Source organism: Nyctereutes procyonoides, unplaced genomic scaffold (genome assembly GCF_905146905.1).
Source record: "Nyctereutes procyonoides isolate TBG_1078 unplaced genomic scaffold, NYPRO_anot_genome, whole genome shotgun sequence".
NCBI classification, from domain to species: domain Eukaryota; kingdom Metazoa; phylum Chordata; class Mammalia; order Carnivora; family Canidae; genus Nyctereutes; species Nyctereutes procyonoides.
The window spans coordinates 22,511,331-22,799,688 of NW_026575117.1; the positions used below are offsets into that span (position 1 = coordinate 22,511,331).

Below are 288,358 nucleotides of genomic sequence, written 5' to 3' on the forward strand. Positions count from 1 at the left end.
CCATAACTCCACTGGTTCATCGGGGTCTGAGAAGGACATAGTTGGTGGGGGCAGCGTTTGATCTTGGCAAGACCAGACTGTGTTTGGCTGAGGGCAGCCACGACATGGGCTGGGCTGCAGGGCAGTGGCCCGTGACTGTGGTTTACTGCGCCAGCCCGGGGCAGCTAATGGGCACCCATGTAACATGGGAGCTGGGGCAGGTGAGGACGCTGGGGTGCCTTGGCTGGACTCTGCAGGCCTCCTAGAGCCTCGGGCCAGACCTACACATCAGATTCCTGATGCCTAACCTCTTGCAAGCAGCTTTAGGTGACCTATGCTGGGGCATAGACCCTCTCTAACCCATGTCAGGAGAGACCCTCTCTAACTGCTCAGCTTACCTGTGCCAACTTTGCTATCTCCATACTCCCCACCATAATCTGGTTGGGCCAGAAACATACCCCAAAGCTGTAGTTACACAAAATATGGTATATCCGAATTCTGAGGCTGTGGTGTCTGGGCTGTGGTGCTCTACCCAGGGGACTGCATTTTCACAAGACCAGTGACATGTGCCCCCTGGTAGGAGACAGTGCACAGCAGAGCAGAAGCAAATGGCTTTTAGGGTCAGACAAACATTGATTTCAGTTCCAGCTGCTCTACTGATTGGCTGTGCTACCTTAGGTTCCCTAAGCCTCAGTGCTCTCACCTGTAAAATGGAGGCGAGACCATCTGCCTTAAAGGGTTGTACAAATCAGATGAAGTGACATGAATGGTGTTGGACAGCAGGAGAGGGGACGGTGGCATTCTCAAGGTTCTAGCACCCTCACAGGGAGTGTCCAGGGTGGGTGATGCCAAAGATGGTGTCCTGATCAGGCCATTCCTGAGACGTGACCTCAATGAGTCTCTGCTGGCTAGCCTCTCTCGGCTTCTGCCCATTCTGCATTGTCTTCTATAGCCATTGATTCCGTGATCTACGTGATAGCTGAAGTTCTTTTCTGCTTGAGATGTCCAAAGTCTGCATCTGCTGCCTGCAACTGGATTGCAGGGATTGATTTGATCAATCCAGAGGGCCTGGATTGATTTGGGATTTAAAGCTCCTAGTACAGTGCCTGGAATAAGAGAAACACCCACAATTGATAGCCAGAAATTGTTAGAAAATTATATCCATCCATCCACCCACCCATCTGTCTGTCCATCCTCATCCATCCATCCATCCATCCAACAAGTAAATTTTGAGCACCTTTGTACTAAGCCCTATATCCAGTGCTGGGGATACTGGGAACAATAAGACATGATACATCCTCTCGAGATGCTCATAGTGTAATGGTGGGATGATACGTGAGTCCAGTAAGAGCTGTCACCTCAGTTTGCATAAAATGTCGTGGAGGGGTACGCCTTGGCCTGGTGAGGCTCAGGAACAGAGAAAATGTTTTAACTGGGTCTGGAAGGACGTCTCTGAACTCACTGGGTGGAGGTGGCACAGGCTGGGAGGAGGTTGGGAGAGTGTGACTCCAGGAAGTAGTAAGAGCTGGGGCAGAGGCAGCGCAGAACGTGCAGAGCTTGGGGAGGGAGGGAAGGAGGCCGGAAGGGTAGGCCAGTCCAGTTCACGAAGAGCCTTATGGGCCCTACAGAGGCTTTATCCAAGAGCAATCAAGCGCAATAGGAGGAGTCTGAGCCAGCGAGAGGCCGGCTGAGACATGTACTTTGGGAAGTCCACTCTGAGGTGGCGGGTGTAGAATGCACAGAACAGATGCAGACCTGGAGGCGGGGAGGCCAGCTAGTCAGGCATGGTCAAAGAAGAGGTGAGGAGGACCTAGAAGGATCCTTGGGAATTTCACCTACACTGGCCAGCAGGAAGCCTTCACTCGAATACCTGTGGGCCTCTCGCATCCCAATCCCCCACCCTATTCCCCTTGACGGTCAGTTTCATGTGTCAGCCTGGCTAGGCTACAGTAGTTTAATCAAACACCCATCTAGGTATTGTTGTGAAAGTATTTTGTAGATGTGGGTCATATCTACACTCAGTTGACTTTAAAGAGATTACCCTCCAGAATTTAGTGAGTGGGCCTCATCCAATCAGTTGAAGGGTCTTAGAAACATATCCGAGATTTTCTTGAGGAAGAAGAAATTCTGTCCTCAACCTGCAGCACCAGCACTTGCCCGACTTTCCAGCCTTCCTGATCATCTACAGAAGACAGAGCCAGCCCCCACGATGGTACAAGTCGATTCCTTGAAACGAATCCTATATACGCACCTGTCTGTGTATGTGTATACACACACATATATGACACCTGTGTCCTGTGCACACACACACATACGGCCTACCTGTCTTGTTTCTCCAGGGAATCTTGACTCATACACCTTGTCCTGTCCACCTGCTGCCTCTTGGGTTCCCTGTCCCCAAGGATGACACCCTCGAGACCTTCACATCCTCCCCTCTGCCACTGCGTCCTGCCAACCGCTCAGCCCCACTGCTGTGCTCCTCAGAGGCCTCTCCTCTGCGTGCCCCACGGTCTTGGTTCTGACCCTCAAAGGCTTCATCTGAATTCTGACCATCTCGTCCTCACCAGCCTTCGTTTCCAGTCTCAGCCCCTCCTATCCACCCTCCAGATTGCAGTCAGAGTGAGCTCCCTAAAATGCAAATCAGAGCCTGTCACTCTCCTGCTAAAAATTCTTCAGCTTCTCTTGTCTCCAGGTTGGTGCCAGGCTCCATCCTGCGACACAGGAGATTTTCAGATCTGCCTCCTCTTTAGCTTTGCCCTTTGCTCTTGCCTTGCCCCAGCTCACTCCTACCACGTTGACCAGCCTGCCCTTTTTGGAAGGGGCTAAACTCTCTCATTTCACCCTCCTAGTGCTCTTTCTGGTTTGGAACTGTTGTCTTTCTTCCTTGGGTAGACGTGTCTGCATCCTCCACGCCCTCAAGAACCGGCCTGGTGGTCACTGGTTCTCTCTTAGGCACTGGGCAGCCTTGTTCCTTCTTGGGCACGCCTCCCACTGATCTGTCTGGGACGGACGGATGTCTCCACCCTGGATCTCCTAGCTTTGTGCTCTCGGCAGAGCACGTTGGTGTGCAATCTATGATCGGGACATTCATTCCTCTGCGGTGCAGGAGAGGGGGGAGGAGACCATGTTGGGGTGCAGTTGACTCCTTCTTGCTCAACCAACCCTTGGTGCACCCAGGAGATGGAACAACTACCAGCCCATTTAGTGTGAGCTCTTGCCCTGGGGCGCCCGGCTTGCAAGGGGGGTGTGGGCTATGTGGAAGCCTCAGTCACTACCTCAGCCAGATGTCACTGTGCAGGGCACAGTCATATGTGCTGATCTAGCCTGAAGGGCTGTGGGAGAAGCTGTCCTCCGGGGTCAGAGAACCAGCTTAATGTGCCAGTTCCTCTGCCTGGCAAAGGCTGTGATGTGAGGTGGTTGCAGACCTTCCGGGAGAAGACAGATCCGGGGTGGCCTTGGTGGGTGTGCAGCCCCTGTGATCACACAGGTTCTGTGCTCAGAATGCCCTGCTAATTTCATGCACTTCTGCTGAGTCTTGGAGTTATTAATGATTTTTGAAGAAGGGCCTAGCATTCTCATTTTGCATCAGGCATTACAAATTATGCAGCCAGTCTTGCTTAGGTGAGTGGGGTGGCCCCACTAGACACAGTACCTGGAGTTATTGGGCCAAAGGAACTGGGGGTGAGGTACCTGGGGGCTCAGTGGTTGAGTGTCTGCCTTTGGCTCAGGTCGTCATCCTGGGGTCCTGGGATCAAGTCCCACATCTGGTTCCCCGCAGGGAGTCTGCTTCTCCCTCTGCCTGTGTCTCTGCCTCTCTTTCTGTGTCTCTCATGAATAATAAATAAAATCTTAACAAAAAAACAAAAGCAAAGGGACTAGGGGTGACAGGCTCCCTCAACCTCCTCAGAGGACCAGGACCCGATTCACAACTTCTGCCCCTGACTTCGTTAATTCTGTAGGGGGAGGTCAGCAGGAACCGTGGTATTTCAATCCCTCTGAGATCCTCGAAGCCAGGAACACGGTCCATGTGCTAAGAATAAGTGCGTTTTACATTTTTAAGTGGCTGAAAACACGAAAAATAAGATGATTTCATGACACGTGAAAATAATAAAAAATTCAAATTTCAGTGTTCATAAAGATTTATTGGAACACAGCCACGCTTATCCATTTGCGTCTCATCTGGCTGCCTTCATGCCACACCGGGGTCGGGCTGTGACAAAAGAGACTGTGATTCCAAAGCTGAAAATATTTACTATCTGGACCTTCACAGGAGAGGCCTGCCAAAGCCTAGCTAAGCCATTCCTCGGTCTTCTGGTCTTCTGGAGCCTGGGGAGGTGCCGGTCACCGACACTCGAGTTTCGGGTCTCTTTTTTGCTTTAGCTCATTGGTTCTCAACCAGGGGACCTCTGGCAGCATCTGGAGACATTTTTGGCTTGTGAGGGGTGCGTGTGGGGCAGAATGTGTGCTGGTAACATCTATGGGGAGGTCAGAGATGCTGCCGAACGTCCTATAATGCTCAGGGCAGCCCCTGCTCCCAGGGATTACATCGCCCAACGTCAGCAGTAAGGGTGTTGGGACCGCCATGTGGCAGCTCAGGACGCAGGCATAGCAGATTCCCGGTAGGCCTTCTAGACTGAGGAGCCCGCCGGCACTCTCACTGCCTTGCAACCGAGCAGCCCAAAGACTATGTGTACGGTGTGTGTGTGTGTGTGTGTGTGTGTGTGTGTGTTGTTGGGGGTCAGGGGTGTGCAACGAGAAGGACCAAGCAAGAGGCTTCCTTTCCTTGGTCCCTTGAAGCTGCCATACCTGTTAGGGCCCCAGACATCCCTCAAACGGAGGACTAGCTCCTTCCCTGAAGTCCCCTGAGGCATAGGACTGGTGCTCCTCTACTCAGGCAGGTGAGCTTAGTCCTGGAAGGGGAGATGGTTACCGAGGCTGCCAGACAAGGCCAGAGGGAGGGGCACCAGGGGCCAGGGACACGAGAGGACCTGGAGGTATTCCCAGGAGACCAGGTGAGCAGGGTGCCCAAGCTGACGGAAGGAGCGTGAGGTGTCGGTAGCCTCAGGGAAGGGGCTGGCACCGCTCCCACCCGACCTTCTGGAGAGTGACAGGAACAGATGCAGTGACTGTCAAATGAGATGCTCCTGGCACTTTGGGAAATTGCAGAATTAACAAAGGAGGGTAGCTTTCAGGGAACACAAGCAGGAACGCGGTGTGTACAGCTGGGCTGGCCTCTGGGGACTCCCCTTTTTTGAAGGGCAGGGAGCAGGGGTCCTCCTGCCTGGCCTCTGGGCTGCTCATGGGTTGGGGAAGGTGGGCAGAGGCAGAGCTGTCAGGCCTGGGGGCAGACCAGGGTCAGGTGAGAGCCAGGGCCAGGGCCAGGGCCAGACTGCACATAGCCTGGAGTCTGGGAAGTGGCAGGGCTGTCTGGGGGTCATCTCATCTATCCTCCTGCCTCTAGGTCCAGCCCCAGCAGATGGCATCCTGCCAGCTGAGGATCCAAGCAGAGGGGCCCTCAGCAGGAATGAGAATTCACCAGCTGTTACTAGCAAAGCCCCCAGAAGAAGCAGCCAGCTCTCTCTGAAACTCCATGGACAAAGAGGCATGTGTCCCAGGGTCTGCAGGGAGTCGGTGCCTTCTCCTGGGGGAGCGTAGGCAGTGGGAGCGGCTGGTCCCTGGAGCTGGTGTGGCCTTAGCTCTGCTGCTCCCCTGGCCTGCCGGAGGGGGGGGGGGTGGGGGTGGGTGGGGGGGGTGGGAGGGTGGGGGGGGTGGGCGGGCAGCAGGGGGATGGGGGCAGGAGGCTGTGATCAGGGCTGTGTGGCTCACAGTGACTAAGGAAGGCTCATGGGATGGGTCAGAGGCAGGAGGCTTGGATTCCACGCTCCTAAAACCTATTAAAAGAACAGTAAAAGAGAAGAACAATAAGCAATTTCCCAAGCGGGGATGGTTTTTATCGTAACGTGGAGCTAATTTAGGCCCAAAGGAAACTCTTTCTAAGGCTGAGAAATGGGGTGCCAGTTAAGTGACAGGGAAGCTGTGGAGTCTTTCCGAGGTGTCAGGGACCTGCCTGCCTGGTCTGGTGGCCTGGGCTGGCTAACGCTCCCCCAGCCAGATGGTCCTGGGGCACAGCTCTGTGCTTGCTTGGCAGACCCTCTTCTTCCTTGTCTGGGGCTGCAGCAGCTGAAGTGCAGTTGGGGGGCTGAGGGCAGGGAAGCTGGGGACTCCCAACATTCTAGAGGCCCCCCGGGGCACTGGTTCAGAGAGCTCCCCCACATCCCCCGCCCCGGGGAAAGCCTGCCCCGTCCATCTGGAAGTGAGCTGGCCATCAACTGATGGCCAGCCGTGACTGGAAGCGTGAGTGGGGCCCCCAGACAGATGCCAGGGGTCACGCCCCTCATTTGCTGGAGTGCCATCCTTCTCCCTGTCAAAGATCGGGCGGGGGGAGGGTGGGGGGCAGCCAGCTGACAGATGCGCCTCGGAGGAGGTGGGGTGCTGGCCTCCTCCCCGTTGGCCAGCCAATCCTGGCTTCTTCCCCCTTCCTTGCTGCTGTCCCCGGAGCCTGCTACATTGTTAGCTGGCGCCCCAGGGGACAGACTTCAGATGGAGGGAAGCGGGTGTGTGTTTTGTTTTGTGGGGTGGGGGAGATCTCTGAACCAAGAATCTATTTGGCTAATGAAGTCATAATTACTCCCAGCTCACTAATAGGATGAAAGCGGGGGCGGGGGCTCCGTTAAAATCCACTGATGGACCCACCAGAGGGTGCCTGCAGCCCTGAGAGCGGGGCGGGAGGATTGGAAATGGATGTCAGGGCTGGAGGGAGGGAGGAGAGGTGGTGGAGAGGCTCCCCACCACCCCAGTCTACCGTCTGCCTGTGTCTGGGAACTAAGGTTGCTCTTCATGTTCCTCCGTTTAGGATACGGTGAGATTCGAGAGAATGACCATACTGCGGTTCTGACCCGCTCCTAGCTCTCTGCTTTGGGGAGGAGGTGCTAGAGGGCCAGGGAGAGTCCAGAGCGGCTGAAGATCTCAGACTCTTTCCGTTGGCTTTGGTGGAATGAGTGTATTTGGAAGTTTATGTATTTCCCCCCAACCCCCAGGAAAAACTCTCAGTGCTCTCAGATGCAGTCTAACCAGATCTGGCCACGATCTGAAATGGGCACCTGCTTTCCCCAGGGAGCTTGGTGGGAGGGATGGGCGGTTCGCTGGGTGGCTAGGTCTGCTGGGGGTGGGGGTGGGGAGGGGGAGCCAGTCTGGGATTTAGCCTTTGATTTGGGGAATCTGTGGAGTGAGGATGGACCAGGGCTCACAGCAGCTCTGTGCACGGAACAGGAGGGACTGGGCTTTCTCCAGGGAGCCTGCTGACCAACAACTGTCCCTATGGCCCCTGTACTCCAGGGGTCCAGAGCATGTTCTCTGCCCAGGGATTAGCTTGCAGCCTTGACTATCCCGGCTACGCAGGGCTTCATGCTGCGGAAAACGTGGGAAGGAGGCCCGGGTGGCTGTAAGGAAGGACTTTCTGTTTTGTTTTTTGTTTTTCATGGACACTGCTGTGGGCCTGGGGGTGGAAAAGGATGGCAGATTTTTAGCCCTTCTGAGCCTCTGAGAGGATTGCAAGGATGAAGGTCTTTGCCAAACCCCCCTTCCCTGGAGAGAATTGCTGTTGGGTGTTGAGGAGGAAGGAGCCTTGTGGCCTGGAGGAGGTGCTTTCCTCTGTCAGAGGCTTGGGAGTTTGGCTCCTGAATCCCTGGGGAAAATGCACCGTGGGAGGTGGAGGTGACTTCCTCCCTGACCTGCTCCCATGGGGATCAGGGCTGTGCCTACTCAGGGTGGGGGCACTGGCTGAGGCCTGTCATTCTCTTTCAACAAACCTGGGCCTCATCCTCTTCCACCTCACGGAGGGCCTGTGGCCCAAGGGCCGGGCTGTGGCTCAACAGCCAGGCGGGAGCAAGGAGGAGCGAGAAGGAGCGGGAGGGAGGGAAGTGGAATATGGACATTTCTTTCCGATAAACGAGAGTGGGTTCCTAGGCTTTAAAGACAGACAAGAGCACTTAGGGGACTTTGGGGAAGTTAATTAATGGGGCTGTAGAGTGAACCTCTAGCTTTCAATACTCATCACGGGGCCCTCACATCCAGGCACTTGGAACCTGGTAAACTTGCTCTTAGGAAGACAAATATGCTGCCTGCCCCCCCCCCGCCCCCACCGTGCCCCCTGGTCAATAGCGCACAGACTAAACCACTGGCTGGGCAGTAAATACAGTAATGCAGCGGGCTGGAATACAAATGAGGCCTGCTTACTGGGTGGAGGCCACCAGGTCCTAAAGATCAGGGGACTATTCACCACGAGGGAAGGGCAGGGCTGGGTGCCACAAAGGTACAAGCAGACATGAGTACTGGTTCTGTCCTTGAGAGTTCATAGACTGGCCAGGCATAGAAGAGACAAAAGTCCCTGCAGTAGTAGCAAGAACTGAGAACTTATACTGAAGGCCAAGGTGGGAGGGTTGGGGGAGGGGGGAGCTCAAGAGCAGCCCCTTGGAGAGAAACAGCCCTGGCAGCTAAACTGGTCATGAAAGGTGGGATTTGAGCCTGCCTAGAAGGATGGGGAGGGCTTTTGAAGGAAGAAGTAGAGGCCGGGGAGACCATTCTAGTATGCAGAAGAAAGGCAAAGCCTAAGGGGATTCATTTAACAAATCATTATATAATACGTACCATGCACCAGGCACTCTTCTTAGAACTTTCCACGTTTTAACTGATTTCATCCTCACACCAACATATGAGAGAGCTAGTTACAGTCCTTGTTTTATGGGTGAAGAAGCTAAGGCAAGGAGAGGGTATGGCACTTGCCGGAGGTCACACAGCTAGTGCCCGACTTATCTTCCAAGCCCTGGCTCTTCTTTTCCTGGTACTCAAGGCAGACCTGGAGCAGGATGAGCGCCTATGGCTTCACCAGCCCCGTCATCACGTGACCACTGAGTGGCACTGCACCCATTACCCTCCCTCCTGGGCTCTCCTGGGGTGGGGTCGGGAGCCTGCATGTGCCCCCCCAGCAGAGCAGAGTAGTAGGGGGCAAACTGTGGCCGGGCCGGGCCGTCGGAAGAGCCGACAGGGGCTGCTCTGACTCGATGCCTTTGAAGCACAGAGCGCCAGGCCCGGTGCTTTACAGAGATGCACACCCGTACGCACCCGAGTGCTCTGGAAAGCACGGGGTTCTAGCGTCAGACAGACAGGATATAACCTACCTGCCTTGCAGGCCTGGCTGGCCCGAGGGTCACAGGAGAGGATTTGCATAAAGCGCACATCTCTCTCCCCACGCAGACGGCTGGCGGCTGGCGTCAACGTCATTAGTGACTCTTCTCTGAAGTCACTTAATGTAAATGTTTTGTGACCCAAATACCATCTGGTGCCCTCTTGCCTCTTTGACATGGATGAAAATGGATCAGTTCCCCGCCAATTCCATGCTCTGTGAAAGTCGAAGACTCCCCCAGAACGTTTGCTAATTCCTGGGGGTTTGTGTTCCGAGCCCTGCATTCTCCTGGGGTCTGTGCTTCACCCTGCATCCATTTGTGTGTAGACTTCACCAGCTTTGCCACTTTCTATGAAAGATCCGCTCACATGATGCGAATTCTTTGGGTGCACTGGCACTTCAGGGCGCACGGGGAGGGGACTCATGCCGGAGTACCCTGTCTTCTCCCAGTCCCTCTGATCTAGTGGTCCTCAAACATTAGCCTGCATCACAATCACCTGCAGGGGTTGCTAAAACACATTCCAGAGCTTCTGATGCAGTTGATCAGGGTAGGGCCTAAGAATGTGCATTTCTATACATTCCCTGGAGATCTTGATGCTGCTGGTGGAGGGGCTCTACTTACAGAAGTGTGAATCTTCCTTCTGCCTGTCTCTGCTCCTCGTCTGCCCCCCAGTTCTTGCCCTGGAGTTCCAGAAGCTCCCCTCTCTAATACCGCAGGACTCTCCTGCTGCCTATCTGCAAACTTCCTACCCAGGTCAGTCCCAGACCCTCCACTGAATAGGATTCAGCTTTGTTAGAGGGCAATTGTGATTTTAAATATACGCTAAGTGCTAAGTAACTTCGCTTGTTTGCTTCAGAGTGACTGTCCCTCTGTCTACACAATGCCCGGCTTCCCTGCCCTGGGGTCTGGGGCTAATCAGCAGCAAGTTCAGGGGCGGGGGTGGGGGGTGGGGAGGTGTGAAAGTGGAGCTTGGGAGCCAGGCTGTTGGGCCTCAGCTGTGGCTCCAAATTGCTCTGAGGCCCACAGCCTGGTCCGCGCTCCAGCAGGAACTGACATCAAACAAATGGGCTCTGATGCATTAAGTGGGGAGGGGAGGCTACAATGGGCCTCCCCTACCTTCCTCCACCTAATATGGTTTTGAGCAGTAGTGGCTGCCTTGATGAGAGGCGCTATAATGAATTCCCAGATCCCATCCCGTTGGGGGCAGCTGGGCAAGATGGGGTAGAGCCTTCACTCTTAATGAAGATTGGAAGATGACTCGTCCCCTCCCACTGGGTCCGTTAATCCAGCTCCATGCTGGAGATTAGCATTTCTAATGGGCTGGGAGGCGCAGCCTTCAGGAGACGGGGATGAGGGATGACATATTCTGGGAATCCCTTGGGCCCTGAAGAGACGGCTTTGTTTGGCCTCCGTTGAATTGAGGATGGCTTTCTTCAAATAAGCCATTTCTGTCTCCTTGAGTGGGGGGGGGGGCTCCTGCTCTAAAAGTGGGCCCGTGGACTGCCCGTGGCCCCCAGAAAAGTCAAATCCAAGTCCAACATGCAAGGAAGATGACACAGAAGTCTTGAATTCACCTAGTCACTTCCTTCAAAGGAACGACGGTGCCATCATTCATCTGTTCACCCATTCATATTCATTCATTTTGTCCTTGCTGTGCACTGGCTGCTGGCCTGTGGCACACAGATAAAAAATCTCTCATACTCAGGATGTTCACAATTTAGGGAAGGAAATAGGCAATTCATGTAGGCAGACCCTCTGGGGCAGACATAACATGGATGTGCTGGGGGTGGAGCGAGGGGTCTGAACCAGAGAATTCAGCCCAGTTTGTGATGTGTGTGTGTGTGTGTGTGTGTGTGTGTGTGTGTGTTATATCAGGTAGGGGGATGACTTCCTAGGCTCAGTATCACCTGAGCTAATTGTTAAAGATCAGGATTTTGTGACCCAGCACAGATGCCACTGGAGAGATGATCTATAAAAGAAAGGAGATTGGAGGGGTTTGGAGTAGGAGCGAGGAAAGGGGGTGGAATCAGGAATCAGGTGGTGAAGGGGCTGATTGTGAGCAGCAACTACAGTGATTATGGCTTATCTAGAGGGGGCGTGTGGAAGGCCAGGAGGAGGGTGTACCAAGCAGACCTACCTTTGGGCCATCATTCATTCATTCATTGAACCCACATTTATTGAACCCTTTGCCCTGAATACAATAACATTTAATTTTTTGAAAGAAAAGCCTAGTCCTAACATGGCATGTGGCCCTGAGATCAAGACTTGCATGCTTCATAGACTGAGCCCGGCAGGGACCCTACACCAGTGCTTTTGATTACTTGACTGTTTCTCATGACAGTCTGAGGACTAGAGCTTCCTGAGGACTAGAGCTCCATCCTGCTTACCTTACAGCATTAATTAGCACGGAGTAGGTTATTAATAAGTTCTTTTAGGTGGAATTGAATTGCCAAAGCTGAGAAATGGGAGAAATCACTGCATGTCAAGGGGAGCAGGAAACAGATTGGAATGGCTACAATTTAGGGTATATGTGGAGGAGGGTAAAAAACAGGGCTGTGGAAGGAGGGGTCAGGTCACAAAAGGCCTAACATGCCAAGCCAAGGCATTAAGATTTTATTCTACTGTAGTCGGCTGAAGGTATTGTAGCAAACTTGAAAGTTTAAGAAGTGACACGATCACATTTTATAAGATCCTTTGGCTGCAGTTTTGAGTGGGAAGTAGGTAACAGGAGAGGTAAGGACACTATGAATTTGGGATGGGGGCTTGGACTACAGGTGGGGTGGAGGGCAAATTTCAAAGACAGATTGTGCACTTGAGAGTGATGAGAAAAAGATCTTTCTTGTATTCCAAGGAGTGAACAGGGAGGTTCAGGGGTGTTGTGTGGCACACCCAATGAGGTACCCAAAAATTCAGGAGGAGCCAGATCCGGAAATAAGGCCTCAGGTCCCAAACTGTTCTGAGGACCTTTTTTTTTTTTTTTTAAGATAGATTTATTTATTTATTTATTTATTTATTTATTTATTTATTTATTTATTTATTTATTTATTTATGATAGACTCACACACACACAGAGAGAGAGAGAGAGTTCTGAGGACTTTTGAAGGGAGAGTAAACACAGGTGGGCTGGAAAGGACCTGGTGGTCCTTTATCCTGGAGAGTTGGGCCTGCATTTTCAGGGGAATCCTTTGTCCTTATCACCTATTTCTGCCTGTAAACCATCAGTTAGATAACTGTGTTACTTCCAAGTGAGCAGAGCAACCTCCTACTCTTTAGCCCCCACAGCACCCTGAGCAGAGGGAGGGGAGTGACAATGGGGTCCCTCGCCATTCATCCTGCCTGGGTGACGGCCCCATAAGAATTAGCCCAACTCCAGGCTGATGAATCAAGAAAGGAGGTGTCACTGTGGATCTGTGCCCCCCAGCCCCCACCCAACACAGCCCTCTCTGCCTCTTTCCCTCCCCTTTTTTTCTTGTTGGTTGAGACTCCTTTGAGTCTCCTGCGAGGGGGGTTTGGTCTGTTGCAGGCCGGATTACTCATTCTTTCAACAACATGAAACGTGCTGGTGTTCTCTCATCTAAGGCAGGGGAGCAGAAAGAGGGAATAGGACGCAGGGGTTCATTGCACACTCCCCCTCCCAGTGTCCACGGCACTTCCTACATGGTGCACAAGCACACATGCAGTCGTGCTGAATCGGGGTATCTCCGTGGCTGTCCACATCTCCCTGTGGGTCACCGCACAGCCAAAATGTAAATTATGCCAATGAGGCTTCCAGGGTTAAGACTAACTTCGAGATGGGGGCTGGTATTGCAGAATTCCCTAAGTGGGTGCCAGCTGGTGTCCGTGAGAAACCCTTTTTTAAAAAACATTTATTTATTCATGAGAGACACACAGAGAGAGGCAGAGACCCAGGCAGAGGGAGAAGCAGGCTCCATGCACCGGGAGCCCGACGTGGGACTCATCCCGGGTCTCCAGGATCGCGCCCTGGGCTGAAGGCGGGTGCTAAGCTGTTAGCCGCCCAGGGATCCCTGAGAAACCTTCTTTTTGGTTCCCTGTGTTCTTAGTCGTGACACCGCTCTCCCTCTTTCCATGAACTAAGGAAATGAACAGGTCCCTTGGCCAGAGTCCATTTTGAACAACTTTTATTATACGTTTAGTGTTCTCTATACAAAAGAAATCAGTTTGTGGTGTTTGTGTTGTTGTTGTTGTTGTTTTTTTTTTACAGTGACTCCAAAAAAAAAAATTCTGAATAATTTGGCCTTTTCATTGCTCATGCAGTCAGTTTATAAGTCCACGTATTAGATGATCCTCCGCGGCCCGAAAGTCTTCCCTGCTGAAGGTCCTGCGTGACCCCCCAGATACGCGTCTGTCGCTGACGGTGTCGGTTAATGCAAAATAACTCGCCAAGAGGAAAGAACACGATGTGAGAGGGGTTAAAGGAGGCCTGCCATGGAGAGTTAAGTCTTTAGCCGATGGAAAAAAGATCAGACTGCTTTGTGGGTGTGCGCGTGTGCGCGTGTGCGGGTGGGCAGAGACGTTGGGAAAAAGAAAATCTCCCCTGGAAGGAACATTCGCACGCTGGCGGCGGGGCTGGGCGGGCGGGTGCCGGGCAGGCGGGACAAGAGGTCCTGGGGTGCCCCCGGGCGAAGGCGGCCACGGTTCTGGCCTCTGATGCTCAGCCCAGGAGCAGAGTGAGGTTGGCAAAGAGCTGGGGGCTGGGCAGGGGCAACACTGACCAAGGACAACCAACCGGGGGATGGGGAGCAGAGAAAAAGAACAGGGGCGGGTCATCGATCGGCATCGTTTTTGAAAAACAAAACAAAAAACAGTGTAGGGCACAAAATTCTGGATTTCTTCTCCCAGATTTTTGTGTTTATTGCTTCACTGAACTCTTTAGGTGTGCTGAACTCCAGCCCAGCGAACTCCTGGGGCTGACAGAGCGTCGGCGGCCCTGCTGCCCTGCTTGGCACCCCACGACCCCACGACCGAGGGCCCCAAGTGTCATGAAACAAGAGACGCCACTCTAGAGTACAGTCGAGACTTCACAGTGACAAACACCGGTCCGCTGCTCACTCTCCTGGCCCGGGGTCTGCCTGGCACCACTGGCCTCGCCACGGGCTGCAGCAGACTGGTCTCGGCCTCAGAAAAATCCTGTGTCTTTCATTTTGGGGAGGCAGGTGGGGGTGGGGGTGGGGAGGAGTGAGAGGAGGTACAGAGGGCGAACCAGCAGGACACATGTGAAGCCACACCCCTATTTCCAAGGAGGCACCTGCAGGGGGTGGAGAGCCGGGGCCCAGGAGTCCGAAGGCCCAGGTTCAGCCCTCCCCTCACCCTGATTTACCAGCCGAGTGACCCCTCCCTGGATGTCAGTGTCCTCGTGTGTGTAAAGAGTCAGGTCCGTGAGATGAGCTCTGTGATCCCTCCGCGGGCTGCAATCTGAAGCTGCCCAGAGCGACACCCTGGTGCTGAGCTCATTTCCCCCAGTAGCATCCCAGGACTGCCGTTTAATACTACTGAGTCGATGGAGGTGCCCTGCCCTGGGGTGTGGCTCGAGACACTGCTTGGGGGGGTCTCGTGGCTTCCCTGGGTGGTTGTCCTTCTCTCTGATCCTTCTCTGAACCTATCTCGGGAGGGCTGTTCCCAACAGGGGAGAGAAGGAAGGATGCTGCCTGGCCTGGGCGGGGTGGGCTGGCGACAACGGCAAGGTTGGTTTGAACTCCTGTGGACTGGCCCCTGCCTGGTTTAGGGGATGGGGCTGCCAGGAGTTGGGCTCTGCCTAGGACACTGTCACCTTCTGACATGTCAAGCTTTTTGTTTCATTCATGTGACTCCTCTGATTTTTTTTTTTTTAAATCAGGGACCTCCTACATGCTACTTCTAAGCCACTGTGCGAAGTTCAACCAGGATCCCCCAGGGGGTTCTTCCTAGCAGACCAGTGTGTGTGTTTGGCAGGGGCTGCAGGAGTGGTGACCAAGGTGTCATGGATGGGGAGCATGCTCTGTGCCAGCATCCAAGGAACGTGCTGCCCTCCCATGACAGCCTGAGGAGCCCCCCCACTTCAGTGTTAGGTGATGCAGCCTAATAAGACTGAGGCAAAGTGTGTTAAATGCTTACTCCTTCCGTCCTACGGCTGTTCCTGGGGAAGGTTCCCTCTCTTTCATGATCAGACCCTCTCTCAGACCTGCCTGCACGAATCACCCAAATGGGGTCCAACCTGGGCAGCCTGTTTGCCCTCCAACCCCAAATGCCACACTGCACCCCATGCAGCCCTTCACATCTCATCTCAAGCGGGTCAGGGCATGAATTCACCCTAAGGCAATGTCATAATCTGTATTGTGCCCCCCTGAAAGCACCCTCCGTGCTGTGTGTGCGCTCGTGTGGATATGGCCATGCGTGGGTGCTGGGTGTGGGCAGGGGAGACAGCCCCTTCACTGGAAAGCCCACACATATCCTCAACCCTTTTCTACGGCTGCGTTCGGGGAAACTATGAAAGCAGTATCTGGCCCAGGTTGCAGATACCCCTAGCAGGGTGAGCAGCGTTGGCACTGGCTGCCTCTCGGACAGGCGGGCACTTCTCCAGACCTTGGGACTTGCCAGGAAGGAGGTGGACCAGATGCCTCCCACCTCCCAGGGCAGAGGCAATGGACAAAGGAAAGACCTGGTTTGCCCTTAAACTGAACCTCAGGGAATGATGGGTTCCGTTCACTAAAAGCCAGGCAAGGTGGGAGGCAGCTGCCCCTGGGCCCTGCGGTGCTGTCCTCAGAGATTGGCCTCCCTGCTCCTTTGGGTGGGCTCTTGCCCCTCTGTGGGGAGAGGTAGTCAAAGGAGAGACTACGTCAGGGAGGCAGAGGTACCAACATACAGACAGGTTAAGCAACTTGCCCCAAGGGGCAGAGCAAAGAGGCTCAGGAAGCAGGACTGGTCCTCAGCCCCAGCTGCAGGCTCTGACCACCCCGTCTCGCTCAGCTTTGTGGACCACACATGCTCCCTGAAGCTTCTCCCTTTGCGCCTGGAGCCACTGAGGGCTTAAGCACGCAGGGTGCTCCTAATCGATGTCCACTGTATCCCGGCTCTCAGCTCCAGGACTGCCAGCCCTGGGAGGGCAGGGCTGCACCTGACTATGGCTCAGACTCGGTGTTCAAGAGTATCTCCTGGCCCATGAGTGGACAAACGGGAGCACAGGAAGCCACAGCCCTTGGGGCTGAGCATGGCAAGTGGGATGTCTAGGGTCACTCCAAGATGACCCACACCCCCCCCAAGAGCCAGGCAGGCAGAAGCACCAACAGTGTCACCGTCTCCTGGCACCAGGGTTGGTGTGTTTTCCGGTGGCTGCTGAAGAGCCCCAGCTGGCAGGGAGTGCGGGACAATACTGCTTTCCTGCTAAGCTGTGTTGTGTGGGCTCTGGCCGGGGCTCATGGGAAACGGGCTTCCTCTTCCTGGAAGGGCTGCTCCCTAACCCTGCAATCCACACAGCTCTCTAAGCCTCTCTGCTTGGGGGAAAACTGGTTCTCTAGGCTCCGTTGGCTCTTGCTTGCCGGGAGGGCTGTGATGCGGGGGCCGGGGGTTGGGGGGTGGTGCTCAGTGTCCTCACACCACAGCCTCTCCACGTGGCTGCTGGCACTGCCTTTTTACGCGGAGCGGGGGGTGGCTCAGAGCTGGCAGGACACAAACGAGGAGCACACGGGCTGAGGAATCGCTTCCCCCAAGACCCCACAGTAGCAGAAGCCCCTTCTGCGGTCCTTGGTTGGGTGGCAGGGGCACGGGTACCATGACGGCGCATAGTCCTCTCACCCTCTGAGCCCGTATGTGGTGCAAGGAGCTCACTAGTGTGTATGGTGTAGCATGGGGTGAGGGCCTGGGACACTGGCTGCTGCTCTGCTTAGATGTGTTTCCTGGAAAGTCCGGTCCTTTAATTCAGTTTACAGGCACACTTCCCTGACATTTCCTTGAGGGATGCTGGGCATAGGCTGCAGGAATTCCCAGCTGTATCCAAGCAGGTGTCAGAGGAGAGCCAGGGTGGGGGACCCCGAGCTCTCTCCTGGCCCCCCGTCATTCACCCTGTCCCCTTTCACCATGAGAGAGCTGCCCCTCGGGCCCCTGGCCTGGGCCAAAGGACAGTTACCTGCTCTCAGGTTCAAACAACATAATCGGCTCAGCTCTGGCCTATGGTTTCTTACCTGCAGACCGAGCACACGTGTCTATGGGCTTGCCTTCAACTGACTGATTATTGAGTGATGCAAGCACTGCTAATACCTTTGTGGCTTAAACGTGTGGCAAATGATGCTTTAATCGAGTCTCTGAAGGACACAGCCCCGTTCCTGCCCAGGCTCCCCGGCAAGTAGCTCGAGGCTCCAATCAGAGGCTGGGCCTGTGGCAGGCAGTCCGGTACCAGGGGTCAGCTTCACCCTCCCGAAACCGACTCTAGCCGCAGCAACAGCTATCGGGTTGCTCTTCGGCTCAAGATCTCTCTGAGGCTAGGTACCTTTGGTTTCAAAACTGGATTAGGTGGGGAGGATGAAGCCCGCGCCTTGGGTCTCTGAGAGCTGCAGTCTGTGAAGGTCTCCGTCTGGGACAATGGGTTGCAGGGCACGTGTCCAGTGGCTGCTCTGGTCCTGCAGGGACACTTGAGCGGGCCGCCTCCCTCTCCTGGAGACAGACGTCGCTGGAGGCTTCGAGGCTTGCAGGCAGGGGCTGGGAACCTGGGAAGCTGCAGGGCCACATCAGAGCTGCATAAGGCATACGGAGGGCACGGGGTCCCCAGGCCAGGCTCCACAGCGCGGTCGGGGTGGTGTTCCCACGGGCTCTCCTGATATGTGAATACCCAGAGGAGGGGACACACTGGTTTAGTCCTGGGGGGGAGGGGTGGCAGAGCCCCGATCCACACACTGTGTGAAACACAAGTATCAGCGCCTTACAGAACTGCCCAAGGAGATGCTCTCTGCTAGAGATGAAAGGGGGAGCAGCACCTTACACCCCCAAACACACCAGCAGAGCTTCTGCATTGCATGGTTCCGTCTCCACGAGGGTAGCTGTGCAGATCCCTGACCAGGTCGGGGACACCCTCTACCCTGGAGGCAGCAGGCATGGTCCTTGCTCCCACATCCTGGGTTCACCGACGGGGAGGAAGGAAGTCCAAACCCAACTCTTTCCTTCTCTTCTGAGGTGAGCACAGCTCCCCAGGGACCAGACGGCTGGTCCCCTTCTGCTGGAGGTACACAGCCACTGCGGGTGGGACACGGCCCTTCCCCATCAGCGCCCACACCTCTTCCTCAGACCCCTTCTGCAGAGCCGGCGCAGCTCTCGTCTTGGGCACTCTGGAGGAAGTGGCCGGGTGAGAGCAAGGAGCAAGAGGTAGGCCCACCTCCCGACTGAACCAGGCGAGGCAAGGGGGCCTGCCTGCTGTCTCCCTGCCAAAAATACTGTCATTTTTCCAGAAAGGAGCCAAGCCCAGCTCAGCAACGGACAAGGCCAAGGCGAATGGGTTGGGGGCACGGGAGGCATCTGGCGAGAAAGGCATCCTTCGGAAATACACTGGCCCACTGGCGGTTTGAATACTAACAGCTTTTCTAGGTAGTTCTTTTACAGGTCAATCCTTCTGCCTCTCTGGGGGAGAATCCACCTATTTTTTTTTCTTTGTCCAGGGACATTTCTTCAAAAGGAAAAGAAAATGGAGATGCTGGGTCTGGATGGGGGGGACCCACAAAGCAAATATGAAGATAACGTGAAGGGCCATGACCAACAGAAACGGGGGAGTGTGTGTGCCGAGGTCAAGGGTGGGCAGTGGGGGTGGAAGGCTCAAGGTGGCTGTGAGGCTGAGCAAAGGGCTGGACTCTCTCTGGCTGACCTTAGCCAGGACTCTAGCTCTCCCACATGGTGGCACCTCGGAGGGTGCAGGGGGTCATCGGGAGGGGGCTTGCGGTTGGCTGGGTGGTCACTGGTCCTCACAGCTCGGCAGACCCCCGTGTTGTACCCTGGTCCCTGAAGGCGGTGGAGGCTGTGTGGTAGGTCTGCGGTGGCTTCGTCTCCCCCTCTCCCTTCCTCCCACTTGCAAAGTAGAGGCTGCGCCCTGGGCGGCAGGAGGGCTCCGTTAGGCCAGAGAATAGATGGCGTTGACAGGCGATGTGGCCTCTGAGCTTTCATTGCCCTCTGTCTCCTCTTTGTCCTTTTTGACCGTGTACTGGCCGATGAAGGACCCATCCTCATTGAACTGCCCCTCGCCACCCTCGCCATAGTCCACCAGGCTGTCGTCGCTCTCTTGCTGCTTGATGGTGCCATCGAGGGACGTCTGGCTGCCCTGCAGGGGCTTGTTGTCCTCGTCACTGGCCAGAGAGAGACAGAGAATCAAGGGCCTGGCCCAGTCCAGTGTTGCTGAAACCCAGGTGGGACAGAACGGGGCCACTAGTCTCTTGCCAAGCATGGGTGCTACACTGCTCAGAGACGGAAGCTCTGAGGTCACTGGTCAGCTGCCCCACCCTGCCCTACTCCCCTGACCTCCCCCGTCCGGCTGGATGACAGAAGGAGACCCAAGGCCTGGAGAGGATCAGCATCTTCTCCCAGGTGAGGTGGCAAGGCGGCGCAGAGCTGGGCCTACGCTTCTGGGCTCCTGCTCTGGGGTCCCCTTCATGAGGCTGGGCTGTTCTCTGGGGTGCGAGTGGACAGAGGACAGCCACCCCACAGCAAGAAGAGTCAGCAGCCTGTGAGGCCGGGCAGGCGGGATGGGTCAAGGAGCTGGGATGCTAGTCTCCCGTGTGTCACTGTGTGGTTCTGTGGTCTTGGGAAAGCCTTTCCAGGGTTTCACTGGGCCTTCATCTCTCTGTCAGGAGGGGCTGAACCAGCTTTGACTCTCTGTGTGGCCCTGTCTCAAAAGGCTCTGTCCTTGATGAAAAGCAAGAGGTCCAGGTCATGGGGAAACAAACCTCACTCCTGCCTCTCCCCTTCTCACCTTGCTGTGGTTTCTGTTGCTCTCTGATTTATCAACCAGCAGATGTTTGGGGCCTCAAGTGAGCGAGGGTGGGGCAAGGGGAGGGGCATACATAGGACCGTGCACGCCAGCAGCTTGAGACAAAGCCCAGCAAGGCTCCAAGGATTCTCCTCGGAGGCCCTCAGGCCCAGCCCTTCCACCCTTCCTGTGCAAGGAGAGCTGGCAGGCTGGTGGTCAACGCGGCATCTACCTGCTGGGATGCCTGCAGCGCCCCCGAGACGTGAGACCCCCCTACCCCCAGCAGCTGGTGTCTGCTCAGGCACAACATCCCTTCCCCTGGCTGCAAGACTCTTGGTCCTTTGACTCAGAAGGGGGTCCAGGTGCTGCTGGCTGCACTTCAGAGGGGAGGGAGCCCGTAGGCAGGAGGCAGCCGGGCCAGCAGTGTGAGTCTGGGTCCCAGCAGGTGAGGCCACTGCAGTGCGACACAATGTCCCCTCCCTGGCCCCCAGGCCACACTGAGTCCTTCCTGGGTGTGTGTTTGTAAGGGGGAGAGGACAAGTGGCTGAGTTGCCATTACAGTGGGCAGTGCATGTTGGCTTCTGACAGTAGTGCTGGGCAGAGACAGCTGTCAGGGGAGGACCTGGAGCCAGAGGCCGAGCTGGGCGTTAGTACAAGGACAGCTATTAGCTACTCCCTCTATGCCCCAGGAACGGGCCTGTGTTCTCTGCTGGCAGTGCTACGTGAGAAGCAGCAGGCCTATAGGGCTCCTCTGAGTCCATATGGGGAGTGGGGACTCACGTTTTGAAAACTAGCAGTTTCTTCCTGGTCCATGCCCCACTCATGGGTCTCTTCTTACATGCGCTCCCTCCCAGGAGCATGAGGTTTGTGTCTGTGTGATCCTAGGGGATTCCAGGTACCTAAGCCGCCTGCAGCCACTGGACAGTAATGGCCCAGCCTGGGTGGGCGGCAGAGGGAAGGGCTTTAGTGTGTCAGGTTCTTATAGGGAAAGAGAATCTAGACCTGGAAAGAACAGACCTCTTCTAAGGGAAGCTTGAAAGGAACCAGAATGACTAGGGGGACCTTGCTCTTACTCCCTGTCAGCCCATCTTCCCAAGAGACCTTGGAGAAACAGGTGGAGAGACAAGGGAGAGAGAAGCAGAGAGACGCCCCAGCAAGGTGCTTGGCTGCGGAGCTCACACTGAGGCGGGTGTGTGTGTGTGCGTGTGTGTGTGCATGTGCCTGTGCATCCGCGGCGTGTGGGCTCATGGGTGCATGGGTGCACCTGTGTATGTATATCCAGCCTCAGTGTGGGTGGCACAGGGGAGTGGGTGGGAAGAAGGCAGATATTTTTGCCCAACAGCTTCGGTGTCTGGGGGAGGAGAGGTGCCTGAGGAAGCAGCTTCTCTTAGCACAGGAGGGCCTCACCCCTTCTCTGTTGCACGGAGGGCTTATGGGAGGGAAACCCCGTGTTCTTTGGAACTGGTGGCTAGGGAGTAGGTCTCAGGCCAAGGGGAAGATGGGCCCTGCCAGGGATGCTGGGGACAGTCAGGGGAGGGGCCTCTCTCCTCGTTGCCCTTTTAGGAGATATTGGGACTGTAAGATATATGTGGTACATAAGCCTCCAGATGGGCTCCTGGGTGGGCAGGGGCTCTGGGCAGCATCTGCCCACCAGGCTGCTGATGAGCAGAGTGGTGGAGGCTGAGGATAGGATAAGGAGAAGTCAGGGGAAGACAGGGTGGTCTTGCCCTAGAGAGTAACAGGGTAGAGGTGGGGAAGTAGGGCTCTAATCAGAGCCTTTCCTCCCATCCGCCTTGGTCTGGGAACGAGGCTTCCGTGACCCACTGCGCATCATTCCTTAACTCAGAATACACTTGCCATCAAAATGGGAGATGACAACTGTGTGACGCCAGCCGCAAAGGCCCACCCAGATAGATCTAAGAGGGATCATGATGTTGCAGGACCACAGAGCTGGAAGTCGGGCCTTGGCTTCTCCAGCTCTGCCATAAGCTCACTGGGCAGCAGGTGTGCAGGGGAACTGTAACCAGGTCACTTCCTTGTCTGGGCCTCAGTCCTCTGATTTGTGATAGGCCCCAACCAGTTGCCTCTCTAAGAACTGTTCAAGTTCATGAGGAAAAGGTCTAGAACACCTCACCCTCATGGCCACCACCATCACTCATCCCTCACTGAGTTGAGGTTTCAAGACAATACAGCTTCTCCGGTCACTGTCTTTAGGGTGAGGGGGCGGTGTGGGCACAGAGAGGAAGCCAACAGCTCATTTCACAGCAACAGCATTGCCAGTGTCTGCTTTCAGAGGAAAGACGCGAAACACACATCTAAGGAACTCAATAAATTTGAGCTGTGCTGTTGAATGAGAGGAACCTGTCCCTCAAATCCATGTAAGTGTGCCAGGAACGTCCTTCCTGTGGGGATGCAGCCCTGCCTAGTACACTCAGGACAAGGAGGAGCTGTCAGAGAGGCAGAGGTGACAACCGGATGCATGGTGGGACGGGGGCCATGGGCCAAACGGATCACCCACCTGTAGTCAAAGGAGCCATCCTCTTCCTTGGGGTCTTCGGGGCCAAGAGGAACATCCTTCTTTTCTCGCACTTGGCCAAGGAGAGAAGCAAAGACACAGATCTGGTGATTATGCTCCTGCTCCACAGGGCCCCGACCGTGGAGTCAGTGTCACTCTCCCTTTCAACGAGGTACCATCGATGCCTCCCTCCTTCTTGCTTCCCACATTTAACCAGCTGTCAAGTTGACACCTCATCCCCAGTGCTTCTGCACATCTCTGTTGACAACTGAAATCTCCTCCCCGCACCTCTCCATGGGGTCACCCCTAAACACTGAATGGATGTGACCCTCTCTGGCACCTGTCTTATTCTGCTCTGTAGGATAATTGTTTATGCACAGTTTGTACAAGGCCCCCAGCAGAGTGCCCTGGGCAGAGAGGACACTCCATCTCTGGAGTGGAAAAGGCTCTCACGTCTGTGATCTCACTAGCACGTGTGACTCTTTTCCCACACCTCCTCTGTGGTTTGCACACACCCACCCAAGGCCTGTCTGGTTGGGTTGTGATCTTCCTGCTATGCCGGCTGCAGTGTCTTGATGGAGAGATCACCTTTCCTTCTAGTGCCCTTAGCACCCAGCACAGAGCCTGACACACAGGAATACGTACGCACATGACTACGCATCCTTTCTGAGGTACAGGGCAGGATCATCTCCCCCATTTTAGGAGAGGGAGACTGAGCCCTTCAGAGGTGAAGAACATGTCACATAACTCATTGGTAACTGAATAAAGTCTAGCGTGAAGGCAAGAGCCTGGGCCTCATGGTTTGCTCATCTTTCTAGCACACTAGCACGATAAGCTGTGAGGAGAACTTTCCGGAGAGGAACACTTTCTAAATGGGCAAAGGGAGGCTCAAAGGTTATCTGATGAGTTAGGGTGGGGATGAGCTCAGTAAGGATGCTCTTCTCCCTGACTGCTTTCTCTTTTATATGAGAAAAACAATCCCAGCACAGCACAACAAAGTGAAAAAAAAAAAAAAAAGCCCTTTGCCAATGAAGAATGATACTTTCCTGCCCTCCCTCACAGACATCTCCCTCACCTAACGCAGAGGCAGAACTCTTTAGAATCCTAGGGTCTGAGGGTATGCAGGCAGGGGAAGGGAATAAAACAGAATCTTCTCTCTGGGTTGAGTTTTTTAGGGGGACCCTGGAGGAGGACTTGTTTAGAGGTGGGGAGAGGCAGGCATCTGGGGAGCACAGGCTGTGCTTGTCGATGGAGCTTTGGGGAGCAGGGAGCAGTTTCATTCTGCAGCCCAGCAGGATTTTCACTCCCTGGGTCATCCATTAGCCTGTCTTCTGTCATTCTAGCCACCCCATCACAGACAGATGGCTTTGTTGCCCCTCTTTGAAAAACAATCAATATTTCCAGAAGCAAGAATGCCAGACCTTGATTTGTCTGGGCTCGTGGATCTTGGGGCCCCCAGAAGAGAAATGGCTCTTTGGGACTCTAGGGAAGCCCAGAGCTCTTTACCGACGGGGTCTGTATCAACGCCAGCCTCCCCTCAGCCTCTGCATGCAAGGAGCTCCTGGCCCTCTGTTGGGATATCTATCATTACAGTCCGGTCACGGTCACCGAGAGCCTCTCTCACGGGTGCACTTCCTCCATCCAGACCCTCCCCTCTCTGTTCTCTCTCTCATGGTGAGAGAAAATGCCTTTCTTCCTTCCTCCTTCCTTGGGACACAGGATCCTAATGAGATTCAGGCTGAAAAAAGCCCATTTACTGAGCAGATGGATGGTGAGTCAAGGGGATGGAAGGTCATTCTTAATAGGAGTCAGGGCTCCTTCCACCCCCTCTTTGGAGCTGCCTGGACCTCGCCATCCACCCACCTCAGGGGGACTTAACCAACTCAGATGCTTTCTGGCAGCTCTAGGACGCATGGACACTCAGCAAGAGGACTATATGTCCAAGTTGGGCCAGGACTGGGCTCACTGGGAGAACAGAGCCTCTGGATCTGGCTTGAGACCTGCTGGCTCCCAGAAAGCTTGCCGGCCCATTCCCCCAAGCCCACTCCTCCGATACATCTTACCTGGGTATTTGCCACCTCGACTCCTCTTGATGAAGCAGACGATGAGCAGGATCAGCACCAGGAGGGCGATGGCACACATGAGCCCAATGAACCAGCCCTGGGTGGCGATGTCTGCCTGGTTATTGGTGTAAGCTGGTGGGGGAGGGCCAGAAGCAAACACACGAGTGATTTCCCATGGGGGAGGTGAAGAGGGAGATGAGGGGGAAGGATGGCTATGTCATGTCGCTGTTCCTCCTGGAGCCTTATGCTACCACCTAGCAGCCCTCTGGCCCAAACCACCCTGCTACAGGTACAAAGAGAAAACAATTAAAGAGCCAAGGTCAAAAGGTCAGAAAAGAGGCACTGGTAAAGGGTACAGGGAGCAGAATAAGCAGCAGAAGTGTGAACAGGTCCTTGTAGGGGAAGTTTCCTAAGGATGGGGCATGGCATTCTTGCAAACTGGATGGCTGGTCACAGCCTGGTGGGGAATTGAGGGAAGGCCAGGGATTGGTTAAGGAGGTAAGATTCCCCCATGAATGCACCTGGGGTGAGGAAATGGGACTCTGCTACCCACTGGGGAACGGAGGCCGTGGTTACCCTGCAAAACCTGCTATAAGAATACCTTTGGAGGGCCTGTGTGGGCAAAGAACAGCAAGTTCCCCGCCAATAAGGCCCCGAAGCCAACCAGGTTTCCTGGCAGTGGGTTCTGGGCAGGGTACAGTTTCAGGATGCCCGAGACTTTTTCACGTCCCCCCAACTGGATTGTGTGCTCCCTGACAGCGGAGACGATTCCTGCACAGGTACTCCCAGGTGGGCTGGTGGTGAGGCTGGGGCTGGGGCCACACCTTCAGCACACCCCATGCCACTTCCAGACGTAGAGGACCCCCCCCCCACACCGCCCTGTGATGAGTCCCTCTCTATCCCTGCCTGGAGTGCATGAAGACATCTCAACCTGGGCAGACCCCTTCACAATTCAAAGGACACATGGGTAGGCGTAGAGGACAGGCGCTCAGGTGTCATGTGATGGTGTCCTGGATGACCCAACGGCTGGAATTAGGGTTTGGGAGGGGATCTAGAGTGGGCAGGACCCACTCGCTCTTCTTTCAATGGGCTAGAGAACAACCCCCTCGTGAAACCCAGCCTGCCAGGGAAACCAAGACTTGGGAGGAGAGGCAGGATCCGAGCGACCAAGCAGACCCAAAGTAATCTGGAGCCAGCCGAGTGAGCCGAGGGGCATCTCAGAGCACAGTCAACAGCAGGGTCCCAGAGAGCCCACAGGCCCCAAGCCAAGCCCTGGGCCTCCTCCTGGGAGGAACATAAGGAACAGAGGGGGCTCCCGTGCCCCGGGGTCTTTACCACATGCTGCTTTGTGGGGCAGGTGCCTGGGTGCAGTCCTACCCTTTGCTCTTCTTGGACAGAGAAACCGTCATTATAGCCTCCTCTGTGCCCAGACAAGGACACTGTACCAGGAAGGGTCTGGACAAATGGGGAAGGACTGATACGCAAGTGCTTTCATGCTCGGGCTGCCCGGGGCTGTGATTACTCGATCTGAAGTCCCATCCCCCCCACTCCTGTTCCCGCAGGCTGTTCCTTGTGCGGGGCCACAGACATCCTCCCAGCACCCCACGTAGGAGCAACTCGCTTCCTTCCTTCAACCCTCTAATGCTTCCCATTGCTACTGGGGAGAAACCTACATTCCTACCCTGTCCTGGCCCCACCCAGGCTGGTCTCAGACACTGAGCGCTCGTCCTATCTCCCACCCTCTCTCCTCCAGCCATACTGGCCACTTGATCTCCAACCTCAGGGCCTTTACATGTGCTGCTCTTTCTTCAGATGGCTGCCTCCAAAAGTGTCATTTCCTCTTAGAAGCCCCTTCCAGACCTTCTCAGCTAATGCCAAAGCCCTCTCTCCCAACCGGCCACTCCCTGAGGGCTCTCATTCCTCTTTTTCCTAGCACTTGTTTCCATCTGATGCGGTACTCATCACAGTGCACACTCGGAAGCACGTCCTGTGGGCTAGTCACTGCTCTGAGTACTTCTCCACTCATCCTCCAATTCAGTCTTCACAACCCCACCAGGTAGGCTTCATTATCCCTATTTTACAGATGAGAAAACTGAGGCACAGAGAGGGTCTTGAGGTTGTGATTTGCTCATAAGCTATGTGCACTTCAGCTGGACGTTTGTTGCTGCCTGGATCCCTCCACTCCCCTCTGCCTGTCCCCCCAAACTGCTTCTCCCTATCCCACTGCTCCACGCTATCCTCTTTCTGTGTTGGCAACATCACCCACTCTGCTCGGTTGACCACTGAAACCTCACAGCCTCCACAGCTGTCCCTGCGTCTGTGGCAATGGTAGCAGCTCTCCCTTCCCAGGGGGCTCAGTCCTAGAAGGCTCTCAAATCTTCCAGCCCTCCACCCTCTTTGCTCTCTCCTTCCTTCTGCTGTTAAACACATTGAAGCTTCCTGTATCTTAAAGCAAAAACCCTAAAAGAACCGGCCAGACTTTTCAGCCCTGGCTCAGATAAACTCCTTCATCTTCCATGGTCTCCAGTTCCCATCAATTCCTTCCTCCAACCCGTCAGGCCAACCTCGAGACCCTCTCTACTCAGTGTTTCTTTCCTTTCCTTTTTCCTTTCCTTTCCTTTCCTCTTTCTTTTCTTTCTTTCTTTCTTTCTTTCTTTCTTTCTTTCTTTCTTTCTTTCTTTCAAGATTTTATTTATTCATAGAGACAAGGCGGGGGGGGGGGGCGGGCGGCGGCGAGGCAGAGACACAGGCAGAGGGAGAAGCAGGCTCCATGCAGGGAGCCCGACATGGGACTCAATCCCAGGTCTCCAGGATCACACCCCGGGCTGCAGGCGGCGCTAAACCACTGCGCCACCCGGGCTGCCCACTACTCAGTGTTTCAACTGGAGCGGGTCTTTACCAAACCTGCCCCTACATCCTTGGCTCCTACCTTCCCTTTACTGACTTTCCAACCGGCAATCCCTTTACTCCTCTTGCATGGTCCATCCAGCCAGATCTGTAGCTGTCAGCCCTGTGTCCCGGGTGACATCCTCTGAACATCTCCTTGGATGGTCTGTCTGCTTGAAATGCAACCCATGTCTTCCTGCCCTCGCTGCTCCCCGCTCCCTCCAGCAGCTTCACCATTCCTGCCATCCCTAAGGGTTATCATTTCTCCTTCCAAGGTCTCTCATGTTTGCTTCACTGCTCCAGTCTAGAGGGGTCCTCTCCCACCCTAGGTCTATCAGATCCCAAGGATACAATGACACATCGTGTTGTTATGCTCCCGGGACACCTCCCATCATTCCTTGCTCTGCACTTCCCCTCCCTGCAACTTTCCCACCATGCTCGAGAGCCTTGCCTGCCACCCTTCTTGTTCTCCACCTTTCTACACTCCACCCCCTTTCCTGAATCTCCCACTCCTCCAGCTCACACTGATCTCAAAAGTCCGATTTCACCCCTGTTGACTCTGCGAAATGTAACATTCAATTGCTCTGTTTTCCTGGATCCAGATTTTTAATTATACTATCAAAGGCTTGAGAACAGGAGAGTCTTTGGGCCACCTAGTGCTTAGCCGAATGCTGGTCACATAGCAGCACAGGCAGTGACCCCTTAGTAAAGATCAGTTTAATCCTAATTTAATATGGTTAATTTGGGACACTTGCTGGGGTCACAGGGACATTGGCCTGGCCATGCACCATGCCTTGAATTTGGATGGTGGTTCCCACCTTCTGCAGAGCAGTTGGCTTGTAGGTCTGCAGTGACTTGTTTGCTCCACTACCATCTTCCTGATGCTTGCTCTGATAGGCCCTGACAAGCCATCTCCCTGGGACTCCCTTTCTCTTGGGAGAGAAAGCACAATTCCAGGGAGAGTGGCCATATGGGCAATCTGGAAAGCAGATGTAGCTTCCCATTCCTGACAGCACCTGATGACACCTCAAGTTCCAATGTTACCTTCAGTCCTTACCACAAAAGTTCAAAGAATGTTCTGAACCCAGAAAGCTGGACCCAAAATCCAAGTGGGTTTTGTACCTATGTGTGGTGCTGGATGTTAACTAAACTTATTGTGGCCGTCACTTGGCAATATATACACATATCAAATCATACATTGTACGCCTGAAACTAATACAATGTTACGTGTCCATGATAGGTCAATAAAAACCAGAACCAAAACCAAATGGGATCTGGGATGAGGTGGGCTCAACCAGACTCCATCAAAATGATTTAATTTCTCATGAACCAAAAGCAATTTAGGACAAGATGATCTCACTCACAACGCGACCCGACACGGTGGACTCTGAGACGGAAGGTATTGTAGTGAGGCTTCAGACCATTACATTTGGCTGCCAACATCACTCTTAATCGATCTGTTCAATGTGTTTCAAGATTCCTAATGGACACAGTAATGACAACATTCAAAGACCAGGATGCATTTACGCTCCCCAACTTCCACTGGAACAGGAACCAGAAAAGCACCTGCTCCTCTGCTCCACAAAGCCTGGCAAACTCAGGTCCAAATGCCTCTTCCTCTAGCCCAGAGGCCATATTTTGTGTGCCTTCCACATACCACTCTCTGTAACACTGCTCAAAAATGGGCCATTCATCTGCAAAGCAGGCAGTCACTCAAAGTCTGCAGAATTTCAGAAATAGAGATAGATGAACAAATATCACAGGGGTAGACTTCCTTCAGATGTATTTGGGCTTAGCTGCTCTTCCTTAAGCACCATCTGCCGCCTCCGCATCACCACCATGTCCCATCCTGGGTTTCTTCCAAATAGCTGAAAGAAGCTGACTACAGTGACGTCCCCCGTGTCCCTCCTCCCACCGTCCCAAGGGCTGGCCCACTGGCCCACCATCAGCACCTGCCTGCTGCCACCAAGCCCCATCCCACCCACCCCAGGACAGAAGAGCTGACGAGTGCTGCCCCCCCACCCCCCTGGAGTCCCGAGTTACATGTTTGCGGCCCCTTGGGTCTCTTTGGCTTCAAAAGCTTCAAAGAGGTGATTAACTTTCCATGTGGGATCTTTCTGGTAAAGGTCAGGGAGGCGGTTAGCATTCCTAGTGGTTTTCTTCCATATCCTCCCTGAACCACTGCCGCATGTTTGAGTCTGTGGACTACAGTGATGGCCTGTGGTCACCTAAATGACCAGTGGTTGGATCCAGAGATGCTCATAAACCCTTGCTTTGAGGAGACCCTGGGACCTACAGGATCATGTGAACTTGGCTCCGGAGTCCACCCACAGGATACACAGTGTGCATTTTCCAAGAATCCAGAAACACACAACTTCAGAAAGCAAAAATATTTCCCTCCCCTATGTGGTTTGCACATAGTAATTTCTAGCCAGCCAGTGACGTAGTTAGTGAGCAATGTGTACTCAGCGCTAGGGTCGCAAACCTGCTCACCCCAACCTGCATGGAGAGGAATCTGGGAAAACTCACTCGCTCTGAAAGCAATTTATCAGGAAGAGTCTCTCCAGACCAACCACAGGAAAAGGGAGAAGAAAATTGAGCCAGTGTTCAGAAGTACACTATCAATCGTCTTTTTTTTTTCCTTCTGTACCACATGTTTGATATGTAGCAGACTGGGACATCCCTGAGGATGGGGACTGGTGCTTCCCTCTCTGGCCCTTTCTCCCCACCCCTCACTCCCAGCCCCAGGACTTAGTGCTGGGAGAAGCCTCTGGAAGCAGGTGGCACCAGCTTTTGTAGCATTCCCTAGGAGGGGGCTCTAGCCTGGAACCTTATCTGTGCTTCTGGCCTCTGTGCTGGACTCAGGTTGATAATGAAGCAAAATCAAATGCACACACGGATGAGCAACAGCTTGGGATCCCGACTGGGTCAGACGGAGTCCATCCACCTGCTCTGCTCAGTCAGCGGTCCAGTTGCCTTGCCTGGCTCCCGAGCTGGTCTGGCCACTTGGTCAGACACCTTGCCGGAGTTGGCTGGCCTGGCCTTAGCAGACAGCTGGACTCACAGACTCCCTGAGTCTTGATGGCCTAGACATGGGCAGGGTAGGCAGAGGCACGGGGCGTAGGACAGGATGTCCAGACCAGGAGGGACAAGGCCAGAGGGGTGGAATGAGACATTTATGCAGATGGGTGGTGACTCTCAAGATGCAGGCTGCCAGGATGAGCCTGGCCAGGCTTAGGAAGAGTAATGAATATTTCAGTCAACAGTCAGAATGTCATATAAATCATTGTGTGTGATTGTTTTGTTTCTATGCTTGTGTCTACTAACCTGCAGCTGATTAGGACACCCTGGGGACAGGGACTGGTCCTCTTCTCTCTGTAGCTCATTCCCCAACCTTCACCCTTCGCCTCAGGGCTTAGCATGGCCACCCACCTAGCCGACTGTGAAGATACACCCAAGCACATGAGCAGGTGCCCTCAAGTCTCCAAACTGCCTGCCCACCCTGACCTTCTACCTTGTACTGAGCCCCTGCCAGCCCAGTCCTTTGGTGCACTGAGGGAGCTTCTGTAGCTATAGCTGAAGTCCCTTTTGAGCCAGAACTATTCTCCTACTAGAGAGCTTCTTCTTCTTCCCCGGCACAGCGGAAGATCAACTACTTTGAAGCCGTGGACAGTTTGGGACAAAAATGAAGCCAAGATCAAGCCCCAAACAATGCGCATCGCACGCTTTGGATTTTTTTTTTTTTTTCACAGATGACAGTAACAAGGCAGTGACATATGTGATGACCCTGGGAAGATTTTTGGGTCAAGACCCTTGGATGGCCCTATCTCTTAATTCTACATGCAGGGAGCAGGGTCCTGTGCATATGGGGCAGGCTGCTCGGCATCTGCCAGCCCCTGGCCCCATGCACAGGGCCCAAGCCCTTTGGTTCCACGCACAGTCAGGGGGGCCAGGCGGCCTCCTCCATCCTCATCCTACGGCCCTAGTTCCTCTGGACACCACACACTTGCCTCAGGGTGGGAAGGGCGCTTCCCCCGCACTGCGCATGCACTCTGGCTCCTCTTGGCTTCCTGGGAGCTGTGGACTGATACATACTAAGAGCCGAGACACGCCATGCAAGGTGGGGAATGGGTGGGATGAGTCTTCTTTCCAAGGAGAAGAGACAAGCAGGAAGCCGAAGATGGAATGAAATGCCCCATGCTTGCAGGGGTGGCTGAGCCGGACCCCCTCTCACCTGTACTGGTCATAAAGGTGATGACGGTACTGCTGATGCCCTCCTTGTCCCGGGAATAAACGCGCAACGTGTATGTCATCCCGGGATAGAGGTCTGTCAGCTGTACGGGCTGGACCTGGCTCTTAACAGGGACAGTTTTTTTCGTATGGTTGCCTGGGGAACAGAAACCTCAGTCAGCCTGGGGCCAGGCGCCAGGAGCTGGAGAGGCAGTGCTTAGGTTCCCGATCACCTGTCAAAGGCAGAAGCATGGGGCAAAGGACTGGGCCATGGCACAGGCCACAAGGTGACCAGGCAGCTCTGCCAGCCCTTCCACGCGATGCTGACTCTCCTACCCAGCAGCCCTTCCGCCAAGGGCCCTCTTCTTCCTCCTCAAGCTTTCCTTCCTTCCTCTCTACAGGCTCAGCACTAAACAGCATGACCTACGTCCTTACACTGGCAGCGTCAGCCAATGTTGTCATCCTGGAGGTGACACACTTCCTGGGGGTGGGGAGCTTCCCGGTGAGGGTCAGAGAGCCAGTTAGCATCCCTCTTGGTAAACAGAGGTGAGGCAGGATTCTACTTCTTGGCTCTCACTCCGGTCTCACCTCTCATTTCTCACCACGTGGAGAAGTCACACATCAGGAGAAGCAAGTGCACTTGCATGTGAAGTGGAGGGCGAATGGTGGGTGTAGGAAGCTGAAATGGCAGGGACCACCCTCAGGATGCCGATTCTATGGATGTGACCCCCTCCAGCCACAGAGAACTAAGAGCTGGCTGTGCTCTTTCCTTAGGGGCCTTCGAGCAGCTAGCCCAGGTGGACCTCCTGGCTGGGTGAGCTGGTTTAATTGCCAAGGATAAAAACATGGTGGGTCTGAGTCTTTGGGGGCAGGGGCCTTCACTCAAAGAAGGCGGATATCCTGACTCACTCTACAGTGTAATAATGATGTACCCTTGATCCCAAGAGCCAATAAAGAGTGAACAGCTAGCTCAAGCCACCTGCTCTCTGAGACAAGTCACCCTGGTCTGTGCCTCAGATGCTAGGCCGCTGGCATTCCTCCGTGAGCACAATGCAGTTGTACCCAAACGTCTGAACTGGCCTATCCCGTCTAGTGGAGACACCAGAAACATGGATTCTGAGTTAAGGAAATCCAAGCAGAAGTGAGCCCGGGCTCACGTGGGGCGCCATCCGGAACCCTCCTCCTGGGCAGGAAATAGGCGAAGGGCCCCCTTACCCAGGTCCTCCCCGGCACATGCGCCCTGAGACCTCTACTGATGGCTGCAGAAGCCTCTTCCTTCCCCTGCGGCTGCTCTTCCCACCCCACTGCCGCCTGGGCACGTATCGATTTCATTAAGTCATCACTCAGCTGGGATACCAGGCCCCTCGGAGCCTGGGGGAGCTCACAGGATCTCTTAATGGCATCCACGCTACCCGCTGCCGCCGCCGCCCCGCTCAGCAATGCTTACTGTCGATGTACTCAACCACAAAGGCAGTTCCGGGCCCGAGATTGTGTCTCCAGGTGATGTTGGCCCATTTACTGTTGGGGAGCACCGTGACGTTCCATATGGACTGCCTGTCGGGGGCTGGTGGGTAGGTTAGAAGAGGGGTTAGTTCTGGGAGGGAGGCAGCTCTGGAGACACACATGCGTGCACACACACACACACACACACACACACACACACGTGCGCGGCTCGGAGGGAAGACTCAGGAGAGGCTGTGCACAGGGCCCGACAGAGCTCCAAGCTGCAGCCTTGGTGGCCAGGCCAGAAGTCGCCATCCAGGTATGAGCGGGTGCGGTCAGGAGGATCTGTGTGTCAGGGAGAGCTAGAAATGGTCTGTGTGTCCACACAGGGAGGGGCAGGAATGAAAGAGTGGGTTTCGATCCATGCCACTGGAGGCTCAAACCTGGGCTGTTTCCCTTTTTAGATCGTCATGGATTGGGATGGGGCGGCGGAAGGAACCTGGAGAAAGCCCCACTGGCCAGCGTATAGCCCGACAGGGGTTGTTCCTTTCAACCACAGATATTCTACAGAAAGGAGAATGGGATCTTTCGAAGCCCCTTGAGAGTCATGATGTGTAGGAAGGACAGGACCAAACGTGGGAAAGCCTTCCAGCCTGAGACTGGAAGAGAACAGTAACCCAGATGGGTGACTCCAGACTCCCTGTGACCACGTTGGTCAGCAAGATGTCGGACTATGTGGAACAGGGCCTCAGATTGTCCAAGGGGACTGGGGGGGGGTGTCTATAACCCCAGAGGTCCCACCTCACCATCTCCTGGGCTAGCTGGGACCCCAAGAAGACAACTCCTTCTTGACACCCAATTCTCAGAGGTTCAGACACCAGAAGAATCCAGTTCTTTTGGTTTCTCAGCACACTAAATTGTCTCTGAGGCTTGATCTCCACACAATACGGAAGACATTAATTATCTAGCGCCTACGAGCGGGGAGCTACTTTATCAAAGCCACTGCACCATCTGAAACCATAGCCTGTGGACAGGCGAGTGGCACTAATCTTCAAACGTAATCATTTTTCACGAGTCCCAGCAGTCTGATTACCCCATTTCCCAGCAAAGATTTAATAGTGGAGTACTAGCGTGAAGCCTTGTATTTCAAAGACTTTACAAGTGCGGCTCCTGTATATTTTATTAGCATGTAAGGGGGCACTGTCACCAACTCACTTGTCAAAAATAAATGAATAGAGTACGTTGGTGATGCATTTATTCATTATCTATTTGACATGTGACTGAGTCTGCAGGGCTGGGGAAGTGATAAAAGATCTCCTGGTCTTCACTTCAAAGAAGCGCCTTCCCTACTACAACCTTGTCGGTTGCCCAGTTGCCCCCAGGTGAATATGATTCATGTGAGGTGAGGGGCCAGGAAAGAGACTCCACTGACGGCACCATGGGGCATTCTCTGTGGGGAGGGCAGAAGACAGGCTGCTTTACTTATCTGCCAGGTGTTTCCATTGTACTGGTGGCTTTAAGCCACCCCAAATCCCAGCTCCTTGGAATCTCATGGCTCTTGCTAGTGGGAATGAACTAGGAGAACTCATGATTTGGGAACTTGAGCTTCTTCCTCCTCAGCTCTGGGGCCTGGAAATAGCCAGAGAATTTGGGTTTAAACAGTTTGGCCGCCAATACAGTATCGACCCAAATCTGACAGTCTCAAAGGTAGTGGAGATTAGGGCACCACTAGAAAAGATGAAGTGATGGGGAAAAGCAAAAACAACTTAGAGGTGGGAGGTGGGGGAAGGCAGGCCGTGCAGAGAGACCTGGATCTGACTGCTAAAGAAGACGTGCAAAGAGTAAGACCAGGAAGGACAGCTATCAGTTACTATAAAACCAGAAAGTGTGAGAGGAAGTATGTATCGGCAGACCGAGTCCTGGAATGGGAGAACTAGAGGGTATCCTTTGAAAACTGAAAGAGACAAGTTAAGGACAAGTAAAAAGTCCCATTTCACCCTGAAAAAAGTAAACTTAGGAAACATTTGGTCCCAAGACATAAGACAGGATAAAGATGAAAGGTCACTAAAAAAAAAAAAAAAAAAAATGTGGATGGCAGAGCCACTCTGCTTCATTAGGGAAAAGAGAATATTTGAAGGGTGTCCCTGTTTTTTTTTTTTTAATTTTTTATTTATTTATGATAGTCACAGAGAGAGAGAGGCAGAGACACAGGAGAAGCAGGCTCCATGCACCGGGAGCCCGATGTGGGATTCGATCCAGGGTCTCCAGGATCGCGCCCCGGGCCAAAGGCAGGCGCCAAACCGCTGTGCCACCCAGGGATCCCCTGTCCCTGGTTTTAAGGATAAGTTCAGGGGCACAGGCAGGTCTTCTGCACAGTCTTGGGCAGTTAGGAGTCACATGTGAGAGTCCACGGGGCTAGTCCTACGGGGCAGCAAGGACAATCTTTCCAGAGGACAAGTAACTCTGCTGGGGAGCAAGATCCAGTCCCTTCATCCTTTGTGTGACCCTCTGTGACCCCACAGCATTCATGGAGACACTGAGCCCTGCTATAAGGCAAAGATGCCTCCCTGTGGCCCCAAAGAACACCCATCACCAGACTATTGGTGGCAGCTTCTAAGAGCCTGCCAGTTTTTTCCCTCCACCAACATCTTCCTAAAGTCCATGTTGTTTAAATTCTAGATATTGTACCTTTAAAACAAATCGCTGTTTCCAAGGCCTGAAGAACATAACGTCAGTTATGTATCACTTGTCCCCTTATGGCTCACATAAGTCCACATAATGGAATTAAAGACAATACTCACACGTGCATTAAGCCACCATCCTCATTCAGGTGCTCAGAAGTGAGGCCCCAGAAGGTAAAGGGACTTGCCTAGGACACAGGGGAGCCTACAATCCCATAGCTGCTGGCGGAAGAAGGTTCTGGGTGCTTCCTGCCTGCCCTGCCAGCTGCATTACGCTGACTTTACAGATGGCCTATGGGATCTGCAAGCTAGAGGCCCTCAAGAGTATTTGATGCTTGGTTCTCAGACATATGGCTGGATTCCTGAGGGGGAGTGGTCTCCTCTTGGTAGAAATACAGAGCTTCTGTGCCTGGCTGCATGATGGAGGAACAGCACATTTTCTGGGTTTAGCAGGCCAGCCCCGGAGTCATTTCTTACCAGGGGCCCCTAGAACCATATTGAGAATCGAGCCATAGCCGCCGAGAGAGTGCATTCCGTTACCGAAGTGAGTGATTTGTGTGCGTTAGAAAGAGGTCAACACAGCACCGGTGGGGGTCCGGTGGGGTGTCGTGCTCGGGCTCCTACAATGCCACGCGGCGGCGACTTCTATTATAAGGGGGGGCCTAAAGTAAGACGGCATTATCTTTATTTCTATTATATCTTAGTATAGTGTGTGTGAGGATTGATTTTGTAAATAATAAATCCTTTAATGAGAAAGATAATGGTACACTCTATTCTTTTCGCGAATAATGACGACATATATATAATATTTTATAGAGTTAGCGATGGTAAGAATGAGTATAAGGTTGTGAGAGTAGAGTTTGTAGACTAGAATGTGTATTGTGGGGCGGGTTGTTGTTTTGTTTGAAGATAGAATGAATGGTGTGGGATCTCCTGGGATGTTTTGAGGTAGATGGAGAATATGGTTAGTAGATTATATAATATTGTATAAAAATTTATAGGTAGAGGAGATGATTGTTATTAAGAAAGTATTTTAATGAGGGGAAGTGTATAAATGTTATTGAGTAATTTTGAAGGTTTGTGTAATAAATTGAAGATAAACGCGAAATTAACTTGCAACATACCTAAGAAAGAAAAAGTAATCAAGTAGAAAACGAAGGGAGGTGTTGGCCAACGGCATCCCAGACCCGCCCTCCTACGCGGGGGGGCCTCTGGCAGAGGGATGGGGCGCAGGGACAGTGGGTAGTACCGGATTCGGGCATCTTAGTCTCGGAGGTGGTGGTGGGAGGCCTCTCCATGGTGGTGGCGGCAGTGGTTGTAGTTGTGGCGACGGTGGTGGTGGCCATGGTGGTAGGTGCGACACTTGGGATGGTGGGGACTGTTGTGGCTTCGGTGGTGGCAGCGGTGGCAGTAGCGTCTGTACTGCTCACAACGCCCGTCACACTCACCGTGGTCGGGGGCAACGTGGGAGGAGCTGAGAGGGAAATGTAAAACAGCCGCGTCTGGTTGGTCTGGGGGTCCCCAGCCTGGACTCGTGGCCCCGCGTGCAAGGCAGGCAGCCCCGGGGAGGAGATGGAGCTCAGGAACCAGAAGCCTCCCCCAGCGTGACGGACCAGGTCGGACGGATCACAGTGAGAGAACACAGCCATGGGCCAGGAAGAGAATGAAGCCCCGCGTGTGTTTCATTTTCTTCTCATGGTCTGTGTGGCTCGAAGCACCCAGCATGCACCCGGCTGAGAGTGAGGATGAGGATAGCAAAGGACCCACACCGAATCGCTCAGGCCCCAGAGATGGCATGGGGTCCCTGGCCAGCGCCACCCAGACTCAGGCCAGTTAGCAGCACTTGGGTCCAGCCCTGGAGCTCCGGCCTTGGAGGGGGGCAGGTGGCTGGCTGTGTCCTGTAGGAGCACTGGGAAGACTCCCATTCCAGCCATTCACTCCAAAGGTGCCCCTTCTCACGGCTGCTTGAGTTCTAACACCCCCAAACCCAACGACAGAGAGAGAACAATCCCCACTCTGTGGGTCAGCCTCCCAGCGTGGTCTCACTGCCCGCCGGTCCCCAGGCTCTGGCTCTTGTCCATAGCCCTGCCTCTCCTCCCTTCTCCTCTGCCCGGTGACGGTCCTTCCTGCAACGACCCTGCTCCACCTTGCAGTCACTTGTAGTGACTCCTCTCTTCCAAGGACATTCGGGCTCCAGGTGCCACGAGTCCTTTCCTTTTACATTAGGATGTGGGATGGGTGCTATTGGGGTCACCGTATAGTCTGTGCTCAGTAGATGGAGAAATCCCAGGATGCAAGTGAGATACACTTGTGGGCTTCTTTTTTACATATATTTTCAGGGGGACTGGTTCAAATCTGTGCCTGCTTTCACAATCTTATCTCCCGTCCAAAGCTATGCTTGACATCAGTCAGCCCTGGGCAGGGGGGTGGGGGTGGGGGGCTGTCTACCAATATGACAATATGACATCATTTCCGTAGGCCCTCTTTCCTTCTACAGAGGGGTCGTGGAAGCTAACTGAGGACTGCCCTACAACTCTGGTTCCAATATTACGAAAGCCGAGAGTATGAGAATGGTGGGGGCAAATCAGAGAGAGGCAGGGCCAACTCTCCCCCTTGCCATCTCTTGTAATCTGATCACAGTCCACTTATGGGGCAGAAGGCAGGGCGTTAAGACATAAGAAGATACTCGTAACCCCTGAGGAACAGCCACATCCCAGCCCTATCTCAAAGCTCCAGAAGTTTAGGAAGATAATATCCCATCCCCACTGCCCAGAAGGGGAGCCAGGACAGGGAGGGAACCAGAGAGACAACTGCCTGAGAGCTTTTCTCAGGGGAGAATGAAGAGACCCCAGACCTTTTCAACAAGAGCCTGACCAACAAAAGCCCTTTCATTCCCCTAGGTCTCTGATATTACAAGTCCCCGCAGAGAAAGAAGGACTGTTCTGGGATCCCAGCCACTCCCCTGTGTGTAAGATCAGAAGTCACACTGGGTGGCCAACCATGTCCCATGCATTCCAAAGATTCCCGGGCAGGGTCAAAGCAGACTGCTAGATTCCCTGGACTCCGGTCAGCTCAGAGGTCAGGAAGGTGTGAGGAGGGGATAGCCCTCCCTGTCAAAGTCACTGTTCAAAGATCTATTAGTTCAAGGTGGCTCCAGGCCTGGAGAGCTCAGTGCTCTATGGCTCAGCATGAGAGAATTCACCTATCCCACTCACCAAGACAGACAGACGGACAGACAGACAAAAGCACGGAGAAGCCCGAGAGACCCACAAGCTAAAGGTCGGCTCTCTCCCAGGCCCGGCTCCTTGCAGCTCCTGCGGCCACGGACACACACGGGCTTTTCCGGCTACTCTGCGCCGCGGGGAGGAATCTGGAGAGACTATCTTGCCCGTCTGGGCAGGATCTGCTCTGACTTGCTTCCTTGTATCGGAATGTGTTTTCTAATAATTTCTGGCAAGTACAAGGTTCACAGAGCCCTCCTTTTCTAGAACTATTTAAAAGGCATCATCAAAAAGCTTTTGAGTTAAGACCATCCCACTCTGTGTAGCGCAGACCTGAGCAGTGTTGTACATTTCCTGGGCCCCCAGAATCAGTGTCATTTCCCCCCAAAAGCTATACATACTCTCACATGCCCCTTGGTTCTCATAAAGCAGAAACACACGCTACACTCCCACAGGCCCACAGTTAGGCTTGCACCTGCTTCCCTGGGCGCTCCACTAATTAGCCCTAGAAACAGATGCTAAGAGAGGCTAGGTTGGGGCGAGATTTTTCCCCTGGTCCTGCTGTTCAGAAATAAGAATGGGAAATGACTCTGAGGATGCTTCAAGGTCTAGTCCCTCCCCTGCAAAGGTCCCTCTGCCAAGTGCGACAAGAAGGAAGCCCTTCTGATGACAGCCACCTAATTGCCTTTCTTTCAGCTCAGTGGTAACAGTCTCAGGGTATCAGTTAGAGGGGAACAAGAGGCAAGGAGTGGCTTCCCAAAGGTCCTCCCCGAGGACTCCTCATTGGAGTCACCATGGAGGAGGCAGCCTCGGCTGGCTGAGGTCCCAGCTGGCAAATCAGTGTTCTCTTTGACCCACTTATTAGCTGCGTCTATTGTCCCATGGTTGGACAGGGCCAGATGGACAGGGAGACCAGGAGAGCAGAGGCAAGAAGGAAAACCTCGGGCTGAGTTGGAGGCTTACAGAGGTGAGCGGGGAAGGCAAGTTTTCACACAGAAACGGTCCAGGGCTCAGGTCAAAGGGGATTCAGAGGACTCCATCCCCCGGGGTGGAGAGAGAGAGAGAGAGAGAGAGAACAGAAGGGGATAAGGGGCTTGGAGATGGAGTGGCCCATAGGCTGGCCAGGCATGTTGTTGAGCCAGGATGTCATCTCCAGTGAAAGCAGGAATTATGGGCTGGAGAACCACCACCCTTGTCAATGATGGGTGGAGACCACCAGCCTGGCAATGGAGAATGAGGTGTGTGTGTGTGTGTGGGTGTCCAGGGTGGGCCTAGAACTGGAAATACCCCTCCCCCAGGGCCACGTCAGCCTAATGGGTGACCTCATGCACATTGGAAGACACTGAATGCCACGGCTGAGGGTTTTCCACCAGAGTCTTGGGGAACACCACATTTTTTGGAGAAAACTGAGAGGGGACTCTTTCTGACCCCTCCACTTTCAGAACCTGCCATGGAGCTGCCCACCAGACATGTGCAGATCTGAGTTACAGTGGAGGACATTCCCCAGACACTCCAAGGTGGAAGGTCCATCCAAAAATGTCCACCTGGCACACGGACTACCCTGGCCAAACCACAGATGTCCAGGACAGATGGGCAGCAATCCTGAGAGGCTACAGACACGGCAGCATGAGAGGGATTATTTTCACTGGGTAAGATAGGAACAGATCAGTGTGGCAGGGGGAGGGGGACATCCAGGTTTAGGGAAGACGAGAGGGAAGGGAGCCCTGGGCTGGACAACAGACCGATATCAAAAATGTCGAACCTGGGTTCCACAGCTTGGCCCCTGCAAATTGCGAAGGAGGTTCTTGCGCATTGACAGCTGAGAACAGCAAATGCCACCAGCACATCTCATTTCCAAAGATGTGCAGTGTCACGGCCTCTACTGCCGTGTCATAGGGAAGCCGAAGCCTAGGAGGCACATTTGATTGAGGCTCAGAGACCTGCACTCATTGTGCATACGTGATGGGCTTGGATGTTCTCTAAATGGGGAGCAGAAAGTGGGGAGTTTGGAATGGTCACTCATGAGAGGGGCAGCCAGGCCTGGCACGGACGCTCCCTGAGCAGGGCAGGCTCCCTGCTGCCAGGTGGAGCTGCCTTGGGCCCCAGAAAGGGGGAGGCGGGCTGGGACCTGCCTGACCAATGAACTTCAAGCTGATTCACTTGAGGTCTTGTGTCTCCCCTTCTACGTTCACTAAGTCTGCTTAGGCTACCCTGAGCACCTGCTAGAATAGTTCCAGAAGAGACCTTTGTGCAAAGTTGAGTCAGAAAGTCAGGGCGGCCCCCAGGGTACAAGGATGGCTTTCTCCATGGTCCCTAGGCCCAGGACACCTGTCTATTCTACCTCATATCCCAGTGGAGGTGTTGAGGCCCTGTGGGGACGCACTGGGACCCACCAGCCTGGGTGATGATGTGGAGGGGGAAGGGGTTGGGGGGAGGGAAGGATGATAGCTGCGCACCACCCACAGATCTGGCAAAACAAACAAACTGAAGGAAGCAGGGTGTGCAACGGAAATAGAATCAACCTAAAAAGGGGGAGGGAGGAACCCAGATCATAAGCTAACCCTCGGCTTCCTCACCTGCTTCTCAGTCCTCTCCACTGCCTAGAGCTTCAGGAGGCTCTAGTGATCCCCTGCCCCCCAGCCTCTGCCAGGGTGAGCCTTGTTGTCAGCTTCAGAGGAAGACAGGGGGAGGAACCCCGGGATCCCCTGCCTAAGCATCTCCAGCTTGAGGATAGGCCTTCTACGGTGACACGCCCTTTGGTGCCCTTGAACCCACAACATGAGGGCTTGAGAGGAGGGCTGTGGTCAGCAGGTCATTGCCTAAGCCGGGCCTGCTTGCCCACTCCTCATGTCTGCTATCCATTTACCGCCCAGACCCTGAGAGTGGAGGCTGTTCTTAATGCTGAAGACTCTGAGAAGCTGGGTTTCTAAGGAGCGAGGGAACAATCAGCCCACGGTGCCCACTAAGAGTCCAAGTCCTGGAGCCCCTGGCCCTATCCAAGGACAAGCTCACTCATTGTCACTGACCAGAACCCACGGTAGATGGCAGAGCTGGCGCCAGGGCCCCATGCAGCATGCATGGTCAGCATGCACAGCGTGCTCACCCGTTGGTCACCCTTCCAGGAGATGGCAGCCTGACCAGAAGCCAGGAGCCAGCTGCCTGCATTCATGGTAGAGCATTCCTTTAAGGGGCACAGCTGGCCACCCAAGGGCTACGGACCCTCTCTCTGTGCTCTGGGACGTCAAAGCCAGGCAAGGGCCCAGGTCAGTCAGGGGAAGTAATCACTCAGCTTCTAAGAAAGCTGCAGGTGCAGAGACTAGGTCTGGAGCCCCTGTGCATGTGGGGTGGCCACTCCTAAGCCATCCTAGGGGGCCAAGAGTAAGGGAAGGGAAGAGGGGAGGGGTTTGACCTCCTCTGATCCCATCCTCCACACACACACATCCTTCTTGACAGTCCGGCTTCCCAACCCCTGAAAGAGTGAGTCTGGAGCATGCTTTTGTCCCGAGCCTCTCCCTCCTTCTCCACCCTGGCTGGGCTGGGCTCCACCTGCATTGTCCCATGCCATGTCCATTACCTCTGCTGCTGGTACGGTACCTGCTGTTGGAGTAGCTTCAGAACACAGCGCCCAAGATGGCCAGAGAGAGGGAGAAAGGATGAGAGAGGGAAGACAAAAGAGAGCACAGGTGAAACCACAAGACGAGCAAGTAGAGGACCGTCTGGCTCAAACCTGACCCAGACAGTGTGGCCAGGTGCTGGCTACTGCCCTGAGGATGCCAACTGGTGTCCATGTTCAACTCCACGGGGGTCTGGTATGTTCCTACAGAAAACTGTCCACCTTTCTGATTCTACTTCCACTCAAGGACTATCATCTAAGGGGTGCTAGTAGGGACAGTCTACCTAGAGTGCTCTGTTTCCAGGTCTTTCCCCAAGGGTGTGTCCTTTCCTTGGCCGGGGCTGATCTTTATGAAGAAGGCTGGGTAACCACCCACGATGCCAAGAATTGAGGGCATAAGGTGTAGGTGGCATAGGAGGACATCCACCCCAGTCAAAAGGATGGTTCCTGTATCTTTGTGGGAAGATGGTAAAGAGTGTTGCGGTGGATGGAGGAGGGGTGAGCATATTTCATGAATCCTCTCCCATACCATCTCAGCCCTGGAAGGCCCAGGAACTGCCACAGACTGCAGCCCTGAGGCCCCTGTCCCGAGGGTCTGCCGCCCCAGTTCTTTCCCACCAGCTGTACTTTATGAAATAAGAAACCCAACTGTGGATTGGGAGCCCTAAAAGAAATTCCTGAATTTACTGCAACCCTAAGTTGAGAAGAAAGTCTCCCTTTGTGTTCTTGTCCCCTGGGGCCCCAGAACGTGTCCCAGGGTGGTCACTAAGGCTGGACAATGGGGCTTTGTTGATCTGATATTCTGTATTGGGCCGGAGATGGGGAGGGACAAGGGGCTCTCTTTATGTCTCTCTGTATAGAATTGAGTCATCAGGATAGTGCACTATCCCCTGTCTGGCCAGGCTTTTGGTAAGAGGCATGTTATTAGCCACAAAGTCCCCCCGCCATAATAAACTGCCCAAGTGCCGGGGGGCGGGGGGGCGGGGGTTGATGAGCAAACTAGGAGGAGAGCTTATTGCGTGGCTCAGGCCTGGCTTACAAGACCAGAGAATGACCCAGTCGGCCTTTCTCCAGCTTCTGCCTATCTCCTCTCCAGCTTGTCCCAGCACTGGTCTGCTGGCCGGGTAAGGGGGGTTGCGGATTGGGGAGGGAGGCAGGGCTGCTATGAAGCTGACCTGGGAGCCCTGGCAGCAGGCCCGGCAGCCCCAGTGAAGGAGCACCGAGGCTCTCCTGGGGTGGGGAGGGGGTGTTCGGGAGGGCCAATCTGGGCCAGGGGCAGGGCGTCGCCCCTCAGCCTCCTTGGCCAGCACTGCACAGAGTGACCTGTCATCTCCTTTAAGAATCCCTGTTCACACTGTCTCTTCTTTGTAGAACCGAGCGCTCCTCTGCGCAGCCTCTGCTAAATGCAACGTTCCTCATGTTGAACAGCAATTAGACGTTCCTGTGGATGTCTCCCCTTCTAGACTGTGTTCCTTGCTTTTGGCACAGGGTCTGGCACCTCATGTTGCGGGTACTCAGGGAATGGCTGTTGAATACACCACTGTACCTCTGGAGAGGCAGGGAGTCCCCTCCTTCTGGAGGGGGGGCTGCCAATATCCGGGCTTCTATAAACCTGACCTCCCCCCTTCGCTGCAGGTTCTGAGCACCAGCCTGGGTACAAGTGAGCCTGGAGCCCCCTCTAGTGGCCTTCACAGGCAGGTGAGTTCTGGGGGATGCTCCGCGGGCGGAAGATGCCAGGAGCCAAGAGCTGAGTGCATTCGCTCTGGGGAAGCTGGCTTGGCCAGGGGCTGTTTCCCAACACCCCCTCCCCATGGCCTGACACCCCACCCAGCTCAGACTACACCTCCTGTTCAGCTCATTATCCTGGCAAATAGCCTCAATCAAGGCCTCCCTCCCTCCTTGGCCCACGTGCCTTTGGGAGAAGGGGTGTCCCAGAGCCCTGCCCAGGCAACCTTAGTAACAGTGCTGCCCCCCTCGATAGGCGGACACTTCCACAGTTCTCTGAAGTTCATTAGCAGGTTTACTTTCCATGTGCTTTCCCTCATGTCACCTCCACTGTGGACTCAGGCTTGCTTCCTTATACCTACACAGTCACCACCCCCGTCCCCGCCCCAGGAGGACAGATGATAGATGTTAAGTAACAGAGCAAGTCAAGACAAAGTGGGGATCAGGTCTGACTGCAGCCGTCTAAGAAGATCTGAGTTTTCCAGATACATCACCAGCATCTACCTCTCAGCATAGGAGATGGGTTCTCTTGTATTCTGTTGGGGGCTGGAGGACCTGCAGCCTTGTCTTCTCTCCATCCCAGAAGGCCGGCCAGCCAGAAGGCCGGGCCAGGGTGTTTCTCTAGGCATCTGGATTAGCCGGGATCTTTCACCCCCAAAACTGCTGCAATGCACTTACCTTCATTTGGGGGTGCTGGTGACTCCTCTGTGACTGCTTCCCCAGAGCCCACCTGCGTCCTGGCACTGAGGGTAAAGCGGTAGCGCGACACGGGGTCTGCTCTTTGCATCGTGAACTTGGTCTGATTGGGAGAGAAGTTTTCCACTATCTGCTTTCCTAATTTGGTTCCATTAACTGGGGAGAGATGGGTAAGTGAATTCAACTTCAGTAACATTGGCCGGTGGTGGGTTATATAATCTGCAGCTGGAAGGAGAAAGCCTTCCCGACTCTGCGGCAAGGGGAACAAGTGGGGCCTGATCCCCGACCCTGGGGATGGGAGATTTGGGTTCAAGGGCAGACTGCTGGGCAAGAACTTTCTGGCTCTTGAATGACAAACCAGGGGTTAAGACTTTTTCACTGATCTCATTATCTCCAGCACCCTATAAAGTTATGTGGCTGATTCTGAGAGATTTAGTTTATAATCCCCAGGCCTTTTTAACGAGGACAAAACTTTTGAGTTCCTTTCTTCCTTTCAAACAGAACTAGGGCAGAACCACTAGAGCTTTTGATCATTAATGCCTCCTTTGTAAAAGGCCTATTCAGTATAGCTCAAAGGGGAATGGTCAGGTCCAGAGGTGGATTCAGAGCAGCGTACAAGCACACAGTCGGCTATTAAAATCGTCAACAACACAACACCTGGCCCTCTGAGCTTCCCAATGAGGTACGACATTACCTACTTTAGAGGTTTTTCAAATATAATGACACTCCTGTCCTCCAGCGGTGACACTAAGCTCTTTGGGTGAGGTCTTCCCTGCCCACGTTCCTGACTGAGTCACTCAAGATACAGCTGCCTTACCATACGTGACACTTTGTTTACTGTCCCCGAGTATTGTGTGGATTCTCTTGTATGCAATCTACCCATCGGATGAAGTGCACAACTTGTAGGTGTCGGAGACTCTAACTAAGATCCCTGAGGGGCCGAGGTTGAGTTCCTCATTAGATCAGAAGTTCCCTTTTTCTCTCTGGCCAACTAGAAGATTCCTGCAAAAGGAGCTGTGTCAGGCGAGCAGAGGGCTGGCTCTCACCTGCCTCCCCTAACACCCCGGGGAACTTTCTCCTTGGCGCTTCCATCCCTTTGCACTGTTCTCTGCACCCATAGGCTTTCTACTTCGATCCCTTAGTGAAATGGTGAGAATGGGGTTTCTGAATCCCAGATGAAGAGAAAGAAGGATGGAACGTACAAGCCACATATTTGAGAGTGTATCCGATCAGGATCCCATTGGGGTGTTCCGGATGATCCCATTCCAGGTTGATTGTCTCCAGGTTGGGCTGCCGGACTCGGAAACGTCTGGGGGCACTGGGTACTTGGGGAAGGAGGAGAGGGCAGGGGAAGAGAAGGGGTGGGTAGAGGCAGGATGAGGAAACACAAAAAAAAACAAAGCACAAGTATGAAGGCATGGACCTCTGGGCAACCCCCACGCTGGTTGGCTGCCACGTCAGAACCCAGGAGGACCATGGGGGTGAGGGGGCACAGCCCTCAGCCCCAGCCAGGATGCTGTATCCCTCCCGTTTACGACACACACGGCTCAGACTCTGTTGAAAATGGGGAAGAAGTCAGGTTTTCCTTTAGCAACGACGGTGGATTGGGCACACGTTAGGCTGTTCCCTTGCAAAGATGCCTTCGAGCTGTTCAGGGACCCAACCACAGCTGCGTATGCAGAGGCCGCAGTTCCCAGTCCTCAGACGGGGATTCTCAGTCCCCGAGCTGAGAATGTGGGTTCAGGGGCGAGGAGAAAGAGACCCAGGATGGGACTCAGGGACAGGGCACCAGGAGCAGGGGCGATGGGGAGAGCCTGGAGATGGAAAGCAAAATGGGGGGGGGGCAGGAAAGAGAGGAATAAAGAAAGCAAGAGGGAAGGACAGAGAAGGAGGAAGAGAAGAAGAATATGGGGGAAGCCATTAAGGAAGGAGGGAGGAGAAAGAGAAGAGAAATCGGCAAATGTCGAGCTGATAAACTGATAAACGAGAGCTGATAAACGAGGACGTAGTGAGCTTTGCAGGAATCTGCCTCCCAGGACCAGGGGGACCTGGAACCAGCAGCAGGCAGGGTGCCCCCTGCAGGGCCACCTGTCCAGACAGAAGCTTCTGGATCACAGTGCTGAGTGAACTCTGAAGGTCCTGAGTGCTGGGGAATAAGCCGGGTGCTTCTGGTGGTCAGGGAGACTGTGCTTCGACCTCCCTCCGGAGTCAGGGGGTAGCCAGGGCTCCCGCAGCACCCTTGTAGGGGGGAAGGTCAGTCCGCTAGCCCTTCTGGAATTCTGTCAGCAGGCAATATAGGTCTTCTCCTGAGATACACAGTCCTGTCAGGGCAGGCCAGCCGGTCATGCAGCACTCGGGGGATGGCAGGAGCGGCTCAGCTTGCAGGACGTAGGTGCCTTGGGGGTCGCAGCAGAGGTCACCTTGTGCTGTCTGGCCAATGTATGCTGGGGCTGCTCGAGGCCCACCTGGACGTGCTGCCCTTGTCCTGCCCCACCCTGCAGAGTCTCAGGGCAGACCTACCTCCTTCCGGGGTGGTGAACTCCTTGGTTTCACTGCGAGGCCCATCGCCTCTCCCATTGACCACGACCATCTCCAGCTTGTAGTTACTGTAGGGGAAGAGGCGGGACACCACGCCGCGGGGGCGGTCACCAGGGAAGCTGGCTTGCTGTCTCTTCTGAGACACCCACAGGTTCTTCAGCAAGCTGCTCTCCCTCCAGTAGTAGGCCTTCGGGACAGAGGCAGGCCGGTGAGGGGGTGGTCAGGAGGAGCCGGGTTAGTAGTTAGTGCCAGCGGTAGTGACGGTTTGCCCTCTGCTTGCCACAGGCTCCGAATCCCGAATGCCCTGGGTAGCCCCGCCTGGGCTGGGGCAGTGGCCTTAGAGGCCCCATTCATTAGCCCCTAGTGAGTGTGAACTGATGTCAAACAGGACACGGGGGCTTGGGGTTCAATCATTTTCTGAGCCACACTGCCTCTCTCGGAAGTAGGCAAGTTGGCCAAAGTTACTAATGGTGCTGGTGCTTATTTCCATCATGACACTTAATTCCAGGCCCGGGAACAAGATGCTCATGGAGTTCATGCTGGAACCACAAATAATAAGCCCAGGGTGCAGGCACGGAGAGCTCTCTTCTGTGCTCAAAGGCCACATCCCCTTGAGTTGGATTAGTACGGTTTAGGTTGGCAGGAAGCAGGAGTTGAAAAGCAACAGGTTACCCCCACAAGTCTGAATATGAGAGTTGATTTAATCCTTTGAAGTCAAGCGGTTTCTTTTAATATTGTTTGAAGACCTTTAGAATGCGATAGACACAAGTCCAAGTCAGTGGACACCAGGCTGCCTGGTGGCAAGATCCTGGATGGGATGGCCTTGAGAAGGTGGTAGTGTTATGGACAGAGTCAAGAGGTCTGGGACATAAGGTACGGTTAGCACTAGGTACGCAGGCCCAGGTCGGGCTACCGTGTCACCATTACCTGGGCCTCCGATGGCAAAGGAAGAGGAGGAGATCCACACTTGAGAAGGGGACCCAAGGGGAGCTTTAGCTGGAATGATCTCCAGGCAAGTAGGTTAAGGGTGCGAGTCGAGTGCTGGGGAAGAGCTCATTAAGTGTACACATTCTCTTGTCTTCCTTATTAGTGTCCTACCGAATTGATGTCCTAAAAAGAGACCGATCCCTTCCATTCTGTCCCCAGTTGTCCATCAGCCAACTCTCAATGACCTGTAAGTCACAGAACCTGCAGCATCCCATGCCTACAGCCTCCGTCACTTCCCAGGCAACTTGTAAATAAAGCTATGTGTAAGGGAGAGCCTGGCATAGCCTGGTTTTCTCCCTCTTTTCCCCGCCTCAGCCCACCCTTGCAAAGAGGAGAGACACGTGAGCAGAAACTGCCCATAGGCAGGGAGATCAGGAGAAGCCAAGGGCCCTGATAATCCACATGCTGGAGAATCCGGAGTTGGCTGCGACAACAGGGAAAGTGTTTACAGTGTCTTGGTGGCTCTGCCTTGTTAGTGAGGGCTTCATGAAACCAGACTGGGTGAGGCAAGCAGCCCAGCAGGGGCCATTAGGAGAGGGGTGTAGCTCAGTGCTGCCTCAACACTGCTCCTAAGATACACGTGTGTCTGCTCACACATGTATTACGAGCATGATGAGCGATATGCAGCGTCAACCCAAACCCACCACCCTTCATGTGATCTTCTGCTGAGCAGAATCTCAGCATATCTGTTGCAGGACACACCTGGATATATATATATATATATAAAATTTTTTCCAGGTGTATTTTTGAACAGGCAACACCATCTTCTTGAATTAACTCTGGATCCAACAACTACCCCTAGGACCCCTTCCAGGTATCTCATGGCCTGCATCTGCTACGCCCTTGCCCTGGTTAGCAAGCTGGGTGGTTAGGCGGGGCTGAGAGCTGGTGTCCTCACTCGGTACTCTCTGAGCTGGCCCTGGACTGTGTCAGGGTAAACGCGGTTCCACTGGAGACTGATGGCTGTGCTGTTCAGGACTCGGATTTTAACGTCAGTGGGTGCAGCCCTGGGATCTGCAATGTTTTGGGACAGAGAACTGGTTATGCGAGCGGGGCTGGCCCCTGGACTCTAGGGTCCTCTCGGACTTATTCTCTGCTGGGGCCTCCACCTCCTCTGGACACTGGGTACTCCATGCAGGCAAGGGCTATGACTGTTCCACAAGATTGCACTTGGGGGAGTGGGGGAAAGCCAGCGCAAAAGGGCGGCCATCGGGTGGGACGGATCTGCCTACATGTTTGGAGGGCAATTATTTGCTATCCTCCCATGCTGGGTAGCCTCCGTTTGCCCCTGCATCCCATGCACTACCTTTCTCCGCCTGCTCTGTGTCCCAGCAGGCTGCCCTTCTTTGGACTGTGTCAGTGGGTCCTGCTGTTCACAGGCTACCAGATGGGTTTGCTCGATAGGGAAGGTCAACAGGAGACCCCAGGGCAGGAGGAGAGGGAGGGTGGGCACCTGGTCCCCTGGCCCTTTGAGGCTCAGAATGTCATAGCAGGGTCCTGCTGTCGCTACCCCTCTGGGTCGTTTCTGATACCTTGCTAGTTTCCCTCAAACCCTGTCCTCACGTTAGAGATAGCCCCCTTTGAATGACACTCGTTTTCCACCAGCACCCTGCAGGAAACATCAGCCACATACTGAAGATGTCCCAACCTCCTTCAGGAGGGGATTCTGATCCTGACTACGTGGAGAGACAGACCCCTTCCCCCTGCTGGAGCTGATTTGTACCTCCTTTTTCTGCACTCTGCCCAACAGAGCACAGGCTGAGGGGGTGGGCAGGTGCCATGGAAGCTGGGGGCGGGTACACGAAGTCCACTAGACACTGCCCATTCTGTACTCACCAGCCAGTAGTGCCCGCCAGTCCCCTGTCTGGAAGTGCCTGCACCACGAGACAAGGAGCAGGATGGACAGAGTCGGCTGGTACTACCCACTTATTACAGAGTGGGTCCAATCCATAATCACCTCCAGAAACGTGATACCTGGGGCCCACTTCTTCCCACCTGACTGTCATGCTCAACACAGACCCTACTCTTAATCCCTAGCACTGGCCCTTGCAATTCCCCCAATGGGGATGTTCCTCCTCCCTTCCTTCTGGTCACCGTATCCATCTACATGATCTTTCCTTGGATCACCTTGACCAGGAGGGGCTGCTCAGCAGCTTACTCCACTGATGTGCTTGGGAGAGGGAGACCACTGCCATCTTAAAAGCCAGGTGCATACTTCCACATACATGCCCAGAATCATGTACAAAGCCTGGCTTCCCAAAAACTTTACTCTGCATGCCCAATTCCAAAGGTTAAGAGCAACACCGGGATGCCAGCTGGTAGCTGATCTGGATCATTCCAGTCTGGGGCTCTGGAGGCCTTTTCTATTTCTCGAGGTCTCCCCCGGGGAGCCAGGCAAGAATCTGGCCTGTGGCCCTGTTTCCTGTGGAGGAATCTAATTATGGCTCTTTGGGAGGGAGAATCTTGAAGTCTTGGCCCTAGCAAGGCTTGGCAGGAAGGTAGCTTAGAAGGCCCAGCTTCTATTTTCAAGCCTGACAGTTGCCATTGTTTAGTACTGGCAAGAGTTTTCCCTCCTAGGGCCTGAGTTTTCACATCCATAAAATGGGAATATTGGAGCAGGTGACGATGTTCAGTAATTCCAACTAGAGTTCAGGTGATGACATTTCTGCTCCTGACATCAGGGGCCTGTTTGTCCCAGGTCACTCTAGGGAATTTCTCTTTCCTGAAAATCGGCTGTCCTCCCAAGATGTTCTTGGAAGTCCTGTGACCCACCCTGAGGTCCCTGGTCTGTGAGGCTGGCTTTGTGCAGCCCAGCTGTGTGGGTCCTTGCTGGGGCAGGGGAGGGTACTCACAGTCTTCCCCGGAGTAACCGATGACAGTGTCTGGCTCAGGGCCCTTCCCAAAGTCATTTTCGGCCTGGACTCGGATCTCATAGGGCACGTAGACGGGGGTCTGGCCCACCACGTAGCGGGAGCCCCACACTGTGGCGTTGTTCCACGTCTCTCGAGTTTCTCTCCGCCGCCACTTGACGATGTAGCGCAGGTTGGGGCCAAAGGCAGAGGTGGCGTTCATGGGCTGAGCAGGGAGAGATGGAGGGCAGGGGTGGAACCCAGGCCCACCCACAGCCTGCACCCTCCTTCTGTGCCAGCCATTCTGCCCCGATCTGCCCAGCATTGGAAGAGCGTGCCACCCTCACCCTGAGTCCCCCAATGCCCAGAGTCTTATGAATTCAGCAGCATGTAGCTCTTCTGTGACACGAGCTTCACACTCAAGAACCTAGTCACTCTGACTCCCAGAGCCACCCACATTTGCAAGTCCATAGGGAGCCAAAGCTGTATGTCCAACAGGACTCTCCTGTGATGCATCAGTAGGAAGAACAAAACAAGAAAATAACAGAATATTCTCTAAAGTTGGAGAGGGATGAGTTTTGGGTTAGCCAGCCACAGCATGCCCACTACCAGTGAACTCAGAATTCCAGAACTGACTTGGGTTCTACCGAATCCATGTGTGACTGTCCTGTCCCTCCCAGCACCTAAGGGGTGTGTGTGTGACTCTGTTCCTTCTTCCCTAAGGGCCTGGTCCAGGATCTGTCCCATGGGAGCCCACCCTACAGAGCTGTAGACCAAGAGCTGGTCCTTGCAAGGTCCTAAAGATGAGCCCCAGTGTCTTGAACCTGGGCTCAGCCCAGCTGCCCAGGCTGCTGTGAGATCAAGCCCTCAGAAGGATGGGGATAGCCACGATCCCACACGCTGTCTCTCCCTGCTTCTCTTACCCATGGTGACAGCACAGAAATGTTAATATTTCAGTGGCTAAATGTGCATTTCTCAGACTTGGAAGTGGTTTGGAAAAAAGTCATTTTGAGACCACATATATCCCAATTTTGGTTTGGAAAATATAGTCAGTGAGCCAAGATAAAGATGAGTTTTTTTTTTTTTTTTTTTTCAATCTTGGCCTGTAGGGAAGCTTTTGCATCATCTTCATTCCTGGACTAAAAGAAAGCCTGCAGGGAAAGCAGCTCGGGTCTGGTCTCCCCTCTACCCCCAGCCATCTCCAGTGGGAGGACCCCAGAACACACCCAAACTAGGTCTAGATGTTTAGGCCAAATCTTTCCTAGAGGCCCACCTAAACCCCTCCCTCTCCGAGAGACCATTTTAGTTTGCTTGTATTCTCTCTGATTTTGCCAAACTAGCTACGTTCTTTGGTCACCTCTGCTCCCATCTCCTGTCTTAACTCTTGCTCTTAGACATGCTCCAGTTTAGTCTCTGGAGGTCCAGGGGCCTTGGGGTCTCAGGGGCATAAAGAGCAAGGGCTCCCAGGTACTCAAGGCTGAGACAGCGGGCCCATCAAGGGGGACAGAGGGACCCTTACCGTCCAAGTGATCTCCATGTTGTTCTTTCTGGTCCCTTCTCCCTTTACGTCGGCGGGATTGGACTCAGGGGCTAGAACCCAAGTGGATGCAAAGGTCAAGTCCAATTTGTGCCACCAGGGGCAGTGAGCAACCTCTCTCCCTCCCAGCCGACCAGCCCCATCTTTCCCCAGCATCTCTCTGCGCCCTCAGTCCCACAGGCAACCAAACTTGCTCTGCTGTTTTCTCAGGTGTATGATATGCTTCCCTAGCTAAGACTTCACCCCCACTCTCCTCCCCCAAGGAGGGCTAATTTCTTTTGAATTTTAATCCCTCAGCAGACAGCATTTATCATAAGGCTTCCCATACTTTGGATGGTCCCGACAGCCAATTCAATGTGGATTATCCCCTCCATGGATTACCCACTAAATCAATTTAATATCAGACTGGTTTATCCCTGGCATTTAACACTTTGGGGAAGCAGCTCCACTCTCATTGAGCTGGCATATTTTCAGAAATCTAAACATTACCCAAGCATGATAGGAAAAAGAAATCTGACATGACACCAGATTATATTTTTCTCCTGCCGATCTTTGCCATAGCACTTCCCTTTAAAGCAGATCGTCAAGAATTATTAAGGATATTAATAATAATAATCACAGTTAGCATTCACTGTGCACTTAGCTACACACCAGGCATCAGGGTAGGGACCCAACCCGCATTTTCAGACAAAAGCCTCCCCACAGCCCCGTGATGGGAGGTGGTGTTGTCATTATTCCCTGTTTCACAGCTGAGAGAGTCCAACCTTGGAGAAGTTAGGTGACCCGCCCACGTTCCATGGGCCAGGAACTGGGGCCATCGGCCCTCAGGTACTCACGCGCCCCGCTGGTCCGGTAGCGCTCAGAGGGGAGGCTGGGATGGCTGCTGCCCACCTCGTTGATGGCGATGACCCGGAACTGGTAGTTGACATATGGGGACAACTGGAGGATGGCAGAGTTGACACTGCCTGGGAACTTGGAATGGTCATGCCAGACCCCTGGCTGGAACTGGTCCTCTTCAAACTGGACGACGTAGTCTGAGTGGGCAAGGAAGACAGTGCTGGTTGGGAGCTGAGTTGACGGAGTTCTGTGAGGTACTCCCTCGCGGTTGCCGCTAGTCTTAACATTCTGCCTTGGGTAGACAAAGACCCAGGGACAATTCCTCCCAAGACACTGAGGGGACCCAAGGCCTCTGTGTGCTGTGTGAACAGCCCAGGGCACGCGCCAAGGGAGGCAGAAGCGGGACCAGAAACCAGGGCAAGGCCCCTGGCTGCTCCCAGAAACCAGGCCGCCATCCATCCCTCTTTCCTGGATTGGAGCACGGGGCCCCTGGCTGACCTGTGATGGGGCTGTTGTTATCATCCCCTGGGATCCAGGTCAGCCTCACACTCCTCTCAGCCAGGTCAGTGAGCTCCAAGTCCCGGGGTCGGTCTGGCCGTCCTGGCAGCAGAGGAAGAAGACACCACACGGGACTCCCGAATTAGAGCCAGCCTGCCCTGCGCTGGCCCCAGCCCTGGACTCTGGCCTGTGATGGGCCCCTGAGGGGCTGAGGTCACCACCAGTGGAAAACAGCCCTGGCCTGCCTGGAAAGGTCAGCACAGGGACTACCCCCTTCCCTCAGGGGGCTGAGGAAGAACCAAGGGGAGACTTAAAATTTCAGCACCCCAAAAGAGCATCAAAGGATGTAGGGTGTAGGGAGAACTGGGACCGACCCACCCCATTTCTGTGGGTATTCTTAGGGTGTGAGCATTTGGAAGATGATGCCCTTTTCATGAGACCCGTGCTTGCAACCTTTAGGGAAGCTGGCAAGGAAGTGTGGGATTTGGTCTCATTTTCTCGGGATAATTACCTTCTACTCTGTGTACCGAGGCTTTGAGGTTACAGGAGCTCAGGGGTGTCTGGAGAGCTGAACAAGGCAGCTGGGTTAGGAGTGTGGGAGGGACAAAGGCTGAGGACCAGGCCAGGGAGGAAATAGGGACTTAATCCAGAGTTTCAGTGATGGACAGGAGGACAGAAGAGCATCAGCAAGCGTCCAAACAGGACTGGGGGCTCCTGTCTCACTGGATTTCCTTGGTGGGTGTAAGGGCCATCTTGGCCTGGGGCTAAAGCTACCTCACTACTGACTGATGGGGTACGTGTGATGTTTCCCCATCCTGGCTGCTTGAGCCAGTTATTTCTGAACTCTGGCTGGTAACTGGGAGGATTTGGAAGGTGGGTCACATGAGCCCACATTCGTGTATGCGTGCACATGTGTGAATACAGATTGTGAACGGGTGTGCAGCAGCAGAGGTGGGGAGGCTGCAAACGAGATGGGCCTACAGGTAATTTGGAGCACGTGGGCTTTCCTGAGAAGCGTGTAGGGAGAGAGAAAGCTGGCAGGGAGAGAACAGGTTACCACAAGGAAGGGATGGGTGAGCAGCCAAGGACTTCCGAGGAAGCCGGGAGCAGGGCTGTGGCAGGGCTGGGAGGTAAGGGGCAGGACCTTTGAAAGGAATCAGATTTGGCAGCGAGTGGAGAGTGTGACCCACTTGCCTATATGTGGTACCTCCTGTCCGGTAGCACCTTCCTCCTCGGACTCCACCCTCCCAGCTACCTAGAGAGGGCTTAGGAAGGGGTCCTGTGATTAGTACAAATTACCTTTGGGCAGGGCAGCCAAACGGTTAGTTGGAGTGGCCTGATCAGCTGCAAAGGTAAGACGGGTTATTCAGGTTAGCACATTATCCAGGATTACAGGTGTTTTAGTAGGATGGGAATAGGTGGCTGAGGTTTGAATGGCTGCCCTGGGCTGAGGTGTTCTAGGCACACCCTCACCTTTGCTTCCATGGAGACACCCCTGTGCTTCCTCCATGGCTGACAGTGTTGGAGGGGACTGTGTGCTTCCCATCCCAACGCCACTATGTGCCTGGGACCACCATCCTCAGCGACTGCATTGCCGCCACAGAGGGGACAGAGTGTACCAACAGTAATGGCAATAGGACGCCCAGAGGGAGGACAGAGGTGATGAGGGGACCCCAGGGGATGTTCTTCCCTGGATGGGAAAGGCTATCTTCCCCTGGGGTTGGGATGGTTTAGTATTTACAGTCTGACTTGGACACAGGGCAAGAAAAGATGAAATCGGTTTGCAAAGTGCAGAGTGCCCTATAAAATCCCATTAAGGAAACAGGAGCAGGGTGGGAGGGGGAGGGAGGCTAGTAGAGGGTGTTGGCAGGACAGACTCAAAATTCAGTCTTGCTTCAATGATGAACTGTTTTAACTGACGTAGTGGTACAGAGGTAGCTGTAAAGTTGGTATGGATTATCACAAGAAGAATCCCTCATCTACCTTCCCCCTCTCGTTCAGGCACCCATCAGTTGAGGATTTGGGTGAGCTAATGATTCTACTCAGGAGGCAAGGTGTCCAGCACAGCTTGTTCTGAAAGGAGCAGCTTCCTAACTCTTAGATCAAAGGGCAGGAGATCACCACCCCTGACCAGCTGGCTGACCACAGGCAATGTCCTGGGACCTGTGTGGGGCTCACTGCTTCTCTGACCTCGGGAAGGGGTGGGATGGGAGGCGGTCAGAGCATGTATGAGCAGTGGCAGTTACCTAGCACGGTGAGGTAGGCCTTGGCCAGGTCCTGGTCCAGCTCAGTGCTGGCAACACATGTGTAACTGCCCTGGTCCCGCTCAGCCACGCCAAAGATGGTCAGGGAGTCGTCTTCCTTCTTCATCCTGCAGGGGCACCAGGGAGTGGTTGGGAGGAGGGCGAGTGGGTAGACAGTGAGCGGTGCAGGGGAGCTCTGGGCACTGCCTGCTTTCTCCCTGGAGTGGGGATGGTGAGTGAGAAGGAAGCATCACAGGCTGGGCAGGGTAGCCACAGCCCCTCGCAGGGGACAGGAGGCTCCCTCCCAATGATTTGAGAGGGCCATGGTCTTCACCACTACCTGGAGCACTTAGGTGCTTGATGGAAGGGAAAAGGAAAGTGGGTGAAGCAGAAGTGGCCCTGATCACATTCAGACTCACATTCACTGTCCTCAGACTGCCTATTATCTATTCCTTGCTGCCTTTCTTATGCTGTGCTCTTCCCCCCCAAATCAGGGCACGGTCAGGTCCACCCCCCAAAAGGCAGGCTGGTAGCCCTCCTCCTCCCCTACTTCCAGCTCTCCCTTCAGCCCACGCCCGTCTGTGCACCCAGGCTCAGGCCAGCTGTCCTGCGCTCCTCTGAACTGTCTCCTGAGGAGGGAGGTGGACACCACAGAGCAGGGTGGGCCGGGAAAGCTGGGAGTGCACAAAGCCTGTGCCTGCCTGCAGAGCACACCCTGGGAAAAGCCAGATGATGGTGGAAACAGTCGTTCCCTATGCCCAACCTCAGGGCCCTGCACAACCACCCTCCGAGATGTGGGGGGAACAACAAAGAGCCCCGTGGAGGGCTCTCCATCCCCCTCCATCACTGACTGCACATCAGAGATATCTGCCGGGACTTTTGGACACTCTCAATGCCTCCCCTCCCACCACGCCACTTAAATCTGGACATAGGAGGCCAGTGAGGTCTAGTAAAAGCACCCTAAGCGCCTATGGGCTGAGGCGCCCCACTAACACCCTGGTGGCAGGCGGCTCGGGCCAGCCCTGCCCTCTGCTGGACACCAGGGGCACTGGTAGGGCTGAGTAGGGCTGAGGATGGGGGTGCTCCCAGCAGAAGAGGGAGGCAGCGGGGAGGCAAAGGGGTGAGGGGAGAGAAGGGAAGAGAGAAAAGAGTGAGAAAGAGGAGAGGGGGAGAACTGGTGGGAGAGGGGGAGGTACTGATGCTGCCACCCCCTCCGTGGCAGTTCCTGGGGGACACGATGCCACAGGTTCTCTGTCCCTGGGTTCCTCCGTGTGTCACCGAGAGCAAGGAGGAAGAAGATGGCCCGGACTCACACCAGGAGGAGAGAAGGAAGGAGCAGAGAAACCTGTTTCCTATGTAGAGAGGCTCATCATCCTTCAGCCAGGAGACCGTGAGCTTCAGGGAGGGGTCGTGCTTCACCCGACACTCCAGCTGCACCGTCGTGCCCCTTTTGGCCACCTGGTCCTCAGGCATCCGGTAGATCCTGGTGGGGTCTGTGCAGAAGCCAAGGGAGCTTGTCATCGGCAAGGCCTCTGCCCCCCACCCCGCGTGGCCACGCAGTGAAACACATGTGGCCTCAAGATTAGAGGGACCACGGGAGGAGGCAGACAGAACCTTCAGGTGTATGAATGGTGGTGGTGGGGCTAGTAGGGGCAATTCCAAGGAGGAAACAATCCCCATGTCCTTTCTCTCTGGCTGGGGAATCTACGATGCACTTCCTGGGGGGGGTAGCAGGGTGCTGGTAGGGGTCTCCAGCTTCCCTTCCCAGTCCCACGGGGACTGAGCTGAGCAGAACTCTGTGTTCCCGGCCCCCAGGCCAGCCAGAAGCCCTGTGAGGACGCAGAAGCCCAGCGGGAGGGCCCCATGGGGGATCTGACGTGATGTGTGGTGTGTTTTCAAAGGGAATGGCGCACGGGAACCACTTGGAGGAGATGGCTTCCTTGCCTGCCCCACCCCGCCTCTACCTACCAACCTCTCCTTTACCTTTGACCTCCAGGCGGACCTGGTTCTCAGCTTTGCCCAGGATGTTGGTGGCGACACAGGTGTAGATGCCTTGGTCCTCCTTGCGGATCATCTTGATTTCCAGACTGCCATTCTCGTAGACGTGGTAGTTACCACCATCCAGGTTACTTCCCTGCCCGTTCTTAAACCTCACAACAGAACAGCGGGACACACAGCACACTGAGAGAGCAGTGTGCAGCCCCGAGCCCCCGATGCTCTGCCTCCCACTACTGGGCAGCCCTGGCAAGTCTCTGGCCCTTTCTAGGCCTCGGTTTTCTTCTCTGCATAGGAATGGGGCTGACGTCGATGATTGATCAGCTTTCTCCCAGCTTCCACCCTACAAGGTTCACTGGTCTCGCTGAATACCTACTTTGGGCCAGGAGGGTAATGAGTGCTATAAACCAGAGGAATCCCCACCCCCTGGGGGTGAGGCCTGGTCTGGAACTTACCAGCGGAGTGTGGGGATGGGAGACCCAAAGAATGGGCAGTCCAGCCGTGTCCGGTTGTACAGGATCACCCTAATGAGCTGGTTCCGGGGTGACAGCATCCGGGGTGGCACGTCTACAATTTCCAGAGAATGGACCTTGGCTGGGGGGCTGGGGGGGGTTAGCTCCTCCAGTTCCCCTCCCCAGGGTCTTCCATGTGCTTTGGCAGCACAGCAGCTTTCCAAGCACCCCTGTTCCTCACCCCCCACCACAACCTCCCTCCTTTTTTTTTTAAGATTTATTTATTTTTATTTATTTATGATAGACATAGAGAAAGAGAGAGAGAGAGAGAGGGAGAGAGGAGAGAGGCAGAGACACAGGAGGAGGGAGAAGCAGGCTCCATGCAGGGAGCCCGACGTGGGACTCGATCCCAGGACTCCAGGATCACGCCCTGGGCCAAAGGCAGGCACTAAACCGCTGAGCCACCCAGGGATCCCCTGCAACCTCCCTCCTTTAAGAAACCTCCCAGGGTTGGGGAGGGAGGAGGGAGCTCATCTATCTGCCCTCAACCTACCTTCCACCCAATCCAGCTTTTGCAAAGGGTCTCCCAGATTATCCACCAGGTTCCAAACCCTCACAGTTTGGGTTGGGTGGTGCCGCTACAAACAGGAACCTGCCCCTTCACAACCCCAAGGTATCTCTGAGCTGCCCCTGCCCTCTCCTGGATCTAGAAGTGACACTAGTACTCAGAGGCCACCCTGAGGCCACCGAGAACAGAGTTGGCGTGGATACGGGGAGGGGGTGAGACAGGCCCCACCCTCTCATCTGGAGATAGGAGCCTCATATGGAATTAACAGTCTGCACACCCAGATCTCAAGTCCTCCATCCTCCCTGGAAAACCCATCTTCAGTCTCCATGCTTCCTCCACCCCACTGCTCTCCTACCCCACCCAGCCTGGCTGACCTCTGGAGAAGAAAGTGGGCCCCACGACAGGAACAAGCCCCAGGGAGGCTCCACCAGGTGGAGGGGTGCACTCACCCAGCACGCTGACGAAGGCGTTGGCCAGTAGGTAGCCATGCTCGTTGGAGGTGTTGCACTGGTACACAGCTCTGCTGCTGATCTGGGTGTCCCGGAAGATGATGGTGTCCCCGGCCACCTCACGGTTTGGGTTGGGTGGTGCCGCTACAGACAGGAAAGATGCTCCTTGTGAGAAATGGGGCAGGCTGGAGGGCACTTGGGGCTCTGGCCAGGGCTCCCTAAGATGACTGGGTGCCGTGGAAGCAGCAGCCCGGGGTGGCTCCCAGAAGACCCAGCCTCCAGCTCCACTGCTCCTTAGCTTTGTGACTTTGGGTCCATCATCAAACCTCCTGGAGTCTGTTTCTCAGCCTGTTCAGTGGGACTGTGAATCCCTGCTGGACCTATGTAACAGCTGGGCAGATGTGGCTGACAGCATAAGGTGTGGAAACAGAAAGGAGTTTGAATTCCAACCATATGACCTGTCAGCATCATTCAGCTCCTCTAAGTTCCAGCCTCCTGTGTGCAGAATGGAGATGACACATCACCTCAGGTTATGAGGATAACCTGAGATTTTAATGCATGTCTCAAGTCATTGGCAGAGGCCCGGCACGCACGCACTGATTATTGTTGCTGTTAACTATTTTAGTCCATTGTGCATATACATAAATGTTTTGAAAAGGACAAAGAAATGTCAACTCGATGGAGTCTACCAACTTCCCATCCTCTGAACAGAGCATTGTGCAAACATTCAGAGTCCAACCAATAAGCCAATGCCTGTTGAAACCGAATGAGTCCTTAAATTTGCCAAAGCTACCCGATTGTCCCAGGAAATATATCCTAAACGGACAGAGGACCTTTCCCCCCGCAACTCTTCAAGTATGGCTGGCTTGGGGTGCAGAGAGCAGATGCTGGGGAGTGGCTGTGGGGTCTCAGTCCCACTCACATGTCTATCTGGGGCTGGGACAAATCAATAAATTCTAGGCCTCATTTCCCTTCTCTGTCAAGTAGGGGAGATTTACTCCCATCCTTCCTCACTCCGAGGAGCGTTATTAAAAGAATGATAATAAGCTATACAAATAAAGTTTTCTAGAAATGTAAAGAACCCCCACTCCTTTCATTTTTCACTAGAAGGTGACTTTCCTCTCTAAAGTTTCTGGACTAAGCCAGGTGACTTGGCTTGGATCGTCGTGAACTCACCCAAGATCACCCAGACCTATGGCAGCGGTGGGCAAAGAACCAACCTGGGGTCTGGCCCCCGAGGCGCCATGCCACAGATACCACATCTGAGCCCGGGACTGGGGAGTCAGCAAGAAGTAAGTGAAGATGAAGTCAGCATCCTTATCGCCTGTCCCCAAGTCCCCAATCAGCAAAAAAGGCACGAAGGAGTCCACGCCAGCAACTTCAATGCCTCCTCCCTCCGGCAATTCTCAGAGACCAAACTTTCTTCTCAGCCACCCCCCCCTTGACTGACAGGTGACCTTTCCAGGGCCACCACTTAGTTGCGGGTCCCAGGCTCTGCATTTATTCAATGGTGCCGTGAAGTTTGCTGCCTCAGTCTGCCTTGTTCTCAGAGTGCTGTCAGGACGGGGAGAACAGCAGAGGGCAGGCAATGTCCGGGGCTCTGCGTGTGCCCAGGGGAAGGACACTGGCTGGGAGGGAGCTTTGTGCTCAGTAGAGGGTGCAGTGTGCTGCATTCTTACAGAGACCCGCCAGGACATGTTAGAAAGTAAATGCAACTATACACGACACGATGGGAAAACCTGACCAAGAGCCCTGGCTGGAAGGGGCCCTGGAGGCACCTACTCCAGCCATTGGGTAGGACTCAGTTTCCCCAAATCTGGGCATACCCCTTAACTGCATCCATTCGACTTTGTTCTCGTGGGGAAGTTCTTCCTCATATCTGACCTGGCTCTCATTTTGCCCTCCACAGAGAGTGAGGCCTGGGTCACCAACGGTAGTGGGTTACTGGGCTCTGCTCTACCTTCCAAGCCCCATCACCACTCAGAGGCTGGCTCTCCGCAGATGCAGACCCAGTCTCCAGACCTTCAAGTGGGCTGTGCGGTTGTTTAGGGCAGAATGCAAGATTCAAGAAAAACCCAAGGGAGTTTTATGCTCCCTAAATATGGGAACATAACCACAGGTTTCCTGTTCTCTCACACACAGATGAGGCAGTTTTCTTGCCTCTTGATGTCCAAAGATCTGGGATGCTCCAGAAGCAGGAGCCAAGGGGTTATTCTTGAACCTCATTCTGGTACACCTGGGGCTGGCCCACAGGGATGGGGGGGGGATCTGGAGCCTCTGATAGGAGACACAGCAGAGCCAGGTGGGACCATGACTTGTTACTTACATTGCAGCGGTTCCCCATTTACCATCCACTGGACAGTGGGCTTGGGGTTCCCATTGGCTCGACACACCAGTCTCCCGTCCTCCCCGGGAGCCAGGATAAGGTTCTTGGGTTCGTCCAGCCAGTAGGGAGCAGCTGGAAGGCAAGCAGAGCACAGGCAGTGGAGTTAGATGGCACGGGGCAGGCAGGAGACACCAGACCGGCTCCCACTAGGAAGGCAGGAGCCCCTGAGTGCCAGCTCCAAGGCCTCACCACCTGCCCAGGGCTCCTCCTCATGGGATGACTCAGCCCTGCCTGCCTGGGGCTGACGTGGCACCACATGCTGCCCGCTCTATTTTGAGTTCACAGAACAATAGTTTTAAACTAGGGCTGCTCGTTAGAATCCTCTGAAGAGCTTTTAACAAACATGGACACTGGGGCCTATCTTAGACCTACTAAATCAGAATTCTCAGGGGAGGCTTGGACAGAGGACGCCTTTAGAACCCCATGGGTATTCACGATGTACACGCAAGGGCTCCAGCCACGCAGGGGGTAAAGTGCGCCCGGGGTCGGCCTGTGTGGATTCTGTTGCTATTGCTGTGAGATCAGACCGTTTAGAAAAGGCCTCATATTCATTCTTAGGCACTGGGCTTTGGGTAGAGTAGAGCTGGCTATCCCTTCCAATTGTGAATATGTGGATATGCGGATTTTTTCCCTGAGAAGTTCCTTTGGATCAGATTCTCAAACATCTTGACACCCCCCAAAACGGTTAAGAACCCCTGGTTTGGCAGCCTTGGTGGCTCAGCGGTTTAGCGCCGCCTTCAGCCCAGGGCCTGATCCTGGAGACCGGGGATCGGGTCCCACATCGGGCTCCCTGCACGGAGCCTGCTTCCCCCTCTGCCTGTGTCTGTGCCTCTCTCTCTCTCATGAATAAATAAATAAAATCTTAAAAAAAAAAAAAAAGAACCCCTGGTTTGAGTGTAGTACTGAAACCAAAGTCATAAAATTAACTGAGCGTGTGTTTCAAAAGTTCTTGCACCGTTGGCATTAGACCTTATCTGTCCCAATCATCCTGCCAGCCCCAGGCTGAGAAGTGACTGGTGTACCCCACCACCTGTGGTTGGGACACGTAAAGGCACGTGCTCTACTGCCTGCAACAGCTCAGATGGGCCATCTATGCTTTGGAAGGGAGTGAGGTGATTTTTTAAAAAATAATTTGTGCCATGATAACCTCCCATTTTAAAGAAAGAACCATGCACAAGTACACAGCACAGGGCTAAGACGACACACCGTGAACTGGAATGCAAAATGAAAGAAAGGCATGGTGTGAAATACGAATGGCCCATTGGGGTAAATTCACCTGCGGAGGGAGCCCCAGGCACAGCAAAAAATTGGGGGATGGTCAGGATGGATCTCCTGCCCCTCATACCCAGCAAGCCTACACACACACACACACACACACACACACACACACGCGCGCGCGCGCACACACACACAGGGGAGGGGGGTGACGCTATCCCTGGCAGATCACTGTTGCCACTAACCAGTGTGTTATTGGGTCTCCCGTACTCACCCAGGCCCCCCTCCCCACATCCCCCTGCAGAGTGAAAGGTGGTTGTGGTGTGTAGGGTTGGCAAAATCATCATAATGAGAAATACACACAACGTACCCTTTACTCTCACCGAGATCGTGTGCCGGATGCTGCCCATCTTGTTGGAGGCCAGGCAGAAATACTCCCCAGAGTCTTCCTCGGAGACGTTGGTGATACGCAGAGCCTTGTTAAAGTTCTCAAACTTGGCCTTGTCAGATGGGAGGTCCCCACCTTTCTTGTACCATGCGATGTCTGGCGTGGGGCTGGGAGGGGGGCCAAGTGGGAAATGGGGACATATCACCAGCTGCGACCCTGCTGTTCTTCTACAGAGCTGGAGGCACCCAGGTGTCCTTGAAGTGTACTTGGGGCCCAGAAGGATGCATGCCCTCTGACAGCAGATCTTTCCTGTACAGAGGGGATGCTAGGCCACACAGCACTGAGGGACTAATGTAAAGTCACCCGGGGTTCTAGCACATGCCAGACACCTACCCACCTCCTTTCCTTGTTACCCATAAAAGAGACAGCCAGAATGGGAGGGAAATGATGATGTTTTGCAGAGGCCTTGCTAGGGCCTGTTTCTGACTCTGCCCCCCAAACTGTGGCAAGGAGCGAACATGTGCAAATTCCTACTCCCCTCCTCCTGGGGAGTGACTAGAGTGGGGGTGTGGGCTGTACATACACCCCAGAGGCGATGCACTCCAGCAGAAGATCCGTGCCACGCAGCACCATCTGACTGCTCGCTGTGCCCTGGGGATACATGAAGCTGGGTGTCCTTTCTGCAACTCCTCGTGCTGAAATAGGACAGAAGATGCTCTCGTGAGCCTCCCGCCCAGGGCTGACCCAGCTAGGCCAAAGCGGTCAGGCTAGAAAGAAGTGTCATCACGCCCCTTACCCTTAGAGGCGCAAAGCCCCAGACCCTCCCAGCTGAACCTCCCCCCAAAGGGCCGGGGCAACATTAAGAGAGGTGTGTTAGGAAGCGCGGGGCTCCCTGGCCCCACTGGCACATGTGTGTGAGCGGCTCTAAATTTTTTTTTTTTTTTTTTTGAGCAGCTCTAAATTCTGAAAGGATCTGCTAAGAAGAGTCCAGCTTCCTCCCCGGTTCAGTAAACCCTTCCTTCCTGGGAAAGGAGGAGGAGGTTGCCTGAACAGCGAGTGGTTTACCCCCTGAGCATCCTGTGTTGGGACCCTAGAGACCAATGTGGTGGCCCCCCTGGAAGGCCGTCTCAGCAGCAGTGGATGAACGAGAAGGCGCATATTGGGGCCACAGGACAGATAACCTGCTCTTTGGGACCCTGGAGGCAAGGAGCTGGGATGAAGCCACGGAGACCCAGATGAACAGTCAGAGATGCAAGCAGCATTATTAATGGTTTAGCAGAGACATGGAGAGAATGAATGAGCAGAGATGACAGGAAATCACTCTGGGGCCAAGACCATTCTGCTTCCTCACTAATGACTCTAGAATGGGGCTGGGAGGAGAGTGTTAATTGGATGTGAGAGACTGGGGGAGGGGGAAGGGAGGGGGAGCGGGAAGTGGCAGCCAAGATGGAGGAGGTGATCTACAATTCAACTAGGCTGGAGCAGCCACGTCAGCAATCAGTGACATGCATGCAGGGTTTGATGGCCAGGTGGCTCACAGAGATCCACATGGCCAGGATGGCTGTTTGGCCATGGACGGGGTCATGCAAGTCTGGGCACACCCCCAGTACGGTGGACCCCACCTTACCTGCGCCTCACCTCTCCCGGGGAGCTTTGTGCACAGTTCTATGGAAATGGGTACGACGGAAGGGAGAAGAGCGAGGGTTTTCCAACCAGGAACCCCAAAGCAAAGGGAAGCCAGAGGAGGCACCCCTGCCCTAAGGCGTAGGGTCATAAACAAGAAGAGTTAAAGGTAGAAGCTGAGCCTACCCATGGGTGCAGTGGGTCTTAGACTTGGTTGGAGAAGTGAGAGGAGGAAGGCAGGCAGAGCTGCCAGGAGCTGGGAGTGGTCAGAGATGCCTGGAGTGGGAACAAAGGCATCTTCTTGGCTGGGGGCTGTTTAACGGGACCTGGCAGTGAGGACAGAGTGGCAGGGGAAACTCTTGTCTCTGTGACACCATTGACTCCTAAAGGAGCTTGTTGGACAGGCTGGTGCCAGGCTGGATCAGCAAAGCTCCTGTCTTAGAGGCACTCAGCGTCTCTCCATTAGGTATTGGGGAGTTCGTGTCACAGGGTTGGTGTCTACTTTATGCTTTTGTGAGGGGAAGAAATGACGAGACGTATACACAGTGAGGTGGCTGGCACAGTATGTGGCACATAGCAAGCGTTCAGTGTTTGTGGGATGAATGAATTCAAGGGAAGACGGGAACAAAAAAGAAGGCAACAGTTTACCCCATGTGTTATTTCTCTTCCTGTAAGATGTCCTCATGTGTCCCACCAGCACACACATATACAACAGCGGCTACTGAACAGGTTAATCCATTATGTGGTTAATCGGTTACCATCTAGGACTCCTGAAGCAGCCAGCTCTCAGTACCAAGGAAGCTTGACACCAAAGCAGCAGCTTCGTCCCACCCATTATCATGGAATCACCAAAACAGTCAAGATAACACAAGGTCAAGGGAACTATGAGAAGGATATTTCAGGGCAGGAGACTCTGGTGTCAGGTTGGTGACTCTTTCGAGGGCTGGGAGCCCTGGGACCATGTGAAAGAGGACCCAGCCCAGTTGGCATACTCCTTCCACACAGGAACAGAATCTGCAGAAACCAATCTGCCACCCTGTGGACATTTAATTCACACCATAGCATGCAGCACCATAAGCACACTTGACCAGCAAAGCATGAAGTACGGGAAGGAGGAGAAGCGAGCTGAGTCTCGCTGCGAGTGCCTTGACGTGCTGTAGCTGTGACCATAAAAAGGTTACAGCAGTACTTCATTTGTAGGATGTGGGCTAGCAACCATAGAATTATCCCAAAGGAAGAGAAGCTACTGGGAAACAAGCCAAAGTTCAAAAATATAGGGAAGAACATCCTAAAAGTCAGAAATAATAATCAGGGCTACCACTTGGTGAGCATTCATAATGGGCTGGGCCCATGCTAACAGCTCTCTCTAGACATCATAGTCATGCTCAATCTTTACAACAAACCTGGTATGTGGGGGGGGGGTACTACCTCCATTTTCAGCAGAGAGAACTGAGGCTCAAAGAAATCCATAGACTTGGCAAGGTCATCAGCCTGCTATGTCGCTATGTTTTGGATTGTGGAATATTTGGCACCAAAGTGTGTGCTCTGATAGCTATACTATATCGCCTCGTTAAAGATGAATACCCCATCTGTCCCTCCTGACAGCCAGCTCTGGGAGTATCAAACCAAAGAAAACCAAAATCCAAGGGCAAAAGAGGCAAAAGGGAAAGACCTAGCGTCTTAGTGAGCCGCTCTGGTGAGCCTCTTCCACTCAGCTAAGATTCTATCCCTCCTTGATGGCTATCAAATAAACTCAGGCCCATGCTAGAGAAAGAAGCTGGGCTGGGAATTAAGAGATTCCCAAGACATCCAAGAATCCATTTCCATGGATTCTTAAGGCCATGGAAAGCTTGAAGAGGAGTCAGGGTGACATGTGGTACCATTAAGGGATGATGGACCCAAATGGGGAGGTTATGAAGAAATGTGGTCAGCTGCAGCACGAGGTATTTATATAAAAAATGTATGAAGGATAATCCAGCTGGTGGCTTTGGGGGCCACTGCTCCCAAGGGAAGGTGGCTAATTTCTTTCCCAGGAGGTGACCCAGAAAGAATCTCCAAGACAAAGGTGATTACTCTCTAGGGCTCTATATGGTGGAGGATGACAGTCTCCTAGGGTGTGATCTTACATACCCTCCTAAGAGGTGGGGACTCAGCCTGTCCAGCCTGATGATGCTTCTCTCATTCTCCCCGATCTCCAGGGCTAGGGCTAGACCTAATAGCTGATCAAACTCCAAACCCAGATGCCAAAGCATCGGTGTATTCAGGAAGAGCTTCCAACCATGGGCCCCTCTGATCTCAAACCCAAGGACAATCTGTCCTTTCTGGCTCTCCTAAGCTGTGGCTCAAGAGTGGGATCATGGATTTCCAGGGAATCTGATTAGTAGGGAGACATCAAGAGATGACACTGCCTCAACCACCCCAGCTTTAAAGGTGATGAGAAAACGTCTTGCTTGACTCCTGCAAGAGGAAAGGTCAAGATTGCTGAAAACCTGAGTTGCTCCCATCTGTTAAGTAGTCTGGGTTAGCAGAAGAGAGTCCAACGTATCAGGTATATCTGAGAACCTCTGCCAAAAACAGCTTTTAGGGGCAGGTGAATCCCCCATTTGCTGCTTTCAAGTCTCATAATTAAGAACTCATGGGGCTGGCTGGATCTGTGGCATCTCATCCACCTGTCTGGCTCCAGGAATGGCTGCCCAAACAATCCCAGAAGACGAGAAAAACTCTCTGTCTAGCGACATTTGATACCTTCCACTGTCAGGAAGTCTCTTCCGTAAGTCTGACCCAAATCCCTTATCCAATAGTTGGAACTTTTTTTTTCTGATCCAGTTCTCAGCAGAGCTGATGATCTGAATAGCTTTCATTTTTCTAGCCTGCCCTAAAATTTCTCCCTCCACAGTACGTCCTTCCTATAACTGTGCTTGCTAAACAAGCAAGCTTCTCTTCAAGTTCTCTGTGTCCACCTTAATTAACTTCACTCAACACTAAAGTACTCCCTTCAATGCCAATAGTACCAATACTGTGTTAACACGAACGAATCAGATGCACGTTATCCTGGTTAATCTTCATGACAATACTTTGGGGTGGGTCATCTACCTATTTTACAGATGAGGAGATTAAAGTTTTCACACACTAAATGACTTGCCCAAGGCCACTCAGTGGCACCTCCTGTAGCCTGCATTTAATTCCAGGCTGCCTACCTCAGAATGCCCACTCTTCTCTTCCTTGTCTCCTTGCTGGGTGAATTCTACGTGGTAAGCTACAATCTCAGACCAGCTTCCCCCTGCCACTCAGCAGGTCAGGGGACATCTGGCATATGTTTAAAGGATACCAAACCACTGTAGAGATCACTAGAATAAAATGTAGTTATGGGGTGGCCCTACCGCTATAAGAGACACGCCGTATTTCAAGGCCAAGCAGACAGATCACTGGGCGTTTTTCACTGTGTTGTGTCTCTATGTCCAGCCCTGCACTTAGGAAGGACCTTATCTTCCTTCCTTTCCACTTTCTCTGTCTTTCTAGAAGCATTCACCTTGGTGTGCTTTGTTCAGCATATGTCTCACTTTGACTTTACATCCTTTCCAGCTGGCTTCATGCTTAGGTCAGCTTCATTCATCCTACCCTGGATTGAGAACGGGTCGATCTCCACGTGAGTTCTTGCAAAGTTTGCTTGGTTTCACAGCCCTGGATGTTTCTTAGAACTCCCACTCCTTCACTTATAGTCACATCTATAACTGGTCACGAAGTTTAACTGGCTGGAATCACTCAGACTTATCCCATTGATAAAACAATTCTACATGCATGTTCCCCTGAATGGTTTATCTGATACAAAGTGAGGTGCTTGGATCAGATGGTCTCTAAGGGACCTTCTGGCTCTGACATGCTCTAGCTTCAAGAATACTTCCATAATAGATTACCTGAAATCCAATTTAGAGAGAGGCACATTCCACACCAATATTCTGGCCGCTCTTGACACAATGGTGGTTGGGCCCCATTATTTTGAAAACAAACAATGCCCCGAATCCAACAAAGGTCCCCTGCTTCCTTGGGCAGTAAATCTCTCTGGCAGAGTCTCAGTGTGGCTCTAGCCGCCTGATGTCAAGTTAGAGCCGTTGCCTCTTTCCGGGGCTCTCACTCTCACTCTCTTCCCATCCCCCGCTCCAGACTGCGATCGTTGTTTATATTAGCACATCTCAGTGCAGACACTTCCTATCTATTTGAGCCCACAATGACACCCCTGGGGACCTGCAGCCTCAGCTTCTGAGGCATAAGTGATGATGGGGGCCAGCTGCCTCACCAAAGCCAGCAAATGACGTTCCCTCTGGCTGCTCAAGGAAAACAAGACATTCCCGAGCCATGGGGGGTGGGGGTGGCGGGGGGAGTGTGTGGGGGGCGGGGGTGGCTCAGGTGTGGAAATAGCTAATTACTCTACTACTCAGCCTGAGCAACCAGTTGTGTGATGAGTTAGAAATATGCCTCATGGGGGATCCCTGGGTGGCGCAGCGGTTTGGCGCCTGCCTTTGGCCCAGGGCGCGATCCTGGAGACCCGGGATCGAATCCCACGTCGGGCTCCCGGTGCATGGAGCCTGCTTCTCCCTCTGCCTATGTCTCTGCCTCTCTCTCTCTCTCTCTGTGACTATCAGAAAGAAAGAAAGAAAAGAAAGAAATATGCCTCATGGAAACTGTTCCACAACTTGCAAGTGTGTGGACTGGTGGGCACTGGATTTGCACACACTGCCAGAGCAGAGAAGCAACTGAGGCCAGGCATGGCTCATCTTCATTTATACTTACCTCAAAAGAGAACTCAGGGCTGGACTCTTATTCATATTTTCCAAAGGGATTTTAAAGAGACATGGGGCTTGTGAAGGGGTGCCCCCGGTAACTAAGGCAAGATTACAAGGCAGGCAGTTCACATCCAGACACTTAAGACTTAACTAGATATATCACAAAGCTTCCTTCGTGTACTCTAAACCTCCTCCTTCCTTTTCCCCCCTCACTGTGCAGACTCATCTATCCTCAGATACTCTCCATCCATCCACCACTGGGTCCTATGATTCCTGTGTTTCTACTGAACTCGCCAAGAAGCTCTTTTGACGTCTTGCCCTGGTCTGACCAACCTGTCCAGATCTCAGTGACTAGAGGCTTGCACGTGCTGGGAAACCACTACGTGGGCTACCTCAAACTCCCAAACTGGCCACTGTCCTCCGGGAGAGCAGTGTCTGGAAGGGGCCACCTCAGCACCCTGGTCTGGGCAACGGTCAGTCCTGACACCCCGAGTGAGTTAATGACACGGTATCAGTCAGGTTAGGAGAACTGGGGTTAGGACAGGCAAGGTTACTCCCAAGGTTACCACGGCGACTCACCACTGTACATGTCAGGGTGGTTTCTTAAGGACGAGTCATTATAGGGGTTGTCTGCAATAAACAAAAGAGGGTGAGCAAACAGGAGGCCACAGAGCGCTTGTGGAGGCATAAACAGGGGGCAAACAACAGAAATGCAAAGCCACGAAAACAACTGGTGTTTTTGCAAAGGAAAGACACGGCATATTTGGAAAGGAAATGTGCTTGGTGAAGAATAAGCAACATAAAACAACCCAAAAAAGGGAAGAAAAGGTTAAATCCTGCAAAAGAAGGCAATAATAAAAGAAATTTCTTTTTAATGAAAGAAATTAGGCTTGACCTTTAATGGCTTGATCCTACTGTGTTTCAAACAAATGAGATAAGGATTAGTGGCATCCCGTAGTAGTCTTTTGAACAACTTCCCATCAAAATCCTCAGTTCCCAGGACTCTGGATCAGGCCAGCTCCTGGGGTAGCTAAAGAGAAAGGAATGTGAGTGATCCCTGAGGAAAAGAGCAAAGCCCTCCTTGGGCAGAAACTAAGATGCAAAGGTGGGAGGCCAGGGAGAGAAGACAGTCCAAGAAATACAGTTCATAATTTGAGAGAGGACGACAGAGGGACTTTTGGCCGCGCCCAGCGATCATGTGCTAACCAGCAGCAAGCAGCCCTCCCCCACCTGACCAATGGGCACCATCCTGGTCTCTGAGATGCCTCCAGTGGCAGAAAGGCCTTCTTTTGAGGAGGCCAGAATTTCTCGGGAGGCAGAGAGATCCAGGCTGCGGTTCAGATTTTTGGAAGAGAAAGGGAGCCTGGGCAGGAGAGAGCGTATAATGGGCTAGAAGTCCAACACTTGGATGGGCAAGGCCCTCTGAGTGAGCTGGAGATTCAGAGCTCCTAGACTGGCTTGGGTTCTTCAGGAGCAGACTGGTGGCTTTGATTCCAGTGTTAGGTAATTAAGACCCCTGGGCATTTAATCCTTGGTGAAAGACAGTTTGGAATAAGGCACTTAAGCCTGCCAAGGCTAGGCTTTTCATTCTACCGCCATCCCTGTCTGGCTACTGGGTTCAAGTTTTGACAGTCCCCAAGGGGGTGAGGGGCGGGTACAGCCGACTGGAAGCCAAGCAGACAGCCCAGGGAAGCCAGGCTTGGTCCAAACGCTCGAGGGAGGAGACGCGCTGTGCCGGAATATTTGCATATTTGAAGACAGATCAACTGTTACAATTGATTGCAGAGGCTGTGCTCACTCTTTGCTGGGACCCGTAGTGTCTGGGTTCCCAAAAGTGCTTAACGCCCAGCCCAGTAGGGAGATCTGCTTTATCCAGAACTACCCCCTTAAGATGCGGTCTGTGGAAAGACAGAGCCTGTTTGAGAAGTCAGCCTGGGTTCATCTGGAGCAATGGGTGGGAACCAACCTGCAGTGGAATAAAGAGGCAGGGTGGCAGAGGGGAGGAGGGAATGAGGATGCACTCGAGGAGGGGGCATTCCTCTCTCTTGGGGGAGAACAAGGGCACACAGCTAAATGGGCCCTTTGGCTTCATACTCCGGAGCCCGCGTGCCACCAGGTGAAATACAACTGCTCTCTTTGCAGAGGAGCGATCCAAGCTTAGAAGTGATCTCACAGCTTGAGGATCCTCCAGCACATCTGAGAAATTCAGGGAGACTTTCTGACTCCTAAGAGTGTCACTTAGACAGCAGACATTAGGAGGAAGCAGAGTTAGTGCTCCTGTGTCTGGCTCAGGAGAGAATCCTTCTCCCTCACCATGGTCACCTCTTATTGTGGCAGAAGGCACCCAAAGGGGCCTGTTCTGGTCTGGACAAAGTGGGACAAGTACAACTCTGTTGGCCTGACTTCACTGTTGTCTTTGCATCCCAGAACAAATTTTAAAAATGGTTTCAGATCGCCCAGTGTTTTGTATTAGATACCTTCCCCCCGCCCCCCGCCCTTCCTTAAATGTAGGTAATGCAAAATCAGCCATGATGAGATTGGTTTCTTCCCCCAAGGAGCAAACTGTGATGGAAACCCGCGGTGAGGAGAGACTTTGAAGCTGTCCCAGCATGGCTGTTTTGCCTCCCACCCCCAGACCTGGTTCTGAAGGTACAAGAAAGAGCCTGTGTCCTTTCCAGGCAGGAAAGCAAAGAGAGCACAACTGTGCTATTTTAAGCAACTGTGCCCAATTCTGGGCTGGCTCAGATGCCCAGAACTTGCTCCTGGCCAAAGCTGCCCCTGGGAGAACTCCAGGAAGCAGACAGGGCTCTGTTCCCATCACCTGGGAGGGGCTGGGGGGAGGTTCTTGGCATTTGGAGGAGTTTTCAGTGGAGTAAGGGGACCCAGAAATAAAGAAGAAACAAACAGCCCTTACCTCCTCTGGTAGAGAAAAAGGTGTTTCTGGAAAGTCCAACTTCTAAATGTTGTTGATAATCTCTACTGCCTAGTTCCACAGAGGAAGGCTCTTTGCCACCTCCACCTCCCTGCCTCTAGCCTGTGTGACCTGGAGGGCCTTCATCCAGGACTGTGGAAGGTCACCTGACTCAGTCCCCAAACAGGTGCCTGACTTGAAGCATCACACTAGGTAGGCAGAGAGGAATCCAGGTGATGACACTAAGGCTGTCTGGGGGATCAGCTCGGTGAGCATCTTGCTTCATGCTCCAGCCTCCCTCACTGCCCAACACTGCCAGCCCCGTCCTGGCCCCGCAGGCCACTCTGAGGTCCTAGGCAGACCACACTGACCTCCCCAGCTCAGTCAGCTGGCAGGTTGCTGACGTGCACTAGACACTTCGGACAACCGACTTTCTCCTCCAGGGGTTCCTTCTGGGCCTGGGTCTGGAATAAGAAGGCCAGCAAGGGGGCGGCAGAGACCAAAGCTGGGTCCACTGCCAGGAGCACGTGGGGCTTACCCTGGGGTTTACCCTGGGGTTTCTGGCTATCCCGCTGGTTAGCAAACTGCGGGCTGCCTGACCCCAACTCCGGACAGTGTGTGGGGGAGCTGCAGAGCTGCTGAGAGTGCTGGAGGCAAGTAGATAGGGTTCAAGGAGAGAGAAAATGAAAGGTGGAAAGAAGAAAGGAAGCAGGATGGAGGGAAATAGGAAGGAAGTGAGAAAGCAAAGGGAAGACAATGAAAAGAAGAGAAAAAACTCTCACAGGGAGAAGAAATGAGAAGGAAACTGCTTCTTGTGGGTCTGCCTCGATGCTGGGTGGAAACAGAGTGGGGGCTGGGGTTCTCGGCACCACCAGCCTCCATCACTGGCAGGGGCTGCTGAGGAAAGAAGACCAGGCCACCAGCTGTCCTGAGGGAAAAGCCAGCTCCCTGTGCCTCTCCCCCATTCCCCCAGAGAGGCATGTGGGCTTGGGGAAGCCGGGGTTCAGGCTTTCTTCTCTAACTTGGGGCAGCTGCCAGTGTGGCCTTTGCATGGCCTCTCCTTTTGCGTGGCCTCTCCCACCACCACTGTCCCCTGTGTGGAATCCAGCATTCACAGCTGAGTCAGACAGACTGAGGTCTTTGGGGCAGGGGAAGCGCTCTCTAGAAGGCCTCTTACAAATCCACGGTGCAAACTAACACAGCCACTCTGAATTCAGTGTCCTAGGCTGGCTAAGGATTTGCAGCCAGAGCTTCAAGCCAGCAGATCCCCAACTGCGGGTCTGTGAACTGACAACTCAGTTCTCTCTTCTGCAGAGGGCCTGGTACCCACGCTATGCGGGGTCAGGAAATGCTGACTCCCTTTGGGACCAGCCAAACAGAATCAGGAAATAAAAAATGAAAGCACATACAACTAGATCATAAATCTGCAGCTTGAAAATGTTGTTATTCCAAGGGGTCCGGCATGTACATATCACGAATCAAACACAGTTCACGTTGTGGGGGGGGAGGGGTCCCTGCTGATTTGGACATTCTGTACTGTGGCATTTTGCTAGAAGTACAAACAACCAGATGGTGACTAGATAGAAAAGAAATCCTCCAGCTGTGTGCACGGAAGAGATGCCGGATGACCACACTGAACGCTGCGCTTCTCCGTCCCGTCCGTGCTGGTGTGTGTCCGGAGCACCTGGTGAGCTACCGGAGGACACGGAGGCAGGACCGTGGAGGCAGGCTCGACAGGCCTGGGACAGCGGCCAAGTGGGCCGGGTGGTTCAGCCTGACCCTGGAGCCTGAGAAGCACTGAGCAAGAGGAGGACCAATTCGAACTCAAGCCTTCAAGATCAAGAGAGGTTGATTAAGAGCTGCTGAAGTAGCTCGGGGACAATAAGCTGGAAGGATTTCTGGGTCAGCCTTAGTTAGGGACAAGGCTTCTCTCAGCCCCAGGTTCCTGGGGCTCCTTGGGCTCAGCGGGCTTCTGCCCCTGGCTCCCAGGCCCGGGCAGGGACCCGCACTTACTGGTGAGGACCTTGAGGGTGAACGCGTTCTTCTGCTGGATGGTGTGGGTGAAGTGGAAGCGCGCGTTGCAGCTGTAGTCTGTCTGCATATCCTGAAGCATCACGTTGGAGAAATACAGGTCACCGTTGTGGCCCTGAGAGACACGCTTGTCCTGAGTGATGGGCTCCATGGCTGTAAGGAAGCAGAGGTTTGGAGAGGGGTGAGCAGTCATGGTAACAGAAGTGATCATCGTGATAGGGCAGGTGATGGAGCACCTACAGAGCCCCGGGGTGGGGTGGGGGCAGGAGTTCATTATTTGGTCTCCTGCTCTCAACTCTAAGGTAGGGCTTATTTCCATTTGACAAATAAGAAAGCAGTGAATTTAAAGTGTCCTGGGTTGCAAAAACAGTGTGGGAAGAGGAGGATTTAGATTTAGACCTGTCTACCCACCATGCCCATACTTTTCTGGCTCCTGTTCATGTCACGAAAGCTCTGACTGGCCCTGAATGAGAGGGAGGGATCATAGCCCTTCAGATCTTTGACTCCTGATTTGGGATCATAGCTTCCCAAATCAGGAGTCAAATTCACTTGTTTTTCTTTTCTTTCTTTTTTTTTTTTTTTGAAGATTTTATTTTTATTCATGAGAGATACAGAGAGAGGCAGAGACAGGCAGGAGAAGCAGGCTCCCTGTGGGGACCTTGATGTGGGACTCTATCCTGGGACCCCAGGATCACAACCTGAGTCAAAGGCAGATGCTCAACCACTGAGCCACTGAGGCGTCCCATGGATTACACTTGTTTTCCTTTTTAAGCTCTCGCTCCCACCAGGAAAGAGAAAAGCACTACCAATTACAGTTGTAAGATACATACTAATCACTAATGCACACCATCAGTTTTAGGATGCTTTCTAATTTTAGGCATGTTAAAATATGAAAATGATGCTTTTCAGAATTAATGACATCACGGGAGTGGCTGAGGATAAGCACTACATTACCTATGATTTTTGAAGCATCAGATGTCATTTCAAATGACCAGGTGCCCGGGTTATTTGGTCTGTAAAAGCATACTTGTCAGGTTGACTATTTGTAGCTAACTCTTTCCTATTCCCCACAACTGTTTATTAAGTCACCATTTCTTAAAGCACAGGTTAATGATGTCAACTTTCCAATGACGGGAAGTTTCCAACTTTCCAATATCTTTCATCAAAGATATACTGCAGGCCTACTGTGTGCCAGACACTGTGCCTAGTATTGGTGAAAGAGAGATGAGTAAGACAGTTCCTGCCCTCAAGGAGCCTGCGGCTTAGTAGAAGAGGTGGTGGGTAAAGAAATCATCACTATACACTATGGTGAGTGGGAAGCCTGGGTAAGAAGAGGATGAGCGGAGGGGAAGAGCACGGAGTTCCTGCCCTGAGTTCAGACTTGGAGGCTGCATGACATTAGGCAGAAGAGACAGGGGCCCTAAGAGGTTTCTAAGCAGCAGGAACAGTGGGTGCTAAAGGTAAGAGCACACAGCCGGGGTAGGGGGTAGGAGAGGGGCCGGGGAGGCAGAGGGAACCAGATCAGGAAGGGAAAGATATCTGGACTTTGTCCGAGGTGATGGAGGAGCCAGTGAAGGGCCTGGAGCATATGAATGAAACGATCCGATATATGTTTTTAGAAAGATCAGGGAGGTGGTTACTGATGATTACTGCAGCCAGGGAAAAGCTGATAGTGGCCTGCACTGGGGAGATGCCAGTGATGATGGAAAGAGAAGGGTAATGAGATCTACTCAGGAGGCAGCACAGACATAAGCTGGTGACAGGCATGATGCAGGGGACAAGAGAGTCTGAATAGTTAGCGAACCAACCTACTCTCCAGCCTGTGGCCAGGCAGTCTTCCCCATGCATATGCACCAAAATGATGAAGAAGGAGACAATGGGTGAACACAAAGCCATACTCGCACTGCCAAACAGCTCACAACACTGCCTCCTTCAGGGATGGACGGTTGATGGATGCTAAGCAGGCAGGCAGGCAGATCTGTAGACTGACTGATGGGTGGACAGATGGGGAGCAGGTATGGAGAAGGGGGAGGGGAAGCCAGGAAGACACAGCTGGCAATGCTCCAGGTACCTTTATAACACACCCCCACTAATTCTGATTGAACATGGGAAGAAACTGAGGTCCTGAGTAAATGAGTCTCCATCCAAAATGAAACAGGACAAGCTCTCAGTGATGATACTCTGTCCGCTGGCTGCAAACATCCGGTTTCTCCATGTCTTCTTTATCAAAGGTTTCATTCCTATAGCTCCCTCTGTCCTATGAGGGCAGCACTTAGCAAATTCACACTGATCAGAGATTGAAAGGAGGCTTGGTGTCAACCCGCCTTTTTTTTTTTTTAATAATAAATTTATTTTTTATTGGTGTTCAATTTGCCAACATACAGAATAACACCCAGGGCTCATCCCATGAAGTGCCCACCTCGGTGCCTGCCACCCAGTCACTCTCACCCCCCGCCCTCCTCCCCTTCCACCACCCCTAGTTCGTTTCCCAGAGTTAGGAGTCTTCCATGTTCTGTCTCCCTTTCTGATATTTCCCACTTACTGTTTCTCCTTTCCCCTTTATTCCCTTTCACTATTTTTTATATTCCCCAAATGAATGAGACCGTATAATGTTTGTCCTTCTCCGATTGACTCATTTCACTCAGCATAACACCCTCCAGTTCCATCCACGTTGAGGCAAATGGTGGGTATTTGTCGTTTCTAATGGCTGAGTAATATTCCATTGTATACATAGACCACATCTTCTTTATCCATTCATCTTTCGATGGACACCGAGGCTCCTTCCACAGTTTGGCTATTGTGGACATGGCTGCTAGAAACATCGGGGTGCAGGTGTCCTGGTGTTTCATTGTATCTGTATCTTTGGGGCAAATCCCCAGCAGTGCAATTGCTGTCAACCTGCCTTTAATTGGCCTGTTGACCAACAGTTTCTCCTCTTCCTCCTCCTTTCCTTTTCTCTTGCTTTTCCTCTTCATCATCACAAATATTACTGAGCACTTACTGAGCATCTGGTTCTAAGAGCAAACTGAGGCCCCCAGAGATGTTAAGCATCTTGCTTTTGATTACACAGCCAATAGCTGCTGGGTTGGGAAAGGAGCCCGAGCAGCTTCGATGTTTTCTCAGCCACATGGCCCCTTACACCTGCTTCTCATGTGTCAAGGTCTTCCAACCTTGGGCAAACCCCTCCTATTTAACACACCCAACCGACTCCCTAAGATGAAAGTAGAAACCAAACACCAGGCCCCCAAGACTTACAGCTGCTCATCCAGAAGATGACCGGGGATGGAAGTCCGGGTGGAGGGTTGCACTGGAGTGTCAAGGGAGCACCTTCTTGAACCACGACTGGGTCTAGATTCTCCTTGGGCCACAGGGGAGACTCTGGGGAGAATCAGACAGAGGAGCATGAAATGAAGGTGATGGCTGGGGCCAGGGTAAGGAGCATGGTTCAAGGCAGGCATATAAGGAGGAAGGCCAAATGGGAGATCGAGGGAGAAGAGAGGGCCTGTGAGTCTAGGCGAGGTGCAGCAAGAGAGGAGAGGCATTCTGTCTATAGAAGCTCTCTCCAAAAGCTCCTCTCCGTCTTCTCCTCTCGTGTCCAGAGTGCCGGTGAGGTTGAGACTCTGCTTTGGAAGCCTCCTTTCTAAGGAATCTTTCTGAGTAGTGAGAGGTGTGCTCCTGCTCAGAGGTAGAACAGCAAGTAGGACATGCAGGGTGCCAAGGCACCAATTGGCCAAAGGTGGCCCTTCTAGAATGATCCTTTATGCTCCCTACCCACCATTCACTCGGGAGCAAGGCATACCAGTCCCACCCCACGTTACTCACTGGACACCTGCAGGCGGATCCTATTGGACAGGGCCGTGCCAAATTTGTTGCGGGCGAAGCACTGGTATTCCCCTTCATATTCTTCGGGCCGCCCACCACTACGGAAGTCGATCACCAGGGTCCCAGACTTTCTCCTCATTGACACCCGGGGGTCCTTGGCGATGTTGAAGAACCTGCTGTTTCGAGTCCAGTGGAAGCTGTGGACAGAGGGGGTGGAGAGAGCAGCAGGGGCGATGAAGAGGAAACAGGTGGGTGCTGGGCTCCAGGGAGAACCTCAGGGCCCTGGTCCCTGACCTGGTCCCGTAATCACACCTCCACACTAGTGCGTCCCCACCTTGGCTAAGTGGCAGAACGGGCTGGGAAGCCTGATAAAATGCAGAGTCCCAGGTAACAGCCAAGTGACTCTCTGGGGACAGGTTCCTGACATTAGTGCTTCTAACCAGCCAAGGCTGGGTACGGCTGTCGGCGATAGATACCCAGGTCACCACTGGGGGATTATGTTCTTTGCAGGAGTGGGCAGGGACTTTGATTTTTTTTAAAATCCAGAGTCAGCAGATGCTTCCACCCCAGGACATCCCAACCTCCGATTACGAATGCAAACCTGAATTCATATTTGACCCGAGCCAAGCACATTAGGTAGCTAACTCTGCTTCTCCTGTCTCCTTGTTTGATAACCGACTCTAAAACCAAAGCCCAATAATGGCCCTGGGTATCTGTGCCCTGCTCAGTCGGTGCAGAGTCTAAAGCAGGGCCACACATTATAGCCCAGGAGGGGCAGCTTTGAAGGGACCCGTAGCCTTCATAAAACTGATCCCAGAAGTGAAGACACTAGACTCTCCCTATGCTTCTGGGGGTGGGCATGTGCATCTGCAGCCACCCAGGATATAAGCTTAAAAGGTGACAAGGACAGTAGTGGCTGCTCAGGGTCACAGAATCATTGTCCCTGCAGAGAGAAGATGATGGGAAGACCAAACTTCAGAAGGCCTCACCTCTCCGGGTGGCCCTGCTTCTTCCACTTTGGGTGAGAGAGGCCCTGTTTGTGCTCAGGCTCCTGCAAACCGGCTGAGGGATGTGGCGGAAGAAGGCTGCCATACACTCGAGGTCCTGCCCTCCCTGGTTTCTCCTGACAAACACCCTGCATGGGGTCCTGTCATCTCTGCTCTGAATTTTTCAGCATCTTCAATCATCATCAGGGCCAAGGCAAGAGTGTGGTTTCAATTCCTCTTTGTCTGTGTGTGTGTGTGTGGGGGGGGCTTGGACTGACCTGCCAGCGCACTCACCTGGGGGCAGGGTTCCCCTTTGCTTCACACTCAATCAGGATGTTATCACGGGGATCCACGATGTGATCCTTCACTGACTGCTTGGTGATGGTTGGGGGCTGGGATACTGCAAGAGCACAGACAGTGGGTGGTCAGGGCTTTGGGGACCTGCCCGGGGCCCTGGCTTGGGGAATGGCTGAAAATAAGAGCTTCGAGAGCCACATGACAAGCAGGCAAGCAGGGGGTGGGCAGTGCCCCATTCCAGGGACCCAGCTCTTTAAACACGACCACAGGAAAGGGGGGTCATGGCAAGGACTGAGCATAAGAAAAATCCCTTTAAGACCTCACAGCATTCGCATGAGACACTTCTGTTTTACCCATTCTTATATCTCAACACTCAGTACAATGCTTTCTGCATGAGACTTCTTGACATATATTTGCTGAATGAATAAAGGAACATAAAGCAGCTAGCTTTCCAGAGCGCAGTGGCCATGATGGTTCACGGCCAGACTGTGGTGAGGCTGGAGCTCAGAGGCTTCAGTTCCTGGGGACTTGTCTGCTAGCTCCTCTCACTCCTGGTGTCCACCCCCAGTGCTCCTCATGGCGCTCCTATGCCAGCCAGCAGGGGATAGAGAGCAGCGGCTCTTTGTACCACCTACCCCTCTGCCTTTTCCAGCCATGGGATGCCCTGGGTGAGCCCCTTCCCTTCCTGTGTGGCAGGGGCCGCACCACAGGGACTCTGGTGTCAAAAAGCCCCAGCAGGCAGGGTGGAGTGATGGAGAAACACCCCCCCCCCCAGCCAGCCCGCCCGCCCGCCCGCCGTAACTCCTCACTCGGCCTTCTCCCCTGCTTCTTGCGGGCTTCCTACCTCCCAGAGGCTCAAGAGCAGAGAGGTGCTGGGCAGAGGGGACTTACGCTCATTCTGAATGCTTGCTGTTAGTTCCGACGGGTTAGCATTGGGAGGGGAGAGAAGAAGACATCGGTTATAGGTTATCGCATGTGACCACCTGCCGCAGGTTGCTCACGCCCCAGCCTGCAGGGAGCACCGAGGTCGGCCTGGGCCGGGCGCAGCGCCTGAGCTCTCTGCTCCCGGCTGTAGAGCTCGGTGGGACAGCCACACGGAGGCGTGGACAGGCCCAGGGAGCCCTGTGTGGAGAGCACCTCCACAGGGAGCGCAGACCATACAGCTGAGCAGAAAGACCAGCCTCTGACCAAACGTTGTCACCATGGAAGTCCAAATATTGCAAGTGACAGAGCTGCTTAAAAGAGGCCGGGCTCTGGGATCCCTGGGTGGCGCAGCGGTTTGGCGCCTGCCTTTGGCCCAGGGCGCGATCCTGGAGACCCGGGATCGAATCCCACATCGGGCTCCCGGTGCATGGAGCCTGCTTCTCCCTCTGCCTGTGTCTCTGCCTCTCTCTCTCTCTCTCTGTGACTATCATAATAATAAATAAATAAATAAATAAATAATAATAATAATAAAATAATAAAAAGAAAAGAGGCCGGGCTCTGAAGACATTGCCTATCCTGTCTAGATGCCATTGAGGAAAGCGGCTTCCTGGCCCGCGGCGTGTGGGGCTGAGAAGTCTGGGCAGCAGCTGATCTGAACCAGGGCTCCAGGGCACAGCCTCAAGGGCCCAGCATGGTCCCCAGGCTTCATTCCTCCCTCTGTACCTTCTTCTCTGTCACACATGCAAGCACCTTCCTGCCTATGCATCAGAAAATTCTAGAGATCGATGAATCACTGTCGCCCTGCTCATGGCAGAAGTACATTGCCCTGTGGAAATCCTTCTTCCAAACAACTACAGGGATGAAGCGGAGTCCACCACTCTTTTCTGTGCTTTTTACGGAAGGGATAAAGAGGTGGGCAGCCCAAATCTTCCCTAGCCCTCGTCTGAGACGTGCTCATGCCTGTGTACAGGTATATGTGCATGTTTGGGGTCGGGCTTCTCAAACTCTGACAAGAATATAAATCAGCTGGTGGGGGAGGGGAGGGGAGGGGAGGGGAGCTGGGTCTGGTTAAAATGCACGTTCTGACTGAGCAGATCCTACATTTCGACAAGCAGCCAAGTGGTGTTGATACTGGTGAACTGGGTACCACGCTTCAAACAGCAACACTTTCAACGGTGATATACTTTCTGGGGGAGAAGGTCCTGGTTAAAATTTGCAGAAAAGAGAACATGTGTTTCTGCCACTTTGTAAGAGGCCTTTTCTTTATGAGTCTAGAATGAGGTAATACGCCCATCTTATTTCACACCAAGTGCAGATGTCAGATAAGTGTTGGTGTTGCGGGCTGATTTGTTCCCAGTGGCCGCTTTCTGGGGAAGCCGAGGCTGCTGGTGAGCCAAGGTGACCTCGACACTTTCTGACCCAGCCACAGCAAGAAGAGGGGTTTAGGGGCCCAGAGAGGGGACACCGTGGAGAAGGCAGAGTGAAGGCAGGACCCAAGTGCCACAAGAGTCACGAGAGAGAAGACAGACATTAAAGAGGAAAGCCTGACTGGGGCAGGAATGAGTGCCCTGCTATACACACTGTCAGTAAGCGAAAGTCTTGAGAAAGATGCATGAAAGGGTTCAGAATGATTCTTTCACGTGGGCCAGGGTTGTGTGGCCTGCTGGGGCATTGAAGTGAAATTTTATCTGCTTTACCATTTGCCTGGGTACAGCCATGGCAGGAAATAGAAAGAAATGACAAGTCCTGGGGAAAAGCAGAAACCTGTGGTTTTTTAACACATGCTCCCTGGAGCTCCCCCATGGTGGCATCTTCATCCATATAAGAGTTTCCTACCAGGGGCCCAAGAAAGGCAATTCTGGAAAGCCAGTATGGTGAGGCATGTAGGACAGGTAGGGAGAAGGGGCCATTTTCAGGTAAGTAGGGTGGACACTGGATCTACTCCTTTTGACCATCAGGCCAGCAGTTTCTTCATCTCAAGACACAGTTGATGTCTCTTCGGTCTCCACACACAGTGGAGGGCTCTGTCCTTGCCCTGGCAGAGGCTCTGCTTGGCCCACATGGCCTTCAAGCCTCTCTTTTATAAAATCAAGGGCTGGCTCAATGGAAAAAGCCCTAGGCATTATCCAGGGAATCTCAGATTCTTAGAAGGGAAGCCACTCGGTTAAGGTCACATAGGAAATTTGCTGCAGAACTGGAATGAGAAACCAGCTCTCCTGTGGTCTGATCCAAAGCTCTTTTTGCAAATCCATCCTTGGCCAGAGACGTGGGTTGGTCAGGTGGGGCCCCAGCACTCTCTTCTCCTTGATATTCTGACAAAAGTCAGAGGCTGGATGCTGTCCCCAGGCCCGGGGCCTCTTGAGAGGTAATGACATCTGCAACCACCATATGCCACCAAGGAATTTATTACAGAGACAGAACCAACCCAGAAGACACGCCAGCACAGGGAGAGGACAGGGAGGACCGGCTGCCTGGGGATAAGGACAACGTACATAGTCCTGTGATCCTCACCCCCCAGACCCTGTGTCATGCCACCTGCCCTTCTCTCCATCTACAAAACTTACTGGTAACTGTCAAGTGGAAAGTGAGTTTGCTCTTTTGGCTTACGAGGGGGAGGGGAAATCTCCCAACAAGTTCTGCAGGGGGTAAAGCAGAAGCCTGCTGGCCTGCAAGGTTTCTTTATCCTTGCACTTCTTCTCCTTCCCTGGCTGGTATCTACATGCCCTGGCATCAATTCCTGGAGGATGCAGTTTGTGTCAATGCGTGTGTGTGTGTGTCCACGTGCACGTGTGCACATGTGTGATATGTGCTGAGGTCATCTTGCAGCACTATTTGGGAAGACAGTAAGGAGAAAATGTTTCTCCCACCTCACTGTATCCTCTGTGAGTTCCTAGGAGAAATATGCCAAGTCCCTTGATGTGGGGAGGAGAACGGAGCTGCCAGCAGACTCACTTTTTGGCAAACCCACTCTTGTTGATGAGGCGACCCTTTGCTTTCTTCAAAGGTCACGCTGTTCTCCTTGGGGCTGATGAGGGGGGAGGTGGGTGCGTGTGACTCTGTTGGCAGAGCAGCAGGGGCTGGAGGCCGGTGCTTCAATGAGGGATTGTGTCGCAGCCCCGGGCTGTTCCAGGAAGCCTGCTGGGCCCAAACGCCCCAGAGTAGAAGCAATGTCGGGTCCTCACGGTACAGATACTGCCCCCCAAAGGGGCAGGCGAGCGGAAGGGCATACCTGACAGGGCCACCTCCTGTTTGAGCCTCCTCAGCCACTCCCAAGCAACACACAGAGAAAGTTCGGAGCCCTGATCTTCACTTGCCCCACATCTGGGCTATTGTGAATGATGCCACAGTAATCAGAGGCTGCAGGTATCATCTCCCTTGCCTTTTGTGACAACATGGATAGGCCTTGAGGACCTTAAGTCAGAGAAAGATCTGGCATTTGTTCAGTATATGTAGAATCTAAATAAAGTCAAATTCAAAGAAACAGAGTAGAATGGTAGTTGTCAGGAGCCAAGGGTGGGAGAAGTGGAGAGATGCTGGTCAAGGGGTACAAATCTCCAGCTATAAGATGGATATGTTCCAGGGGCCGAGTGTACATATTATGTACCTGGGAGTTGTTTCGAGAGTAGCTCTTCAAAGTTATCACTACACATGCACACAAAAGGTAATAAGGTGAGGGGATGGATGTATAAACTAACCCACGGGGCAATCATTTCATAATACATACACGTAGCAAATCATCAAGTTGTATACCTTAAACTTACATATGTTGTATATCAATAAATACTCTGGCGGGAGGAGGAAAAAGAATGTGTGATCTTTCCCCAGCCCATCCCACTGGGCCTCAGCCCAGGGTAAGAGGGAAGGATTGGGCTCAGGTATCTTGGGCTGGGGTGTCTGTCATGCTTGGCCCAGCAGGAGAGGAAGACCTGGCTAAACAGGGGCTCTTCCTGGGGCAACTGGGTCCCCTCTGAAGGGCTGGCTGGCCTTTTCTCACCTTGCATTCAGCTTTAGTAGACTCATTCTGGAGATGTCACCATAGCCGCTGTGCCTGCAGCCACTGGGAGGTCCAGTGTGCAGGAGGCACACTTGCTCCAGGAAGGTATTGTGAGTTTCCTGCTGTGACACAGCTGGGGTACCAGGCATGGTGTTACAAAAGGATTCACATCCTCATTCAGAGAGGTGCTGGCCTTGCTATGTATGAGCTGGAGAGAACGGCTCCTTAGTTTTCTAACCTATCCCCAAAGGATGAGCTGTGAGAATCAGAGAAGGCTCTTGGAAAGCACTTAGCTCTGGGCAGGGTGCATGGAAGCTACTACTCTGGTGAGATCCAAGAACTGAAAGAAGGTGGGATTACCAGAGGTAGGGGTGAGTTGTGCTGAATGCCAACCTCATGGGAGGTCAAGAGACCTGGGCTCTATTCATGAATCCAGCACCCATTCGCCGTGTGACTCAAAGCAAGGAAGATCTGTGCTTCCTTGAATACAATCCCAGAAGTGGGGACCCTCCTCATGGACACTGAGGAGACAGAGAGATGGATGTGGGGAGGTCAGGGCACTTGCAGCTCTCTGCCCCACACATGGTACTTTGGAGACATTCACTGCTGGGTCACCTGCCCACGGCTCCAGTAGAGCTTTAGAAATTCAGATTCCCAATATAGATGTCAAAGCCATCTATTTATAAGTTCATCTTGGAGGAACCCCTCACCCACTAGCCCCAGGGATCAAAGTGGCAGGTGAATGAGTGAGGAGAAGCAGCAGAAATGAGCCTTCACCACTTCCTTGATAACTCAATCTCCTCTGCGCCCCTCTCCTCTCCAGGGACATGGCCTTCTCTCCACCTTGACTTAGCAGTACAGATGGTCTCCATGGGAACAGTTCCTTCCATGACACCCCCCACCCCGAATACATACACACATGCGCGTGCACACGCGCGCGCGCGCACACATACACACACACACACACACACACACTTGGGGTTATTAGGAGGGCAGCAGGGGCCTTGCCCATTTTGCTTCTGGGTCCAACTTATAGTTTCTGCTGTTCTTCTCTTACCCAGAAGTGCCCACTCCTCTGGGCAGCTATTATTGGTAGGATTGGGTGGGAGGGTGCAGAAGTATGTGCAACTCTTCTCCAAGCTGTGCTAACTCCAGGCCCCAGGGCCTGGCTTTGGAGAGCTCAGTGGGCACTGCTTGGAGGCTGTATCACTCTCCCAACCCTCCCCAGACATCTGTCACCTGGACAGAGCCCAAGTCAGGGTTGGCATCATGTTGGTCCCATCTATTTCTGGAAGCAGAAAACAGGGGACAAGGTGGTATGCCCACATCAGAGCACTGGAATGCCAAGACATTCTGATGGAAGTGCCATAATTGTGGCACAGGTGGAAAACATCTAAATGCGGGGCCCGGGAGCATAGCTGCCAGTCAATGGGCCACTTATGAATGTAACAATGGATATGGCTGCTAGAGACGTGGCTGTAGGATCAGCACCCTAAGCCCCTTACTTGACGATTCTGACGGCCAAGTAACGCCGCCACCTTGGGAAACAGAATGCCATGGATTTTACTTTCCAACTTTGCCATGGGAGAGGTGAAAAGAGACAGAAGGAAGCAGGGCCTTCTGGTTTTCCCACAGCAGCATTATAACAGAGCTCTATTTTAATGTTTCATTTAGCCCCAGTCTTCTGCGAAATAATTCCTTTCCCAACCCTCCCTAGGCCATCTGCCCTGATTAGTCAGTCAGTCCAGCCAGGATGGCCTAAGGGTCCAGCTCGGATATTAGAAAGGCAAATAACTGTCCACTACAGTTGGTCCTTGGAAGCTCCACTTTGATGGACAGGTCAAGACCACAGAAGGCCATGGGAGTAGAGTGGAGACAAGAACTCCTGAGTGACACACAGACCTGAAAACTCTGCTCAGCAGGCTCCCGGCAGCTCAAGTATAGGCTCGGCCAGAGTCCTCAGAGATCGTGCTACACAATTAGACTCACATTCCCAAACACAAGCCTGCTTGCGTCAATTCTTTGGAGGGAAACCCAGCTCTGCATCCAGAATCCACTGCTTCTCCTCTCTCCGCCTCTTCGAAAGCTGGTCTTAACTTCCCCCTGACCATCCCTTCCCTCCAGCTCCTCTGCCCCAAATCAGGAGAATCAAAGAAGGAGATGGAGCAGGACTCACGATCCATGGGAATCTCGATGGCCCCACTGAGGCTGAGGAGGCAGAGCAGGATGGCTGCATGGACCGAGGGCGGCGGCGGCTGCCTGGCCATCCTCAGCACTGGGCCCCGTTCCCCGCTCCCCGGCTTGCGGGGTCTTGCTGCCTCCAGCCGCTCTAACTGGGCCTCCTGGACAGAGCTCAGCTGTGGAAAGAAATATAATGCCAAGTGAGTTTTTCTTGAACTTGTGGTTTCTTCTAGCAATCCTACAGGGCCTGAAGAACTCAAGGGTTTGGTCAAAGACCGATGTTCTGAAATAGGGTTTCTTAACCTTATACTATTGATGTTTGGGACCCACAATACTTTGTTTGGGGAATGATCTTGGGTATTGCAGGATGCTTACAAGCATCCCTGGCCTCTATCCACTGGATGCCAGTAAAGCCCATTCCTGCCCCCAATCAAAAATATCTATAGACATTGCCAACTGTCCCCTGGAGGACAAAACCATGCCCAGTTGAGAATCACTGTTGTAGAAGGAAGGGCAACTCTACATGTAAGAATCATGAAAACAAACACTGTCTCACGGGTCTAACACCTGCATGCACTGGGCAGTAAGAAATACACCAATCTTAGAGCTTCTCTGACCCCCTCTGTGTTGGGTGGAGTTAGGTGAAATCTGGTTGCTCAGAGGACTTCTTTTTTAATGGATTTCTGCAGATATTTTGTGCAGCAAACATATGGCGGTCCCTGATGTTGTCCCTTTAGAGATAATGGCAATGCTGAGACTACGACCCAGAAGAAGGGGATTCCAGAGGATTGGTAGAATGAGGAATATTATGACAGCCCAATGTTCACATCTTCAAGCATAACAAGTCATTTCAGGCCCTACAAGGGGAAGGATTAAAAATGACTGTCCAAGGGGCCTGGAATGAGTCTTTAAGAGATAAACCCCTTTCTCCTCCTCCTGAGACAGAATGGCCTGAGGAAGGTGGTGTGGGGTGAGTGAAATCAATTAATGAATTAAGAGTACACTTATCCCCATGAGCACTGAGTAATGTACAGAATTGCTGAATCACTATATCGTACACCTGAAATGAATACAACACTGTATGTTCATTCTACTTGAAAAAGGAAGAGTGGCCCAGGGATGGCGTGAGGTATAGTGCTTTAAGAGTGCCATAGGGTCTGTCTTCAAACTGCTGTTCCGCCATGGGGCCATGTCAATGAGGATGGCAGCAGAAGGTTCTTCCAGAATTATTCTCTTACCTGTACCCCACCACCATCTCCCATCTATCCATTTCCTACTGGTGAAAGGAGCACGGCTCCAGTGCTGGCTCCTGGGAGACAAGGTTACTCTGCTTAAGACCTGGAAGATGAAGCACCTCTTCTGGGCCAGGACATGGGTCAAGCTAAAGGATTCGGATTCCGATTTCAGCAGTTTCCTTCCTGGAAGCTGGGCCCAACAGCAGCCTTCCCCACCTCCAGCCTCACGTATATTTCTGGACTCCATCTACTTACCTTCTTTCTCACTGCTTCTACCTTGGTTCTGGTCATCATTGTTTCACGACAGTGACCACAACAGCTTCCTGAGTGCTCTCCTCATTTCTACTCTTTTTTTTTTTTTTTTAAAGGATTTTATTTTTAAGTCATCTCTACACCCAATGTAGGGCTTGACCCCACAACCCCAAGATCAAGAATCGCACGTTCCACTGACCGAGACAGCTGGGCGCCCCTCCCCACTTCTACTCTTACCCCTCAGACTCATTCTCCACCATCACCAGACTTGCTCTTCTCTAAAGCACAGATACAAATAGGCCACTCGCCAGTCAGATTCACTAGCTCACAGCTGCCAGAGAGCCAAATCTTTTGACGTGTTTCAGATGTCCTCCCCAGGGCAGCCCTCTCTGCATCTCCCCTCCCAGCACTGTCCCTCTGTGTTCTGTGTTCCAGCCAATATTAGTCACCTACCCCTTCTTGGGTCCTGCTCTGTGACTGCTGTGCAGATTAGTTTCCGTCTAGAACACGCTTTGAATCTGCCTTCTCGTGAGGATTTGCCAAGTATGATTCATGTGTACCCTGTCTGTACTCCTGAACACCATTTATGCCACCCTCCCATTATATAGCACCTATCACTTTTGGTTTTTTTTTTTTAATTTTTATTTTTTTTAAATTTTTATTTATTTATGATAGGCACACAGTGAGAGAGAGAGAGAGAGAGGCAGAGACACAGGCAGAGGGAGAAGCAGGCTCCATGCACCGGGAGCCCGACGTGGGATTCGATCCCGGGTCTCCAGGATCGCGCCCTGGGCCAAAGGCAGGCGCCAAACCGCTGCGCCACCCAGGGATCCCCTATCACTTTTGTTTTAAAGTTTATTTATTTTGGACACAGAGAGGGAGTACATGAGCAGGGTGAGGGGCAGAGGGAGAGGGAGAGAGAATCTCAAGCAGACTCCCTGCTGAACTTGGAGCCTGACATGAGGCTCAGTCTCACAACCCTGAGATCCTGACCTGAGCCGAAATCAAGAGTCAGATGCTTAACCGACTGAGCCACCCAGGCACCCCAGCACTTGTCACTTTGTATTCATTCCAAAAGCTACATGTTCTATATCTCCTATTAAAAGAGGAAGGCTCTATAGGGCAGGTGCCTCATTTTTATTCCTAGAATTTAATATGCTGCCGAAAACACAGCAAGCATTCAAAAATATGCGATGGGTGAATGAAAATGAGCAAATAGATAGCTGACTGAATGAAATAAACCACTTGGATCACATTTTTTTTTAAACTTTGTGTTTCCCCCAGAAAACCAGCAGGCAACTCAGGAGAACACATGCTTTGGACTTGGATGGCTGTGGAGGCTACCAATTAGTGGAGGAAAACCTCCCTCCCAATCTAGGCACTGCACTCGGGCCAGGAAATCAATCAGCTGAAAGAAGCTTAGAGGAGTAGAAATCCCCCAAGGAGGAAAATCTTCTGGCTGGACATTATCACAGGAGGTCTTTGGTTCTTTCTCCTAACCTTTTAAGATGGTCTTTACATGGGCTCAGGAAGAGTCTGCTCACTCTTCTCCTTGGATTCGACATCTCCAAAAACTAGACTCAGTTTATCCAGCTGATACCTTGGTGCTGAGAGAGGTTTGGGGTGAGGCTCAGCATTTCCCCATGGAGGACAGTGGGGATGGAATGGCTTCTTGGCTTCACGACTGCCATGTTTTGTTCAGGAGCTGCCAAATAGTAGGAAGTGATGGGCAAGAAAAGGATATCTTGCTCTGGGAATCTTGATGGAAATAGGAAGTCAGAAGCTATTTATTAACTAGAAAACACATAGGCAAGGGAAAAAAGCCCAATTATTTGGGGGTGCTTTCAACTCACAATTTAAAAACACAGTAGAGAAGGCACATAGAGATAATTACTTTTAGCTGTTTGACAATTCTCTCTCTTCTCTCTAGAACCCAAATTTTCCAACAAAATCTTAAAAGAGAATTGAAAGATCACTTAGCTTTATGCAATCCCCTTACTTTTCAAATGAGGAAACAAGAGCCCAGAAGGGGGAAATAGTTTGCTCAAGGTCACTCAGATGATTAGTGGTAAAGCCAGGAAAAGAACCTAGATCTCCTACTCCTCACTCACTTTCCTTGTCTCTCCATATGCAGGAAAGTTCCAGAGTAAAGTTGCTACTTAAAAAAAAAATAAATGTATAGCTTCCTTTAAAAATTATATACAATTATCTTATGACCCTGTATTTCCATCTCTAGATATAGGTCCCCCCAAAATTAAAAACCAGTCATCAAACAAGTACACATGCACACATGTTCATTGGAGCATTATTCACAACAATCAGAAGGTGGAAGCAGCATAAGTGTCCATCAAGAAATGAATAAATAAGCAAAATGGTTGTATATACATCCCGTGAAATATTATTCAGCCATAGAAGGTAATGAAGTGCTGACACATGCTATGATGTATATGAAGCCCATAAGGGTTATGCTCAATGACAGAAGCAAGATACAAAAGTCACAAATAGAAGGATCTCACTTACATCAGAGATCCAAAACAGGTAAATCCATACAGACAGAACACAGATTGGTGCTTACCAGAGGCAGAGAGGAAGGGGGAATGGCTTAATGTGTAGGGGGTTTCCTTTTGCGGTGATGATAATATTGGGGTGAGAAAGGGATTTCACTGGAGTGTAATAAGCAATACTTGATCAAGATGATGGTTGCACACACTGAATGCACTGAATTGTCCACTAACATTGTTTAACTTTGTGGTATGTCAATTTTATCTCAGTAACAAAGAAATGTAAGCACTGGTGTCTACGATGAGCTTATAAGGATAAAACAGCCAAGGATGAGGAGGGCAGGTTATTCTACCTGGGGATACAGGCACCCTCAAATCTCTGAGCCCAATCCACTCAGGAAGATAGGCACACGGCTTTCAATCCTTCCAGTACCTTCTGAAGAACTTTCTACCCATCTAAGGAAGGAGAATGTCAACTGGTGTCTTGGCATGGGGATTTTAGTGCTGTTCTCAAAGAACCCAACGTGGAGTGAGGAGGGAGATGCCCTGCCTGAAGGTACCCCCACATCACCGAGGCTTACCGTTTCCCTATCCTGATAACCAGGTAGAAGAGGCCAAGAGCAGGGATGTCTAATTGAAAGCAGTTAAATGCACCCTTCTAACTAAATCTTACTTCTTACACTATCTTGCTGTATGGCCCAGACACATCATATCTCAGGTTCCTCTCCCACTAGAAGTAGAGGAGTACATCATCCAGATGCAGGTGCAGGGGGTGGGTGGAGTAGTCATGACCCTTCAAGGGAAATGCCATCTAACCACAGAGCATCCTGGGGAGGAATGAGTAACATCCCATGTCCTGTAAGAAGGCATATGGGGGCTGCAGAGGAGAGGCAAGGATGACTGTCTTGGAATGTGGAGGAGGGTGTGGAATTATTCTGTTTAGCTCCATGAGGGCAAAAGTAGAACCAAATGGGAGAGAGTTCTAGAGAGGCAACTGCTTCTCTGAGATGCAAGGAGGAGCAACCTAATAAATACAGCCATTCTACAATACCATCCATGATAGTAAATGCTCTACCCGCACACACGACCACTATGATGTGTTTGAAAGATCCTTTTGTATCAAATCAAACACGTAAGAGGTGGATTGTAAGAATGCGAAGGACATTAAAGGGAGGGCTATTGCAAGGGGGGCAAGTGAGGAAATGAACAAATATAAATAAACCCGAAAGAGAAATATTGTGTGGACTGATGGTGTACTGTGAACTGGAGAAGAGGATTAATTCAATTCTTGGATATCTGAAGTCCCCCCTGCACTCCACAATCCCTGTGTGAAAAGAGAAGGTGAGAGAGAGAACAGAGTCGCCCTCACATGAAATGTTCTGCTATGTGAAGTACTGAGTTCACTGTTTCATAAAGAATCATTTATTCTTTATGAAATAAAGACCATTTGGCCAGGTGCTGTGATGATAATGTGCCCACACAGAAAGGAAACTGGATGCTCATCAGGATCTCCTAGGCGCTATTTAAACACACGGGTCCCTGGACCCTCAAACCTCCAGGCAGGGGCCAAGTCAGGCCTGCAGGTTTTTTAAAAAAAAAACCAAACGTGTTTTGAATTCAAATGCCCTATGATCTTACACAGGGATGCTTCATTCACTTATGCAACCTCCCTGAACTGAAGCTTTCAAGGAAGGAGAATGTCAACTCGTGTCTTGGCATGGGGATTTTAGTGCTGTTCTCAAAGAACCCAACTTGGGAACCCAAGTTCAGCTGAACTTTAAATGTGCAAGCCTTGTGGGAGATTCAGACTCAAGATGTCTGAGACCACCCCATGGTGGGTATGTTTGTTGAGTGATGGTCAGCAGTGGGGACCGCTGGGCGTGACGTGACAGCCTCCCTTGGTCAAGTTTGAAAGCATGGACTGTCTGGTCTGAAGCTGCTGCCCACTTATAAGGTGGGGATCATGGCTAAGTACTGAACCTTCAGAGCCTTGTCTTGTCATCTGAAAAATGCACACAATAACATTCCAAAGGGCTTCTGGGATGACTTAATGCACATCTCCTATATAAAGCACTTGGCAAAGTGTGGGGTGCAGCGCAAATCTCAGTAAGTGTTAGTTGCTGCCACCGAGCAGGTTCTGGCCTCAAAGGGATGAAGGAAGAAGCATCCTGGTTACATATAGGAAGTGACTAGGAATAGCGGCAAGTAGTAATAATTATCCACCCAGAATCATTCTGCTTTCCTATTTTTTCTTTCTCTCTGGATCTCGGTTTGCTTTATTTCCCCAGACTGGGGGGCCCCTGGTGGTGGTACCACAAGCTGTCCCTGGCAGATGGAGGAGAGGCCCACGGCTCCAGCAAGCTGTCATCATCGGGAGCCCCCCACATTCCCGCAGCCCCGTTCTGGGCGGGCTGCACCAGTGGTCACAACACATCTGTGATGATGGGAGAAAAGACTGGCAGTGCTGAGACATGGCTCAGCTGGCAGCTCCGAGTCTCGGAGAGCAGAGCCCACCTGGGACTTGTGGGTGGCAGTCAGCAGGCCATTCATTCCTTTCATAGACCTGGCAGCAGGTATTGCTTTAGAGAATATACATAAGCTCTAGAGGCAAGGTTTCTCTGCTCTTGTGGAGACTTCTTTCTAGTGGGGAGGACAGGAAATAAATGCTGAATAAAAATTGGGTGGCAATAACCACAATGAAGAAGACACAATCCAACCGGTACAGGGGTTTAGAGCTGTCTCATCTGTAATCGCCAGAACGCGGAGTGACCAAGACGTCCTCCGTCCTTCAGCGGGTGAAGAGATACATAGACTGTAGTTCATCCACACAATGGATCATTATTCAGCACTAGAAAGAAATGAGCTATCAAGCCATGAAAAGGCATGGAGGAAACTTAAATGCCTATCACTAAGTGAAAGTCAGCCAGCTGAGTGACGTTCTGGAAAAGGTAAGACCATAAAAAGATTAGAGATTGCCAGAGGTTGGTAGTGGGGTGGGATGGGGGGATGCATAGGTGGAACACAGAATTTCTGGGGCAGTGAAACTCTGTATGAGACTATAATGATGGACCCACGTCATTACCGTTTGTCCAAACCCACAGAATGGACACCACTAGGAGTGAGCCCTCATGTCAACCATGGACTGTGGGTGATGTTGGTTCATGGGCACCCCTCTGGTGGGGATGGTGATAATGAGTGAAGCTGCATGTATGTTGTGGGGGGAAGGTAAGGGGTATATGAGAAATCTCTGTACCTCCCACTTAATTTTGCTATGAATCTACAAGTGTTCTAAAAAATAAAGCTTATTAATAAAAAAGAAAGGAAAAGAAACCACAATAGGTTGATGTGGGAAAGAGAAGTGAATGGTCAAGGAAGGCCTCCTCTGTGAGAAGGCGACATTTGATCAAGATCTAAATGGCAAGGAGGAACCAATTTTGTAAAGATGGGTCAGAAAAAATCCCAGGCCAGGGGAACTGCTTGTGCAAAGACCCGGTGGCAAAAAGCAGATGGGTAGGTGCAAGAACTCCAGTGTGGCCAGAGCCTGGAGGGCACATGGGGAAGTCACCCAAAGGCACACTCATGGAGGGCTCTGAAGGCCACCGCGAGGAATTTATATTATATTTGAAGCATGTCAGGAGGTTAGAACAGGGTTTTAAGCGGTAGGGTATCTGATGAAATTTGTTCACAAAGACCACTCTGGCTGCTCTGTGGAGGGCAATAGTTGGAAGCACAGAGACCCTTTAGAAGGCTCTGCAGCCTCTGGGGACCTTTTCTAAGGTGGGAGGGCATTTGGAGGAGAAAAAGGTGCGGCTCAGCCCCCCACCCCCACTTCACTCTCACCAGGGCCGCTTCAGAGTCCCTGTTTTTTACACTGGGTTTTGCATACGGTTTTATTTGAAGAAAGGATTCTATTAGTAAAACAAAGAACTGAAAATCTTTGAACCTTCTAACTTTCCAAGTGCCTTGCACCCAACAACAATAGCGCACCCAACAACAATAGTGTAGGGGCACAAGAGCCAGGCACACATGCCAGGAAGAACATACCAGACTGGGGCTGCACTGCCAGACCTGGTAACTGTCTGGTTTCCCAGGACTAGCATTTTTGCCTTGAGGCCTGGGGTGCTCTCCGGGCCCAGAGGGCTTCTCCGGACAGCTTCACAACCCCCACCCGATACCACAGGTGGCTGGGAGTGGCGGAGTGTCTCCACGTGTAATGTGAGGATAATCAAACGCTGCAGAAGGCAGAAGGAAGATGTAGGAAGAGATGATTCTTCATGCCACTGTTTGTGTTGCTGATGGAGCGTTTCCTGAAGCAAGCCCTAACTGTGGATTTTTAAATTGCAGATATGTTTACATTAAAAATTCCCTCTAATTTTTAAGCTAGTTGCAGGAGCGTTTTCTATCACTAGTAACTGACTGCACTGCCAGAATCAGAAATGCCCCTGGAATGTTGGTTGAATGCATAAGCTTCCCATGGCCTCCACTTTCTGTATAAAAAGTGTCCCTCCCTCCTCCTGCCTCTGCTGGACCCAGGCCCATTCTCCTGCAGAGACCTGCCCTTGACCATCAGCAATCCCCTTAGCATGCTCCTCAATTTCCAAACTCCTCTCAACTGGCTCCAGGCCTCAGCAGAGAAATACCTTCAACTTTCTCTCATAACAAAACCAAAGGAATCCTCTCTGGATCCCACAGCTTCCCTACATATACCTGAATTTTTTTCTCCCCAATAGCTCTTCTCATGTGGCTTCTGCCTTTACTTACTGAATTCTTTTTCACTCCTCCAATCAAACTCTGGAACTCTCTCTTCGGACCTCCTGTTGGCCTCTTGATGGCTGACTCCAGAGTTCTCAGTCTTTATCTTGCTAGACCTCTTGGAGGCATCAGCAATCCTTAACTACTCCATCCATCCCTCCTCACATTCTTCTTCCTCTGAAACACCACTCCAGAGCTTCTCTTCTCTCTGGCCCTTCAAAGCTCCTTGGGGGCACTGATCACACTGCTGGATCCTCTCCTTCTGCCTGTGTCTCCACTGGGGTCCTGTCCCTCTATCTCTATTCCCTGTCTGTGTTGGTGGCATCCACCCAAGTCACCCAAGCCAGACACCTGGGAATCACTCTGAAATCTCAGCTCCTATCACACCTCACACCAAACACCAAGACTATTGGACTGTGCCCTCCTGGTGTCTCTTGCCCCCACTCCCTTCTCCATGTTCCCTCTTCCTTTGACACACATCATGTCTCATGGACAACTGCAATAACCTCCCAGCTGGTCTCTGTCTAATCCATTTTTCATGTTGCTATTACAGTGATTTTTCTAAAGCCCTGTCTGATCCTGTCAGTGCTTCCCTGAAAACCCTTCATATCACTCCAATCAGTATATATGATCAGATCCAAACTCCTGAGTATAGCAAGGCTCTGGGAGATCAGGCTCCTGCAAGGCTCTGGGACCCCACCCAAATGCTAAATGCTCCCTAGACTAAGCGACATGCCATCTTCTAACCATGCCACACCATTTACAACCCCCACACTTTATACCTGCCATCCTCTGTCCCCAGAAAGGCTTCCCTCCTTGTCATGTGATTAATTCCTACTCGGTCTGCAACATCAGACATCTTCTCAGGCATCTTCTGCTTTGTGACTAATTCTTTGTGCCTCCCGCCCCCACCCAACTGCCCGCCCCAGCAGAGCTGGGGGTGTCCATCTCCATTCTACCTTACATCTGCCTCTCTGGGGCACTTAGCACACTGGTAAATCTATATATGTTTAAACTAAAGGATTGGAGACCTTTTCTGTAAAGGTCTAGATCATAAGTATTTTAGGCTTTGTGAGACATTCAGTCTCTATCACAATTACTGAACTTTATTACTGCAGTGAGAGAGCCATCATGGACAATAAGGGAGTGAATGGGCATAGCTATGGCCCAATAAAACTTTACTTACAAAAACAGGCAGTGGGCTGGAATTGACCTGATGGCTGCAGTTTGCTTGTCACTGGCTCAACCTTTCTTCCCTCCCTGTGGAATTTTTTTTTTTTTTTTTTGAGTGAAGGAGATAGAGAGATCATGAGCCCCGATCATTCTGCGTCCCAGTGCCCGGCATGGTGCCTATTGGGGAATAATTATGGAATGGAAGATCCAAGTAAAAGCCTCAATTCTGCCACCTTTTTGTAAATGACTTATGTCCCAAGCCTTTTTAAAATTTTCAAAACTGGAAATAAACATTCCTGCTTCCAATGGTTGTTGTTGGAGAACCAAGTGGATAAAACATAGGAAAGTGAACAACACCAATTAAGCTGCTTTTATTATTCTTATTGTGCTTCTTCCTAATGACCTCAAGTGACTCCACTCCACACAAGACTTGTCTTTTTTTAAAAAAATATTTACTTATCTATTTTAGAGAGAGAGAAAAAAAAAGCACCAGTGGGAGGGGCAGAGGGAGACAGATTCTCAAAGAGACTCTGCGATGAGCATGTAGTCTGATGCAGGCCTCGATCTCACCGCCCTGAGATCACAACCTGAGCTGGAAGCAAGAGTTGGATGCTTAACTTACTGTGCCATCTAGAAACCCCAAGACTTTTCTTTGAATATTGGGTAAACCTAAGTCTAAGAGAGGGCCTGTGACCTGCCCATCACTCTGCCCATCAGGTGGGCTTAGCTGCAGGCCATTGTCTGCCCTACAGCATTCTCCTGCTCTGGGAGAGAATCCCCAGGGTGAGGTTCCTCAGAGATCATCTCCTCTCCTTGTTACTCCACTCACCTTCTCCCGGATTCCAAGTGGCACAGGTGCCTCTGCACACAGTGTGAGAGAGTGTGCGTACAACAGGCGGATGGCTTATAGTATCCAAGGACCCCTGAGATGTGAGGATATTTTCTGAGTTAGAATCACCAGAAATGGATGATTGATTGGTAGTCGACAGTGAGAAAAAGGACTGGCATCAAGGTTTCTAGGTTAGAAAACTGGATTGGGAAGATGCTAATGATTGGTACCAAAAATACAGAAAGGTGAATGAATCTATTAGTGTTGGGATGCAGGGAGAGCATGAGCTTGGAACTGAGTATGTTCGGTTTGATGCCTCAGAGCCATGAACAAAGCAGTTCTGCAGGTACTTGGAGGCTGCCTGTGCTTCTGAATTAATAATGCCTAGGGATATACTAACAGATTAGTGCCATGAGGCCACATGCCAGGAATTAGTTCTCAGAATAAATAATGAAATGACTAGAATAGTACTATAAAAACCAACTAAGGAATACATTCTCACACGTCACTGCCACAGGATATTGTGAGGGAACAGAAAGATAATAAAAGCCCAACGGAGCCTACATAAAACTCCACCACTCTGCATTAAATTAAAAAAAAAAAAAGCAGCAGGGCTTATTTTCTATAACCATCCAGAAGCAACCTGTTTAGAAATCAGAGAGGGGAGCTGAATGACAAGAGGAAACAAAGGGACCTCAAAACAAGAAAAGGGGCAGGGCCAGGTGTGTGGGAGCTGAAAGAGCTCAGAGGTGTCCCACCCTAGGCTGAAGGGTTTATGCCGACAGGCAGGTGCCTCTCTTAGCGGGAACCCAGGACTCGGAGCTAAGGTATTGCTCAGTTGATTCGTGCCCAATACAAACAAGTAACAGTTGAAAATGATTTTTACATAAATATAAATCAGTGGCTGTTGGGGGAGGCACCTGGGCAGCTCAGTCAGTTAAGTATCTGACTCTTGCTTGATATAGGCTCAGGTTATAATCTCAGCATCATCAAATAGAGCCCTGCTTCCAGGCTCTGCACTCAATGGGGAGTCTGCTTGAGATTCTCTATCTTCCTCTGCCCCTCCTTCCCCCCCCTACCCTGAGCTTGCAAGCTCTCCCTCTCTCAAATAAATAAATAAACAAACAAACAAACAAATAAATAAATTCAATGGCTTGGGTTCCCACTATAATAACCACATTCTCACTCCCCGTTTTCTTTCTAGTAGAAGAGACAAAGAGCTAGTGTACGCCCTGCCTGTGGTCATCCTCTATCCTATCTGTCTGGGCAGAGAAAGTGGTCGTGGAGCCGGCCTAAGAGACAAAATCTACACTCTGTGGAAAGTACTCAAGTCCCTGTGATCTGGCTCCTGCCCCATGCAGCCTCTCTTCTGTTAGGAGCCGGTCCAGCTCTGGGGCCCATGCTGCTCCCCCAACAGGCCAAGTGTTTTCTGTACTTTCAGCCACCTTTGCTCCTGCTTTGCCTTGGCCAAAAATGCAATTTGCTTACTTCTCTCCAGTGCAGATTCCCTTCTTCACCAAACCCTGCTCTCCCCCTAAACGTAGACTACATTTCCCTTGTATTCCCCTGCATGTCATTTCTTCCTGCCCTTGGGTTTCCCATGTCTGTCTCCTGCATCAAACTCTGAACTTCTTGAGCTCAGAGTCCATGTCTTGCTTCCCTCTGTAGTGACAATACAAAAAATATGTGTGTGTGGGGGCACCTGGGTGGCTCGGTTGGTTAAGATTCTGCCTTTGGGGCAGCCCGGGTGGCTCAGCAGTTTAGTGCTGCCTTCGGCCCAGGGCGTGACTCTAGAGTCCCAGGATCGAGTCCCACATCGGGCTCCCTGCATGGAGCCTGCTTCTCCCTCTGCCTGTGTCTCTGCCTCTCTTTCTCTCTGTATCTCCCATGAATAAATAAATAAAATCTTAAAAAAAAAAAAAGATTCTGCCTTTGGCTCAGGTCATGATCCCAGTGTCCTCGTACTGAGCCCCATGTTGGGCTCCCTGCTCAGCTGGAGTCTGCTTCTCCCTCCCCCTGCTCTTGTTCTCTCTCTCTTTCTCTCTCTCTCAAATAAATAAATAAAACCCTTAAAAAACATATATATATATATATATATATATATATATATATATATATATATATATATATGGGATGGGTGAACAGCCATCTGATCAGATAATTCCTATTACTGGGAGATATTTATCCCATTAGCGAATCAGTATATTATAAATCCTTGGTTAATATCACATATGACAAAGCCATTGTTACAGTAGAAGCCTGAGTCATGAAAAGAACAACAATAACCTAATAGGAACATCTATCCAGTATCCTCTCAGCAGACCCTCTCATCTCCTTTTTTCTGAAATCTTCTCCCCATCCCCTTTCTCGGAGCTTTCTGTACACTCTCTCAGGGCTACCCTGTTTTTTCTGTCCCCCAGATAGGTCTCAGACCTAGGGGCTCAGCTGTGTCAGGCACTAGTCCTGGAACTGCTATCCTCTCCATTCCCAGCCTGCCTGCTCCCGCATCCCGAGGGCTTCGGTGTAGCTGTCCTGGGTTCTGAAGTCCACCTGCAGCACAGGACTGCCCTGGGTGCTACAGAGGACCCTCCTCCCCATTCCTGCTCCTGCCCTCTGTTCCCCACCGCCACCTCCCTTCTATCTCTCTCATGCCAAGGAATAAACGATGCAACAGATGGTGACCTGAGCCTGCTCTGCTCCCTCTGCTCACAGGCATCTGAAGGGCAGGGGGTGGGTTTCCTAGGAAACTAGAAATGCCCCCTACTGACAATCATCAGCCTGTCCCAGAGAGACAGAGCGTCAAGCAAAGAGGAGAAAGACAGAAGGATCTCTGGAAGAAGACAAGAGTAGAAAGGGAAGCAGCAAGGAGGAGTCCTTGGCTTCCTCTCCTGGGAGCATTTGCCAAAAGATTACAGTATCTCCCTCCCCACATCCCCCTGCTCACCCCCACGGAATGACCGCATGTCTCAGCATCTTTAAGAAAGTGTCTGCCCACACAATCCACACACCTCCCACTCTGAAGTGCTATCTGTAACTACAGCACACCCTCTGGGGGCACCAGGGCTTGAAAGCCTAAGAAATCACTCACCAGTCTGCTTCTAGACGCTGGCCTCTCCCCATGCCCAGGAGGAGAGAGACCCAGCTTCCTTGCCTGCGTGGGGTTGAACCAGTTGTCTCGTAGGATTTTTCCAATAGCCAAGGAAACCCAGTATATGGGATTCGACTCTCCCCTTCCCCCACCTCCCTTCTCAGGGTTGGAGGGGGGTGGTCTCCATCTGCTCAGTGGCTGTTACAGCCTTGGCTCCCTTTCATTGTCACGGGGAGAGATCTGGGAGGAGGAGTAAGGGGCTGTGTTTAACTGTTGATAGTGATCCACTTGGTGGCAGTGGCAGGGGCACCTAGCAGACCCAGCCTTTCCTCTTCCTGCCTCAGCTAAGTTCACAGAGACCACGGGGCTCAGCAGGAGTGGGGGGTGGGGAACAAGTGTCAGGTGGCCCTTGCTGCCCACCTGGGGAGGGAGCTGAGGGGACACCTCGGTTTAAGATCAGGGATTTGGCTGAAAACAGCTGTCTCCTGCTCAACACCCAGAACTAATTATAGGTTGCAACCTGAACCACTTGACTATTAAGTTGGGGGCAAGGGCGGGAGAGAACGGGAGAGAAGAAAGGGGGAAGAGGCTCTTTTCTCAAGGTGACCTCCATGAATATCTAGTGAGTATCCAGTTTTATAGGAGCACAAAGCACTTATAGGGCACCTGGTACTCATAAGCCACCAGGCAGGCTGGGGCCCCACTAGAAGGCTGCATCCACCAAGAGAGTGTAGCCACTTCCAGGATTGGGGGCGGGGTGCTTGCCATGGCATAAGAGGTTGGGTCATCAAGCCATGGGGCTTGGACACGGAGGCCTGCCATGGCGTTCTCCTTCCTCACTGCATCGTGAGGGTCTACCACACAGCTTTTAACCAGCTATTTGTAGAAGACCTTTTAGATTGTTCTTCCTTATTTTTTCTTCATTACAACAATGCCACAATGAACATCGTGTACATATAGCTTGATGCGTGGAGTAAGTGGGGTTGCTGTATCATCTCACCTCTTTGACTCCAGGCCTGGGGGAGCCTGGCACATCTTAGCCTGGCCTGGCATGGAAGCCCAAAGTACACAGGTTGCCTGGTCCATAGCCTGGCCCTGCTGATAGCTCCCATATGGGCCAGTGGTTGCCGGCCACACTGGGAAGGACTTGGCCAGTGCTATAATCCAGCTGACTTTCTGAAGTTCTTTGGGACTATGCCTCTTCTCTCCCTATCATTACTGCTTATTTGTTCATCCTCCAGGAGGCAGGACTAGGAAACACATGGAATGGGCCAGGCTCTCCAATGTCGTTAGTGGAGCTGAGAACTACTGGTCTGACCTGCAGTGCAGGGGCTGGCTTAAAGAACGTTTGTGGCTATCTATGACTTTCCATGTTTCAGGCTCCACGCACTGGCCCTGCTTGTGCTTAAATGAGTTCTGACCAGTCTGCATCTGTATAAAGATTAGCAGGTAAAGTAGATTGTAAAGGAAACAGAAGTTAACATGTAGGGTGTATGGACAGCCCCCACCCCGGAGGTATCAGTATAAACCAAACTGACACCAGGCAAGGTGGTCTGCAAGGGTAGTAGGGCAACCCCTGGGGAGGAATTCTGGCACCTCCAGGAAGGAGAAAGGAGCCCCCCGCCTCTCTACAACTCAGCACTGTCTGGCTCCCATCTTCCACCCTCGGGGAGAAAGTTTCACAGCAATTAGGCGCACATCTTTCTTCACAGCTGGAGAGAGAGGGTTGTGAGGCCCCCACCTCCTCTCCAAGAGGGTGGGGGAGACATCCAGGGTAGCAGCAGCTGTCTTCTCAGGCCTGTCATTAAAGGAAAGTGGTTCAGCAGAAGGCTGGAGAGGTCACGATCATAATCCTATGTAACAGGTCTCCAAGGGTGGGGCCCAAGATTTGGGTAGGGTAAGAAGGAGGGACCTAGGAGGAAGAAAAGATGGACATGGAAGGTCGAAGGCCAGAAAGAGAGGCTTGCACTTAGTATGAAAAGACCTAGGGCCCTTCAGAAGGTAACAAAGAGTGACCATATGACCCAGCAATGCCATTCCTGGGTCTGTACCAAAGAGAAATGAAAATCTGCTCAGGAATGTTCACGGCAACATAACTGACAATTGCCGGAAAGTGGAGTGGCTCAAATGTCCATCACCTGATGGATGGATAAATAAAACGTGGTACATTCATGTAATGCAATATCATTCAGCTATAAAAGGAATGAGGTACGGAGACATGGTACTACATGGACGTACCTTGAGAAGCCAGTTGTCGAAGACTACACGTTGTATAATCCCATTAATATGCAGAGTTGGTATATTGATAGAAGCAGCAAGTAGATCAGTGTTGTCTAGGGCTAGGAATACCAGAGTGGGAGAAAGGGAAGGAATCCTTGGTGGGTATAGGGTTTTGGGGGGTTGGAGGGTAAAGGCAATGAAAATGTTCTAAAATTAATTGTGATGAATGCCCAACTCTGTGAATATGTTAGAAATCATTAAGCTGTATACTTTAAATAGTTGAATTGTATGTTATGGGAATTACATCTCAATAAAGTGATTACTTAAATAATAAGAAAAAAAGAACTACATAAGGAATGGGAAGGCTTTGTTAGAAAACTGATGTTTCAAAAAGAAAAGTGAATGATAAAATTTACAAATATAGTTTCAAATGGTGAAAGGGATTTAATGGACTAGGTTTCTTTTCTAAAGATTTATTTATTTAAGGGGGGGGGCACGCGAACGTACCAGCAGGCGGGAGGAGGGGTAGAAGGAGAGAATCTTCAAGCAGATTCTCCTCTCAGGGAGGAGGACCCTGAGATCATGACCCGAGCTGAAACCAAGAGCTCAACTGACTGGGCCATCTAGGCACCCCACTGAACTAAGTTTCTCTCTCTCTCTCTTTTATTTAGATTCATTTATTTATTTTCAAACTGTTTCTTAACGGAATCAAACAAATGCTTGTCAAAATTTATGAGATTTATGAAGAGAATTGTAAAATTTGTCAGTTGAAAAGTTTAAGGAAGAATTTGGTTTGGGGACTTAGAACTTTAATATGCTGGATATTGATGAAAAACAAAAGATGGAGGGCTAAGTTCTTGTATGCTACCTTTGGCATTCCTTACAGTTTTGTCCCTCACCCCATAGTAAATCGCAAAATGCTGTATAGAGGGCATGCTGCAGAGAGAACAGGTAGGAAACTCAATCCCTCTCAGAAGCTTCCCTAAAGGAAGACCACTGTACATCTAAGCCCTAGCTATCCTTCTTTCATATGCAGCTGCCTACCCTAGGCACTGACCAATGGGCTCCCAGGTTCCCTTAGTGGGGTGCCCCATTTGGAGTCCAGGCTACTGATCACTGAAGGACCTACCATCTGGATCCATCTCCTCACAATGTCACTCATGTTAAGCTGCTTACTCTGTCCTCTGTGGGGTTCTATGCCTGGTTTCAACAGACCAAGGTCCTGAAGCCATTTGAAAACCACAGAATGAGCTTAAGTAGAGAAAAAAGAGGGACAAGATGATAGTTTTGCTTGGAGTGCAGGAAAGAGAGAGGACTGTGAGCTTCCTGAGAGTGAGGGCAGTAGCTTCTACCTCTTTCCTGTGTCCTTCACAGGAACAAGGGTTTATTTGTTCAAAGCAGAACAGGGCTGGGCTTAAAATCAATAAAGGTGAACAGTGAACTAGCTAGGAAACCATACAGACCAGGGGAAACACATCAGACATGGATGCAGAGATGTGGCTTCAAGGGGAAGTGATATAGAATTCCTCTGGCATGTGGAAAAGGCATGGACTTGGAGCCCCACATCTGGGCTTCAATGCCCCCTTGGCCATTTACCTGCTGTGTGGTCTTCAACAATGTATTTATTCTCTCTTAGAGCCTCAGTTTTCTTGTCTCCAAAAGTGGGGTGAAGACACTTATTAAAAGGTTGTTGTGATGATTTTTAAAAAGATTTTATTTATTTGAGAGAGAGAGAGAGAACATGAGTAGGGGCAGGGGCAGAGGCAGAGGGAGAAGCAGGCTCCCTGCCGAGCAGGAAGCCTGATGCAGGGCTTGATTCCAAGACTTCAGGATCAGGATCTGAGCTGAAGGCAGACACTTAACCGACTGAGCCACCCAGGCGCCCCTGTTGCAATGATTATTAATTAAATGATTGGTTTTAAATCAATTAATTTCAAGTTAATTAGTGTGCTAAAGTATATGTACAGCATCTGACCCAAGGCCTGGCGCAAACTTGGCATTCAAAAACCAGTGGTCCTTTCTCCTATTCCCCAAGTTACAGCTGGTATCCTGCAATGTTCCATAGCTTTGGACGAGCTGGGCTTTCGAATCTACAAGTCTACTTTATAGATCTACAAGGTGCACAATGCCTGTGCAAATAACCTAACATGGGCTCTGTGGCCAAGGAGTTGTTATTCCCTCTTAAAACCAACTATGGTTATTTGCACAGGCATTGTCTACTTCAGACCAGAGAGAAAGGGGGGTTCCTGCAAGATCCCAGACCAGCCAAAGCAGCTTTGGGCTCCTCCCTTTCCTGTTCTGCCAGGGTCTCCTTAACTCAAGCACCTCACACTGTTGGAGACCCCAACCCTTTGTTCATGTCAGCTTCCTCCACTGACGCCCCATGACCTATGATGTCAACTGCCTCTAGCTGGAGTCAGCCCTGGAGAGGGAGCTGTGTCAGTTCTTTGGAGGTAACTTCCATCCTGCTCTCCATATTGCTGTGGCCGCTGATATTCTGAGGATAGCATAGACCCAGCAGCATTTTTAAAATTCCTGCCGGACTGATAAAGGGGTACAGGATTAAGGGAAGGAACTAAGACAGCAGGAGGGAGTGGCAGCTGCCCCCCTCCCCCTGGCCCCCTCCATTTACATCCTAGACAGACATCAGTTTGGATCCAACTGGCATCTCCGCAGGCTTCTGCAGGCTGCGGGTGTGAAAACACAGGAGCCTGGAGGAGGGGAGACGGTGCAGACAGGGAGGGCTGCCGCGTGTGTTAAAGGATGAGCCGTGTGTCTGGGAGTCTGATGCAAAGTGCTGGCAGCTATAGCGCTTACACCAAAGACTGGTTCCAGGGGTGCAGAGGAAAGCTGTGTGTCTTATGCCCTGAGAAGTGCATGTATCAGCAAGTAGAACAGCATCTGTCTTTGCTGGAGATGCAGTCCTCTTGTTAGAAATAGCTCAGAGGCGACTAGCCGTCTCAAACTCAACAGCCCATCTTCTGCTTAAAAAGGTGGGTTTAGCAGGGTGGCAGAAAGGGCTGAAGGGTGGAAAAGAGGCTGCATCACTTCAGGAGGAAGGAGGTAGATAGCTGTTAGGGGAACAGCTTTCACTGACTTCACTGCTGCTACCATGTCCCCACACCTAGCCTGCAGATCTCTGTGCCCCCAGGAGAAGGTGGCTAACCAACCACAGGTGCTGCCTAAGGGCCCTGGACATCAGTCAGTCTTGGGGGAAGGGGGAGAGATGCAAAACAGCTCCCAGTGAAGCTTCCCCACCCCTCTCCAACAACCCACAGTCCTGTGTCCTGAGCCCATGTCAACCAAGGTGGCCTGTTGTAATGTTTCTGGAGAGAGGAGGCCCGGCTTCTCCGCAACAGGCAGAAGGGCTTAGGAGCGTGAGTGCAATGAACCAAATGGATCCATCTGGGAAACTGAAGGCCTGGGGAACTGGGAGGTTTCTCTGCCTTGTGTCAGAGGGCAGGTGTCTGCTCCGAGTGCCTGGTGAGGACCAGGAGCTGAAGTGCTGGGCTGGGGGAGTGGAGGCAGGGTGACAGATTAGTGGGGAAGGTGCCTCATGCGGGGAGGGAGGAGTGTGCAGAGAGCAGATGCCTGGGGCAGCTCCAGATGGCAGCTGCCTCAGAACAAAAGGAGAGGAGTCAGAGGGAAGGAGGACCCAGAAACGGATGACTTGCCCCATGAGGCTTCCGAAATCTGATTCCCACCTGGAACCTGGCTGCAGGTGGGCTGGGAGAAGGCTACCCAGAGTTTCCAATAAGACTTGGAACCGGCCACCCCAAACCCAGCCATGCGGGTCCTGGGGCTGGACTGCTGGGATTCAGATTCAAGCACCGGCCCTTTCTGAGATGTGGAGCTTTGGGCACATGCTGGAATCTTTCCGTATCTCGGTCACCAGTAGACTGTGAGCAATAACGGGTCCTGTTTCATAGGTTTGTTGTGAGGATTAAATGGGAAAGTCACGTCAAGTCCAGAGCACAGCTCCTGGTGCATACAGGGAGCATTCAAAATGTTGATTATTACAAGGACGATAGCTCCCTTCTCCCTGAACTTCTTGTTTCATCAATAGCCATAGGTGCCTGCTCACGTGTACTCTCTGCACTCTTTTTTTTTTTAAAGGTTTCTCTGTCTGTCTGAAATTCCTTTGACCCTTTGACCCCTCATGGTGTGTGGGTGCCTGAGACTGGAGGAAGCAGCGCAGTGTCATGGCAAGAAAAACAGGGCATCTCAGCACTAGTACAGGCTCTGTTGCCAATAAATTTTGTGAATGTTGGAGAAATAATTTCTTGAGCCTCGGTTTAGTCCTCAATCAAGTGGAATGAAGCCTTGCTCGCACCACAGAATTATCATGAAAGTCAAATGACACATTGAAATGGACACACTATAAAAATCAAGTTCTGAGCCACTACTAGGGATTGCTGGTTAGATTGGAAGGGTTCGGAAGTGCGACCCAGCACAAGTTTGCTTGGCATCAGCCGGATGTGCCGCTGTGTCAGCCGCTGCGCTGTGGTGCTGCTATCATCTGAGAAGGGAAGGGTCCTCAGGCGGGGGTCTGGGGAGGCAACCCATAGTATTTGTGCCCAGGGAGGGCAGTGAGGGGCTTTGGAGGGTAAGGGATTGACAGGAGGGAGGGTACATGAAAAAGTGCCAAAAGTAGGGGCAAGGTAACACAAAGCTGACCACCCCCTGATTCTGTCACAGACCCGGGGGGTCTGTTTCCATGTGATTTTACTATCTTTGCATGTCCATGAAAATAGCCTGGCATACCACTTTTGTGATGAGAGTCCTCCAAAAACAGCAGAACAAAAGAATGGTGCCTCCCACCCTCAAGGTCAGGCAGTGTGTTCCAGTTCAATATTAGTAACAATGATTCAGAGATTCAGATGGATTTCCCAAGGGGTCCCTGAAACCTGACAGTTTTAAAAGCAAGCTGTAGCCCTAAAAGAGCCCACACAGAAACTACCTTGATGAGACAAGTGTATCTGAGCTCTGTTCATAGGATAAATAATAACAACTTTCATTCACTGAACACCTGCTCCATGTCAGGCACTGTGCAGCACTCTTTATACATTTAATCTTAAATCTTTACCAGATGTCCACTAGTATCCCCATCGTATAAACCAGGATACTCAGGCCAGGAGCAGTCAAAAACACTCCTAAAGTCGCCAAGCAAGTAGAGCTGGATTTTGTCCAGATCCCGAATACATGTCATCAGCATGCTCTGCTCCCACCTTTCAACCCCCTCCCTGTACCACCCCCCACCCCACAGCCCCATCTCCAACTTCTGGGAGAACAGGAAAAAGGGGCTGGAGAGAGAAAGACCGAATGCCACGAGGCAGAGGTGCCCAAAGTCAAGAATAAGGAAACTTCTCTTTGTTCAGGCCTCCAGGCCGTTAGCTAATGATCTGTCACCAGTGACTCCTCGGTTAAAATAGCAGCCTTCATTGCCCACATTTCCTCCCCTGCCACTCCAGCCTGAGACTAAAACAGGAGAGGCAGGCAGCAGGAAATTCTAGCTGAGAATGGAACAATGCAGACCGTACACACAGAGTCTGCTTTAGGGATGCGGGCCTTGGGTTGCTTACTGGTCCATCTGCTGGGCCCCCATGCACCCCTCAGAGGAGGGGTTCTCCAGACTGCCCCCCATATGCTGAGGCTGTCATTCAGGAGGCTCTCAGGTTGTGGAGGCCACGCTATGGCAGGGAGGGGTGGTGGAGGGTGTGGGTCACAAAGCTGTTTCCCCACTTTTCAATTCAGGTGGACAGTTGGGACAATGACGAGACAAATGTTACTGACTGCATCTGCTGGAGGAAAGAAGCAAAAGTCTCCCCAGTGCCAGCCTCCTTGCAAAGGAGAGCCTGGAGGTCTGGTTCTGTGGCCTGCTCTAGGGAGAAGGAGATGTCCTTTTACAAAACTGGGGAAGCCAAAGAACCTTGGCTCATCAAAGAGAAGAGGAGAGGCAAGAATCTCCCCCCACCCCCCTGCTCAGAGTCATGTGCACCAGCCAAGCCCCACTCCCCCACTCGCCCCACTCACCGTCTCTGCCTCATTCAGCCTCCTTCTTGAGATACCAGAGGCTCTCTTCCAGCCTGCAGCAGGGAAGGAAACGCCAGTATCCCAAAGTGCACATAAGTCAATCAACCTGTCACAAAGCAAGCACAAAGAGCCCTGGGGTCACTCTAGGAAAGAAAGAGAAAAGGCTTTGTGGTCTGCAGCCTGTCCATTCACTGGGAAATTACATCTCTGTCCACACCCCTTTGGAAAGTTTTGCTTAGCATAATGATACCTTCTTTAAAGAATTCAAGACACCGTGCAAGAAATGAGAGTGATTCTGCAAGGTGCCTAAACATGTTGGATGCTGGCGGTCTCTCTCCTCCATAAGATCATTATTAGTGCCCTGATGACATAATCTAATTGCTGATTCCCTGTTCACTTAAAGGAGTTAAGCCCTATCTCGGAGAATTTCTCCTATACCCGTGGGGGAATTTACTCATAATTACCTCATTACTTGTCTTAACTTAGGAGAACTATTATGTTTTTCTTCCCCATCTACAGAGTTCCCCACAAAGAAATCTATAGCATATTGAGAGGAGAACTAATTTTAGGGTCAGGGAACATGGATTTGAAGTTATAGTTTGTTATGTCATTTAGGGTGTATCGCTTCCCTGCATGTGTCTGAGTTTCTTCATCTGTAAAATGGTTACTATAGAGTGGGTCAGACCACTTGGCTACTAGTTAGAATTTGCAGGTTCAAGGCCAGTGCCAGTCCTTCTGGGCAACCAATTAACTTTCTTGGTGCAGATAACAAGAGCTCACTTAACCGTTTGCTTTAACATTAAAATGTGTCTGCAGGAAATAGTAAAATCCACCTTTGTAAAGGGGAATGTGGCAACATCTGTCAAAATCTGCATGTACTTGCTCTTTGACCTGCAATCCCAGTTCTAGGAGTATGTTTGAAAGATACACTATGTGTCTATACTGTGATCTCTACTGTTAAGTACAACAAACATGGTAGGAAAAAAGTATGTTTAATATGCTATCATTTATTTAAGAAAGGGAGAGAAATGCAAAGATAAATACATATTTGCTTATTTTTTAAAAAATATAATAAAAGGATAAAGCATAAAATAAAATTTAGGAGCTACTGAGTGGCAGTTATGGTCAGTTATGCATCTGACCCTTGGTTTTGGCTCAGGTTGTGATCTCAGGGTCCTAAGATTGAGCCCTGTATCAGGCTCCATGCCCAGCAAGGAGTCTGCTGGAGATTCTTTCTCCCTTTCCCTCTGTCCCTCCACCCTGCATGCTCTTTCTCTCTCAAATAAATAAATAAATCTTAAAAAAATAAAATTTTAAAGACCTACAGAGAGGGAGAGGAATGAAGTGGATGGGACTGGGATAGAAGCTGGGTTTTAAATAGACCTTATTTTGTGAATTTGCTTTGGAACATGTAAATATCTGACATAATTATAAAAGCACAATTAATATTTTTCAAAGAAATGCCTAAAATTAAAATAAAATACAGCAAATGAGTTTATAGAGAAATTAAAACATAGTAATTTGAATATATATCCTTGGAAGGATATACTTAAGAATAAAAGGAACTGCCCCATTCCTGGTGCCCCTCCAACCCTAAACTGTTTTCAATAATCATATTATCAATGGTACTGTTATATTCTTCTTACTATTATTCTGAGACTTTTGTAGTGTATTGTGGAATAAGTCAAATGAATAATAATACTGATGTTGCTAAAAAAAAAAAAAAAAAAAGATTTTCTTCCTGAAAGGTAATACAGATGTAAAATTGATGAGATCAGGTAAAAAGTCTGTAGTCCTGATTGTTAACTGGAGTATCAGGATGAATTTCATGTTTTATCTTCCACACACACGCATGCATGCACACACATGTATGCACACACACACACACTCTCTCTCTCGAGCCCTGTTCACTAAGACCTAGAAACAAGGATCATCCCAGGAGAATTGAGCACCTCTGGCAATCAGTTTATGAACTCTAAATACCATCCCCCTCAAAGGAATCAGGCTTCCTTGGAGAAATGTCTGAGACAGCAATTGTACAAGATAAAGCTAGAACGTCTCACCAAACGAAAAGATCAAACGCATTGTCAAAAACTAGAAGAGTCATGCCAAAAGAACTCAAAAGCCAACCAGAATAAGGTTTCCTTGGTCAAACTGGACATCAACAAGGATCATAACTGCAGTAGATTGAAACATAACAAGTGTGTTATGAATCCCTAAGAATATCTTTTGCAACTCCAAATAATCCATTTTAAGGATGTTAGGGAAATACTTCATAATTTTGAAAACGAGTCAGTAAAGCAAAAGAAGAAAAGGTGGGAAGGGTATAGTTGAGGCAAGACTGGCTTTGTACTAATGATTGTTGCAGACAATGATTGGCACATCAGGTTTGTTACATAATCTTCTCCTTTGCAAAACATTTTCAAAATACAATTTTAAATGATAGAACAGACTGAGAAACAAGAAATTATTAGAATGCTAATTCTTTTTTTTTTTAGAATGCTAATTCTTGAAACACTTTTGAACCATAGTTATTTGATCCTAACAACAATCCAGTCTGATGACAAAGGATGCAGATATTATTATTCCCATTTCACACTGGAGGAAACAGGTGTAATAAACCCATTGAGTCAGTATTCAAACCCAAAGATTCTTATCCCAAAGGCCCACTATTCCACAGCTACTTCTTTAATCTCCCCATTTGTATATCTGGGTTAATAAAACTTTCCTTGCCTATATGAGGGCATTGGGGGGGTCTACAATGAGATAATGTACAGGAAAACACTTGAAAAACAAATCCTTGTACTGTCATTTGAAAATTGGGGATTAGATCTGCCCTAAGAAGTTGCTGTGAGTATCAAATGAGAGCTGTGATTTGAAGAGAGATGGACAGATAAAAAGCCAGCCAGCCAGAGAACCTTAAAGATGAGGAGGTTATAACTACCCCCAATGTTTTTATCATCATTGCTCATAGGACTTCAGGGTTAAGTGGGAAGGGAGACTTAGAATCCATGGTAGAGACTCTCCACCTGATCCAGGGATAAAAAGATCCAGGAAGGACACCTGATACTCTGGGTAGGAACTGTGATCAAGAAAGATATCCAATATCCCACAGGCTGCAAGAAGAGAGGCTCTCAGTCACAGATGCGTGGGGACCACTCCCAGGGTGCTGGGCACCTGAGGTACCGCCTCCATATACTAGAAGGCCAGACACCCGCCGGGTTCCTATGAACGAGGCCTGGGTTCAGCGGGCACAGTGGGCAGTGGAATGTGCCCCCAGCAATAAGGGGTAGGCAAAGCATGTCCAACTAGTGACTGGAGGGAATATGTGGGGTGGCTCACTGGCTCCCAAAATGCTATCCCTTGGCGTTCCTATCTCAATGTCTGCGTGGGGAGAGTTTACAGATTTCTTCTTAGCAAATGTTTATTCTCAGATTGTCCTGCCCTTGGTCACAGAATAAACATGGGGCTGGGGGAATCTCCAACACCCTCTTGCCTTGGAATTCTAGGATTCTATATGTGTGTATTTCTGAGGACATACAAAATAAAAATTCTCCTGAGTCCTGGTTCATGTCCCTCCTCCCCCTGGATATCTAATCTGTGCACAGGAAACAAAGACTTATTTTTTTTTTCTGTCTCTACTTCTTTCTGGAGGTTTTTACTTAAGCTAAGCATTGAAAAAATTATTTTACTTTTTTTGAATCGGTAATCCCTTCACATGATATGAAATTCAGAAGACGCCAAAGAGTATACAATAAAAGTATATTTAAAAAGTATATACAGGGACACCTGGGTGGCTCACTGGTTGAGCATCTGCCTTTGGCTCAGGTCATGATCCTGGGGTTTTGAGATCAAGTCCCACATTGGGCTTCCTGCAGGGAGCCTGCTACTCTCTCTGCCTGTGTATCTGCCTCTCTCTGTGTGTCTCTCATGAGTAAATAAATAAAATCTTCAAAAAAGGTATACACAAGTATATGAGTATATATAAATATATGTAAGTAAATTCCCCCCCAACTCCATCCCCTAGCTTCCCAGTTCCATTCAGCCCCTGCTCCTGGCCAGCCACTGTTACCAGTCTCTTGTGTATCCTTTCAGAGGGTGACTGTGTATACATAGATACACATTTAAAAAAAAATTATAGTATACATATTTTTCACCTACTTTGCTTTCCTCAGTTAACAAACATCTTAGATATCTATCTTAGCTCAGGTAAAACTGCTTTTAGCAGCTGCATAGTATTCCATTGGATGAACATGTCATATTTATGTGCTCAATCCTCTATTCTTAACATTTAGAATGTTTGTAATCATTGGATGCAGAAAATTGTTGCAAGTACACATCCTTGGATATATGTGATTTCTCACACTTGCAAGACTATTTTTAGGATAAATTCTTGGATGCAGAATTTCTGGGTCAAAGGGAATGTGGCCAAATTGCTCTCTGTGAAGGCTGTGATAATTTATACTCCCACCAGCAATATTTGAGTTTCTGTTTCCCACTTTTCCAATATGCTGTATTACTAGTGGTTTTTTTCCCCCTTTGACAAGCTAATTGTTTTTTTTTTTTTTTTTTGCTAATTGCCTTTTGTGGTTCACTTATAAATTAATTTGAGTATTTTCCTTTTCTTTAACTGTTCTATGCTTTGCGCATTTCTCTACTTGGTAGCTAGTTTAGCCTTATCGGTTTGAAGTAACTCTTTACTTACTAGGAAAATTAACTATAAAGAGTTAATAAGGAGCTTGAAATTTTTTCCACATCATTATTTTCATCCTGAATTTATTTGTGTACTAAATACATATATTAGAAAAGAAGAAACGTCTTAAATCGATAATATGAGGTCCCACTTCAAGAAAGCAGAGAGGAGGGGCACCTGGGTGGCTTGGTTGGTTAACTGTCCGCTTTCAGCTCAGGTCATGATCTCGGTGTCCTGGGATGCAGCTCTGGGTCAGGCTCCCTGCTCACAGGGGATCCTGCTTCTCCCTCTGCCCCCACTCCTGCTCTTGTTCCCTTTCTCTCCCTCTCTCAAATAAATAAATAAAATCTTAAAAGAGAAAGAAAGAAAGAAAGAAAGAAAGAAAGAAAGAAAGAAAGAAAGAAAGAAAGAAAGAAAGAAAGAAAGAAAGAAAGAAAGAAAGAAAGGAAGAAAGGAAGAAAGGAAGAAAGGAAGAAGAAAGAAAGAAAGAAAGAAAAGAAAAGAAAAGAAAAGAAAAGAAAAGAAAAGAAAGCCAGCTAGCAGAGAGGACCAAATAAACCCAAACCAAGCAGAAGGAAGGAAACAAGAAAGCAGAAATCAATGAACTAGAAAGCAAAACCAATATAAAAAGATTAATGAAATGAGCTAGTTCTTTCTTTTTTTTAACATGAGCTAATTCTTTGAAAAGATCAATACAGGGGCACTTGGGTGGCACAGTGGGTTAAGCGTCTGCCTTTGGCGTGGGTCATGATCCCAGGGTCCAGGGATTGAGCCTCATGTCAGGTTCTCTGCTGAGTGAGGAGCCTGCTTCTCCCTCTCCCTCTGCCTGCTGCCCCCCTGCTCGTGCTCTCATTCTCTCTCTCTCTGTCAAATAAGTAAAATCTTAAGAAAAAAAAAAAGAGCAATACAATCGACAAACTAGCAAAACTGAAAAAGAAAAAAAGAGATGACACAACTGCCAATATCAGGAATGAAAAAGCAGATGTCATTAAAGATCCTCCAGACATCAAAAGGATAATAAGAAAACACTACAAACAACTCAACACATAAGTTTAAAAACTTACTCAAAATGGACCAATTCTTGTATCCAAAAATACAAACAACTGCAACTCCTACCTAATATGTAACAGATAATTGGAATGGCTTCATAATTATTAAAGAAATCTAATTCATAATTTAAAAGCTCCCAGAAAAGGCATTTTTAGGCCTAGACTGTTTCACTGAAGAATTTTAACAAACTTTTAAAGAAGAATCAACACCAATTTTAGAAAATCTCTTCCAGGGATGCTTGGGTGGTTCAGTGATTGAGCGTCTGCCTTTGGCTCAAGGCATAATCCCAGGACTCTGGGATCGAGTCCCACATCAGGCTTCCTGCATGAAGCCTGCTTCTCCCTCTGCCTATGTCTCTGTCTCTGTCTCTCTCTCATGAATAAATAAATAAAATCTTTAAAAAAAAAAAAGAAAATCTCTTCCATACTGTAGAAGAGAACACTTCCAAATTCATTTTATGAAGCTGTGACTCTGATACCAAAATCAGACAAATACAGAAAAAAAAGAAAAAGAAAACTAAATATCTGACAAAACATAGATAGAAAACTATATCTCTAAAAAAAAAAGAAAACTATACCTCTGATGAATATAGATATGAAAATCTTTAAAAATATATTAGCAAATAGAATATATAAAAAGAATTGTACACTATGACGAAGTAGGTTCATTCCAAGGATGCAAGTCTGGTTTAATATTCTGAAATCATCAAGGTAATCCACCATATTAACAAGCTAAGGAAGAAAAATCACATGAGCCTATCAATCAAGGTAGAAAAAGCATTTAACAAAATTCAATACCCATTCATGATTAAAATAAAAAACCCTCAGAAAAAAATTGAGAGAAACTTCCTCAACCTGATTTTTAAAAATCTACAAAACATCCACAGCTAACACATTATACTTAATGGCGAAAGACTGAATGCTTTACCCTTAAATTTGGAGACAAGGCAAGGATGTCCACTTTCACCAATCTTACTTGAAGCTTGAAGTCCTAGCCAGTGGAATAAAGCAAGAAAAGGAAGTCCAGGGCATACAGGACAGAAGGGAAGAAATAAAACTGTTTCTATTTGCAGATAACATGGTGGTCTATGTAGAAAATCCCAAGGAATCTACAAAAACAAAAACCTGTCTGCAATTCATAAATGGAATCATCAAGATTTCAAAATACAAGGTAAGCATTTGAAAATCAACTGTATTTCTATATATAAGCAATGAGCACATGGAAAAATTAAAAATACAATACCATTTACAATCCCTTAAAAAATGAAATACTTAGGTGTAAAATGAACAAAACATGTATAGGACCTGTATGCAGAAAACTATGCTATGCCTTAAAGAAATCAAGGATCTAAACGAACAGAGAGACACATTGCATTCATGGATTGGAAGACTCAACACAGTAAAGATGTGAATTCTCCCCAAACTGATATACTGGCTCAATGCAATCTCAGATATCAAAATCCCAGCAGGATCTTCAGATTATTCTAAAATTTATACAAAAGATCTAGAATAGCTAGAAAAAGAAGTAAAACACAGGAGGGAGCAGTCTACCCAAATGAAAAAAACTCCAGTAATAAAAAATGTGTGGTCCTGGTAAAGGAACAGCCACATAGACCAATGGAACAGAATAGAAAATCCAGAGGTAGACTCCCACAAATATGCTCAACTAATTTTTGTCAAATATGCAGAAGCAATGAGGCAATAGAGGAAAAGACAGCCTCTTCAACAAATGGTGCTGGTGCAACTGGAAATCCATGGTGAAAAAAATAAATTAATCTCAACCGAAGTCCTTATACAAAATGGACCCAAAATGGATGGTGGACTTAAATGTAAAATGTAACTTAGAAAACTTGTGGAAGTAAAACAGGAGAAAATCTTTGAGATCTAGGGATAGGCAAACAGTTCTTAGGTTTGATGCCAAAAGCACCATCCATAAAGAAAAAAACTGATAAGTGGATTTCATCAAAATTAAAAACTCTGTTCTGCAAAAGAGGATGAAGAGTGGGAGAAATTACACATTTGACAAAGAACTAGTTTAGAATATATAAAGAATTTCCAAAACTTAGCAGCAAAGATGCAAACAATCCAATTAGAATATGGCCAGAAAACATCTCACTAAAACAGATACTCAGATGGCAAATCAGCACTTGAAAAGAAGGTCAACATCACTAGCCATTAACGGAATGAAAAGGAGAGGAAAAAAAAAAAAAACAACAATGAGTTATCACTACACAGCTATCAGAATGGCTAAAATAAAAAATAACAACATCACCAAACACTGGCAAGATGTAGAAAAACTAAATCACTCATGCATTGCTAGTGGAAACATAAAAGGGTATAGCCAGGTTACAATACAGGAACAATACAATACAGTCAGGTTATGCTCTAGTTTAATTTCTTAATACAACTAAGAAATTAAACATGTAACTATAACATGACCCAGCAAATGCACTTCTGGGCATTTATCCTAGGGAAGTAAGGACTTATGTCTGCACAAAAACCTGTACAGGAATGTTTATAGCAGCTTTGAAATAGCCCCCAAAAGGAAACAACCAAGTATCCTTCAATGGGTGAATGGTTACACTGTGGTATAGTATAGTGGGATATTACAGCGGCAACAAAAAGGGAAAAATTATTGATACACGTGGTAACTTAGACAGATCTCCAGAGATCTATGCTGACTAAAAGAAGCCAATCCCCTAAAATTAATAGATCATGGTTTTATTATATAACATTCTAGAAATGATGAAATTATAGAAAGGAAGAACAGATTAGGGTTGCCACAGATTAAGGAAGATGGGTATGGCTTTAAAATGTCAACAAGAGGGGGATCCCTGGGTGGCTCAGCGGTTTAGCGCCTGCCTTTGCCCAGGGCGTGATCCTGGAGCCCTGGGATCGAGTCCCACATTGGGCTCCGGGCATGGAGCCTGCTTCTCCTTCCTGTGTCTTTGTCTCTCTCTCTCTCTCATAAATAAATAAATAAATAAATAAATAAATAAATAAATAAATAAATATTAAAAAAAATGTCAACAAGAGGAGGGGCAGCCCCGGTGGCTCAGCGGTTTACTGCCACCTTCAGCTTGGGATGTGATCCTGGAGACCCGGGATCAAGTCCCACATCAGGCTCCCTGCATGAAGTCTGCTTCTCCCTCTGCCTGTGTCTCTGCCTCTCTCTCTCTGTGTCTCTCATGAATAAATAAATAAAATCTTTTAAAAAAAATGTCAACAAGAGGAGGAGCTCCTGGGGGGCTCAGTATGTAACGCATCTGACTCTTAGGTATGGTTCAATTCATGGTCTCAAGTCATGGGATCAAGTCCCACATGAGGCTCTCCTGTCAGCCTGGAGTCTGCTTCAAATTCTCTCCCTCTCCCTTCTGCGTTCTCTCTCTTTCTCTTTCTCTCAAATAAGTAAATAAATAAAGTCTTTGAAAAAAAATGTCAATGAGAGGGATCCTTGCTGTGATGGAAATGGTTTTGATCTTGACAGTCTATTACCAATATCCTGGCTATTAGGTTGTGCTCTAGTTTGTTTTTTAATTTAAGGTTTGATATTTACTAATTTATTTAGAGAGAGACAGAAAGAGGGAGGGTCAGAGGGAGAGAGAGAATCTTAAGCAGGCTCCATGCTCAGTGTGCAGCCTGATGGGGGGGGGCTTGATCTCAAGACCTGAGATCATGATCTGAGCTGAAATCAAGAGTCAGTTGTTTAACCAGCTGAGCTATGCTTTTGCAAGCTACTACTGGGGAAGCTGGGAAAAGTATATAAAGGATCTATTTGTATTATTTACTATAACTGCCAATGAACCTATAATTGTTTCAAAATAAAAAGTTTAATTAAAAATAGTTTTCATTTGATTCTCTGTATTCTATGTAAATATAACATCTCTTCCTTTCCAACTTTTATACCTCATTTCTTTCTCTCAGCAGATTAAATTTAAGATACAAAAACAAATGCAAAACAATTTAGGAAGAAAAATCTGCTACTACATAAAGTAATACAAACTGGATGGAAATAATTTTTTTAACATATTCTCATTACGGGCTAGCATGATTACAGAATTTTGACAGTATTTCTAAAAACAAAAACACTTTGCCAGATGTATTTAAAAGCTATTTTTCCTCAAAATAAGTTGCCCAGTGCTGAGCATCATAAGTGTTCAATAATGACATTTCCAAAAGAGATTAACTTTCCTTGATAACTTGCTTCACTGAGTGAATCTCACATTCCAAAGGTGCAAAAAATCCAGCTAAAATTGGACACTGTTATTTCAGTACAGCTGGACCTGTGTTCTGATGCCAAAAGAGATTCTCTAACTGTAAGGAAGATGGGCATTTGGAAAGTTCAAGATCAACGTGAACAGTCTTGCCCATAGATCCAGCAAAAGTAGACCAGTCCAAACAGAACAGTAAACAATTTGAAGAATCAGTATCTTCAAAAGGTATCCCAGGTGATTGCTGGTGATAGGGGGAATCCAGTATCAAGTGTGCCTCTGCAGCTATGCCTGCCCCAGTCAGTGGGAGAATGACCAGGGTGGGTTAGTGGTCCCTGCATGGCCATTTGAAAGACACTGCTAAGAGAATGAAGGACAAGCCACAAACTGGGGAAAAATGTTTGAAAAGCACAAATCTGATAAAGGGCCAGTCAAAGAATATACCAAGAATTCTCAACTGATAATAAGAAAACAAATAACTCAGTCTGTGGCCATACCAGCCTGAATGTGCCTGATCTCATCCAATCTCCAGAAGCTAAGCAGGGTTGGGCCTGGTTAGTACTTGGATGGGAAAAAACAACCCAATAAAAACAAGCAAATGATGATTGATACTCTAAAAACCAAAAAGCTCAAAAAACCAAAAAGCTTACAATACCAAGTCCTGGTGAGCATGTAAAGCAAATGGGACTCAAATACATTGCTGATGGGAATAAAAAATGGTTACATCACTTTGGAAAAAAAGTTTGGCAGTTGTTTAGGAAGTTAAAGGTCCAGTTAATATATGACCTAGTAATCCTACCCTTAGGTATTTATCCAAGAGGAATGAAAATATATGTCCACACAAAAACCTATATGTGGATATTTATGGTAAGTTTATTCATAATTGCCAAAAACTAGACACAAGCCAAATGTCTGTTGACAGGTGAGTGGATAAATAAGCAGGTACATAATACAATGGAACCATACTTATCAATGAAAAGAAATGATCTACTGATACATGTAGCAAGTTAAAGTCATTTCAAAAGAAGCCTTCTAAAAGAAGTCAGTCCCAAAAGGCTACATACCGTATGGTTTTGTTTATATGACATTCTAGAAAATGCAAATTTTAGGGACCCAATAAGGGTGAGGGTCAGTAGGAGAGGACTAACCAAAAAGGGGTACATGAGGACTTCTTGGAATGATGGAGAGGCTCTGTATCTTGATTAGGTGGTGGTTATATAACCATATGTGTTTGTAAAATTCATAGGGCTCTACAACTAACATAGGTGAATTTTATTCTATATAAGTAATACTTTAATAAATTTGACTTGGAAAAAATAAATCTTATGGTACATGAAAAGACCAGTTAAAACCTAGGAGGAGATACTGGGTATGCATGCACTTTACAAAAGATTATCATCAAGAATATATACAAAGAGCTTCTACAAGCAAATAAGAGGATAACCAACAGAAATAAAGGCAGGAGACAAACTGGAATATATGTGGCTAATAAACATACTGGTGATCTGGAAAATGCAAATCAAGATTATAATGAGATGCCAATTTATACTCACTCAATCAGCAAAAATTAATAAGTCTAATCATATCAAGTGTTGAAAGACGTTGAAGATTTCTTATACACTGCTAAGGGTACAACCACTTTTGGAAAAAGTTTTACATTCCCTCCTAAAATTGAACATTCACAAACTATGATTTAGCAATATACTCTTGGATATATACCCATGAAACACTCTTCTTGTACCTGCACAAAAATGTTTCTTGCAGCCCTATTCACCATAACAGAAACCTAGAAGAAGCCCAAAAGCTCATCAACAGAGAAATGGATAGAGTCATTGAACTGTGGCAGAGTCAAACAATGAAATATTACACAGCAGGTGTAATAAGTGAGTTAGAGTACTATGCAATAAAACTATATAATAAGCAAATAGGGAATAAGAGAAACTAGATCCAAGATGATGATTGTTGCTACAGTTCACAACAAAACTAACAATCTGACTCTAAAATGGGCAAAGGGCCTGAGAAGACATTTCTCCAAAGATACGCAAATGGCCAACAAGCACATGAAAAGATGTTTGATGTCACATCGTTAGGGAAATGTAAATCAAAACTACCATGAGATATTACCTCACATCCATTAGGATAGCTATCACTAAGAAAACCAGAAAACAACAAGCATCGGTGAGGATGCGGAAGACGGAGCCCTCCTACATTGCTGGTAGGAATGTAAAATGGGGCAGCTTCTATGGAAAACAGTACAGCAGTTCCTCAAAAAATTAAAAATAGAATTACCATATGATTCAGCAATCCCACTTCTAGGTATATACCCGACAGAATTGGAAGCAGAGTCTCCAAGAGGTATTTGTAAATCCATGTTCATCTCAGCATTATTTACAATAGCCAAAAGGTGGAACTAACCCAATTGTCTGTGGATGGATGAGTGGATAAACAAAATGTGGCATACACATCCAGTGGGATATTATTCAGCCATCAAAGCTCAGAGATGTTCAGTGATCTAAGGTCACACAGATATCTACATTCTAATTCTTTCACAGTTACGTTTGCCAAAAAAAGCAGCAGCAATGAAGGAAGGTTAAGAACATTCACTCCTAGAGCAACCCTCTCTTTTAGTCCTTACAAATTCCTCTAAGGAACGCATTATTACCCTGGATTTACACATTAGAAACCTGAAGCCTGGTGATATAAATACCTCTTCTAGGGGTTCTCAGCTGGTGAGTAGTAGAGTGAAAACTCCAACCCACATTGGTGTCCCCATTGCCCCATGCTCTTTGATGTCAAGCTAAAATCTACCTCCTAGCCATACAACAAAATGTCAACCACTACTTTGCAAATGGCCCTGTAGAAGACACAAAGACAAGCAAACTACACAAAACTAAAGATTTCTTTAAAATGTCTTCTTTGTGATTATCCCAGAAAATTACTGTTACTCCCAAGGGAAAATAAGAGGAGTAGCTAAAATTGATTTAGATATTCAGTATGTCTTGGTTTTAAAGTATACCATGCATGAATCACAGACAAATTTGTACTGATCACATGACCTTGCCAGAGAAATATTTTGCATTATGAAACATCTCTTCTCCAGAAAGGCAGTAAGCCATAGAAACTGGGCCTCCAGTCGTCCTGTGACTAGGACCTACAAAGAAATGCTGCAGTGAAAGAGAACTCTCGCTTCAGATGGAAGTCTTGGGAAACTGTTGGACAGGAGGAGATAAGAGGAACAACCTACAAGAGATGAGCCATAATCAGGAATGTGGGTTGCTTTGCTTCCCAACTGACCCACCATGACACCCTCCATAGAACAAGCTTGGAACCACTTCTTTTTTAAATTTAAATTTAATTAATTACTATATAGTGTATTATTAATTTCAGAGGTAGTTTAGTGATTCATCAGTTGCATATAACATTCAGTGCACATCATGTGCCCTCTTTAATGCCCATCACCCAGTGACCCCATCCCCCCACCCACTTCCCCTCCAGCAACCCTGTTTGTTTCCTATAGTTAAGAGTCTGTTATAGTTTGTCTCCCTCTCTGATTTCATCTTATTTTTCCCTCTCTTCCCCTGTGACCCTCTTGCAAATGGCAAGATTTCATCTTTTTTGATGGCTGAGCAGTAGTCCATTGTATATACAAACCACATCCTATTTATCCATTCATCTGTCAATGGACATTTGGCCTCCTTCCATAGTTTGGCTATTGCGGACATTGCTTCTATAAGTATTGGGGTGCAGGTGCCCCTTTAGATCACTATGTTTATCCTTTGGGGTAAACACCTGATAGTGCAATTGCTGGGTTGTAGGGTAGCTCTATTTTTAACTTTTTGAGGAACCACCATACTGTTTTCCAGAGTGGCTTCACCAGTTTGCATTCAGTTGGAATCACTTCTATTCCCACTTTATTTCTTGTAGATGCAACCAGGTATGATCTTTTTAAAAAAAAAAGACTGGTAAAATATACGTTAAACAAAATTTACCATTCTAACCATTTTACAGTCCTGTGGCATTAAGTATGCTCACATTGTTGTACAACCACCCCTACCAGGTCCAAACTGGAACTCCGTATCCATTCAGTAATAAATCTCCATTTCCCCTCTGTCCTTAAAACTTCCAAATAAATAATTTTTAAGTACTTGTGATAAAGTATTAAATTTAGTCAAAACCTGTGGGTGGACTGGGGAATCAGCTAGTCAAATTAGCTGTGAAGTCATGGAAGAAATGACACCTCCCGGGTCCTCCAAGACTTTATCAACATGATGGGTGAATGATACTCTCAATTCCTTGTACATAGTTGGCTAAACCCACAACCCTGGTAAACTCTAGCTCTCTGCCTACTCTGTGCCTGTACATGCGTAATGAACATGGCTGAGGAAATACGCACCTCAATGCCATCTGGCCTCACTTCAGATTCAAGTTCTCTAATCTCCAAAGGGCCCTTAATGGCATCTGACAATCAAATGCATCTCTCCCCCAAACCCCCGCCACCCTCCCAGATGGTAATTCATACCTTACCCTTTCTTCTTTAACCCCCACCTCTCCTTCCCTGTTCCTTTTTCTTTTAATTTTTATTATGAAGTATAATAAAACTCCATGTGCACACCAGCCAACCTCAACAGTTACTGACCCCAGGACAACCACACCCCATCTATACACCCTACCCCATGTCTGTGCTGGATTATTTTGAAGCAAACCCTGTCATTGCACAATTTCATTTATAATACTTCAGCATCTATCTCTAAAAAATGACCCTTACACAAAACACAATCTAAATAACATCACAACTCCAAAATTAACAATAATTTTTTATTCAAATATCCATTCAGTGCCCAGATTTCCAATGGTCTCACAAACGTCTAGGTTTTTTTTGTTTTTGTTTTTGTTTTTTCTGTTTGAATCAGAATCCAAATAATATCCTAATAACATTAGTTCTTATACATCTTATTACATCTCTTTTAATCTATCTGTTCCATCTCTCTTTTTCCCTTACACTTTATTTTTTAAAGAAAAAATGCTTCCCCATCCTTTTGTTTTTGGCTGATGGCCATGTTTATTCTTTGATAGAAGATAGAAGCAATGAAGGGAATTTCCACAGGTGCTATCCCCCAGGGATCACCTCCCTGCTTCTGTGCTCATAAGTTCCACCCTCTTTCCCACTCCTAGGATGAACTATCTGGGCTCAGGACCCCACTGCCTCTCACCTACTTGGTGACAATGCTCTAGCAATTCTTCTCTTCCTCCTGCCTCATCGAATTTTCCTTGTCCACTGGATCTTCCCCACCAGCTTAGAAACATGCTATGATTTCTCCCAACTGAAAGAGCCTTCCCTTAGCCCCACCCTCCTCTCTGGCAACTGCCCTGGTTCTCTACCATTTATGAGAAAAATCCTTACAAGTCCTGCTCACATTTAGGTCCTCCAATTTCTCTTCTCCAAACTTCTTTTAAACCCATTCCAATCAAGATTTTCCCTCCCTCTCCAACTCAACCCAAGCTGGTCTTATCAAGGTCACCTCCACAATACAAGTCTAATGGCAAATAAATTTCTAGTTCTCATCTTTCTTGATCGAACTCAAGTAACCACTCCATCCTCCTGGAAATACTTCCTTCCCTTGGCACCTGTAATACCACAATCTCTACAGTCCCCTCCTTACTACTGCCTTATCATCAGTCTCCTATGGTGGTTTCTCCTCTTTTTCCCAACTTCTGTCAGTGGGCCATGTCCTAGGATCTCTTCTCCAACACTCTCTGCCTTGGTGACCTCATGTGGTCTCACAGCCTTAAATATCATCTATATGCTGGGAATTCTCAATTTTACATCTCTAGCCCAGAACCCTTCCACTGAACTTTGGACCCTTCTGCCTACCTGGCATCTCTCCCTGTATCTTCTTTCACTTTTCCCACCAACATGCCATTTGAGTTCATGGTAATTCCTTCCAAGTGCTCATGACAAACCCTCAGAGTCCTCTGTGACTCCTCTCCCTCCCTCTCACCTCACACCTGAGCCATCAGCAAATCCTACTGCCTCTTGCCTTGAAAGGAATCTGTTCTGTCCTCACTTCCACTCCAGCTATTCCCCTGGTCCACACCACCATTCTTGCCTGCTATCTTCTTTTTCTACCTCAGGTCTTTGTTCCATTGTCTCTTTCTCAGGTATGAACCATCTAGTCACACTGTCTGAAATTGCAGACCATGTTGCCCCGATACTCTCTATCCCCTCTATACCTGCTTTATTTTATAACTCATTTGCACTTACTACCTCCTAATGTACACTTGTTTTATTTTCCTTGCTTATTACCTATCTTTCCCCATTAAAATGTAAGCCCTTGAAATGCAAGGATTTCATCTATTTCCTGCTACATCTGTGAACAGTGCCCAGCCCACAGAAGTGGCTCAAAAAATATTTGTTTAATAAATGAGTACATTTTACATGCAGCTATAATAAAAAGGGTTTCTTCCATGCAGGCTTCCTGGATGTATTTGACCTTCCCAGCCCTTCAAGTATGAAATACAGCAGTTAATATTATGTATTACTGCCATGTTCTTAGTCTTTTTTCTCCTACTAAGCTCTGAGTTTCTCTGAACCTGAGACCTGGTGTCCCACTTATCCTTTCTCCCCATCAGTTCTGGCACAGTATTGATCGTGAATTAGCTGTTCCTACTACTCAGGCTCTCAGGCTCGAGTGAACTCAGTATTTCGGCTACATTAATCTCTTATATTTTAATGAAATTTCTGTCTTCATATATGATCTAGTTATTAAATGCTTTAAAATGTTCAGAGCACCTCAATATATTCACTGCAACTGATCATCATAACCACTCAGTATGGTAGGTATTATCATTCCCTTCCTATGGGTAAGAAAACTAAACTCAAATGATTTTCAAAAACCCTTTATCTGAGGACAAATAGGATCACCTATCCAAGGTCATGCAACTTGGAGTAGTAAAACTAGGAACTGAACCGGGTCTCATGATTTCAGATCATGTGGTCTTGCGTGTCCACCATGCTTCCTTAGTTTAAAACTAATGGGAAAATAGTGGTCCTAGTAGCAGAATAAAGGAATGGAAGAGAACTTGCTCAAGGTGACATAGAAGTCGGTCGTGGGACAAAAGCAAGAACCTCTTCTCATTCAGTAAACTCAAGCCCTTCTTCTTGATTGCCTGCTGTCAGCAGTCACGGTATCCAGAAGAGGTGTTGGGGAGGAAGGGCAAGGAGACAGAAGGATCCTTTTCTGCCAAGGCCAGAAAAATATACCACATGTTAGACAGTGTTCTAGAGCATCAGCTGGAAGGCACAGGCATTCCTTAGAGGTGGCAACTGGCAAATGTGTCACCCACTGCTGGTGCCATGGGCCTTGGCTGTGCAGGGGAGTGTGAACTGTGAGTAAAGCTGGTATTCAGATGAGGGGGAAGTGGGAGAGATGGCCTGAGTGTTGCCCAGCTACCTGTCTCAGCCTCAAGAGCACCTCCTTTTCTTCTGCTGGGTTATAAGTAACAACCTAAAATAAACCCTGGGCAGAGAGAACCCATTTAATTAAGAGGAGCATGATCTGGGACATTACTATCTTCATTGGCTCCTACTTTTGCCTATGTGATGAGCACTTGTTGATTTTGCAGCTGGCCAGGAAATAGCAAGAAGAAGCAAACTGTCATATTTCAGTCCTGATGTCAATGTGGAGTCAGGAATGCTGGTGCTTTTTTAATTTTTTAATTTTTTAAAATTTTTACAGTTTGGCAACCTTGATAATTGCGCTGCTTGCTATGTCTCCCATCAGCCTGGAGGCTCCCTGGGGCAGGTCTGTTTCCTTCCTTCAGTCTGGACTTCATGAAGACAGGAGCTGTGCCTCCCCCATCACACTTGCGGCTCTCCAAAGTCATGGACTGTGCCTCTCCTATTAGACTGGAAGTTCCTGAAGGTTAAAGGTCATACTTCGCAATAGCTTTGGAAACCTCTGAGTTCCAGGGCTCCTATCTCCTCTTTTAACCTCTCCCACACCAAGGACAGGGGTCTGCTTTCAATCTTTCCCTGCAGTGGCTGAGTTGGCCAATATGACCTCCTAGAAATCAGTGAGCCACTTGAGACCTGCTGGGTCTCCTGAGAAGAGCTTCTATGAGCTGGTGCCAATGCCAAGTCTCACACATCTGGACTGTGGAGCACGCAGGCTGTGCCTGCTCTCTCTGCTCCCTCTCGCCTTCTGGCCACACAAGCACTGCCCCACCGTGAACCGACAGAACAGAGGGAAGCTAGGTCTCACTCAGCCCAGCAGCACAAGGGAAGGAAACAACCCTAGTTTAATCATGTTGTGCTTGACCCTCACAATTCACCACTTTATGCTTCCTCTCACACTTTATGGTAAGAAAAATAAAAAGATTCTTTTTGAGGGAGTCCTCTATTTCTTTAGATACGAGTTATCTATATGATGTATAGTGTCTCCTTTTATACTCTGTCTCCTAAGAAACTTATACTGTACCTTCCCACTCCTAAGGGGGAGAGGGGGAAATCTGCTCAAAAGGAATTTATATCTCTTCTGATATCATTAGTTTTATTATTTTATTCCAAATGTAATCATCTTGCCTTACTGAAGCCACTTTAAGATCATTCAAATCCTAAATACTACAGACATGCACTAAAAATTATCATATTTCGTCTTCTTAATGACCTGAGAAGACAAAATCATGGAGCAGTTCAAAAAATAGGCTTTGAAATTAGAGACCCAGACATACATTCCAGCTCTTATTAGTTTACCACTGAGTTTCTAACTGTGTAGCCTTGGGCCAATTATTCAACCTGTCTGAGCTCTGGTTTGTTTCCTCATCTGTAAATTGAGGACAGTATTTCTTTCTCTTCAATCCATTTATGGTGGATCTAAATTCTTTACCCTAGTTTACAAGGCATTCCCCTGGCTGGCCTGTGTCTACTCCTTAGGCCTGCTATATAGTGCACATCACAGCCCCAGCATGCACATACGGGCTTCTCCCTCTGCCTAAAGCTTGCTCCACCTCACCTTCCATCTGTTACCTTCTTTCTTGATGGGCCCTCATCATTTCTTAGCTTAAACGACACTCTTCCGAGAGTCTTCTTTGATCTGCTATTCTGGAGCAAGCTAAATCCCAGTCTGCTGGCAGTGCTTTCTTTGCACATACAAATGAATCACCCAGTCATGTTGTTAAAATGCAGCATATCTGGGGCTATATTCTACTAACAAGCTCCAGGTGACCCGATGCAGCTGGGAAGAGCACCCTTAAGAGTGGCAAGGCCCCCATACACACCTATAATTACTTGTTTAATGCTAGCCATCTTTTCTGCTAGCCTAAATTCCCTCCCGAGCCCCTAGGATCGTGTCTGGATAAAAACTACTTAAGACATGTTTGACAATTACAATTACACTTAGTGATATCTATAATGTTACTAGCCTAGTTACTGTTCAGAGCAAAAGAAATTCAATATGTAGTGTCAGCCATTTATAATAATATTCTATACTGATTACACTATGTCTTTTGCTTCTTTTCCACCTCCAAATCATTCCTAGAATTGTCCTGGACACAAAACCAAGGCCTGCAAATTGTTGAAGGGATGCCTAAAGGAAAAAAGGAAAGAGACCCTGGTCTATGGCCCTTTACGAGTGTCCAACATACGTAGAATGGCACAATTAATATATTGCCAGCCTTTCATATAAACCCAAAACTTCCTTTCTACCAATTCCTACTTGTGGTTAGGAGTATGGAGTTTAAACACAAACAACAGAGACCAAAGAGTTACTGAGAAATCCTCAGAGCAAACAAACAAGTGACAGCCCAGGAAGGAGGGTATTGTTTTAAAAATTATTTCCTTAGTCCTCAAAGAACTAGAACAAAGCAGGATTGTGCTGGCTGCCTCCTCTGCAAGAATTCACATTCTGGGCCTGACTAAATGCCAGTCTAAATGCTATTCAGAATACAATTATTAAAGTCATGGAGCACCAGCCGGGCGGGAGGGGGGCTGCAATGCTCCCCCTCCTACCAATTTTGCAGCAATCTTAGGCAATGGGCCTCAGTTCTCTGCATTCAGTTTTCTGATTACACCACTGCAGTTCCCCCACCCCCATTTTCTTCCTTTTGTCCCACTCCTTGCTGTCTCCTTCAGGCCAGAGAGTGGGCAGAGCTGTGTGCAGTTCAGAAGCTTCTACACAACAAAATCTCAAGGGAGCTAGTGGGTCAGGCCATTTCCAGGCAACTCATCCTATTTGCAGAAACAATTCCCTTCATTCTCAACCTCCCATGGATCAGGGAGTAAAGTAGAAACCCAGGGTAGGCTCTTCAAGGCTCTGAACCTCCAAGTTGGTGATTATGGGGTTAGAAGGGTCACTTACATAAAGGAGGTTGGAAACATCAACCCTCAAATTCAAATGTGGGGTCTTAAGTATTTAAAAAATGAGTAAGTCTAGGAGTGCTGGTTTGAAAATAGAGCTATGAAGAAAATGTAAGGAAATTGGATTAAACTAAAAATAATAAATATTTACTGAGAAAGAGGCTTGGGGGTCAGTAAAAGAAATAAATAAGAAAAATAAATAAATAAAATAAATAAATAAGATATGAGACTGTCCTTTATGCCACTTACAATCTTGTTATGAGGGGATAAGATATATAGGAAGTCGTGGATAACAATATGCCATTTAAGAAATGCCTCAAGGCTACAATATCAGAAGTATAACCAGGAAGTACACATCTAAAAGCCAAATGAATGCAGCAAGTGTTTCAGTTCATAGTCAGTGCATTTTGGGAGACCACATCTTAAACCCACTACTGTCAGCTGGCATTCTGGCTCAGCCACGCCAGCCATATTCAGTGTCACCAGCAAAAATCACAATGAATAAATAAAGGCAGCAGGAGTGCATGTGATATCAGGCAGCACCCAAAGAGCAGAGCCCAGTGACACAGGAGTTGCCGTATTCTGGTCCCTGATATACAACAGCAAGCTCATGGAGCATGCAGACAAGGAAGAGATTGAGAAAGGCTTATGGGGAGAGAGAGGGGCTGACAGGAGGTAAGATGGGGGCTGCCAGGCAAGGTGTTAATCTTGCTTAGTCTAGGTCTTGGAAGCTTGAGGAAGCTTGAGAAGATTAAGTCAGGAGGGCAGGGCATAGGTCATTTGATAATGGGTTGTATCTTGAGCAACAGTTCAAGGTTGGTCTCTAGGGGAGGAAGGATGCCAGTCTGAATGGAGAGGAAAGTTCACATAGAAGACTAGTGGGAGAGGATCTGGAATATGGAAAAAATATGGAAAGCTCAGAATGCTGGGCTAGAGGTTTTTTGTTTTATTTTTGAATTATGCAAGTCACACAAAATACTTTCCTGCAGTAAGAGTCTCAAGTAATACAGATGATGTTAAGGAACTCCTCACCCAAGTCCCCTCTACAAAGGCAACACTGGCATTGGCTAGGTATCTATCTTTTTATCAGATTTCAGACTTCATGTAACAGTCAGTGGGGACGCATAGGAACTATCTGAGCCAGAAACTGTCCAAATCAGAGTCAGCAGAGCAGAGGTCAGCAGGTGACTTCTGAGGAAGAGTGTGGTACAAGGCAGAGGTGGAGGAGAGTGAACAGGGTAGGAAGAAAAAGGGAGTGAGCACACCAGCTAGAAGGCGACACTGAGGTTGACAGATGGAAACAGATTCTGAGGGAGACTGACCAGAGACGTATAGAAGAATTGGCAGGAGAATATTTTAAAGAGGGAGGAGACCAGGAGTATAGAGGATAAACACAGCACAAATGCAATGAAGGTGATGGGAATCGAGGGTTTTGAAAGTCAGGGGTAGCACCAACCATGATGGTGAGGGAACTAGCTGCAGTATCAGTTTAGAACTGAGCAGAACCTAGATGGTTGGTTCAGGATCCCAAGCAGAAAAGTCCTCCAAAGTAACAGAGCCCAATGAAAAGTGGTAGGCAGAAGAATCTACTCAGATTTTAAAATCTGACCTGTTAGCTGCCTCAGTGGTGAGATAACTATTCATGATACATAGTAGTCCTCAATAAATGTTGAATGTTTGCAAACCTAAGTCACAGGAACCAAGCATATGGGAAAGGAAGACACCACAGATTTCCTTCCCACAGCCATGCCCTCCTTCCCTAGTTTATGGGGCCCCAGTTTTTTTTTTTTTTTTTTTTTTTTTTTTTTTCTGGTGCTACCATGCCCAGGGAGGTGGAACTTCCTCCAGCTCCAAAGGATGAGCCATGATTTGGTTAAAGCTACAGCATGGTGATACCATTCCCCTTTGCTAGTAGTTGGCTTGGGGATGGACATATGGCAAACTTGGCTGATGAGGCATAACAGGAAGTTAGCTGGGGAAATTTCTGATGAAGATTTTTATCTCCATCAAAGATACAGCAGAGGCCTGGCATTTTATTCCGACCAAGAACTTGACTATTTTAGGACCTGATGCTTGGAATATGGAGCTGTCTCAAAACCATGAAGTGACAAATGTAGGAACTGAGAGCTGACAAAGTAAAGATACCAAAGTGGAAAGATTTAAAAAAAAAAAACAAAAAAAAAAAACAGAACAGGTCCTTTACAACCAAAGTCTTGCCCCACCAACATTTCAGACTGTTTATTAGGGGAGGTGGTTCCATGTCCTTTTATTTAAGCCTCTGTTACCTGGGTATTGTGCTCACAATCACCTCAAAGTAGGCAAATGGTAATGGTAAAATAATCTGTAGCTCTTTCCAAGACCCGTAATGTTTAGTTGGGCAACAAATTTCTTGCTGTGTCTTGGATTTAGTGAACGAGAGAAAGGAAAGAGGGAGGATCTGGACAGAGCAGGGGAAAAGCCTAAACTACTAGAGCAACTCAGGAAATCGTAAACTCAATTCAGCTCACATCAGTGCAGTGCACTATGATGCAACCTAATTCAGTTTAGCGAACATTAATTGTGTGTCTTCTAAAAGCCCTTTGGGGAATAAAAAGACAAACAACACATGGCTCACTACATTCCAGGAATCTCTTTCTCCTTTCTGTGAGCAATTATAGATGAAGTCCCAGGCCCCAGTGCTAGATCACTTCTTGGTCTTCTTCAAAGGTCCTATTTTATTTCCCTGCACTGGAAACATGCCTATTTCCCAGGGTCTCACTCTCAGTCATGTTGTCTTCTTAGTCTCCACATCCACCCTGAAGAAGCTTATCTCCACCAATAGTTGCAATCACCTGATGCTACTCAATAACCATTTCTGATGTCTTTCCTTTGCTCCTGCAATTAGATCTGTGTTTCTAGTTATTTACTGATCTTCTCCACTGGGATCTCCCACAGGTACCTTAAAACGACATAATTAAACCAGACCTATGATCTTCTCTATCAAACCTCCTTCTTTTTCTCATAGAGGCATTATCAGTGAAGGACATCATCATCCAGTAGGTTGATGAACCAGCTAGGCTTGAGAACCAGAATTCTCTCTCTCCAACCTCCCATACCCAATTCCTATCCATTTTAGCTCCTACGTATCTAATTACTCTGTCCCTTCCTATTCATGCTTCCTGCTGTGCTTTTAGTTCAAGTCTCAACCAGACCACTAGAACACATAATTATTTTCCTGCTGCCTAACCATATTTGTGTTTGAGTTTCTGCAAAGTGTGTGGCAGAGTTCTGCTTTGCTGTACCCACAGAAGCTATGGACTCCCTTAAGGACCTCAGGGCATTTGGGTCAAAAGGCCAGGTGGATGTGCTGTAGCCCACCCAGCTCAGTAATAGACAGTAACCATAGTCTCTACTTTTCATTCTGGGTTCCAGGTTGACTTGGGGACCCTGCTCTCAGTCTTGTTCCACCTGCGTAGGTCAGGTGAGTGAACAACAGCTGATTACAGCAGAATGTCAAATTGCAGGACTCTGAGCTACTACATCTTCTGGTGCTTGGGATTGAATATAAAATTCCAAGGCTGCCTGTGGCATAAAGGCATGACATGTAATCAGGTTAGGGAAGGGTTCTGGGTTGACTAGAAAGAGGCAAGTACCTAAGCTGGAGAAGCAGATGATCCATGGAGAAGGCTGGGGATTCAACAAGTGTCATTGAAGGGCATAGGCAGCCTAGACAGGCCTGGATGGCAGGAATCCTGGATTCTAGTCCTTACCAAGTCATTTCTCTCTCTGGGATTTTGTTTCCCTTCTTCACAAAGCAGAGGTGTTGCAAAACAAGGCTCTGCATCCTAGCCCAGGCTCCCCAAGTGTAAGTGATTCTGGATCCTTCTTCCACCAAAAGTGAAATATATGGGCAAGTGGTGAAAGGCTGAAACATATATCTGTTTTATCAGTTACATGTGTAACCCGGGAAACGTATATCCTAGATCCACATGTCATGCAACTATACATTTACTTCATATGTAACGCAGTCCAACAGAAATATAACAGCACAAGCCACATACATAATTTTTAATTTTCTAAGTTGTATTAAAAAAACTAAAAACCACTCTAACAGAAACAGGTAACATTAATTTTAATATACTTTATTAACTCAATATCCAAAATATCATTTCAACATGTACTGAATATATAAAAATGTTAAATAAGATGTCTTATAGTAGACAGTTATGAACTCTCCAAAATCCACTGTGTATGTAGTTTACATTTACAGCGCATTCAGATCAGGCCAGCCACATTCCAGGTGCTCAATGGCCTCATGCATCTAATTGCTACCATCTTGAATAGCATAGCCCCAGATCAATCAGCTAACAGAGGCACATGCCAGCCATGTGAGTCTACCTTAGATCATCCTCCCCATTTGGGCCACCAGGTGACTGTAGACACATGAGTGACTCCAGGCATGACCATCAGAAGAACATCTCAACTGAGTCCTGCTGAAATTGCTGACCCACAGAATTGTGAATGAATGGTATGGTTGTTGTTTTAAGTCTGGGGGTCACCTGTTATGCAGCAGTAGGTAACAGACACAATTGTAGGCAGTGCTGCTACTTCTACTGAAGAACTAAGTCTTAAGAGTTCAAGAATAGAAGGGGTTAACTCTTCAAGAGGGTAAAGAAAGATGAAGGCAGCCTAGCAAAAGCAACCTCTCTAGGTGTAGTAGGTGGCAGAGAACTCACTTTTTTTCAAAACATTTCAATTTTTACCAACCCTGAGCTGCCTTCTTATGCTCATATATTGCTTACTATGGGGCTCACTGACAAACTCAAATTAAAAAACCCAGCATGACATGCCTACACCAATACAAGGCACATGCTGGTGCTCAGTATTAACAGAGAGGCACCCAGAATCTTTGTCCCTGGGCTGGGTTAGGCACAAGGAGGCCAGGAATGGAGAAGAAAGTGGTTTCCCTGTGGACTAGGTTAGTCTGACTAGAGATCTGGCTGCAGCAGACTGAGTGGCAGCTGTTACTGCTTACCTGGGCATCTTCCTCTTCATTTCCATCTTCCTTGGGAAAATCAATAATGCTTCTTGGGCTACCCCTGCCCCACTCCCCCAACCTCCACCCCACTCTACACCCCACACTTTTGTTGCCATGCCAATACTGAAAGAAAATCTCTCTTGCCACCTGTCCATTGTGTGCAGGTATGTGGTCAAGTGCCTTTCAGCCACATCTGTCCCCAGGGCCTTTGGCTTTATCTTCTAATCCTGGACCCTACTGTAGTGACCAGCTGTGAGAGCTACCCACTTCATGTGGGCATTACCAGCAGTGGCTAGATGAGTTCCTATTTCCTGTACCTCTTGCTTCCACTCCTTGGGCTTCCTATAGGCACTGGGGCTTGAGAAAATGCAAGGCAACTGAGGGAGCCCAGCCACATGCCACCCAGAGAGGCAGGGGAATGGATGCCCAGTGGGATGAGCTCTTCACCATTGGTAAAGGGTAGCCTTCCCTCTCCTGATTGACTGTCCTAAGGAGCAATCAGTGTTATAATTCTGAAAGTCTGAGCCACTGGTTAGCCTTGATACCAAGAGATGACCAGAGCAATAAGGCATTCTCACATCCTCACCCTCTTTCCCTGTATCCCTCACCTTTTCCTTCGCTTTTGTTCTCTGAGATTGTGCTCCCTAAGCTGTAGCACAAAAGCCCTTACCTTAGGCTCTGTGTCCTAGGGGCTCCAGGCCCAGATGCTAAGTTATTAAGGATCCTGTCTGGGAGGAGATCTTTCTTTACATTCTACCCTCAAATATGACTCAAGGCACCTTATGTCCAACTGCCTCAACGGAGACCTGAATTTCTTTGGCTCTCAGCTGAGGTAATACCTTCTCTGCCCATCCCACTATGGTTGCTCAAGAAAGCCTTGCCCTCTACCATGGTACCAGCCCACTGGGCAACCACCAGGAAATGCATCCACTGTCACTCCCCCTAAAATCACCTCTTGGAAAAGGGTCCCCACTTTTGAAAGATACAGACACCATTTCTCTCAAGTACTTTTTACTTAAGATACTTGAAACACTTCACTTCTCCCCCACTCCTAGTATTACTTCATGCCTTGTTTAGGAGCAAGAGCTTAAGTTTCACGTGCTCTTTATTTGTTATAGACCACGACGGGTTGTTGGCCCAAGGCCTGCCCTGTATTGCTGCCTACATTTTCCTGCCATGAGCAGTTTGGTTTCCTCCAGCATACTAGAGGCTCTGAGATGGCACATGCTGGGTCTGGCTGCTGGGCTGCTCCTAGCACAAGTACCTGAACACTCAGCAAATGCTACCTGAAAGAATGGATATTAGAAGAGATGGATGATACCAAGGAAGCATCGTATGGCCTTCATCTCAGGGGATTTAAGGCCCTGAATAACTCTTCCCAGAGCTCTAATACCTGGCAAGTCAGCCACATCTGCTGGTGTGCTCTGCCTCACCTTAAGCAGATGTAGGGAGACAGCTCTCAGAGACTGGGGAGGCCCATAAAGACTGCTGGTCTCATTTGAAGACTGTTACAGCCTCAAGCAAATAAACAACCTCTCATTTTTACACATAGAGCAGCAGGAAAGGGGAGTCAGCTCCCAGAGGGGAATTGCCCTTTTAAAGTAGCAAGCAGCAAGATGCTGAGATTAGGTGGGGTCTAGTCCATTAGCAGCAAGCATTGATGTTAATGGATTCTACAAATTTGTCCTCTGAAGACCTGATGACGGCTCCCAGCAGCCGGACAGATATCACCAACTACCACTCAGGACATTCACATTTCCTGATTGTTCCTGGGGTCTGGGAACTCTTAGAAGCCTCCATTCCAACTAGAGGGAAGGACACAAGGATAAAACACACTTGGGGGTGAGGGGGTGGGGTCTGGACTACCTCCTTCCAAGAAGATGGCCTGAAGGAAGGGAAACAAGAAGTCCTGAATCTGACAAGCCATTTACCAATGTGTAGAGACATGTCAGTAAAAGTGAACTTTACTGACAGCCAGAGCACCCTCTATATTGCCTCTATTGATACAGGCAATATCATCTGCTGATACAAAATCAATAAAAAGGGTGCTATTCTTAGCCAACAAGGATTCCGTGGATTAACTAGCACATCTGCTTCACTTTTTCCCTCTGTTAATTTGGTTAATGGGCATGAGGACTAGACCAAAAGAGTAATTTATGATGACATCAATAATAGGCATCTTGTTGCTTTTTAAAAAATTTTAGGTGACCTAGCCACTCTGTTAAGTGACCCTGGGAAGGGTGAAAAAGTGATATTGACTCAGTTTAAGGAATTCCACACTTGCTTGCTATTGCTCCATTGGTTGAATAATTTTGCAAATCAGCCAGAAAGAGAATGCTAGGTAGTCTCGATTTTCCTTAAACTTAAAAGTACAGTCATTTTGGTTTTGAAGTTTCACAATATTCTCTTGAATCCGCTGAAAAGATATTTGGGACTTTGCGGTCTTGGGCTGGAATCAAGTTGACAAGTCTAGAGCCTGTTCTTCCTTCTTCTTCACCCCACAGTGCTCTGTTAATTCCAGAAGTCACTGCTCTAGATGCCCCCACATGAGGGTGATCCCAAGGAAGACTCTGCTCCAACCCTCAGGCTGGCACCCATTCAGAAGCAGAAGACACCAGACTTAGCAACTGCCCTCTCTATTCCCAGGGCAGCACAAGGCTTCCTGGAGGTGGTGCGGCCCCAGAGACTGCCGGGTGGTGGCAAAAGCCAAGCCAAGTAGTTGGCTATTTCTTGCAAAATGCTCAGCCCGAGAACCCTGCCTGACAGCATTCTAGGCTGTCTTTTTGTCCCATTCATTCATTAATGCTGTAAGTATTTCTTACTCTTCCCTATATTTGAGGTCCTCCCACCCAGCCCCTGGCATGCTGCCTTCCTGGAAGGACAGTCATATTCCACCCAGAGAATGGAAGGTGCAGTGTGATGGGATTCACCCCATTCATTCCAGACTTCATCCTGCAATGCAGTGGGAGCATTCTGGGACTACTGAGATTTGATGGACAGGAATGGAAACACATAAAAGCCCAAAGACAAAATGAGTGGAGACTGGTGACAGCACAGTCAAAGCAGAGTCAAGGAGAAGAGAGAAAACCTGGAAGACTATCTATATAGCTGCTGGTAGTAAACTGGGAAGAACAGGGTCACTCTATCACAAGGCCTCAGGGCAGCCGACTCACCTCCCAAAATGGGCAACCAGAGGGGTAAGAGCCAGGGACTCTTCAGACTCTGTTATCCACAAATTTGTTTCTGGCAGATTCTTAAGCTTCTGGAATCAAAAGCAAAGCAGTTTCCCCAGAAAATCAAACCCAGGGGCTCCTGGGTGGTTCAGTCAGTTAAGTGTCTCATTCTGAGTTTCAGCTCAGGTCATGATCTCGGGTTGTGAGATCAAGTGCCATGCTCAGTGAGATTCTCTCTCCCTCTTCCTTTGCCCCTCCCTGTGCTCAAGAGCTCTCTCTCTCTAATAAATAAATAAACCTTAAAGAAAAGGGGGGTGGGCACCTAGGTGGCTCAGTTAAGTGTCTGCTTTTGGCTCAGGCCATGATCTCTTGGTCCTGGGATCAAGCCCCGCATTATGCTTTTTTTGCTCAGTGGGGAGTCTGCTTCCCCTTCTCCCTCTGTGCGCTTACTCTTCTCTCTGTCTCTCTGCCTCTGTCTCTGTCTCTGTCTCTGTCTCTCTCTCTCTTGCACTTGCTCTCTCTCAAGTAAATAAATAAAATATTCAAAAAAGAAAAAAAGAAATTAAACACGGAATTGCTATTTGACCCAGCAATTCCACTTCTGGGCATATACCCAAAAGAACTGAAGGTAGGAACTCAAATAGATATTTACACACTCATGTTCACAGCAGTATTATTCACGATAACCAAAATGTGGAGATTGCCCAAGTGCCCATCAACAGATGAATGGATAAGCAAAGTGTAGTATATTCCTACAACAGAATATTATTGTTTAAAAAGGAAAGAGATTCTGATTCGTGGTGCAACGTGGATGAAACTGGAAGGCCTTATTATGCTCAGTGAAATGAGTTAGTTATCAAAGGACCAGTACTGCCTGAGTCCACTTAGATGAGGTGTCTGGAGTGGTTACTTCCAGAGATAGGAAGTAGCATGGGGGTCACGGGGGATTGGGGGCGGTGGCAACCAGCACAGAGCTTCAGCTGGGGAAGATGAGAGAGTTCTGGAGATGGATGGTGTTGATGGCTGCACCACAGTGTCCATGTGCTTCATGCTACAGAATTAACCGCATGCTGAAAAATGGCGAGAAAGGTAAATTTTAGGTCGCAGATATGTTATCATGATAAAAAGAGCAAATTAAAAAGAGCTATTTCTCTAGTGAGATGAAAATCATGGTTTGGTCATACTAAAGGGGATAACAGGCCAGATTATTTGAAATTAAGAAGGTTTTGCAAAAATCCCCCAAACCGGTGGTCCTGTTAAGTAGTCTCTAACCAAGAAGCATGAGCTTGGGGCATATAGGATGCCTGGATTCTACTGCCAGTGTTATCACTAAACTAGTTATAGACCATTTAGCAAGGGAGGCACTTCCCCCTGTACCTCAGTTTACCAGTCTGTACAATAAGGGGGTTGGCTTTAATCACCGAAACCCCTTCCAGTTAGGCCAACGGTTCTCAAAATATGGTCCTGGGGCAGCAGCATAACCTAGGAATATATTAAAAATGCAAATTACAAAGCCTTCCTAGACTTCCTAAATCAGAAAGTATGCATGAGCCCAGAAGTCTGGGTTTCAACGAGCTGAGATAGGGCTGAGAACCACTGAGACAGGACTTTTTATGTTTTTATAACTAATAACAATCAGGGCAAGCCACACTGTCAAGAAAATAAAAAGCACAAACACCCAAACATAAAACAAATGCATTAGGAAATGAACAGGAACGAAGAGGACAGTCACTTTTTTAAAACATGAGGCGGAAACATAAAGCAGCAAATTCATTTTCTTAAAATCAGAACTAATGTATCCAAATGAGTGCTGTCCTTAAAATTGCAAGAGTCTACCACCTGTGTTCTCAGGCTGCATTTCTTGCTCGAAACGTTCTTAAAATTTTACTTGGAACTGACTTCTGAGTCGGTTTAAAGCAGAACAAAAATCAGCCTCATTTGTTTGGAACTAAAAGCATCTTCATTCAGTCTGATCATATCCTTATTCTCATGACACATATATACGACACGACTTACTGCCCCCATTAGGAAATCAACTTCTCTCTAAAAGGAAGAAGACTGTTTGTCACTGAGAATATTGAAAGAATGTGCCCAAGCTCAAAGGCAAATTCCAAAGCAGAACTCAAATGTGTTTCGGATAACGGCAGAACTGTATATTCGACAACGGGGAGTGCCCATCTGGAAAAGGGGCGACACATTATGCAAGCCCAGACCCGAGAGCTGCAGGTGGAGCAAGAGACCACCAGGTCAGAACTGGTCCACCAGAGGGAGAGGAACCAGCATGGCCATTTCACAGGTGAAGCAACTAAGGCCAGAGGGGCCCAAAGATCTGTCTCAGGCTGTCAAACAAACAGGTGGACTCACAAATGAGCTTTCCTAAAGAATCCTGAGTAGGCTAGCTGCCTTTCAACCTGGGGGTGGGGGCTGGACAAGAATGGAAGGCCCCACCCACCAGGCTGTGATGTCAAATCAGAAGAGGAGGCTCCAGGCCAGCCGCTTTCTTCATAGAACAAAAGACTCTTTTTGAATTTACTGAATATTTTGGCACCAGCCCTGGTCAGTTCTTTCTCCTTCGGTGGGTTGAAAAATATTTCTAGCTTCCCACGGAGTCCAGCGAGAGCAAAGAAGGTGGAAGATTCTTCCTTCATTGGGCCATGCAGACACTCTGGTCTTTGAGAAGGAGGCTCCTGGTGGTCTCTGCCCCCAGGAGGACAAGGCAAATGTGGAGATGGAGGGTTTTATTCCCTGCGCTACTGGCCACCGGGCTAAGGACTTCCTCCTTGAACCTCACAGTGTTATTCTCAAGTGTTCACTTAGGGAGAGGAAGGTGGGGAGAGATACTAAAAGTAGAATATTATTTTGAATATATATCAAGCATTTTCTTAGTCCCATGCTCAAGTTGCCTTCTTTCCTTATGGATTCCTTGCCAATACCATTTTAGTTGAAATCCCCCCATTTTATCTTTTTGTGTATGTCTTCTCTTTTATATGTCATTCTCTGTCCTCAGACCAATGCCCAATGGCTGGTACAGAAATTCCCTTTATCTTCTATAACATCCAGCACAGTGTTGAGCAGGCACAGTGTAGGTACTGAGCTGTCACATGGTGATGATGACAACACGAAGTTATGTTATCACGTATGTCTACTAGGGGCTGGGCATTCGGATGAGTGCTCTATTGATATATGTATTATCTCAGAGAGTCCTCATCACAGTGCTGTGTGCAAGGTGCTTTTAACTCTACTTTTTAGGGATTCCTGGGTGGCTCAACGGTTTAACGCCTGCCTTCGGCCCAGAGTGTGATCCTGAAGTTCTGGGATCAAGTCCCACATCAGGCTCCCTGCATGTGTGTCTCATGAATAAATAAATAAAATCTTAAAAAAAAAATAACTCTACTTTTTAGATGAGGAAATCGAGACTCAGAAAGGTTAAGTAGCTGCTCAAGGTCAGGGAGAGGGGTTTGGGTGCAAATCTCAGTCTCCCAGGCTCCAAAACCAGAGCCCTTAATACTCAGACTCACTCCCAAGCTCAAGATCCCAAATGGAGGTGTTAGAACAGGCCTTCAGTTTATCCTCTAGGTCAGGCCCCATTCCCTGCCCCAGCCCCTTCTGCTGGCCTCTGGATGATCCCACCCTCCAGGGCGGGGAGGGGGCAGGAGGAAGGGACCTCAAAACCCCGAGGTGATTTCAGGAACCACCACCATGGAAGCATTAGGGCAGGTGGAAAGGAAGCCAGCCGACAGAGAAGGGTAGGGCCCCGCCAGGCATGGGGCCCTCCCTTCCATTTCAGGGCTGCTCACTACACACACTTCATCCCCAGGCTGAAAGTCCCTCAGGCACAGCGCTTAAGTGTGTGCCTCCTGCCACCCCCAGCAGGGTGAGGAAGCCACATCACAGCCTTGTGTCCAAGGACAACTGCCAAAGTATGCAGAGAGCGGCATACTTTTAATCTCCCAAAGCAGACCTTAATACTGCTGAGAGAAGTGCAGGAACTGAGGTGCACAGCATTGTGGCACCTATCTCACTGCTCACTTGGGCCCCCATTCCAAACAGGAGGTGGCAGAAAGAGCAATGAGTGGGTCTGGGTCCCAGCTCTGCAGTAACTCTGGGCACCTCATCCCTATAATAGAGAGGTCACTGTGTGGTTTGTAAAGGGCCTCCCAGTGGCCCGGGTCTACAGCTCAGTGACCGGAGGCCAACTTGCCAATCGCATGCTGCTGGCACCTGCCAGGTTGCAGACAGTGGAGAGCTGATTCGGGAGATAGAGCTTTGTCCTGGCCCACTTCCTGGAAACTTGACCCTGCTACCCCGTCAACCATAGGCAGGCTCTGATAGTCTTCCAAGGAAAACGCTGACCTCTGGCCTGGTTGATTCCCAGTTAGACAAAAGACTGCAAGCTGGTGAGCTGGGGACCATCCTCTGAGGGCTGGGTCATCTTCCACCTGCCAGCTGACTCCTGCACACATTCCACGCCCCAGCTGCACAGGCTATGGCAGGTGGGCCGGTGCCCCCCCTGAGGGGGCCGTCATGCCAACAAGACCACAGTGAGACATAAGTGATGGGGAGTGAGCCAGAGAGCAGAGTTTATGGGTCACTGCTCCAGAGCAGTCCCAGCCCTGCATAGCTGTCACTCAAATGCAGGTTTCCAGAGCAGGAAATGCTCTCAACTTAACTGCTTCACCTTGCTCTATCTAAGTTCAGACTCCACTTTAGCCAAGTAGGTATGCTGGGACCTGATGGCCCATGGGGGCTTGCTCCATATGGCCCCTTACATTACAAACCAGACCTTGATAGCAAGTCATCCAATGGCTTTCTGTCTTGTCAAAAGACCTTCCCCTTTCTTTCTACTTGCTGCTCAAGATCTGCTCTCCAGAAAGTTCTGAGGCCACCTCCAACGCACCCTACCTCAAAAGTTTTATGTACCAGATTTCCAATAACTACATATGGGTCCTCCAAACTTGACTAATACACAGACCCATCTTCCAAAGGTAACACAAATCCCCAAACTGCCATGATCATATCTAAGAACCTCCCCAAGTCTGTATACCCTTGTGTGACAGATACCGTCTCAGGAAACCAAAACCTAATTTTAAGAAAAATGTCCTTCAGTCACAAATTAGAATTGCAAGTGAGAAGTTTTATCTTTACAACTGGTGGACTAATATTAAAGCATTGTGAACCATGAGCTACACAGTTTGTCACTCACTCATCCAATATTTATTGAGCACCTCCCAGGTGCCAGGTGATCCTCTTAGCAATGGGACTCGGTGGTAAGCAAGGCATTGTCCCAGCACTGGAGGAGCTGACTGTCCAATGGGGAGGCAGATGATCAAACAGTAGACTAGTAAATAGTACAAGTGCCATGGAGAAAAATAAAGCAGGCAAAGTGGCTAAGAGAGAGGTTTGGGAAGCCAGGAAGGGCTGCTTGCCACAGGGTGGTCAGGAAATGATACCAAAACAGAGGTCTGAATAAATATGGTGAAATAGTGAGGGAGCTGGGAGGTGATGGAGAAAACAGCCCCAAGCCAAGGGAACAGCAAGGAAGGGCCCCACTGTACCATCTGAAGAAACCAAATGGAAGAGCCCAGGCCCTGGCATGGCAGGAGTGGAGGGAGCTTAGGGAAAGAGCAGCAATGCTGAGCCTAGAGGTACACCACGGATGTGTCTGACTTCATGGGAAGTGTGAAGTGATGGGCTTTTTCTATCCTGTCTCTGTCCATCACCCCGGGTCCTTGATGTACCTCTGGCTGTCTGTATCAGACTGGGCGCTCATGGATGGCAGGGGCTGTGTCTCTCCCCTCACACCAGGGGTGCCCTGGTGGCACAAACTATGTTCCCCCTACCTTTTAACACCCTTCCTGCAGCTTCCAGGATGGAGCCCCACTCACAGTAAAGCTTCACTGGGTAGCACCTCCAATCCAGAAATGCACTCCTGGGTCTGGGGAGCAATTAGCACTGCCGGCCTCCAAAATTAGGAGAAAAGAGGAGAGAACTGTGCATCCAGCACTGATGGGACAGGTCCTCCATGTGTCACCTAAAGCCTAGTGACTCTGCACTGGTGGTGTGACCCATCTCACATACACAGGCACCCCAGGGTGGGCCACCTGGGGTCCTCCAGGCCCAAGCATCACTTAGGCCAGGCTGGTCTTCTGTCCCTCACAGTGTGGCTCCACAGTGAGGAAAGTACAGACACCAGCCTTCACATCACTGCAACAAACAGCTTCATGCCTTCAACTCCCTGCTGCCTCAGGGGAGCCCCAGTTGCCCGTATCCATAGCAACCGTCATCTCTGAGTTGTAGTCCCAGGAGAGCAGGCAGCCTGCCCGGACTCTGGCTTGTTCTGAAAGGCCACATGCATTTTGTCTAGCCAGTTTGGGACACCCTCCGTTTCTGAAAGAGGTGTCCTCATCCACTTTCATGTTTCCTCTCTCTGTCAGCAAGGTTCAAATGGAGGCAATGCATTGATTTGAAGGCAGGATTTTCTCTAGGTTTCTATATGAAGCTAATCCTGTATGCAATCCTGCTTTTAAATTATCTGGGAGCCCAGAATGGGAAACAACAAGAGAATGACATAGTTGGAAAGAACCTTGAGCTGTTTCTTCTTCCTGCTTCTGATCCAGATGGCACCCCACACCTCATCTCCTGGTAGAAAAACCTCTTTATTTTTTTAATTAAAATTTAAAAATCAGAATGCTAATATAATAAACACTTTCCTTTTCTTTCGGTTTCCTAAAGGAGAGCCATGCCGTTGGGACTCTCATTTCAACGTTTCACATCCTTTTGGGGAAAGGGGGAGTGAGCCTTCTAAATTTACCTTAACCTTGCAAGTTATGACTTACACACAGCAAGGGATGAGGGGATGCCCACCGTGCGTGGAAAGAGGTTCATGGGTTGTCTTTTAAAATAAATGACTTGCTGCCCCCTGCTAGACACATTAGCCGAGACAATTGCAGAAAATATGTTCAAATGCACAAAGCAGGTTTCCATGCAGAAACTGGGCCCACGGAGCCGGCCTCACCCCAGAAGGACAAGGATGGCACCACCAGCTGCTCCTGCAACTGCCACAGAAACCCCAAACCACCTGATCCTGGAAAGAATCGGCCTGGATCAGAAATTGCTCCTTCCTTGTCCTTAAAACTATCTCTTTTCAGTCTCACCAGCTTGAAAGACACCAAATCTTCTTTTATTTTTTTATTTTAAAGATTTTATTTATTTATTTGACAGAGAGAGTAAGAGTGAGAGAGCATACACAAGCAGGGGCAGCGGTAGAGGGAGATGGAGAAGCATGCTCCCCGCTGAGCAGGGAGCCTGGTGCAGGACTCGATCCCAGGACCCTGGGATCATGACCTGAGCCACCCAGCGCCTCCCAAATCTTCTTTTAAATAAAATCCAAACAGTCCATCCCTTCCTGCAGCCTCAGAAAAGTGCTCTTTCTCAAGTTCCAGTCTTTACTCCTCTCCTCCTCCCAAAAGAACTGCCTTATCTTTTAAATAAAAATCAGTCCCATGGTCCTCAATAAAGTCCCAAGGAAAAAATGTGCCATTTGGCTGCCCTCAATTCTATGAGAAAGCACATCTGCCTCGGTTTTACAGAAGTACATTCCTGCAGCCTGAGAGAAGGTCCCAGTCTCCTGGGCCCTCTCCTGACCCTTGGTCCTCCCCATCTGACACTCATTCTGCACAGACAGGGCAGCAGGAAGCCCCACTTTCCTTGTTTATAAAATGGACATAATTCTTGCAGATTGTTTGGGGCGGAGTAGGGGTTATAAAGGAGACAACGTACATAAAGTACTCTGCAGTCTCTGGCACACACAAATGTTAGTTGTTATTTAGCTATTATTTTTGTGGACCACAAACTTTTTGAGAGCAGATACCAATGTGTCATAGTTGAATCTGTCTACTACATTGCTCAGTCCTGGCCCACTGTGGATATTCATAACAAAATAAAAGTGAAAATGTTTGTTAAATAAATCTAGTGGAATAGGCTATAGGCTTTTTTCCCACCAGTCCTTGTTCTACCTCAAGACTGCTTTGGCTTAGCATTGTTCTCCTAAGGGGACAGTTATCCTCACATAACCTTCTCTCTTGCCACTCAGAAGAATTCCAATAAAATCAAACAGTAGGAAGAAAATGCTCTAAGAAAGGGAAGCCTCTCTGCATACCACCCTGCCAGGTCCTGCCAGGCCTCTCAAAAGATTTGCCCTCCTTCCCCTGCCTCCTGGATGGTGTTCAGTAACCAGCTGAATAATGAACCATCAGAGGGAATTCCAACCGGTGGCAATTAACACTCTTCCAGCTGGGAAGAGATTTAGCTCCACGATTTCCAGATCTGCTTATTCCCCTCCTCTCTTCTAGAAAACACCAACTGCTGCCATATCACTTGGGAGGACCCCATGGATCAAAAAGAAGAACCTGACTGATGAAACAAGACAGACCAACAGTTCATAATTATTGAAGCTGGGTGATGAGTACATGGGGATTCATGATACTATTCTCTACTTTTGTATATTCAGAAAAACAAAAGCAAAGCCTTAATTACTAATTCCATATTTTACCAAAACTAGGGCAAGGAAGCCCAAAGGATTATTCTTTTCAAATCATAGGGGGGGAACTCCAGGCTTGGATTTCCATTGTAAAAGAAAAGGTCCAGAAAATTTCTCTGGCTCATTTGCATCTGAAAGACCAGGGAGGTATTTAGGTAGTGTATAGAATGTTGGCCTCCATGAGCTTGGGCAAGTGACTTAACTTCCCTGAACCTCTCCTCAGCCTCATTACGTTTAAAACTCAGGATGGGTCCCTATCTCACAGGACAGCCCTATAAAAGGATGTGAAGTTAGTAGTACGTGAATATACCGAATAGCACAGGTTCCTGATAGCACATAATAGATAATTGATAAAATTTAGCTTTTCTTTCCTTGATGAACCGAAGATGGTCTGTTATATTCTGATATTAAGAAGTTTAATGGAATCAAACTCCAAAAGTCAGCTGGTGGCCAAGAGTAGCTAAAACATACCAAAAAGAAGCTTCTAGAGAAAGGAACTCAAAACTCCTACGTCCCAATACTTATCAAAGACTGAAGTATTGGAAGCATACCATTTGCCACAGGCACCAACTTGGAGAAGACAGGGTGCCAGGCTAGAGGAGCAGGAATGCACATCACTCTGGGCCTTGGACAGCAGTAAATTTAAGCAGGAACTGCTGCTAGGAGGGGCTGCTGAGCATTTAAATACCATAATGGCTCAAACAGATATTTGTATACAAATGTTCATAATAGCAGCATTATTCACAACAGCCAAAAGGCAGAAACAACTCAGATGTCCACTGGCAGATGAATGGATAAACAAAATGTGGTATACCTATACAATCAAATGTTAATTCAGCTTTAAAAAGGAATGGAATTCTGATATTTGCTACAACAGGGATGAATTTGGAAGACATTATGCTAAGTGATATAAGTCACATACAAACACTTCATGATTCTGCTTATATGAAATACCGAGAATAATGGAATTCATAGAGACAGAAAGTAGAATGAAGGTTGCCAGGTGCCGGGGGAAGAGGGAATGGGGAGTTAATGTTTAATGGGTATGGAATTTCAGTTTGGGAAGATAAAAAGTTCTGGAGATGGATGGTGGTAATGGTTGCACCTAATGTAAATGTGTCTGGTACCATGAACAGTATAATTAAAAATGATTAAAATTTTATGTTGTGTATTGCAAGAGCCAAGGGCAGGCTGCCTCAAGGTGTACCATACCGGCATGCAGTTTAAAAAGATTATTAAGCTAAAAAAAAATCAAGACCCAAAAGACTCAGGAAAAAACTTTGACCTCTGCCTTCTACACATACCAGCCGCCTAAAAAATTTTAGATAGAGGACCTGCTCCAAAAAGGGAGCTATCACCACAAATAACTACATTATGCTATAAACTAGGGAGAGTAGGCTGAGAGGTACCTAGTAGAGCCTGACTGATCAAAGTCCTCTAGGTCCCACCGTTTCTGAGTGGTCCGACATTTGTTTACCAAATGCTGACACTCTTTCATTCTTCTGTGAATTGCATTCCTTTCCTTTGAAGTCACAGATGCTACCCCTTCTCCCTAATTCAGGATGACATATATACCTCATTTTGTCTGAATGTCTTTGGATTGTCATGTCTGTGTAGATTCCCGGTATGCATGAAATTAAGCTCGAATTTTCTCTTGTTACTCTATTTCACGTCAACTTAATTGACTTAATTCTCAATGTAGCTAAAGGAATCTTGAAAGATATAGAAAAATTTCTTCCTCCCCAACAGTATATTTTACCACAATGAAATAATGATGATGATGATGATAAAACAAAAGAAAAAAAAATACCATAATGACAGCATCTTGATTTTAGTTTGTATTCCTTTTCCCCAAGAAATGAAAGCACCTTTAAAATATCCTTCAAATTAAAAAAAAAAAAATCCTTCAAATATGCCCACTTGTGGAGATAGGTCAACAGGATCCCAGAAAGGGTATGCAAATTGCAGCAAATCTTTAGCACTGTGTCCTTCTCTGTCCAGATTGACACTCAGGATCATTGCCACCATGTAAGAATCAGTGCTTACATGTGCTGCCTTTCCATCCTGCACAAGAAGACGAGAAGCTGCAGACCTGAGCACAAAGAGAAGACTGTGGCACGGTCAGCTCTGGTCACAAGATGGCCAATATGCCAAGCTCCCTGCTGCTTGTCCTCCAACACATCCCTGCCAGGCAGGATACACACCCCAGAGGCTGGACCTAAAGTCTGTTTCCTCTCCTTCCATGCCCCTCAATTCATTCAAAAGAACTGCTGAATTCTAGGATAGGAGCTTTCATACTCACCTCAATGCAAAGAATGGCAGCAGTAGTGGTAACAAAGCCAGCAGCAGGAGAGAAGCCAGCTCAGTTGCCTGTCCACCTCCACATTGTGCAGGATCCATCACCTGGAACCTCACAGCCATTTCTCATGGTTGAGAGTCATTCCTCACATCTTGCTTTTCCCCAAACCTCCTCTCCCTACCATTTCCCTAGACCTAGTGCCAAAGCAAAGGGAAGGAAGGAATCTTTCTCCTGCCACAGACTCAAGGAATACCATGTCCACACACCAGGTGAGAGTAGGTTGAAGGGCTCGGGAAGAACAGAGAGGGTGCAGAGATGCCGGCAGGGGCCATGCCCGTGCAGGAATCTCAAATAATTTATTCTTCCCTGAAGCTTATCAAACCCTAGCACAGACACAAAGACCATACTGCACACACATAGATATCTAGAATGTGCAAATCAATCTACAGTGACCAAAAGTTGCTCTGTGCTTGCCTGGGGCCAGGGGCTGGGGGGAGAATGCCTGCAGATAGAATGAGAGCATTTTCAGGGGTGATGAAATATTCTATAACTTGATTGGAGTGGTGATTACAGATGTCAAATTTCATCTGACTATACTTTTAAAATGAGTACATTTTATTGAATGTAAATTATACTCCAATACAGTTGATTTTAAAAGTGAAAAGATAAAAACATTATGAGCACTAGAGACTCATGTGCTTTAGTAGTAATTTAGAAGGCAGATCTTAAAGGCTTAAGAAGGAAGACAATACATTCCAAATGACTGTATTTTTACCAGACGATTCTTGGCTGAATCTAAAGGGCCTGCAGAGCCCTCCTCCCTCCACCTCTCCCACAACCTCAGAATTTCAGAGTTAGGCAAACAAAGACTCCATCAGACCTCTCCTCAAGCCGCTGGAAGTTGAGTTCCAAATGCTCTTCAGAACTAGTTAATCACATCCTGTCTTGGTAGGGGATTTGGGGGGGGGGGGCGGGGAGTAGGGTGGCTGGTACCTACCATTGGCTCTTGGTGTGTGCTTAGGCCCATTACCATGTCACTCCCCTACAAAGAGCCCCCAGCAGGGGAGCTGAGGGGCACTGGAGAGAGAGAAAGCCCTGAGAACAGCTCAAGCCTGGTGATTGGGAGCAGTTACTCCTACGGATTGTACAGGTTTCTGGCTCTAAGGCCTCTGGTCCATCTGCAAACATTTTGCAGAATGTTCCTTCACACACTGTTTTTAGGGAGGAGAAGCACTTTACTTATTTATTTTTAAAATATCTATTTATTTGGGGGGGGGGAGAGAGAACACAGAAGCAGGGAGAGTGGCAGAGGGAGAGGGAAAAGCAGGCTACCCGCTGAGCAGGGAGCCCAATGCAGGGCTCAATCCCAGGACCCTGAGATCATGACCTGAGCTGAAATCAAGAGCGGACTGACTGAGCTGCCCAGGCACTCTGGGAGGAGAAGCATTTTCACTTTCTAATACTGTATTATTCAGGCACTTCCAGATTCCTCATTCTTTTTATTTTTATTTTTTTTAATTTTTTTTTTTAATTTTTATTTACTTATGATAGTCACAGAGAGAGAGAGAGGCAGAGACACAGGCAGAGGGAGAAGCAGGCTCCATGCACCGGGAGCCTGACGTGGGATTCGATCCCGGGTCTCCAGGATCGCGCCCTGGGCCAAAGGCAGGCGCCAAACCGCTGCGCCACCCAGGGATCCCCAGATTCCTCATTCTGTTTTTTATTCCCTTTCTTCCAGTTAAATATAGTCTGTTCTCTGACATGTTGAGCAGTAAGGCTGACTGCTGGCCCACCCTGGAGGCTGACAGACAGTGGCCCAAGGTGGAGGTCTCCTCTCTCACCTTCAGAGATTCACCAGCAGGGAATGTAGGGTTAGGAGGAAGGAACATGAATAGGACACTTGGATTTGTTCAGAGTCAGAAATCCAGCTTCCAGAGGTGTCTGCAGACCCAAAACAGGACCACTTTCAAATTCTGATTTTCCCACTTAATCACTGTGTGACCTTAGGCAAGTCACTTAACCTGTTTCCCTTCTACAGATAGAATGGGGACTGTGGTATTTGACTCATCAAGTTATGGAAAGAACTGAATCAAAAGGATAGGGCAGTGACTGGGGACAGCCAGAAAGCATTATGTCACCATTGTCTACTCAACCCCCTCATTCTGACCCTGCTTAGTCTGGAGCCAAGTGGAAAGTTACCTGTCCTTTTAAAAAATGATCATCAATGTGGGGCTATCACAGGGCCCAGCTTTAAGCTTCCTATACCAGAAGGAGAATATGTGACATTCATATAGAAATGAAAATGTGGGTCCTTTGGTACTTCTAAATGTCAACAGATGTTTGCTTTAGGCATGCAAAGTGTCCTTGGATCCCTGAGAAGTATAAACTGGACGATGTTCAGCCCAGGGACAAGGCAGGGCTGGTCAAAGGAGAAGGGTGCTGGTAGAGAAAGGGAGGGACCTGGGGCAGAGGCAGTCAGGACAGAAAGCCAGAAAGGTGGGGAGAAGGAAATGGATGCAGGATGGTGGGTTGGAGGTGCAGCAGCTGGAATGTGGAGAGCCTGTCACAGGGCAGAAAGGGGCAGAAGAGAGTCCTGATTCAACTCTAGGCCCTCAAACAGTGGGTAACACTGAGCTATGAGGAAGACTCGCCAAGTCAGACACATGGGATAAACCAGAAGTGGACTCTTACCTCTATAGACCCAAAATAAATGGGGCTGCAGGCAGCTCATGGAGCAGAAGTCCTGGACCTTGAGCATCTGGCCTCACACTGGCTCCTGCAGCTAAAGGGAGCAGCAGCAGGATGCAGCCAGGAGACTGCTGGACTATTTAACCTGAGCCAAGGTGAGAAGCAGAGGATAGAGCTTCTGGCACTTGGTGAGGCCACCTGCCCAACACAGACCTGGGCCCCAGTGGGAGACAGAGTGGGGTGGTGTGGGAGAGAGACTGAAGTGGCTGCGTGGCGGCCCTGGACAGAGGGGTCTTCCTTCTTTCTCCTGGGCTAAGTGACGTTGTGGATTAGTTCATCTATCTTCATGAAGTCCCAAGAGACAGGTGCTGTTAATGTCATACTTGACAGCTGAGGGAACCAGGAGGTCAGCCAGCTAGGGGTAGAACTTGGCCAGAAACCCAGGCAGCCTACACCCATTCCTCACTGCAGCAAATCAAGGGAGAAGAGACAGCATTCTCCCACCCTGCATATTCTACTCTGAGGCTGCCGCCATGGTATAGATCAGAGGACCGAGGGCATGAAATGGGGAGGGTAGCCCTGGGGCTGCCTGGCTAGAGGAGTCACCATCCTCCCCAAATGGCTCACCAATCCCACCTCAGCATGGACAGCCCCCAGCAGTGGTCCCTAAGCTCACATGAACTACAGATGCTTGCATCATATGGGAGGGGGTGGTTCCAGGAATGGAGCCCCAGCAAAGCCAGGGATCTCTTTCTGGGCACGTCTGACTGGAAGGCTCAAATGAAAAACCTATTAACCCCCAGGCTGCTCCAGAGCTCCCTGGGGCGGCTTCCCTCTCCTGGCTTCCTCTCTCTATTGGGCCCTCAGCAGACACTCCCCTCCCCATGCCAGCCTTTTTTTCTAGACCCCAAATCTCAGTTGGATCCGTGGCATGCTCAGAGGCTGCTGTGCAACTGATGCATGGTCCTGCATCTCTCACGGACAGCTTACTGACATAAGATCTCCAAGTGGCCATTAATCCAGAGTCCGGCCTATGCGAAGGCCTCCTCCTGAAGCACTAGATACTTCCCAAAGATCTCCAAGGAAGATTTCACCTGGCCCTTCTTACTGTCAAGAAGTCCTTCTTTGCATCTGACCTCAGTCCTCCTTATGGCCTACCTCCAAAACAAAGCATGCTGTTGCCTTCTACTGGGAGACAGCCCAGTACAGTCTCAAGAGAGCAGGGTCTTGGGCTGGGGAGGACAACTGGCTTGGTCACAGATGGTGTGACCCTAGGCAACATGCTTATCTTCTCTGTTTCCACCATTCTAAAAGAACAGCACCTGTACAGGAGATAACCAGACACCAAGTGCTTGGAGAAGAGCCCATCCCAGGATAGACTCTCAGTGAGCAGCTGCCTGTTAGAGTTACAGTTGTGATGGCTTTCCCATCCCTGAGAAAGGCCATCTTGCCTGTCCCTCCTGGTACACGCTGGGCTTGTCTTCTTGAGAGGGGAGGGCCCATGGCACGACTCAGCCTGCCTGCCTCTGTGAGGAAGGCCCTTGTCTCTGTTCTTGGACCTTCTAGGAACCTCCCACACCAACTGACAACCATAAAATAGTCAGTAGGAATCCCCGAAAATGTTGGTGGAAGATGCTGGGTCATTCCTCCAGGCTAGGTCCCTAGGCAGGCAGACTGCAGTTGGGTTAATCACACACACCCCTACTCCTGACCTCCCGTTGTTTTGCCAGCTCTGGTGCCCTCTGTTAGTAGAAGAGTACCCAGCCTGACACATAAATCATAGAAACAGTGCTCCGAGGAGCATGCAGATGCTTCTAAAAATAGTCATCACCTCTTCTGACTGTGGGAAGGGAAGGGAAATGAGTGCCCACAGCATCTGTAGGAGTGGAAAGCCTGAGGAAGAGCTACCGTTCTCTGCAGGGCCACCTCCTCATCCCACTGCTCTGAGACTAGGACCAGGGTGGGCCATCCAGGGGTGCAGCGTACTCAAGGAACCTGCATTGTTTGCTTTGTGCATTCAGGTAAGGGGGTAGCCTGCATAGCTCCGAGACATTGACATTGACACTGCCCTGGGGAAAAGTCTGGCTTGCCTTTGGGGAGATTGCCCCTTCTGATTTGAGCCTCCAATAACCTAGAATCAGCCCATTCTGGCTCTAATACAGCCTCAAACCTTCCTGGGTTAAGTAGGGTCACATAATCCTCAATCCGAACAAAAAGTTCAAGTCACTGAGTCCAAGCCCTGCCGCAGGGAGCCATGTGCCCACAAGGAAGGCAGGAGAGACAGTCCCTGCACCGGCCTCCTTCTCACCCCCAACTTATAAGCAAACCAGCACACGGCTTCTTAGAGCTGGCTTGAGATGGAAACGTTTCCCGGAGCAGGGGAGCTCCAGGCCAAAGCCACTCGCCATGGCCAAAGGGAGTACCATTAGCTCCTGACAGAGCCAGTTGACCCAGGCCTGCCTGCGCCCTGGCTTCCCTCCTGTTTTGGTTCAACTCAAAGTGAAAGAGAATCAAGACACCCTGAATCAAAACCTGCTCTGCATCCCTAGAAGCCAGCGGAGAGCAAAATGGTCTATTCTCACTTCTTCCCAACCAGCAGCTTCTGCATTCCTGGCCTGAGATCCAGAGATGCCAGGACTGAGTGGGACAGGATGAGCCGAAGAGGGCTGTTTTGGGATGGTGGGGCCCAGAGCCAAGGGCTGAGGGAGAGACAGGGAGGAGCTCGGGAGGGCTAACCCAGAGGGATAAGTCACAGAGTTAATACGGGCTTTGCAATCAGGTGCACAGCCTGAGATCCTCCTCTGCCAAATGCTCCTCAGCCTCTGTTTCCCAGACACCCTTCAGACCAAAGCTCCCCTACGAGGCTCGCCTTGCCAGGGCTTGGGAGCCTCGTCCCTTGCTGCGCTTCCTCCAAAATTGAAGCTAATCCCTCCTTATCACTTCTCTCCCTTCTGGCCTGCTTCCTTCATGTTTCACACCCTAATACCAAACCGGTCCTCTCACTGGCTAGGAAGCTTCTTGCAGACCTTGCACATACACACAACTCCAGCATCTTCAGTAAATGAGGCACAATCCTAACACAGGCCACTTTGGATCTTAGAAGGCCAAAGCAGAAGGACTCACCCAGAAGGAATGGGGCAGGGACAGGAGGCCAGGAGTTGGGTAGAGTTGACCACTCCACCTCTCCCCTGAACGAGTTGTGCTCCAGTTCATCCAGCGTCTTCTCAGCCTCCCTCCGAGGGGACAGATGGGGATGGAAAGCTAGGCATTTCTCAGGACCCAGGCTATTCCAATGTGCAGAAGCCTCAGCAAAATCCCAGCTAGATCTGCCCCCCTGGATGCTGGCCTCAGAGCAAACACAGCAGCCCTGCTCCGGGTGGAATCAAAATAATTCCTGGTTTCCCTGTTCCTTGCCACCTCCCACTTGCCACCTCCCCAGCCCTTGGTGACATAAACAGGGCTTTATTATCTCAAGCCCACCACGTCCTCTCAAAGTGCTGTGAATGGAATCCCACACAATACACTTGTTTATTAATAACCATTCAGCCCCCCACCCCCCAACCCCAGCCTGCTCATTCGCTCACCACTGGGTCTCCCTCATGCATAATGGAAGAGTTATGTGGCCCATGACACAAGCCAGGCTGTGCTGCTCAGCCTCTGAAGGAATAGACGGAGAGAAGTACCAGGCTGGGCCAGGCTCCCCAAGGCAGGGGTGGAAGGAGGAGCAGACCCCCCACTTAAGACCAGAAGATGTAATGTTCTGTGGGTGGTATCGGCCTCCCCCATACGCATGCCCTCCCCGAACCCAAGCCAGGATGGCAGCGGGTCATGTAACACTTATTCAACACCCTCCCCGCCCAATCCAAAGCCCCACAAAGGACGAGGGCTCACAGTGTCAACTACAGCTCGCTGGCCCACTTCTCCTCTAAAGCCTCAGGACAAACCTCTCTCTCTTCCACTCAATAGCCCATCACACATGTGACTGTGGCCACGAGTGTACCCTCGCCTTCTGTCTAGCATCTAAGTCCTCGCCAGACTATGTATCTCCAGTCCCGTTGCCTTGCATGCAACTACTTCCATATCCTGTACCAACCTGTTCCCCCTGCAATGGCCAAAATTCTGAGGGTCAGGCTTCCTCTTAAAGTGTACAGCCCAGCCCTCCTATATTGCTGGTAAGAGTGGACTCTGCTAACATTCCTCTGGAGGGAAATCTGAAAATGCATCTAAAAGTCTTAAAAATGGGATGCCTGGGTGGCTTGGTAATTGAGCATTTGCCTTCGGCTCTGGGCATGATCCGGGGTCCAAGGATTGAGTCTCGCATTGGGCTCCCTGTGGGGAACCTGTGTCTCCCTCTCTGTCTCTGCTTCTCTCTGTGTGTCTCAAATAAATAAATAAATAAATAAATAAATAAATAAATAAATAAATAAATAAATAAATAAATAAATAAAATCTTTAAAAAAAATAAATGAAAGTCTTAAAAATGTTTATGCCCTGGGGCACCTGAGTGGCTCAGTCTGTTAAGCATCTGACTCTTGGTTTCAGCTCAGGTCATGATCTTGGGATTGTGGGACTGAACTGCTGTCAGGCTCCATGCTCAGCAGGGAGTATGCTTGAGATTCTCTCTCCTTCTGCCTCTGCCCCCCCCCCCGCTCATGCTTTCTCGCTCTCTTTAATATGTAAGCAAAATATTTTAAGTTTGATCTATTTATTAGACACACACACACACACACAGAGGCAGAGACACAGGCAGAGGGAGAAGCAGGCTCCACGCAGGGAGCCCAACATGGGATTCGATCCCCGGGCTCCAGGATCAGGCTCTGGGCTGAAGGCGGCACTAAACTGCTGAGCCACCCAGGCTGCCCTAAACAAAACCTTCTTTAAAAATGTTTATGCTGGGGCACCTGAGTAGCTCAGTGATTGAGCATCCGCCTTTGGCTCAGGTCGTGATCCCTGGGGTCCTGGGATTGAGTCCCTGCAGGGAACCTGCTTCTCCTTCTGCCTGTGTCTCTGTCTCTCTGTGTGTCTCTCATGAATAAATAAAAAATCGTTTTAAAAAATCTTTTTAAAAAGTTTATGCTTTGTTTCATAAATTCTACTTCTGAGGGTAGATCTTAGGTAAATAATCAAGGATAACTAAAATATGTAATTCACACAAATGTTCATCAGAATATTGTTTATAATAGTAAAAAGTTAGAAACAATCTAAAGGGCCATCACTAGGGGAAATGATAAACTACGCCATGTCCATGGTGTGACAGGAAGTAGTGTCTGAAAATAAGGATTCTGGGGCAGCCCCGGTGGCTCAGTGGTTTAGCAATGCCTTCAGCCCAGGGCATGATCCTGGAGACCCGGGATCGAGTCCCATGTCAGGCTCCCTGCATGGAGCCTGCTTCTCTCTCTGCCTGTGTCTCTGCCTCTCTCTCTGTGTGTCTCTCATGAATAAATAAATAAAATCTTTTTTAAAAAAATGAAAATAAGGATTCTGGAGCCAGATGATGTGGGTTCAAAATCTGGCTCTGCCATTTACTGGCTGTGTACCTTGGGCAAGTTATTCAGCCTCTCTGTACCCCATTCTCTTCATTTGTATAATTAAGGTAATAATAGTATTAATCTCAAGTTACAAAATTCAATGAATGATAATGCCCGACACATATGGTAAATAACAAAAAAAGACTGGATTCTTATTACTATCATAAGCCATTAAATGTTATATAATTATTAAAATGATGAAATCATATTTTAATGATACGAAAAATTATTCAGTGAAGATAGCAAATTACAAAAAGAGTAAGAGGGATCCCTGGGTGGCGCAGCAGTTTAGCGCCTGCCTTTGGCCCAGGGCGCGATCCTGGAGACCCAGGATCGAATCCCACGTCGGGCTCCCGGTGCATGGAGCCTGCTTCTCCCTCTGCCTGTGTCTTTGCCTCTCTCTCTCTCTCTCTCTCTCTCTCTCTCTCTCTCTCTGTGTGACTATCATAAATAAATAAAAAGTAAAAAAAAGACTTTCTAAAAAAAAAAAGAGTAAGAATGGCGTCTCTTTGGGTGGTAAAATTATGGATAATCCGCATTTTTTCCTTTGCGCTTATATATATTTTCTAAATGTTCGTCAAAGAACATAAACTCCTTTTATTCATAAGAAAAGGTATCTGTAACAGTGTGGCATGATCCCCAGCACAGAACACACACCAGCCCTGGTTCCAGATGCTGCCCTTCCTCTGGGACAGCTCAGCTTGCACTGCCTCTCTGACCATCACATCACGTTGCTGGCTCTTATTGAGCTTCAAGTCAACATCGCAGCCCCCTGGCCCTGGCTCCCTCCTGCCCTACACCTTGCCCCCAGCCTGGCTTTCTCCCAGGGGCTACTGTCGAGCCATTTCTCTTGTTTATAATGAACATTCATTCGCTAGTAGAGTTTCTAAGAATGTAGGAAGGATACTTGAGTAAGGCACACCAGAGTGGAGGGTGTCGGTCCTGTGGTTCAGAGCCAGAATAGAACGGTACACCCCAGGTGGGGGCAAAGGGAGCCCATTTCCCACATCAGCACGGTAAGAGAGGGGTTAGGAGAGAAACCAGATTTAACCCACATTGGAAGGAATAAAAGGAGGTTATTTTTTTTTAAGATTTTATTTATTAATGAGAGACACAGAGAGAAAGGCAGAGACATGGCAGAGGGAGAAGCAGACTCCCTGTGGAGAGCCTGATGCAGGACTCAATCCCAGGACCCCAGGACCCCAGGATCATGACCTGAGCCAAAGGCAGACGCTCATCCACTGAGCCACCCAGGTGCCCCAGATTCTTTTATTATTATTATTATTTTTTAGATTTTTAAAAAAATTTATTAGAGAGGGCACAAGCAGAGTGAGAGGCATAGGAAGAAGCAGACTCCACCCTGAGTGGGGAGCCCAACGTGGGGGCTCGATCCCCGGACCTGGAGATCATGACCTCAGACAAAGGCACTTAACCATCTGAGCCACCCAGGTGCCCAAGGAGGTTAGATTCTGAGAAAATCAGGCAAGCATTCAGATGGGGGCGGCGGTGTCCCCAGAGAGCAGGGCTGCCCCACTGCTTTGGCGGTCTACTGTCTTCTGGAGGTTTCTTTTGAGGCAGCCATACAGGTCAATCCCCCAGAGCCAGCTGTGTCACAGCTCCCTTCTTGAGTGAGGGAGACTGCCCCAGTGCAGAACAGGGGGTTGGGAAGGATTGGTAGCCAGAGGGGAGGAATGCAATAGGGAGCAGGGAGACCTGCTGGGGCTGGCTGGCCTCAATGTGGGTCACATTCGCAGAGGACAGCCCACAGCAGTACAGGATGGCCGTGGCTGTGAAAACAGCTGGCGTGCCTGTGGGAGAGCTCCAGCTTGACCCAGGTCCTAGGTGGGGCTCCCCACCCCCGCCCCTGCAGGCTCACTCCCCTGCCACCCACTGCCCTCCCCCTAGAGGCCGGTGTGCCAAGCCCCGCCTACCCACTCTCCCATACCAGAAGAGATAAGCAATGCAGTGATCTGGGGGACGGTTGACCTTGCCAGAGTGTGGCCAAGTGATTGCCTACAGGAAAGGAGGGGACAGCGTGGGGTTGGGTGAGCCTGAGGCCCTCAAACTGCAGTTGTTAAATGACCCTGGTTGTCCTGGCTAAAGGTCTTTTTCCTCTCTGGGTGCATAATCCTCATTCCAGGGATGGAAAGTGATTTCTATTGTAACAGGAAACCTGCAGTATTTTGTCTGAAGGATTTAAACAGAACTGTGGGTGGCTCCTGTCAGAGGAGCTGTAGAAAGCCAAGCACGGAGGCGGAAAGCACCTTTGAGGGCTCATCCAGCGCTGAGACCCCAGGATCACACAGGGCTGGTGGCACCATCAAGAAAGAAGCCATTCAAAGGGGACCCAGGAGGAAAATGTGAGGAGTCTCCCTGCTCCCACCAGCAGCATGGCCTGAGTCAGCACCCACTGGAGCATATGTCTGCCTCAGCTGTGGTGCGACTGCCACATGGGTGTGCTTGGGGTTGTGTCTACATGTGAGCATGTATTCATGAGTGTGCATGAAAGCATGTACCTGTGCATCCTTGGGAAGAGTTTCAGTTCCCAAATGTGTGGCTCAGTGAGTGTGAGCACTCTGCTTGGCTCTGTGTGTATGTGCACGTGTGTATATGTGTGTGTGTGTGTGTGTGTGTGAGAGAGAGAGAAAGTGTTTAGGGTATGTATATGTCTTCCTGGCTGGTCTGGTAGGCATATGCGTAGGTGTGTCCCATAATTTCCGTCTTATATGCATGACTTATGTTATTAGTGTGTCTCAGTATGTGTGGGTACCTGCCTTACGGTTATCTATAGGTGTTCTAGTCCATGGATGTGGCGCTGGCTGCATGTCTCCTTCAGCTTACAGGATGGATCACTCTGTATGTACATGTGAATGTGAATCTGTGTGTGTGCATATTCAATAAGTTCTTACATACTGGTGTGTTTTGATGTGTGGGTCTCTTGGTCTCCATGCATGTGTCTGTCCTGGTTCCTATAGGTATGTTTGTAAATATGTACATCTTCCTTGATGTGTGTCCTATGTCTGTGCTTTTCTTATGTGTGGATACTATGTGTGCAGAAGCAGAGGCAGGAGAGGGTGGGGCAATCCCGTGGTCTCCCTGCGTTATCAGAATGCTCTCTAGTCAGGCACAACACTAAAGGACTGATCCTCATGCAAACCCTGCAGGGGCTCCCTCCTCCTGCAGAATAAAATCCATCTCCCCTGCTGACATCTAGGAAACTCCTTGTCAGCATCCAGTAATCTGACTACACTTGCTTTTTTCCAAATGCTTGTAACAGCCCACCTCTACCTCTGCTTTTCATGATTCTTTTTCTGGAGTTCCCTTATTCCATTTTTGCTCAACAAAATCTTGCTCATCCTTTAAGGGCCAGTGCCAATGCCACCTCCTCCAGGAAGCCAATTCCGCCCTTTGGCTGGATAGGAACACTCTGGCTTCTGACTTCCAAAGCACATTATGTATATCCCTCACTAAGCACAGACCTCATCCTCCTTTCATTGCAAAGATGTATGCAAGTATTTCCTCCCCTACAGTAGAATGATGAACAACACATAGTGACTTCATCCTGACTTTTGCAGTTCTTAAGGTCCCTGGTTCCATGTCTGGTACACAGAGGCCTACAGTAAATGTTCACTGAACTATATGACTTGAGTTTGGCTAACCAGCAAGCTGAAAGTAGAAAAGAGCAGTCGCTGTCCTGGACAAGTACAAAAAACAGATCTAAGACTCTCCAGCCCTAGTGTGCTGTAGGGCTAGGAGAAGCCACTTACCCTTCCTGGACTCAGGCTCTGTGTCTGAAGGAGCCTCTTCTAGGAGCAAATGCTCAAAGTCAAATAGGACAGCTCTGCTAGCTTCCTCATTCTTGTGAAGCAGTTACCTAAGAACCGATCTCTCTCAGGGTCTAGGCACAGCTCTAAAAGCCTCATCCACAATGGTGTGCATATGGCTGACTGCTGCAGGCAGGACAGAGTCCAGTTATCGATTTTCCTCTAGCAACTTTACAGGCACACTCCAAATCACAAAAGGCTGAGCTTTTGTGCTTTAAAGATACAGCTCACCAGCCAGATCTCCAGCCTCTGGAGTTGACCAAGACCCTGGCTGCTGGTGATGGGGCATGGAGCAAGCAGCACTTTCCAAGATCTGATGCCAAGAGAAAGATCACCTGAACAAAGACATGGATGATTACACTGCCTTTGAAAAATACAGTAGGTGATCCCTTGGTGGCGCAGCAGTTTGGCGCCTGCCTTTGGCCCAGGGCGCGATCCTGGAGACCCGGGATCGAATCCCACGTCGGGCTCCCGGTGCATGGAGCCTGCTTCTCCCTCTGCCTGTGTCTCTGCCTCTCTGTGTGTGTGTGTGTGACTATCATAAATAAATAAAAAAAAATAAAAAAAAGAAAAATAAAGTAATGTTTGACTCATAATTTGGGGGCAATCTACTTAAAAAGGTAAAAACTTTGCAAAAGAGTTGAGACTACCAAATGTTGGTGAAAGACCTGGTACAACTGGAACTCCCATAATTGTTGGCAGAAGAATAAACTGGCACAACCACTTTGTGAAACAGACAGTGTACTAAAGCTGGACATACTTATATTGTATGGCATAGCAGTATCTCTGGGTATTCACCCAAAAGAAATCAGTACTTATACATTCATGAAAAGATATGGCCAAAACAGATTATACCCAAACACATAAAGAATTGCAAGAGGCCCTAACTAGCCAAAACAATCCTGAGACTCTCAAATCAGAGACTCACATTTTCTGATTTCAAAACTTACTATGAAACTATAGTAGTCAAATCAGTGTGGTACTAGCATATGGATAGACATAAAGACCAGTAAAATAGAACCCATACATCTACGACCAATTGATTTTTGACAAGGGCGCTCAGTGGGGAAAGAATGGTTTTCCCTCAATGGGGAAAGAATGGTTTCTTTAATAAATGGCGCTGGGACAGCTGGATTTATACAAGCAAAAGAATGAATTTGGACCCCTACCTCACACCATTTTAAAAAATTAAGTCAAAATGGATCAATCAACAACCTAACAATAAGAGCTAAACCATAAAACTCTTAGAAGAAAATGAGAGGTAAATTTTTATGACCTTGGATTTGACAATAGATTCTTATATATGTGACACCAAAAGCATAAGCAACAAGAGAAAAAATAGATAAATGGGACTTCATCAAAATTTAAAACTGTACATTAAAGGACATTATCAAGACAATGGACAGACAGCCTGAAGAATGGAAGAAAATATTTGCAAATTGTATGTCTGGTAAGCATTTAATATCCAGGATATATAAAGAATTCCTAAAACTCAATAACAAAAATATAAACAACCCAATTTATAAATGGGCTAAGGACTTGAACAGACTTTTCTCCAAATAAGATACACAAATGGCCAACATGCAAATTTGGCAGTTCCTCAAAAAGTTAAACATAAAACTACCATACGAGCCAGCAATTCTGCTCCTTGGTATACATTCAAAAGAATAGAAAACAGGAATGCAAACACATGCTTATAGACAAACGTTCATCATGGCATTATTCATAATAGCCAAAAGCTGAAAACAATCCACATGTCTATGGATGGATGAGTGGCTAAACAAAAGGTGGTATATCCATTCAATAGAATATTATCCGGCCATAAAAAGCAATGGTGTACTGATACATAATCCAATATTGATGAATCTTGAAAACATTATGCTATGTGAAATAAGCCAGACACAAAGGGATAAGTTCTGTATGATTCCACTTATAGGAGGTACCTGGTATAGTCAAATTCATAGAGATAGAAAGTAAATGAGAGGTTACCCAGGGCTAGGGAACACAGAATATGGAGTTGGGTTTTTTTTTTTTTTTTTTTTTGAGTTGGGTTTAATAGCTACAGAGTTCCTATTTGGGGTGATGGAAAAGTTTGGAAATAGATTGCAGTGATGATTAGATAACATTGTGAATATACTAAATACCACTTAATTGTACATTTAAAATTGTTCAAATGGCAAATTATATATATAAACATAAAAAATATATAAATATATATGATACGTAAAAATATAAAAAGTATATATTTTCTGTAATAAAGTTTTTTTAAAGTCACTGCAGCATCCTTCTCTACTTTGCTGTCAAATTCATCAATATCTGATTCTAAATAAATGATTATGGGGATTAATGAGACAAAGATGTGAAACAGGTTTCAGAAGTACCACTTTCCTAGAGGGGGATATTCTTCAAATCTTGAAGTGAGTTACTGAGGTAATGAGTGAGAGAGGATCTATTCTTGGCTCTGAAATTCCACTGACCTTGTCATCCACTTCCCGGGCTAGGGTATAGCCTATACCTATAGGCTAGGTATATGGATGTCATATCATATACAGCAGGCTCCAACATAACTCTGAAATCTTCTAAGAGCCAGACTAGCTGCTTTGAGTCCCCATCTTCCCTCCAGGCCTCTCTAGAGGTCTTTGGTCCCACTCCTTTCGCTGCTGACTTGAGCTTTCTGAACAGGGAGGAAAAACACCACTACCCAGTAGGTCAAATAGACCCAAGACATTGGCCTAGGGGCTTTGCCCAAAGCTTCTCTGTCAAACTTCCAAAGCTGGATACAGTATTTAAACATCAAAGGGAAGCCCTAGTGGTGCAGGCTAGAGCAAGAGATAGGCTATTTAAAAAAATTTTTAAACTCGGGGTGCCTGGGTGGCTCAGGCGGTGAAGCATCTGCCTTCAGCTCAGGTCATGATCCTGGGGTCCTGGGATCAAGTCCCATGTCGGTTTCCCTGTCCAGCAAGGAGCCTGCTTCTCCCTCTCCCTCTGCCACTCCCCCCACCTTGTGCTCTCTCTGTCAAATAAATAAATAAAATATTTTTTAAAAATTAGAAATAAAAAATTTTAAAACTCAATTCACCAAGGTTAGCAGTTCACCTGTACTTCTCACCAGCCTACCCTCTCATTGTCCCGGAAGATGGAGAATGGCCCCCTCCTAGCCAGACTGATGGCTGTAATAACCTGTTTTCTAACTCTTATGAAGATGGGGATGCCATTCTAAGCCTTTGGGTTCCCCCACTGACCTCTCTCCTCCGCAGCAGCTGGGCAACACTATTTTGTGTTAACCATCCCACTACAGTCTTGGGCTAGGAATTTGAACTTCATCTTCTTAAAATTCCTAAAATGTGTATCTTTCTTTGATTTTCTAGAGGTGTACATAATTCAATAACCATTCACATCCTCTTTTTTATTGTATGCCCATAAAGCCGTCTGACTGATCATTTAAATGAACACACCAGAATTTATACATTTAAATGAGCGTCACCTCTTTCAAAGCTGTCCCCTCGGGAGGCTACATCCATATTCTAACAATGCACCTGCCCATGCTTAGAACATTTCTGAAGCTTCTCTTCTGGAAGTGCTTTCAAAACCTATAGCATATTCTTTTGGTGGGCCCCCATGGTGGCAAATTTCTATCCTATGAGGGTAGATTTGAGTTTTTTTCCTTAAGTTCAAAGATCGGGCCAAGAATGAAAAACATGGTGGGTGATGCAGTTGGGAACATCGTTTCATGTCAAAAGCAAAGAATGATTATCAAAGAAAGATCTCTGAAGACTGTTACTGGGGAGGATGAAACAAGGTTCTGAGTGCTGGCTCCCCTGCAGGAACAATGTGTAGCCCCCAAACGGCTCTGGAGGACAGCACATGTGTGGGTATGCAAAATCTGGCAACATCCTTAAAAGCAGTTAGAAATCACTCCATTGGCAACACTAGATTCCTTTGTTGCATCCACTCATGTCACTGTGTCTTGACCAGGGGCTAGGAACCAGAAACTTTCCAAAAGTGGCTGCCAAATGTCATAGCCTGGAATGGGCATAAGGAACAAGCTGCCCCCTATCTCAAAAGAAGGCAGAGTCTGGGAAAAAAAAAAAAAAAAAGAGGGAAGGGGTGTCTGGGTGGGGTAGTTGGTTAAGTGTCTGACTCTTGGTTTCCAGCTCAGGTTGTGATCTCAGGGTCATGAAATGGAGCCCCATATTGGGCTGCACACTCAGCATGGAGTCTGCTTAACATTCTCTCTCCCTCACCCTCTGCCCCTTCCTACTCAAATAAAAAGAATTTTTTTAAAAAAAGAAGACAAGAGTGTGGCACATGCAAAGAAGTTGGTGATGTCTGGCAGTTTCTCTGTGTGTTAAACATTGAATTACCATGTGACCCAAAAACTCCATTCCTAGGTATCTACCTGAAAGAACTGAAGACAGGTGCTCAAAGTGTTGTTCATAACAATACTATTCACAAGAAACAACCCAAATATCCATTCAGAGATGATGGATAAATGAAAAGCCCACACACTACATAATTCCATTTATAGGAAATATCCAGAACAAGCAAGTTGGTAGAGATACAGCAGAAAAGATTAGTGGTTGTTAGGGGCTGGGAGGGTGGGAGAGGGAGAATGGGGAGTCACTGCTTAATTGGTAGGGAGTTTCTTTTTGGGGTGATGAAAATGCTCTGGAAACAGGCAGTGATGATAGTGTACAACATTGTGAATGTACTGAATGCCACTGAATTACACACTTTAAAATGATTAAAAAGGTGAACTTTATGTGTGTTTCATCACAAAAAAAAGAAGGAGAAAGCAGTGAGCAGAGTTTCCACGCTAATTGGTAGCAGGAAAGTGGTATGTGGAGGGTAAGGGTGCTGGCCCTGGGTGGGAATACTCACAGGCAGCAGTGTTGAGGCCTTCACAGATAGAAGAGCAGGAGGGTAGTGTAGGGACACTGGCCCACAAACCAGTGACAATCAGCCATGTGCCCTAGCCCTTCACCACAGCAGTACTATCAAACCCATGATAAACCCTTCTCAACGAGGACTCAAGAGAGCCATTCGTGGGAAAAGATCCCCTATGGGGAGAGGCAGCAACTGTTCCGTAGATCAAGCCAGGGGAGAACATTTCTAATCCAGCTGGTTTTCCCGTCTATTCTAATCTCTGCCTACAGCATCATGACCATCTGATTAGGACATCACCGCCATCTCTTCTGGGCCATCAGGGCTGTGAGCCTCTGGGATGGGGAGGGGGCAGGAAAGGAGTGTCCTTTCCCTGGAGATAAGGCGCTTCTCTCCACCAGCAGCTGCTTGTCATGAGGGCAACCCAGGCCAAGCTCCCCTGCAGGGCACCGCCCCTCCTTCCCCAATTCCCCAAGAAGGCTCACAGATGCTCCCCAGGCATATCTGCATCTCTGGCTCCAGGCTTTGTCAGGGAAACTCACACCCCAGCCAGGCAGCTGAGGCTGGTCTCCAACCACCCAGCCCCTTTGGCAGCTTCCAGCTTAGGGGTATGTTTTCCTAATCTTTGTGCATGAGGATTTACAAATTCAGAGAACAGAGAAGACTCTTAGCAGCAATTACAAGACTAATAACATTAAGTCTTAGATGGTTATTACAGACCCAGATCCCTTATTAGTCATGACAGCCAGTGAATCAGGGGAGCAGTGAATTGTAATGCATATGAAAAATAACTTTAAAAATTCAAAGGTCTCAATCACTGAAGCTCTGTACAACTAGCTGTTGAACCTAAGAGCCCGTCTTTGGGAAAGGCTGGGAGAGAGACCCCAGAGGAAGCCTGCCCAGTGTAAGACCCTGCTCCAGACTCACAGGCCTCCTTCAGACCTCTCTTTCATTCATTCACAATGAAGCACAAATATTTCCCGAGCTCCTACTATGTGGCACTTTGGAGCTTATGATATGGTGGGGAGGACAGACTTGCAGGTTAGCTGCATGCTCCTGGCATCTTCTGCCCACTGAGGCCAGGAGGAAGTGAAGGGTCAGCTGCTGTAGCCAACGATGGCAGAGCCAAGAATGACCCACGGGGTGGGAGGGCTGGAGTGTAGGGACTAAGGCTGGGAAAGGCCCTGCCCAGCTGCCCTGCTGGGGTGGATCTCTGCGGGGACTGAGACACCCAGTGCAGTGACAGCGCTGAGAAGACAATGCATTCCACCTGCTAGCGGAGGAGTGAGGAGGAGCGACAGGGTGAAACAGGCTGCCAGAAGCAGCAGCGCTCTGAGCGCCTGCGGCAAGAGGCCTTGTGGCAGGGAAGCCAGGGGGATGACCCCTGGAGGGAGTCAGGCTTCTCCCTGTCACCTGCCCAGGGCCACATGGGGCTGGAGGAGGAGCCGCTACAGCTGTTGAGAGTCCAGGGTCCCCACCCCAGAGCAGACACACCAGGGCGCCCCAGGCGCAGGCAAGATGCAGGCCACAAAAAACCTCCTGAGAGGCATACAAGAAAAGATGGGGGAGGGAGAGAGGAGCTGGGGAAAACAGGCAGCTCTGAGAGGCAACTGTCAGGCCCTGACCACCAGCAGCCCACCCGTTGCCATGACGACGCCCTCCTGCGTGCCATCCAGGAATAAATTATTGATCACGGACACTGCTTTCCTGCCTCCCCGAAACCCCCAGTGCCCTCTTCCCCGCCACCGTCTCTCCCCTCCTCCACCTGTTCTGTATTTGCCTGGAAGCTAGTCTCTCTGAAACCCAACAGGGGCCCAGAAGAATCATCAGTTCCTCTCAGCCCCCAATCCCTTTTCTTCACCCCCTCTCTGCCTCCCCGGCCATTATGCACCCCTGCTGCTCTGCTCCTCCTGCTATGGCTGGAATGGGGCTCCCCATCCCAACTCATATGCCAGTCTTAACTCCCAGGACTTCAGAATGTGACTGAGTTTGGAGACAGGGCATTTTAAAGAGATAATTAAGGTAAGGGAGGTCATTAGGTTGGCCCGAATCCAATATCACTGGTGTTCTTCTGAAGAGAGAAGATTTGCAACCATCTACCAGCTAAGGAGAGAAGCTTCAGAAGAAGCCAACCCTGCTGATACTTTGATCTTGGGACTTCCAGGCTCAAGAATCGTGCAGAAATAAATGTGTTTATTTAAGCTCACCCAGTCTGTGGTCCTTTGTTATGGCAGCCCTAGCAGCCTAATTAATACACCACCAGTAGGACCTTCTTAAAGCCAGCTGTTGTTTTGGGGTGCCCAAATGGATTGAACACATTATCTCAGCAGCAGGGTCAGAGAACCTTGAGGTCACTGGTGTTCACACAATGGGCTTCACAGGCCTGGAGCCGGTGGGCAGGGCTGGGGAGAGATAGGACAGCTCAGCCAGAAACCAGCCAGCAGGCCTGGAGCTGGGAAATCAGGGGCAGGCAGTGCAGGAAACTGGTCCTGGGTTCCTCCACTCAGGATGACTAGAGCACACTCGTCCAACTTCTCAGAGTCTGATCACTACCCTAAGAGAACCCACCACTGAACGATGGCTGGATCAGTGTGAGACATGGAATGGAAAGTGCTAGAAGCAGCCAAGGCCCCTGGCCCAAGGTGGGTAGATTTCAGGGCCTATTTTGAGAGAAAGGCTGGAACGGGGCCCCCCATCCCAACTCATATGCCAAAGTCCTAACTCCCAGGACTTCAGAATGTGACTGAGTTTGGAGACGGGGCATTTTAAAGAGATAATTATGGTGAGGTCATTACGTTGGCCCGAATCCAATATCACTGGTGTTCTTATGAAGAAAAAAGATTTGGACACAGACATGGACACAGGGATACTTATATAATATCCAGGGATACTGGATATTATACTGATCCAGTATGTAAAAGTGAGGGGAGATCTTTAAGTCATAAGATAAGCACTGGGGAAGGATGTAGAGAAACTGGGACCTTCGTTCATCACTGGTGGGGATGTAAAATGACGCAGCTGTGAAGGAAAACAGTTTGGCAATTCCTCCACAAGTTAAACACAGAATTACTCTATGGCCTTGCGATTCTACTCCTAGGTATGTACTCAAAAGATTGGAAACAGGACTCAAGCACACACACACAAACGCACACATCTTCATAGCAGCACTATTCACAATAGCCGAAAGATAGCCAAAAGCCCATCAGTGGATGAACAGATAAACAAATTGTAGTCTATCCATACAATGGAATATTATACGGCCATAAAAAGAAACAAAGTCCTGATACATGCTACAACATGGATTAGTGAAAACTAAATGAAAGAAGCCAGACACAAAAGGCTCCATAGTGTATGATTTCTTTACATACAAAATGTCCAGAACAAGCAAATCCATACACACAGCAGATTAGTGTTTGCCAGGGGCCAGGGGAAGGGGAAATGGGGAGTGGTGAGCCAATGCATATGGGTATTCTAGGGGTGATGAACAAGTTTTGAGACTAGAAGGAGGTGATGGTCACACAACATTGTGAATACCAAATGTCACTGAACTATTCACTTTAAAATTGTTAATCTTATGTCATGAAAATTGCTCTTCAATTATTTTTTTAAGTTAAACTGTAGGTATATGGGAGATCAGTCTAGTCTCTCTGCCTTTGTGTATGTTTGACAGACATTTACACACACACACACACACACACACACACACACATCTTTCTGCATCTCTCCTTGGCACTTTTGTGGTCATCCCTGTCAGGACCACCCTCCTTTCTGTCTACACCCTCCCTGACATCCTCAACACCCCGCTCCCCCTGTGAAGCTCTGTCTGCAACAGTTCAGGGTAGCTCTCCCACCTGGACTCCCCACTGCTAACATTTTCTGTCTGCATGTTCACTTTTTTCCCCCTTTGTTGCCGAACACTCTTGGGAGATTTTCTTGGGCATTTTAGCTGATTCTTCCAACTGGACTATAGTCCTTGAAGGTAAAGGCTACAACTTTTCACTTTTACTACGAGGGGTGAGCCAAAGCATTATTATAGCCAAACAGACCAGCGCCACTCACAGGCTATGCGACCAAGGGCAAGGTACTTGAATCTCTCTGAGCATCCTGCACCTCCCAACTCAAACAGAGAACAATGATTATAGTTACTTTGTCATGTCCTTGTGAAGGTTAACAAGACAAACATACACGAAAGGCCCAACAGAAAATGGCCTTTAATAAATATTTTCCTTCTTCTTCTCTCTCCCTAAAATGTGTTCAAGGCCAATCTCAGGTAGTTTCCATTTTAGCCACCTCACCTGATGGTCCCACCATATCTGCTATGTGGCCAGTCACTGCAACAAGCAGAGGTTCCAGGTCTCACTAGGGTGGGGCTGGGGCCCTAGGCAGCATAGGCTGGAGGGTGAGGTCGAGGCTGTGCTCAAGAGTGAGGCTTGGTTGGAACCCTATCTCTCTTCCAAGCACTCTTTGGAGCTGCCCTGGCCTCTTCCCTTCCAGTTCTTGAGTGTAATTGAGATTGATTTTCAGCTTGGAATTCAACTCCCCCACAAATGAGGTTTCACTCTGTCTCCCCCTACACAACAGAGACCCAAGCCTTGCAGTGAGAGGTCTCCTTACCATTCCTCCTCCCTATGCCTCCTTATTCCTAAAGACCTCTCTCCTTTTTCTCCATGTGTCAAAATATTGATTATTTATTTATTTTAAAGATTTTAACCATTTATTTGAGGGAGGGAGAGAGGGAGCGCGTGTATGCACACATACAAGGCAGGGAGGGGCAGAGACAGATAAGCAGACTCCTCTTTGAGCAGGGAGCCCTACACAAGGTTGGATCCCAGGACCCAGGATCACGACCTGAGCCAAAGGCAGATGCTTAACTACTGAGCCACCCAGGTACCCCTCAAAATAGCGATCTTTTAAGGCCCACCTCAAAGCCTGCCTTTCCCACATAGCCTTCCCCAAAGACTCTCGTCAGTAACGGCCTTTCTCCTTCCTCATCCCATTGTCGCCCATCAGCTTCCAGTCATCCTCAGTCATGTTTGAGCATGGAATGGCGTTCTTAAGTCTTTCTCGCATGTGTAAATCTTACTCTCACGTTGAGATTATCAACTTGAGGAAGAGACTCAGTCTCATACACATGCTCTACCTGCCAAGGGCTCACACTGAGCTGGAGCAGTGGGAAAAGCCCACTGCTGGAGTCAGTTGGACTGAGCACATCCTAGCCCCATCCTTCATTCACTGAAGGAGCCTGAGCGGTCTTCATCCAGGCTCCCCGTCAGAGTTCCCACGGTGCTGTACAGAAGCTCAGCCAGGCCCTGCAGGTCAAAGAGCCCCGCACACTACAAAGCATGAGACAATGTAACACATACCGGTAAAGCACACACTCAGTAACTGGTTGATGAGCTGGGTGAATGTGCCTTGCAACCACCCTCCAGGACTCCAGCTTCTCTGAAGGTGGTGGGTCTAAAGAACAGCTGGCAGCCCGGTGAGGTCCAGAGAGGCTTCAGTGGAAAACAGCTTCTCAAAGTCCAATGACTTATCAGGGGACTGAATGGCTCCTGCTCAGACAGGGTTGGGAGGGGACCCTGGAGGAGCAAAGATTAGGGCTTCTGACTAAACACACCATCTCTTGATGATACCTTGGCAAGAGAGAGGAGCAGAAATGCCCCTGAATCAGGCAGATTTGTGCTAAACTGGGATTGTGATCCCTTACGTCACTGAGATAAATGAATCCCTAGGGGAGGGCTGGCTGGCCTGGAAGGACACCGAAAGATGGCAAAGTGAAAGCAGACACAGACAATCGTCCTAAGGAGGAGCGACCAGAGGGTTAATCCCAGAGTGGCACACACCCACCTGTCCAGGGATCCCCTCCCTCCTCAAACAGCAACATCTGCAGGGACTCAGTCCACTGTCCCTCACTGCAGGTAATTAGGTCAGCTTAGAGGATTTCCCAGGTCAAGAGGGTGGGAGGCGGCACCCACACAGGTCCAGTGACTCAGTAAGCTCACCAGCAGAGTTGGCCCCTTTCCCCAAGACAGGCATCCATCTATTGAGAGTCAGTCAAAAACTGAAGGAGCCTGGTGTGGGGAAAATGGAAGAAGGTAAAGCTACCCACACACAAGCTCCCATGCACAGGTTCCCTGGACGGTCCCCTGCCCAAGAACAGAAAGAACAACAGAGAGCTCGTAAGGATTCTGGCTTTTGCTGGGTCTATGAAGACTCAGAAGGGCTATAGGGTGGGAGTAGGAAATGGTCAATCAGTGTGAACAATCTAGTTGCAAGATTATGCTCACGGTCAAGTCCAAGTTTGAGCGATAGCCAGGAAGCTTGCCTGGACCCTCTTAGAAGAAAGAGCAGAAAAGAAGCCAATCAGCTTTCCTGCAGTCTGTCTCTCTCTAGCCCTTCTCCCATTGCTCCGGGGAGATCTCCCTGCCAGCAGAGATCCACGAGTGTGCCTACCAGACCCTAATGGTGGGAGTAGCAGGCAGAGAGGGTATGTCCTGCGAAGCCCAGCTGAGAAACTCATTCACACCCTCACCACAGGGGATTCCCTTCCCCCATTTCACTCTCCAGGCGGGCAAGCCAGGAGCATCAGAGACTTCTCTCTACTTGTCTGTGAAATATGGAGGGGCTGGCATGGGTTTGACACAATACCAGGAGGTATGGGCTGAGTGGACAGCTGGATTCGGGACATGTACATACACAGCACATTACTCCCCTTGACAGGAACATAATACAAAGGAGTGGCCCAGGATTATATACCTATGGTTCAGCTGGCTTCATCCTAAAGCACCCCAAAATGTCAGGGGAGCCAGTTACTGAGCCCTGCTATAGAGAGATGCAGAAAGGTCTCTGCGGGGGCTCTGAGAGGTCAGTCAAGTGTAAATAGAGTAAATGGGACAGAGAGAGAGAGGAAATGACCAAAGTTGAAGAGGATTAACATAAAAATATAAGCTAATGTGATTATGGGGAACTAAAAGCAATCAGTTATCTACAGCAAATGTTCAGCCGAGGACAGCTTACTTCTGAGCCTGAGCCTGAGCGCATTCCAGGCTACCCACTTCCGACATGGACTCCACGTATATAAAAGCATTTGTTTTCAGCCTCAACAAAAGACAAACAAGGAAGGTTAATCTGTGTAAAAGTGAATGGCATCAAATAGATTGCTCCTAAGCCAAATGTAGGTTGGAGATCATCGGGGGCTGGGGCTTTCTGTAGTACTGCTTCCCATCTGTTAAGGGGGTCATAAAAGCAGCAAGCCAGGCTGCAAGGAAAGTGATACAAAGACAGTGTCCATTGACAGAGCAGAGGACGCTTTGGCCTAGGAGAGGCCACAGGTGCATCCCCAACCCAAGTTCAAGGGCATTTCCTCCAAACCAGGCCATGTTGCTGCCCCCTCCTTCACAAACACGTAACAAAAATTATGAAGCCATGTAAGAGCTAGCTCACCAGACAAGGCTGGTGACAGTTCCCAGGGTGCCACAGCCGTGTTCCCTGGAGCCCTAGGACTGGGCCGAAAATGCATCCATTCATGGATGAATGGATCCACCTTGAGCAAAGACAACTTTTAGCTGATGGGAGAGGAAAGGAGAATGTACTGTCCATTTGGCTGCACTGGCTTCTGAGCCCTACTGGCAGGTTCCAGCCAGAAGGCCAACAGAGCAGGCCACTGCCCCAGCCGTCGGGTCAACGTCCTCTGTGTGAACACAACTAAGACACAGGATTCAGTCCTTGGGGGATTCTCACTTCCCTTTCTATTTGGGGGCAGCTCTAATAGATCAGGTGATGTCTAATATCCCTTCCTACTCTATGACCTGGTGATTCTAACAGTTTTTGGGTAAATTGAACAGAGAGCTGCTCTCTGACTATAGTTCTGACATCTGGACTTTCAAAGAATGTGTCTCACCCCATTTCCAAAAACACTCTGTGGGGAATGGGGCACCCCGTGTTCCCTACCCTCAGCCAAACTATTATAGTCTCCTGTTCTTCATCGTGGTTTTCAGACCCCGCACCATTCGAGAATCCCAGTGTGTCACAGCCAGAAGGAATCTTAGAGATCGTTCTTGCTAATCCTTTCCATCCTTTATCTTGTAAGCACTCTAAGGGAATGTAACATGATTTGGTTATTTTTTCATGTTTTTAAGTTTAAAAATATGCCATCTTAGGTCAGCTTGTTATTATAATGTTTATCAAGTGTAGTTTTAATACAATCTTTATCAATGGTTATCACGTGCATAAATTCAACTTTCCCCTCATTTGGCAAATGGCACATATTGTCCCATTTAGTTCAGATTAAGTAGAGAAGAAATAGCATGATTTGTTTACACATTTGTAGATGTCATATTATATCATGTCAGCCCCAGGGACCAAATTCCATTAAAATAATTTAATCAAATGCTAAGGTATAAAAATAGTCAAAAGCTGCTCTCATACTCTGAAGTTGGAAATTCTTATCCTTGGACTTTGTTAGCTTTAAATTTTCTTTCTAAAACAGAGAAGCCTTCAGAGTGATTAATGTGGACTTCTCTGTTACAGGTGTGGATGGTGTTTATTTCCAGTGAATGAAAATCCACTTTAAGTATAAAGATCACTTTTTTGAATACTAGAAACATCTTGATGTGCTATATAAAAATTCTGGTCCAATGAATACAATCTGGTAACCATGATGTTCAGGCAAATTGGCAGAATTATTATTATTATCATTGTGTTCCTCGTTAACTCTATGAAGTTCCATATGTCTCCCTTCTCCATTCATGGCTCATTATGGATAAACTAAACAGTAGATGGCTAGGAAGAAAGAGTAAATTAAAACCAAGAGGCCAAAGCCAGACCTGCAGTCAGTCGACAGTGTTTCGTACGTAACATACCACCGGATCTCCTGGAACTCCTCATACCTCATACCCCAGGACAGCCCCAATCTGCTTCAGGAGGGAAAAATGGAATCAAGATATTAATAAATGGAACTGAAGTCAGATGCCGTTTTAGCCCTTGAAGAACTCCCAGAGCCTTAGAAGCACAGGCTGAGAAAGGAGTCTTGTTTAACCATTACCTCACTCGGGGCCACACTGAATTTTCTAATGAAGAAATTGAGGCCTAGGGAGAAGGTGGAGTTCACCTGATATACCAGAAAGAAGCAAAGGTTGGTGTCCAGGGGCCAGACTAAGTGCTCTCCCCTCACTGTGGACCCAGAAGCCCATTAGAGGGTACGGCAGTGTCAAGGGATCAGAAAGAATGAGGTAAGAAATAGAGCCCCAGCCCTCGGACTATGTCCTATTTGCCTGGTTACCCCATCCAGTGCCAGGCCCAGCTCTTTCCCCACAGGAGACACATGGCAAATGTTTATCAGATAAATAAATGGATGAAATTGCAGCAGGGTCAGGATTTGTGCTCCTGGTGCCCCCCACTCCCAACCCAAGTCATGCAGTGCCAGCTCTTATCCCCCTCCATAAAGTTAGGACCATTTCTAATTTGTCAGGAAAACCATCCCTCACCACCCAGCTGCTGACAGCCCCAAGGGGATAGGTGACCAGGACATCGATAATATGTCTGGAGCACTACACTGAGAATCAGAAGACCTGGGTTTGATCCTAGCTCTGGAACCAAGTAGTATTAAGACCATTACTGTTTTCACTCAGGCCCTGTCTTCATCTTTTCGGACTGTTATACCAAAATGCCAGACTAAGTGGCTGGTAAACAAGAGAAATTTACCTCTCATGGTTCTGGGGGCTGAAAGGCCAAGATCAGGGTGCCAGCATAATCAGGTTTTGCAAGGGCCTTCTTCTGGGCTGCTGACTGCTGACTCCTCACTGTGTCTTCACTTGGTGGAAGGGGTGACCTGGCTCCCTAGAGTGTTCTCTAGAATTGTAATTATCCCATGTATGAGGGCTCCATCCACATGACCTACTCACTTCCCAAAGGCCTCACCTTCTAATATCATCACCTTGGGAATATAAATTTGGGGGGGATATAAACATTCAGGCCATAACAGACATCTGCTTGCGAAAATGGAAGAGTTGATTCAGTGGTTCTCCAAGTGTGGTCCCTGACCCAGCAAGAGGAGCATCACCTGGAACCTTGTCAGAATGCATATTCTTAGGCCCACCCCAGACCTCCTTAGGCCCACCCCAGTCATTCTGTGTGTGTGGGGGGGGATGCCTAGCAACCTGTGTTCTGACAAGCCCTCCAGGAACTGTGATCAGGCTAAAGTCTGAGCATCACAGACTAGCCTGCCTTTCAGGTCCTCTGCAGCTCCACAGTTTCCAGCCCAGCCTGCGTAAGGAGATGATGGTGATCTTCATGATGATGGCAACAACAAACACTTGCTGACTTTTTGCAACACCAAACACTCCTTTGAGCACCTTACAACAAATAATTCCACACCCCACAGATCTCAGTAGGAAGGCTCAGACACAAATGGTTGAGGCCAACCAGCCCAGGAATAAGGCCATATCTTCTCACTCAGTGGCTGTGGCCCTCTGAGCCTTCTTCATAGGCCCAAATGCAAGTCTAAGAAACAGGCATCATAACTGTAACTAATGCAGTTGAATTCCTCTGCCCCCAGAGATCCTATGAGCTTTCACCTTGGAAAAGGACAGACAACAACCTGACAAACTGCCACCACTCCTTGTTCCTCATGTCCACTGCTCATAGGGAAAGAAGCAAAATATAAGGTGGCCTGCCTTCAAGTGGAGATGGAGGTGCATCCAACATGGAGTCAGGAGGAGTCACTCAATCTGGGTTTGCAGAATTTTCTAGAAAGAATGAGTCACAGTGGGTGGGGAGTGGCAGGAGGGAGTCAAGCCCTCTATAACCCCCGGACTTCCCAAGAGCATCAGTGAGTGAAGAGACATAAAGGAAAGGAGGCTGCTGGATGTGGGGGGAAAGGGCCAGCTGGGACACCCTCCCAGCCTATGCAGCCCAAAGCAAGTCAGCAGCCCTGTGGGAAAAAGATAATTTGGCCTGGCCCTCCTGCCTCCCTCCCGTCTCACAATGGCATCTTGGGTAAGTGGGTGGAGGGGTGTGGGGCAGCAAAGGTATTCTACAAATAGCTGGTGAGGAAATTCTGGCTACCAGTTGGGAGGGTGGGTTCTGTTCCTGCCTTTGCCTTGGGGTTGATGCACAGCTTTGAGTGACAGACTTCCTGGACCTTCACTCCCCCCCTGTGCAAAATGGAGGACTTGACACTAGTCCCAAAATCTCCCCAAGCTCAGACACGAGATACTAAGGGCTTCCTCATAACCAAAGAACCTATCAGCTGCTCAGACCTGTGTGTTTCTTACTCCAGCAGGAGGAATAGGGTCTCTGCCTAGAGTTACAGTGAACTTTGTGGCTGGTAAGAGGCTTTCAGCATTCACAGTAGCATGGAGCTCAATCAGATGAAATCAGAATGGAACCAGATGGATCTGATTTGAAGCCCCAACTGCACAGTTTAGTAGCTGAGACCTCAGGAAAATGTCGCTCAAGTATCTGGGTTTTGCTTTCCTGTAAAACAAGGCTACTGAAAATACATCATAAGTGAAGTGTGGAGTGAGATGATATCTATCAAAAGCCCTTAGCACGTTACCTAGCACATAGTAAGCTGTGGATATCTGGTGACTGCCATTATCCTAACCTTGCTCTTCTTATTACTACTACTGCTGCTATGACAATAATCAGGGATGGGAAAGGTTATGGGCCACTCATGCCTAAATACAGCATACCTCCTGTCCTCCCACAGCTAATGAGGCTGATAACCATGGTCAATTTACACACATCTGCAAGAAGAAAAGCACAGGGGCTCCTAGATCTCTCAACCCAGAACCAAGCCTCACTGGATAAAAGAGATCTCTTACTATTCAGGAAGCTTTACATATTCCTCTCCCCCTCTTCTCTTATGCATGCATACACATACATAGAGAGCCAGCAGTCTTCCATGGAGAATTCTAGGATAGACTGGGGCAAAGGTTGAGGAGGTGCCAGCTACCCAGCTGTGCCTGAATATAGAGCTCAGAGCAGCCTACACAAAACAAATAGAAAATGAACAAGCAAGCTAGCCAGCAGCCACACAACCAGTGATGATGCAAGAAGACAATGGATTCTTCCCAGGCCTGGCCACCAAGTCCCGTGGCTGTTGAGACCAGGACTTGAAACCCAGCCAAAGCTGAGAGGGTACAGTGATGGTCACATGGTATTCTGGACCAGAACTGCTTGAACTGGAGAGGTCTTGTGTTGGGTGATTGCTCTCCACCCCCCACCTAGAGATCCAGGGCTGCCTTATGCTAGATACCAGCTGAGACCTGAATCACAGGAGATGCCCAGGAGAGAGCTAGACTAGGAATCCATAGGCCTAGAGTCAGGAGGTGGAGACCCAGCCTTGGTTCTGCCCTGATTCATGCCACTTCCTCATCTGGCCACTCAATTCTCTGTGCTTTGATTTCCTCACCTGGAAATGAAATATTATCTAAAAGTGATATATTAACTCGGTGTGGTCAGGGGTATGATAAGGATACAGTTAGATCAGAGGAACCAAGACAAGGGGACCAAAATGGTTTATTATGAGAAATGGACTCTCATTCCCAGTCCTGAGATGTGCATCTCACATCAATTTCTGTTTTGCTAATTGACCTTATATTGACTTCTTCACCATCTCTGAACCTCGGAAAAGTCACCCTTCCTCCCTGCCATCTTTTTTCCCTGTGGGTGTGGCCAGCGTGAAATTAGGAAATTTGATCTTGAAGATAACCAGACTGCCCATTTCTTCCTAATTTCTGCCCCCTCCCTTTTAGAGACACTCCCTAACGAGCTTGCTGGAGCACAGAAAGAGCAAGAGCTCCATCTTTAAAGGTTCCACTGTAAATCTCCTTGAAGTCTTCCAGGTTACCATAGATTGTATGCACTCTCTCTGCTAAACTGCATGAGCTCTGTGGTCTGAACCAGCCATCTATGCATCTATCCTTTATTACTTTGTGTAGTTAGTGACCTTCACTACGCACAGGTGCCTGGTGTGCTTTGTCAACTAGAGTATCAGGTACAACTACGTTACCAAAAGAGACTGCCCCTACTTCCTGCTGTAATTCTGATAGTACCTACACACAACTGAGCACCTTTTCGAGGTTCAAAAATATTATCTGTTGCTCACCAAAGTCATTAGCAGATAAGGTAGGGCATGAAGCTACTATAAGGAAGGGGGTTAGGAAGTATCAAGAGCTCTCTTCCATGGGCCACTTCTTACCTGGTAGGCGCTATGCAAAGGGGTTCATGTGTATTATCTAATTTCATTCTAACAATTCCATGTGGGGTGAGCACCACTTAACAACCCAGTTTACAGATGAAAAGTAGGGGAGATTTAAGTAATTTGCCAAAGGTCACACAACTGGTGAATGTAGACCCAGACTTGAACCCAGGCTCTTCCTCTAGTGCTAGTTTCCCCTTCCAAGACGAGATGCATGCCCTTGGGCTTTCTACAATGGAAACTGGAAAAAACAAACCTGGGTTAGGAAGAAAGGTTTGAAGGCTGACAACTGATCTGGAGCAAACACACTCCAAGCTAGCAGAATAGCTTTAGCCACCTCTGAGTAGCCCTTGGCCTTTTGGTCTGTTCCTGACATGCCAGCATCTGGGTAGATACCAGATCATGTCACCAGCCTTTTGAGAAACAAAGCATTCTTGCTCTCAGAAGCCCCAGCTGCAACTTTTTGGGGGTGCTATCTAAAAGCTCTCTCTTTATTTCTCAAGGTATAAGAACACAAACAATCTGGGAAATGTGTTCAGAGAGGGTTTCCCAATCTGTCTAAGAATGGGGCCAATGCCTTACTCAGACCCTGATCCTCTCCTCACACCAGCCTTCCAGAACCTTCCAGCTGGACTTAGCTCCACACCATTCTTAGTCTTTTGCAACATTTCCTTTGACCTCGGCACTTCCCTCGCCTGCACATCTGAGGGCAGCCAGATGGAGAAAGAAGAGGGTCAGAGCCTAGGGGCCGGTCCTCCAGCCAAACCTATTCCAGCTCCAGAAGCCTAATAGGTTTCATGGTGATTGCTAAGATACTCAGAACAGGTTGTGCTGGAATAGCCATGTGTCCTTGGGAGTGGAGAGATGATGCACTTAGACTCCAGACCCCTGTAGTTGGATGGGGTATTGCATGGTGTTAGCGCAAGGGGTCATGGGCAGCCAGTCTTCCAAGCAACAGGGGATTCATTTGCAGACTGGGCCTAACTGGGCATCTATTTCTACCAGAGAGGCAACATGCTGACCATGCAGAACCACAGACAGGAAGCAGAGTTCTCAGACACAGAAAACCCTAGGGATACTCAAAGAGAAAAGAGAGAGGAAAAAAGCCAAAATGGCTTAAAAAAATAAATGAAGATTTAGCAGAGGAAATACTGAGGCAACACAATGGATAAACCCTCTGTATTTAAAAGTCAACTCTGGGCAATGCATAAAGCCGAAGAAGGTTCTGGATGTAGCAATCCTGGCCCTGATACAGGAAAATAATATCTCAGCACAGAATTCATGGACTACATAAGAGAAAAATCAGCCAAATTAGAACACAGAAAAGGATGAATGTGGACCACATAGGAATAGACAGTTAGTCACATCTCAGTGAAGAGAGTTAGATATTTATATCCAAAGCCCACCATGGGATATTTGTAGTGCCTGTGAAGTCACTTGAGTTTCCTGTCTAGTTCTCTTTCTCAGTGTGGATTCAGTTAGTCTCAGCCAATACCCAACAAGGCCCTGAGTTAAAGAACTCTCCCAGGTAGACACAGATAAGCACCTGGACCAGGTAGATCCCTCTGGAATTGGTCAAACCATGCAAAAATCAGCCCTCTTTCCTCTTTTTTGAACAACTTAGCCAGACTGACTTCTGCCACGATGTGTCCTTATTATCTTGACAGCATTGCCAAAGCCAGAGAGGTGGGCAGGAGGACAGCAGACACTGCGACCTCCTCTCTGTGCTGAAGCTACTGGAGGAGATAGGAGATGGGCCCCTCCCCTGCATCACCCTAGAAGGGGAGCACGAGCACCAGGTAATGAAAAAATCCTATTGATGTTACACCTGTGGATAGGAGAGGCTCATGGGATTGCCTCCTTTGTGTTTCCTGCATGGAGTCTGCTTCTCCCTCTGCCTGTGTGTGTCTCTGCCTCTCTCTCTCTCTCTCTCTCTCTCTCTCTCTGTCTCTAATGAATAAATAAATAAATAAAATCTTTTAAAAAAATAAAAATAAAAATAAATTCCTACACAATCTCTTGTCTGCATAACACTAACATTTACAGAGCCCCTTTTCCTACATTATTTTCTATTTATATAGCCCTGTTAGCTAGGCATTATTATTCTCATTTCGCAACTGAGAAAATTAAAGCTAAAGAATGTCAAATAATTTTCCCTACTCTTTTAGACCCCCTAATCCCTCTGGTTTTCAGATCCTTAATCTAGTGCCCTTTCTGACACCCCACCCTGCAACCACCATCCATTCAATATAGACTTCCTGAAAGTTTACTAGATTCCAGGCATGGTTCTAGGCACTGGATGCCCACTCTGACTTGTTCCAAGAGTAGAACTGGCCTCCTCTAAGCCAGTCACGTTCTTTGATCCCTCATGGCTGATGGTACGTGCATGCAAGCAGTGGCCAGAGAGATAGATGGTGACACATCATGCTGTAACCAGCTGAGCCTACCACCCACAGGCTGACTGAGGATGACTGCAGGGTATGACTGGTAATCTGACATAAGACATTCAGTGCCCTTGAGGCACCTTACAGGCTCTTAGGGGTAAGGAAGACACAGCCAGATAAAAAGTGTATCAGAGGGAAGAGAAAAACCATCCAGAGAACCAGTGATTTTCAGCCTGGGCTGTACATCAGAATCATTGAGGGGCTTTTAAAACATTCTAGTGCCTTGACTCAACTCTGAGATTATGAGTTATTTGGTTGTAGAGTGGGCCCCAGCATCTGCAGATTTTTAAAATCTCCCCGGGTGAGACTAACATGTTTCCAGGTTAAGAACCCACATATAGGGCCTTACCAATCAGAGTATGGTTTGCTGCCAAGCAGTATTGACATCACGTGGAGGCTGGTAAGGAACGCAGAAACTCGGGCCCAACCCAGACTTCATCATTCTGCCTTTACGCTTTAACAAGATCCTTGGTGACTTGTGTGCACACAGAAGATGGGAAAGGGCAGGCTCCTTCCTGTGAGTCAACCAAAGAAGTACCCCACCTAGCCCCAGCTGGGACATAGATACAGCCCACCTGATCCCCACCAGGCAGTGCATACTCCTTGAGGTGGGGATCACGTGACTGTAGGGAGCCATGCCACCAAGTTCTACTTTTCTTGTCTCCCCCAGAGCTGCATCTGGGCCTGCATCATGGGACTCCATGTACAGGAGCTGCTGGAGTCCCAACAAATCCCTTCTGTGGCTAGAAGGAAGTTTGAGAGCTAGACCCTGTCACCATTTCAGTAACCAGAAGAAAAAGAAGTTTCTTTCCCTTCCACACACTCTTCTCCCCCTTCCCGAGTGCTCTTTGAGAAAGAGGCAAACTCAGGACAGCACCGCCCAGCCCCAGTGAGACATCGAGTTGCCCTACCAACCATAAAGGCAGCACTGTCCTTGCAGGCATGGAGGTGGCTGGTACCAGCTATGCCTCATGAAGAAGGGAATCCTCGAGGGAAGGCCAGACAGAGACACACAGAAAATCTGGCCCCTGCCAGCATCCTGCAACCCACTCCCAGCTCTTTATCCCTGCTACCAGTTCTGTCTTTGTTTCTGTCTCTCAGTTGTATGTGTGTGTTGTTTTCACACATGCCTGCCTTTGCTCTCTCATTAGACTGAGAGCAACCATCCTTGCTCCTCCTTTGTCACTGCCCACAGTACTAAGTACAGAGACTTACGCCCAGCAGGGGCTCAATAAATATTATTTGTATTCATGTGCACACATTTTCTTGAAGTCAAACTCATAGCTCCAGGCTAACAAAGAGCTACTTACTCACTAGCAGGCGTTTATTAAGGATTGCCATCAGCACGTTGAGATTCTATGGGAGGAAATAAGAAACTAGAAGGCATATCTTCAAAAAGCATGGCCTCTGTTTTAGGAAATCAGATTTCAATGTACCAAGCCTAAGGCCAGAGACCCAAGGAAATCAAGTTATGTTTGTGATAAGGTTAGGCACACCTACGTACACTGGCATATACCAACACAATGGAAATTTTCTACTCCAGTCTTCTGACAGGTTATCTCTTACTTATTGATTGGCATTTTTAAGTATTTTTTCCCTCTAGTACCTCTACTACTCACCCAGACTCCCCATCCTGGGCCATGTCCACTATACCAGATAAACAGGACTTAAATATGCCTAGAGCTAGAAGGGGAGATGGATCAAGACCAGAAACTTTTCTCTGCTAGATGCCCACAAACATCCAACACAACAGCACATCATCTATCTGCCACTTCACCCCAATGCCAAGTTTCTTGGGCCATACACAGTGCATTGCTTGCCCATTCAAGGCTCTAAAAAGTCTTGGATCAGGTCCCTAGGACCCCAGCCAGAATTCAAGGAGCATACTCTCTGACCTTAAAAAGGAAAACCACAGTACATCATGTATGGTTGTTCTCACCATGACAATAAAAAAGCCAGGGCAAAACTCATAGCCAGAAGCAGATTTCCAGTCAAATTTAGCATGGGGCTTTCCCAGCATTGTGCCAAGCTCATCCCCATTCAAAAGTCCACTTTGCTCTATGTCAAAGAGGTCTAGGTATGATAGGCCAATATATAAGAGTAAGTGGCAAACATCGAGAGTTCTGACTATAGAGCTATGCCGTCCAATACAGTGGCCACTAGTCACACATGGCTATTTAAATTAAATTAAATTAAAAACTCAATTCTCACATGAGCCCCATTTCAAGTGCTCAGAAGCCACATGTGCCTAGTGCTGCCATGTTGGACAGTACAGACATAGAGCATTTCTATCATCACAGAAAGCTCTATCGAACAGCACTACTACTGAACTTTGAAGTGCTTCATTTGAACTAATGAGTAGGATTACCCTAATACCCTTATAAAATACCCTAATGAGTAGGGTATTCTAGGAAATTCTGTTGCTCTCGCCATGTTTGCTAGAGAAGTTTTATTTTTTTTTTATTTTTTGAAAGTATTTTATTTATTTATTTTAGAGACATAGAAAGAGAGAGCTCGAGCGGGGGGAGAAACAGAAGGGGAGGAGGAGCACAAGCCCAAAACAGAGATCAATCTCAAGGCCTGGGCAAAAACCAAGAGTCAGATACTTAATGGACTGAGCCACCCAGGCACCCCCTAGAGAGGTTTTAGATACTCCAAAATGTTGAGTAGAGGATGTTTTCTTCCTTTTTTTCTTTCTTTTTTCTTTTTTTAAGATTTTACTTACTCATTAAAGACACACACAGAGAGAGAGAGAGAGAGAGAGAGGCAGAGACACAGGCAGAGGGAGAAGCAGGCTCCATGCAGGGAGCCCAATGTGGGACCCGATCCCAGGTCTCCAGGATCACACCCTGGGCCGAAGGCAGTGCCAAACTGCTAAGCCACCGGGGCTGCCCTAGGGAGTGCATTTTCAGAATGAAAGAAAAATGTGCTGAGATTCTCATATAAATACAAAGACTCTACGGCAAAATTTACAAGGCTACAAATTGGGTCATTTTAGCATGCATATGTGCACACACGTGTTTTCTCCTTAAAAGGGCCATTTACTAGTTCCCCCAATCCATACTTTTGCTTTCATTACGAAGACTGCAAAATCAGATGCTGTAAACTAGGCTGATGCCAGAAAGCCCACGCACTACCTAGTCCCAGCCAGAATTGTTTTCTAGATCCCTTTGAATTGCTCTAAACATTCTCTGGCTTTACCTTCTAACCTGGCATCATTGGAACGAAAAAGCTTTCAGAGTCAGGTCAGCACCCTGGACAGCAGCAAGCTCCCTGCCAACACCCAAGAAAAAGTTTCCCCAAATACCTCTTCAGAAGTAACTACCTTTCAAACACCACCCCAGACAGGGAACGGGCTCAGTCAAGATGCTTCAAATGCTCCTGACCAACTACTCAGTCAGGGTCAAGATTCTCTGTAGTCCGACCCCAGCCATTCCCTCCAATTATATCTTCCCCTGCTCCAGCCTGGCCAGTGCAATGCCTGACCACAGCTTCCCTCCTATAAACCTTTGATTACGTTCTCTTACCCCACCAGAAAGGCCCATTTCCTTACCTCTACCTATTCAAATCCTACCTATACCCAGAGCCCCAAACCAGTCCCTGCTTCTTTTCAAAACTTTCCCAAAGGACTTTAGTCTACATGAACTTCCTCTCTTCTCTGATATCCCAAAGTATTATTGGTCTAGATAGTGCTTTAGGGAACTTTAGTATAAGAATATTTACTTATTCTCGGGGATCCCTGGGTGGCTCAGCGGTTTGGCGCCTGCCTTTGGCCCAGGGCGCGATCCTGGAGTCCTGGGATCGAGTCCCACATCAGGCTCTGGGCATGGAGCCTGCTCCCCCTGCCTGTGTCTCTGCCTCTCTCTCTCTCTCTCTCTCTCTGTCTATCATGAATGAATGAATGAATGAATGAATAAATAAATAAATAAATAATAAAACTTTTTTTAAAAAAAAGAATATTTACTTATTCTCTTGCACAATTACTAGCTTTATATGCAGTTTTTAAAGTTCCCGGTAGTTTAGTATGTGGAAGAACTACCTCTGCCAGCAACTAGCCATGCATCCATGTGCAATATATGTAGCCCTTTTGAGTTTGTTTCTTGATCAGTAAAATAATTATCTTGGATTAGACCATCTCCAACATTCTATGAGATTGAGGATTCTTTCAAAACAAGAAGCCACCTAGAAATGTGCCATGCAAATAGTAGAGCCTTTGAAGACTGGCTGCAGGTGCAACACATATTATATATATTATATATATAATATGTGTTGCATATATATGTAGATATATATATATATATACACACACACACACAAGGCCTATATATATATATACCTACAAGGCCTATATACCTATATAGGCAGATATATATATATATATATATATATATATATATATATATATATCCCTTTGGATATATACCTACAAGGCCCCCCTCTCTCTCTCTCTCTCTCTCTATACCTACAAGGCCTAGCGCAGAGCTTAGGTCAGTCAGAGAACCCTGATATAGTTCCCAACATGAGTCCCAAAGCCTTCTATTCCACCCAATGTATGATAATGATCAGAAAGAGATCGAGTTCCTTTCCTCACCTACATCAGCATAGGAAAATTGCCTATGGCCTCAAAGGCATTTTGCTTCATAAAGAACATGTCACCATCAATGTTTGGAAATATACCACACAATGGGTATTTTTTTAAGATTTTATTTATTTATTCATGAGAGACAGAGAGAGAGAGAGAGAGGGAGGGAGGGAGGGAGAGAGAGGCAGAGACACAGGCAGAGAGAGAAGCAGGCTCCATGCAGGGAGCCGGATGCGGGACTTGATCCCGGGACTCCAGGATCATGTCCTGGGCCGAAGGCAGGCACTAAACCGCTAAGCCACCCAGGGATCCCCTGCACAATGGGTATAACAGTGTCCAACACCTGACAGCAGTGTTAACTTCTCATTAATTATGTATAAGTCCAGATAGGCTCTGGAAAATAACAAAATGCATAATCTTTGGTGAAAGATTTGGTGAAGCCCCAAAATAAAACTTTGGCTAGTCTCACAGGTAGAAGTTCCAAGGGGACAGAGAACTGACTTAAAATTTCAGCTCAATATTACACTTCCTGTCAAAATCATAGTTATAATACCTCCTTGTGTTTAAAACCCTACTCTTGGGCAGCCTGGGTGGCTCAGCGGTTTAAGCACCTGCCTTCCACCCAGGGCATGATCCTGGAGTCCCAGGATCGAGTCCCATGTCAGACTCCCTGCATGGAGCCTGCTCCTCCCTCTGCCTGTGTCTCTGCCTCTCTCTCTCTCTCTCTCTCTCTCTCTCTCTCTGTGTGTGTGTCTATCATGAATAAATAAAAATAATAATAAAATATTTTAAAAAATAAAAATAAAAAAATAAAACCCTACTCTCAAAGCATTCAGTTTACAGACCTACACACAAAAAGAAATAAGGATGACTTTTCCTCTTTTGCACATGGAGACATTAAGGCCCAGAAATGTTTAACAACTGTCGTGTTGCAAATAAAGATCAAACTAGAATTAGAATCTAGTTGGAATAATTTCACTAACATAGGCAACCTGCACACACAAGCACAGGCACACCTACACATACACATACTCAGAGAACTCTTATTAATATAAAGAGACAAGTTATGAAACTCACTGACCCTGGAACTGGAAGATTCCACTGAATATCTGCAAAAAATGCTACTGCCAAAGCAAATTGGCCTGCATCAGTAAAGAAGGAAGGAACTCTCACCGGGAAAAGTCCTTGGAATTGCTCTGCCAGCCATTCACTCTCATCCCAGAAAATCACAAGATCAGAGAACAAAACTTAGCATCTGGTCAATCCACCCCCGTTGGCCTAAACTAGATCCAGGACAGTGAGCTCAGCACATAAACCATCCTCTTTTAGGCCCTTCCCCAAGCTGGCCATGCTAAGTTTCCAGAAAAGGAAAGCAGGAAGACTCCAGCACAGCCAGATTAGAAGAGTAAAGACCCCAGCATTCAGGGTCCTCTCCAATTACATCTCCGTATTACATGCACCTACACCCAAGCCAACCATTTATTCATCCTGACTCAAAGATCCGCCCCCCCACCCACCCCGCCGCACATCCCTGCTCTTACTCCAGGAGTTCTGATTATTAAGTCTTCAAGTTTTGCTATCTCAAGATCTCAAGTACTACGTCTCACAAGAGGCTTTTCCAGATCACCCAAGCCCAACATGATCTCTTGCCAACTTTCTAGCACTTACTGTCTGGAATTAGCAATTGTTATATTTGAATGTATCTTTTCTTTCCTATGTAGGGAGGAGACAGGGTCTCATGAGCCTCCAGAAGTTGGTGCAATACTTCTTATGCACACAGGAGGTGATCAACAAATATTTGGTAATGATGATGACAATGATAGGACCTTCTCTGAAAGTCCATCTGCCACTGAAGGACAGAAATAGAGGCCAATGGAAACAGCCCTAAAGGGAGCCCACATGGTGGACAACAGCTCACATAGCCTTCCTCCAACTCTGGGTGCCTGGGCTTTCCTCATTCTATCTAGGATTGAATGGGAAATCCTCCCTTCCTACCCCTGAGCCGCTGATCCCAGGCTGTTTATCTCCTTAACTCTGTTTATTGTGATCCTGGTAAGAGGTTCTGAAGCCCTCCAAACCCCTCTCTAATTAAATTCATTAGAACAGATTGGGGCTTTCTTTCTGCATCTCAGAAAAATTAACAACACGATTAGCATCATAATGACAGGGAGAGGGGCTGCCAGGGAGGCCTTTCAGGAGGGGCTGGACCAGCCTGGGAGGGGATGAGTGAGGAGGAGCAGGTGAAGGAGAAGGCAGATGCTCAGGCAGCTGCTTCCCAGAGAAGGAAGCTGCAGGAGCCAGGAGGGGATGATAACAGCCCGAGGGGATGAGCCCACCGAACCCAAGCACTCTAACTTTCTCAAGGCATGACATTTGGGGGAAGAAGGGCGGGACAAGAAATTAATCAATGATATAAATTCCAGAGACATGAGCTTCTGAGACAAGAGACATTGAGCAATCTTGTAGTTTTACAGGGAGAGAAACACAGTTAAGCTCTGTTAATGAGGGGCCAGAAGTAAAACATAAGCCCCTCATGCTTTTCATGGTGGTGTCCTTCTCCTGTAGGATGTTACTGCAAGGACCTGGAGTGAGCAGGCTCGATGAAGCAGGTCACTTCTTTCTCAGAGAACCTGAACCCATCAGGTTTTTATTTATACACCTCATGGGTTCCCACATCTAGAATACTCTCCTCTTCTACCAATTTTACCAATTCTTCAAGGCGCAACTCCATTCTCATCTCCTCTGTGAAAAGCAGCTAGCATTTGATGAGCATTTATTATCAGCCAGGTATTCTGCTGGGGCCTTCACTGCCTTATCACATTTAATCCTTACAACATCTCTGGGAGGTTCATATTAATATCTCCAAATTACAGATGGAGAAGCTGCAGCTCCTCAGCTAGTAAATGGAAGAACCAAGGTTTGAATGTAAATCTGTCTGACCTCAAAGGCTGAGTAGTTTCTACTATGCATATCACTTCCCTTGACTCCAACAGCCATATTGAGGGATCACTCCTTCCTTTGAAGTTCTACTCTCCAGGGTCTGAAGACTTAATTACATACTGTTTTATATGATTCCTAAGAATTGTCACGTTTCTATTTATTTCCCCCATTTGAAAACAGGAACCGGGGCAGCCCCGGTGGCGCTGCGGTTTAGCGCCGCCTGCAGCCCGGGGCGTGATCCTGGGGACCCAGGATCGAGTCCCACGTCGGGCTCCCTGCATGGAGCCTGCTTCTCCCTCTGCCTGTGTCTCTGCCTGGGTCTCTATGAATAAATAAATAAAATTTAAAAAAAAAGAAAATTAAAGAAAACAGGAACCATACTTCTGTATCCTTCAGGACATAGTAGGTACTCAAATATGCATGCTAACTAAGCCTTTCTAACAGATTTTCCTGGAGAGCCTTGGACCACTGGATAAAACATCTCAGGCTTTTATTTTTCCTCTCTTATAATATAGAGGAGAGGTGCATAGGTTTTTTTTTAAGATTTTTTTAAATTATTTATTTATTCATGAGAGACACAGAGAGAGAGAGAGAGAGAGAGAGAGAGAAGATGCAGAGACACAAGCAGAGGGAGAAGCAGGCTCCATGCAGGGAGCCTGACGCGGGACTCGATCCCGAGTCTCCAGGATCACGCCCTGGGCAGAAGGCAGGCGCCAAACCGCTGAGCCACCCAGGGATCCCCGGTGCATAGGCTTTGATGTCAAACAAATATAGGTTTAAATTCTAGCTCTGCAACTTACCTGTTCTACAATCTTAAATAACAACCTTTCTGAGTCTGCTTCCTTATCTATAAAACCAGAATCCTATCAATACTTCTTTTTGTAGGGTTAACCTTTATGAAGATTAAATGAAATGATGCATATAAAGCACATAGTAGAGTGCCTAGAACATAGCAAACAATCTATAATGATGACTATTATAGCACGACACTTCTATTTTTCTCGGTCTGCCTCAAGATCTAAGGAAAAGAGGGTGGCTCAAGAGTTCTCGAGTTGACTGGCACAATCTGACTGGTGCCGCAGGTCAGCAAAGCTTTAGAAGTGCCTACTCAAGCACCCAGCATAGCAGTTAGCTCTCAGGGCCATTCCCTACAGTCCCAAGGACCAGGCCATATACATCCAACATCTGCCCTTGCAGCTAGGTGTGGGCTCTAGCAGACAGTCTGAGTAAATGCTCAAAAGCTTGACATCAAGCTGCTCTGGCCAAAACAGGGTCTACCTAAACAGTGTGGTACAATCACTCCAGGTCCTACTGCCCACCATGACCCCTCAGTCATGCTCCTACAGTGTCAGGAACTCATCCACCCTCTCTTATAGCATTTCTTGTACTGAATTTTAATTTGTTTTCATTTTTGTCTCTCCAACTCACTCATACACCCAACATCGAGCACATTTCCTGGGATATATTCAAAGACTCGGGACACACTAATGAAATGAACTAAAATAAGTGTGTGGGGAAGAAGGGTGCTCCTCAGATAGATAAGGCTGAGTGTCTCTATCCTTGCATTCTTTCCCAGGTCAAATATGGATGTTCATGGTGACCTGTGCACAGGAGTATAACTTCAAAAACCTCCCCTGCCCACCATCAACCTCCCCTCCTCCATCTGGACTCCTCTGATGGCTCCCACCTGACTCCAACCTCCCCAGAACTCCAAGACTCTTCCCCACATATCAGAGCTTGTAATTTTCCTATTGATCTTATTTTTGAGCATGCATCTATGCATGTACTTGCTACTTTCCTATCAGATAGTTAGCTCCGAGAGGGCAGACCTTGGGCTTCTTTTCCTTTGACTCTAACATTCTAAGTACACCCAGACCACAATTTGCCCCTAAAATACAAGGGCTTAGGAGGCAGGTATGGGAGAGTTGAGTAGCCTTGATCTTGTCCCAGAGTTCCTTAGAGGTGCCCTGCCCCCATCAAGCTAAAGCAGCACCCAGTGAGGTTCAGCTGTGCAAGGAACATTTCCCTTCCCCTTGAAGCCAGGGATTTGGCAAAATCTTGCATCTCTTGGGACACCTGGGTGGCTCAGCAGTTGGGTGCCTGCCTTCAGCTCAGGTCATGATCCTGGGATCCAGGATCGGGTCCCACATCAGGCTCCCTGTGAGGAGCCTGCTTCTCCCTCTGCCTGTGTCTCTGCCTCTCTCTCTCTCAATCTGTATCTCTCAAGAAGGAATAAATAAATCTCTAAAAAAAAAACTTGCATCTCACCTCCTTCTCCTCCACCGTTTTCCTCAATCAACTTCAGGGCCAGCTCTGACCTACCATTCTGGATAGCATCACCCAGCCCTCTTCCTAGTTCTGGAGGAGAGGGGCTGATACCACTGGAAAGAAAGATCCACTGTTCAACATCCTTATCCAGATGTTCTCACTCAAGCTTATCTGTGGTATTTGTCTGTTTACTTGTCTCTCTTTTCCATGACCCTGGAAGCTCTGAGAGACTAGACACTGTCTCGCTTTTCATCTCTACAATCCCCACACAGAGCAGAGCAGCACATTGCAGGGGTTCCTTAGTATTCACTAAATAAAAAAGTACGTAGTTGGCCTTAAATTCTTCCCACTTCCCTCTCCCCATGTCCTCCAGGCCAACCAGACTGAGGACTGAACTTCTCTGCTTCTTCCTTTCTGGTTTCCTAAGGATTTCTTTTTTCTAAAGACTAAGTGATGATCCTCACATCCCAGTTCTTGGATGGTCTTGGAGGACAGTGGTGCAAAGGGAAGGGAACAAGATGCAACAACGGAATGATGGGAGCCTTGGAATTCTGTCTCTCAGTCACTGCAGCAAAAGGACCCTCCTCTGTACCTCCTCCTCGGATATCCAAGCCCGAACTCTCCCCCACCCCCAGACATCAGCCACCTCCTCAGTGCGCCCCTGAAAGAAGCAGCCCTGGAAGCCAATCTGCTTCGGCCCATAGGGAGCTAGCTACATCTTACTCCAGCTCTCCCGGGGGAGGCAGCTCCTCTTTCTATGTGCCTTGGTTTATCCCTGCTTAGCCTTTATGATGCCAAACAAGGGATGTGGGGTGAGATTCACTGCACAAAACTGGCAAATATGTACATTGTTATCAGAATCCCCAACTGAAACCGAGCCCCAATCATGCATTTCAACAGCAGAACCTTAATCCAAGCAGCCCTCCAGGTGTTGCCTCCTCTTGGAACCAGGAAGTGCCTCGGGAAGCTTCCCGCCCCACCCCCTATGATGGGAGGGGGCACAGAAAGATGACAAAGCAGAAGATAGCTATCCCCCTAGATGCAAGTGCACCCCTCCCCGTCCCCCCACCTTGCCCCCAGGCCAGGCAGTATCTAAGTCCCCTTTAGGGTTGTCACACAAGAGCTGGAGTCCAAACACTTGGATTTCTAAAGTGAGGGATCCTTACAGAAATGGGACAGAACCCATCAGCAATGCACGCTAACCTTCAGTTTAAGCCCTGGGGATTTAGCTGAGGTTTCCAAGACAGGAATTGGGCTGCCATTCCCTGTTTGAGGGGAAAACACAATTTGTGGGGTTAAATGTGAACGAGTCTCTTTCCTCATTTGTGTTATTCTCATTCTTTATCTACACACATACACAACACACACACACACACACACACACACACACACTTTCAGGTGAATCCAAAAGGAAAGATATTAATCCCTCAGGAGCGTGACCAAAAAAAAAAAAAAAAGAAAAGAAAAGAAAACCCATCAGTTTCCTCCACACACACACACACAAAGAAATGCCAACTCAGTCAAGACAAAAGATTAGAATGACACCCCCCCCCCAATTTCCTTCAGTTCTTCCTGCAGTACAATTCAACGGGATCCAATCATCCCCAAACCAGAGGGGAGAAGAAGCCTCTGCCTTCCTTCTTCTCCCTGCTGCCCACTCCCACAGCTCATATGGCCCCCATCCCCAGGGGATTCCACTTGCCACACACATTTCCCCTGGGCTTCTCCTACTTATGCCTCAAGTTTGGTGCATTCTGAACCTGCCAGGCTCTGGCCCCATACAAACAATTCAACTCCGGCCCAACCATGTCTCAAAGGCCTGCAGTGTGCCCTTGCTGGAGATTTGATTGGGCCCCAGCAGGGCTCACCACAGTTCCAAGGGTAGATAAGAAACACCAGGCCCTCATCCCAGGCAGGCTGGGAAGGGGCACTGTCATCCATTCCTCCAGACTGAGGGAAGAGGCATCTCTGACCAACACGCGCACACACACACACAACCCGCTGCCAAGTGCCAAGGAAGGAATCAGGAGCAGAACCTGGCTCAGGGTCGGAGAGGGGCTGCCATGGGGACCAGAGTCTAAGTGATTCAGCACTCTGCCCGCTCTCAGCCCAGCCCATGGGCCACACTCATGACAGCTCCTGATGCCGAAGTGCTGACTTGGAGGCTGAGGAAGAATTCTCTCTAAAATCCAAAATGCTCCCCCACTGGAGGGGGCTCCATATTCAGGCCTTTGCATCCCAGGACTCAGAGCAAGACCAGGAAGAGGTCCTCAGCCATTCCCTTGGACCTTGACTCCTGCCCACCCTAGTTTCCCTGTGCTTAGCATCCCCTCCCCCAGTCCATCTAGGAAACAAACCTGAACAGCGAGGGGAAGAGGGTGGCCGAGGAGGCACATAAGAGGCCTGCTAACCCCCAGCACCTTGCATCCTCAAGCTATGAACTGGATCAGACACGCAGAAAGGGGTTATGAGTGGATTCTGCAACCACGAGTACATTGGGCCTTCGGAGCCGTAGGGCGCCACAGGCAGGGAAGGAGGGCCCTGTGGCAGGTGATGGGGCTCTGTACAAGCCCTGCAGCTACTCAGAGCACCAGGAAGGGCAAGTGGGAAAGGTGACGGGTGGCGGGCCAGCTAACAGCCAAGGAGGGGAAGACGGACGGGGTTCTTGAGAGAGACTATGGTTCCGGAGGAAAGCAAGAGGCAGCTGGGAAGGGCCTGGGACAGAATGTGTAAGGGGGACCTGGGGAGGACAGAAACCGAGGGAGCAGAGACGGCCGCAGGGAGTGATGGGGATGTCAGGTGGAGACCAGGACAGGGGAGGCCAAGGAGAGGGGCTGATGTGTGGGGTAGCAGAGATGGAAGGGATGGAGTCGTTCAAAGTGGGGTGGGGAGGTAAACAGGTATAGGGACAGGAGGCAAGGGGAAGAGGTCGAGGATGCAGGAAGGGGGAGGGGATGCGGCCGAAGACACGGAAAAGGTGTTGGGGTGGGCAGGGGAGGGGGGTGGGCGCCGAACGGGGCTGGGCCCGGATGTCCACACGACAGGATGGATTCGGAGCAGGTGACGGTGTGGAGACGAGAAGGGACGGGGATGTGGGCGGAGGGGGATGGGGACAGGTCGGGGATGGAGACGGGCGGAGCGGGGCGGGAACAAGGAGGTGTCGCTAGATGGGTCTCCGCGACCCCCCCGGCCGCGCCGCGTCTCCCCGGTATCCGCGCTCGCCTACCTGCGAGGGTGCGGGCTCCGGCCCTGGGCGCAGTCGGTGCGGTCCGCCGCCGCCGCCGCCGCCGCCCCCGCCGCCCCCGCAGCGCCGCTCGCAGCCGGCAGCCGCATTAGGGCAGAGACCGGCCCGTGCGCGTCCCCGGGCGGCCGGCGCGCCCCCGCCCCCTGCGTGCGCGCCCCCGCGCTCCTCCCTCCGCGCGCCCCCCGCCCCTGCGTGCGCGCCCCCGCGCCCCTCCCTCCGCGCGCCCCCCCGCCCCTGCGTGCGCGCGCCCGCGCCCCTCCCTCCGCGCGCCCCCCCGCCCCTGCGTGCGCGCCCCCGCGCCCCCGCCCCCTGCGTGCGCGCCCCCGCGCCCCTCCCTCCGCGCGCCCAGAGGGACCCGGGCGAGGAGCCGGAGGATGCTCGGGCGCCGCCCGCCCTGCGCGTCGGGGAGCGGCTCGCGGGGCCTGCGCGGGGGAGACGCTCCTGCTCTGTCCTCCCGGCCGCCCCGGGGCGGTGAAAACCATCGGGCAGACAGAAATGTGTCGGGAGCTTGCGTTCCCAGGGACACGTGCTTCCGGTAGGCTCTCCAGGGACGTTTGTTGATTGAAGAAGTGTTGGATCCGGAATTGGGGATGGAAGAAGGTTGCGATTCCTGCTGGCCTAGCGGGGTTGGTTTAAAAAGGGGAGATCTCGGGATCCCCGGGGGGCGCAGCGGTTCGGCGCCTGCCTTTGGCCCAGGGCGCGATCCTGGAGACCCGGGATCGAACCCCGCGTCGGGCTCCCGGTGCATGGAGCCTGCTTCTCCCTCTGCCTGTGTCTCTGCCTCTCTCTCTCTCTCGCTGTGTGACTATCATAAAGAAATAAAAATAAAAAACAAATAAAAAATAAACAAAAAAATAATAAGAAGGGGAGGTCTCGTTCTGCCCTGTGTGGCCTCAGGTCCTGTCCCAGACCTGAGAGAGGGTGAAGACGTCCAAAGACTGGGAGGCCGCAGATCTGCGCTAGACCTGGTGCTAAGTCTCTCACGAGGACACCGCACTCCCTCAGTGTCCTCCACTGAAGACAGACAAGTTGACTGGATGATCCCTTCACGTCCCTTCTAGCTCCGCAGGGAGAAGACATCGGGTCCTGCAAACACACAGAGATCGAACTATAGTTATCAGCCGAATCAGTGGGAAGGTTTGAATCGAGGAATCAAAAAGCCTTACACCTGGGAGCTTCTCGTCTGACCCCTCATCCCGAACCACAGTTCCCTGCACACTTGCTTCTGAAGCCTTATTCAAGGCCACATTCCGCTGTCTTCTCTGTTCCCAGGTTCCTGCCCTGTCACCAACTTCCCTGAACTGTAACCCGCTGCCCGCCTGTCTCCCTTCCAGCCTGTGGGTTGTGCGAGAGCCCGAGCGCATCTTGCCCCCGTGCTCTCCCACCCCAGCACAGAGTAGGAGCTCCACAAATGCTTGCTGGAGGGGGGAGGGACTGCAAACGGCATACAGAATCCTCCGGGTAACCCACAAAATGTTCCGCTCCTCCCTTGGCTGCAGTCGGAGCTATGGGATAAAGACTATGTCCTGGGAAACCGAAAGGTCCATATGGCAGGGCCTGAAAGCCTAGCTGCCTGTGGGCGTCGGGGACCGTGGGCAAAAGTTTCTATAGGATCCCTGTCTATATAAACAATCTGATTTCACCCAAAATCTTTTCTCAGCAGGATTCCAGCAGCCTAACCTCGCACAATCCTGTGAATGAAAGAGTGCATCCTCCTAGAGGCCCTGGGATGTATCAGTCAGTCCTGGCACTTCTGGGGGTGTCTGGTCAACCACTTTGGGGAGAGGCAGGAGGGAATGTACATGGTTGAAAAATTCTCTGAAGGGGAAAACCTGGAAACAGGGGAGCTCCATCCAGATGACACGACTGATCCCAGGGGGTCCCAAGCACTGGGGTGGGGGTCACTTAGAGACCTTAGAGGAAGGTGCATCAAAGCACCAGGGCCCCTCAGGCCTAGACCCAGGGCAGGACCCCCCCCCCTCTTCCTTACCAGAAGTGTTTATGTAGCTGGCTCAATGGGAAAAAGAAAATAATTTTCCTTTTCTAAGCACTTATTATATTGTATGTCAGCCACTGGCTTTCTTGAATGTACCAGTCACTTGCCTTTTACAGAATGTGAGCAGATCACCTAACCCCTCTATGACTTTTTTTTTTTTTTAAGATTTTATTTATATATTCATCAGGGACACACAGAGAGAGGCAGAGACACAGGCAGAGGGAGAAGCAGGTTCCATGCAGGGAGCCTGATATGGGACTCGATCCTGGGACGACGTTATCATGTTTTGTTTACTTGTTTTATGTACAGTAATTATAATTCAACTCTAAATTCTCCATCAATTGTCTCTATCCCTATGTTCAGAACTATCAGAGATTCTACCAATTTTATCTCTGGAAGTCTTCTTTTTGACAGGTTCCAATCTCTGTTGGTTTCCCTGTGCCCAGGACACTGTTATTGACCTTGTCAAGCTCAATTTCTTCATCCATAAAATGGGGATAATTATATTACCTCATAGAGTTGTTGTGAGGATAAGCAAAATAATAGCACAGTGTTTGTCATGTAATAAAGACTCAATAAATATTGCCTTATTTTATTTGAGAGGAGAAAACCAAAGTGCAAGTAACCTGCCCAAGTAATGTTTCAAAGCAGATGTGTCTGAAAACTCCTACATAAAATCCCTTCATTATTTTAAAATGGGCCCTAAAAGTCTTAGATTTATGATGTTAGAGTCTTCCAATACGGTCAAGTTGGAGAAACACAGGATTTTCCAAGAAAGCCCTGGCTGACCAGCAGGATGAATGTGAGCAGATCACCTAACCCCTCTATGACTTTTTTTTTTTTTTAAGATTTTATTCATATATTCATCAGGGACACACAGAGAGAGGCAGAGACACAGGCAGAGGGAGAAGCAGGTTCCATGCAGGGAGCCTGATATGGGACTCGATCCTGGGACTCCAGGATCACGCCCTGGGCCAAAGGCACGTGCTAAACCGCTGAGCCACCCAGGGATCTCCCCTCTATGACTTATTTTTCCCATTTGTAAGGTGGGGATAAAGCGAGGACCAAGGAGATAAGACACTTTGTGCCCTGCACAAATGTTAGTTACTACCCAAACTTCTCTTTCTTTCGTTCATTTTTTTTAAACATCTGAGAAAACCAAGTCCTAGAGAGAAGATCAGACAGATAGAAATCATGCAATGATTTGGTGGTTCAAACTAAACTAGAGCTCATATTTCATGGCCTCAGTGTAAAGAAGTAAAGTACAGGCCTGACGGGAGTGTGAGGCCCCCAGATGCCCAGATGCAGTGGAGGCAGATGTTTCCTAGGCCTCGGTGTCCCCAGCCACTGGCCTGCCCTGAGCAGGGTACATCACCTGCTGGCGATGGATGCCCAGGATGAAGACAGGCCTGGATCTGGTGCAGGCTGTCCTGCTAGCGTGTCAGGAATAGAACCTCTCAGTGCCAACAGCAGACAGTGCTTGCTTTTTTCTTTCCAGACATTCATCTGGCCTTCCTGCTTCCTCTACTTCCCTGAGTTTGTATTTCAAGTTCTGGCTGAAACCCCAGTGGGCACGGACTCTTTTGACCCTGGACCTGAAACTGCACTCACTGTGTCCTGTCTCCTGGTGAATGGCAAGACACCAATGACATTCACATCCCCTAGCATCTCATTGCCCCCAATCGATGGCACAAGCCCTGCCTAATCCTGGGCTCAGGCGAAGACAAAGCCTCCATGCACTGAGTCTCAGATGCAGTAGGACTCTGGGCATGCACAGGGTTGGTGGAAACTGAGGGACAGCGCCGGGCTTCAGTGTGTCTATTATGCCCTCCGAGCCACCCTCTTGCACATGGTCCCCAGAAGGTATGGGGCAATAGGCTGTTCCATGCATTTTGGATAGAGATTTAACTTGATGCAGGCTTTAGGGAGAGTGTTTGGCAGTACCATCAGGACTCTGAATGGTCATATTACCCCATCAGTGCCACCTCTAAGAATCCAGACTGTAGAAACACTGCACAAGTCACAAAGATGTATCTGCATAGGGATGTTCACTGTAGCCCATCCAGAGGGCAATGATCTGACACGTTGTGTTGATTTGTGCAATGAAGAGGTATGGAGCCCACTCAAAAAATAAGTAAATTCAAAAATAAATAAATAAATCACATATATCTTTTCAAAAGAAGAACAGCTTAATAACATGTGGGATAAAAAAAAATAACATGTGGGATATTACCCTTTTCCAGTGGAAAATCAGTTGGTGTAGGGGGTGGGAAGAAGAGGAAAGAGAAAATGATGTCCTGGGCCAGTTTAGGAGACTAGAACCAATCGCCTGGAGGATATCAGGGAGGACCTAATTTTCATGGAAGCCTTTCACATACAAGGTCCTTTACATCTGTCATATCACTTAGTTGTCACAAAAAACCAGTAAGATCGGTGGTCATTGCGTCCAGTGTGCTAATGAGGAAAGAGAGGCCCAGTGAGGCTATAAAATCTCAACATCACACAGATGAGATGTGCTAAAGGATTAACCTTGCCCAAAGAGAAGCCTAGCCTTGTCCGTGGCTTCCGGGAGGTCATCTCTGAACCCTAGGGATATTCCGCCTGACGAGAGTGTCTTTACCTGGGGGCCTGAGGCCACACTAGGTAGTCTATGCTAACAAAGGGATTTACAGTGGGGGCTTCGGGCATGCATCAGCTCAACCTCCGGAGAGGCTGGAAAGGAAGGTTAGCTACCTGGGTGGTCAGCCACGTCTATATGACTGAGCCTCGTAAAGACTCTGGACACTATGGCTTGGGCGAGCTTCCATGGTGGGCAACACTCTGTGCACACCATCAGACATTGCTAGTGGAGTGCAGTCCTGTCTCCATGTCTCCATGGGGAGAGGACAACTGGAAGCTCTGCAGAGGGAGATCTCCTGAACTCTGCTTCATGTGCCTCTTCTCCGGGCTAACCTAAATCTGTATCCTTTTGCTGTAATAAAACATAACTATGGGTATTGTGGCTTCCAGTGAGTTCTGTGTATTCTACTAGCAGATTAGAGGTCAAGAGTCGTCTTGGGAATGCCCAAAATTTCAAGTAATGTCAGAAGTGAGGGTGGTCTTGGAGGCTGCTGCTAACTTTGAAGATAGCAAAGGGTAGAATTGGAATTTGCACAAAGATCTCAGAGACTCCAGAGTGTGCCCTCCTCCCAGTTCACCACACTCTTTTACACTGACCCACGTTGGACAAGTGCTGAAGAGAAGACATTCTAGCACCACGAGGAAGAGCCAGAACAGTGTGATGACCACACCAGTGACAGCAAGGTGGTTGGATGAGAATATAGGAAAGCAAACTGAATAGCATGCTCAAAGGGAAAATAGGAGGGGTGTCTGGGTGGCTCAGTTGATTAAGCGTCTGCCTTCAACTCAGGTCATGATCCTGGGGTCCTGGGTTGAGCCCTGGGTTGGGGAGTCTGCTTTTCTCTCTCCTTCTTCCTCTGCCCCTCCTACCTAGTCGTGCTCTTGCTGGCTCTCTCTGTTTTTCTCAAATGAATAAATAAAAAAAAAATCTTTAAAAAGGAAAATAGAAGGAGCAAATTTCAGAAAGTTCCTGGAATCTGTGTCCCTCACAATGTAGGAAGGCAGGAAAGCAGGTGCAGAAAAAAGCTGATGGGGGAAGCAACCAGGGAGCCCTGGTCCCTTATAGATCTTCCAAGAAGCTAGAAGCCATGATAAAGACAAGACTCTCCTCTTGTCTGCCTCAGCATCTCCTCCCTGCTCCCTATAGGCCAAGAGGGAGGATCACATTTCAATTTGTATATAGAATTGAGGGAAGGAGAGACTGGCCTTGATCCTTCTCCCATTTGGCCACACCACGGTGCTGGTGGTCAGCAGCAGCAGCACACGTATGGAGACCTCATGCTTCCCACAATCCCCCATTGCCCCTACATTCAGCACATTCCTAGGTACTTAGTCTTTTCTGCCCCCATCCAGCTGGAGAGTGTCTTTTCACTTGTTTTCCCACTTTCTGCTTTGGGATTAAAAATAAATAAATAAATAAACTCTGCTTTGGATTAGCCTCCTGTCCAGCACTGCTGAGGGCAGAACTGAGCTTCTGGTCACCAAGCTGTTGGCTCCCAGATGCAGAGCCTTCCCCAAGTATGTGGAATTAGTCTTCTACCCTAGGCAGGCAAAATTCTATTCCCAGTAGACTGGGCAGTAAACAAGGAGGTAGGTGGAGAGGAGGAGAGACCTCGGCATAGCAAGTAGCCAGCCCCGAGACTAGGCACGTGTCTTAGCCCAGTCCCTGCTCCGAGATTGAAGCAATGGAGCCACCCTGGTGCCTACTTTTACACAGGGCACATTTCTCCCTTTAAAACTATCTGCAATGATCATTTGGGGCAAATTTCATCCGCATCAATGCATTAGAGGGAGAAGGATTTTTGGAGCTGTTCTCTACTGCAGTAGAAGGCTCCCCACCTGTTTACCAGTAATAGTAGGGGAATCGGACATTTCTCTCCTACTTCCCATCAGCTAGCTGGCAAGAAGACAAGCTCAGCTTCAGACTCTTTCACTCTATATATGAAACCTTGGTTTTCCGGAGGCCTTTAAGGGCTGATTTTCCAGCAGGTTGCTTTCTGACCCAGTCTCCAAACAACTGGAATGAACGCAATCCCTCCTCAGCTGGAAAATCCTGACATTCAGAAAACCCTTGTCAAAATAGCTTTATCTTAAAATGAAAAAAATTACAATTAAAATTTTTAAAAGGGATACCTGGCTGGCTCAATCCGAAGAGCATGTAACTCTTGATGGTGGGGTCATGAGTTTGAGCCCCACATTGGGTGTACAGATTCGTTAATAAATAAAACTTTTAAAAATTTAAAGAGCTTTTTCTTTTGTAGTTGCCTTGCAAACCTATATGTATGAGCAGTCTTCAGAGTGATTATACACTGCTAACCACAAAGGCATCCATGCCATTAAGATCAAATGGTTAAAATATATTTAACAACTTCTTTTCCTGAATGCTCTCAATCATTTTAACTTTGTGGTATACTACTATTTTAAGACCCAGCTTAAACATAACTCCTGTGGAAAAAATTCTCTCCTGCCAGAACCAGCCTCTCCTCTGGGCAGCAGTGCACACAATAAATGCTCCTTCCCTGCGCTCATCACACCATGTTTCCTTATAGGTGTGTCTCCCCTGCTAGCCTGGAAGTTTCCTGAAAGCAGGGAATCCTATATCCACAGAGCCTAGGGCTGAAGCTCCAAAAATATTTGTTGAATGGGTGAATAAATGTACGGACAAAAGCAAAACTGGGGCAGAACTGTCGTGGGGGCGCCCGGGGGTTCCGTGGTTAGTCATCCGACTCTTGATCTTGGCTTGGGTTTGATCTCGGGATCTGGGTTTGAGCTCTGCGTCAGGCTCTGCATTCAGTGGGGGAGCCTGCTTGAGATTCTTTCACTCTGCCCCCCACCCCATGCGTTCTCTGGAGCACAGACTCTCTCTCAAATTAGTTATCTTTTTTTTTTTTTAACAGAGCAGTGAACATAGATTGTAATGTAGTTGTGAACATAGTGTGTAATGATGGTAGCCAGTAGCCACATGTGGCTATTTAAATTTAAATTAACTAAAATAAAAAATTGTTCAAAATGGGTCATTCAAAGTACCTTCCTACAGGCGGTGCTGTGCTACTTGCTGGTCAAATAATTACACAGACATTTATAGTCCAAGACAGGCATGAGACCATCTAGAAGCACACTATAGGGCAGCCTGGGTAGCTCAGCGGTTTAGTGCCACCCTCAGCCCAGGGCCTGATCCTGGGGTCCCTGGATCCAGTCCCACATCAGGCTCCCTGCATGGAGCCTGCTTCTCCCTCTGCCTGTGTCTCTGCCTTTCTCTCTCTCTCTCTCTCTCTCTCTCTCTCTCTCTGTCTCATGAATAAATAAATAAAATCTTTTTTAAAAAATAGAAGCACACTATAAAGAATGCTTCCTTGAATAAATATGGGCTAAATGAAGTAAACAGATTATGATCAGGTTGTCAAATACATAAAAATTGAACAGACCAAAGGAAAAAATATATATATAAAGAACCTGGCCATCCTTACAGCCTGAAAACTAATGTGTTTCCCTACTTATGTTTGAAACAGACCTTATTTTTCTAGAGTTATTTCTTAGAGAAATACACATAGTAGCCAGAAATAACCATGTTGGCTATGGAAACGTAGCCAAATAAAATATTTGTCTTCATGTAGCAAACATAAAATCTCACTAAGGTGGCAGCCAGTGATTTTCTGGGCAAGGTAAGATTTACAATGGTCTTCCATGTTGTTTCCATAAACCATTGCAATGTCCCATCCACTGCAACATTTCAACCTCCAAACTATCTTTCAGGCTCTACCTCTGTACACCGCAAATGTATAAAAGTCCGGTGACCATGTGTCTCCGTTTTCTAACAGGAAAATGTGGTTTCTGTGTCTCTCCATCCTGTCCATCCTATGGCTATAATTTTACTCTGCCAAGGGAACTATACATCTGAATGGTTAAAAGTATTCCCTTCTGTACCAGACCAGATTCAGCAGGCCGGGGAGAAACAGACGAGGCTTCACCTGTAGTTTACAGCAAGCCAGGGGCCCTGCACTCCAGACCCTGGGTTCCTCTGTCTCTGCCCCATCCCCCACCCCGCTCCTCACCCCCAGCACAATTCCTGCTGGCTGCCAGTGCTGGGAGCCAGGAGGTAGCAGCTGAGAACCTGGCCTGTGAGCCAGGCCACCCTCAATTAATTTATCTTATTAATGCCAATTTATTAGCACAGAACCCCTGGGAGGTGAGCAGGAGGGTGTTTTAAATAAGCATCTGCATTTCCTGTCTGCAAGCTTTACACCTGAGCTCCATGCTCAGCCAGGCCCAGATGGGTGGTCTTCTGCCTCCCACCTCCTCCGGGTGGGTGGTCCCAGGAGAGCAGATCTGACTGGGCAGGTGAGACAGTGTGTGCTTCTCAATACAAGATTTGTCACAACTTCACCAGTGTTTGTGCAGGCTTCTGGGTAGGCGCCCTCTAAGAGTTTACTTATGACAAAGAATTTGTCTAACAAATAACAATGGCTTTGTAAATACAATAGCCTTAGTAATTAAATCTTCCTCTAAAGACTTCAAATGGACTGACTTCTTCAAGTTCTTAAGTGTCAGGAGCTGGAGAAAAGGTCATCTTCCTGCTAGGGAAGTTCCTGGCTCGGAAAGAGTCTTATCATTCACTTTGTCTTTGAGGTTGGGGCCTAAACTAAGCAGTGCCACACGCTTTCAGACACAAGAGTGCATTATGAATGAATGGATAAATGGCCATAATTTAACATTATTCCAAGCACCTGAGAAGTTTTCATGGGCCATGGGCTCTTTTTTGTTTCATAGAGACGAAGTACCATGACCAACCAGGTAGGTCTTACCTGCAAAGATGTGTGTTTGGTAGAAGAGAAGACACCCCCACTCCACTCCCTATCCCTCTGCCCCACAGTGTTTCCGCCCTCACTAACACCCTGCTTTAAAAATTCCAAGAACCAACTGGGTGCCTGGCTGCTCAGTCAGTGGAGCACACAACTCTTGATCTTGGGGTTGTAGGTTTGAGCCTCATGTTGAGCATAAAGATTACTTAAAACTAAAATCTAAAAAAAAAAAAAAAAAAAAAAAATCCAAGGGGCACCTGAGTGGCTGTCAGTTTAGTGTCTGACTGCTGATTTTGGCTCAGGTCATGATCTCAGCCTTCTGGGACTGAACCCTATATCAAGCTCAGCACTAGGTGGGGAGTCTGTTGAAGATTCTCTCTTTCCCTCTCCTTATTTTCTTTAAGATTTTATTTATTTATTCATGATAGACATAGAGAGAGAGAGAGGCAGAGACACAGGCAGAGGGAGAAGCAGGCTCCACACGGGGAGCCTGACGCAGGACTCGATCCCGGGACTCCAGGATCACACCCTGGGCCAAAGGCAGGCACTGAACCCCTGAGCCACCCAGGGATCCCTCTCTCCCTCTCCTTCTGTCGCTCCCTATGTTTGTGCACATATTCTGTCTCTAAATGATTAAATAAAATCTTTAAAACAAATCCAAAACAAACACCACCCCTCTCCTTGTCCAGAAAGAACCTTCTCTTAAACAGGCATGCGTCTGTTGTGTGCATTTTTTGTGTGTTGGGGGAGAATGAGTTGGCATGAAGCAGTGATGTGCTGGTAAATTTTTAATAATGGTTCACTAAGAAAAAAGAGGAGGCCTGATTTGTAACATTTTCCAGTTTCTGTGATGTAAATTCTCCCACTACGGTCAATTTCAAGGTGCCAAAAAATAAAAAATAAAAAATTCCAAGGTGCCAACATGAGGAGGTTATTGAGCAGGGAGTTGGGAAAAGATGTGCCGCAACTCACCATTATATAATATTTCCACCATATCAATACAATAGATGTAAATAACCTCAAGATCATAGAGACCACTTTAAAATGCACCTGAAAAATTAGGAAATGATGAGTTTTGAACTATTTCTTACTATGTGTTTAATAGAATTATTTAATTGTAAGCTTACATAATTTAATTTTTCCTAATGGCTGCGTTTCACAACCAGCTTGCAAAATTCTTAAAAATTTAGCAATGGGGCTTCCGGTCAGCTGGCTGTGTGCACGGTGACCGGCCTCCGAGTGTCCCGCTTTCCAGGTAACATGGCTAAAAGCTTACGGAGTAAGTGGAAAAGGAAGATGCGTGTGGAAAAGAGAAAAAAGAATGCCCCAAAGGAACTCAGCAGACTTAAGAGTATTCTTCAAATGGATAGTGATGTTTTAATGAAAGATGTTCAAGGGATAGCCACCATGGTGGTACCCAAACATTGTCAAGAGCAAACTCAGTGTGTAGTACAAGATGAAAAAGATGACATGAAAATGGAGACTGAAATTAAGAGAAACAGAAAGAGCCTTATAGACCAGCATGGACAGCACCCCATACGGACGAACCAGAGGCAAAGGAAAAGGCTAAAGGCAAAGTGAGAAAAAGGGAAGGGGAAAAGCAAAGCCAAAGCAGCAAAAGCAGCGAAGGGTTTGGCTTGGTAGACTCTTAAACACCTGAAAAATCCTACACGGGACTGGTCTTTGATTAGAATGTATACACGGATTTCAACTTCACCAAATGAAGACTTGGTTTCCGTATTTAACTTGGCCTTGTTCTTCAATTCAAACCCAACTTAACTCCTCAAATTTCTTTTGGGAGCTTGAATAAAATATTTTTTTTGATGAATGAAAGCTACACTGATATTTTAACTGGATGCTGTCCATTGTGCAGGGATTCTCAGACATCACTATTCTACCAAGTGCTATTGTGGTTGTAACTGGTCTTAGTAAAGAGTTTTAAAAGAAGATATACTGACATATTTGAGGTAATTCTGGTTTAGAGAAAGCTTTTACACAACTTAAAGTATAAAGTCAGTGGATCTTTTAAGTACTACTTGTTTGGAGTTTTGATTTTGTTTAATTGAGAATAAAAGAGGGATCCCTGGGTGGCTCAGCGGTTTAATGCCTGCCTTTGGCCCAGGGCGTGATCCTGGAGTCCCAGGATCGAGTCCCACGTCAGGCTCCCTGCATGGAGCCTGCTTCTCCCTCTGCCTGTGTCTCTGCCTCTCTCTCTCTCTCTCTCTGTGTCTCTCATGAATAAATAAATAAAATCTTAAAAAAAAATTGAGAATAAAAGATATTTTTGTCTAAAAAAAAAAAAAAGATTTAGCAATGGGCCCTTATGAACTGCCACAGGCTGGTTCTGGCCTCCACCCCAAGGCCACTCAGCCACACATTTGTGTCCTCACTGTTGCCACTTCCCAGCTTAGAGTTCCTATTTCCTGGCTCCCACAGCAACCTCAGTGAGGTCAGCATGTTAGCCTGTTTTACAGAAGAGGAAGCCAGATGTGGTAGACGGTGGTACTAACTGTGCATTAGTGGCTGATGCTCCCACCCCAGCCTCCGTGAGTGTGGCAAAAATGAGGAAGGCTCATGCCTGTGTCCTCTGGGAGCCAGCTCAGGCTGACGGGAGTGCCTTTCTCTGAGATGCCTGCAGGTCACAATGGCCAACAGCTCACGTAGGGTCCAAGCCTGGCCCTTTGCTCAGGAGGACTCTGCTGTGGTATGAGTTACACCCAGGTCAGCTGTAAATGAGGCCCAGTCTTAAACAAGTTTGTTTAAAAAAAAAAAAAAAGATTTTATTTATTTATTTATTCATGAGAGACAGAGAGAGAGAGAGAGGGGCAGAGACACAGGCAGAGGGAGAAGCAGGCTCCATGCAGGGAGCCTGACATGGGACTTGATCCCAAGTCTCCAGGATCAGGCCCTGGGCTGCAGGCGGCACTAAACCGCTGAGCCACCTGGGCTGCTCAAGGCCCAGTCTTCACCTGAAATACAGCCTGGCTTGGCAGCTTCCTCTCCGGCATGCTCCCCACATTCCCTTTCTCTGAAGGCCCTCCCTCCATGTGCCATATGCATCTGAATTCCTGTCTCAGGCTCTACTTCTAGAGAACTTGACCAAAGACATAAAGCCTCAGAGAGACTTCCCTGACTTTCTGCTTTCCCAGAGCAAAACAAACTCAGGACTTCTGATTCCCAAGAAAGTGTTCTTGCTGTCATCCCATAGCTGCTGCTTCTACTTTAAGACTCCTCAGTGACTCTAGAATGAAGCTGAAGCCCAAACACCTGAATGAGGCATTCAAGGCCCTAGTGCTCTGCCTCCAATCTTCCCTTCTGGCCTTGCTTCCTAGGATTCTCTCTACTTCCACCTGTGACTTCAGCCCAAGCCGACTGACTGCCTTCTGTTCCTCAAACCTGCCCTGGTTTTCTTGTCTCTGTGCTTTCGATTCTATTGTTTCTTCTTCAAGACAAATTTAAATGTAGCAAGTGCCTAGTGCATTTGGGGCACTGTACACTAGATCAGTGGTCTTCAAAATGGGGTATATCTACCCTTTATAGGCAGCAGGAGACTTTTTCAAGAAGTATGTGCACAAGAGTAATTTTAAGGGAACTGGTTTCTGGGTCCTCAAATTCTATATTTGCACTTTCTTAGAATTGTCTGAGAAGGGCTTGTATTCAAAATAGTCCACTTCTCACCTTACAAAAGAAAAGAAAATCCCGGGATCCCTGGGTGGTGCAGCGGTTTGGCGCCTGCCTTTGGCCCAGGGCGTGATCCTGGAGACCCGGGATCGAATCCCACGTCGGGTTCCCGGGGCATGGAGCCTGCTTCTCCCTCTGCCTGTGTCTCTGCCTCTCTCTCCCTTTCTCTGTGACTATCATAAATAAATAAAAAATTAAAAAAAAAAAGAAAAGAAAATCCCCATTTTCCTATGGAGAATTGCCCTAGGATATAGAAGTGATGTTTCAAAATATCAATTTTGGGGAAGTTTCCTTTAATGATTAGTCAAGGTTTAGGGTGTTCAGGAGCAGTGAGAAACCATGATAGAAATCCATGATCAAGCAAGATTGGTCTGGGCTTTGGTGCCAGGCAAAAGGGTTTTAGCTTCGGTATGAAAGGGAATGGGGCCAGTTGGCACCAAATACCCAGCTACTGGGATTTGGGCTGGAGTTGTTCAGGGGTCAACTTTTCTCTACCTCCATGCTTTGTAACATGGGGTCATCAGTACAGTATGAAGGGTTCTAGAACATGGTATATCTCCAGGGATCATAATTCTTTCACTCAGATCTGATGGGGACAGTGATGGGATGGGGAAAGTTAGTAATTTGCTATTAAGTAATTTCATACATTTTCATGTTAAAGTCATAATGGCTAACATAGATAATGCTTATTGGGTACCTGTCCCCAGTCTAAGAACTTATCTATTTTTTTAAGTAGGCTCCATGCCTGGTGTGAAGCCCAAAGTAGGGCTTGAACTCATGACCCTGAGATCAAGACCTAAGCTGAGATCAAGAGTTGGATGCTTAAAGGACTGAGCTACCAGGCGCCCCAGAACTTGATATCTATTCAACACACTGAATCACTACATCAAGGCTATGAGGGAAACAAGGCTGAAAATGGAGGTAAAGTACCTTGTCCAAGGTTTCCCAGCTGTCAAACTGAAAAGCCAGATCCAAACCCATGTGCTATGGCTGGAGAGCCTGTGCCTTTAACCAAAAGTAGATGTCTTCAAGAAAAGGGAGATTTGTTTTAAAGTAGAAAGCAAAAGTTGATAACTATTGCAGCTAAAACTTTAGGTTTTTAGCTATTGTGAACTACTTCTTTTCCTAAGGGTGGGGTGGGGTAGGGATATGGTCACTCTGCTATGACCTTAGGGTAGTAGGTACAAAGGCTTTTTCATCCTTCTGGTCTCTATTCTGCTCAGTGGGAAACAAGATGACCAAGCAAATGGAGGAGGGATTGAGGATGTCTTGGGAAGGAATAAGGACACACTCTGATCCTGGGAATTTCATTTGCATATTCATGAAGGTAATTTCCCTCTGTTTTCCAGCTCATTAGGATGTTGGAGGCGGGGGATCAGGCTGGGGCACCTGCGGGAGTCACCACATGGTCTATCTCACAAGGTGGGCTATGGTCATTCTGGGAAAACCCTCCACCAAAAAGGGTGCTATGTCTGTGCCGTGCAGGGATCAGCTGGGCAACCACAGAACGGGACACGGGGCGGGGCGGGGGGGGGGGGGAGACCCCTAGAACGATGGAGGGAAGGGCAGGGATCACAGTGAAAGTGGAACCTTGGGTCAAGACTGACTTGTTTTGGTGAAAAGGAGAGGAGAGGGCTATGTTTAATGTGGAGGGGAAAAGACATTTATCTATGTTATAGCCAATTAAAAACATGCTTATAAAAAATAGGGGCAGAAAACTCATAAAAGTGTGAATGAATGTGCTCTCCTGCTCTACATTCTATTTTTCCTTTAATTAAGACTATTTTTAGAGTAATTTTAAGTTCAAAATTGAGGGGAAAGTACAGAGATTTCCCATATCCCCCAGGCCTGCACACACACACAGCCCCCCCTACTATCACCATCCCCATCAGCAGGGTGCATTCGTTACAATTGATGAACCTACCCAGTATTATCACACAAAGGCTACAGTTTATATTTCAGCTCTGCTCCAGCTGTTGTACATTGTATGGATTTAAATAAACATATAGTCAGGTGTATCCATCATTACGGCATCCTACAAAGTGTTTTCACCGTCCTAAACATCCTCTGTGGTCCACCAATTTAGCCCACCCCTCCTCACTCCACCCCCCGGCAACCACGGATCTTTTTACCATCTCCATAGTTTTGCCTTTTCCAGAATGTTCTATAGTTGGAACCATATAGTATTTAGGCTTTTCAGATTGGCCTTCTTCACGTAGTAACACGCATTTAATTTTCCTTCATGTCTTTTCATGGCTGGATAGCTCATTTCTTTTTGGTGTGGAATAACATTCCATCGTGTGGATGCACCCCAGTTTGTCCATTCACCTACTGAAGGACAACTTGGTTGCTTCCAAGTTTTGGCAATTATGAATAAGTCTGCTATAAGCATCTGTGTAGAATTTTTCATATGGACAAACTTCAACTCCTTCAGGCAAAATATCAAGAAGAACAATTGTTGGATCATATGATAAGAGTATGTTCAGTTTTTTAAGAAACTGTCAACTGTCTTGCAGAGTGGCTGCACCATTTTTCATTCCCATCAGCTGTGAGTGAGAGTCTCCATTGTTCCACATCCTCCCCAGCATTTGGGGTTTAGTGATTTGGTGTCAGTGCTCTGGATTTTGGTTACTCTTATAGGTTGGTGGTGATATCTCATTGGTGAGTTAATTTGCATTTCCCCAATGACACATGATGTGGAGCATTAAATTCTATTTTTCAAACTTTCCTCAAGTTTTTTTATTTGATAACAATAAAAGCTTTCTTTTCTAAGCAAAGTAGAGACTGGGGAAGCATATACAAAAATTTTTACTTCTGCCCAATGCTAGTGAGGACAGAACGCTGGGAAAATGTCCTTCCTGAAGCTTGCAGCACTTACAGACACTGTAGGTTATTGGTGGTTGCCCCCCAAACCTAGGGAACTGAAGCCTGGAGAAAGGAAGTAAGTTGTTGGAGGTCTCACTGTTACTACACAGCTCCCCCATGGGGTGGAGTTCAGGGTAATTGTTTATATAGGATCTTATGAAGTCATTGCTAATAAACTGTTACCTCCAAAACACATACTTAGCCCCCAGATTGGACTAGTGGTAGGGAAGTGGTCCAGAAGCCAGAAAGGGAGGGCGACAAATGGAAGTGGAATTCTCTGACTGGTGCCAATAGGAAGCTCAGGTTGCTGTACTGGCTTCTATGGGCCCTGACCTTGGGGATGAAATGAAACTAGCAGCCACTGCACGTTGATCTGCAGAGGACATCCAGCTGGTCACTGAAGATTCAGGAGGAGGGACATGTTGAAGAGTGAGAAAGGTACAAAGGGGCTTGGCTTTCAGGGTTGATTTCAAGTCTGATGTAGGGAGGAAGCTGGGACTGCAGTTTTGGAGATCCTCAAGACCGCCTACCTGCAGGGGCACCTGGGTAGCTCAGTGGTTGAGCGTCTGGTCTGTCTACCTTTCACTCAGGTTGTGATCCAGGGGTCCCTGCAGGGAGCCTGCTTCTCCCTCTCCCTATGTCTCAGCCTCTCTCTGTGTGTCTCTCATGAATAGATAATTAAAATCTTAAAAAAAAAAAAAAGACCACCTGCAGACCTGCAGGTTCAGTGATTTAGGAGAAGGACTCACAGAACTCAGAAAAGCTGTTGTACTCATGGTTACAGTTTATCATAGTGGAAGGAAATAGATTAAAATCAGCAGAGGAGGGCAGCCCCAGTGGCTCAGCAGTTTAGTGCCACCTTCGGTCCAGGGTGTGAACCTGGCGACCCGGGATCGAGTCCCACGTTGGGCTCCCTGCATGGAGCCTGCTTCTCCCTCTGCCTCTCTCTTTCTCTCTGTGTCTCTCATGAATAAATAAATAAAATATTTAAAAAATAAAATAAATAAAAAATAAATAAAAATAAATAAAAATAAAAAATAAAATAAATCAGCAGAGAAGATAGCTGCATAGGGCAGGACCCAGGAGAGAGCAGGAGCAAACCTCCAGTGGTCCTCTCCTACTACAGACATGAGGACAGTACTTACTTTTCCCAGTGGCAACATGTAGAGAGTACTGCCAGCCAGGGAAGCTTACCCAGAGCCTTGCTGTCCAAGGTTCTTTATTGGGGTCAGTCATGTAGGACGGCTGACCTTGGTGTACAGCACTTCCAAAAGGCAAGTTGATGCTGTTTGGCCAAGGCCTCCAGCATATATCACATTATGGGCATAGACTATCTGGTGTGACCCACAGCCTCTCGGTAAACAAAGACACCCTTGTCAGGTCGGCTATTCCAAGGTTTTAGAGGTATCTCCCAGGAGCTGGGTAAGGACCAAATACTTTACGGCACAGGGACCAACCCAAGTCACTATGGTATCTAGGACTGGAGGGATCCCTAATCTCTCTTCCCTATGGACTTTTTTTTTTTTTTTAAGATTTTATTTATTTATTCATGAGAGAGGCAGAGACACAGGCAGAGGGAGCAGCAGGCTCCATGCAGGGAGCCTGACGTGGGACTCGATCCCAGGTCTCCAGGATCACACCCTGGGCTGAAGGCGGCGCTAAACTGCTGAGCCACCGGGGCTGCCCCTCTATGGACTTTTAAATCTTGGTGCTGTGCTCTGCCTGCAGAAGGAACATTTCTAGATTCTGGTCTACACCCAGTTTCAGAGGCCAAAGCCGACCGTAGTAGGGAGAGACTTAGGTTACCTTAGATCCTTATCTGCAACTCAGCAATCAGGTAGTCTTGCTGCTGAGACCCAGTCCCTATCTGCATCCCAGGCAGGTACCTGGTGTTCTGTGCTATCTCCATCAACGAGCTCTTGCTCCAAAAGCTACTCAGACTGAGGCTGTGCTTGATTTTTTCCTGTTCCCCTCTGGGACTGGGGCCCTGCTATGAACCCCCTGTCTAGGGTTTGGACTTTGCTGTCCACCTCTTGGCCTGGACTCTACATGTCTTCACCCTGGATTTCCCATCACTGGGTTGTCCCCAGCTGGTTGGAGAATTGCTCGCTCCTGCCAGACCCTCACTTGACTCAAGCACTGACCACTGACCCAGGGTCACTGTCTAGCAATTGCAGCAGGGACTGCCCTACCTCTGTGGGTCCATGCAGTTTGATTGTACCCTTTGGCCACCATTGTCAAAACTGGTCATACCATATCCCGGGTTATGTTGTGATGCTCTGGAAGGTTCGCTAGCCAAGCTGGGTCCAATGCTCTGCAACAGGAGAAGTTCAAAGAGCCATAGCCTGACTGACTCACATAAAAATACTAGCGCTCTTACATTTTATCATAGTGGTCATTCAGAGGCTCTTTATGGGGAAATTCTGGCTTCACCATGGACACGAACTTCAAATCTCCAGAATTTCTCCTGGTCAAAAGGACTTAAAGAAACACAGGTATATCCCCTAGGGAGAGTAAAACTCCTGAGGCCAGATGTATTTTAGAATTCAGAACTGTTTCGATTTTAGAAAGATAATTTGATGTAGATACTGTATATTATGTAATAACCTCAGTGATGTCGGGGCAGCACTCTGTAAATCAGACACATTAATACTTCTGCAGTGAAATGTATGAATAGTCACACTAAGCAAGATGAATAAGGCTGTAATTCATTGCCTTATGATAATTCAGGCCAGGTTTTGCTACCAAATGATTTCAGGTTAAATTAGGGTTACTACCATATAAATTATGAAAAAGGTTCATTTCATAAAACTTTCTGAGCAGATTTAACCTTTTCCATGTATTCTTTACACAGTTCATAAGCAACCTGAGAACAGGAGTGGTGTTTTATCTTAATGCCTACCCCAATTCCTGGCACACACTAGACACTAAATAAATGTTAAATGAATAGGTGAAATGTCCTTTCTTCTCCCAGATTATTTCCTCGTGGGTAACACAAGGGTTAGTAGAGCTCTTCCTGGAATGAGTCACAACCAATTCTTGGTCGGTCATCCTGGACGAATCTGTGCAAGGTTCCCAACTTTTCCATGAAGACCCAGTGATTTACAAAACATTTTATTCCTCTCCTTGTCTGAAAAGCTAGCAGGAGCCAAGAGCAGGAAACTGAGAGAAACTGAGAGGGTCAGCTGGGGAAGCGGCAGCGTGGGTAGGCGAGAGCATTGGGTGGGAGTTGTGAGACCCAGGCTCCGCGCACAAGCTTCTTATTCCTCGTGCGTCTGACTGTTGCTACATCTGTGCACATGTACCTGTTGGCCATCTATATATCTTTTGGAAAACTGTCTGGAAGATCCTATGCTCATTTTTAAATCAAATTGTTTGGTTTTTTGCTATTGAGTTGTACGAGTTCTTTATATATTTTTGGATATTAATCCCTTATCAGATATGTGATTTGCAAATATTTTCTTTAAGTTATCTTTTCATTTTGTTGATGATTTCCTTTGCTGGACAAAATCTTTTTAGTTGATGTAGAAATCTGTACTTTACTTTTATTTATTTTAAATATTTTATTTATTCATGACAGACACAGAGAGAGAGAGGCAGAGACAAAGGCAGAGGGAGAAGCAGGCTCCATGCAGGGAGCCCAATGTAGGACTTGATCCTGGGACTCCAGGATCGCGCCCTGGGCCAAAGGCAGGCGCTTAACCACTGAGTCACCCAGGCATCCCAGAAGTCTGTACTTTAAAAAAAAAGCTCCTTGGGGTACCATGCCCCTCTCTCTCTCTCTCTCTCAAATAAATAAATAAAATTTTTTTTTAAAAAGCTCCTTATGGGATCCCTGGGTGGCGCAGCGGTTTGGCGCCTGCCTTTGACCCAGGGCGTGATCCTGGAGACCCTGGATCGAATCCCACGTCGGGCTCCCGGTGCATGGAGCCTGCTTCTCCCTCTGCCTGTGTCTCTGCCTCTCTCTCTCTCTCTCTGTGTGACTATCATAAATAAATAAATAAAAATTTAAAAAAATAAATAAATAAAAAGCTCCTTATACAATAATAATACCATAATAAGAGGGAAAGAGGGAGAAGGGATGAAATAGAGCTATCTAGGAGCAACATTTCTTTATCTCACTGGAATTAAGCTAGCATAACTCCGAAGCTGATTCTTTTTTTTTTAATTTTTTTATTGGAGTTTGATTTGCCAACATATAGTATAACACCCAGTGCTCATCCCGTCAAGTGCCCTCCTCAGTGCCCATCACCCAGTCACCCCATCCCCCCACCCACTTCCCCTTCCACCACCCCTTGTTCGTTTCCCAGAGTTAGGAGTGTCTCATCTTCTGTCACCCTCTCTGATATTTCCCACTCATTTTCACTTCTTTCCCCTTTATTCCCTTTCACTATTATTTATATTCCCCGAATGAATGAGACCATATAACGTTTGTCCTTCTCCGATTGACTTACTTCACTCAGCATAATACCCTCCAGGTCCATCCACGTCAATGGTGGGTATTTGTCGTTTCTAATGGCTGAGGAATATTCCATTGTATACATAGACCACATCTTCTTTATCCATCATCTGTCGATGGACACTGAGGCTCCTTCCACAGTTTGGCTATTGTGGACATTGCTGCTAGAAACATCGGGGTGCAGGTGTCCTGGTGTTCCACTGCATCTGTATTTTTGGGGTAAATCCACAGCAGTGCAATTGCTGGGTTGTAAGGCAGTTGTATTTTTAACTCTTTGAGGAACCTCCACACAGTTTTCCAGAGTGGCTGTAACAGTTCACATTCGCACCACAGTGCAAGAGGGTTCCCCTTTCCCTGCATCCTCTCCAACATTTGTTGTTTCCTGTCTTTTTAATTTTCCCCATTCTCACTGGTGTGAGGTGGTATCTCATTGTGGTTTTGATCTGTATTTCCCTGATGGCAAGTGATGTGGAGCATTTTCTCATGTGTTTGTTGGTCATGTCTGTGTCCGAAGCTGATTCTGATTAGTTAAGATGTATGTGGTAAGACCTAGAGCAACCATTAAAATAATAGCTTAAAAAAGTGAAAAAAACACTAAAAGATTAAAACATTGCATTCCCTTAGTGCAAAAGAGAACAGTAAAGGAGGAACAGAAATAAAAAAAGACATGATATATATATATATGCCTTATATATATATATAAAGGCAAAACAAGAAAAATAAATCCAAAAATATCAATGAAACATTAAACATGAGTAGATCGGACAATCCAAATAAAGTGGAGATAGTCAGAATGGGTTAAAAACACACAAAATCCAACCCCCCACACACACACAATCCAACTACAGGAGACCCATTTCATATCAAAAGATACAAACACTCTGAAGGTGGCAGGATGGAAACAGATACATCATGCAAACAGCAATCACAAGAAACCTAGAATGGCCAGAGTGATAGCAGACAAAACAGATGTTAAAATAAAATATGTTGGGGGATCCCTGGGTGGCTCAGCGGTTTAGCGCCTGCCTTTGGCCCAGGGCGTGATCCTGGAGTCCCGGATCAAGTCCCACATCGGGCTCCTGGCATGGAGCCTGCTTCTCCCTCTGCCTGTGTCTCTGCCTCTCTCTCTCTATGTCTATCATGAATAAATAAATAAAATCTTTAAAATAAATAAAATAAAATAAAATATGTTACCAGATATAAAGTAGGATATTTCATAATGACAAAAGGGTCAATCCATCAGGAAGATATAGCAATTATAAACATATACACACCTAATGACAGAGCACCAAATACATAAAGCAAAATCTGACAGAAACAGACAATTCAACAATAATAGTTCGAGACCTCCATACCTCACTTTCCAAAATTGACTAGAATACAGAAAACTTTAACAAACTGTAAACCGACTAGATCTAACATACACCTATGGAACACTCTAGCCAACAATGGCATATACTTTCTTCTCAAGTGCACACAGAGCATTCTCCAGGATAGACCATATGCTAGGCCATAAAACAAGTTTCAATTGCACTCTTGGGCATTTATGTTAGAGAAACAATAGCATGCTCTCACAAAAACCTGTATGTGAACATTCACAGAAACTTTATTTGTAATAACAAAAAGAAGAAAGAAAAAGAAAGAAAGAAAGAAAGAAAGAAAGAAAGAAAGAAAGAAAGAAAGAAAGAAGGAAGGAAGGAAGGAAGGAAGGAAGGAAGGAAGGAAGGAAGGAAGGAAGGAAGGAAGGAGGGAGGAAGAAAAAACAGCCCAGATGCTTTCACCAGGTGAATGATTAAACAAACTGTATTTTTATCATAATTATTCAAATTATTGTTTTATTATTGAAAAATCATTTGGAAATCTCACCACCCAGAAACAACCCCTGTTGTATGCTAGTGACACCCCACTAACATCCCAGATGCGCACACATCCCATGTGCAAATAGGTGTATGCCCCCCACCCCTGGCAATGATTCTCAAAAGGAAGCTGTCTCTCCCAGGGGGCCACATCACAGTTTACTGAGGCAAGAGGTTGGGGAAGGCTGTGTGGTTTGAAAGACTCCCCAGGTGACCACCCTCTTTAGGGAGGCACCTCACCTTCACCCCACTACAAAGAGAATCCCTGGACACAACACAAATGGCTCATTGCACATGTACTACTTTGTACACTCCCTTTTTTACATTCTACATCACTATACCTAATAGTTGCAGAGTATACAATTTTTTGTTGTAGCAGAATTTAAAAATGAATTCCACATTGACATTATTTAATACTCTCCATTAAAGATTTCTAATTTGGTAGCAAACATCTTTGTATATATAATTAGCACCTTGCATTAAACTCCTACTGGTGGAGTTTCTGGCTTGAATATTAAAAACTATTGAAACATAATGACAAAGTACTTTTCAGGAAGATTGCACAGATGTCTACTTCCGTCAGAGTTCATTCAACAAACATTGCACCCGGCATTATTTGGTTGTAAGCATATCCTCATGCATTTGGATCTCTTTAGAGTGAGTGAATCCCAAAGGTCTTTGGTACAACACTGCCTTAAAAAAAAAAAAAAAGCCACTGCCTTTAAGCCTCTGACCTCAAGTGACAGTGCTGATGGTATTCATTACCTCCTAGGTGAGAGCACATGTCCGGCGCCTGCCTCGCCCTTTCCCCTTCCCACCAGCAAGGCTGTTTGCTTCTCTTTGCTGCCGCTTTGTGTTGGCACAGGGGAAGTTCATCTGGGAGGCGTGAGCTCTCATGCAACCCCGATTTCAGGGGCCAGAAGCTCAGATCCTGATGATAGTCCATCCTAACTGGATCAGCATCATAGACAGTGAGGCCTCTACGTTTCATTGCAAGGGATGCCCTGGGACAGAGCCCAGGGGAGGCCCTGGCGTGATGGCAGAAGAGCTCAGAGAGCTGAATTCGAGACCTGGACCTGCCCCTGATTTGCTAATATGCAAGCTCATTCTTTCTTTGCCTTGTTTCTTCTCTGAAATGAGGGGTTGACCTAAGCCAGTGTTTTGCAAACTGCAGGTGATGACCCAGTGATGAGCTGCGAATTCTTACTTATTTAGTTGCAGCAAACTTGTTTTGTTTTTGTTTTTAGTGGAAAAGGCAGAATTGGGAATCGTGGAAATTCAGCAGTTGTTACGTCGTAAAACACTTCTTACTGGGGGCCTTTATCAATATGGTGTGAGGACCATTGCCTTCGGGGATCCTAGGGTTCTCCCAAGCTGGAGCTTTAAGTTCTACTTGGGACTATTGGTGGCCAGACTGTTGGTGAGGCTACTGACCCGACCATTGGAGGAAGTGTTGGTGCTGTGCTGGCCTCTGCTCAGCTGCTCTGAGATGACAGGACGCCCCGCTCTGACGCAGGTGACTGGTGAGTTTCTCACGGGGCCCCCAAGCAGAAACAACAACAAACCACATCTCTTAAGTCAGAATTCTCTTAGAGCAGCTCTTCTCAGGGATGCCCTGTATGGGGCTGACAATGCAGGTGCGTATGCCACTGACCTGGCGGGGGCACTGGGTGGAGCTCCAGTGCCAGGTAAAGACCCGGCCGCTCTGCTCATCAATACCCTGAGAGAACTGCAGAGGGCAGTGGGAAACCACGAATCCGGGATGGAGCGGGCGCAGCAGGTGCTGGGCGCAGCAGGTGCTGGAGACCGTGGGTGCTCTGGCCCGGCTCCCCTTTGGGCTCCAGGAGGCTGGAGGGGGAGGGGGAGATTGCTCAACTGGCCGGGTTGCCTCTGATCCTGCCACGTTGCTGGTGGGTCCTGCGGGGAGAAAGCTCCCAGGGGCCGCAGAGGGCAGGAGCTGCCAGGAGGGGACAGCAGAACACTGACGTTGCAGACGTGGGGTCTGCTTTCCAGACTGCGGACCCGAGGTCGCAGGGAAGAGCGCCCTTGCTTGCTCCCTCCCAGAGGCCTCAGACTTGCAAGATAGATGCCCACTGGGGGTGTGTGCCAGGGTGTGCCGGAGCTGGCTCGGACAGGCTCACAAGACCGATGGTTAAATTCTCAAAACGTTTCCAAGCCCGTTGTGTTTTGTTGTTGTTGTTGTTGTTGTTGTTGTTGTTGTTGTTGTTGTTTTGAACTATTAGCTCGTGTAGGATAAGCATGCTAGCATTAATCCTTTCATGATCTAATTTTTTTATGAATTTATTTTTTATTGGTGTTCAATTCGCCAACATATAGAATAACACCCAGTGCTCATCCCCCAAGCCTGTTGTTAAGCACAGCCATCTTTCAAAACTTAGAACGAAATAAGTTACATTCAAAATGAAAGTAAAAAAAAATAAAATAATAAAATAAATAGAAGTCATAAACACTAAAACCGCATCACTTTCTAACTGTGATAATGCCATCTATTACACATACTCTTCAGGCTACTTGCGTGTGTCCTGCAAGGCAACGCTTTACAACACGGTGACATCACATTGCTAGTCTGCAAGGCCACAGCGGGAGCTTTACATCACGAAAATCAGCAAACGCTGTGAATCAAGGGAGAATCTCCTCCTCTCAGAAAAGCCAGTTGTTACACATTTACCAGCACATCGCTGCCCACCCCTCACCCCACCCTATCCAGACCCTCCCACCACAGGCTGTACAAGATGCAGTGCAAGACCTGGCTTTGACCTTTCTGGGCTGGGAAGACTTGATGACCTTCCCGGGACAGGCAGACGTGGAGAGCTTACAACAGAGACTGGAATTTAAAAGGAGGAAGCTGGAGCAGGGCAGCCCGCTTCCTGATCGCCTCCCCACCCCCACTCCGGCCTGCCGGGAGCAGGTGAGGAAGAGGAGCCCATCTAGCCGGAATAAAGGATACATGGGAGAAAACTGTCTAGCAAGAATGTGAAGGGCTGCCATGTGAGTGACAGTTCCAACTTGATCCATCTAGATCCAGGAAATAAAACTAGAGCCAAGAAATACAGATTTGACTTAATATGAAGAAGAGTGTCAACCGGAGCCATTCAAAGATGTAATGAGATGGCTCAATCCTGCTTCTTCCTCCCTAGGGAACAGGATGCATGCAGACAATTTAAGAACTCTACAAGCAGTTGGCTAAGCCTTGCTACTCCATGTGAGGGCCACAGACCAGCATCACAGTATCCCTCCTGTGGCCAAGTTAGAAATTCAGGCTCTCAGGCCCCACCCAGACTTACTAAATCAGAACCTGCATCTTTTTTTTTTAAAGATTTTATTTATTTATTCATGAGAAAGACACACACACACACACACACACACACACACACACACAGAGGGAGAAGCAGGCTCCGTGCAGGGAGCCTGATGTGGGACTCAATCCTGGGTCTCCAGGATCACAGCCTGGGCTGAAGGCAGCACTAAACCGCTGAGCCACCCCGGCTGCCCAGAACCCACATCTTAACAAGATCCCCATGTGATTCATAAGCACATGATAGTTTCAGAAGCATTCAACATTTTAGAATGTCCGGAGATCAAGTCTCGCATCAGACTCCCTGCGTGGAGCCTGCTTCTCCTCCTGCCTCTGTCTCTGCTCCCTCTGTGTCTCTCATGAATAAATAAACAAAATCTTAAAAAAAAAAAAAACAAACAAACATTTTAGAATGTCTTTGAAGGGGTTGCTCATTAATTATCATTTAAATGGCACATTATATAGAAATAATTTGGTAATCTGTAATTTGGGAAAGTAATTACTAAATTATAATAAAACCATATGATAGAATAACTATGCACGTAATAAAAAGAATGAGATGACTTTCATATGCTGGTAAGGATGAGATCCAAGCTATATGAGAAAGGCAAAGCCATTCCTTTTTTTTTTTTTTTCCTCTGGGTCATCAATCAAATATTTAAAAATAAAATGAGGGGACCTGACTGGCTCAGTTGGTAGAGTGTGTGACTCTTGATCTCGGGGTTTTGGGCTTGAGCCCCATGTTGAGTGTAGAGATTACTTAAAAATAAAATCTTTATTTTTATTTTTTTTAATTTTTTAAAAATTTATTTATTTATGATAGTCACAGAGAGAGAGAGAGAGGCAGAGACAGAAGCAGGCTCCATGCACCGGGAGCCCGATTTGGGATTCGATCCCGGGTCTCCAGGATCGAGCCCTGAGCCAAAGGCAGGCGCCAAACCACTGCGCCACCCAGGGATCCCCAAAATAAAATCTTTAAATAAAAAAAATATAACTACATAAATAAATATAAAATGGAAACTCTACAAGTGCCAGAAGAAAATATGGGAGCAAATTTTTCTAAATTTGAAGTGTATAAGATCTAAGCATGCCCCAAACTCTGAAGCCATTAAAGAAAGTACTGATAAGCTCAGACACATAAACACCATGTTTCTATGACCAAAAAAAAAAAAAAACAACAACACTATAAAAAAGGTAAAAAGACAAATGACAGGTGGGGAAATATTTGCAACATCATAAACAAGAGATTACCTTAATAAATAAAGCATTCTTATAAATCAATAAGAAAAAAAACAAGAATTCAATAGGAAAAAATGGAGAAAGGTTTTAAACATTACGTAGCAAAAGAAATGCAAATAAGATGCCTTTTAAACATGTAAAAGTATGTTTAACTTAATTCACACAGAATGCAAATTAGCACTATGATGAGATACCATGATTTAGGTTGGCAAAGATCTAGTAAGTTTAATATTGCTGTGAGAAGGAAACAGATACTCTCATGCAATGGTACCTCTGTGGTGGACTGAGGATTATCTGTCAGATTTAAAATGTACATATTCCTTGACCTAGCTGTTCCTTTAGATAAACATGTATAAAGTTATATATATTCAGGAATATTATTTAAATATTTGTTACAATAGCAAAAAAAAGGAAAATAACTGTGCATTAATATAGATCTGGCTAAGCTACTTTGTCACATGCGTGCAATGGAATGCTATGAAGCCCTCAAAAGTAATAAAGCAAGATCTGTAGGATCTGAAATAGAATTTCCACATAGATCACAGCTGTCTTTACTCCTCCCCCAACTTGTCAGCACCTGGTCCTGAGCGGCTGGAGGAAAGGTCCCTTCCTATGCTGCAAGGACTGTGGACCTTTCCTGCTGTGGAAATAGCAAAGCAGAGGGGCCGCCTGCAGCTGGCCTCAGCCCTGGGGGGTCAGACCCTGCAGCTTCTCTCTTCATCGCCGTCATGGTCCCGGGCTCCATCCTCCCAGCACTCTGGAAAACGTGCAAATGCAGTCAGGTTTTTGTGACTGCACTTCACCTCCACCCCTGCCTTGACCATTGATAGGTGTGTCCTGAAGCTTACATTTTCTTTGGTGAATTTCACAAGCTTGGGAAACCGTCACCAAATCTCTATGAAACGCCTATTATGTGTCGGGCACTGTGGTGGGCATCCCGAATTCAAAGATAGATGAACAATACACAAGTTCTGCTCTCAAGGAGCTTACAGTCTTTGGGGGAAAGTAGTCATATGAGCAAAATGAACATAATGCTGTTAGCACAGTGATAGGGAGATATCTGCCCAGGGTGTTACAAGGACACACAGGAAGGCGGTTACCCTGGTCGCAGGGCGTGAGTGGAATGAGGGACAGTTTCCTGGTGGAAAAGCTTCTATGGCTTAGCCTTACTGATACATAGGAGTCTGGGGTGCCCAGCCCAGCTTTTACAGCTAATCCTGTTCTTATCCTTGATACCCTCTATCACCCTGTCTCCCTTTCTTCCCCAGCAGAGGAGCTGCCCAAAGTAGGGGAAAGGAAACCAGTGTTGTCAATGGGTCACATGGAGGGAGGCGAGATGGTGGTGGTAGGTGAGTGGTGTAGAGTCTAAGACACTGCTTGGAGAAATAGAGCCTTGGAATGCATGCTTGGAAGGGGTTGCAAGTAGCCTCTGGGTGATTAGATCTTGCCTCATCAACAGTCCTTCTGGGATTTATCCTACTGCCTTCCAGGGAACACTCTCCTCTCCTCTCAAGAGCAGGCTCTGCCCCTGTGGATGCTCCCAGGCTGCTCCCAGGGAGCAGGTGCACTCTAGGCCTAAGCTGACTATTCCCCTGCCCCTCTCTCTCACTCCTTTGCCCACCACACCTCACAATGCCCCTCAGAGTCCAGAGCATGATATACCTTCAGTCCCAGGATGCTCAGAAGTACCACCACACTGAAGGCATCAGCTGGCCAGCCATAGGAGGAACCCACATGTATATGAGCTCTTGGCTACCCCATTTGAAGTCTTTGAAGTCTTTGCATCTCCTGACATGTGGGCTATGTGCTGGGGATGTTGAGAGGTGACTTTATCAGGGGTCTTTTGGAGGTTAGAGGCAGTCATCTAGGTAGTCAGCCCTGGACTCAGCTCTGGAGGAAATCTGGAAGCCAGTGGGGGGTGGGAGTAAGAACCCTCTGCTCTGCCCTCTTAAAGGCTCAACCTCAGGGCAACCAGCTGAGGAGTGCTTTAGACTCCTCTGAATAGGGACCATTCATCTTGAGGCCTGGCCTAGCAGAGCTAGGAAGGGGCTTCTTGCATAAACGTCTTCAAAGGCTGATGGATTGTCAATGCTCAAAGCCCAGGGTGGCAGCTGCCATCTGACCTTCCTTCAAATTTAGATCCTAGGGCTGCTGCAGTGAAGGGCAAGCTTCCAGAACACTCAGAGAGGCCAAGAGGCTCCTCGCAACTGCCCGAATCCTCCACTCCCTGTCCAGGACCCCTCCCCAGATAGAAGTCTTCTTGTGCGAAAAGCTTCCATCTGAAGCATTGGAAATCCTACAAGCCAACTGCATCAGCTACGTGTCATAAATATGTATGTTCCCGCTGACGTGCGTCAGAGTGTATGTGTGCATGCAGGGTAGGGTCTGCTGACAGACACAGAGTGGGCAGATTTCAGGTCAGTGAAAGGAACAACGTCCCAACCCTGAGGACTGCCCGGGGCTCCAACATGTGTTGAACTTGGGCATCTAGACGGGACCACGCAGAGACGGGGTGGCCACCACCAGGGATTCTGCAAGGGGAGTTTTCACCAGAGCAGAAGGAGAAACCTACAACTCCCTCGGCCCACCCCAGGCCCAGCTTCCATGATTCCGTAGACTATAAATGGTCACTGTGGTTTAGCGAATTACTCATGAAGGCCCAGGATGCCAGCCCTGAATGCCACCTTTCACAGAGGCCTTCTGGTCCTCCACCACCCCAGAGGGTTGGCCCAACCCTTTCTCACCCCACTGAGGAGGAGAATGAGGCCCAGAATGGTGATGTGGCTCATGCATAAGCCACACGGCTGCGACTCCAGTTCAAGTTCTTGGCTCCAAGACCATGGCTCTTTTCTCTGTGATGCGACTACCTGCCCAATCAACCCCTTAGGGCACAGACTTTGGCCATGCCGCCATCCTGTCTGCAGGGGACATGCTGCTCATCCTGGCCACCTGGGGCATGGGGTGCTTTGAAGATGGGCTGGGGGCACTGAGTCATGTGCACAGTGGTCAGTAGGTAGCCCATAGACAGTGCCCAAACGTGGCCCAGATAGGAGGCCAGGAGCAATCCTCTCCTCTCTCCCCAGAGTAGGATATTCCAGGGGAGAACGAAGGGGTGACTTGGGGTACTTAGAGCCCCATCTACTCCTTCAAAGCCCCTACCCCCCATAAGCAAAATTCAGTGGTGTGCTAGAGCCACTGGCATGAGCTCATGAGAGCCCGCTGTTTGCACCTCTTCCTAGGTCTGCCTTCTATGACATCCTGCTGGCAGCATGGAACTGACCGTGGTGGGCATATTCACTCTGAGGACATCGCATCACAACGAATCAGGGCAGCCCACCCCAGCCTGTTGGTAGCCACTGACCGGCACACCACTGCATCCAAGAATTAAGTCCAACAAAGCTTTAAGAGAAATTCCTGATGATCAACCTTAATTACCTTCTTTGAAGAAATCTGAACCTACTAGCACACTGTTACCTATTCTCATAGCACCTTGCACTTTTTGTCCAAAATTCATATATATGTGTTAAAATGAAGTTTATTATTATTTTTTAAAGATTTTATTTATTTATTCATGAGAGACACAGAGACGAGAGAGAGAGACTGAGAGAGAGAGAGAGAGAGAGGCAGAGACACAGGCAGAGGGAGAAGCAGGCTCCACGCAGGGAGCCTGATGTGGGACTCAATCCCGGGACTCCAGGATCACCCACCTTGGGCCAAAGGCAGGCGCTAAACTGCTGAGCCACCCAGGGATCCCCAAAATGAAGTTTATTTTTAAAGTAAAATACATATTTTTAATTACATGCCTATAAACATTTACACGATTTTTAAAAAAACATTAAAAATCCATCTCCTAAAAAAATAAAAATAAATAAATAAAAAATAAATAAAAAATAAAAATCCATCTCCTGACTAGTCTGCAGGCTCCATGAAGGCAGACACTGTGTCTGCTTTGCTCATTGGCGTAACCCCAACATCCAGCCTTAGGTGTTCAAGAAATACCTGTTGAACTAATGAATGAGCACCCAAGTCCTGCCCTGCCATGGCCACCATCCATTGAGCAGCCCCTACTTTAGAACCAAAAGGCCCTGGTGTAAACGGATCCCACCCCTTTGTCTTTTGACTTGGAACAGTTTGCTGCACCTCTGGGGCTTTCCACATGCCATGCTGTTGACCTGCAAAATGGTGCGAGAAGTTGTCCTGCCTTCCACATAGGGCTGTTGTAAGGAGTAAGGAGGAGCATGCATGTGAGGTGCCTCAGTGTGTGGTACATCGTAGGTGCTCAGCAAACAGGGACTGAACAGGAATGGACCTTACATCCTCTCCCATCCATCCCCATGCTGACCCTCTGATGTGGCCAGGGCTGTCTCCTCCATGTAACCTGTTCTCACTTTGCCCTCCCCTGCCCCCACCTGGCACAGCCTATCTCCACTTCTCCATGGATCCAGTTCTGACATCCTTCAGGGTCTCACCTTTTCCTTGGTGACTTCTCTGATAATTTTAGTCCTTATGTCTGCCTCTGAAGTCTTTTTTGAAATATTTTATTTGAATTCAATTTGCCAACATATAGTATAACACCCAGTGCTCATCTTTGAAAAGTCTTAATAATATTTTTGAGGTTGCTGTCCAGTCCCTGCTTCATGATGCACTGTCTTGTTCTCCTTACATACAGTCCAGGAGCCTTGAAGACAGGGTTGAGGCTCCTGGTTTCTGAACAGCTCACCCAGCCTCAAGCCCAGAGCTGGGCACTCGCAGGCAGTGCAGACACCTGTGGAAGAAAGCAAATGGAGGTGCTGGGTTCGCCCTCTGTAGGGGACCCCTCCCTGGCCAGGCACTGGGACAGGGCAGGGGTACGAGCTCAAAGAGGCCAGGGAGGCAGAAGCAAGTGTGATGCCACATACGAAGGCTGTGCAAAGGTACGCACTAGATTTTAGAAGCACGAGGAGGTTGATAACTGAGTCTGTATTGGGGGAAAGAGGTGGGAAGTGGGTGGAAGGGAAAGGGGAAGGCAGAAGAAAGGAAGGGAGGAATTCTTCATGCCAGTCAAGAAAGAAAGTTTCATGGAGAAAAAAGGGGCATTTTCTCCCCTTTGCTCTCTTCCAGGCTCAAGGGGGAAAAAGATGCTTTGACCCCCAGTGGATGGGTTAGCAAAATTCGCTTCCTATATGGCTGCAGCCCAGGCTGGGGCAGGCTGGTGGGAGACTCCTTAGACCCTGGCTCCTGTAGTCTTCCCCTCTCCCTGCTGGAAAATACCCTGGAAAGATGCCCACAGGACACCCGATCTGCCCAGCATCGGAAGGGGTGAGCCCTGGCCGGAAAGCTGTGTGCCCAGGCTGGCAGCTCAGCGGTCTTGCTCTCCTGGAGTGGCCTCCCTGCATCCTGGCACTCTCCGCCCTCTCCAAGTAACTGGCTGGAGGCCCCAACAGACTGGGTGCTGGCATGTGACAGCTCCCCTGCGGCCCTACCTTTTCCCTTCGAGCCAAGAGGTGACCCTGGAGACCAAATCCTGCAGGGGGTGGTTGGGGGGCAGCTGGGGGGAGGCTGGTCTCTGAAGGCAGGAAGCATGTGTTGTAACGGGAAGCTCTCAGGGTTTAGAGCCCATAGTCCTGGTTTCAAATCCTTGCTCTTCCATTTGCCAGCCATGTGACCTCAGGACGGTCACTCCCCTCTCTAAACCCAGGGTTTTCATCAATAAACGGCTGTATGGTTACACCTCTCCAAGGAGTTGTGAAGTCAGCAGACATGCTCTCGGGGCGCCTGGGGGGCTCAGTGGTTGAGCATCTGCCTTCAGCTCAGGGTGTGATCCCAGCGTCCTGGGATTGAGTCCCGCATCAGGGTGCCCACAGGGAGCCTGCTTCTCCCTCTGCCTGTGTCTCTACCTCTCTCTGTGTCTCTCATGAATAAATAAAATCTTTTAAAAAACAAACAAACAACCCCCCCCCCAGAGATGCTCTGCGTGAAGATGCCTGGCACAGCACTGTGCTCCATATAGACGGCAGCAAATGTTTGTTTATTCAGGTCCAGCATGGGCACTGCTCACTGCCTGTGGCCCCACTGCCCATCCTTCAAGCTCTGCCGACTTTGTGAAGCCAGGTTGCTGGGGTCTAGCCCTGGACGTCTGTCAGAGCAGGAGAGACGCCCGGAAGTCTAGGCTGCCAGATGCAACGTTGCCTTGAGGCACGGGGTACTCCTTGGCCTCTGGCGGGCCCTGCCAACTTGTAGCATCCAGAAAGCTTTGTGAATGTTTGCCTAGGAAGCTGCCAGGCCTGCCAGCTGGAGCCAACAGGGACACCCTGGGTGTGCCGAGGGGCCCAGGGCTTCCTGGCCTGCAGTGTCTGGCCCTGGCACAGTTACAAGCCTGAGAGTAAGCGTGGTTGGTAGGGGAGGTGTGAGGGAGTTAGGGGGCCTCCGAGGACCTGGAGGAGCTCACCCCACCTCCATACTCCCAGAAGGTAAGCAGGACAGCCAACAGGAGGACCTGGAGTCCCAGCCCTCTCTGGCCCTCACCAGGGCTCCTTCTGGAAGGCCTGGCATGTATACAGTTGTCACAGGATGCCTGCTTCTGCTGCCCCCAACCCAGGATGTGGGCATCAATCGGGCCAGGGTATTTTCATTCCAAATATGGAAAACCTACAGATTGGCCATCTGGTCCGGCCCCTTACCAGATGAGGAGTTGCCAATGAGGAAGGGGAACACCAGAGGGGCTGGTGACCCGCGCAGGTGTGTAAGCTGCCTGGTGGCAGAGCTGCGGCCGTCAGGGTGGCAGCCCGCTGCCTCCTACCTGAGGAGTTCAGTCTCAGGACGCTGGCCATCCCCCGGAGCAGCCCCCACTCAGGCCCTACCACATTGCAGGCGTGAAGTGGAGCCGGACAGCTTGACACTGTCCAACCAGGAGTGTGTCTCCCCTAGGTGCTCCTCAGTGCGAGCTGGAAGGTGCAAAGACAGTGGGTGGCGGGGTGTCTACCTGGGTAGCCCAAACACCTAGAACCGTGTCTCAGTACATAGGAGGTGTTCAATGAACATTTAATAAACCAATGGGGCGCTGGGATGGCTAAGCTCCCTGAAGGAAACAGGAGACAAGCTCAACACTCAAACTAGGAGAAATTGAGGAGGGTTGAGTAGAGGGGGGTATCTACAAACACATAGCAGGCTGTGGGGAGACCGCAAGACATGACATGGTCCCCCAGCGGGGCTCGGACACCCCCTAGCCTGGAGGGGGCAAAAGGGGACAACCTGCAGGTTGTTAGCAGAACCTGGAAGGAGGGACTGGTGTGGGGGTGCTGTCTGGAGAGAACTGTGACTTCGGTTGAGGCAGCCCACAGGGAGCAGCTGGGACCAATTTCCCTTCTTTGTGCTCCCCTTGCCTCCTGCCCCTCTGCTGGGGCTCCCATTGGCCAAGCACCACTGGAAGCTTCATGGGGCAGAAATCTCAGTAAAGAAAGGCAGAGGGGCCACTGGAAGGAGGCCTGTGCTGAATGAAGGGGCTCACCCCACCCCAGCTAACCCAGAACTGATCCCTCCTTGGGGACACCGGCCAGGTCTTTTTCTTTCCCAAGGTGGCCTTCCTCCTCCTGTGCCCCCAGTGGGAGACCCAGTTTCTTCTGGTAATTGAGGAGACAGGCCGTCTCAGCTGCTCCTTCTTCCCAGAGGGGTTCAGGAAGGCTGGCCCCCTGTTTTCACTCTGGGTATCTACAAGCCTCTGCTCCGCCTTCTAGAACCAGCCTACCCTTAAGTCAGGATTTCACAAGCTGAGCACTGTTGACATTTGGGACTAGATCGTTCTTGTTGTGGGGCTGCTTTGTAGGGTGTCTAGCAGCTTCTATGGCCTCGACCCACCAGATGCCAGTAGCAGTGCCAGACGCCCACTCCGCCCCTGGCCTCCAGTTGTGACATCCAAAAATGCCACCAGATGTTGCTAGATGCCTCCTCGGAAGGCAAAATCCGCCCCTGTTGAGAACCAGCGCCTTCAACGGACTCTTCCTGGGGGCAGACACCTGGGCCCGACCCTGCCTTTTATACTGAAAACTAAGACACTGTTTCCTTCCTTCCCGAGTACTCATCATAGCTCTCAGTGTTAAATGCAGCCAGTTACACAATTAGCACGCGCAAACACAGCCATTTGCAAGAAGCAGCAGGCAGTAATTTCTGGAAAAGAGATACACAAGAATATATACATACACAATGGGAAGCTGTTTAAATACAGATAGGATGTATTTATTTATCCTTACCTTGTTTCAAAATGGATTTAAGGCAGCTTAAAGCAAATTAAAACAAGTGAAGGGAAATGAGACAAGGGAACATAAGAGTGTGCATTTTAGATGGAGGTTCGTAACCAAATGTGGAAAATGAAGTATTATGTGCTGGCTAAAGATGAGCCATAAATTTAGCTCCATGCTCTTGGTAGCCAACTTAAAAAGGGAAGCAGGACTAGTTGTAGTATTGGGGGGAGCTTTTCATCACCCAGACCCTCAGAGCTTAGCCACCCTGAGGTCCGGTTTCCCACGGTGACCTGTCTCTGGGCCCCAGCACCTGCCCCAGGCAGCATGTGGTTGGGATTAGCAGCCTCACTGGGACAGATGATGCAGCGGGTTGGGGTTCTGGCACAACCTCCCTTGGGGGTGCTGGCTGAGATGCCCCTGCCATGCCCAGAATTGTTCCAGGAGCTGGAGGGATGAGCAGAGAGTGTTGTCTTTCTGATGGCTTCCGGGAATGGAATGGAGCACTGTGCTTGGATTTTTTCTCCTTTCTTCCAGATTTTATGATGTCTCTTAAGCATACAATTGTCTCACTTTGGGACTGGGGACGTGAAACCCATTCTGCAGATAAAAATAATAACTCATGTTTATCGAGCACTTGAAGATGGACCAGGCCCCCCCCCCGTTAAGTGCTTTCCCCACATTATCTCACACTTGATCTCTGCAATAACCCAACAAGGCAGGCACAGATGAGAAAACAGGTTTACGGATAGGAAGTTGAGGCTTATCAAATGTGAAGCAACTAGTCCAACACCCCATAGCTAGTAAATAATAGAGCAGGACCTGAAATCAGTCTTGCCTGCCTCTAGGGGGCCAACTGGCAGTCAGAAACGGAAAGGAGTCATACCCTGAGCTGGGAGACCAAGAAGAACAAAAGTCCTAATGCGGAGTCCCAGTATTTCCTCCACTTTGGGGAGTCTCTGCCTCTCTGCTCAGCAGGAAGAGTGAGCTTGTTTTCCAAGATGAGGATTGATTGACTTTGTCCTTATTTAAAAATGAGATATTTTGGGGTACCTGGGTGGCTCAGTGGTTGAGTGTCTGCCTTTCGCTCAGGTCGTGATCCTGGGGTCCCGGCAGGGAGCTTGCTTCTCTCCCTCTGCCTATGTCTCTGACTTTCCCTCTGTGTCTCTCGTGAATAAATAAATAAAATCTTTTTAAAAATTCAAATGAGGTATTTTGTTCATTGTGGAATTCTGCATTAATTTTGATTTTTTTAAATATTGCATTAAAATATTATTCATCTTGATTACTGAGTTTTTTGGTGCCCCCTGAAATCCTGCAGGCCAGAGGTGAGTGCCTTGTTCACCTCCCCCTAGTCCCAGCTTCCAGAGGGCCTGACACTCACTCCACTCCTGGCTCTCTGCCTGGTCCACTGCTCAGCCCGTTTCCTTATCATGTGAGAGGGAATAGCCTTCTCTCCTTGGCCTGACAATCAGGGCTGATACCAGAACCAAGGGGAGAGGAGGCTGGGAAAGCAAATCCCATGGAGCTATTTTCGCCAATGATTATACCAAGTGCTCCCAGACTTCACAGTCTCCACGTTGCCACACCAGCCGGGATTAATATCCTGTACACAGGATGGGGGACTGAGATTCAAAGTCAGAGTGTCAAAAACAAAAAACAAAACAAAACAAAAAAACCAAAGTCAGAGTGTCTCACCTGGGGTCACACAACTGGCGTAAGCTCTTGGTCCAAGGCTTTCCCTACCACCTCACCCTGCCTCAGGGCCTGGGCTCCTCGGCTCCTGTTGGAGAACATGGGCCAGGGGGCTCCTGTCCCCGACAGTCCCTCTCCAGGAGCCTGAAAGATGTCTCTGTGTTGCCTTAGCAGGCTGTGAAAGCCAAGCCAATCCGGTCTGTAGGAAAAGCAAATGGACTCTACGGAGAAAGCATAAGATGTTGTCTGAGTTAATAAGATAACAATTTAATATGCTTCTCTCTCCTACCCCCAGCCTCTGTCTTAAACAAGCTAGCAAGTATTAACGGTTTGCCTTTAAGTAATTTAGAGAAGGCATTTGAAATTCCCATCTGCCCTGCTCCCCGACCAGCAATGTTTCTTGTCACTGGCTAACAGCATTTAAAATATTTACAGCCCTTTCTTTGCCCTGGGGGTATATCAGAATAAATCATTGTTACCACCAATAAATCAAAAATTAATCTCCAGAAAGCTTGATACCTGTCCTATCCCTCAAATAACAAGTAGCAGAATCTATCCAAGCGACTTGGCATCAACTGAATCCGTGTTTCCCTTGCATCACCTCTGGGGAGGAGGTGAATTATAGGCAAAGGGAGTGAGGGCTCCACCCTGCCCCGGTGGAGATGCTGCAGGACCCAGGCCCGCAGAGCCCTCCTGCCAACGAACCCTGGCTCTGTAGCCCTTGATTTCATTCCCAATCCTCCCAGACACCAAAGTCCTCTTTCATCCTGGGAAGGTTCTTCCTCCTTTGGCATTTTTTCCTTCATTATTTTTGTTTCTCTATTTAGATGTCTCTCCTCTCATCTTCTCAGTCCCTCTCTTCTCTCTCTTTAAAAAAATTTTTTTTTTAAATTTCTTTTAGAGAGAGAGAGAATTCAAGCATGGGCATGAGCATGGGAAGGGGAGGGGAGAGTCTCAAGCAGATCCCCTCTGAGCTGGAGCCTCTCAGGGTTCGACTTTGGGGTGAGGGGGACTTGATCCTATCACCCTGAGATCATGACTTGAGCCAAGATCAAGAATCCAATGCTTAACCGACTGAGCCACCAAGGCACCTCTCGCTTCTTTCTTATCCAATTCTTTGTTTAAACTCGATTGATCCTTTTCTCTTTCCTTTCCTCTCCCTTCCTTTGAGAGAGTTCCCTCCCTCTTCTTGCTTCCACTTTTCTCTCTTGCTTTGAAATTCAGGGCAGAAGAGTTAGACATCTGACGTGTATATCACGTGCCAAGTACCGTGCTAGGAAATCCGCGTATCTCAGGTAAGCCCCAAACAGCCCCACAACACTATCGCCTCATGGAAACTGAGGCTCGGAGAAGTTAAATAACTGATAAGCTACTTGTATAAGCTGGTGAGCGGTAGACTCCACCGTCCTTGCTCTTAACCACTGGACAGTCTCAGAAGACTGATCAAGAATTTCGAAGTTGGGGGTCCCTGGGTGGCGCAGCGGTTTGGCGCCTGCCTTTGGCCCAGGGCGCGATCCTGGAGACCCTGGATCGAATCCCACGTCGGGCTCCCGGTGCATGGAGCCTGCTTCTCCCTCTGCCTCTCTCTCTCTCTCTCTCTCTGTGACTATCATAAATAAATAAAAATTAAAAAAAATTAAAAAAAAGAATTTGGAAGTTATATTGAGTGCTATTTAGATCTACTGAGAATTTTTAATAAGAAGTAACATTGTAAAAAAAAGAAAGTAACGTAAAAATTTTAAATCTCTACAGGTTTTTTTTTTTTTAAGCTTTATTTATTTCAGAGAGAGAATGAGCGAGCAGGAGGTGGAGAGGCAGAGGGAGAGAGAACCTCAAACAGACTCCACGCTGAACTGGGGCTCAATCTTGTGACGCTGAGATCATGACCTGATCTGAGAGCAAGAGTTGGATGCTTAACCAACTGCACTACACAGGCACCCTTAAATCTCCGTTTTAGAAATACTTATCTTTGAGAAAATAGTAAGATAATGTTCTCATCAGTTAATCCTGGATGGGAGGTGGGTAATACAGATATTTATGGTTATTATGAATTCCCAATGTCCTTTTCTGAATGTAAGAAGTATTTTATAAATCAATTTACTTATTTTTGAATAAATAAAATTACTATTACTTAAATAGTAAACTCTGTACCCAATGTGGGGCTTGAGGCCATGACCCCAAGATCAAGAGTCACATGCTCTTCTGACTGAGCCAGCCAGGTGCCCCTCATAGTTTTTTTTTTTTTTTAAGATTTTATTTATTTATTCAGGGGAGACAGAGAGAGAGAGAGAGAGAGAGAGAGAGGAATATACACAGGCAGAGGCAGAGGGAGGAGCAGGCTCCATGCAGGGAGCCCGATGACTCGTCCGGGTCTCCAGGATTACACCCTGGGCTGAAGGCGGCACTAAACCACTGAGCCACCTGAGCTGCCCCACAGTTTTTTTTTTAAGTTGGAAAAAATACATTCTTGGGGCTGTGTGGAAAATGAAGGGTCCTGAGTTTCTGGATGTGAATTAGGGAATGATACAGAAATATGGAAGAGATCAAATAGCTTGAACAGAAGCCATAGCAGCAGTGAGGAAGGGAACTAGATGCATTGAACAGGTATTAAAGAAGTAGGCTGAGCATGAGAAATAAGGCTAACACCCAGGTTGCTCCGGCTGGACAGCAGTGAGTTGAGTCCCTAGAGGGAAGTGGGAAGTGGTGGCGGTCAACAAAGAGACCTCAGAGGCAGTTGTCCATCTGGGTTTGGAGCTACACTAGAGAGTAGCCTTGGGGTGACATTGGAGAGGATGAGCCTACTTCAGAAGGGAGTATAGTATGAACACCAAGAGTGGACCCTTGAGAAACCAAAAAGATGGGCAGAGAAAAGTACCTGCGGTCAGAGGGGCCAGAGACATAGAAAGATCCCCAGAAATTTAGGTTCTCATGGAAGCCAAAGGAGGGATGAGTTTCAGGAAGGGATTTGGAGGAACAGGAAATACGTGTGTAATCTACATGCCACTTGTGCCCCCTTTGTGAACATCCAACTTTCCTTTTCCCATCTTCTGGTGCTGGAACCTCTGTCCAACAGCTTCACGGAGAGCCTCAACCTCCCTCAACTACATGAAGGAAGATATAAAACAAAGTTACGCAGCCCCCTCCCTCAGCAGCACCCGCCATGCAGGGGTTGGACTGAGGTTCTGGGCAGGGGGTAAGAATACAGGAGAGGCATGTACTGGGCTTTCCTCTGTTTTGCCCTACTCTTCCCCTTTACATGACCAGATCCTCAATAAATGTGGAATTAATTTTTTTTTTTGCTTTTCCTCTGCTTTTTTCCCACTCTTGACTTCTACTACTGGAATAGACTTTCTACGTGCCTCCGGCTAATGAGGTTCTTCCTCAACTTGTTATTATCTCTGTAACTACCTGAATTTAGAGAATTTCTATTTGTCATGACTATAAGATAACATGCTCATTGTAGTGAATTTGGAGAAGTCAGAAAATTACAGAGAAAATGAAATTCACCCATAACTCCACCACCCAAAGACAACCACCATTTTTAACACCTTGGTATACTTCATTCCATTTCCCCCCTGCATGTATGTATATTTTAGAAAGCTTTCATAAGTGCACCATTATCAGAATGTATTATGTAGGATTGGTTATACTGCAGCAATAAAATTATTCAAAATTTGCCATGGAGTGACACATTATAAGTTTATTTGTTGCTTATTACACTATCTTGGCTGATTATCCAAGATGGCAGGGCAGCTCTGCCTCCTCAAGTCATTCAAAGACCAAAACTCCTCCCGTTATGTGGGTCCACTATCTCCTCAGGGCCTCATTAGATCTCTATCCAGTTCTCAAAGAGGGAAAAAGCACGTGAAGGAGACACACCCACTCTTCAAAAGCCTCAGCTCAAAGGGGACACACCCTTCTGCTCACAGTCCATTGGTGATAACTTTGTCACGTGTCCCCACCTGACACCAAGGAAGGCTGGGAAAGGTAGTCCAGCCATACCCTAGGCAACCACCCCATTTCTGTTAGAGACAATGGATTTTGGTGAACAGCTAGGGACTTAGGCAATGTATCCTATGATGCTTACATGCTGTGATATTTCCCACAGTTTCCTTAGGCTTCTCCCAACTGACCTGTTTGCTGTAAATGTCTTGCTCCTCCACACCTCACACAGCTTAAACATGCATTCACGCTCCTTTGCAGGTGCAATCACAGAGCTTGGAGCTCCTTTACCTGCCCTAATCTCCCTAAACTGCCTTGCGTGTTACTCCTCTGTACCCACAAGTCAAACTGTGGTGATAGATGACTCTGCTGGTCCCCCCAGCTAGACCATGAGCTAAATCAGTACTTGTGGCTGAGTTCTATCACACATACTCATATAACTCAGTATGTATTTGCTAAGCTAAATAGGCAACAAGTAGGAGAAAAAGAATGTTGGTGCTGATCAGGAAAAATAAGCCCCAGGAGCCCACTTGCTGGAGCCCATCAGGAAAGAGTGGTGTGGTGCAGAAAAACAGGGCTGGGCTGGAGGAAGTGGTGTCGCTCAGAGTGGAAGCCAGTTAAAGGGCAGTCTCTTTTTTTCTTTTTTTTAAGGATTTTTGTTGTTTACAGTACCCAGTCTGTGGATTTTTTTTTTAAGATTTCATTTATTTATTTATGAGACAGAGAGAGAGAGAGAGAGAGGCAGAGACACAGGCAGAGGGAGAAGCAGGCTCCATGCAGGGATCCCAACGTAGGACTCGACCCTGGGTCTCCAGGATCACGCACTGAAGGTGCAGGGCCGAAGGTGGCGTTAAACCGCTGAACCACCTGGGCTGAAAAGTACAATCTCAATAAGAACCCTCTGCAGGTAAACTCCCTGTCAATCATTTTTTTAGGTAATGTGTTGTGATGATTATTTGGATAGTAACCCAAAGACAATAGAGGAAACAAGAAGCAGGCCTCTGAAACACCAGGAGAAAGTAGTCAAAGGGCTTCCCAGTCCCCACCACCATCCAGACATGGCTCTCCAGCTCTGCCCTTGCAAACCAGAGATGGTACATTTGTATGCTCTTGGTTCCCAAGATGTTAGTACCTGGCCGTGCCTCAGGGTTCATGACTCTGCCAGGGATTTCTCAGTGCAGTGATGGGAGTGTGCTAAAGAGGTGACCGGTTTGGGAAGATAGAGTAAAGGAAGACTGTTGTTTGGAAGTGCTTGTCTGTGAAAAGAGGGAAGGATACAGAGTACTACTACATAGTAGTTTGAAGTGGTTATTGCCCTATTTTTGTTTAGCTGGTTTTTGTAGTTACTGGAGAGACTTATGCATGTTTATTTTTTTTTTGATATTTTATTTATTTATTTGAGGGAGGGAGAGCTGGGGGCCGGGCAGAGGGAGAGGGAGAAGCAGGTTCCCAGCTGAGCAGGGACTACTTCCATGCAGGGCTCCATCCCATGACCCTGGGATCATGACCTGAGCAGAAGGCTTAGCTGACTGAGACACTTTAAGCCTGTTTATATGTTAAAAGGAAGGAGCCATCAGAGATTGAAATTATAGGAGAGATAAACTAGACTCCATCAAAGTATAAAATTTGTGCTCTTTGAAAGACACTGTTAAGAAAATGAAAAGACAAATATATATATGGGTATATATAATATTTTCATATAAAGATATACTTATGTATCTAGGAGTTAGAAGAGTGTTACAGTCAATAGTAAGAGAAGAAAAAAAATGGGCAAAAAATTTGAATGGACATTTCACAAAAGAAGATACAGATAGGGGCAGCCCGGGTGGCTCAGCGGTTTGGCGCCGCCTTCAGTCCAAGGCATGATCCTGGAGACCCGGGATCGAGTCCCACATCCGGCTCCCTGCATGGAGACTGCTTCTCCTTCTGCCTGTGTCTCTGTCTCTCTCTCCGTGTGTCTCTCATGAGTAAATAAAAAAATAAAATAAAATAAATTTAAAAATAAAAATGAAGATACAGATAGCCGACAAGCACTACTTGAAAGATGTTCAACATCTTTAGTCATCAGAGGAGTGAAAATTAAAACCACAACAAGGCACCACTACACACCCACTAAAATGACAAAAATTAAAAAGGCTGACAACACCAAGTATTCGTTTTTTTTTAATAGTTTTCTTTTTTTTTAACTTTTTTTTTTTATTTTATGATAGTCACACACACAGAGAGAGAAAGAGGCAGAGACACAGGCAGAGGGAGAAGCAGGCTCCATGCACCGGGAGCCCGACGTGGGACTCGATCCCGGGTCTCCAGAATCGCGCCCCGGGCCAAAGGCAGGCGCCAAACCGCTGCGCCACCCAGGGATCCCAACACCAAGTATTCGCAAGGATAGAAAGCCAGTAGACCTTTCACATATGCCCAGCAGGAATATAGAATTGTATAGCCACTTTGGGAAACAATTTGGCAGTTTCTTACAAGGTAAACATACACTTAACATGCAATTCAAAATTCCACTTCCAGGTGTTTCCCCAAGAGATGTGAAAACATGTCCAAAAAAGCTTGTATACATATGTTTGTAACAATTTTATTTGTAATAGCCCTACACTGAAAACACCCCAAATGTTCATTAGCAGCCACATGGATAAATAATAGCAGTATTTCTATCTACACAGTAAAATACTACTCATCAATACAACAGGTGAACTCCTGATTTGCACCAAACCGTGATGAATCCCAGAAGCATTATCCTGAACAGAAGAAGTCAGAACAAGTGTATACTGTATGATTCCATTTACATGAAATCCTATTACAGCCCAAATTAATCCACAGTGACAGAAAGCAAATCTGCCACAACTCAGCAGTGGTAGCTGGGGAGGGAGGTGGATTTGAGGGTGAATTGACTGCAGGAAGCAGCTTTTGAGGGTGATGGAAATGTTCTATACCTTGATTGTGGTACTAATGCTTACGTAGTGTACTCATTTGTCAAAACTCATCCATTCATTAAAATGGTTGCATTTTTTAAAAAAATGGTTGCATTTTGCTGTATGTAAATTATACTTGAGTAAAGCTGATAAAACAATTTTTTTCACATGGAAGAGAGAGACTAACTGGAGACCAAGTCCTCAGCATAAAATAGGATCAAAACAATAGAGGGAAAAAAATAACAATAGAGGAAAGAGCTAATCCTGAACAAAACAAGACAGACTTTTTCTTCTAAGCTATACCTGAAAGAAAGAAAGTGACGTGCAGAACAGAGAGATTTGAGGCTGGAGGGAGTGAGAAGTCTCTTAGTGCCACAGTGGAACATAACCTTGTAACTTCAACAGCCCCAAAGCTTTCTTTATCTCCCACAAGGAAGACTATGATAGCCGGTGTTATTTATTTAAGAGAGAGAGAGACAGTGAGCAGGAGGAGGAGGACGAGAGAGAGAGAGAGAGAGAGAGAGAGAGAAAGAGAGAATCACAAGCAGATCCAACACAGGGCTTGATCTCATGACTCTGACTTCATGACCTGAGCTGAAATCAAGACAGGGACACATAACCAGCTGAGCCACCCAGGCGCCCCAGGTATATTTTATAGTCGTAAAGGTTGGCCAGGTGGGTTTCACGGATGATCCATAGGAATACATAGTGAACCCAGGAGGTCAGGCTGTGAGTCTGGGTTTACACTTTGGCCCATATTATCTTTGCATAAAGCCATTTCACAGTTGCAGGGGAAACATCAGGTCCTATAAGCCATCCAGGAGTGTTCAAGATCTCAGGAAGCCTCTGACCAAACATTATCATGCAGCTGGAACTGCAGGCTTTTGTTGACATTTTTTTGCCTTGGGTTTTAGGGAAAAAGAGACAGCCCAGTGAAGTCTTACACATGTTATTTGGAAGTATTGTGACAGCCAAGAAATTGGGCTAGTGTCAAAAGAAACCACAGTGGCTGTTTCCTTTTATTATTTTTTAAAAAGCAATTTTGATGTTTCAAGCCCTGTGAGGAAAAAAGTTTACTAAATATACCTCTGTGGGGGTGTGTGTTGACTCAACCATTTATCTTGTCTTTGATCCCAGAGGATATATTCTGCTGCCCCAGGCATTCTCGCCCTCTGCCTTCACACAAGCCTCTTCCATCTTGGGTGCCACTCCCTAGGCTCCTAAAACCTGTGGGATAAGCACCAAAGGTTGAAGCACTTTCTGGAGAAGGTAGGGCCAGCTCCTCACCTTGCCATATTTGTCTTACGATAATTTATGGCTTATGTAACAAAAAGTCCAGGGATGGGCCGGCTGTGGCTATGGTTGGATTCAGAGCTCACACCTGTCACAGGGGCATGCTTTGGATCATCTCTGTTTGCCTTCCTTTATGTTGGCTTTGGTCTTGGCTGCATTTGTAGAAATCTAGCAGTACCTCCTATTCCTCTCAGGCTGTTATTCCTCTAACAAAATTCCAAGAACTGACTTTTGTTGGTTCCTTTTAGTTGGATTTGGGTCATTGGGTCATGGCCACCGAGGAAATGCAACATGCTAGCTTGCTTAGGACCTCAACCCAAAACACATGCACTGGGAGGAGTGGCAGGAAGGTTCCCCCAAAGCAATGTGGCAGGAGAATTAGTCCACGAAAGAAAATGAGTAACAGGAGGCCCAACCAACCCATGTCAGAACCCTTGCAGGTTCTTCAAGGCTGACTATCTGACTCAGGCTACGTAGAAGAGGAAGCAAAGATAAGTGGGTTTCCTAATTCTGACAGGGCTTGAAAATGCATGGCAGGGGCAGATGGAATAGCTGTCGGCACTTACAGATACGGAAACTCCAGTTCAACTTGCCCAGGTTAGAGCTGCAGCCCCACCACTTACCATTTATGTACTCTTGAGCAAGCCTGCTTCATCACCTGTGAAATGGAGATAATAGTACATATCTTACTGATGCTAGGTTAAAAGGATGAAAGGATATTGTTCAGGTAAAGGCAACACTGGGAGGGTTGGTCCTCCTCTCTCAAATCCATTGTCAGCCCTCCTTTAATCAGCTTGAGACCCAGGATATTCATCATCCTGGGCTCCTTTGTCCTCTGGCTTCCAATTGTGTTTGACCGTGCGGTTGGAGTGTTTCTTACCTGCCCCTTCTCTGAGCTTCTATCACATCTCTGGCAGTGGGTGTGACCCTCCATGGACTGCAGTTTCCTCCACATGTCCCCTCTTCCATGACTCCACCTCTCATTTTTTCTTTTGGTGACGTTATGTGTTTCCATTGCCTCTTCAGCCCTGGATAGGGATGGCTTTCCACTATTGCTATGTCTTGAATTCCTTAGCATCCTTCATCTGGTCCCTTAACCCTGCTCATATCTCTTTCATACCTCTCCATACCGCTGAGCATAGATGCTGTTTCCTGCTCAGACCCTGACTAATACAATAGTTGGTAATAGGAATGGTTCCAGGAAACAAGGTTCAAAGTGAAATTCTGGGACTAGGTCTCTCATTTATTTAATGAAGGCATAAATGGCCTTATTGCTGGGGGAAATGAGGCACTGGTAATCTGTGGCATGAAGTATCATTGAGATTATTCAAATTATCACTGATAGTGATGTAGGATGGAGACCCAGTGGAAGACAAGTTTTTAAGTGATCAAGTGACCACAGCACTTGATTGCTATGGCAACTGTAGTAATTACAAGAGCTGCTGACAACATTTAACTGCTAGAGAGTGTGTGAGGGTGAGTGTGTGTGTGTGTGTGTGTGTAAGAGAGAGAGAGAGAGATAGAGAAATAGAGAGGAGCTTTGAGCTTTGAACTTAAAACTCAAGACATGAGTGTAGAACCAGAAATTTTCTATGGAGATCTTAAAAGAATTCCTTATTGCATGCTGCCTCTGGAAAGACATAGCTGTGCATTAAGCCTAAAGTCTAGTCGTGTGGGTTGAAGGTTTGCAAGGCCTATTAGATATACAACCTTACCACGTTTCTATGCTAATATTAGGGTACTGATTGTGAAGGAGTTGGATGCTAAGGTTGGGATAAGGACATTTAGAGTGATGTAAATGAAACTGAGATTGATTAACCCCTAGGCCCCCTGAATCTCCCTTGCTAGAGACAACGGTCCCTTGCATAAAGACTTGCTACAGTGTCACACAGGGCAGTTGCCTCACAAGAGCTGTACCTATTGTCCCTTAGACCTAGCCCCACCTTATCTTATTGGCTGAAGGCTCATAATGGGAGTTACATCTCACCATAGCCCAAAGAAAAATGTCAAAGCTCTTCTCCAGGAGGAGACATTTATACAGCAAAGGAATTGCAATATCTTTTCATTTACAGTGTCGAAAATCTCAGGAACCTGTATATGCAAATAGACTCCAAGAGTATTAGGCCAAGGAAGATGAAATATAACTGGGTTGGATCAAATTGGTCAATATGGATGAATTCACCTGGGATTCAAGATGTGACATGGTAGCTCAAGCATCGGAAGTGGCTCTAATTGTTTGCTTGGACGAGTAATTAAATTCTGGGTTTAATAGTGTCATATCTAATGAGGCTGAGAATGTGAGAACTTTCTAGAATTTTAGAAGAAAACCAAAGTTTAGGGTGATGGGAAATTGAAATATATCTATTATATGTGTAACCTATTTAATCCCTTTTCTAAAGGCTCAGAGGGTACTCCCCTCACAAAAGCATTAAAAATTTCATTAGTAAGAACACCTGCATCCTTGAGAAGCTCTGTGTGGCTTTTCTCTATAGGTCAGAGATGTCGGTGGATGATGCTGCCATTAAATTGAGATCCCTAATACTAACTGTAAAAATTGGAATCTCCAGTGACAGACTGTCAGAGACAAGGTGGGCTCAATTACTCTAATAAGCCATAGGATAGAAGGATAATCAGATTGTTCCATGTGGGTTTATGGTGGTGGCTAATTATTATAGGGTTGAAAGGAAAAAAATAGATGTATAACTTACTATGATATTGCTTACTCCATATTAGCCATGATCCAATATAAATATAATGTAACTTTAAATTTGCTAGTAGCCATGTATTTAAAAAGTAAAAAGAAACCATGATAGGGCACTGGGTGGCTCAGTGGTTGAGCATCTGCCTTTGGCTCAGGTCATGATCCCGGGGTCCTGGGATTGGGTCCTGCATGGGGCTCCTGGCAGGGAACCTGCCTCTTCTTCTGCCTATGTCTCTGTGTCTCTGTGTCTTTCATGAATAAATAAATAAAATCTTAAACAAAAATAAACCATGATAACAATTTTAAATATTTGATTTAACTCATATCCAAAGTGTTATCACTTTAACATGTTATCAATATAAAGCATTACTGATGTTACTTTTACACTTTTTGGTACTGTCTTTGAAATCCAGAGTGTATTTCTCATGTCTGTATAGCTCAATCGGGACTTAGCCACATTTCAAGTGCTTAATAACCACATGTGACTAGCAGCTACCACATTAGATAGCAAAGATCTCTATAATTGAGAAAATTATTTTTTTTAAATGTTTATTTATTTATGATAGTCACAGAGAGAGAGAGGGGCAGAGACACAGGCAGAGGGAGAAGCAGGCTCCATGCACCTGAAGCCCGATGTGGGATTCGATCCCGGGTCTCCAGGATCGCGCCCTGGGCCAAAGGCAGGCGCCAAACCACTGCGCCACCCAGGGATCCCGAGAAAATTATTGATGTGGCAGGTAGATACCTGATTCGAGCAGCCATAGTGATATTTTTTACTTTCTACCAAGTTTGCTGAAATAAGGTAGTGCTCGAACTCAGAACCCTTTAACTGAGGAAGAGGCCAGATCTCTTTACAGAAGAAGTCTGAAATGTGACCATGAGTATATCCTGCGCATTTCTTCAAGGCTTCCTGAGAAATTCCTAAGGGGCCATTTGCTGGGACCACTGAACAAAAGAGAAAAAAAAAACACACAGCCCTTGGATAATAGCTCTGAAATGATGCTAATTTCTGAGGACCCCAAAACCACCGTGGTCCACTAGCCAGAGTGAGGACTTATGGAGGTCTGGTGATGAGCAAAATCTGGGCTTGAGCCATCTTACAATGGCTCCAAGAGACCCATGTAATAGACATAAATGGCAACTGGAAGAATCCCCACATTGGTTTCCTGATCTATGGAATGAGAATCAGTAGGTGAGCAAAGCCAGAAGGAAGCCTCTGAAAAGCCAACAGCACCCATCCTAATGGCTTCCAGAAGACTGAACCAAAAGCAATACCACATTCTCAGGGGTACAGCAGTGATTAGAGTTACTGTCCAAGCTGTGAAAGATGGAGAGATGATGCTTTTAATCAAATCTCTGCTTAATACCTATTTGTTCAGGGAAAATACCATATAGGTTGTAGACAATGACTATGGATTGTTCTATACTCGACTGGGTAGTTGTTACTGATTGCAGCTGTTATTCTGGATGTAGTATCTATAGAGCAATGGCACCCGCTATGTAGCTGGTGACTTGACAGATTACTTTTTTTCTCTATCTTAATTAGTAAGGACAATCAGCAGCAGGCTGCTTTCACCTGGCTGGCACAGTTGGTATACACTCATGGTCTTCAGGATTATGTCAACTCTCCTGCTTCCGTATAAGCCAAAGGAGCTTTGATACCTCACAGTATTTCATACTGGTCCATTATATTGATGACATGTCAGTTGAACCTGGTGAGCAGGCTGCAGCAAGAAGCTTGACGCCTCTATAAGATACAGGCATGACAGAGGATAGGAAGAAAAACCTCAGAGAATTTAGAAACCTGACACACTGATGAAATGCCTAAGGATCCAGTGGTCTAAAATATCTTGGAGTAGCCCTTCCAAAGTTAAAGTCAAATCTCTCCACTTTGTGCTATACACCACAAAGAAAAAGGCCCAGTGTTTGGTGGGTCTTTTTGGAGTTTAAAAAACATCATTTGGATGTTTTAAGCTGACCCATATGCTTAGCAACTCATAAGGCTGCCATTTTCGGATGAGTCTCAGAGCAACAGAGAACTGTGTATAAGCCTAGGCTGAATGACAAATGGCTCTGCCACTTAGGCCTTCTGACCCAGAAATCTCAATGACACTTGAAGTACCTTAACTCTTAACCAAAGGATACCAAGCAATGATGCGACCTGAGCTGTTCATTATGAATTGAGTGTTATCCACCAAATCATAAAGTTAGGCATCTGCAGCATCATTCCATGATTTTATGGAGGTGGTGGAGACTTGTGTAGGCACAGGTAAATGGAGACTCCCATGGCATCTACTCCTCCCGTCTTACCATCTCTTCCTCAACCTGCATAAATGGTCTCATGGGAACATCCCCCTGTTAACAAACGAAGGAAAAACTGTAGGCCTGGTTTATAGATAAGTCTGTTTGTACGCTGGCACCAGCCAGAAGTGGATGTCTGATGCATTACGAGGATGGCTCTGAAAGACTGTGATAAAGAAAATTCTCTCAGGAACTTGGACAAAGTGTCTAATTTCCTTGGAAGGAAAATGGGCTGAAGTACAAATCTATAGTCTCACGGACAGTGGCTGACACTTTGGTTTGATTAGTCAGGGACTTGGAAAGACTAAGAGTGAAAAACTGATATGACAAAGAGAGCTGAGGAAGAAAGAGGTGGATGAAATTCTTGGATTGAATGAAGACTGTGAAGATATTTATGACCCAAGGGAACAATCACCAGAGACCACTTACTGAGGAGAAAGCTTCCAAAAGTAAGGTAGACAAAATGACCCACCTTGTGGCTGTAGTCAACTTCCTTCCCAGGCTCCTTGCTGCTCATTCCATGGGCCCATGTATAGAATGGCCATAGTGGCAAAACTGATCACAACAGGGATTTCCTCTCACTACAATTACCTTGCAGACCAGGACGGTGAGTGCCTATCTTGCCATCAGCACAGGACAACACCAAGTCCTGGAAAGGTTCTAATCCTTTGGGAACCAACCAGTCACTAATTTTATTGAATTCCTTCCACCTTGAAGGGGGCAATGATTTGGGAATAGATACATCCTCTACACAGATTTACCTTCTTTGCCTGAAACTCATCTGCCAATACTATCATTAGGGGACCCACAAAATCTCTTATTTATGGTCTTGGTATTTTATACAACATTGCCTCTGACAAAGGGATTCATATTAATACAAAAATTGTGCAGTGTTGGCTCATGCCTATGGCATGCATTGATCCTACCATGTACCTCATCAACTGGAGGCAACAGGTCTAATAAAAGAGTGGCATGGCCGAGAGAGGCCCATTTATGATTCTAGCTGGGGAACAACATCTTGAGAGATTGAGGTCTTATCTGATAAGATTTCACATGTGCAAGGAGCCTGGGTAGCTCAGTTGATTAAGCATCTGCTTTCAGCTCAGGTCATGATCTTGGAGTCCTGAGATTGAGCACCACATCAGGCTCTCTGCTCAGCAGGGAGCCTGCTTCTCCTTCTCCCTCTGTGCTCTCTTTCTCCCTTTGTGCTCTTTCTCTCTCATCCTTGTACTCTCTCTCAAATAAATAAATAAATAAATAAATAAATAAATAAATTTTACATATAAATATAAAAAAAAGATATCACATATACTTTAAACCTGTGACCAAATGATGGTGCCTTTTCTCTCAAAACCAAAATATGAAAGTTCAAAATTCAAATGAAAGAGGCAGAAAAGATACTTCTCATGATTACATCGAAAAATACATTTATAAAATTTTTTCTGATGTGCACATTCTCTTGGCAGATTCTTAGGCCCTAGTTCCCAAGGGAGGAACATTTCTACAAGGGAAGATACACAGCCATGGTTCCATTACATTGGAAGCTGACACTCACTGCCCCCCCCCCCACAGTGGTCATATGGGGCTTCTCTTGTCACTGACCAACAGGCAGAGGAGTTTCCATAACTAGCTAAGGTGTTTGGTATCAGTTACCAAGAAGAAATTGGGCTGTTGCTATCCCCCAAGATTACTGTTTTTCTCAGAGCTTCATAAGGGATGGCTCTACAGAGCCACCCACCAGGACCTTGCCAGTAGCAGAGAGGAACCTCCAGCTGGCTACAAGGAGCACAGGCTGGAGAACCCTGGTCGGGTTCCATTTTTCATCTTTCTACATCCCTACTGAGTGAGAAGACAGGGTTTGTAGAGTTCAATCCAACTCAACAAACATTTATTGGAGAGCTTTTGGAGGTAACAATGCAGCATAACTGACTGAGCAGAGCCTTCATGAACATTCATGAAACAAATTGTTCTGGTAAATTGAGCTTTCTAAGTAACTAAGTCTTATTCTGAAAACTACTGTTCAATATCTTTCTGAAATGTCTGCTTCTACTTTCTCCCCACCATAAGTGCAGCCTCGTGAGCATGGTTGATGCTTTCTTTGATGAACAGGGATTTTAAGGGCCCTCAAGGTGATTTTTTCCAGAAGACCAAGTCTCAAGGTGATAATGTAGATAAAGAAAGGGAAGGTGATGGGGGCCGAATGAACTGCACAGGACAGAAGCTACTTTATCAAAAGATAACTTCTTGATATCAGCTTGATTTGCCATCATTTGCCTTCTGGAAGAGTCCTGTAGGAATTCTGGTTAGTAGACTTTCTGGGAGGATTACCATTGAGGATTTACCATTGTACAGACCATAGCTGGTAAGCTGTGATGCTCATGCTTGTATGGCATGCCACATTTTCATGCCTCTTTCATATTTATGCTCACATTTGAGTCTTACATTGGCCCTTGGCGATGGCAAGGGCATGTTTTGTTATTTTCACTGAACAGTTGGAATAACTGAAATGCAGAGAGGGTGGTAGCAGACTAGGACACAAACCCCTTCAAGTGTTCTCTGTTTATTTAGTTTCTGTTCCAGGGTATTTTCTTAGGGTAGATAATGGGAAGAAGATGACATTTTCATGGATCTTGAGGGGAAAAAAAAGGATAAGAAAACTCAATGCAGGGGTCATATTGTAATGAAAAAGCTCAGTGCACTGGGAAGAGTAGACAGACTGGTGAGGGTTATCCCTCCAATGTCCTGTGTGTGGGACAAAAAGTGGCAGGTCCCCAGCACGTGGGCAGAGCCCAGGCAGCACTCCTTGGAGGAGGCCAAGAGCCATTCTCCTCCAGTGGTGGCAATCTCGCCATTGCCCTGACACTCTCTGCCAGATCTCTGGCATCTGCCATGGGGACCAAATCAGGAGAGGCCCCCACCTTGGAAGAAAGGTCCTACCAAAGGGGATGCGCCTTTTGCTCCCTGCTTCTTCCCCAAAGGGAAGGGCACTGCCCTTCTGGGCTGACAAAATGGCTTTTCACAGGAGAGCACCCAGGGATACAGAGCAAGGAGCAGGCAGTCAGGAGCCTGGGTTAAAAGTCCTGGCCATACAGCCATGGGCAAATCAAGAGAGTTCTCACCTGCATGCTAATTTCCCCTGCAGACACGCAAGAGGGGAGAATTATCCAGACCCCTCTGAATTCCAAGATAATTCTGAAAGTGAATGAGACAGTATGGAAAGAAAGACACCCTATTACTTTTTTAGAAACAGGAGCACTAATGACAATTAAGTCACTCTTAGTGACCTGGGACACAGGCTGTCTGCAAATTTCTTTTTTCTTTTTTCTTTTTTCTTTTTAGATTTTATTTATTTATTCATAGAGACACACAGAGAGAGAGAGAGAGGCAGAGACCCAGGCAGAGGGAGAAGCAGGCTCCATGCAGAGAACCCGACGTGGGACTCCATCCCAGGTCTCCAGGATCACACCTCGGGCTGCAGGCGGCGCTAAACCGCCGCGCCACCAGGGCTGCCCTGTCTGCAAATTTCTGAGGTTGCATCCTCATGTCCCTAGAGTTCTGCCCCTGTGTGCAATTGGCTGTGTGTTGTTCCCTTGTGCATGTCTGCCTCGGGTCTACCTGGTATCGAGGATGAGGTGCACGTTAATGTCCGTGACCCGAATGAACACAAGGAGTCATTTTTTCTCCTCACATCCCTTTTTACAACTATAAAATGGAGAGAGGGTGGTAGAGGTAGGGTGGTCCCTCTTTTAGATGATTTCTAAAGCCCTTTACAGTTTAACAGTCAATGGATTGAAAACTGTCTTCCAAAAGAGAAACTTACATGTTGTGGGCCATGTCTGTGAAAAGCCAAGGACCAGGTGGGCGTAGGGGAGTGAGGAGGACATTTCAGAGGAGGAAAATGTGAGGAGGAGAGAAAGGATTTGAACTTCCAAGCAAGTTGAACTTCTCCCTTGTGAGAAAGGGTCAGGCCAGAACGAAGAATGCACTGTCTACTGCAGAAAAGTAGCAAGACTGAGGGAAACTCCTGAGAAGGGGCTGGGAACCTGCAAGCCTCAGCACTGGATTTCAGGCTACTGTGCATCGCACTGGTGCTCATCTCCCTGCAAACAGGAGGACACATTATGTGCTTGTGCATATGCTCCAGTGGAGTTTCCTATACTCCACTGAGAGACTGGCTGCTTCCTCTTTCTGAATTCAGTGAGACCAAGATGCAGAATTATTGATCACTTCTGAAGATAGCGAACACAGAGCATCACAGCCTAGGCAGTCCAGGGCCAGATGCTGAGTTAACATGGCTGGAGACAGTAAAGGTGAGTGGGGTAGAAATGCTAATCAGAGTCTATAAGTACAAGTGACTGAAACAGGCTCAAAGACAAGTGCCTGGTCACCCTGCAGGAAGTCTTGGGGTGACTCCTTACAAGCACACCCTTCATGGGCACTTGTCCTAATGACCTGGCCCTTCACCCAGGGTCTGTCAGGCCTAAGGTGTTTTGCTGTTAGGTTGTTTTACTCTGAGGAAGACGGTGGAAGGTAAAGGAGGTGTACATTTCTGAAGATGAAACCACCACACAGCCCTGCATACCAACCCCTCTTGGCTCTGAAGTTTTAATAGAAAGCCCGGACAGGGTAAAGACCTTGGCAGGCACAGAGGCTATCAGTGGTGAGCCCCTCTAATTCCCTGGAAGAACTAGGCTAGCTTTTCTTAAAGAGTGAGCCAATAAACTTTCCTATCAGAATAACTTGGCTTGCTAATTTACAAGGGCATATTCCTGGACTCTAGACACTGAATCTGAATCTTTGGGGGAACTGGCATCACTTTTTCAGCAAGCTACTCAGAATAATTCCTATGCCCTGTAGTGTTAAAAAACCATATGTGCTCTTTGAAGGCAGTGACCCCCCTCTACACCTAGCAAATTGTAGGCACTCAGCAAAAATGTGTTGAAAGACTGAATGCATAACTGAACGTATGTTGGGGGAAAAGGCTCATTTTCCATGAGCCAGAAAGTGGCAGAGGTGACTGAGAGCCAGGGTTTATTGGGCCTGGAAATGAGTTCAAAGGCTTCCAATGGGGTCACGTTCTCCTGTAGTGATATATAGCACTTTGTAGTTTGCAAAGTTTTCATCACTCTTCCCTTTTGAATCCTGATGAAACAACCTTAAGCTAGACATCACACTTGTTAACTAACTTTAAACATGAAAAAAATTGAGATTCATAGATTTATTCATCATTTTCCCAATATCATGCAGCTAATAAGTAACAGAGACATGACGGGTCCTTTGACAAAGAGCTCTAGGCCAGCCTATCATACAGTGTCTTGGCTACTACCATCCTCACCGAGTACAGGATGAGAACATTGGACTTGAACACCACCACCAAGGGCTGCAGGTTAACACACTGGTGAAGGTGAAGGCAGTGCGGGACAAAGGGGAGAGCATGGCTGACAATCAATGAGCACCTACTGTATGCCACAGCCATCCACCTCCTATGTGTTACCTCATGTAATGCCCACAACCACCCTGCAAAGATTTTGTTGCTCCATTTTTTTTAGCTGAGGCCTAAATGAAGCTGAGGAAGGAAGGTAAGTCACTTGCCTGTGACATTGGCCACAAAGCCAGGAATTGGCAAGGCCAAGTTTTGAACTCAAGTGTCTAACCAAATTTAAAAACCCATTTACTATGCCTATTCTTTGACACCTTTTTTTTCTCCTTTCCTGCCTACCATTGGATCGAGGATTTTTAAATTTGTGTTTCTATTTTTCTTTGACTGGTTAGGCAGTTAATGCATTCTAATTTTTTTACTTTTAGAAATCACACTTAATTTTTTATGTACTTTTATATTGAATTTTATATCTTTAACATTTTAATATGTGTACTTAACAAAGTCTAACATGATTTATCTCTGCCTTTCTCCTGAGCTGTACAAGGTCTTTACAATGCTATACATCTGATTTCTCCTCCCATTTTTCAAGCTACTGCTACCTATCAAGTTGAGGTACATGAAACTGTCAATATTTAACTCTTAGCCTATAAAAATGATAATTCATGCAACAATGTTTTCAGTAAAACTGTGTTTTTGTTACATCTTATATTTAAACTCCCCCAAATTATATATTTAAAATATTTGCCACTTTACCAACATATAAACCAATTTCCTTACTCACTATTAGTTTTTTTTAATATAGAATTTATTTATTTAATCACAAAACACTGTACAGAAATAGTGGGAATCAGCCCAATAAATACCATACCAGACAGAACTAAACAAATCTGTGCTAAAGCAGCACATCTTTTCTTCTTACTTTTCTTTATATACTTGCTTTGGTTTGAGGCCTCTTCATCCAAGCTAAAAAAATCTCTGTGACATATGGTCAGAAAATTATATAAGAGCATCTCTGCCTCTTTCCCACAGTTTGAACAGTATTTGATGCACATAGTTTGTCTGGATTTGACCTTGGCTAAGACATTTTTACTTCTCAGAATCTGTTTTCACTTAAGTAAAATTAAGGGTTGGGACTGAATCTAAGGGTCTCAGCCTGAGGTTTCCATTAGAGTCATAAACACAACAGAGTTGTTTCAATATTACTATTGGTTGTTGAGACCCACTTCTTTATGTTCAATTTCATTAAAAGTTTTTTTTTTTTTCCCATGTAGGTCTATGAGTATAAAACTCAGTCTCTAAAGGTCTAAAAGCATTTTTATTTCACATTCCTTCTTGAATGACAATTGAACTGGGTATAGAAGTCTAGGTTGACAAGTTCCTTATCCTAAGCATCTTGTCTTTCCCTCTCTCCCTCTTTTCATGATTCTTGTTAAATGCATGTTCAATCTCCTGTTTACCTCTTAGACTGGTTTTCATATCTTTATCTCTCTGAACTGCATTCTAGGTAATCACCTCAGATCCAGCTTTTTAAAAATTTACTAATTTTCTTTTTGGCCTTAAAAAGGCTACTATTCAAGCTTTAGTTGACTTGTTAAGTTTTGCCTATTATACTTTTATTTCTAGACTTCCGTATGTTCTTTTGACAAATACATTTTTTGTTATATGGTCTTATGCATATCCTCTTGATGTTTATTCCATATTTAATACTTTTTAATGTTAAGGGTACTTATTAAAGTTTCTTTCTAATTGTTTTATTATACCCAGATATTGAGGTTCAAATTCTTTGACTTGAGGTGTCTGCTAACTATCCCTTAGATAGTTTTTCTTTTGTGATTGTGATATTTGACTGTGAGCATCTCTTCAGTAGGGATCACTTCCCATGGGATTCCCAGGGGCCCCTGGTCTGGTGTCCCTTCTCACAAGGCATCACAAGGGCTTCAGTTTCTGGCTGGTTTTCATGTTAATCTCTCACATGAGGGTCCCTATATTGTGTGACTACTGGGAGCTTAGAACACAAACCTGTCAGGCAGGATGGCTCAGTGTTTGAGTGTCTGCCTTCGGCTCAGGTTGTGATCTGGGGTCCCAGGATCAAGTCCTGCATCAGGCTCTCTACTTCTCTCTTTGCCTGTGTCTATGTCTCTCTCTTTGTGTCTTTCATGAATAAATAAATAGAATCTTAAAAAACAAAAAAAAAAAAAAACCTTTCAAATTGGTTTAGGATGCCAATTTCTTAAGAATAACTCTTTGTACACCCCTAGCCAGAGTGGACATCAAGCTTTCCTCATCAATTTCCAAGATGCTTGGAGAAGTTTCCTTATCCCACTTCATGGATTGACCAACTCTTCATAATTCCTACCAATATGACAGCTCAATTCTACTACATGGGACCTGTAGCTTAGTCTCCTCTCTCCAGACAGATATCAGAATACCAGCCCTCAAATGATTTTATAATTCCATGAGCCATTATGATTTGGCAGGTTAACCACCCTGACTTTGGGTTTCCTCTTTGTTAATCCAGTATTAGGGATTTCTCTCCCTTAACTCTGAACTCAGCTATGTTTTAAATTTTTCTTTCAAGTTTTATATTTTAAAGTTTTATATAAAAATTACAATGCACAGCTCTTTCTTCAGTATGGGAAGAGGCTCACTTAATTCATGTTCTGTTTTGTTTGGTGGCTGTTCAGAAGGAATAAAGGCCCAATTCTCTTAGAAGTCAGATGATAAAATGAAGACTTCTCTCATTGGAAGGAAAGAATCTGAGTGAGCAAATTAGAATGAGCCAAGGGAAGACACTGGCAAGAGTATCTCTTTTAAAAAGAAGTTCAGAGCAACTTGGGGGGGGGGGCGGGCAGGAGTTGAAAATGAAGCCAAATTCTGAAGCTTGGAGCTCTGAACAAAGAGGCAGAGGTGCTGAGGAGATAATTACCATTGGTGATCTAAGCAGAAACTGTGTGCAAGCCGTATCAGGTCTGTGAAAAGGCCTGAGGCTGCCTGGAGGTGGGAAAAAAGACAAACAAGCAAATGTTCAGAGAAAGGGAATTCATAACAGTTTTGTTAATGATAAAGCATTCAATTTGTACTGGGGAGGTTTTGTTTCTTTTAACTCTTCTCTAACTGGGGTGCTTCATAGCTTCTAAAACAGTTGCCATGCCACTAGCTAATTAAATACATGTTTTAAAATGGAAAACAAGAGAATGTATCCAGTGTTATGTTCTTTTCTCTCTCAGCCCTGCCCAAAGTGGTCGAACCACTGATCCAGTGCTCAACTTTATCAGGCAACACAGATCACATGGGGGTCAGTCTCTATGACTCTGTGGGAATCAAAGAGCATCTACTTGCCTTTAAAGACACTCCGCCCCCTTGAATGGTAGGAATACCACAGATATCACAATGGAGTCAGTAATAGTGGAGTCCATTTAGCATAAACAAGGGGAAAGGAAGCAGATTTCTGTCTGCTTAATGCTAAGAGGGAAGTGAGCTCTTTCAACAGATGCTGGAAGAGTTCAGGAGAGGGATGAACCCCAATCCTGCCCTCCCACCCTGCCCACCTGCCCAGCCATGATCTGTGGCAGTAAATGAGGTCTCTAAGGGAGCTAATGACCATGAATTCTATTCTTACCCTGTTTGCATGACTCCAATCACCACAGCATAAGCAGCCTGATGATGGGAGCTAAATAAGTACTAGGGACACAAATATCCCCAAGAAGAAGGGGTTTGGAGAAGAGGAGCATAGGGAGAGAAGGGCCTCACTCACTGGTTTAAAGCAGGCTAGAAAGGAGAATATGTTTTGCGGGGATGAAAAGAAGAATGGCAGAAGCTTTTGAAGCCTGCTCTGCAAGGGGTGGGCGTTCAGACTCTGCCAAAGCAGTGGGGAAGGCTCACTTCTCTTTTATGCTGGGGTACCACGGATTGAGCACTAATGTGGTACCTGGACATCAGGGATGCCAAAGTCCAGAGGATTCTAGGACTCTGTCCTGGTCCTCATAATGACGATGCTGCTAGCACAGACTTCTGCAGTGCTCACTATTTGCCTAGCACCCTTCTAAACTCTGTATATAACTCACTTAATCCTCATGACAGCCTTACAAGTTAGGCCAACTGAGGCACTTCCCCAAGGTCCCACAGTAAGTGGAGGAGCTGGATTTAAACCTTGGCAGATGGACTCAGGTGCCCTCATTCTCACACAGGAGCCTCAGCTGCATTTATGTATGGAGATACATATCAGGATGTAATGATAATAATATCAACACTAACAGTAGTAACAGCTCCTGAGCACTTGCTATATGCCAGGAACTGTACCAAGCATTTCAGATACATGATCACATTTTTTTAAAGATTTTATTTATTTATTCATGAGAGACACACACACAGAGAGACAGAGAGAGAGAGAGAGAGAGAGAGAGAGGCAGAGACACAGGCAGAGGGAGAAGCAGGCTCCATGCAGGAAGCCCAATGTGGGACTTCATCCCTGGACCCAGGATCATGTCCTGAGCAAAAGACAGACGTTCAACTGCTGAGCCACCCCGGTGTCCCACATGATCATGTTTAAGCCTCAGGACAATGCCATGGAAGAGTAGCAATATTCCTCCAGTTTTGAAATGAGACAAAAGACGTTCTTAATGGTTCAGTAACCAGGAAGAGGTCACCCAGTTAATGAGCGCCAGTCTGGGCACCAGCTTCTGTCTCGAATACATAAGCCTGTCAGGAAAGAAAGGTGAAGTAAGAGACCTATTTAAGGGCCAGTAAAAAAGCTTAGCTGATCTGGTGAAAAGAGGCTCACCTCCGTATATAAACATATGCACACGACCACAGAAGGCTATACCACCCCTTCCCAGAGTTACTTCTGGAAGAGGGTAGAAGGCACTGAAGATGGCTCTTTTTCCCAGCACTATTTTCTTTGGTAAGAACCAATTTGGGGATATGCTATAGAGCATAGTTCTGCAAACTAAGCCAAATCCTATCCACACCTATTTTTTGCCAATAAAACTTTATTGTAACACAGCCATTCCCATTCATTTACATAGTGTCTATGGCTGCTTTCATACCATGATGGTAGAATGAGTAGTTATCATAGAGGCCATGTGGCCCATCCATGTACACTATTTGCTATCTGAGCCTTTACAGAAAATTTTGCTGTTCTCTGCCATAGAGGTAAAAACTAAAGGAGTCTGCTAGTGGATTGGATGTGAAAAGGGCAGGAAAGGGAGGAATCCTGAGTGACTTTTAGGTCTGGAACACTCAACAATTCATCACTCTTTTATTGAGCCCTACCGATGTGTCAAGCAGTCTGCTACCACACACCAAGAATTTAAACATGCAAAGTATAACCTTCTGGGAGAAGCACACACAAATGCAAATGACAGATGGAAATACAACTGAGGTGAGCCTGGAAAGGTGGTCTTGGTACAGCACCCATAAAAGATGGAGACAGTAAGGATTTCATTTTTACCTATTTTCTCAGATGCCTAAGCCAATTGGATGAGATCTTCCTCCCTCCAGCTCCAGAAGGTTGTAAACAATGAACATGACATCATAAAGAGGGAAAGGGTAGAGGATTCATTCATTCATTCATTGATTCATTGATTCATTCATTCATCAGCAATTTTGAGAGCCTGGTATGTGCCAGGCACCGTACAAGGTGCTGAAGACCAAAGGGCCCCCTGCCCTCATGGAGCTTTCTTGATTTTACCCAGAGGGCAGGAAAAGGGGAGGACTGGGAGAGATGAGGGAGTGCACGTCGGATGATTTCTGTTCTCCCAGTGGAGAGGTGAAGGAGCTGGGATGAGAGGCTTCCGGGGAGAAGAACCTGTGCCAAATGACATCTCCTGCAGTGGGAAAGTTTTCCCCAGAAAAGAAACAAAGTGGAATTGCTGGGCAGAATTGTGCCAATTTGAAGGATGAAGTCAGGAAAGTAAAGTAAAAGCAGGCTCAGTGGTAAGGTTTTCCTCCAACAACATCTCGCTGCTCAGGGGGGAGCACATTTCCATGCACAGAGACGGACGTGTGTGGTGAGGGACCCGACGGGAGACAGCTTCACGGCAGGGAGAGCCGCTGGAAAATGATGCTTCTCAGGAAGTGTAAGCATTTGTTAAGTGGACTGAGGTTATGGGTCATGATATTGGAAGTATTGATTAAGTCTGGGTCTGCTGATTAAAAAACTCTGCTTCCTTGTGGAAATCTGAAGACCTTATCTCTCACTGACAGGTGCTAATGATTCTAATGCAGCTAGGACACTTTAGTTCAAAAAGATGATTAGCATTGTCAATTAGGCCTAGATGCATTGATTTTCTAATTAGCCTTTGGGGTGTGCTGTGGCCTCTTCCCCACTGAGGCTCTGGAAGCACAGGCTGCTGCTCACACTGGGTGAGATACTCCTTCCAGCGGGGATGTAGCCAAATGATTTCTTACCTGAAACACTATTTCTGTAAAAATTATAAATGGACATTTGCTAATTTTTTTGATGTAAAACTGATCTTTTGTGTAAGTATAGATCCACTCTTTTGTTCCTCTTTGTCGTTCTTCCATGAGTCACATTTGTAAGTCATCAGCAAAGATTTCTATCCTACCCAAAGACCTGAAAACAGTGTATAGCAATCTGAATGCAGAGATTTTCTTATAATTCCTTGGGATTTTTATAATTCCTCTTCCCTAGCCCCACCCTTGCTAATTTTTTAGAGAAGTCAACCACATCTAGAAAGCTTTTCCCTCCCTCCCTCCCTTCCTACCTTCCTTCCTTCCTACCTTCCTTCCTTCCCTCCCTTTCCTTCCTCCCTTCCTTTCAAGTTGCCTTTATGGGCTCTTTCCAAAGTATTGAAGTTAATTTTTATAGAAACAACTCTTTGTTGTTGTTGAGAAACAATTTCCATATGGGGACATTGAAGGATCTGGAGCTAGAACCTGATCTCCTGCCCCCTCCCGTCTTTAAGCAAAGAAAGAGGGGCTTGGCCAAGAGGGCCAGCTGAGGCCTGAACAGGTCCAGGGTAGCCCCTTGGTTCGAGGGCCCAATCAGACAAGACAACAAGCAGACATTGGGCAGGGTCACTTTGGTGGCTGATATGCCAGCTTTCGGCTCTTCACTTATGCCACTTATGCCACTTCATGGTGTAGCTCAGGGGAAATAGTAAGCTCATCCTCATCAACATCTTGAGCCCCATGTGTTTGCGATGGTCGTGCTCTGGCTCAGATGCCCAGGGCAGGAAGGCACACATGTCCTTGGCTCCCTGGGACATGGTAGCTGGGGTGCCATCATCAAACTCCAAGACTTCATTGTAGATGGGAGGAGCTATCTACATCATCAGTTTACATAATTTATTTTTTAAGATTTTATTTATTTATTTGAGAGAGAGAGAGAAATCATGAGTGAGGGGATGGGCAGAGGGACATAGAAACGCTTAGCACACTGCTGGCTTGTTGAAGTTTCTCATATATGCCTGCCGCCTAGAACGCCAGGAGGGAGATGCTACAGTGTGGAGAAGTGGCTATACAGGCCAGACCTTTCTAGAATCTTTCCCGCCACTATCTGTGCCTCACTAAGGGACTGGAAGTCAAATTGCTCAACCTCTTCTGGCCTCAGTTTCCCTTTCCATACCAAAGGAAGGTGCTTTCTAGTGAGGAGGCTACAAACCTTGACAGCAAGAGGACTTGTAGTTTGGGACCTCCTGGGCATCAGTACTGCTTTAAGTAGAGACATTTCTGAGACAACATTAGAGCCACCTGGCATTTGGAGATTTCTATATTAGATCATAGGACCCTCCAGTGACAACCTCACCCAATATGGTTTTCCACTGTTACCTTTCAATTCCAGGAGGCTTGAGGATGAGACTCATACTATCCCTCCAATTCCACTTCTGGCTTCCTTCACCCCAGGACCCACAAGACATAAGTTCTATGTTGTGGTTGTGAAATATTTTCACAAATTCTTTGATACTCTACCCCTTGACCGTGTAAGTCAATTCTAAAGAATAGAATATGGTGGGAATTTGCTGATCTGGAGGCTAGGTCGTCCAAAAGTAGCTTCGGCCTGGCTCTTTCCCCTGGCTCTCTCACTCTGGGGCACGCCGGCTGCCCCCATGAGGACAGTCAAGCATCCCTTAGAAGAGGTCTACAAGGAGAGAAATGGAGGCTTCTTGCCAAAGGCTGTTACCATCTTGCTAGTCATATGAGGGTGGGGGTGGGAGGAGCTGCCTTGGAAGTGGCCCCTCCAATTCCAGTCAAATCTTCAGGTGACTGCGGCCCCAACCAGTGACTTGATAGCAACCTCAACTGCCTGGCCTAGTCTCTCCCAGATTCCTGATCCAGAGAAACTGAATTTATTATTTTTGTTTTTATTATGGTGTTAAGACTTAAAAAGGCCATGCTTTAGGGTAAATAGATGTGCAGCAAAGGATGGCACACACACCCCATCTCCCTGAAGTTAAATGTAGTGTGGGCACCCTGCTTTCCAGGATCCTGGCCACTCTGTCAGCTGACCCAGGTGAGGGCAGCAGGGGCTGGCAGGTCAGGAGGAGTACCCTGAGGACAAAGAATTTTGGCTCCTGGAGCAAAGCTGGCCCAACCTTTTGTCCCCCTCTTCTCAAAAGAGGTTCGGGAAGGTCCTGAGACCCGGAACATAAAAGTAGAGCTTCTAGAGCAGGTCTGGTTTCCAGAAGGGTCTCTGATTGATGGTGACTGCTCTGCCACCAACCACAGTTGGGATGAACACTGGGACACCCATATTTGTGTCACTCTCTCTTCATTTGAGAAACAACCCTGGCCCACTCCACCCCAGTCTTGGCCAACTCATTTATGCAGACAGAGTAGAGGTTTGTTTAGTGAAGGTAACCAGTAAGCTGGGTGTTCAGGGTCTTTTTTTTTTTTTAATTTTTATTTATTTTGTTGGACCCTGGCTCACGGGTGCCAACGTGTCCCGGTGGACGCCCCAGAGACTCAGACCCCAGATAGGCAGATGCAATCAGCAAGAGGGTTTATTGAACGTTTGCACAAACGGGCTCTCCGCCTCCGAGGAGGAAAAGAGCCCCGATTGGCAATTACAGGGATCTTTTAAGGCAAAAGGAAAGAAACCGCCTAAAGACAAAAGAACCGCGGGAGTCGCATGGCATCCAGGTTGATTTCGGGGAGGGGTCAACTTGAACCTATTCAGGGACATTCCAATCAGGGTGTGGGGGGAAACGGTTTTCTTATTGTGAACAGAATGCTTTTAGTTGCTAAAATTTCAGGAAGGCGCCTGGATGGGCTGCCTCTGGGTTAGGGCTGGCCCTACTTACCAGGGGGGAGGTTTCTTCAATTTATGATAGTCACAGAGAAGAGAGAGAGAGAGAGAGAGAGGGCAGAGGGAGAAGCAGGCTCCATGCACCGGGAGCCCGACGTGGGATTCGATCCCGGGTCTCCAGGACCGCGCCCTGGGCCAAAGGCAGGCGCCAAACCGCTGCGCCACCCAGGGATCCCTGTTCAGAGTCTTAACCAGGCACATGGCTTCTTCTTCATCCTCTTCCTCTCCCTAGATGGTGGTGTTCTCCAGGCTTCCATCTGCAATGGGTGGTGATGGAGGTGGGTGAGGGCGAGCACATTCCTAAAAAGTGACTCTGTTCATTTTTCAAGGTCATATGCTGTGTCATGATCACAGACTGATGGCAGTTGGGTAGAAGAGAAAGCAGTTGTGAACACCGCACCACGAGACGAGATATGGAGAGACACTGGCCAAATGGCACTACTTTTTACACGCTCGCCCTTCACCATCCTCATCCTGGGGTAAGGGCCCGCTGAGGTGGGAAACTGAATACACCACTTTCCTCATCCCTTATCTTACTTGACTTGTCCCATTGCCCCAGCACTCCACCTGTGTGCTGATGACTCCCAGAAGATACCCTGAGCCCAGGATGCCCTGAGGTGCAGATCCCATGCATCTAACTGATGTAATTTTGGGATATAGGTGAGGTTCTGTGGGATCTGGACCGATGGCCAAGAAATAATTCTAGCAAGGCATTAAGACTGCTGGGAGCCTGCTGGAGGAACATTATACTCTACCTGCCTCAAGTATTTGTCAACGGGCTGCAGGTTGTACAGACATTTAATTTTATCTACATTTCCTTCTCCTCTGTTTCCCACATCACAACCAGCAATTGATGGCAGTCAAGGCTGTCCACTGTTTGGTCTGAGCCTCATCCCTACAACCTAACTCTAAACTCCTGTATTGGTGCTTATCTATTATTCCTTGTGGCAGAGACTGCAAATGATTTGAGAAACAGAGGCAGAAGGAAATGTAGATAAAATTAAGTTCCTTATAACCTGAAGCCCATTGACAAATACTTGAGATAGGCAGATTATAACATTCTTCCGGGTCCTGTGTCTTCTTTAGCATATGAAAGCCCTTTTGGGACTTCCCTTAACTTCACTGCTACCAAACCCAAGGTATGTAATCACTTGCTCCTCTCTATTCTGGGGCAGCAGCCGGCAGCAGCCAGCAGCAATTTCTACCCACGGTTCCTGTCCTCATACTTTAATAAAACCACCATTTTGCAACAAAGAAGTCTCAGGAATTCTTTCTTGACGGGCTGCTCCGGGCCTCAACAATGTCACCAACACCACTTCAAAAAAAACTTCACAAGTTGGCAGTTTAAAGGGTTCTGGACCCATTTCCATTGTGTGAGTGGTGGGGGTGGGGGACCCACATCACCAAGTAATACTTCAACACCAGCAGATTTTTCTACGATTCAAGTCAGGTTTGATACTCTTTGATCCCATAAACTCAGGGTTCAATCCTACAAGACTACCCCCCCAGCGCCCTTCATGTGCCAACTCGTAGTTCAGGTTGTCACCTATAGATTGGAGGTTCCAACAACCCCCAACTTAGGTTAATTTAATTTGCTAGAGTGGCTCACAGAACTCACAAAAATCCCCCCAAAACCACATTTAACTTACTAGGCTGTGGTTTATTATACAAAGTTTTAACTCAGTCACAGCCAGATGGAAGAGATGCATATCTTGAGGGAGCTTCCGCATTCTCCGTGAGCACCCTACACTCCCCACACCTCCATGTGTGCCCCAACACAGCTCTCTGACCCCCCTTTGAGTCTTTATGGAGGCTTTCTTACATAGGCATGATTGAGTGAATTGTTGGCCTTCAGTTAAACTCAGTCTCCAGCCCTTCTTCCCTTCGTGGAGGTCAAAGGGTGGGAATGAAAATTCTCACCTAATCAACTTCTAATCACATAGTTGGTTCCCTCTCCCTGACCCCCATCAACACTCAGCCTTTGTTGCCTGAGGGCATTCTGGAAATCACGTCATTATCATAACGAAGACACCTTTATCATTCTTATCACAGGAAATTCCAAGGGTTTTAGGAGCTCTGTACCCAAAAGGACACCAATATGTATTTCTTTTCACAAATCACAATATCATGCTGTTGTGCCCAAGATCGCGAATCCGAGAAACCACCAAGGAGCTGACACCGATGCGAACACACGAGGGTTTATTTACAAGCTCGAGCTTGGGTCCAAGTACACCCGACACTGCGGAGCAGGGACTTGGACCCCGAAGTGGGTTACTGCTGGGTTTTTTATAGGCTGGTCTAGGGGATTTTCAGAAGGGATGGAAGAATTTCTCAAGTTCTGTTTACATTTTGATATGGGGCTTTCAAGGGCATTGAGCTCTGTTCTCATTCTAAGATGGGACTTTCTACCACGGGCGTGGGCTCTGTTGTCTTTCTGGTATGGGATTCCCTGCCGAGGACATTGAGGACATTCTGCAGTTTTTCCCGTAAAGTTCAGCTCTTATTCCAAGGGGCCTAAGATGGCTGTACTTGTGCTGATGCTAAACTTTAGGTGGGATGGCCTTGATTTTTCTCGGCTTCCACACATGCCAACCAAAATCTGTATCTCCGGGACACCTGGGTGGCTCAGTGGTTAAGTGTGTCTCCCTTCAGCTCAGGGTGTGATCCTGGGGTCCTGGGATCGAGTCCCACATCAGGTTCCCTGCATGAAGCCTGCTTCTCCCTCAGCCTGTGTCTCTGCCTCTCTGTCATGAATAAATGAAATAAAATCTTTTTAAAAAACAATCCAAATTTCCTATCTTTTCTAATAGAACCCAGCTAAAAGACCATGGTTCCAAGCCTCTCTTGCAACTCTATTAGGCCAAGTGACTAGGTTCAGGCCAGTGACGTATAAGCACACATGATGTGTTGGGAATTCTGGAAAGCTATTTAAAGGAAGCTGACCCAGCTGGAGGGAGAGGCCTTTGTCCTCCTCCCCTTTCTTATTTCAGCTGCCTATAACTGGGATGTGATGGCTGGAGCACCAGCAGCTATTATGAACCTTGAGGTGACCTTGAGAATGAAAGCCAAGCACTAAGGATGGTGGCACAGAAAAATAGAATATTAAAACATATGCACCGGTTCTGTTCAAAACACATTTCCAACTGAAGCCATCTAATCCTCATAGCAATTCTATGAGATGGGTCCTTTTATTATCCTTATTTTGCAGCTGAGAAAATAAGAAAAGAGGTAACCTCCTCATGGTCTCTTGGTCTGAAAAGGAATTAAAACCCAGACAGTATGACTCAGGAGTCCATGCTCTAAGCATCTGGCTCACACTGCCCAGATTCCTAATGACCATGGAGCTGCCACACCAGCCCTGGGTTGCCTGGCTCTGCACAGCTTTTACGTGAGAGAGAAATAAACCTCAGGCTTGCTTCAGCTCCTGCTATTCTGAGTTTTCTATTGTCAGCTGCCAAGCCGATGCCTACCTGATACATTCTCCAAATTGATTTTCATGCCTCTGGGCACTTGTTCAAACTGTTCCTTCTGCCTGAAATGCCCTTTTCCCGGTGTTCTCCTCTGTTAGCACACCTCTTAAGCAGAACAACATCAGTTACTTGTTTACCTGTCTCCCGAGCTAGAGGGTTACCTCCCACAGTGTAAGAACACTGTCTTAGAGTAGTCTAAACCCACAAAACTTAACCTTGTCTGGCACATAATAAGTGTTCAATAAATGTTTCCTGAATTTAATCAAATTGGGGGGAAAATGCCAGTCCTGTACAAAAGCAGGGTAAAATAGTGTGACATCAGATATACCAGGTTTCATTACCCTTCCCTCCTCCCCATGACGGTACTGCCCCAAATCTTTTACTTGCTTATTGACCCTTCTACAAAGTTTGTCTTTTATTCCACATTGAAATGAAACCAACTGTAATAAGCACTCTGTGTATGATGCACACTCTGTATGCTATTTGAGTCTGCAACACTGAGAGGTTACAGATGATGCTAGGTCAGGTGATGTTCCCAAGGTCACACACCCAGTAAGAGGCAGATTTAGAAGAACCCAGGACTTTGGCCATATAAAGGTATTCTTATCAACGACAGCCCTTTGTTCAAAACATGTCACATGACAATAAGAGTGCTAACTGGGGATTCCACGGGCCTAGTTTCTGATTGAGCTTCTGAGCTCTGGTCTCAGTTTCCTCAGCTGTAAATTGTGAGTGATCTCTGAGGACCCTGCTGGCTCTTATGGTAGATGATTCTATGACTTAAACTTGTAGTAAGTTTAGGTGATCAAAAGTCCTTTTTATATAGAAAAGTAAAGAGGGCAAACAGGTACACCAAGGGAGCAAGTGAAAGGCTCTGATTTAATGGCAAACTTGGTGTTAATTCTGCTAGACACTGACTCTATCTGGCCTGCCTGGATCCCAGGCGTCATCAAGCCCATCCCCCTCATCATATCCTATCTGACATAGTCACCATTCTGAGCCAGTGAAATCATAGCAGGAAGGACATTTGACGGTTGAAGCTCTAGTCTATAAACAGATCACTTTCATCAGAGGCACTGAGGGCAGAAGAGGTTGTTTAGACTGGAAGCTGTGGGCTCCCATGGACCTGTGTGTATTGACATTCACCAGGAAATCTACTGCATGAGGGATTCTGGGGAGGATGTCACCTTGGGAGTCTGGGAGAAGTGTAGTGAGTGTGAACAAATACAGTGTGTGCTCTTGGAGGAACCAGAGCACCAAAGAATTTCCCTAGGGCTTCCAAGAGCCACAGAATGCTAAAGGCATGCAGGCCAGAAGACTGGCTGGCCACCACTCTCTCAGACCCACAGCACTCTGTCTGCAAGACATCCCTTGGCGTCTTCACCCAACCTGGGGGCCCACCCAAGCCCATGGCCCTTCCACTCAGAGTCCTGAGTTCAAATCCAGCATTGACATCCCCTGTCATGTGAATTTGACATTTTAATGTGTTTCTTCACATTGCTATTTATTATACAAACAATTAAATGAAATGATTCTTCTACTCAAACACACTGAGTCTAACTTGCCACACATACCAGATAATAACCAACAGTGACATTTGTAAGGCACTTTACAGCTTGTAAATCATTCTCGTAGCCATTACCTCATCTGGGCCTCCCTTTAGTCCTAAGGTGTGAGAATTATGTTGAAGCATATGAAATTGCTGATATTCAATTGTTTTTGACCTACAAAATGGCACTTTCCTGTGGTTTGGCTTATAATGTGTGCTGTCATCTTTATTTTGCTGATGAGCAAACTGAGACTTTTACTCACTGTGTGACTTGTCCAAGGTTTCTTAGTAAACAGCAGAATGGGGTCTTCTATCTCTGATTCCTATATCTCTGCTTCTGATTCCAGACATTGTTTATTTATTCAATGAGTGGTGTTTTGTTTTGTTTTTTTAAGACTTTATTTATTTGAGAAACAGAGAGCATGCTCATGCGTGCATCGGGGAGGGGCAAAGGGAGAAGAAGAGAGAAAATCTTAGGTGGGTTCTCCACTGAGCCAGAAGCTGGCTACCAGGCTCCATCTCAACACTCTGAGATCAAACCTGAGACGAAACCAGGAGTCTGATGCTTAACCAACTGCCCTGCCCAGGCGCCTCTCATCCCATGAATATTTATTTATTGTAAGCCTGCTATATCTCAGGCCCTTGCTGCCTGAAAAGAGGGGAGAGTGTCTTTGTCCTGTCTGCCTGGGCATGTGCACACAGTACTAGGGAACAGAGGGCAAAGAGCATCTAATAGCAGTAATTAAGTAGCACATGGTGAGCATTCACTCTGCCGGGCCCAATTCTACTTTTATATTTCTGCTTCTGTATTATTTATTTCTGTTTTATTATTTATAAACATAAACATCTTATTATTACTACTACTTACATATTGATTAATATAGTCTTGCCTACTTTACAGGTGAGGAAATTGAAGCAGAGAAAGGTTAAGTAACATGCTGGAGGTTGAGTGACAGAGCTAGGATCAAAGCCCAAGCAATGTGGCTCCAGAGTCTGTTATAGTAGCCGGCCTGATCTGCTTGGGGACACCTGGGCAGGAGGTGGCCTCTGAGTTGGGACCTGGGGGATGACTAGAGCAGAATCCTTCCCGATAAAGGGAAAAACATGGAGTCTGAGGGACAGAAGCCTAAGAAAGAAAGGGCATGCTTTGGGGGAATCAGGTTAGAGCAGCAAGTGTTAGTGAAGGAATGTAAGAGGTGAGACTGGACAAACAGACAAGAGATAGGCTATGTGAAGAGTTTATAGTTTATCTTGTAAGCAATAGGCAGTAGTTCAAATTCCCATCAAGATAAAGACATGATCAGATTAGCTTGCTGCAAGGTCACTTGGAAGACAAAGGTGGGAGCATTTTGGAGGTGAGAGGGTTTTGTTATGTTGGGTGGTCATCCTTTCACAGATCCCTTCTCAAAACCCCTTTGTCACTAATTCTTCTATCTGGTTCCTTTCAAATCCCCAGTCATCAGGCCAAACCATTCACTGCTGCTTATGAATCACTTCGGATGCTCCCCTTAGGCCCTCTCTTCTCTTGAGAAAAATGTCAAACATACAGCTGAATGTTCTGTCCCTGGGAGGATTTGACTACTCTGCCGTCCTTCAAGGCTGGTTATAAGGGCAGCTCTAACGCCACAGCAGGCCCTTACCGTGTGCTGCCAGCATATTGTACAGAGCCACTTGTAGATCAGGCTCCCATTTCTCCTCCTGTAGACAACAGGTCTTAGGGAACTCTCCATGAGGTCACATGTGTGTGCTGAGAGTGGGGTGGCAGCATAACAGGAGCAAGTGTGTTCGGAGCGTGAGCCACATGCAACTTGCTTGTATCTCCAGACCCTGCTTGACCCAGGCTCAAATATCCTGCTTCCACCTAATGATACAGTGGCGCTGGGCACACCCTTCTTGGCTTATTGATCAGATCATACCAAGTTCATGACGGGCAATGTGGGCTGCATGGTCGCCTGGAATCCCATGCTCTGGGGTTCGGTCTGGGAGGTCTAGTAGAAAGTCGAGAGCTGTTTCTCACATGAACACTTACTGCGCAAAGAGATGAGATCATTTTTCCAAAACCTCTGAGGCCCTCACTGTGACTCTGTCACTGGTGCTCTCCAGCGGCTCCACGTGGAATCCCGAGCTCCATACACAACGCGTATCATTGCCCCTATCTGTCAGGTCATGGCAAGCGTAGGACACAGGCGCTTACATTGCGACCCGGACCCGCATCAGAAACTTCTCTGGCTCTTGGCCCCTCTCAAAGCTGGGCGCTGTTGATGTCTGCATTAATTTCTGCAACTCGCTCGTGGCAGTGGGAGGACTCTGGAGACTTCCGTTTGGTCCTTCCTATGGCAGGCGCCTTCAGGAGCCAGGGCAGGGATTCTGTCCATTGCTAAGGTCATTTATTCTAAGTGTTTAGTCAAGAACTGAGAAAATAACCATGGGACAGTCTAAGAGGCGCACTGGTTCTACCATGAGACTGACTCAGGAAAAAATCCATTTGTCAGCTGGCCCTCAAAAGGCTCACATTGATCAATGGATGAAATAGTGTTCTGGGTCCCCAAGAATTAATATTATACAAGATTCAGTACCCAATAATCCTTAAAAGGTCTGGTAATCCAAGAACCTTAATCAACACCTGGTTACCCTGGTGAGTGGCCACAGATCCTTTAGGGCAAGGCTAACAGAGTCACACTGCATCCTTTTAGTGTTATTGCAGGATCTTCCCTCAAGAGTACTTGACCTTCTCTTCGTTCAAGAGTCTCCATGCCTATGAATGGATTTAGGAAAAGGAATGGGTGGAGGGGTCAACCATCCTCCATTATAGCTCAAATCAGGCCTCTCCTAGAGTTTTTGGCAGTTATACCACTAGGCAAAAAGGAACTTAAAGGAACAGGGTAAACATCTCTCTTCTCCACTGGGAGAGGTTACAGCCTTCATTTCTTCTGTTGCTGTTTCTCCAGTAGGTCACCAAGCTCCTTGTAGGGCAGGCTTTGAATGCTGGGCTCTGTCCCATCTCTGAGCTCTGTGTGGGGGGGAAAGAGAAGAGACTCTGTGGAGACATGAGCTGTACATTTCCCTGACCAGGAGACTGACTCTGGCTTGCCTTATTTCCCCACCACCCTTCAGCTCTAGCCAAATATACTCAACACTCAGCCTCCAGCTGCTGGGATGACCTTGGTGGGCTTGCAGCCCTTGGGTAGAGTCACTGACAACTCAAGACTAGGTCCCTTCTGCTATGCCCAACCAACTATTCAGAAACTCATGGGTCTTCACCATGCAAAATGGTAGAAGTATAGGCTAACTATACTACCCTCTCCCTCAATACACACACCTCATTCCTGCCCCCCATTTTGCCCAGGCCTCCTTCCCCTTGCTCAGATCAGCTGGACATCCAAACCAGGGTGTAAATGAATCTTCTCTTCTCTACTTCTTTCTTTACAAGTGATTCTCTTAGAGCACCCCCTCTTCTTACCTTGCCCATAGGGTGTAAGGGAAGGACTAGCTTCTCATCATGAACATTGCACTGCCACCCTCTGCAGAAAGCTAGCAGATCTCTCTCAGGGATCACTACATACTATGGGGGCAGGCAGGGTGTTGGTGGTGATGCTATGTCTCAGTATGCCCTACACAGAGGTGACAGATGACTCTGGATTTAGAGTGTTATACTTAGCATCTTCTATTTTTTTTTTAAGATTTTATTTATTTATGATAGGCACACAGTGAGAGAGAGAGAGGCAGAGACACAGGCAGAGGGAGAAGCAGGCTCCATGCACCGGGAGCCCGATGTGGGATTCGATCCCGGGTCTCCAGGATCGCGCCCTGGGCCAAAGGCAGGCGCCAAACCGCTGCGCCACCCAGGGATCCCAGCATCTTCTATTTTAACCTTTGGTCTTAACCATAACTCTAGGATGACAGGACATGTCCCATTAAACATCTTGGAAAATATATATTTCTTGAGACAGTGAGAGAAATAAATGTTTTCTGGGTCTTCTCAGAGTAAGTTGATTGGGTCTCACATAAAGCCATTTCCAGAAAAAAAAAAAAAAGCCATTTCCACATTTCTATCCCCTAAATTCTATGCATTCCTTCCTTATGTCCCAACAATTTCAGCCTCTTCAACTCCATTTGATGGAAACCAGTGTGGCTCTTTCTCTCTCTGTGACTATAATAAATAAATAAATAAATAAATAAATAAATAAATAAATAAATAAATAAATAAATAAATAAGGAAAGGAATGGGGCTGCTTATTCACCAGTTCTCATCCCTCTTTGGGATTTGCCTTCAGGAAGGTTAATTTCCCCTACACTGGGGGCTAGCTGCACTGATTATTGGCTGAGTGTTCTTCTGTGGCTTTGCTGAAAGCCTCGAGGAAGAAAACAGGGAGACACTGGCACTCCCTTGAGTGTGGCGATCCCACATCTGCACTGAAATCCGGAGCGCAGGGATGTGCCGCAGGCACCAAGAACAACTGCTAGGGAGCCTCCATATCCTTGCCTGCAGTGGGCGCTTCATGTCAGAGACAATGGGTGATAACTTAAGTAGTTGTTTTGGCACTTGAGCCACATGTCCCTAAACTTCCTGGCTGGATTTCCACTGCCTTCAGCTCCAATCGAGGCAGATAACAAATTCTAACACCCCTTGTTTCTCTGAAGGTCTGTTTCCTGCCACCACTTAAGACACCAATCTCTGTATTTGTTAGGGTTCTTGATTATAAATATCAGGACTCACTTAGACCGAAATAATTTGAAAAGGGGATTTATTGAAGAAACACTAGATAATTCATTTCAAACACTGCTGAGAAAAAAAGGGTGAATCAGGCTCCAAACTAGCAGGAAAGAAGACAACCAGACTTCATTCAGCCAAGCCAGTTCTCCATTTAGAATTTATTAAAGGGGGATCCCTGGGTGGCGCAGCGGTTTGGCGCCTGCCTTTGGCCCAGGGCGCGATCCTGGAGACCCAGGATCGAATCCCAGATCGGGCTCCCGGTGCATGGAGCCTGCTTCTCCCTCTGCCGGGTCTCTGTCTTTCTCTCTCTCTCTGTGTGTGTGAATATCATAAATAAGTAAATAAATTTAAAAAAAAAAAGAATTTATTAAAGGTCTCCCAGGTACTGTCCTGGGGAGGCTGTACTGAGAGCTTTGGTGAACACATTCGGGAAGAGTTGAAGAATCTAACCATTGAGTAAGAGGACAGTTCTATTGGTCTGGGATCCTCAGGGAAGGATGCATGCCAGCTGGATAGGTAAGGCATGAGAAATCACCAAGGTCATGGTCACCAGAAGACATCCTGATTCACCATAGCTGTAGGTATCGAGGAGGGCTCCTCTTACTTCTTGGACCTCAGGACATAAGTCCTTCCTTCCTGTGCTCTCAGATACCTCTATTCTAGAGAAGGTTATTAGAATTAATAAGCTCAGTCATTCAGGCTGTAAATCTACTTTGCTATGGGGAAAGAAAATCTTTAAAACATATACACATTAAATCCAGTGGAGTAATTTATAGGTACCCAGCTTGATCATTGAATCAGCTTAGCAACCATATAAGTTTCATTTGTGCAGGTTTAACTTTTAATGGCTCCTTGCTCCCTACAGGCTTCCCTTCCCCAGTCTCTAGTGGGGACTGCAGGAGACCTAGACCCTAGACTCTAACACTTGAGTTCCATCTACCTGCTCCACCCTACCTCAACCTTGGGGACTTAACTCTGACCTCAGTCATAACAAGTTTAAAGAGCCCTACCTAGTCCAGGAGGTCAAGCATATATCACCCAGTCCTGCTCTAACCTTGCTTTTGGGCCTTCTCTGGGCCCCCAATATCTACCTAGAAAACTTGGCAAGGCCCAGGTCTTCCAAAACCAAGACCCAGACTTATTCCCATCCATCTTCCCAGGATTTTTAATCCCATCATTCTTTCAAAGAATCTTGCCCATTGCCCAGCCTACTATCAGTTCCCCTGACACTGACTTCGGACTCTTTTAGCTCTCTCATGGTTCCTGCTCATAGCAATCCCCCACCCCTTACACTGCTGGAGTTCTCTCTTTTTACCTGTGAGGGCTGCCCCAAGACCACCATCCACGCCATCATTTATGCACATTCCCACGTACTCAGAGTGCAGTGCCTGGCTAGATTTCCCCTACTGCCTACAGTAGGGCCTGTTCACCCTCCTCCAGTGAGTAGAACTGGTTTTTCTTATTTTTTCTTTCCTTTTTTTTTTTTTTAAGATTTATTTATTTATTTGATATATAGAGAGAGCATGAGCAGGAGGAGGGGTAGAGAGAGAGAATCCCAAGCAGACTCCCTGCTGAGTGCAGAGCCTGACCTGGGGCTCCATCCTGCCACCCATGAGATCATGACCTGAGCTGAAATCGAGTCAAACACTCAACTGACTAAGCCACCCAGGCACCCCTGGTTTTTCTATTCTGACCATTCCTGGTCTGCCCCTTTCTACTGTTTCCCGAGTTCTAGGCTACCATTTATAACACATTTTATTTCTTTCCTTGAGCCTGCCTGCTTGTAATTTGTGCCAGCCCTAGACAATGGTTCTTTTGTGCCAGGAATGAACAATCCATTGATTTCAGGTAAAAACTGTTCTTTCTACAAGAGAGTGGCTTCAATCAAGTTGTTTATTTCTACGGGAAAACAACCTTTCTCTTATCTGTATGTTATTACAATTTGTTCATTCACTTAAGTCATTTTTATTGAGCAGTACTATATACCAGGCACTATGTTATGCTAAGAATCTAGAAGCAATTAAAGACATAGTTCTTACCATCAAAGGGCTTACAGTTTAGAGGAATAAAAAGTCCTACATCAAAAAAAAAAAAAAAAAGAGTACAAAGCAACCTAGTAAGTGCTATTTTATTTGAAGCAGAAGCAAGGTCGGAATAATTGTTTAAAATTATTTCTACTAGGGCAGCCCGGGTGGCTCAGCGGTTTAGTGCTGCCTTTAGTCCAGGGCGTGATCCTGGGGACCTGGGATGGAGTCCCACATCAGGCTCCTTGCATGGAGCCTGCTTCTTCCTCTGCCTGTGTCTCTACCTCTCTCTCTGTCTCTCATGAATAAATAAATAAAATCTTGAAAAAAGTTATTTTTACTATTGTAGGAATTTTTTGACTAGGATCATGCATGCAGAAAAGATGGGAACTGGGTCCTAGGAAACCTTGAAAATGCCTACATCTCAAGCTGCTGGACAGAACCCAGAGGACAGGGGTGATCAAGCAGTTAGTGGATGAGGACAGGTATGGTGGGAAGGAGGTTGAGAAGGTTCTGGAAGTGAGAGTATTAACTAAGTAAAAGTAATCAACCCATGGTGTTAATGTCAATCATCATGGTTCAGCAAATGAACTCTCTGAGAGAGAATCACTTTATACCTTAGAAATATATTTTGTATTATTGGAAACTAAACCCAAGGAAGGAGTCCAAGGAGTTAAGGAAAAATAAGCCAGTTAATTTCCCTATATCTTAAAAGGGTAAAAGGGTGTATGGGATTATGAAGGTTCCTGGGTCAAACCAAAATTATATGCAGCATCTTATGTTATATGGACCAGAATTATGTCATACAGACCAGAAGAATTAACAAAGAATAATGGGTAAAAGATGAGTCTCAATAAAAACCAAAATTTTAAAACCTACAATTACTCCATTTTTTTAGAATCAAGACTTTTTTTAATGAGGTAAAATCCACATAACATATAATTAACCATTTTAAAGCCAACAATTCAGTGGCATTTTGTACATTCACAATGTTGTACAAGCATTTAGTACATTTATAATGTTGTACAACCACCACCTACCTCCTCTATTTCCAAACTGTTTTCATCTCCCAGAGGAGACCCTGGGCACATAAGCAGTCACTCTCTTTTCTGTCCCCTGTTCCTTGACAGCCACTAATCTGTTTTTTATCTCTATGGACTTTTCTATGTGGACATTTCACATAGATGAAGCCATGTATTATGTGACCTTTTATGTCTGGTTTCTTTTATTTAGCATAATGGTTTTGAAGGTCACCCACATGGCAACATACAGAAGTACTTCATTCCTTTTATGGCTAATACCCTATTGTATGTATACAGTACAATTTGTTTATCCATTCATTCCATCAATGGATGTTTGGGTTTTTTTCCCCACCTTTTTTTTTTAGCTCCTATGAACAGTACTGCTATGAATATACATGTATAAGTATTTGTTGGAATACTGTTTTATTTATTTATTTATTTATTTATTTATTTATTTATTTATTTATTTATAATTTTTATTTATTTATGATAGTCACAGAGAGAGAAAAAGAGAGAGAGGCAGAGACACAGGCAGAGGGAGAAGCAGGCTCCATGCACCGGGAGCCCGACATGGGATTCGATTCCGGGTCTCCAGGATCGCGCCCTGGGCCAAAGGCAGGTGCTAAACCACTGCACCACCCAGGGATCCCTGGAGTACTGTTTTAAATGCTTTGATCTACACCAAAGAGTGGAACTGCATGGTCATATGCTATACTAATGCTATGTTTCACTTTTTGAAAAATCAGCCATTTATTCTTTTCTTTTTTTTTTTTTTACAGCCATTTATTCTTAACCAGGAAATGCTGCATGCCAGCCAAAAATGGTAGAGAAAAATAACAACAGGACTCTAAAATCCTATACAGGGAGGATTTGGGCAGATACTTTTGGGTGATAATCAAACCTAATTCTTTGTCTTCCTGGACACACAGCTAGACTACAGTTCCCAGTCTCTCTTAGAGCCTGGTAAGGCCCTTTGTCTGTATTCCTACTGGTAGAATATGACCAGAAGTATGTGTGGTGATTCCAGGTCTGGCCCATTGAAACCACCCACATGCAATCCTTCATGGTCTTTGCTCTTCTTCAGACTTGATGAAGACAAGAGGGTGGCCTTAGAAACCCATATCAAAGATGGAAGAACCACCAGATGGAAGGAGCCTGAGCCCAGAATTACCACTTGGGGGGGAATTGCTACCAACCAAGAACACCTGTTTTAGTCTTGAAGTGAGTGAAAAACAAACTTTCATTGTGTTAAGTCATGGGAGTTTATGAATACTCCATTATGGCTGCTAGCATTACCTTATCCTTACCCTGAAAAGCAAACGAGAAGAGCACACCTTGCTCCGACAGACCTAATGCTTGGGCCTAGTGTGAGAAACTAGAGATCAAGAAGAGCCTAGAAGGCCAAGGCAGCTTGAGGCTGGAGTGGATTTGGGCTCACTGTTTGTCTGGGTCATACTCAGAGAGAGGTTGAGGGATCGGCTTCTAGAAAGCTTACACAGCAGAGCAGCCAGACCAGCCTGGAGCCTGAATGGCTATAGTGTCCTTGGAGGAAAGAGAGAAATGAGGCCTCTGTACCTAGAAAATTGTTTCAATCAGTAAAAAGTGTGAATTAAAAAAATAAATAAAGTGCTCCTGTGACGAGGCTGAATAGATTTGATCTTCCTTAGATTCAGAAGTCTGTTGATGCTCATCTGTTTTTATGCTTTGTTGCTTTCCTCGATAATTTTCCATCTGTCTTCTCTTAGTTGCTTAAGAAAGTTCCATTGGAAAATTCCAAATCAGACTTTGTCTGATAGGGAACTGCAGGCAATTAGGGCAAATGTAGGCCAGCCTAGTGGGGAGAAAGAGCACCCCTAGAAGCCAGGTGAGGTAGTTCAGGGGTTAATTAATGTTTCATAATCTGAGTATCTTGGTTATTTAAATAGGTAATTCTTTCATGTGCAAGACTATTCCAAAACTTCAGAATTGTCAGCATTCCTGGCCCTGCTTATTGAATGGCAGTAGAGTTCCAGTTATTGTGACAAACAAAACTCCCCCAGACACTTCCAAACACCCCTGGGCAGGGCAGTACCCTAATCTCCAGGGTGAGAATTATTGAGTGAAAAGTTGAAAAGCCAGGTGAAAGGAGAATTACAGATCTGTGCAGATCTAGAGTTTACCAGGATCCTTGAAAATGACCCTGCCTTCTCGATAGCAAGATTCTTCTCTAGAACCTTTGTAAAGACTCTCCCTCTTAAGTCTTTTTTTTTTTTGAGATTTTATTTATTTATTTGAAAAACAGGAAGAATGAGAGATTACAGAGGAAGAGGGAGAAGCAGACTCCCCTCTGAGCAGGGAGCCCCATGTGTGGCTCAATCCCGGGACCCTGGGACCATGAACCTGAACTGAGCCAAAGGCAGATGCTTAACCGACTGAACCACCCACACATCCACCTCTTAAGTCTTTTTATTGACTGTCTTTCCTTGGACTTCTCTATCCCCCTTGTTTGCTCAGTAACCAGTCCCTCCCACTCTCCAGTGTGGACCAAAATTTTTTTGTTTTCATTGTCTCCAAGGTGTTTCTCCCCCACCACTTTCAACCTGAGACCTCAGACCTTCCTGATATCCTGCTGGCTTGTTGTTTGGGCCACCATACAATCTAGTATGTGTATAAAGCCCAATCTTATTGCCTCGATAAGGAGAACAATGTTCTCCAGGTTAGGAGAACAATGTCAACAAAGGCCTGTGTCAGGAGGAAGCCTGGAGTGATAGGGAGTGACAGACGGTTTGGCAGTAGGCTTTAGAGTGTACTGGGAGAGAAGCTGGGAGAGACAGGCTGAAAGGAAATGGTAATAGTCTCACTCAGCCTCACCTGGACAATGTGCAGGAGGAGAATGCTCAGCCCTTTCTGATACAGCCTTGAGGTGTGGGCCTTTCAGGATGGAGACACCATAGGAGATCTGAATCCCTGGGGGCTGAGGGGAGGAGCTGAGCTCAGAAGACAATGTCAGATGAAAGGGATGAGGGTATCCTCTTGCCTTTAATTCTGGAAATCACCTAGTTAGAATCACATGCCTGTCATGACAGTGAATATGAGGAGATACTCTTTGGGAAAGAGCCCTTGAGAATTGGCAAAGAATGGGGCACAATAATTGAACTCACGGCTGTTGGGTCATAGGCTAGGGTGCCCCTCCTAACACACAAAAACCCCTCACCCAATAAGGTTCTCTCTCACAGTACAGACCAATAAATCATACTGACTTCATTTACTGATGAGTTCAATCAGGCAATTTGACTATCTCCCAATTACCATTTTCTCTTAATTGTAATATGCATCTATTTCCCTGCTTCCCCTATACACATTTGAACATTTCTGAAATAGAGATGTGTCTTAAAAATAGATGCGCATGTTTATTGTGAAGTTTCTTTCTTTTTTGAAGCAGCTATTAAATCAATGGTGCATCTTATAATCAATGGCATATTAGAATCTAGGAAATAGGGTAATTACCAGAATTGATGTAGTATAGGCAAGATTATTCACTGGGTACCTTGAAACACCTGTGCTTACTCTTACATGCAAAACTGTTTGTGGACAGCCTCAGTTGGATCTATACACACACACACATGCACACACACCCCTCCCTATGGCGCTGGCTGGCTATAGGTTTGGATGCCATCATACCCTTAGGGAGCTCAGAGAAATGCATAATATGTGCTGAATCCCACCCTCCCTCGGAAATGTCATGAAGAAATTGCTTTTGGCTTACCCTGCTGCTGACTGTGCTGCTGATTGGTCTCAGTGAGGGGCAAAGACTGTTCCTGGCAGGAGACAAGGCCTGGCCAATGAGATTCAAACAGGCAGAGTTTATGGTTGTTGCCAACACAGAAGTATCCTGAAAGCTGAGGTGCTCCCCATCTGGCACACCAGCCCTGGTCCCCTTGGGGGCTTAGCCATTCCACAGGAGCCCCCACTGCTAAACCGTCTGCCCTCTCTGACGTGGCTTGGTTATCTTCCCTCTTGCTAAAGAAATGACAGATGTGAGTAATCATGAGGAGAACAAGATGATAGATCACCATTAAACCCCATCAGCTGGGCCAAGGCCACAGTGGAGAATGTGAACAAGTGGTCTGACAAGTCAGAAGGCTGATGTTGGAGATTTCAAGAACTTTCTATCAGCCAGAGTCAAGAGCTGTGATGCAGCACATGCTAAAAGAGATGGGAACGAACTTGTATCTCCAAACCTTTAAGTATCTAACCCCCAAATGGACTTCAGAGTAGGTTCCCTGCCCCCAGAGCTGCCCTACTTAGAAGGAGTGGTACCCGGTGGGCAAGGACCACCTCTTCTCAATCTGAAGCCTCGGGGATTCTCAAAGATCCTAGGATCAGACTGTGTTGAGGTAAAGAAAGTCCCTCCTGGCACCGTTCCACAACGGCCTCTCTGCCCAGGACACTACTACAACCTAAATTTTGTGGCCAAGGAAATTTCTTGGACAGAGCATTTTGCCTCTACCTGGCTTCCTTTGAAAGGTGGCTTTGTACTTTGTGGGGGAGTAGGGTGAGATGGGATAAGAAATAAGCTTGGACCATGATCCAGCCCTGCTTGTTTGGCTCTTTCCCTCCCACCAGGAGCAAGGAAAACTGATCAAGTGGACCAAGTTTTGCAGCTGCTAGCAGAGAAACAGTGGCAACCCCACTGAAGGACTGTCCCCACCCTCACTGCACAATGTCTGCAGAGAAACCCCAAGGAGATTGATCAGCCAGTGTCTGCTTTGTAATTTCACTTAATGCTATTAAAGGGGCAGCTTGGGCCGTTTGCTAGAGAGGGCTGGCAAGGTTCCAGAAACCTTGGCTAATGAATCTCAAGTATTAATCCCATTAGTCTTCTACCGTCTGCCACTTCTAGCTAGGTCCCTCCCTCTCCTCTCGTCTTCCTTTCCCTGGAGGAAGCTCCCTGATGCCTGAGGCTTATGGCATGTTCCTGTTGACAAGGATTGGGTTGGTCTTGCTCACCAGGCTAGTGTTACCATAAATTGAAAGAGCAGCATGGGCAGCCACTCATACAGGAAGACTGGGGCAATTTCCTCAGGAGAATCATAGTCTTGGTTTGAAGAGCTACAGGAGGTCACGGAATTCTTACCTTTTTTCTTTCTATCGGTGATTAACAATCTACAGGGTCACGTACACACAAAATCACCTCAGTATCTGCATTTCTAACAGACATGTATGACATTCTTATGCAGGTGGTCCACGGACCATCCCTTCAGAGACCCTATTTAACAGCATCTTCAGTGGATGGCTCTGCTCTCTGCACAGCTCAGCAAGTCTAATCCTTATCTCATGACTACTCTTGTATTTGGACCTATGCATAGGCCTGTGTGGCACAGGAGAGGACCACTTATAGAGTGACAGAGATGTGAGATTACATTCCAGTTCTGCTATTTACCTCCTGTGTGATTTGTGATCCTGCAGATGGTTGGGGCCCCCACTGCTGGCTCTTACAGATTCTGGGTAGAAGGTGAGGCTGCGTGGTAATTTTAGTCTGTATCCTGCTTTGAATTTTATGACTTTGGACACACATAAATAAGTCTGTTTTCTCACTTATGAAATGAAAAATATATATTGGGGACTTCTGCTTCTGGGATGATGGAATAGGCATACTTTCCCCTATTATGCCTGTTAAGCACATCTAAAAATACTAGACATTACATATAATACAAATTTAAGAAAACTCTGAAAGATAGAGACCTAAAGGCTAGGGACAAGCTAAGGACCTCTGGGGACTGTGGAATGACAAGGTAGTGAGGTCCTGGGGTTTTCTTTTTGCCTTATTCATTCATCCCAGACTCAAAAGAAGCCACAGCTCAGAAAATCCATTTAAAAAAACAAACAAACAAAAAAAAACACAAAAAAAAACAAGCCTTAGCAAAAGCCTAATTAAGTCAAAGGATCAAGAAAGGGGAAGTTTAGCAAGACAGAGAATTTTAAGACAATAACTTCCCCTCCAGCTAATCCCCACCTGGCAATAACAGGGTGGTTACCCCATGCCCACCCTATTCCCCTGCCAAAGCTTTGAGAAAGCCAGATAAAATAGAAGATTTATTTTATTTTTTTTAAATAGAAGATTTAAATAAGATGTGGAGTTTCATAACATAATAAAAAAGTATCCAACTTTCAATAACTCATTTGTCATATCAAGAACAAGAAGATCTCAGGGACACCTGAGTGGCTCAGTGGTTGAGCATCTGCCTTCAGCTTGGGACATGATCCCGGGTTTCGGGATCGAGTCCCACATTGGGCTACTTGTGGGAGCCTGCTTCTCCCTCTTCTTGTGTCTCTGTCCCCCTCTCCCTGTGTCTATCACGAATAAATAAATAAATGTCTTTTTAAAAAAAATACAGGAAGATCTCAAAGTAAATGAAAATAAAAAGACAATCAATAGATGCCAAAACCAAGATGGCAAAGATGTTACAATTATCTGACAAAGATTTTAAAGTGCCCAGGATAGGGCAGCCTGGGTGGCTCAGCGGTTTAAGCACCCAGGGCATGATCCTGGAGTCACTGGATCGAGTCCCACATCGGGCTCCCTACATGGAGCCTGCTTCTCCCTCTGTCTGTGTCTCTCCCTCCCTCTTTCTCTCTGTGTCTATCATGAATAAATAAATAAAATATTTTAAAAAATAAAAATAAAGTGCCCAGGATAAAATGCTTCAACAAGCAAACCAAGCAATTATGGACACAGTTGAAACAAGTGAGGAGAGATGTCAGCAAAGAAATAGAAAATATAAATGAGAACCAAATGGAAATTTTATAACTTAACAATACAGTACTTAAAATAAAAAGCTCAGTGGATGGGTTCAACAATAGAATGAAAGGGACAGAAAAAAGAATCCATGTATTTGAAGATACAATAGGCATCAACAAATTTACTTCTGTATTTTTTAAAGATTTTATTTATTTGAGAGAGAGAGTACACAAGGGGAAACAGCAGAGGGAGAGAGAAAAGCAGGCTCCCTGACACAGGACCTCATCCCAGGACCCTGGGATCATGACCTGAGCAGAAGGCAGATGCTTAACCAACTGAACCATCTAGGTACCCCAGAAATTACCAAATTTAAATAACTGAGGCAAAATAGACTGAAAACAAATTAACAGAGACTCCGGAATCTGTGGGACTGTAACAAAAAGCTCTGGTATCCATGTCATCAGAGTCCCAGAAGAAGAAAAAGAATGTGGGGCTGAAAAAGTACTCAAGGAATTAAACTGAAAATTCCCCAAATTTGACAAAGGAAATAAACTTACAGATTCAAGAATCAGAGTGAACCACAAAGTATGCCAAAAATATACATATATATACATAGCAAAATACATCATAATTAAACTTCTGAAAACTAAAGAGAAAAATCTAGATACAGTTCAGAGAAAAATGGCACTACCTATAGGAGAAAAATAACTTCAATGACAGTGGATTCCTCATCAAAAACCATGAAGGCCAGGGACGCCTGGGTGGCTCAGTGGTTGAGTGTCTGCCTTTGGCCCAGGGCATGATTCTGGGGTCCTGAGATTGAGTCCCATGTTGGGTTCCCTGCATGGGGCCTGCTTCTCTCTCTGCCTATGTCTCTGCCCCTCTCTATCTGTGTCTGTCATGCATAAATAAATAAAATCTTTAAAAAAACAAAACAAAACAAAAACCATGGAGGCCAAAGTAAATTGACAATATTTTTCAAGAAGTGAAAGAAAAAGAATTGTATAGCCAGTGAAAATATTCACCAAGAATGAAGATAAGTTGAGATATTCTCAGATGAAGAAAAACTAGAGAATTTGTCCCAGCAGGTCTACCCTAAAAGAATGGCTAAAGGACATTTTTTGAACAGAAAAAAATTTTTTTAAAGGAGTCTTGTTATATCAGGAAGGAAAAAGAACAATTGAAAGATTAAAAATATGGGTAAATATAATAAGATTTCCTTTTTGAGTTTTCTAAATTATATTTGACAGTTGAATGGAAAATTATGACATAGTCTGATATAGTTCTAAATGTAGATGAAATATATAAGAAAATTATATTGCAAATAGGGAGGGTAAAGGGACATAAAATATAGTAAAGTTTCTATTCTATCCTCTAACTGATAAAATGATGACACCAATGGACTGTGATAAGTTATTGTATATAATGTAATGCCTAGAACAATCACTGAAAATGCTCTACAAAGGGATACATTCAAAAACACTATTACTAAATCAAAATGGTGTTCTGAAGTGTTTGAGGAGTACACAGAAAGTCAGGAAAACTAATATAAAGAAATAAAAACAGAGACCAAACAGAAAATGGAAATAAAATGTCAGATTTAAGCCCTACCATATCAATAATTACATTTAATGTAAATGGTCTAAATATACCAATCAAAAGACAGAGATTGTCAAAGTGGGTTGAAAAACATGACCATGGCACCTGGCTGACTCAGTTGGTATGTGACTCTTGCTCTCAGGGTTGTGAGTTCAAGCTCCAGAAGGGGTATAAAGATTACATAAGGAAATTTAAAAAATTACCCAAAAAACCTGCAAACTTAAAAACTTAGGTGGAAGGTAAAAAAGTTGAGAAAACGTGTGTAATGGAAACATTAATCAAAGGAAAGCTGCTGTGGCTATATTAATAGCAGTTAAAATTACCAGAGACAAACAGGGACTTTACATAACAACAAAATATCAGTCCATCAGGAAGACACAGTGATTCTAAATGTGCACTTATCAAACAACAGAGCTGCAAAATATGTAAGGCAAAACCCTGATAGAAGTGTATTTATAGTTGAAGATGTCAACATTTCTCTCTTAACAATTGATAGAATAATTACACAAAAGTCAGCAAGGATATAGGGCCTGGAGATTTCTTTTGGAAGAATGTTTTAATTACTAGTTCAATTTCTTTTCTTTCTTTCTTCTTCTTCTTCTTCTTCTTCTTCTTCTTCTTCTTCTTCTTCTTCATAACGAGTTCACTTTCTTTAACATGGAGCTATTCAAATTATCTTTTTCATATTGGGTGAATTGTGGTAGTTTGTGTATTCCAAGAAGTGATCTGTTTTATCTAAGTTGTCAAATGTATGTGTACAGAGTTGTTTGTAGCATTCCCTTCTTATCCTTTTGATGTCTGCAGGGTTTTCAGGGGTATCTTCTGCTTCATTCCTGATATTGATAATTTGTGCCCTCTTTTCTTGTCAGTCTTGCTAGAGGTTTGTCAATTTTACCGATCTTTTCAAAGAAACTGCTCATTGATTTTCTCTATTGTCACTGTTTTCAATTTAATTAATTTATACTGTTATCTTCATTTTTTCTCTTGCTTGCTTCGGTTTATTTTACTTCTCTTTTCCTCAGTTTTTGGGGTGAGAACTTAGATTACTGGTTTAAGAATTATTTTGTTGAGAGTTCACAGCCTATAAGAACTGGCACTAGGGGCCCCAATTTTCCACAGGATATGGGGTAGGGGGTACTGACTTCACCTTGGTGAGGATACTTTCAAAGGATGTGAATCATCTTCTTTAAAAGGGAAGTAATAATTTCCTTTATTTTTATTAAAGATTTTATTTTATTTATTAATAGAGACAGAGAGAGAGGCAGAGGCAGAGGGAAAAGCAGGCACCACACAGAGAGCCTGACGTGGGACTCGATCCCGGGTCTCCAGGATCATGCCCTGGGCTGCAGGCGGCGCTAAACCGCTGCGCCACCGGGGCTGCCCAATAATTTCCTTTAAAACATGGCAGATTGATTATACACACTTACCTGGTCTTCTTTCCAATACCTGACTGAAGTTAGAGTAAAATAGTTTAAAGTCATAACTCCTCAAATTCAAAGAGGATAAGAGTTAAAGATAAAAGAGACATGTTTAAAAAATTTTTTAGAACTTGAAAAGTTGGTGTGCAAATGATAACTGACTTAGCAGACCAGAAAAAATGAACGTTAGGAAAGCCATCAAGAGGAAGCCAATTAGCACCCCAGAGCCTTGTAAAGGTTTTAGTATTGAAGGCATCTGGAGTCTCTGAAGTGGGGGCTTTGGGGTGGGGCTGACATAGGAGGATTGATTGAAGGTCATTATGAGAAGTATTTAGATTCCACAGATCAAATCCTCTACTGTGTTACTATGTACCTACCTCAGTTCTGCCCTGGCAAATGATGGAGGTTTCTTCTCCAAAGAGACTGAACAGGCTCTGTACTTAGGATTACCAACATAGATGAGCCAAGGGTGAGTAAAGGGGAATTTATATCCCAAAATATGAGTCCCTTGCCTACCTAGTCTCCCTCTTCTCCCATTTGGCTCCCAGAATATTGGCAGATAATTCTACACCTACCTCCCACCCCTAAGCAGGAGATTCAAGAATTGTTTGTGGTGGAAAAGAGAGAGAAAAAAGAAATTTATATTTTATCTTCTCCTCTTTCCCCACAAAAAGGCAGGATCCCTGTCTAATCACCAGTGAAGCACACTAGCTAAGAAGCCTAGCTTAGTTTCTTTTTTTTTTTTTAATAAATTAATTTTTATTGGTGTTCATTTTACCAACATACAGAATAACACCCAGTGCTCATCCCGTCAAGTGTCCCCCTCAGCGCCCGTCACCCATTCACCCCCACCCCTTAGCTTAGTTTCTAATCAGATTTTAATTCTCTCACTCTTAAATTCAAATGACTAGCCAAGAATTCACATACGAGGAAAACATCTAGACGAGTCATGCTTTTCCCAAAGAAAAAACACAGAGAAAAAAAAGATAAGGAAGAATACAATGAAAAAAGCAATATAACATTTACGACATTTTTAAAATAGAGATGTAGGGCAGCCCGGGTGGCTCAGTGGTTTAGTGTCGCCTTCAGCCCAGGGCCTGATCCTGGAGACCCAGGATTGGGTCGGGCTCCCGGCATGGAGCCTGTTTCTCCCTCTGCCTGTGTCTCTGCCTCTCTCTCTCTCTCTGTGTCTCTCATGAATAAATAAATAAAATCTTTAAAAAATAAAATAAAAAATAGAGATGTAGAATATATTACATCTATGGAACAAAAACAGGATTCTAAAAAAAAGAACATTCAGAGAATAAAAGTTCTTGGAATTAAATATATTATATAAAAATATATTTATATATAAATACTTATATATTTATATGTATGTATGTGTATATATATAGAGAGAGAGAAAGAGAGGTGGACACTTCAAAATTCCAAAAAAGTTTGAAAAATTAAGTTGAGGAACTCTTCTGTGAGTCAGAATAAAAAGATGAATTAAGGATGGAGGGAGGGGGGATCCCTGGGTGGCGCAGCGGTTTGGCGCCTGCCTTTGGCCCAGGGCGCGATCCTGGAGACCCGGGATCGAATCCCACGTCGGGCTCCCGGTGCATGGAGCCTGCTTCTCCCTCTGCCTGTGTCTCTGCCTCTCTCTCTCTCTCTCTCTCTGACTATCATAAATAAATAAAAATTTAAAAAAAAGTTTAAAAAAAAAAGGATGGAGGGAGGGGACAACAGAGAAGCATTTAAAAACTAGAAGATCAATCAAGAATAATAGAAGTTCAGGAAGGAGAGTTCTTTCCCATCAAAATGGGAAAGAAATTAGCAAAGAAATAATACTAAAAACATTTTCCAGAACTAAAGGAATATATATTTCCATGTAATACGTTTTCATATTGACAGTTTTCTCGGTATAATAAATAAAAAAGACCTACACCAGAATGCATCCTTGAGAAACTTTCAGAAATCAGAGATAAATAGAATATATATGCTTTCAGGGAAAAAACAAACCACAAACAAAGATGGCATAAAAGGATGAGGAAAGAGACTGCAAATGATGGAGCAATGCTTTTGAAATTTTAAAACAGGAGTTGGCTAACTATGGCCTGTGGGCCAAATCCAGTTATAGCCTGTTTTTCTGTGACACTTGAACTAAGAATGTTTTTTAAAATGTTAGAGTTATAGAAACAAACACACAAAACAAAAGCAAAGAATATGTGACAGAGACTATGTGTGGTCCCTAAAATCTAAAATATTTATTATGTGCTCTTTTATATGTTTGCTAGCTAACCAAATGATTAAACAACCATATGAAGACATAAAACACACTTCTCAACTCATTCTATGAAACCAGTATTACCTTGATATCAAACCAAAGATATCACTAGAAAACAGACCAATATCTGCTATGAATATAAATGCAAAAATACTCAATAAATACTAGAAACCAAATTCAGCAATATATATGAAGGATTATATACTGTGAGCAAATAAAATTTATCCTAGGAATACAAGGTTGATTTAACCTATTAAATCAATCATTAAAAATCAATCATTAATAACATATTAATAAAGGGTAAAAAGCACATGATCATCTCAAAGAAATGACAAAGAAAAGGCATTTGACAAATTCAACACTCTTTCATGATAAAAACACTCAACAACCTAGAAATAGAAGGGGATTCCCTCAATCTTATAAAAAGCACTTATGAAAAACCCACAGTTGACATCATACTCAATGGCGAAAGACTGAATGCTTTCCACTCAAGATCAGGAATAAGACAAGGAAGTTTCCTCTCATCACTTTTATTCAACATTATACTGAAAGGTTTAGCCAGGCCAATTATCAACAGAAGGGATTGGAGTGCCACATGTTAGAAAGGAAGAAATACAACTATGTTGGTGGATGACATCATCTGGTATATAGAAACTTCTAAGGAATGCAGTAAAAACTAGTAGAATTAATAAGTGAGTTTATTAAGGTGGCAGGATGCAAGGTCAATTTAAAAAACCAATTATATTTCTATACACTAACAATGAACAGTCAAAATATTAAGACATTATTAAAACAATCCCACTTAAAATCACAACGAAAGTAAGAAAATGGCCAGGAATAAATATAACTAAAGAAGTGCAAGGCTCGAACACCAAAAAGCACAAAACATTTTCAAAAGAAATTAAAGATCTAAAGAAATGGAAAGGGAATCCCATGTTCATAGGTTGGCAGATTTAAACATTTTCAAGATGGCAATGGTCCCCAAATTGATTTACAGATTCAATGCAATTACTATCAAAATTCCAGATTCCTTTTTGCAGAAATCGACAAGCTAATTCTAAACTCTATGTGGAAATACAAGAGATCCAGAGTTGCCAAAACAATTTTGAAAAAGAGCAAAGTTGGAGGACTTATACTTCCCAGGTCAAAATCTACTACAAAGCTACATTAATTAAGACAATGTAGTACTGGCATAATGACTGACATATAGATCAATGGAGTAGAATTGAGAGTACAAAAAACAACCCCTCTCATTTGTGGTCAATGGATTTTCAACAATGGTGCCAATACAATTCAATGAGGGGAAAGATAGGGCCTTTTTTTTTTTTTTTCAACAAATGGTCAGAGAAACCAAGATATATATATGCAAAAGAATGGAGTTAGACTCCTACCTCACATTATATACAAAATGAACTCAAAATGGATTATAGACTCAAATGTAAGAGCTAAAACTATAAATCTCCTAGAAGAAGAAATGGAGTAAATTTTTGTGATCTTTGAGTACACAATGGTTTCTTAGATGCAACACTAAAAACAAGTGACAAAAGGAAAAATAGATAAATTATACTTTTATCAGATTTTAAAACCATTGTGTATCAAAGGATACTACCAAGAAAGTGAAAACCGGGCAGCCCTGGTGGCTCAGCGGTTTAGTGCCGCCTTCAGCCTAGGGCATGATCCTGGAGACCTGGGATCGAGTCCCATGTTGGGCTCCCTGCATGGAGCCTGCTTCTCCCTCTGCCTGTGTCTCTGCCTCTCTCTCTGTGTGTCTCTCATGAATAAATAAAATATTAAAAAAAAAGTGAAAACTAATTGATAGAATGATAAATATCTGCAAATCACACATATCCAGGATATATAAAAAATTCTTACTATTCAAAAATAAAACTCAAATAAGTCATTTTAAAAATTGGCAAATGAGGGGCACCTGGGTGACTCAGTCGGTTGAGCATCTGACTCTTGATTTCCACTTGGGTCATGATCTCAGGGTTATTTATTTATTTATTTATTTTTTATCTCAGGGTTATGAGATTGAGCTTCACTTTGGGCTCCATGCTGGGTGTGGAGCCTGCTTGGGATTCTCTCTCTCTCTCTCTCTCCCTTTGCCCCTCCCCACCCTCACTCTCTCATTAAAAAATTAACTAATTAATTAAAAATTGGTAAATGATTTAAACAGACATTTCTCAAAAGAAAAAGAAAAAGTGATTAATCAACACATGAAAAATATTCAGCCGTCATTAGTCATTAGGAAAAAGTATACTCAATCACAATGTGATACCACTTCACACTCACTAGGATGGCTAAAATGAGAAAGACAATAACAAATGTTGGTGAGGATGTAGAGAAATTGGAACACTCATCTAATACTGGTGGGAATGTAAAATGGTGCACTTTGGAAAATAGTTTGGCAGTTTTTCAAAATGCTGAACATACAGTTATCATATGACCTAACAATTTTATTCCTAGGTATTTACCTTAAAGAAATAAAATATATGCCCACGCAAAAATTTGTACATGAATGCTCACAGCAGCATTTCGCAAAACAACCAAAAGTGGAAATAACCTAAATATCCATCAACTGAAGAATAGACAAAGAAAATGTGATATATTCATACACCAGAATATTATTCAACAGTTTAGAACTTGAGGTACTGATACATGCCAAAATATGAATGAACCTTGAAAAGATTATACCACATTGAAGAGGTTAGTTACAAAAGACCGTATGTTCTATAATTCTACTTATGTGAAATGTCCAGAACGGGCAAATCCGTGGGTACAGAAAGTAAATTAGTGGCTGCCTAAGATTAGGGCAGGGGTTTGGGCAAAGAGAGGTGAGCAGAAATACTGAATGTGAGCTAATGTGTGGAGGGTTTTTTTTTTTTTTTTTGGGATGTTGAAAATGTTTCAACATTGACTTGTGGTGTTTGTACAATTCTGTGGAAATACCAAAAATGACTGAACTGTACACTTAAGTGGGTGCATTTTATGGTTTATGAAATATATCTCAATAAAGCTGTAAAAAGTACATAAAGACATTTACAGATATGCAAGTCTTCAGAAAATTAACCTCCCACTTATCTTTTCACAAGAGCTACTACAGATCTATTCTACCAAAAAGAATGAATAAACTAAGAAAGAGGAAAACATGGAATCAAAAAAACCAAGAAATTTAACATAGAGGTGAAAGGAATTCTCAGATTATGATGAAGGGAGGCTTATGACAGTTGTGCAGCAAGTTTAGAGAGCTGCGAGTTAGATATGACAGAGACAAAGGGCACCAGGAGGGGAATCCTTGAGGAGGAGACAAGGAAACATAAGAAACAGACTTCCCAACGTATTTGTACATATTAAGGTAATTTTTATTGTTTTGCCAGGAAATGGAAATGAATTTGTGATTGATACATGGAAAACTAAGCAAGCAAACAATGAGACAACTGTTAACTCCAGGTAAAACATAAAGCTGGTTTATTGTATCCCCTAGACCAGCATTTCCATGACCATAACATAGTAAACACTGAACACTGGTTTCACCTATAAGGTAACAATACTATAATGGCAGGATGGGAAGGAGGGGTTGAATAAATATATTGGGTGGCAGGAGTGTGGGAAAGATTGGTATAAGAGGACACAGTTCTCATCTTCCACATAAGGACCAAAATCTAAAACGGAAAAACTGAAAAATAGCAGAATAATCCTACTACTTAGAAATAAGGGATGGTGGTGGAAAGAAGAAACAGAGAAGAGAGTTGAAAGCAGTTTGTTCTAGGAAGCGGAAGTCAAATAAGTAGGGCAGAGGATGACAATTTTTCATTGTAGATGTAGTGGTGCCATTTAATTTTATAAAACCTATACTCATGCATTAGGTGGTACTGTAGCTTCCTCAAAGCAACTGGACTTTTCAGAAGAGCTCCTGAGCTATAGCACGTCAACTTACTCTTCCTTGATTTCGGCCCTCATCAGCTTCCCTCCTCGGTAATTGACTGCACTCCTGACCACCTGCTCCTGTTTGCTTCAGGATGGTTTGCTTTGACTTCTCCACCTGGTCCTCTTGCAGCCATCCAGGTCCATTCCCTACTCTGTTGATCCTCCCTTCTGCTTTAGAATCCTGGATATGAGCATGGGCCAGCTTGACTCTGTTAGCCTCAGCCAATTAGTCTGCTCCAGTCTGGTTCTCTTGGCCTGTAAATATTTGGCATAGCCCTTGGTCCCTGTGCTTTCCCTGAGCCTAGAGAAGGCAGCACTAAGCACAGTTGGGCAGGAGTTGGCTGGCATGATGGGCACAGTG

At 47.6% G+C, this 288,358-nt stretch overlaps 2 protein-coding genes across 18 annotated transcripts; one reads left to right on the top strand and one right to left on the bottom strand.

Annotated features, from left to right (window-relative positions):
* Window positions 1-13,353: 13,353 nt before the first annotated feature.
* Window positions 13,354-194,811, bottom strand: NFASC (neurofascin). 17 transcript variants are annotated; one of them, XM_055334118.1, is made up of 33 exons: window positions 194,729-194,811; window positions 109,806-109,911; window positions 87,718-87,898; window positions 81,515-81,532; window positions 80,621-80,726; window positions 79,341-79,537; window positions 78,774-78,896; window positions 75,501-75,671; window positions 71,156-71,206; window positions 64,756-64,867; window positions 64,155-64,339; window positions 62,510-62,641; window positions 60,184-60,327; window positions 59,170-59,281; window positions 58,703-58,869; window positions 58,065-58,212; window positions 56,723-56,847; window positions 55,776-55,820; window positions 54,477-54,578; window positions 53,978-54,175; window positions 53,124-53,194; window positions 51,608-51,830; window positions 49,654-49,769; window positions 47,751-47,955; window positions 46,433-46,555; window positions 45,213-45,386; window positions 42,791-42,805; window positions 37,225-37,449; window positions 33,299-33,415; window positions 31,856-32,008; window positions 24,736-24,867; window positions 22,676-22,745; window positions 13,354-19,537 (listed from the first exon to the last, which is right to left on the bottom strand). In XM_055334118.1, the coding sequence occupies exons 3-33, from the start codon at window positions 87,806-87,808 to the stop codon at window positions 19,306-19,308; spliced, it is 4,083 nt and encodes a 1,360-aa protein (XP_055190093.1). In that variant the 5' UTR covers window positions 87,809-87,898; window positions 109,806-109,911; window positions 194,729-194,811; the 3' UTR covers window positions 13,354-19,305. The 17 variants fall into 17 exon arrangements, with proteins under 17 accessions (XP_055190093.1, XP_055190094.1, XP_055190095.1 ...); XM_055334119.1 differs by lacking the exon at window positions 194,729-194,811 and adding an exon at window positions 154,952-155,066; XM_055334120.1 differs by lacking the exon at window positions 81,515-81,532.
* A 10,594-nt stretch (window positions 194,812-205,405) lies between these two features.
* LOC129515302 (protein LLP homolog) lies at window positions 205,406-205,741 on the top strand. Its single transcript, XM_055334146.1, has one exon. It carries the CDS (start codon window positions 205,421-205,423, stop codon window positions 205,739-205,741), a length of 321 nt encoding a protein of 106 aa, XP_055190121.1. The 5' UTR covers window positions 205,406-205,420.
* Window positions 205,742-288,358: the final 82,617 nt, after the last annotated feature.

Bases quoted from the DNA above. Each gene is read 5' to 3' on its own strand.
- NFASC (XM_055334118.1), bottom strand. From the start codon at position 87,808: ATGGCCAGGCAGCCGCCGCCGCCCTCGGTCCATGCAGCCATCCTGCTC. The intron at 49,770-51,607 runs GTGAGTACCCTC...AAAACATTGCAG, and splicing joins CGGTTACTCCGGGGAAGACT to ATCCCAGGGCTGCACCCACT. The intron at 19,538-22,675 runs GTGGGTGATCCG...CTCTCTGGCCAG, and splicing joins GATGGCTCCTTTGACTACAG to TGACGAGGACAACAAGCCCC.
- LOC129515302 (XM_055334146.1), top strand. From the start codon at position 205,421: ATGGCTAAAAGCTTACGGAGTAAGTGGAAAAGGAAGATGCGTGTGGAA.